Source organism: Agelaius phoeniceus, chromosome 15 (genome assembly GCF_051311805.1).
Source record: "Agelaius phoeniceus isolate bAgePho1 chromosome 15, bAgePho1.hap1, whole genome shotgun sequence".
In the NCBI taxonomy this organism is placed as follows: domain Eukaryota; kingdom Metazoa; phylum Chordata; class Aves; order Passeriformes; family Icteridae; genus Agelaius; species Agelaius phoeniceus.
The window spans coordinates 9,731,998-10,018,890 of NC_135279.1; the positions used below are offsets into that span (position 1 = coordinate 9,731,998).

Genomic DNA, 286,893 nt, shown 5'->3' on the forward strand with positions numbered 1-286,893 from the left:
CTCCTACTCCTTGGACTTACAGAGACTCTCCTGCCAGATCCAGCAGATGCAGACAAAGCAAATGGGTGAATTCTAAGGAGAGGGGAGGAGAAAGACCTGCCCCAGCACAGGTGGTGCATCAAGGCTTGTCTGGAATCACAAACCTCCCTTTAGGTTATGGAGCCTGTTTCTGTGGGCAGCCACAGCTGGCAAGTCTGTGCAGCACAGCCCAGGAGTGAGCAGGCTCAGACAAGGGCACAGCTCCACCTGCTTGTACCTCCACTCCCAGGGGGTGGTCAGCAGCCCCCCCAGCCTAGAAACCCCCAGCATTTCCCCTAAGGGGCTGCAGTAGGTTGGCTTTCCTGAGTAACCCTCCCCAGACCTTTGGAAGGAGCCCGTGGATTCCTCTGCACTTACTGCAAGGGAAAAATTCTGGAGGAATCTCAAGACTCGTGCAGAACTGAGGATCAGAGGGATTTGGAAAGGCTAATCCCCTTCCTCCTCCACAGCTATCACCCCTGCGCAGGTTAATTTAGCAAAAAGCCAGCAAAGGAGCTTCCCATTGAGGGTTTTTCCCCATGCTGTGCTGGTGGCTGTGATGAGAGGCAAAGAAGAAAGAAGAGGGGAAAGCTGTCCCCACCTCAGCACCGTTACCATCATCCCTCCTGGATATTACATTGGCAGCAAAAGGGAGGTGCCTCAGGCAGAAAAATACCGTGAAAAGTATTTTGCTACCCCCGACCTTGTCAAACAATATTTGTTCCTGGTGAGATGTTTCATTTCTCCAATTCAGCTGTTTTCTCAACAAATGGATCTACACCTTGCACTGGTTGCTTCTGCAGGTTAAAAATTGACTGAACACACTGATTTCATGAGCCCTCTGGAGCTCCAGCAGCTCCATCAAAGCTGCAATCAAATGCGTTTATTGAGCACTATATGTGAGAGAGATGAAGATGAATTGTGAGTCTCTCCCTGTTAATTGCTGGGTCTACCTGGCCATCCTGCATGTGCCAGTCAGTGGGGAAGGAGAAATGAATTTACTCCTAGAGCAGCCATGGTTAAAATGTGCTGGACAAGGTCAATTTGAAGTGCTACTCTGGCAGAGTAGCTCCCATTCACATGGGAAATGTTCAGTAAAAGGGGATGAGGACTCAGATCAATGAGTGCTGGGGTCACTGGAAAAATATGTGAAAGATTCCTGTTTAATTCCTCTGGGCTTAATTTTTATTAATTTGAATATATTACTACATAAAGGATAATTTAACTGTAATATTGTTTAATTAATCATGATAGAATGGGTTAGGCTAGTAAGGACCTTAGAGCCCATCTTATTCCAATCCCTCTGCCACACTTTCTTCTAGACCAGGTTGCTCCAACCTGGCCTTGAACACTTCCAGGCATGGGGCAGCCACTGCTTCCCTGGGGAACCTCTTCCAGCACCTTACAACCCTCACAGGGAAAATTTCTTCCTAATATCTGATCTAGTAGTCAATTAATGTTCATTAAGGTGAAGAGGTGAACTCAAAACTGATAAAATACACTGTTGGATCTGCTGGAAGAAATGCTGTATGCTCATAAATAAGCAACAACCAAGGAGAGCCCCGAGTCCTGTGTGGGTAAATATAACTGTATATTCAGAGATCAAGTTTTGAGCCAGTCCCCCTAAGTATTAGACTAACATATTTGGGGGGAGAAAACACTCCAGGGGAACAGGGAATACATCCCCACCACCACATCTGGACACTCTCTGCAGCCTCTGAGACCGGGAGAGACTGAGCCAGCTGGACCCCAGCATGGCACAGTCTGAGACCTTTCACACTTGACAGAAGCTGATCTCAGTCACATGCCTACAGTTAGGGCAGAACCAGCTTTTGGAGATTTTGACTGCAGAGCTCAGTTACAGCAGAAAAAACTGACCTCAGGAAGAGCTGCTGCCTCTCTCCTGCACTTGGGAAGAATTCAAGGCAGAGAGATTGCAAGGGGCAGCCTCACATTCTGAGATGGAGCAAATGAGGAATTTGGATCTAAAAGCCTCCAGACTCTGGGGGAATTTAGGTCCAAATCTGTGCTTTCCAGCTTCACACTTCTCCCTTGTTGTGGTGTCTCGTTTCACTTGGCTCTCTGGCCGTGTTTTTCAAGAAGCAGCCGTGGAAACCTATTGGTTTCAGTTCTGTCTGATATTCTGGGAAATGGCTCAGAAAGCTGGAATTTGACCAAGACTCATGTCTAAGCTCCACTGGACCCTTCAAGCACCACTGTTAGCATTCTAATAATAATAATGTTTCATGTGTCAGAGCCCTGGATCCAAATCTCACCCTTAAAGAGCTGCTTATCCCAGTGGGGTACTGCACAGTGCAGCTCTCTTTGAGGCACCCATCCTCTAAAGAGGCATCCATTTCCACCCATTCACAGAAACTGCCAGTTTATTGTTACAAACCCAAAGAGAATCAGTCCCATCTGGTGGCTGCAGTTCCAGTGTTCTGGAAACACTGCTCAAAACCTGTGTGGGGCTTAGGGTGACTTTGAGGCCACTCCAGCTTCTCCTGGCCCCCCAATGTCCAGCCCAGCACTTCCTCATGCACCTTAAGCAAATCCACCACCACTATCCAAAATCCTAAAGCAGTTTTATTTAAATTTTTAGTCTTCCAGCACACGCATGTTTCCTGTTATTTCATCAAAGACTTGGATTTCTTTTTGGTGACATAATTTGTCAACACATGCAGTTCATAACAGAAAAAAGGTTGATCAAAGAATAGCAGGTAAGTCTTATTTACTGCCTGATAACCAGCTAAATTGCTGCTATAGCTTTGTATTAGCAAGCTCCACATTTAGGGCTTTTATCAGCATTTCAGCTGCAACACACTCTTCAACTTTGGGTAGACAATTTAATAATCAGAAAAGAGGCTTTTTTTTCCCCCCAACAGAGCTCACTGCCAATGTTAGGATGCAGAAAACTGTAACTTACAGCCAGTGATTAATCCAGGCAAAATACTGGATGTGCACCAGGTGCAGAAAGATGGGAGCAGTGCTCAGCTGGCTAACCATGAGACAGCAGTGCAGGTCTGCAGTGCTCACAGGGAAAGCCTCTGCTTGGGAGGGGAGCAAAGGCAGCAGAAATGGTTCAAAGTATAAAAGCAAGCTGTGGGCAGCAGTAACTGTCAGAATTTAGATTCAGCTTCAGTTTGGGATAAACCCTCAGTTATTTGGATTGATCAGTTCCATTATCCAGCAGAATAAAATGAGCTGTTTTGATAACATGTAGCCTTCTTTAGGAAATGTCAGACATTTGAAGAGAGCTTCACAGATGTCACTGGCTCTGCCTCCCTTCCTGGTAACACCAACATCCCTGGGTTTCAGTCTTGGCTGGGATGCCAGGGGGTCAGGCAGGATCTTCCAGACTGACAACCTAGACACACAGTACCTGTGTTTTCAACCATTCATATCACCTGTAAATGTAATTTTTCTCTTTTTTAAAATTCATAATACTTCAGGAGTACAGGGCTCTGGGAGCATGTGGTGGCCCTGTGTCAGCTGGAGTCTGTGGGTCCATCTGAACACTCCACACCCCTTTGAACTTCCCATTGGCCTCCTGCACCCCAAAAAGGGCATGTCAGGTGTTTGTAAATCCAGCCTGGGCAGGGTTAGCAGGGTGCTGTGAGACTCTGCCTCTGGTTTTCTGTATGAGCTGTAAATAATGCCCAGCAGCCCAGGTCTCTGTGAAAGGAGCACACGGTGAGACAAGGCCAGCTCCTCACCTGTGGCTACATCAAAGCAAAGCTGCTCCCTTTAAAGGCAGACAGGAGACCTTTCCCTGGAGAAATCCACACCCTGACTCCCAGGCATATGCACAAGGCAGAGTTTGCAGCTTGTGACTTAAGTGACTTGAAACAAATCAGATGTTGAACCATATGGGTCTGGGGCTTTTGGAGACTGTAAACTTTTTTCATTACAGACAGAGGTACTGATGGGGCAGCTGTGTGCTCCAGAGCTGCAAGCCAAGAGCAATGAGGACACACAGGTGGAGTGGGATGGAGGGTGATGCCATAAAAATATAGAGGGAGATAAAATTGCAGGAGGTGATTGCGCGCTGTGGGTCTGGCATGACAGGAGGACATCACAGAAAGGCTGGAGGGCAAAGCTGCCCCACTGAGAGGCACAGTGTGGCTGAAGAGCAGCTGAGGGCAGTGCCTGGGCTCTGCAGGAGACAGCAGAGCACTCCTGCTCCTGCCTTCAGCTCAGCTGAGCAGCCCAGAGAGGTTGGAGGGCTCAGACCACACATTATGCCTGCTGCAAGAGCCCATTACTCATTCTGTACAGCTCCAGAGGGCCATATTTTGGCTTGTGAGCTGTGCACTTGTCATTTATCTTTCTGCTTACTGCTGACTTTCTACTGTGCTCATCTCTGCTTCCCCTCCACTATTGCACTGTGCTTATTTCAAAAACAAGACCATTGTTCATTCTCTGCAGTCTCACCCTTTTCCATTCCCTATTTCCAGTGGTCTCCATTAGGTGAGTTTGTAACAGAGTGGTTGAGAACAGCAGACTTACAGGAAAAAAAAAAAAGAAAAAAAAACCCCAAAAAACAGCAACAACCAAAAAAAAAATCCCAAAAAACCTCCAAAACAAATAAGCAAGCAAACAAACAAAAAACCCACAAAGACACCCCCCCAAACAACAACAAAAACCAACAACGAAACACCCACACCAGAAAAAAAGATAAAACAGGGTGTCCTTGTCTAAGGTGAGCCTGCCATGGGAAGATCTCCTTCCTCACATCTTTCCTGGTGTTCATGGATTGCACAGACACAAACAATTTATCACCTAAGAGGGGTGTGAACCCCCATAGGAGTTCTTGAGAGGTGGGAGGAAGTTTGTCCTGACACCCTTCACAAATTATAATCTCTATCCTCTGTTTTATGCATGATATTGAATTGTTAAACTTAAAAGTCTTTTAATTTGGTTAATATTAGATTTTCATTTTCCTCTAGATTATTTTTAAAATAAATTATATAAGAAAGGGAAATTCTGCACGGGACAAAAAGCAGAACACCATCAGTGTGTCAAAAACCTTACTGAAGTCAATATATTTGATATTTCCTCTTTTTCTTCTATCCCCATGGCCTTTTACTCTTTAAAATTAAATTAGAGCACTGTGACCTGACTTGTGCTTGGCAAATCTGTATTGGATGTTGCTCATCTTCTTATTTTCCAGATATGTGTCTATTTGCTCCAGCATTTTTCCAGATTTTGAGAGTAAGCTGGCTGTTGTACAATTCTCCTGTTCTTTTTTCTCTCACCTCTCCCACCTTTTAAAGATAGGCAACACATCAGTCTTCTGGTATCACCCCAGCCCATCCAGGAATTCAGAGATACCATTAATAGTTCTGAGATTACAGTTTTTCAAGGACTGCAGGATTAAGTCAGCCCCAGCCAATTTCTAAATCTCTAACTTATCTAAGTATTCTTTAACCTGATTTTACCCTAATCTGTCTTGGATTTTTTTGCTTAGTATTAATTTAGTAAATTCTTATTCACTATTTACTTTCTACTGAATATTGTGAAATAGGCATTAATTCATAGAAGCATAGAATCAGAGAATGGGTTGGAATGGACCTTAAGGTCCATTTGGTCCAAAATAAGATCCAAGGATCCTTTAGTCCAAACCCCTCAGGAGGACAAACCTTTCATTTGCTCTTCCTCACATTATTAATGGGTTTAAGGACTAATTCTTGTTGACCCTTATGTCTCTTGCTGACTGAATTTGGTTTTCTACCTTTTTCATTTGAATTTTCCCCTATGTATTTGAGCTAATCTTTTATGATAATTTTCAGTAATATTAAAATTATAGTTCTTTCTTCTGACGTTGATAAAGGATTTATGATTTAGTAAATAAATTGCATTTCTTGTGCTCTCTCTAGGGTAGTACATTTCTGTATTCTCTCCAATAAACATCTGTCCATTCTCTGATTTTACTGAAGTTTGAATATAAGGTTTTTGCATGGGTTTTTTTGGTTGTAGCTGGTTGGTTGGGGTTTATTTTGTATATTTTTATTTATTTTATTTTCTATATTATATATATATATATGATATATTTTGTATATTTTATTTATTTTATTTTTATTTTTGGTTTATTTTGTGTGTTGTGTTTTGTTATCAGCTTCTTTTGCAGCAAACAGCTCATGAAAGTGGCCACGGGGGTCAGAACTGTCTTGGCAGTATCACCCAAAGAGCTGAGGGTTTATGGCCTTGCTGTGGGGCTTGGGAAGCTGCAGGGACAGAGAAGGCAGGAATGGCCACACAGAACTTTGCACTGCTCTGCAGCTGGGGCTGCTGCAAGAGCCTGTGGTACCAGATAAGGATTTTCAGACTGTGCTATCTGCCTAACCAGTAAGACTTGTACAAAGTGCTCGTGTTGCCAGAATTCAGCCTGAATTTGCAATTCCCTGGCTATTCAACATTTTTTCCAAGGGTCATGAAGAAGATATCATGGAGCTGGCAGTGCTGAGCCTAGGATGCATCAGGGAGTTCCCTATACCAGGAACTCAGCTATAAGTCTGCTTTGCACATCTGGAGCAATGGAAATGGCCTTAATTGAGGTTATAAACTAGCTCATGATGACATTTCCTCCCAGTTCTGTGTATCATAGAGGATATGCATGCACTGAAAAGTCTTAAATCATTTCTGAGCTGGAACAGAAAATCAATCTATTTAAATATGTTGTTAAGAGTAAAAGGTTCATTGAAAACTGCCTTGTACTTTCAGGAGTAGAGACTCAATGGTGTGTATAGAAATATCCTTCACAAAGTTTCATCCCATACGTTTTGTTTGAGATGCTTCTGGGGCAAGTTGAGAGTGGCCAGTTCCCCTCACTGCATCATTTTCTAGACTTATATCAGCAGCAGGTTTCAGTCAGGCTGCAGATCAAAGGCTTTGATCTCCAGTCATCTCAGCATAACTAAAAGGAAGCCACATCTGGAGAATTTATCTAATTCTGCAAGCTATAAATACGTATGGTTTTGGTACTATGCAGTTAATCAAAAGGCTGAAAAAGAATACATGTGCCAAGCTGCAAAGGTTGGATTGTACTGTAGGAACTGATGAAATACCTTCTGATGCCTATTTCTGTGTCTGAGCAAACCACTCAGGGGTTTAGCATTTTGTTCTGGTGAACTCAGTGCCGAGGACACGAGCCTTCCAGAGCCCTTAAGAATTAAGTCACTTATTCCTAAGCAAATATAAGTTTACTACAGGGGAATAGCCCAGAGACTTTCCTTGCAAGATTTTGAATCAGCCCACTCTGAAGACAGAGGCCTCAGGATAAAACTTGGATCTAGGTCTGAGTCCTGAATTTTTCATTCTCAAAATCTGGATCAGCTTAAAGTGCCTGGATTGTGTCTCTGATTTTTCCCATTTGCTCAAAATCAGCCTTAAACAGCACCAAGTTTAATTTAATCAGACAGCACTTAAAATCTGTAATCAGGCTCCAGTGGTGACTCCCTGCTCCAGCCTCTGAAATACAACTGATTTGTGCACAGAAACACGAGACCATCAGAACTCCTGATTAGCTGAATGCTCCACTTGTGGGATTATTTTTAAGCTTAGGTTCTTTTGCTGCAGGTTTTTCAAGAGTGTGTAGCTGCTTTATCTGAAGGCTGCACCTAAATGCTCGTGGCAGATCTACAGACACTGGAGTGGCTGAAGGAGGTGTTTGCAGGTCAGTGGCCAAGGTCTTGGCCACTGGGATTTTGCAGATACAACACCTAACTGGGAATCTACCCCACAATTTCTGAGGACAAAATGGAAGAATGAGTAATGAGGATCCCCCAGAAATACTCCCAATCAAACAAGCATCATGCCCTACGCCCACCTGTGCTGCTGCTGGTTTTCCTTGCTGGGCACCATTGCTAAGGAATCTCCACCTGTCTTTTAGCTGCCAGACCCGAGACCCAACTGCAAAAAATACCAAAACTCAGAGAAACAATTCTCTTTGTGGTCGTTGTCGTTTCTCTCCTTTAAAACCCCATTTTCCACAAGTAGGGAGGAAAGATCTGTAATGAAAGGCAAATATTGAGGAGCAGCCCAGGACAGCTCCCAGTTTCCCAGCAACACAGACACTCCGATCATGACTATTATGATTTCACCTTTTAAAGAATCTCCTGGCTGTGGCTAATTTTACATAATGGGCTTTATTAATATTAATTATGTCTCAAACCCATGTGTGATGTAGCTAAGGCACAGTTTTGAGGCAAACCCCAGTTACATGACTGGCATGAGGATTGTAGTGAAGTCAGTGCTCCCCTCTCCTGACGCCCTCATCTTTGGGACCAAACCCAACCCTGCCTCCTCCCCAGCTGCAAGGATGGCTGCTCATGTTTTCCCAAGCAATGATCATGCTCTGTAGCTTCTCATAGCATCCTTCACCTGGCACAAACAACCACCCAAATCTGAGCAGTACCTCCAAATCAGAAGAAATGGAATAAATAGTATCGTGCTGCAAATACAGCATGAAAAGTCGTGTTTGGGAGACAGTCTCACCATACTTTTAAGCTTCTCCATGTTTTATAGAACAATTTCAGAGCAAGACTGATTCATTTACAAAAGAAACCACTTCTCCTTCTCTCTTCAGGCACTTAGAGAGGCTTGTTTCACTGGTCTTGTCCCTGCCAAATACTTGCTACAGTGAAATACCCAGAACCACACTTACTCATCAGAGGACCATCCTCTTGGGAAAATGTTTCCTCACTTTGCTATATTTAAAGCAGGATACTCACAGATCTCTAATTGGAATTCTGTTGACTAAGTATTTTTCTTGACCATTCACACCCATCACTGGGTAATGGAAATTTGATTACTGATGGTTTGCACCAAGAGAAAATAAATTTAATGCTTTCAACTGGTACATGTACATGGAGTCTGTCCATACCACTTTTTTCATTATCTGGCATAGAGTAATTAATTATTATTAAACCTTATGTGCTGGGTTTGGGCAACTACTTTAAGCAGAAGAGAATTCTGGATGGTTAAAGGGCCATTTAAAACCTGGTCTCCAGGGTTTATTTTACCAGATTTTTGCATGCTTGACTGACCAAGTTTGCAGTGTGAAACCCAGAGGCAACACAGAAAGTTCGGCTTTGCACTGGTTTTGAAAAAAAGAAAATAAATCTTAATACTCTAAAATTTATCCCCAGGGTTGAAAGAAGAGAGTACTTTAATTGTAATGGGTGTTCAATAATTAGTAAAGTGAACCACTGGAGAACCATTCCAGCAGTAGCAGTTAAATATTCTCTACAGAGAAAAGTGAACATGATGAAAAGACTGCAACTATAGACGTACCTCCCTAAATACACTTCCTTTGCAGGACAGAGTCACCAGACTGAAGACAGAAAAAACACCACAAGGCAGCCAAAAATAAAGAAATCTGGCCCTGTGTGTGGATGTGTTGGTGAACAAGGTCACACAACCTGCTGTTCTCCAGCCTAGGTGTGCAAACCCCCACTGTAAACCCTGGAGGGTGCAGGGAAACCATCCTTTCACTGAATAGAACCTGAAGGGCAGTTTGGGAACCTCTGCACTGGGCTCTGATGGAGGCCAGACACAAAGCCAGCTCTGAGGCTGTGGGCAGGTCAATGTCCCAGCCCCATATCCCAGGAAGATCTCCCACCCAAGGTGCCTGCAGTGACTTTTACAACGTTAATTACTTGGAAACGGCCAAAGGAGGCCTCTGCTCTTGGAACGTTCTGACTGCACATGGTTACTTCTCATAAAGGGTGAAGTCTTTCTTCTTTCTTCTTACTTATCATAAAGTGTGAAGTGTCTGCTCTGGTCCCTGTGCCTATTGTCAGCAAAGCCTGACCAGTGTGAAACACTAGCCAAAGGGATTTGGGTGGAATTTAGAAGCTCTGAGCTGGGGTCAGTATTTTATCTGTGCGTGCTCATCCATCGTGGTTCATTCCTCAAGCAGCTCTACAGTCCATGAGTGCCAAGACATTGCTCCAAGCAAGCAGAAAATCCTTGTAGTGGTGAAACTCTAAATGGCTCTTTTATTCAATATTTAAAGACCACTTTTATGCAGGTTAGCACCCTTGAAACCCCTCTGATCAATACTGGGGGGCTTAGGACCAGCACAAACCTGGGAGCTGCTGTCAGTGTGTCCCTGCTGTCAGTGTGTCTCTGCAGACACAGTTCCTGTGCACAGGCATTACTGCTCAGGAATGAGACTCCACATTCCAGCTGCTATAAGACTGCTGGATACTCAAAACCACCCTCACTTAAGCTCAGAGTCAAGGGTACTTCAGTTTCCAGTTTAACCCTTGAGGAATAAAGCCCAAGCCAGCACGCTGTGCTCAGGGCTCTCAGGGGAAGGCAGACAGGCTCACAAGGCATTTACTCACTCACAGGCTGAGCATGCACACAGATTTAAGTGGCATATTAAACATCTCCAGGCAATTCTGAGCCCTTCAGAACCCACATCATCACTTGGTTTCCGCTTTAATTTTGTCATTTGCCTCCTGGCCTCTGTGGGCACAGGCTGCTTAATGACTCCAGCCCTCAATATGTTTGTAACCACTCCTCCCATCACCAGATATGTCTCCTCTTCACAGCCCTTAATGCACATCTGCTTTTACTCCTTTCTGCTGGGGCTTTTCCACTGCTGTCTGTTGCTTGCAGAGCCCAGATTTCCTCTGCCTTTTACCCAGGTCAGCATCCTCACCTCCCTCCAGCAGATCATTGCAGCAAGTGACACTGGGCTATTCCTCTCAAAACTCTTTAAGCTCAGACCTGAAGCAGACAACATAAATTTTGAAACAAAGCTCTGAGTCTTTATACAGTGAGGCATTAAATAATACAGCAGCCTCATGAATTCAGGCAGAATTCATAACTTTGATACAGCTGAAATATCCTAAGCCTTCACTTCATATTTCCATGCCGTGATGCTACAGGAAGCTGATGACTCTCTGAGGGCTTTGCTGCAAAGAAAGTTGTATTGCTGCAGAACTTAATGTGAATCCATAAACTGATACAGCTCGACTGGAGCAGGACTGCACTGACACTGATTTCCATATAAAGTGGCTGATTACAGGTTAGTCAAATGTGGGCCCAACCAAACCAGGAAAAATTGATACTATTATTGTATTGATTGAAATGTAGAGATTAGGTGTAGCAGGTGGCTCTGTCCTGTAGATGATCTCTGAGCTGTGTGGCTGGGGACAGCTCAGTGAGGTGCCAACACAGGGGGCTCTGTCCCCAGAGCGATTCTCTGCCGTCCCTGCAGTGCTTGTCCTGTGCTCCAACGTTGCTCCTTTCCCTGGCACGTGTTTGGTTGGTGTGGAGGAGCTCATGCTGTACCCCCCAACATCTGCCTTTACAGAACTGCAGTGGTTTTACCTTCACCCCACACACCTTGATGGGAAAAAAGATTGTACAGAACAGTGCTCAGCTGTTAGGTGGAGGGAGCAGATAGGAAGCTACTCTTTCTCTCATTTTAGTGATTCTTTCATTAATTGATATCTATGAGCTTCAGATGCTTCAGATTCATCAAGACATGTAATTTTCAAAGCTCTAGGCACTATAAAAAGCTGTAGGTCTGTACAGTTAGACAACCACACACTGCAGCAATGACTTTGCTTCAGTAAAAAACTCTTGAGTTGCAATTTTCTATTCTAACTTTTGCTACAGAAACACCACCTTGGATCTAGGTAGTAGCTAACACAAAGAACAGTGGGTGAGGAGATCCTGATTTGGATGTGTTTCCCTGGTTATTTTAGGGACTTGTTGAGTAACAGTGTGAGGAGAACCCACTCCATTCCCTGTGTGTGTCTGGAGTTTGTGCTGTGATTAGTGGTACTTCACAGCCCGTCTGTGAAGCAGTCTGCAAAGTTTTCAGACTGAATAAGTCACAGAATTACACACATTTCCATAATTATGCATGTGTATGCTGATGCATTTTTATTAATTGAGTAGCCAGCTGGGAAATTCCAGTCCTAGTAATAAGTCCTAATATGTACAGGCCACATTTTAGCTAGGAATGACTTGGAATACATCTCAGGGATGTGCTGTCACCTGGTGTTAACACCTGCAGAAAAGACATTTGTACAAAGCAGAGGAATTGGGAGGACAGATCCATCAAGGCAGGACACGAGGAAGCCCTTTGCCCCAGGACCAGAGTGGGAACAAATGGAAATAATTATTCTGGAGAGTGAGTAACTGAAATTCCTGTTACAAGGACTGTTTTAGCCATAAGCTAGTGAAGAGATGAAAAACTGCCATCAGAATGAAAAGTGCTAGAAGCAGCAAAAATACATGCAACAGCAAGGTTAGCAATTGGGTAGGAAAAAGGAGAAAAAAACTCTGCAGAATCTTCACTCTCAGCAAAAATTGAAGGCAAAACCCAACAGATTCTGTTTAAAGAAATCGTTTACAGCGATTTTCTTTACTCCCAAGTTAAAGTGTGCATGTTCTCATTCCAGCTGAATAAGGGAGCCTTTTTGCTGATGCAGAACACATCTTACTAGTTCATTTTCAGTACAATGCACAGAGAATTAAGTGCACAATTCCTGGTAACAAGAATGGAGATTGCACACGTCTCCTTCCTTCCTGCACATCACAGAATAAATAACTGGGAGTGCAGGGCAGAGAATGCCAGACACATCACTCTGGCTTTGGTTATCAGGACTTGAAGGGCTATAGCTAAAATCTACCCTAAAACAGAGGAAATATTTCTCTGTATAGCAATTCTTCCTATCTGCCATTTACAAGAGCAATGACCAGTCTTAATATGCAGCAGCTGAATACAAATCAGGCTGAGAGCTCTGTGCTGTGCAAAACCATCAGAAATAAATGCCTCAATTTTACTTTCTCAGGAAATCATGTCAACATCAGCACAGCCAGGTCTTCCTTCCAGTATAATCTCAATCAGGGCACAATTCAGCTCTGATGGGCTTTTGTAAATATGGGGCTGACCTTTCTAAGCTTGTGACAGGGGCTTCAGCGTCGCCTGATCCGCCGAGGTGATGAGCTCCCTCTGATGAGCTCCCTCTGAGCTCATCTCATTGGGGTTTAACAGTGTGCAGGCTCTGGGCTCAGCCCTAAGCCCTTGGCTCAGCATCTGGGAAACAGGCATGACATTGATCCTGGACTTGCATGGGCCTGAGCCAGAGCAGAAGCAGAGCTGCATTCAGGCATGCAGAGGTGGGGTGGGGAAGTGTTTTTTTCCTTGCAGCAGAAAGGCAGAAAAGATCTTATTAGAGCAGCTCCAAAGGAGAGCCATGGAGATGCTCTGAGGGCTGGAGCACCTCTCCTATGAAGACAGGTTGAGAGAATTGGGGTTGTTCAGCCTGGAGAAGAGAAGGCTCCAGGGAGACCTTACAGTACCTAAAAGGAGCTTATAAAAAGGAGGGAGGAGGATTTTTATACTGGCAGACAGTGACAGAACAAGAGGGAACAGTTTTAAGCTAAAAGAGGAGAGATTTAGGCTTGATGTTAGCAGGTTCTTCCCTGTGAGGGTGGTGAGGCCCTGGCACAGGCTGCCCAGAGAAGCTGTGGCTGCCCCATCCCTGGAAATGTTGAAAGCCAGCTTGGATGGGGCTTGGAGCACCCTGGGATAGAGGAAGGGGTCCCTGCCCATGGCAGGGGGATTGCAATGAGATGATCTGTAAGAGCCCTGCCAAACCAAATAATTTTATGGTTCTTTTGAGTATTGAGAAAATAATTTATGACAAAACTTCCAACCTGCTTGTAAGATTATCGTGTCTGTTGGTTTATAGCTTCATCTAATTGAATGTTTTCCTTTCTCAAGAAAAAATGGGGTATCTCCTGACTGCACAGAAGGTGCTGGACTCCTCTCTGGAACTGGGAGTAGCTGGGACAGGGTTGCTGTCACCTTTAGTATTAAAGCCTTCCCCTCCCTGGTGCAGAGGGGCATGGCAAAACCAGGGCTTGAAAATGGCCCAAACTACTCTTTAGCCCTACCTAGGACACAAATGATCCAGGAAAGTGCCACAGCTACAGCTACAGCTCATGCTTCCCAAGCAATGATTGTGAGGATTCTAGCTGGAACTCTGAGCTCAGTCTGCCCTTTCTGCCCTTATTTTTTTAAGGAAATCACTAAACCACTGCACCTTTTTACCAAGTGACTGAAACAAACACAATCTCTTTGATTTTAATTGAAGGTGATGGGGATGCTAGATACAACTGGTTTTTGCAATCATCAGTGTTTTTCTGAAGAGAAGGTTACTGGATTTAAGTACTACAGTTCTGGATTACTACTCTAGTTTCCAGAACTGGCTGAGAAGAGAGTCTTCCAGTAAATAAACTGGAATAATTAATTTCCTGAATAGTACCCTATCATAATCATAGAATAGTTTGAGTTGGAAGAGACCTGTTCAAGGTCTTCCAGTCCACCCCCCCTGCAATGAGCAGGGACATCAATGACATGGTGTTGGTTGCTCAGAGCCCTGTCCAACCTGGCCTTAAATGTTCCAATGGACCCACCACCTCTCCAGGCAACCTGTGCTAGTATTTTACCACTACCATTGTAAAAAAACCCTTCTTTATAGCTGATCTAAATTGGCACTCCTTCAGCTTAAAATAATGAGAGGAGGCTGCTTTTAGTGCAGAGGATACACAGCATCATTTCATTCCTTCCCTGTAAAAACAAAACACACCAAGGAACAGAGAGATGAAATTCAGCAGTGAATTGCTAAAACATGCTGTATTTCAGGCTCTCATCAAAAGCTGCTGCTGCTGTGGCATGCCCATGTGTTCATACAAGGAGGGCACCCTGAGACTCTGCCAGCTACAAATTGTGTTTTGCTTGCAGCTCTGACGAGGAATCATTTTCGTAGCAAGCGCAGAGTGGCCCTGCCTGGAGTTCCTGTCTCCGAGCCTCTTTGTGCATCTATAAATAGCAAATCATCAGCTCACCTCCTCTGAGCTCATCACACCCTCCCTGCCTTCCCTCTGACTGCTTGTTGAGGCTGTCACCGTGACTCAGATGTCCCCTATCAGGTTCCCTGTGCAGGGAGATTCCCCATACATTAAATGGCATCGTGAAGCTATTAAGCTCCTTAGGTTTATATCACCTAAGCTGCTTAGGTTTCTATCACCAGCAGTGATATGATGTTGAAGAACCTGACATTTGAAGCAATGTAATTACAATTTAAGGTCTCAGAGCTCCTAAACACTTAAGTTAACAGAGAAGGTCTGCATCATTTTGACGACAACACTGAGTGAAAATAAAGTGTCAAAATCCCAGACGAATGTCATACACAAAATCAAGGACAAACAAGCTATGACCATGTAGGACTGCAGCATTTCACAGATCCTCCTGCAGAATTCCCTAAGAGACCAGGCATCAATCTATTTCCCTTACATCCAGCCCCCTGCTCAACAAAAATATTATTATTTACACTCTAAACCACAATTCTCTGTTATTCTTCGCTTAAGAAACGCACAGATGAAAAAAGATATTTCTCATTTTAATTGACTTAATTTTGAGACTTTATTTATAATTGCTGAAATGACTGCAACTTCAATCCAATATTGCTTTCAACCCCTTGTAATGGCAATTATTCGTGTATTCATCAAAGTGCAGGATTGTTTGCACTAGAAATCTCCAGATAACCTGCTTACTCAGTGACACTAGAGATATCTGTCAGGCCCTAATTCTTCATTTCCTGAATAAATCTTTCATAGACTCCATACTCAGAATGCGAAAAGAGAAAAATATTCTTTTGATCATTCATTTGAAATATTTGCTTCATCCTTTGAAAATGAATGTAACCCAGCATGCAGTCAGCAGTGAGACAATTTAGCTGGATAAATTAATATGCAGAGATTTAATGACATTTTGTGGTCTTTCAAATGATGTAAACCCAGAGTTTCACTTCTCCACTTTTCCTGTATACATCTGGCCTCTATCTTGCAAGGTTTAAGGATGAAATGTTGCTGGAGATGCTGCCCAAACTTTCCATTTGAGCTGAGCATGGATGCCAGAGCCAGAACAGACACTCAGTGTCTGTGCAGCTCCACCCCTGAGGTCCAGAGCAGGTATGGAGATTTTAACATTTTGACTCAATGATTTAAAAGGTGTTTTCCAACCTAAATGATTCCACGGTTCTGTTCTACGTCTGTACCTGTACACACCTAACATTTTACCTACTAATATTGCAGTGAGTCCTGCCCTGCCTGTACCAAATTCAGAAACAAGAAGTCTTATGATTGACCCAGAGCAACTGTTTCTCATGCAATAAAAATCCTAGAGAACTGTGTATTTGTTAATATAACCCACGCAGGAATGCTGTGAGATAAATACCTACAAAACAGCAAGGAAGGTGTAATTTCAGAGCTGTGAATCCATCCTTTTTCAGATGGATGTGCACCAGTACAGCTGGAGAGCCAGGCTGCTCTTCATGCTGACCCTCATAACTCTCACCTGCTTGGTAAGCAAATGCAGTTTGCAGGAAAGAACAGAAACAAGCAGCAATTTAACTTGTAGTGCTTTACAATACTTTTAGAAATGCAGAACTGCAGAAAAACAGAGGTGGAGATCACCCAGTCTGTGAGAATTGTATTGTGTAGCCTGCCTGTGGAGCTGAAATACACACACTGAGGACAATTTAGCTTTCTACTTCAGGTGTGCATATTTTTAATGAAATATATAAATTGCCAAGCTTAACTATTGATTAATTATGATGTTTGATAATTGGTTAGCAAAAAGAGACCAGTAGTTCTCTTGGCACTAATTGTGATTTTGTTATTTTCTTCCCTTCTGTGCCTGACTATTGCCTGTCATCACCTGCCTTACACCTGTGCTGAGCAAAGACAAGGCACTGGATTTGTTTGTGTAGAGCCTATGTAGGCTCCTTGCCATATCCAGGAGTCTGAGACACTATAATAATTCAAATAATAATATGCAAACAGAATCCAATGTCATGTATTGAGAATCTGTTTCTGCTCTGCTTTAAAACATCAATAAATAAGGATTTTCCTTGTGGTGTCACTTATTCTGTTATGTATTTTTATCAAGGGAGCCAGTTGCAACCAGTAGAACCCTGAGCTGGTTAAAGCTTATTTCAAGTTAATTTAAAATAATGCATTCTCTCTCTTGACTCATCCATCTCTACAAAGAAAGCAGCAAGCAATCCAGGACATTCAAAGAGTAACAACATTCAGATGTGTCTAGACATAAATAGCAACTTCTAAACCAAGAATTTGCCTCTGGAGCCTTTTCAGTAGGTCCTCAAATAGAAAATATTTAAAGGGTGATCATGATAGTATAATTTCTCTTTGTTTGAGGCAAGGATGGAGTCAATGTGTCATAAGGCACTAAGAAAGAACAAGAGGAATCTCAGTGAGACAAAATGAAAGGACTTCATTATAGACAAGACCCTCACTCTGGTTAAATCAATCATAGATCCGTTGACTTCAGTAGCCAAGGATTTAATGACACAGCTTCAACCAAAACCACTTTTTAGCACCGTATTGTACAATCTGAGGGCTCAATTTTATTTTTTTCTGTAAGTTTATACCCCAAAGCTCAGGATCTGGCCGTGTGCCTGCAGCAGAGATCCCACTTGAAGCCATGGCTGGAGCAGGGACTTTCAACAACCCTTTGAGCAACATCCCAAACTTTCAGCATGGGAAAACTCTTTCCAAATATGAGTCTACCTGAGATTTCTTTGAGTATTAAGTAAAGAATTGGAATTCCAGCACTAACGAGTTGGTGTTTCCACAAATTGCCATGAAGTGTCCTCAAGAATAGGTGGCACAGAACCCAAGAGAGATGCACTGACACCACCTGCCAACAGCTCCAGCTCTGTCTGAGCTCTCCCAAGCAGGAGAGTGGGAGACTGGAACTCTCCTCACATCCCAGACTGCAGGGAAAGGCACCAGCAGCGAGCGAAAGGGCTCTGCCTTTGCCTGCCATGGGTTATCACCCTAGAGCAACACACTCCCTTACCCCCAAACACAAGCTTGAAGCAGATGAATCACAATGAAAATACTTAAAATTTCACTGAAAAGACCTAAAATTTTATTTTGCTATTTCTTTATGAGAGAGAGCACACAAACAAAACTGGGAACAACAAATGGAGTTCTCCAGTCCAGTCCTTTTCCCAGCCAATAAAGGGTATGCTTTGCTACCACTTAATTCAATGGAAAAATTCCTTTAGGTCGCCATGGGAACAGCACTGGGTCTATAATACTTAACTATACTATAAGTACCAAATTCTATAAGCTTTGGCTGAAACTTTTTAGTGTCCTTTAAAAGATCTCTGTGGATAAAGAACTTCAGGCTCTGGAGTCAATAAAGTCAATGAAGCAGCTTTCACAGGCATCAAAAGTTCACTTTCAAACTTTTCTACAAAATAGTTACTGGAATTTGGGGGAAGCCAGCACAAAGAAAACACTGTAATAACTAACACAATGACCCTTTCAACAAGGCAGGCGAGCAGCCTTCTTAATGAAATCGGACTTAATGTTCGTTTGGACCAGACAGTGAAAGAAAATCTCTCACCAGCACATCACAAGGCCAATAATGTGTAAACAGATAATAGCAAGAGCTGTGTGGTTCATAATTAATTCAGAGGAGATGGCATTTCTGCCTTCTTCCCATTTTGGTCAGTCATTGAAGACAATTTGCCTCAGCCTGTGTGAAGTATCATATTTCCGAATTAAATCCTTCAAGTCCCATAATGATAGAACTAACATGAAGTAATAAAATAGCAATATTTATATCTACTGGACATTGCAGTTATTGGGCAGAATTCTAGACAAACCTCTGAACCCATAATCTTCTAGTCATAGCCAAATCAATTTCAAAATTGACAGAAATATAAAAAATGCAGAAAATATTTAAAATATTATTTATAAATAAATGGTGATGATAATGAACAGTGTAATTAATACTCTAACACTGAGGCTGAGTGGTTAAAAGTTCAACAGGGCCTTGAAAACAATGTGAATTTGTTCAATGATTTTTGCAAGCAGAGGTTTATCCAGGATAAAAACCTCTGTGGGTCTCAGATGCTTGGGGTGACCTTTCTCTGACCAACTTTTTCCCTGATGAATACCTATTTAGGGCCCCCTTTGTGCCTGAGGTTGTTGCTGTGTCAGGTAGAGCCTCTGCTCAGGCTTCAGAATCCTCCCCAGCTTGGTGGCTCCCAGCTCAGCCCATGGTATGTGTACCAAATTGGCAGCTGTCAAAATTATTCAGCTTAGAAATGCATCAGACACGGCAGTTAATGACCCAAACTGAAAAACAAGGGAAGAAACACAAGATCTTTTCAGTTCTAGGGGCCGAGGGCTGAACACCCTGTGCTACAGGTGGAGGCTGGGGCAGGGACATCTGCCCACCTTCAGCCCTAACAGCCTCTACAGCCACGTCTCTGTTATCAGTGCCTTCAAACCACATCTCCCTTATTGCAGCAGTGTGGTGTGACCCAGCTCTAGCACTTGTTTAAGGGCAAAAATAAATTATTATATGACCTCACTGAACTCGTGATTGAAACACTGACATAGTGGGATTTTTAAACAAACTTTCTTCTAGTAACATTTGCACCAGCTCAGAAAATCCCACGCTACGTGCTCTGACCACATCATGAACAAGGGCTCATCTGGATGCTGAACAACATCCCCTGCTTGGGAGGAGCATGTTTGCTTTCTGGCAGGATACAGCTTTCACACAGACCACAGCAGACACCAGCATTAAGAATGGATTCACGCAGTCACGGAGGCTGAATATTACCATTACTGGGACAGTACCAAATACAGAAGATACCCTGTCTTAAAAATCTTTATTTTCAATGCAGAAACCGAGGATAATGACAAGAAATCTTTAGGGAATATCACAATTTCCATAGCTTGTGATGCTAATTACAGTCATTATCAGAAAGTCTAAAAAGTTCTGCCTGTTTTTTGTTCTCTGCTCATGGTGGCTGAGCTGTGAGATGAACTCAGGATGCAGTAACAGTACTAAGCAAAAAACTCCTCAAATCCTAAAGCCCATTTATTTTCAAACACTACTACCTGAAGTTTCTCTAATAGCTCAAAAAGCCCTCTCCTATGTACATACACACACATAATCCAAGATAAATTATTTTCTCTAAGAGTCATATCCTTTGAATGCACAACTAAAACATCCTGTTTATGGGGTTTGTTCATTGATTCTGCATATTTAATTTTTTTTAGAGTTAGCTCCTTTTCCTCTCACCTCTTTCACCATCATGAATATGAAGAAATTTCCAGAGATTATCTGTGAAGATTTATGTTCACCAAAACTGTCCACTTGCCTGCAATAACACAGATTCTTTGCTGGTCTTCTAGTTTTGGACTGGTTTTATCCCCAAAACTTTAATGAAATAAAAAGAACACCTCCTAAATCATTTACTGCTCTAGCTACAGGTGTTCATATGGCCCAAGGCTGGATCCAAGGGTTTACACCACTTTACACTTCTAAGGAATTTGGGTGTGCTGAGGAGGGTCAGTGATCCATTGTCAGTGTGACAACACGGGACACACACATTCTGTACTCTGCTGAAGCTCCTCCATTAGAAAGATTAACAAAATCAAGGAAGAGGAGGTCAGATAATTGTTTTAATACTTGAACAACAAATTAAACAGAGTGCTGGAGCTGGCACTGCTCACACAAATGCTGCCCACTCACCCAGAGTCTCTGGTCACTGTTTCCCACTCACGGTCCAACCAGCCACTCACCATGGAGCCCCAAAGCAGAGGTGGAGAACCTGCCTTGCCAACTCACACATTACAGCAGATTGCCTGCTGATTACACCTTTCCTCTTCCAGAAAACAATTCCAAACAAATAAGGCATAGTATTTGCCTGGGACAGCTTCCACAAACAGTAAAAACCTCAAATAAAAACACAGGCTGGGAAGTCTGGCCGGATGAGAAGTCGCTTCCTCTCCTGGTGCATTTTTATATACATCAAAAGCTATTCTCACACACTCTTGACATGTTAAATGTGAAGTATTTAACTGTCTACATTATCCTACCTATTTTATTTTGAATATCTCAATGCCCCTGTAGTGATCTGGGAATCTTCCTTTTTTCCTGTAAATTTTTTATTAGGCACCTCCTAATCTCTAAATATTTAAGAGCTTTATTTGTTTGACACACTGAATTAATTGACTATTAATACAAAACCTCCCACAAAGAAGCTGCAGATATAGTACCTCAAGCTGTGATTTCTTCACTTCTCACAGCCTAAGGCCTTGATTCTTCAATTACACACATTTATCTGTACTATGGTGAAGAATCCCAAAGGGACGACTCACGCGAGTGAAGTTAATCACATTTGTGAAGATCCAAGTCCCGTAGTTCTGGCTTGGGACTGCATTTGGATGAGACATCTTTAGGGAACTGAGATCTGAAGAAAGCAGCACGAGCAGTGCAGTGTTTGATTCTTCTTATGAATAATGTTAGTGTGATAAACCTGAAGGCAAAGGTGTTTTTATACCTGAAACTCAGACTGGGGAATGCCCAGGAATGGTTCACACCCACAGCCCCACCAATGGCTTCCTGACACAAGAACTCTGCAAACCTGGATGCCCCTGTCTGTCCACCTGTAAAATCAGGGGAATAACATGGATATGTAGGACAAAAACTCAGGGATGAATAATTTAAAGACATCTCCACTGTTTTTCAATCTTTATATGAATCCAATGGAAAAGAAGTGATTATGAACTGTTTAAAATCAATGGATGAAAGCCCCATGAAAAGCTATAAATCCAAAACTGTGAACCCACCAGCCCTTCCTTAATTAATCCCACTGTCCTAACAAGCTTAGTGCATTACATCTCCTAATACATTAAAAATCAACCATCCCAGTATACTATTTAAGAAGGTAACTGTGCCACAAAGTTTATTGTGACTACTGAGTGCTCTTATGAGTCAGTGCACTTGAACCTTTCTGTCTTTGTCATCACTCCTGCTCTTTACAGAGGGAAAGGGCTTTCATCTGTCCATTACCTGTTTCATCTGTTCATTACTCCTGACCTGTTGTTTCAGCACCCACACACAGCTTCAGGGCAGGGCTCAGCCCAGGGACCAGATGGTCCCAAAAGGAGGGAGGTGGGAGCAGGGAGCAGTGAGGAACACACAGGCCTGAACTGTCAGTACATCTAAACCCACTGGAGATGCTGAACATGGGCATGCGAAGGCTCCAAGAGGAACCTGTGGCCCTGAGCAGCACCAGTGAGTGCTGACAGCTCACACACATCGCATCCTGTACACCATGACCTCTGGCCTGCTTCCTCCTGCCTGGCAATGTATCTGTTTTCTAGCAAGTTTTAGCAGATTTTAACCTGTGCTCTCTGATTGTTTTTAATGTGTATTGGTGGAGGGCTCAGAGAAGTCACTCTTTCTCCCACAGTCCCTGGGGATGCCCCATGCAGCCCCCAGCTGCTCCAGGACCCCACCTGCAGAACCAGCAGCTCCTCTGTCCCAGTGTGTCCCCAGAGGTCACCCTGCAGCCTGGATTCTCACCATTCCCACAGAGCCTGCAGAGTCATCTCAAGTGTTACTGTGGGAAAATCTGGGGAGCAAGGGAATGCTCCTCTCTGTTGTCATTGTATTTCAGGGGTTCCATACTGTTGCCTCCTTATGGCAAGAGTTCCACACCTTCTTGGTGTTTCTTGAGGGCAGCTCCTCAGAGCACTGACTCTTTCTTCTTCTCACAGCAGCCAACTGACTCCAATTCCCCCTCACCCAGCCACCCCACTCTCTTATAGCACTCTTCTTCTTATTGGCTACAGCTGTGGCCTGTTAAAGTCAGGCCTGCTCCTACTCTTTAATAATTACCCCAGCTGCAACTCCTTAGGGCAAGATTACTTTCTATACTACCTTTATTTTCTAATATTCTATCCCCCTACACCTCCCCACCCCAGGACACCTCACCTTTGTCTGAGGGACAGCAGGACATTTTCCAGCCAGACTTTACCAAGTGTAGGCTCCAAGTTCTGCCCTCTGCACAGAATGCTCTCAGACACACCTGCTCCTGAACAGGGTGGGTTTGCACAGGCAGCCTGCAGTGCCCATCATTAATTAAACCCCTGCTCTAATTTTGTTTCCCACACATCCCAGAGACACAAAAACATGTTCTGAGCGTCATCAATCTATAACTGGGCCAAACTGGCTGTTTAGGAAAAATCAAATTAATGTGAATGCTAATGAACAGCAAATCTCAGCTCATGCACACGTCAAAGGAACAAATATACTGAAAGAGGAGGCAAATTAAAAAAAAAATAAATCTAAGTTTAGATTAATTCTTAGAAGGGAGAAGCTTTTCCATGTTAAATTCATGAACAAAAAAAATCTTTGCATTGATGTTTTAAGCCACGTAGCACCAATTTGCCAGTGTTACTGAAACTTCACCACAACCAAAAGCAAATTGGATCCTTTGGAGTTTCTGTTATTAATCAGACATAGACTGAAAAATTCTTAAACACAAATTCAGCAATTCAAGGAAAGCAAACTGACTTAATGAGAGCAAAGTTATTACACAGCATTGATATTTTCTGAGCCTGTGTACACTAATGCTTACCCAAGGCACAGCAGTTTTACTCCACAAGCTACTGTCAGAGTCTGGTTTGGGAGTATTCTGAGTGCCATTCCTAAACTTGAGTGCTGCTCCTAGAAGCCACAGACCTTTACAAGCAGGTGTGAGGTGTAAATTGATATTTTTGTTTCAGTGCATTGAGAATAACTTCTAGTAATGACTGCTGCAAATGAACAACACTTTCTTTTCTAGGTGAAATCAATTGCCATTGCTTTTTAGGCACCACTGAGCTGTATTTTGGTACAGGATTTGGGGAGTTTAATATATATGTAATGCTGGCTGGAATTATGAAAAGTTGTTACAATTTTAATCCTGGAAGAAAAAAAAATGGCTTAATTCTTTACTGCAGTCAGCTAGCCTGGTTTACAGAATACAGTAAGAAATTACCACCACATCAACACTTACAAAAACAAAGCCTAAGTTCTTTAAACTGTCAATTCAAGAATATGTGGAGCCTCTGTGATACAGACATGAGACCTGACCACACAGTACACAGTCCAGCTTTAAAGAATAACTCCATTAAATCGGCAGACATGTTTTCTTTCGTTGGTGATTAATTTTTTCCCTCCCCCCAAGGGAAACTAATGGGAGACCTCTTTAATTATTAGAAGACATTCAAAACTATATTACAGTATCACTATGTGAATATAGGACAGATTTAGATGACAACGTTTCCAGGTTTGTAAAATACAATATTTCAGAAAAATAAAACTTATTAGAATATGTTCTCATCAAGCCTGGTCATCCAGGTTATGTTTGCAATTCTGCTGCTGGTTTAAGGTGGGACTTTTAGCAAATTAGTTAACATCTGTTTCCCCATTTGTAATTGGCAGCTACCAAAATGTCTCTTCCTCATACAACTGAGGTCACAATGAATCAAGTCAAGCTGTGGTGCAGAAGCAAAGACATGCCATGAAGACAGCTGCATTGTGGATTAACTTTTCTGTTTGTAAAGTGCAGGGTATCAACAGCATGGACAAAAAAATGAGCCCTTGGAAAAAGAGAGTGAGAGCAGAATGTCTTGCACTAAGGTTATGTATTTAACAGTTTTACATGAAATATTCATATATAAAAACTTTTTTAAGTGCTTTTCTCCAATTTAAAAATCTAAAGAATTCAAAAATAAGGCATTCAATATTTGAAAAAGTACAGATTTACAAAATGTGTATATTCTGTCATGAAAACTCCACACCAACATTATACACTTGGAAAAAAAATACAAACAGGATATATTACAAATTTATGTAGCAATAACTTAGTTCTTACCATGCAATAAAAAGGACGTTAATTGAGATACACAAGCTTTTAGCTTCCCCTAAACTGGAGGGCTTAATTTTGTTTGCAAATGAGTTTTTATGCAAATTCATAGAACTGTGGCACTTGAAATTTCTGGTAGCCTTTCTATTGAGAGTTAAATTGTACATAATGATTATGAGGATGGAGAGTAACACAGCAGCTGTTACGAATCATTCCAACTTTGTTCGACAATAGCTGAAACTCTTTTCTCATATTCACGTTTGTTCTCCTGGTAAAGTTGTGCTGCCTGACTGTTTGCTGGACTGTTTGGATTGGGTTCATCAAGCAGAGACTGGAAAAAGGGGAAAATATAATGTGAGACAAACCAACACATGTAAATCAAGAAAAAAAAAAATCAACTTACTTTCAAGTCAAATGTGTTTCAGAGGCAGACACAACTCAGAATGGTCCAGTTAAAAAACCTAGTTAAACTCATGGTTAGGCACCCCTAATTATATTACTGACCCACAAATTACACCCTGCCTAAGCATCAGTGCTGCACACACTTGTAGCTTCACAAACCAGAGACAGTTTGTGCTAGTCAGCACTATGGAGCTAAATGACTATTTGGCAATTACATTATACTGTAATTCAGGACTAAAGAGGGCTAAGATATCTACTACAAAACATCACTGTTGAAAAATTAGAAAATCACACAGAAGCAAAGGAATTGTGCACTTGCACTGTGCCAGGCCATTTTTACTTATTCCAAGTAGTGTGTTTCAGCAATATTGTCCCTTTGAGGGCTTCACCGTAAAGTTAAACGCTTCAAACATGAGGCAATTTTCTGCATCTGATATCCTATCTTGAGTAAAAACAGTTAAAAATGAACACAAACCAGTAACTGCTTTCCTGTGCAAAAATATATAATAGCAGTTTTGTATCTCAGAATCAGTGACTACCTAGCATCTTTGTCTTTATTTGATCTAAAAATACTGCTTAGCTCATAAGGATTTGAAGCTTCCCTTGATACAGACACCTGGCTAACCTCATGACTGAGCTGTGAATTCTGGAAGAGAGACCAACAATAACATAATTATTTGGTAAAACAGATGCAAAGTTACCTGAATTGAAGTTAAAATAGATGAAACATCATATGTTGGACTCCAGCGATTCTGAAGAATATCTAAACATATGCTGCCATCTGCATACACTGTAAATACAACACAGGTGTCACTTAGAAACTGTCAGATTTATGGCACTGCTCAGGGCAGAGTTATTGTTCCAATTCAGTCTGTGCTGAGATTATTAATGCTTTAGGAAAGAGGACAGCAGTTTGCCTCACCATCTTCAGTGGCCTGACACATAATTTGAAGATTTATTACTGAAATTAACAGAACGCCCAAGAGGGAAAGAAGCAAAGTCTGAAGATTACGGCATCAGCACAGGAAGGGGCAGATTTGGTGTCCTGCTCCTCCAGTGTGCCTGACCCACAGGGTCACAGTGGAGAGTCTCCCAGAGAGCAGCAAGGCTCCACTGCAGGAGTGGAACCCCTCACACCATGAGCAGGGACAGCTCCTGCCCCATTTTCACACACTCACTATGAGAGGCACCAAGGCAGACAGTAGAAAATATGGAAAAGTGCCTGAAATCCTACTTCTCTCTGGATACCTATCAGTCCTATGGAGTTCACATGAACCTGAGACTCACTGCTCAAACTTCGACACCTTTGTCTTCCAGCTTGTTCCCAACAAATTACAGACCTTGTGGCAGAGACAACCTGGCCTGCACAGTATGTGAGGTATAATTTCTACAGAGTAGCAGCAGGCAGGATTTTTCCTGCACTCAGCAAAACCTATCAGTGCTGGGGGAGGCAGCACAGTGCACTCTCCTAGCTGCCCTCATCACTGAGATGGGGTCAGACTCCTCCTCTACAACTGAGCATCCTCATTTTCTTCCCTGTGCTGTCCTGGTGGGCACAGGGCACCAGATGAAAGCAGGGACTTGGGTGAAACCTCACCTGGCAGGAATAATTAACACTTGGCTCCAGCAGTTCCCTGCAGCTCATGCTGTGGCTGCACAGACATAGCTGCTGTTAAATGGAAGTGGGCAGGAATCTGCAGCCAGAACTGCCTCTCTAAACCAACCTAAGTGCAGCTGCTGCTGCTGAAAATACTCACAGGCTTTGCTACTGAGGCTACATATTGATTAGTAAGAGGCAGATAGCTGCTTCTTAATAGCATCATAACTCTCAATTTTTCATCAAGCAGTTGCTGTCCTAGACATCTACTTAGGAGATGGCAGTGAAGAGAGATTAAGCATTCTGGAGCTGCAGAGAATGCCTGACCACACTGTAATATTTAATGAGTATTACAGCTAAATAAAGATGGTTTACTCACCATTTGGATGGAACATTTTTGATAAAAACCTAACAGTTGGAGGCTTATTTGGATATTCTTCAGAAAATTCTATTACTAGTTTAAAAGTACCTGTCCAAACAAAGATAAATAAAATCAGATAATTAACAACAAAAGAACATATCCAAGAACATAGACAACAAATTAATTTATGTGCTCCATGACCAGTATTTCTCCTCACCATATCTAAAAAAAACCAACACTGAATCTGATTGCTTTTCATATATTTCAAGTGATATTGGAACTATGGAATGACTGCTTAGAGTAACAAACCCAGCAGCAGTGGTTGGGTAGGAGCTTGGAGACTCACTGCATACATGGCAAAGGCAGTATCCAACATTATCCCACTTTTCCATGACCCAGGGATGCTGGGGCCAGGGACTTGGGTGACTTTAAGGCGTTTCATTAAGAAGGCATTGTGGTGCCAGCAAAGAAACACTGGAATTTCATAATCAGCAATCTCAGTCTTTGGAGCTCACAACTGATTCACTGAAAACCTTTGTTATGGATCAGTGAATAATTTACTGTAATTCCTCCAACCCAACACAGAGAAAAACCCATCTGCTGCCAATTACTGCAATAATACTATAATTATTAAACTCATTATTCCTCATATGCCTGAGGGAGGGTCATTACACACCAGCTTTCATGTTTATGTACAAATCTGGGATTCCCTCAACCTCACTGAGTTCTATCTATATTGAGAACATCTCAAGGTTTTTCACCTGTTCTTCATTAGGAGAACAGTGATGAATCAAACATGCCAAAAGATGAAACGAGAAAAGCTCTTGTTGAGCTCAGCTAAAGAGATGTGCAAACACACCTGGCAGTGTCAGGCCAATAATCCCTGCTAAAAGCTCTTGTGGGTATGTATGAAAAAGCCTTGACAGAAGCACTGCTTCATAGTTTTCTAACCAACCATGAGCCAGCACAATGAGACACTGCTTAGATTAAGATACATATTTTTGTAGCCCTCATTGCTTCACTTACTTGGTTTGTTTCAAATGATACACATCTATTATTTTTCAAAAGCAGAACAATGTTAGTACTGTTAACATTTATTAGAATGACAAAAGATACAAAAGTCAGCAACTTACCATCTTCAAAAGGCGTCCCTTCTGGCCTGAAAGGTTTTAAAAAAATAACTCCAGTTAAAAGTGGTCATTACCTACTTCCACACAGGCACAATAAATGTATATCTTCTTTCTCATCCTCTCCAAGATACAGGCAGAAGGAATAATTTAAATTATTAGAGAAGCATCCAGAGGTAATCTCTGAGAGCTTTGTTGTATTTAAGACATGTCCCACAGTCACCTGCTATTTGGGACATCAACTTTATCATCATCCCAAACAATACATATGCTTTAGGTGACTAGTTTAGAACAAATGAGCAGATTATTAGCAAGCACACTTCAGTTTGATGAAAGGATATTAAGTCCTCTTCCACAGGATCCATACTGTAACTTCCCAGACAGATCCTGTACCTTGTCCTACTAGGATTCAATCCAATCACTAATACATCTGGATTTAATGGCTGAGAACATGTGGCACTTATGTACTTTAAAGAAGAATTCTGCTTTTTCATAACACATGTATAACCTATTTTTCATAACACAGTATATAACCTATTTATTAAGCCACATGCAAGCTTTATTCAACAAAAAAGCTGAACAAATTTAAAATTTAGGTTTTTTCCTTCCTAACCAGTCCCCGTTATCTGTGAAAAGAGATTTTTACCTTGGCTATTTTTTAAGTTTACTGACTTTACATACATGAAACAAGAGAATAACTGTAAATATAAACATCAGGTTGTCATATTTAGCCCTCTAATACTGAATTTCATAGCGACCAAAAACTCTTACCCAAATATAACTGCATTCCATTGCATTATGTTATTCTCAGATGGTGCACCACTGACACCCACAGGAGGGTCTTCTTGCAATCTAAGAATTACAAACATAGAATGACAAGTCATATATATGAAATATTTCCACCTGCAGATATAACTTACCAGTAATATCCACATTTTATAAACATTTTCTCATTCCAGATCAGAGAATACACAAAGCATTCCATGCAGATTATCAACACTCTGAAAGACAGACCTACAAGGCAATGCACATCAAGATTTTCTCATGTTTTACACTGAGACACAAGGGCACAAGAGGTCTGATTAAGTGTTCAGGGAGCAAAGGATTAACTGTAAGAATAACTTATAGCACCATGGACAGCTGGGATTTATGGTGCTACACTGTGAACTATGAGAGAGCAATTGCTGCTGGCTGCCACAGTGAAGAGGAGAACAAGCTGCAGGCACAAGCAAGAGCTGAAATCCAGGCAGTGGCACACACACACAAGGGACTCAGGGCAGGGACCATCAGGGGAGCTTTTCCTGCATCCCCGGATCCATGTATGACAAGTGGCTATATTTGGTATAAGCCTATTTTGACTGACAAGCTGATTGCCTCAAAAGAGAGCAAAGGGGAAACCTGCATGCTGCTACTTCCTCTTACCAGCCCCACAAATGTGTTTATCTCTAAAGCAATTACAGGAACATTTAAAATTATTTTTAGTTCCTTAATCCACGGACTAGGCAAAAGCATGTTGCTCACTGAAAGCTTCACAAACTTGAACCAGAAATATGTACTGCAGCCAAAGGACAGGATCCAAATGCCCCCCTGTGCCCATCACTGATCCATATTAAGGATCACAAGACCCTGACAAATGTACACCAGCAGGTCCCAATCAATCCACCTGCTCAAACCCCCTCAGTGACAGCTCCTACTCCCCTCACCTGTTTTACCTCCACAGTTATACAGGAATAAGGAAAATGCAGTGACTGCCCTTGTGTCACAAACAACTCTTGAGTGTTACCATGAGGTTTGATAATATCACAGCACACTTATAAACAAGTCACTACAAAAAGCTCTGCAGACCAAGAGACAAATTCTAACTCAATGCCACATGCAAATGCAGATTTACTGAGAGCTGTCAGCAGCACAGGCAGGCAATCCTCCCTGCACTTGCACTGCCTCAGCCTGGGGTAACACCGTGGGTTGTCCAAGGATGCTGAGCAGTGCTGCTGCCCTACAGAGCCTCTTTAAACTCTGTGTTTACATCTCTGCTCTTTGAGCACACACAGTCCAGACAGCTGAGTATCAACAGCATAAACCACCTACTATTTTGGTCAGGGAAAGCAGGAACAGGATTTCTTCCTACGTGACAGCCAGGCTGCAGGCCAGCAGCAGTGCCTGAGCATTAGCCCGACAAAAGCATCTGGGAGATGACTTTGGCTTTTAGATCAACTTCAAAGCACGTGTGCACCCTGCTTGTCACAGGGTCTAACTACAGACAGGATCTGGCAAGGACTGCAAACAGGACTAATCATGAAAGTCCTAAACAGCAGGAAAAATGTGGTTTGAGTACTCCCTTTTTATCAGCAAAGTAAATAAATAACCTTTTATTTATTTTGGTTTATTCAAACAAATTAGAGGAGGTAAGAAATCTGCTGAAGTTCTCTCTCTTCACTGCTCCTGACAATCACAGTATGCAAAAGCAGTTTATATTTAATGAAGTGAATCAGAGCTCACAGCACACTGTCTGTTTTTTCAGTATGAAGTACAAGTAACATAAGAAACAAAACTTGCAGCATAAAAGAGCAGAGTAAAACAAAAACTGACATGAAAAAGTTACATAAGTTTTGGAATATCAAAGTCGCTAGATATATGACAAATGGATTTGATTTACATTGTCTACTTGGTTATATTTTTCCACAGCTTTAGAATCTTCTCTCCAGCCTTAACTTCAAAATTATTAAACCATTCCTTGTAGGAATATGAAAGCATAAAACCCACATCTGATTGCAATCTTGAAAAACTGAGTTAGTCAGCCTGAAAAAAAATCACTGGTTCATCTGTGTAAGCAAATACAATAAAAAGTCTGAATATCCTGTTTTGATTTGAACAGGAATCAAGCAACACCCACTTAACAAACACCAACACTCGCACAACAGCAGGGGAGGGCTCCACTTCCCAAAAACCTCCTCCTGCTTCCACATGCACGAATCAGGCTTTTGTCGCTGATGCTTTACGTGCAGCCACGTAAAGCAACTACAATACACGTCAAGTGTTTACTGATGTGTTTTCAGGGCCTGGTATAACATAGCTATGCTAAAAAAAGAGACACTATCAAAGCTGACTCACCTCCAACTACTCCTGAGCGACCCAGCCTGGAGAACTCTTACTGTACATCCTACAAGGAAACCTCCCACCCTTTTCCACACTCTGTTCTAAGTATGTTTACGTGTCAGACTGGAAATAATTTATTCCAGAGTCAGTGGTTCAGTCATTAACATTTAAAAGTGCAACTAATAACTGCTCCTTTAGCAGTTCGCGTATATTACACAAGAATCTTTACGATTGCAAACTTTAAACACACTATCACACGATTGTATATAAAAACATTAAAGGGCATTTTGGTTCTTATAACACACAAACGAAGCGTTCGCTAACTCTTTGCGCTTCGTTTCCAGGTGCCTATCACAACAAACTTATTTTCAGAGAGATCCCCTGATCAGCAAGCCCGGAACACTTGTGAATTCTACCCGAGCTATCCCAAAGCCGGAGCCGGCGGGTTGCGGCCGCACTCCGGGGTGCGGGCCGGGCGGCCCGGCACGGACACGGGCACGGGCACGGCCCTGCCAGCGGAGCGGGCCCGGCCCGGCAGGGCCCGCAGCCCCGCCAGCCCGGCGCCCCGTGACCCCGCGGGCACTCCCGGCTCCGCAGACACCGCTCCAACTCCGATCCTCACACGCCCCCAGCCGTCGGCGCCCGGGCGAGGCGGCTCGAACAAAGCCGGCGCTGCCCGGCGGGACCCCTCGCTCCCCCGGCGGTGCCCCCGCTCCCCCCGGCTCTGCCGCTTCCCTGCCCGGGGGGGCTCGGTGCCAGCCCCGGGCGCGGGGCAGCGGCGGGTCCGGCCCCGCTCACCTCTTGAAGTCGCGCATCAGGCGGCGGCGCGCCGGGGTGGACATGGCGGAGCCGCGGCGCCGCCTCCCGCCCGCGCTGCTGCGCGCCCGCACAAACAACCCGCAATGGCGGCTCCGCGCGCGGGGCGGGGCCTGCGCCGGCCGCACCACTGCGCCTGCGGGGGGGGGCGGGACCGCACCATCGCATCACGCGGGGGGGAGGCGGCTCCGCGCTCGGAGGAGTTTGGGAGGAGGCAGCGGGAAAGGGCCGGGAGAAAGCGGGAATGCCGGGGACAGGCCCCGGGAAAGGGTCCGAGAGAGACTCGGGAGAGAACCGGGACTTCCGGGGGGAACAGGGTCTGGGAAAGGGTCGGGAGAGCACAGTCGCACCATGGGACAGCCGCACCCGGGCCCGGCCGGGCAGCAGCGCTGCCTGACGCTCCCGGAGCGTTTCAGCCTGGGATTTTCTCCTTGCCAGGCACTCCAGCTCACTGCGGTTTAGCTGAACTTGTGCGAAGCACACAAACAATTACTCGAGGTCAGATTACAAGGTTGTACGTTTAGATTCTTCTGTGCTGTGTATTCAGCCCGCTCCCACTATTTGCAGTAACTGGATGTTTTAAAAATTTAGTTCTTATCAATTTTTAATTTGGGATAATGGTCCATTTTGCCATATGGGTCCCTCAGCATTTCTTTAAATTCCCTCTAAATACAGACTGATGTCCTGGCTCTCAGCCCTTTTTAAAAATCCCATTACTCCAACAGACAGAGCAGGTCTCTTTGAAGTCGTGACCCAGTTCTTGCATGCAGTCTTGGAAGTTATCCCTGAACTTGGATTTGTGTGGTTTCATGTGCCTCCCTGCTTTTCTTTCAGATGATTGTAAGGAGGTCAAAACATCATGGGACTCATAATGAAATGACAGAAATAAACACTGTCTGCATCCCCTGCCCGTTCCCTTTGCCTCCAGCCATCCAGGTGGTGGAACAGCACCGGCCCAGGGTTTAACAGCACAAAGCTCAGTGCTGCTTTTTCACCAAGCTACTGCCAGCCCTGCTGCAGCAGCACCAGGGTCTGGGTCATTTAGAAGTGGAATTTGCATTTTACATGGGATGGGATTTAACTCTGCAAAGATTTACTCAGACCACTTTAATCCAATGCCCCACCTTAGTGCAAATAGTCAGATGCCAAAAGTGAGGAATTCACACAAAGCCTGGTACTGCAGGGGAGCAAGCTTTTCCAAAAGGCTCGGTAATAGGAAACTATAATACCCCAGCCACTAAAACATGATTCCCCACACTAGTGAGGAATGGTTCCTGGCAAGCAATCCCCTCCTCTGGACTCTTCTCCTCCCACCACACACGTTCCCATTTTTCATTCCACTGCTCCTTTACCTTTATCCAGCTTTTATTTTGCTCCTGTTAACTTGGAAGGCAGAAAGCAATCTGTAAAAACCAATGCAAGCTTGGACCTGTACACAAAATGAAGGTCACTTAACAACTTTAATTAATTCAGTATTAGCAAGCACTGCTTCAGAGCCCAGACAGGGCATCCCCTGTCCCCAGGGCAGCTCTCTGCCCTTTGAAGCCCAAGTCACCCTCAGCCTGTGCAGGGAAATAAACAAAAACCAAACAGCAGCACCAAGCTGGAACTGCATCTGACAGCAGAACCGGCCATGGAGAGGGACAGCAGAGCTGGCCATGGAGAGGGACAGCAGAGCTGGCTGTGGGGAGGGACAGCAGAGCTGGCCATGGAGAGGGACAGCAGAGCTGGCCATGGGGAGGGACAGCAGAGCTGGCCATGGGGAGGGACAGCAGAGCTGGCCATGGAGAGGGACAGCAGAGCTGGCCATGGAGAGGGACAGCAGAGCTGGCTGTGGGGAGGAACAGCAGAACCGGCCATGGAGAGGGACAGCAGAGCTGGCCATGGGGAGGGACAGCAGAGCCGGCCATGGAGAGGGACAGCAGAGCTGGCCATGGAGAGGGACAGCAGAGCTGGCCGTAGAGAGGGACAGCAGAGCTGGCCATGGGGAGGGACAGCAGAGCTGGCCATGGGGAGGGACAGCAGAGCTGGCCATGGAGAGGGACAGCAGAGCTGGCCATGGAGAGGGACAGCAGAGCTGGCCATGGGGAGGGACAGCAGAGCCGGCCATGGGGAGGGACAGCAGAGCCAGCTGAGAGGCATCTCCCAGCCCTGAAGATCGGGGCCATCCTCCAGCCAGCCCTGTGGCTCCCCAGGGCCCTGTGCCAGCCGGGGGTTGCATCACCAGGCCCTGGTTCCTCCCCGAGCTCCCCAGCACACATTGGCCACGGCAGGGACGGTGTCTTTACTGCACCAGGGCTGGGCCATCCCCAAACACCCCTGGGATTATCCACAAGCACTTCCTGGCGAAGATATTTCAGCATTGTGGTAGGGATTTCCCCTAAAAGCTCAGTTTGAGTTCAGACCTCTGCCTGTGAAAAGTCCCCAAGAATTTCAGTCTGGACATGGGTCAGGCTGGCTTTTCTCCTTGCCAGACACACCAGCTCACTGTGATTTAACTGAAGTTGTGCAAAGTACAGAAACAATAACTTCTGGTCAGATTGCAAGGGTATAAATTTAGATTCTTACTTATTTGGATTCTTACTTCTGTACTTTATATCCATCCCATTTCCACTCTTTGCAGTAACTGGATATTTTAAAAATTTAGTTCTTATCAATTTTTAATTAGGGATAATGGCACATTTTGCCATATGGGTTCCTCAGCTTCCCTCGAAGCTCCCTCTAAACACAGACTGATGTCCAGTGAGAGTGTAGCCCTCAATTAAAAAAAAGGAGGAGGAGGTGTAATTAAAATAACATACTTCTATATTGAGTTAAAACCAGCTTTGTAGTTAACCTAAAACTGCTTCAAATTATCAGCAGCTAGTAAGGTACAAATTAAATGGTAAATGGACCTCAGTGTGAAAAAGTATATTTTTACTGTGATTCTTTTAATATAGCAGTTCTTATACATGATTTATTAGTGTAAATAAAACACATTCAAGAGGATATTTTTAAGCTGCTGAAAGGAGCTGCTCCTTTCTTTGCTGTATTCCTGGTGCTGCTGTATTGGTTCAGAGCCTGAAGATGCACCATGAAAAGTAATGTGGTAAATGTGTTTGAATATTGGAGGAAGGCTGAGGGAGCAGAAACAAAGACTTTTAGCGTGTTTTCAAATTAATGACAGTCTTTAGTTAAGCAAATTACAGTTTTTGTTGTCAGCTTTTTAGAGGAAGTCTCTATGAACTGAAATAAAAAGCCATGGTAGAAAGTGTTTTTCTTTTTTACCAACAATGATTTCATCATAAGGATATTGTTAACCTGATTCATGTATTTAAGCAGAAAGAAAAGACTTCACTTAGTGTTGGAATTTATCAGTCATACAATTCTAGATTAGCTCCAGTGTTATTTCCATGGATTAGATAACAAAGGACTTAAAAATACCTTTTCCAGTTAGAGCAAGCAATTGAGTACCTTCACAACAATCATGAAAGAGCTCATGGAAAGATTAATCATAAATAAAATGTTATTGCTTCTAGAGCACAACTTTACCATTGTGATTTGTCATACAGGTATCAAATGTGTTAATTTTTTATTAAGAACAAGGATCAGTGTTGTAGTTTAAGGCTTCCAGCTGGTATGAAATTGCCTGCACAATTGGAACATTGGACTGAATGACTGAAGGAGGGCTTGGGTACCAGCAGTGCTGCTCCAGAGAACCAAAAGCCAAAAGTGTTCAGTACTTGGCATTCCCACCTTGTCCTTCTCCTTCACTCTGTCTTCTGTCTTTTAATCACTTCTGGTTTGTCCTGCTGCTGCTGGGTTGGGTACTGTGCCGAAATCTGTACTGTACTGTGCCAAAATCCTGCTCCCTTTTGCTCATCACCTACATTAGCTGCTGCTAATTGCAGTAGGATCAGGACATTGATGACTTTGGGAAATGAGGGCACTCTGTGCCTCAGAGTCAGTTCTGATGTAGCAGGAGGATTTTTTCAGTCCGTGCTTTCATGCCTTGAGTACTTTTAAAACAAACAGAATCTGCTTCTTATTAAACTGTATTGTTTGGTTTTGTTGGGTTTTTATTTTTTCCCCTTCCTTTGTTATACACCATGATTTCATCTGAAAATATTTTGTTAACAAAAAGTGGAATTACTGAACTTTCTGATTTAGGTTTTGCTTGAACATGAGCTGCCCCTGGTGATGTTTACACAGATTATGTGCTTACACAATGGCACAGGGCTCCTTAACTGATTTCAAGAGACCCTACACATAAAAAATAAATGTGTGGGGTTTTTTGGAGGGGAATGGCACTTCTGATTCAACTGTATAGAAAAAGCAGTTTCCTGCATATGAACTTCTGGATACAGTACCACATTAGCAAAAGGAAAATAATAATATAAAAGCTAAATTAAATTAGTGACATGTAATGTGCCTACATTTAAGGTCAGAGTTACCATTATGTTCTGATTCCAGATTCAGTCAAAGCAGTGCAAAGTTCATCTTTAAAAATAGCACTGTTATTTTATAAACTAAACAGCAGAGTTGTTTTATAAACCTGTAGAAGATGGTAATCTGTGTTATTCACAGGTAACCTGTGCCTGTTTGCCCTGCAGATGGTTTTCCATATTGTCCATATCAAAAACATCCATCAGTGCTGGCACTGAGCCCCTGGATGATCAGTGACAAGGGCTCTCTATGGAGCAATGCAAGAGAAAATGCTGGAAAAGTGAGGAAGAAACAATGTGGAACTTTGGAGACACAGCACACATGGTTAACAAGGTGGTAATTTATAAGTTTTTCCAAGTGTGTACTTAATTTCCATTAAAGACTTTATTCCGTATAAAATTCTGTTGTTGTCCACCTACTATTATGAAATTCTGTAGAGGTTTGGAATTGTGGAGAGGAGAGGGAACTCCTGTGCTAAGTCATGGTATCACTCATGCTTTAGATATTGATTATTATTATTATTAGTAGTAATAATTATAACAACAGTACCCTGCAGCAGTTATTCTGGCAGTGCTGAACTATAAGCATGGAGGTAAATAACAAGCCAGGATAATTCCCTTAGTCCCAAACCTCAAATCCAGTTTATAGAGCAGAATGAGTCAGTGGGAAGGATTCTTCTCTGAGAGGAAGCACAGGGAGGAGCAGAGCAGTGTTGGATATTTGGATTCATTTCAGTTTTGAAGACAGTAGGCTTTTTGATGAGAGATTTGGAATTGGTATTTTACCAATCCCCACAGGGATACGAAAAAAGAATATGGTATACAATCTTTATATCTCTTTTAACCAGCTGATTTATTGTCTGTTCATAATATCCTGTTTGTCAAGCAGCTGGATACTTCCAGAAAAAATTTGGAGGTTTTTATGGGCACCGGGATTTTCAGGGATGATACTTCTGAAGTTCAGCATCCTAAAAAATGCAAAGAAAAGGTTTCTCCATCTCACTGCTTTACTTGAAATGCTATCTCCTATTAGAAACCCCATTTCCTATTAGAAATCCCATCCAGTTACAGTCTGTTACCCCAAAGTCATATGGGGAGTTCACAGGGTTTAATTGGTTTGTCCACACAGGAAGAATGTGGCATATCAGAAATTGCTAATTAGAGAAGTTGGGATTTTCAGAAATGCCAAGGAGATTCAGAAGTGTAAGTGCCAGTCCACAGTTTTCTAAGTATTTCAGTTAATTTAAATTCACTGATGTTATAATTACTATATTCACTGAGATGCAGTTGCAGGCATTAATGGTTAAAAAAAAAGTGTTGTGTTCAGACATTGACTTTTGTTTCCTCTGATGTCAGTGGGAATGGGAATGGATTTAAATTTTGCCATTTCCATTAAGCAAAATCAAAAATCCAATAGGCAATTTCCTGCCATAAAAAGATCTGAGAGAACAGATGGAAGAAGAATAATCTAATTGAGATGCATTTTCTTTTTTACTAGCTTGCTCTATTTCATTTTTAAGAGCATACCTAAAATGTCTTCTTCCACAAAGAGAGCTTGTTCATTAAGTCTTCGAATAAATGACAAGCAAAAAGCTTTTTTACAAATCCAGAATGCTCGTGGTGATAGCAGACATTTTTAATAACTGATTAACACCATCACAGCTCAAACACAAAGGATGAAGCACTCTGTTGAAGACAGCCCAGTGAAGCTTTCACCAGCAGCAGGCTCTTCTGACTCATTCTTTCTGTTGCAATAGAAAATGCAGTTGCTGCAGAGGAATGAAGGATCTCATTCATTTCTAGGGGACAGGGAAAAGGAAAGACCAGAGGCCAAGTTTTCCTCCCACGGCTCAGTTACAGAAGGGGTTACTCCTTCTCTCTCTCTCATTCTGTCCTTCCAAATCTCTGAAAGCTGTAGTGGGATGTGTTAAAATCTCCAGAGTCATTGATTTTGTTGATGATGGATTGGCTTAGTGTTACAGATACATTTTCAGAAGATATTGAGTTAAAACAACTAAGTTTAACGCTTGAAATTAAATGGAGCTTTGGAGAGAAGGGAAAGCAATTTATCCATTAGGCTATTTAGATTCCCCAGAAGTCTTTGTAACCCTTCAAAATCCTTCACAAACATTTTAGACTTTCAGGAGGATTAATTTTATTTTTTCTTAGTATGCTTATTTGGGTTTCTTTTCTTTTCCATGTAAGATGAATCCCACAGAGACAGCATAAAGGGATTCTAAAGTGCCCCCCTTCAGAAGTGGTAGCTGGAAGCTAAATAGAAATGGAGGGATGGAGGATGTTCTTTCAGAATGAGGACATGATGCAGGAAGTTGGTCTCTTCCTCCAGCTTTAGAGGGGTATTAGTCCATCCATTTCAGACATCAGATTTATTTGTTTATGTTGGAAGCATCTGTTTTTTCTCCAAACAGCCAGGGAAGAGAAGCAGAGATTCTCAAAAAATGCTTTACATGACTCAAATTAGGCAATAATTATACTATTTAATCAGATGTTCCAAACTGCTTATGGAAGATAGGGATCCTGCCTTTCTCATGTGGGCCCTTTAGTTCAAGAAGTTCTAGACTGACTTAAAGTTGGGAAATATCCCTCAGGTATGCAGAAGAGGAACACATGGAGGTGGATAAAGTAAAATCAGCTCTGGAAACACTTCTGGCAGGGAGTCTGAACCCACCTGAGCTGGGCTGAAAACCCATTGTATCTTCTGACACACAGAGAAGATCCTGCACGTTGGAGGGAGAATCTGTAGTCAGAGATGCTGCATTTTCCTGGCTGCCCAGAAGTTTTAAGAAGATGATCTTATGTGTCTTAATTTCCTACTCCATGCTGAAAAACTGCACAGCTCTAAGAACTTCAGGCTCTGTTCATGAGTGTGAATCACATCCAAAGAAACGTAAATGATAGGGCAGCACATGTAAATGCAATTTGGAAATAAAGATGCAAGGACTAGCTAAAGAGAGGTGAAACAGCCTCAGCTATCTGACAGTCCATTCATAACCTCTATCTAGCAAATTAGAAGAGTATTTTGGGACAGTCCTCAGCCAGCAGAGTCCTCCTAGAGGGAATAATTTCTCCAGTATAATTTAGATAAAACTCTGGGGCCCTTACCTACCCTAGAACTAGGAGCTAAAATAATAACTCACCTTCCACCCACCCACTGTACTTATTCAAAATGATGAGCAAAAACTGTGAACTAGGTTACACAGCAACAGAATAAGGCACAGACATCCCAGATGTTACTGAAGTAGGTGCAATGACAAAAAATATATGAGATCATTTAAGTAGAGAACAGACACTGAATAGCACTAGATGAGAAGACTCTTAATAATTTGATTATACTAATTTATGGTTTATCTAATGATGTGAACAGATATCACTCCATAACTATGTAGACATTGGAAAACTGCTTCTGTAGAACAAATTGTCCTTGATTTGTGTGTGAGTGTGCAGTAAAGGAGAGATATTCAGAGGAGCCTGAGAATGTCCCAAAAGATCCCCTAAAGCCCGTATTTCCCTAAAGTTCTATAAGATCTTTCACAAAATATTGATTATATGTTCTCTCACACAAGAGTAGACTCAGAGACAGTGGCCAAGTCTTCACTTTTTGAGCCCCTCCTCAAAAGGCGTAACTGTATCATGGAAAAGCACCAGATTTGGCCCTTTGCAGAGTGAAGAAATCCCACAGTGAACAGTGAAAAAAACCCATTTTGTTGCCACCAGACAGAGGGTGAGTAACTAAAGCAAACTTCAGTTGAATAGCAGATACCATGCAATCACTTTTTAATATATAAAGAAGAACCAACAGATTGTTGGAGCTTAGTAAACATAATTTCTGGGTTTTAGCTTGTTTAATGCTTGGCTTGGCCACAAAGAGAATTTTATAAAATTTTTTTATAAGAACCTCTAGACAGCACTTGGCGTAAGACAATTTTCAAATGTTGAACCATTTCCCTGACGCCATGAGAGGGCACCACGGCGTGACACAGCGTTAAGCATTGCTATGGAGCGATTTCCCTAAAAATTCCCGGGTTTCAGGCGTGTTGTGCCGAGCCCTCCGAGCCAGCAGGTGTGGCTGTGGAGCCTCTGAAAGGCGGGGATCGCTTCCATCAGCCCTGACCTGTGGAGCTCCTGAAAGGCGGGGATCGCTTCCATCAGCCCCGGGCTGTGGAGCCCCTGAAAGGCGGGGATCGCTTCCATCAGCCCCGGGCTGTGGAGCCCCCAAAGGCGGGGATCGCTTCCATCAGCCCCGGGCTGTGGAGCCTCTGAAAGGCGGGGATCGCTTCCATCAGCCCCGGGCTGTGGAGCCTCTGAAAGGCGGGGATCGCTTCCATCAGCCCCGGGCTGTGGAGCCCCCAAAGGCGGGGATCGCTTCCATCAGCCCCGGGCTGTGGAGCCTCTGAAAGGCGGGGATCGCTTCCATCAGCCCCGGGTTGTGGAGCCCCCAAAGGCGGGGATCGCTTCCATCAGCCCCGGGCTGTGGAGCCTCTGAAAGGCGGGGATCGCTTCCATCAGCCCCGGGCTGTGGAGCCTCTGAAAGGTGGGGATCGCTTCCATCAGCCCCGGGCTGTGGAGCCCCCAAAGGCGGGGATCGCTTCCATCGGCTGTGGAGCCCCCGAAAGGCGGGGATCGCTTCCATCAGCCCCGGGCTGTGGAGCCTTTCTGAATCACGGGGATCGCTTCCATCAGCCCCGGGCTGTGGATCCTTTCTGAAAGGCGGGGATCGCTTCCATCAGCCCCGGGCTGTGGATCCTTTCTGAAACACGGGGATCGCTTCCATCATCCCCGGGCTGTGGATCCTTTCTGAAAGGCGGGGATCGCTTCCATCAGCCCCGGGCTGTGGATCCTTTCTGAAAGGCGGGGATCGCTTCCATCAGCCCGGGCTGTGGATCCTTTCTGAAAGGCGGGGATCGCTTCCATCAGCCCGGGCTGTGGAGCGGGGCCAGCGCTCGCTCCCTCCCAGCGAGGATCCCCAACAAGTGCCTTCCCCCTGGGAGATCCCGGGGGAGCTGTAAACACGAGTGTGTTTGTCTTCTACACAGACATGATGTGAAAAACGCCAATCACTTGTTTTAAATTTTTTAAAAAGTTTAATAGTGATAAAATGGTTATAAAAATAGTCATATAATTAGAGTAATAATAATTTGGAGAATTTGAATTAGGACAGAAAGAGAAAATAAAAACAAAGAGTTATGGACAGTCCAGGTACATTTTTCTGGGCAGCATAAGCCCAAAAAGGACACACGTTAACAGAGGATTAACCCTTAAAAACAATAACCTGTTGCATATTCATACATCTCATACATGATGCATAAATTCCATTCAAACACAGGATTCTGTCTGGGCATCGTCACCTTCTTCCTCTTAATCCTAACGGCGTCGTCCTCGCTGAACGAGGTGGAAGAAGTTCATTTCTCCTGATAATGGGGCAATAAATTCTCTTTTTCTGAAAGATTCAGGTGTCCTGTGACCACTATCTCCGTGTGAGACCTTTCTTTAGAAAAAAAGTATCCTACAAAGCATAGTTTTTAACATTTTGTTATAACCTAAAACTATATTTAGCACACTACTTAAGAGAATTAATACAGCATTACTTTCTAACACAATACATATAATATTCATTTTAATATTTGTGAAAAGCCAATCATAAAATACGCATTTTTCACACATAACGTCGGGATTTTTACTGCAAAGGAAAAGTTTTTGGTTGTGTCCTTTGCTAACCAGCTCCATTATAATGCACACAATTGCCATTATCTTTGCAAATATGAGGGATTTGGCGCTCTGAGTTGTTTAATAGCAGATTTACTTTAGATGCTGGCGTATGGTTTAAGAGAAAATGTTATTTAATACAGCTTAAAAAAATCATCATTTGCTACCAGATTCTTACCAACCCTGAAAGCCAACTTCTCACAAGAAACAAAATCAAATTCTCCTTCAAAGCACTGAGTAACAGCAGAGATGTAGAGCTGCTGAAAGATGAGAATTGCTGATTTTAATGCCTGTCAGAATGGTGCAGGATATGAGAAGGTGAGAACTGCTCTTCTTAAAATATTTATTGCTGCATAAAATTGTTATTGTAATTACAACCTACTGGTGATTTTAAACAACAGCATGAGAAACATCTTCACTTGTTAAAGGACATTCCAGGTAGGGTTATGAGATATCTTTAGGGGGCTGTGCATTTTTATGGAATATTTCTCTTGCAGATGATCCTCTGCTATTTTATTCCAGATATGTTCAGAAAATGCTGGACTGAGTGTTCCAGCTGATGTTTTGTCATAGTTTCCAAAAATAAAAGAAAGTAAATGAAGGTTGTATGAAAGCAGTTGAGATTGTGGAGTCAGCAGTTGCTGAGCTGACTTAACTTAGAATAACAGCCACTGAAAAAAAGCAGCAAAACTTGGCTCATAGAAATTTCCTGAACTGGAACAGTCAACAGGATTATTTTTAGTTCAGGTTTTAATGTTTTATTATTTAAAGGGAAAACAGTTGCCAGATGAAAAACATTCCTTATAGTTTGAACAAAAGGTATTTTATTACATGCTAATCTTTAAACAACAAATTTTTACAGGGTATGGTTTCTCAACTACATCTCTTTCTGAAGTGTTCCAGTCCCAGCATCATTAACAAAATAAAGCTAATGTGAAAAAGTGAGGCAGGACATTTTAGCCAAAAACTGGTTTTGGTGTAGTTTTATAGTGAGGTGGTGACATGTCCAGCATTGCCCAGGAAGCCTCTTCACTCCTAAGCCCTCATTATGAGAGGTAGTTTTTGGTGAGCAGGGTGACAGACATGACTAATCAAAAATATTTATTTAATATTTTTTGTTGTTAAATATCTGATATTTAAATATGAACAGTGAAATTACCTATTTAGACTCCGTAGTCTAATTTTATATCTGTTTATTCTGTATAATTAGGGAGCAGATTTAGCTGTGGCTGTAGCCTTTTATCCCAAAAACTGAACACATTTCATTTGCAAGTATTCTGAAACTGTATTTCAAAATGATTTCTAAACAAATACTTGGTACATCTTGATCAATTCTCTTGGCAGCAGCTCTGCCTGCAGTCATGTTGCTCCTCCCCAGTCCCACATCTTTCCCTGAGCTGTGCTGGAGTAATTCATGTGGGGTCATGTGGTGAACCCGGTCAAGGACCTGATCTGGATTAAAATAACCTGACCAAAGATAGGTATTTTGAGCTGGGATCCTTCTCCTGCAAGAAATCTCACGGAGATGCTGTGGCACCACTGAGACTGTGGCCTGGGGAGGGACGAGGGAAAAGAGGGGCAGCTTCACCCAGGACATGGAACCACAGCCTTGGCTTTTCAAACTGAAACCCCAACAGTGACTTTGGCCCATTCAGTGTCCAAAGGGAAAAAAAAAAAAAAGAAAACAAGAAGTAATTGAATAGCTATGATACTGCAGTCTTGTTTTAATTGTGTTTCTCCAATATCCATGCCTAAAATAACTGAGTGCACCATAATTAATGGCATGCTACAGGGATCAGCACACACAGAAAACACATGAGGAATCAGCACCATAATGTAAGAGTAGGGAAAGCAGGCAAACATGCATTTCTCGGAGGAAGATCTACTTGGAAAACATAAATTGCAAACAAACAAAAAAGCTAACAGAAAATCAGTGGGTATTTTATAGTTATCTTCATGTTTTCTTTTACCAGCCCTGAGTTATGGTGGACCTGCAGCAAGAGCAGCAGTTACACATTAACAGCCGAGTCACCACAGCATGAGCCAAGATTGTGACTGAGCATAAATTACCTGCAGAGGCAGTAAAAGAAACTGGAACTAGGAAAATACTGAGTGGAGATGAGTTAAACTGCTGTTCCACATGTTTAACTGAAACTGGAAGGAGTTTGGTTGTACTGGAAATGTGATACTGAGACTGTATGTGTTGTAGGGACTGTCTTGTCCATCCTGTATTTTTGAGGGAAAGCAGTTTCTGTTTGACCATGACGTTATCTGGTATCACGAGGTGTCTGTAAAGTATTTAAAGAATCTTGCTGAGCAGCAAAGCTCATGCAATAAGGAAACTGGAAGAGTTAATGAGTTTTGAAGTCTACAAGACTTTGTTTATCACAGGAATTAGGGTGTAAATTCCAGTTCCTCTTGCAATCAATTTTCCTATTTATTGTAACATATTTTAAAATTTTCATTAGCTTTCTCCTATTGCATTTTCCAGTTGGTCACTGATATTGCTAGGAAAAAAAAGTACAAGCAACCTAAGCTGGATAGTAGGACATAGTAAAAAGCTATGAAAAGTCTGGAATGTTAAAAAAATTAACAAGGCTAAAAAATAAAGAGCCCTGCTGTTACGTTTAAGTTTAGAACAAATATTTCTTTTATTTTGTGACTTTAAAACACAATAACTACTGAAATTCAGCCATTACAATATAAAAATTTGAAATATTAACAGTTTTGCAGGTTTCATGGCAATTAAAAGTCAGACCATCAAAATTACGACAATTTTGGTGCATCTTAATTTCTTCCTCTTTCTTCTTTTTCTTCTTTCATTGTTGATTAAACTTCAGCACTAGGATAGTGCTGCCCTTTCCTCTTTGCTCCCTGGCTTGTGATTTGCTTCCAGCTGTTACTATTTGTGAAGTTTATATCCTGCACGTGGCTTGAATTTACCAACACCAGGCTGGTACAGCCCCATGGCCTGTGCTCAGATACTGGGAGAATTAGAGGAGATTACATCCAGATTTAGATATAGGCTATTTTTAAATGCACTTCCTCTCCTAATGCATTTTCCTGCATAATCCTATCTAAAAATTTATTTTGAGGGCCTGGGGTAAGTAAGGAACTGGGGGCTTAATGTCACCAAATCCAGAAAAAGCTTCCAGGGGCTTGGGGTTAGAGCTAGAGTTCAGAAAAACAGATTTCATTCACTGGATCTCAGCTCAGAAGAAGGAAGAACATACCTTAAAGATCCCAGAAAGAAAAACAGTTTCTATGAGATTGAAAAAAAAAATATGAAAAGGAGGCTGAGATAGCAAATCCTCCAAAAATAAATAAAAACATCTTTTCCATTTTAAATGACCAGCTGGATCTGATGCCAGCCTGTGTGGATCATGTTCCTTCCTTGTTGTGCTGCTGTCTGAGATGGTTTGGGGTAAATAATCTCATTGCTGAACACTGATTCCTCACCTGTGAACTGGTATTGACTTAACAAAGTCCACTGAGAACTACTGATGGAAAATGCTATTCTAGAGTAGGAAATAAAATATGATGCTTTTCATACAAAATACCATTATCTGAATTATTTTAGAAATGTGTTCATCATGTTCAGATCTAAGCAATTATCAGGTTTTAGAGGGGTGGTGAGAGAAGACCAGATAATCAGTTAATCTCTGCTGTTAAACATTTTGGCCCTGGGAAATTAGAAATACTTTCCTGTATGCTGAATGCCTCCCAGCACTCTGCAGAGTTAGCAAATAGGACACCATGGAAAGAGGAAATCCTAACACAAGCAGGAACCTCTTTGCTGGAACAAAACTAGGGGGGAAAAGGGTCTTTTGTGAGTAAAGTGGAAATAACTACCTAATACAGAAATATCTGCTGCACTCAGTGATTCTGTGAGGGCACATCCAGATCAGAGTCACCCACTGGCTGTGCAAGAGCCTTTACCACAGTCACAGCCACCATGCAGCTCTGGGAGTTCTGCTCTTTGCCACAAGTTTCTATCTATTTGGGTTGAATTATTTTCTGCAGAGGAGCTGATAATAAAATTATTAAGTATTTAATTGTGTATAGGGGTAAATGTTTAAGAAAAACATCACAGTTGCTTGACTGCAGAAGTGTATTTTCCAAGTGAAAAACCTGATTTTCAGTGAATGTGTCAGGCAAAGAGCACCTTACCTTACCTGCACCAAGCATTCTTTTTGAGGTTTTCTAACATTTCCTTTTCTAGGTGGTTTGGGGTGTTACAGGCAGATCCAACAGGGAAAAAGCTGCACCAGCTGTTGGGAAGAAAATAGTTATTTTCCTTGTGCAAGTTTTTTGGACTCATTGGTTAATTCTGTCCTTTGTTCTGTTGCACAGGGAGCTTATGCAGGCTGTGATGAGACAAAATTACATCAGATATACAAACATCCTCTCAAAATTCAGAACTCGTGTCTCCCCTGGAGTCCCTTGAATACAGCTGCTAATTATCTCATGGAATGTGTTCTGCTGCAGTTTGAAGAGCACCAAAGTGAGGCCAAAGGAGAGACTGTCACTAAAACCATGGGTTTGCTTAAATGGTGTAAATATTTCTCCAAACCAGAAGTCCTTTTCAAGGGGAGGAAGGATGAGCTTAAAGTAGGGAAGTGAGAAAGAGCCAGAGCAAGAGCCATTCCTCAAGTGAGAGCTACAGAAATGTAGGAAAGACAAAGGAAAGCAGGGAAAAGGGAGAGACACATCTCATCCAGTGGTAGGTGAAGATTTGAGCACCACATATCAGGTTCCCTGTCAAAGCCTGCTGCCATTTAAAGCAATGCTCTGCTTTGTTCTGAGGGAGGTGAGGTGTGTTCTGTTCTGAAACCATTAACCAGCCTGGTTTTCATTTCCTTATGCCAGGCAGAGAAGCTTCAGTACATTCAATAGTTGAATACTGAAAATTTGAAAACCTGAGATCTTGGTGACAGATAAAATGTACAGTTAATAAACATATTATTCTTTCAAGGCCTAGGGGCAAATGCAGCATTACTGAAGATGGAAACAATTTGGTTGCTATCACTGGAGCTGAACACACTTATGCCAGAATGAAACATAAATACTCATATAATCCCTTGTGACCTCTCAATTATTCCCACGCAGCCTAACAGTGATTTCACAGATCACACTGCTGGGAAATGTAATTTAAACTTTCTGTGCTATGTGTGCTCATCCCTTTAACTTCCTTACTCAGTAGGCACCCAGGCAAGTTAATCTGAAGGATATTTTAGTTGGAGTTAAGGGTTGCAGCAGAGACACTTGAGCCCATTGTGAGCCTTTGTGTTCTTTCCAGTACTATTTTCCCTGATGATTTCATCCCTATCCTAGTGACTGATTATCAGAGGAGTAGCCTTTGTAAGCAGGAGACAATGTATTGATTGCTAGCCATGGTGAGCTGTGTGGGAGAGGGGTATTATGTATCTACAGCTGGAGCTTGCTGAGTAAAGAATCACTACCACAAGATATTTGCTGCAGCTTTCCATAGATAAAAAGCATTTCAGGAATAAAATAGAAATTTCCCAAAGTGCAGCTAATGCAAGTTTCACTCAAACATTTACAGTTAAGTATAAATATTTTATGAGATTTAGGGAAATCTAGCAGCATCCATTGCTGCATATAAAACTCATTCATCTACTTTTGGATTTTCTTTTTCTGTCTTAACTGCAGAAATTCAAACCCACTCCTATTTCAACAGAAATAAGGAAGTTTGTTCTCTGAACTTTTGATATTGTTTGTTATCTCCTGGGTAGCATCTTGATTCCTGGAACTGGCAAGATACTCACTGCTTTTTACCAGTATCAATGTTTGGTTTGGATTGTCTGCCATAAATCTACTTCTGAAATCTTGTCCAACCCAGCCCCTCTTGTTACACCATTCTTCATACTAGACCAGCTGGCTTGTGCTTCTTGGTATATACTCTTTTTAAAAACTCATTTTTAAACTCACTCAGATTATATTGTCCCCCTTTGTTGCCACATAAAATGCACAGGTGAACAGCCAAAAAAAGGTTCAATGTAGGGTGGCATGTGAAATGTACTGGCATGAAGGAACACCCTTTTCTAGCTGGGTTGGTCATATGATTGGTATTTGGCAGAGAGTCATAGCATGACTCAGTGAAATCTTTTCAACAGTGAAGCTGCTCATATAGTAAACATTCCCAAGCACTAGACTGTGGAGTTTTATTTCACTCAAGTAAAATCCCATTATATTAAATTATAACATGGAGACATTCTCTACATTAAATTAATGGATGCAGCTCTTCAAGTTCTCTCCATCTGTTCTACCCTTTAATTACAAAACCAAGAAAGCACAGTTCACAATCCCATGATAAAAAAGGAAAGTAGAAGGGATTTGGATGCACAGGGACTACCAGCATCTGCTACATGCATGGCCTCACTTCAGGATAAGCTGTACTTTGCTGGTAGCACCCCTGCTTTAAAAATATGTATTGGTAGATTCAGGTGGGTACACTCAGTCACTCCTCCACCCAGAGACCTTATTGTCCAGTGCTGTGGTTCTGACATCTCACACAGAGCTACTTTTCAGATTAAGTGAAATTACCTTTGTGTCTGCAAGGCATGGAACACTGCAGAATCTCCTGAGACAAGTGAAAAGCCATGTTACACATAACCTCTGTCAGTATTTTTTTTAGAGAGGCTACCCTCTCTACAAGGAATGTTTATATGTGTATATATACTTCTTCTGGATTATATGTATAAAGCATTAACATTAAAACAGATGAACAAAATGCAAATATTTGCATTCAGTAACACTGCCCAGAAGCTTTTTCAAAGATGTAATAATAATAATATGACTTTTCTCTTTAAGATACCTTATACTTTGAAGAGAGAGTATTTCAGTTTAGAAAATCTGCTCATATAACTAGCAAAATTAATAGTAGGTGTAACACTTCACAGAAGAGAAAGTGGGAGTTGAAATGGCGTTGAAGATCTTTAAGCAGATACAAGAGACATCCTCTCCTGTCTCCTGATCTGTTCACCAGCCCATGGTGCCTCCTGCTATACTGGTTTCATGGTACAGAGTGAGAACAAGAGTTATTTTCTTTAACACAGAAGTGCAATAAATAGTCCCATAAAACCAGAAGAACTTGTTTTGAAAGAAGTCAGCCCTATCTCAAGGCTACTGTAATATACACACCTTTATTGTGGAAATTCTTTCACTTGGTATATTAATTACATATTGAGTTTCTTGGTAGATTTTGGTACATTTCCTGACTGTCTTCAGTTGGACGTTTTCAAAAAACAGAGCTGTAGGAGCTATGCCAGTGAAGATTTTCTGCCTACTAGAAGAAAAAATATGAGTGATTTTCTGCTGTAATAGATAAGATTTGTTAAAGGACTGTAACTATAATCAGGACAGAGAGGGCCATTTAGGAAAAATTACATTGAGGGACTTCTTATAGGAGCAGCTCCATTACAAGAATGGTCAATTTAACTGCCCTGCTGTTGAGAATAATTTGGACTGCATCTGATGTCTGAAAGGTGATGTTCCTGGAATAAATGTTCTTCTGAGGAGGTTCAGATGGATTTTTTTAAAGATAATTTTTGATAGCAAATTTGAATCAAAATTAAACTTGCTGGGCAGTGCCTCACAGCATGAGCCCAGAGGTTTTGTGCTGGGGAGCCTCCCTTGTGAAGCTGGAAGCTCCCTCTCATTCTGCACAACTGAGATCAGTCACTGCTGTGACAGGCCCTGATTGCCTCTCACCCATTCAGTCCTGATACAGATGCATTCACTGTTGAACTGAAAAATTATAATTGCTCAAGTTAATGACAGTTTCTTGAAACTAGGTCTTCTCTCTAATAATACACCATAACATTATTTAACTATGGAGTAATTGTTCATCCAGTGAAAACAACAGTCATAACTTCATTTGTAATCTGAGGAGGAAAACCACACTGGTTAAGTGTGCAAATTAACATTATGCATGTGCTAGATATGGACACCTGAGAGTAAATCTCTGTGTGCCCCAGCAATAGGGTAAGTTCCTGCCTTTGAGCACGGTGAGACTGAGCTCTGCATGCCCTCAGTGCCAGGGAGGGACTCATGGTTACTCAGCTCAAGCTGAGTGTGCACTTGGGCAGCCCAGTGCAAACCCAGCTTTTAACCTGCAAACTTTTAGGATTGGTTGTTTTGGGCATCCAACAGGCAGGTGTGAGTAGCACCTGCATGACCAACCTGCAGTTCAATATGTGGTGATGGGGCTAACAGGGAATGTTCCTTTGCCAGGGAAAGAGCTCAGCAGTGCTAACTGATGCTATAATACATCACTAAGGGTGCCAGGTGCTCCCTCAGTAAGTTCCCAGTGCCAGCTGAAATGCCAGGAATTTTGACTACCATTTACCAATGAGATTAATGTGGCACTCTTCATGGCCATTTCTCATTCTTTTGCCAAACCTGAGATTTTTATTAGTCAAATTTTTAACAGCGTATTTTCTTATTTTCTATTATATTTATCTTATGCAGAACTCCAGGGAGAAAAAAAAGTTTAAAATTATATTTTCAGAGCTTATGAGGTATTGGACCATTTGGCTGATCCAATTCAGTGAGGCTGAAAAGGGGGAAGAAAGGAAGTTATGGACAGGAAAAGGGATAGAGGAGAAGACCAGTATCAGGAAGAATAAATGCTAGCTTTGATGTGAAAAGGATGTTGATCAAGGAGGGAGGTCACAGCATGCAATGAAATAGAAGATGAAAAAATAAAATTTATTGTTCAAATAGAATCAATCAGGTTTTGTTGTTACTGTGATCACATGGAGAGCAGGGGAGCTTGTTACAGCTGAAGAGACGTATCTAATATTCTCAGGATTGATCACTACCTCTTCCCAGCATTTTTCATCCTTCCCAAGTCACATGTGTTTGATGGATATGATGAAGAAAGGTGAGGAAAGGTGACACAGCTCATGGCTGGAGGGATAAATGGTCGTTGCTACTAAAAATGGAGACAGTGCTTTGTAAATGAACACAGAGTTGGTAACGAGAAAGCTCAGGTTTATCAAGTGCAGTTCTATCCACCTGTAGTTATTCTCTAAGTAATTTACCTTTGTTGTTGCATTTTGCATGTTTATATATTTACTGTTACTGCACTCACAAATATTTGGACTGTCACTGAGTTGGAATTACCAGCACTTTCTGCTTAGGCAATTTACCTAAGGATGCTTGTGACTGACAATACAAGACTTTGTCATTCCAAAGCACAGGCAGTCTAACCATTTTGATATTAATTAATATCTTTGTTTTGATTAATATTAAAATGGCCCATCAAAAAATGAAGAGACAATTCTATCCAGATTCTGGATAACTCAGCTACAGTATTGCCAATAATTTCAGGTTGCTACAGCATGTTCTTCCCCTCCACACTTAAAATAAACTTTTTGGTGAGAACACTGTTATGTAAGGCTGCAAACGACATTTGGAACAATAAGAATTATCCAACTTGCCACCTATTTTTAATACCTAAGATGGAAGGTACTGAAATTCTGAATGAGAATATTCAAAGAGCAAAGTACAGCAGTGAACCCACCTATTACAATTAGATCTGATTCAGTATTAGGTTAAAAATAAGGTCAGGTTCTTATTTGTAACTAGCTATTACTAATAATCCAACTGTTAACCACAGTGAAGCAAAATCAGGATCTAAGTGTGCCTGTGCAGTGAACTTCTCCTTTGTCCTTTAGCACAAACACAAAGAGATTTCAGAAGAAAATTTCCCTCCCCAGGCTGTCTCTTCAGAGGAAGCATTTAGTCAGCAGCCAGCACTGCTTGGAACTGGGCTTGAGAGCTGATGCTGAGCTGGAATCCAAGGCAGCAGTTTAGCCAAGCCATCCTCAGCAGGTTGTGTGGACCTGTTTTGTCAGACAAGACACCTGTGACATCTCCAAACCAACATGGATATCATATTAACATGCACTAACAGTCATGGGTACTCCCCAGCTGAGTTTGTGCTCCTTCACTGCAAGGCAGAGGCAGTGCTATGAAAGGATCACACAGTCACTGGGCAGGAAAGGGAGGGAGCAATAACTCAAGTTTTCTTGCTGCAATTCTTTTTTGCAGCCTTTCTGTAGCTTAACTGCTTGGCCCAGCTCAAGGTCATTATGACAGTAATTGTAATGTCATATTAACTGATGAGTAAATATCAGAGATAAAAAAAAAAGAAGCAACAGCTACAATATGCAGAGAATCTCCTTCATTCACTCCAATAAACAGGTACAGAATGACTCCAACAGTCAGATGTTGCGTGGCTGAAGTGCAACAATCTCCAGGACCAGACAAGAGGTGCAGAATCAAGGTAAGAATGGTTGAACTGCACAGTGAACTACTTTGCAAGGGCACAGTCAAAGAGTAGAAATGTTATGATAATCCTAAACAAAATGTCACTGGAATTTATAGACATTTAATAGGACAGCAGTCTCATTCTAAGGAAAACTATCCTCATTATGGCCCTGAAGCCTCCCCAGCTACGTTGGCCAGCTGCCTTCATTTGGACTAATTACTACATTTTGGCATAATTCTGTGGACAAAGATGAGGAGAGAAAATACATCCTGAGAGGTTTTAGCCATAATTTGGATGTTGCATTGTGTTTGAGATTTCACAGAAATGAATTGTTCAGCCCCTTTTTAATATGTTGGAGCTTAAAAATCTCACGTCTTACAAGTCCTACATTTTTCATATTCCTACAGCCAGCCATCTGAAAGGCAGAAGCAGTGGTTTCTCTACTGGGTATTGGCATAAAAAGCAAAGATATATATCTATCCCATATCTAACACAGGAAATTGTCCATACAAGGCATGTGGGATGTGCCAGGTTTGTGCCACTTACAAAAAACGCACTTGGGATCACATTATCTCCATGACAACTGCTTGTACGTTGTAATAATTTGTTGTGCACTTAAACATAGCTTATGAAAAGGACTGAATAATAGGAGTTTTTCCAAAGAAAGCTCTTGTAACACAAGCTGTGCTGATCAGAGCATTACACCAGCAATCAGCAAGCCTAAAGCCTCCCAGCATGAGTTTAGCAGGACATTTCACAGATGCTTATGTTATCTGTTTAAAAGGAAGGAATTTAAGGATGGGCCCAAGTATCTATTGATCTGGGGTCTCTACTCTCCACCCACAATGCTTCTGTCATGCTTGGAAAGTGAGTTAATTTCAGTATCTGTTTCCTCATCAGGCTGAAATCATGTATTTGTCCATCTGGTGATAAAGTGACAGTATTTGTCCTTGCAGAGGTGGTGTTTGTCAAGTATTCTAGAGATTAAAACTGGTAGATGATAGATAGGAGGAACGTGGCCCTGTGCTCAGGTGCACAAGGATGTACCCACTGCCCCAGTGCTCCTACCCAGCCAGGCTGGACACAGAGTTCCCACACTCACAGGGAGAGAGCAGGACATAAAATATTTGTAAAATATTAAGCCCCTAACATGGAAGAATCAGCACTCTATTCCTAGCTTTTAAAAGACTCTTGACTATGAAATATCTGTAACCATAGTGATTTGAAAATGTGATTTTCATGGTTACTCTATAATTTCTTCTTTCAGTAAGACACTGCACTTCCGGCTTTATATACAACACGAGGGTGAATGATGAACTAGCAGATTTCAGTAAAATGTTTTGTGGTATACAAGGTGATTAATAATGAGATTCTATCTTTCACAGAAGCCATTCCATTGAACTGAGTGGGCCACTGTTGATAGTGATATTACTGATGTCACTGATTTTGTCATGTACTATCTGGACTCTGAAATTAGTCAAATACACAGATGTAGTATTTGTTTGTGATGATGTAACACATATCTGATGTAAAAGTGTTCTGTTTTTCTTTCGGTCTTTTGCAATGGTTCTACTTAAGATGACAGGCTTACCTGATTTAATGGGACTATTAAGACACAAAACATATATTTTACCCAGTGGTGGCCAGTATCTGAATATGCAAGAGACTACGTGGTGTGTACTTCTGAATTTATTTGATCAGGAGACCCTTTTCTCATAGAGGCAGTTGACTTCCACACTAATGTACCAGTGTCTATATTCTTTGCTTGTAGAAATATATCTACATCTAAAGGTGGCAGCTCATTGTTACACTACTGTATAGCCTATAAATTGTACAGTATAGTTTTATATTGTATTGCATAGCCCTTTAATTCTGCATTTAGTATTAAAAAACCATAGCAACAGACATTTTGGACATGCATTGATGGATAATTTAGAATCACTAAAATATTCAGAGAGAGTCAAGTGTGAAGAAACCAATTTACGTGTTCCTTAGTCTACAATGCTAAGTTGACAATACGTTGTGTAGTTAGATGGTGTGATATAAATCTACATAAATCTGCATTTAAACACTGATGTCTCATAGTACAATGGAAATGTTGGTGTTACTGATAAGATTATTGCAGTTGCTGACACCCAGGTCCATGAGTTTCAATTAATTTCAGACTCCTACAGAATTAGTTGGCACTATAGGCTAACCTGAATAACCTAGAGCTGGATGTGTGTAAACACAAGTGCAGTCAGCCTGACCAGTTCACCTCTCTCCAGAATGCCACACATGTGACACACTGGTTCTTGACTCAGGTGTCAGCACAGCAGTGTGGCCTCCATACCCCTGACTCACCGGGCAGCCTCACCCAGACAGCTCCTTAGGTACAAACCACACACATGCCTGGCATATACTCACATTCTAAATACGATTTACTACTGCCATCTCACAGGTCACAGTTTAATCTTACTGTGTATCTGAAGCCCTGACAAACACCCAATTTATGCAACACAGCACGTATCCTTTCATTATTACATTCTCCTTTGAAGGCTCAGATAAATATCTGAGAAAAGCAACTGTGATTCTCTAAACTATTGATTGTCATTCTCAAGTAAGAGGGAGGAAGGAGATCTGATTTCTGATCCACATACAGACAATTCAAAAGATATGAGGATAAAAAACAGAGCTAATACTTGTAATGGAGATGGAAACCAAAGCTTTCCCCTTCTCTGTGAGTGTACAGATAAATGAATCCTGAATTTCCTTTGCAGAGTCCTGAATTCTCCTGTAGTGAGTGGCACAGCTTCAGCTTTCAGCAGCAAGCAGGGAGTGCTGAATCATTGACCCCTTCCCAAGTGGAGTTTGTCTGAAAACGAGCTGTGACTGAGCCTTTTCAAGCAAATGTTCCTCTCTTTACCTCTACACTCCTGGGAACCATCGATGGGGTTGGGAACCATCACAAGTGCTCTGAAGACAGCAATGGTTGTTAATCTGTGAGGTGTCCAGTCTGATCCACACTAGCAGGAAGAAACTGTTAACTTGGCTTATTTGCCTACAAAACTGCAACTGAAATCCTGCCATGTTTTATCTGGTAGGTGTGATGGAAGCACAGCTCGTGTAGATGATTTGCAGTGTGATCCTCAAACATGTAACTATGCCAGAAAGTCAACAGTTATTAAAGAAAATGAACTTTAGCTTGGCAAATTACACAAGAGTTGATGTTATTGTTTCATATTCTTTGCATATATTTGCTCAAGACTGTTTTGGGAAGATGTGCTACAGAGTGAATTCTTGAAACCTATCACTTCTCAATGAATTCTACTTTTCCTTCTACAACTTTAAGCACAAAACTAAGGTCGTCTGAAGATGGGAACCTGTGTAAGAATGGCCAAATTATTTTGGGAGATAAACAAAACCTAAGTCAGGCAACTCAAACCAACTTGTCTAGCAGGAGATTATGACATCAAGAAACTGAGACTGGCCCATGAAAGCAAACATTCCTTACTCCTTGCTCACTATGGAATTCTTAATTTCCTTCAATAGTAGGCAAAGAATTTAACAAGTCAGACTCTGTATTAGGCAAGTGATGACCAAGACAATTAACACAAATTAACTAGGAAAAGCCATTGTGCCCTCTTGATACTAACAAATCAATATTTTATCAAAAATTTGACCCATTTAAGTGAAAAAATATTAAACTGATCATTTCATGCCTTTTGTAAGTTATTTAGGGGAAATCTTCCTCTATAATTTAAGATGCAGATTGCAATAAAATACATAATTAATTAGAAATTGGTTCTGCATATTTCGTACATTCTTTTTTATTGCAACTTATGTGTGTCTTACTGACATATTTTCCCTTAGGTAGCAAGTGTCTGAGTACAATAAGGTAGCTGAGGTCACCACTAGTTTCCTGAAAAAATACCACCTTCCTGAAAGTTTCCTGAAAGGTCCACCACTAATTTCCTTTACTGAACACTTACACTGCACTTCATGCATTACTGTCTAAAAAGGTCGTAATAAACTCTGGACTTCTACGAACTCGTTCAGTATAAATTGTTTAAAGAAATCCAGCACAGCCTTTTTAACCTAAGCACCACCTGGTGCCTTGGTGGTACAATTAAGATAGTGTTTAATGCCCATGATTTAGAGCTGAAAAGCTTTATTTCAAAGTACCCAACACCAGCAAGCGCCCCCCACTTCCTTCTTCTCTGACAGACATGGTAACCGAGCTCAGCATCACAGAATTGTTCGGGTTGGAATGGAGCTCTGAGATCCCCAGCCCGACCCATCGGCCAGGGCTGGGCCACCTGGAGGAATGACACAGGGACGTGTCCAGAGGGGTTCTGAAAGCCGCCAGAGAGGAAAACTCCATGCCCTCCCTGGGCAGCCGGTTCCAGTGCGTTGCTACCCACAATGTAAAGTTCTTTCTCGTGTGGAGGTGGAACTTTTTGTGTTTTAGTTTACGGCGAGTGCTCCTCGTCCTGTCACTGCAAAGACCCCGGCACCAGCCTCTTGTCACCCGCCTCGGGGATACCGATATGCATTAATTGCAGGGAGACCACAAACACTGCGGAGCCGCACAAAGCCCTCGCAAACATCGTCTCCCGACCCCGCAGCAGGCGCTTAGCAGGCGAGGACCCTGCCCAGCGTGTCCCGGGAGGAGCCGGCGCTCAACAGCCAGGCACAGGAGCGGCCGGCACCGCCATGCCGACCACCCCTCACGGCAGTGCCCTGGTTCCCGCCTTACGGCTGCGACCGGGCGGGGCTGCGCCACACCCGTCAAACGGACCCCTCCATGGGGAGAGCGCCAGCCCCCAGGGCTCAGGAGCAGACCCGGGAAGGAGGACCGGGAGGGAGCACAACCACCCCCCGCTCCCGGGGCGGACAGGCGGGCGCGCTGGCTGCCCTCACCCGCCCCCTCCCCTCAGAGCGCACTCGCGGCCCCGCCCGAGCGCCGCGCACGCGCCCTCGGCTCCCGCGGCGTCCCCCTCCCCGCGGTGGGGCCGGGGCGGTGACGTCAGCAGCGGCGGCCATTACACGGTGCGGAGCGAGGAGCGGCAGCGCTGCCGCAGCCGGAGTGCCCCGGGCCGCCCTCTCCCCGCGCCCGCCTGCCCGCCCGCCCTGACGCGTTGCGGCCGCCGCCGCTGTGGGGAGCGCGGATCGCAGGGGCCCGCGGGGCGGTGCGGCAGCAGCAGCCGGTGAGGAGGAGGGGGAGAGCGGGATGGAGGAGAAGGTCTTCACCAAGGAGCTCGACCAGTGGGTGGAGCAGCTCAACGAGTGCAAGCAGCTGTCCGAGGGGCAGGTGAAGAGCCTCTGCGAGAAGGTGAGGAGCGAGGGAGGCGGCGGGGCCGGGCAGAGCGCTGCTGGCGGGGGCGGTGCCGCTCGGCCGGGCGGGCGCGGGGCCTCGGGCGGGCCGGGGGCTCGGCGCGGCCCGGCGGGGGGAGCGGGCCGGGAGCCGGGGCCAGGCGAGCCGCGGCCCCTCGGCTGTGCTGGAGCCTCGGCTCCGCCTCCCGCCTGCTCAGCGCCTCCTAAAATGGCGCCGCGGCCGCGATGGATCCTCGGGAGAGACCCCCGAGAGACCCCCCTCGGTTAAAATGTTAAATCAGCCCCCCAAAGCGTGAGTTATTATAATGAAAAGAAAAGCTTATGATAGGCGCTTGGAAATCACACGCGGTAAAGAGCTGCTGCTTTGATTTATTTCTTGTATTTTTCATGATATGAATAAGCGCAGACACGTTTATAACTAATTGAAGGGTAAATTAGCTTTCGGGCTTTGGTTTCTCTCAGTAAGGTTCTGGGTTTCACGAAATTCACAGAATAAACAATCGAGATCCTATATAACTGCATATTTTTATGATGTTGGTTTTAGACGTGGATATTACAGGGTAATGTGATGATTGAGACATTCATAGCATAGAAAGGTTGTAAAGCCAACCAAGGACAGATTGTGTTTTGGAAATTCAGGAAAATTTTGTTCTGGTTGCATCCAGAGGCATTTTCCAGTTGAATTCTAATTCTGGATGTAACTCCATAGCTGAGGGTTGTTGGTGGTAGTGACTTTTTTTTTTTTTTTTTTAATTTACTGGTGGTTTTATGTATTTCTAGACTGAAAGATGAAATATTTGTGAATTTTTTGGGAACTGGATATTAAGGAATACATGACGTTATGGATGTACTGGCTTCTAAAGAAGCCTATGTACTTGCCACTGAAAGTCCCTAGAATATTTTAAAATAGGACTCATGCTCTCAAATCAGGTTCTTGGGAAGCAATTTTTTGAGAGAACTGTCTATGAACTTAATAAAGAACTTGCAGTGATTTTGGCCAGACTGGCTCTTGCTCCAGAACAGATATTTAGTTCACTTGTATTCCAGCAACTCAACACTGTTTCCATTTGATCCAGGCTGTGTATTTTAAAGGCTGTTGCAAGCAAGTGGCAATGTCACTGCCTGGCTATTTCCATGTGCCTCTCCAATGACGGCGGTCCAGCTTCTTCCTTGTAGTGCTTTATGTGAGAGGCAAGTATTTCACTTGCCATCGTTTATGAACTGGTGGGTGCTGAGTCCTGAATCCCACAGGAATGGGTGCATATGGCCCCATTTTGTGGGGCTGCATGGTAACTTGCAGGATCGTGAGGGATGTATAATGTACAAAAAGCTTTCAATGTACTGGGGGTTTTGGTTCAGTGAGAAGCAGGCATACCACTAGAAGTTCCTTACAGAAGATACAGTCCCAGTCATCAGTGTTGCACAAGATGACTTTTTTCATTTTTTCCCAGTGAAGAATAGAAATGAGCTGTATTTATGGATAAATGTGTAATGCTCATCACCAAGATAATGGTAAAGGAAAAAAGAAAAGAAGACTTTGTATCTGACTACTGTGTGTTGAGATGGGAGACCATGAGAATGTGGAAAACTGCCAATCACAGTATTATTTAGCAGCAGCCTTCATGTTGGCTGGGTTGGCTCTGGGGGAGCTCTGGGTGGGGTGACAGTTCTGTGTGATGGGTGTGTGGTCAGCACTGTGCAGAGTTCAGCCGCAGGGCTGCTGATGTTAGGGAAAGTTGATTTGTTGCTGATAACTACAGGTAGATTTACTTGGACTTTCTGCTAAGAGTAGTTCAGTTTCTTCATGCTTGCTGATGGAAGGAATTGGAAATAGGCCCTTGAACTCTGAGTTTTCCATCTTCTTGTCTCTGCTGTGTTCATGGAAGTGGGGTGAGAGCTCAGCTCTGCACCTTTGTGCTGAGGGACAGCAATTGCTTTAATGGGTTTCCATGTTCCCAGCACTGACTTTCATTAACCTCACTGGGTTGTTCTTTGTTTGGACTGTTCAGGTAGTTTTGTGGATGTAATCACATCATGATTAGCTTAAGGACATGGTCAAATGCAGCTATTGTTCCAAAGGACAGATAAAGACCCTACTAGGTATAAGTTGTTGTTCTTCACCACATTGAATTGCAGCTAGAGCTAGTTAAAATAAACAATTTAAAAAAATTAAGGGCTTTTCCTGATAACACTGTTTGATTGGATGATCTCCCTGACGAGTATTTCTTGATCTGCTGGGGCTTCATGTTTGCAGACTGGTGCCTGTCTAATATGAATAAGCCTAAGGGCTCTCTTGTATTTCACTATTGATACCTGAAGAACTCAACAGGTTTTTATGAACATGACAATTGTGTGGCCATTTGTGCATCCCAGTTACTTTCTTGGCGTGAGCCTGGTTACCTGGGTGATGGTGGTGGTGGGAACTGGGCAGAAACATCTTCGAAGTCTAGGAGTAATTTGTAACCATGAATAATACATTATACTTTCACAAATGATTTGAAATAATCAACCTCTGAGTGGCAGTTAAATTATTCTAGGCTTGGTACGTGCTGTGTGTTTAATGCTCCATCAGTTGAGTGACCGATTGTGCTTTGCTTCAGCATTTGAGAAGTGCAAGTTCCAAAGAAGTGGTCAAAATATACCCAGTCCAGTTACTGGTACATGTCAGCTGTGTTTGTCCTGTTAGTGCTGAATTGTTTATTGGCAGAGGTGAAAGGAAGTCCTTTATTGCCAGGTGAGAGTTTTTCCACTGGCCATTTTGAATGGAAGGATGCTGGTTTAGTTTCTTTCCCATACATTGTGGCAGTGGAGGGAAATGGTCTTGTCTCCTCTGTGTGTAGATGCCCTTCATCACAGGAACTGGGGGTGTGGCACATTGCTCAGGAAGGTGGGATGACAGTCTAAAACTGCACAAAGGAATGAGGTGAATTTTTGGATAGAGTTTGCTTTGGTTATTGTAGAAAGTATCTAGTGCAGGTGCAGGCAGAGGTGTCAGAGCCACTCCCTCAAAAACACTACTCTGTAATTTAGTGAGTTTGAGTGTGGCATCTCCAGTTTTTGGAGAGAGGAAAGACTATTTGGTCATATATACTGTGTAAAGCGTTTCAGGGTTCTTGAATTGCTAGTGAAATACCTTTGAACAGATAGTGCTGCTAGCCAAAATATATTAAACTAAGTGAAGAGCTGATGCTGGTAAAGGCATTCAAGAAACCTTGATTCAAGGTTTGACTCCTGCAGTTTTTGATCTGTAACAATGATGTTGGTTACATTTGCTTTTTGATTTGTCACCATTGCTAGTTTTTTAGTGTAAATCTGTTTCTGGGCCTGTTCTGTACTGTTCTCTGGTATGTACCTTATTTATGGTGTATTTTTCTAATTTTTTTTCCTGTTGTAGAATTTTCATTTTACATCAGGTCTTCCAAGTTGGATGTTCTGTAACCAAAGGTTACCCACTGCAGCTGTGTGAGTTATGCAAACTCATTTAGCTTATGTTGAGTGACTTAATTCTGAGAGGACATTTCTGATGAAGCTTTCTTTTGGGTCAAAAAAAGCCTGTGCAAAGTTCAGTTCCTGTAATACATCAAACTTACATGTTCTGTGGATCTCACTCCTGTGTTTTAAGCTGAGCTGTCTGTCCAACCTCTTTTTCAGACAGAGGCACATGTCCCCTTCTGCTTCCTACATTCCGTTCTGTTCAGGAGTTCCCTTTCTTAGCTGATTATTTTGGCCAGAAGTGGATGTTTTAAACTGTTTCCAGCTGCATTTGCAAGGCCTTTTCCATTAGCTAGCTTTTGCATTCCCATATCCATCATGTATAACTAACTATTCTTCAGACTAAGATGATTGTGAACATTAACGTTCTGTCTGAACTTGCTGTAAATCAGCCAAGAAACCTGCCCCAACAGAGTTCCCAGGTGGTGAGAGTATGGTGTGCCCTGTGTGGTGGGCTGTGCATTGGGCAGGTTCTGTGTTCCTCTGCCCCCTGGCACAGGAGGAATGTGCAGCGTTGCAGTTCTGCCGTGCCAGTGCACTGGAGACTGGATTCTGTAGCAAGGGAACGCTGCTGCCAGTGGCGGGAGGGCCCCTCAGCAGCTGTTACAGGGGCTCTGGGGGACCAGAGGGTGGTTCAGGGCTCCTTTGCTGCTCTCTTGAACATACCTAGGGATCAAGTCACTGATGGGGCCATGTACTTACACCTTTTGTCTCTCTAACATTTAAATGACTCTGGTTTAGATTATTCTTGTACACTTAAAGAAAATCGTTTGATGCCCAGTGTTCTGATTTGTTGTGGGGGTTTTTTCTGTGGTGGTTTGTTTTTTTCTTTGTGTTTTTTTTTTTTTTTTTTTTTGTTACAGTTGTTCATGAAAAACAGAAGGCACTTGGAGAGTCAACCTAGCCAGCCTTCTCACCTTGTCTGGATTCACATACAACATTTTGATGTGCATATAAAAATTTAGTCTTGAATATGCCAGTGATTCTACCATCAGCAGATTTCTGGGTTTGTTTTTTTTTTCAATTCTAGTAAATTCTGTAAAAATTGAGTTGTGCTGACAGTGAGATGTTCGGCTTTGGTTTTTGCTTTTTACTTGCAGTATTAGTTGTGATCAAGTAGGAGTGAAAGATACTTGTGTTGTTCTGGGCATAGTTTAAGCTAACAGCAGGAAGCACTCCTAAGTCAGAGCAAGTTCCTGCTTGAGTCCTGCCAGTTTGAGGCTGAAGATATGGACAAGGCTGCAGGACTGATGTCCTCTTTCAGATCTGCCTGTGCTGAGGCTGTTCCCTCCTCAGATGTGATGACAGTGCTGCTCTGTGATTGCTTCTGAGCCATTTCCAGTCACTCACCTGGGTTGCCTTCCCCAGCACAAAACCCAAACCTGTCTGGTTGTGTCTGACCTCGTACAGAGATCTGTGTGAGGGGAATCACAGGAGTAGGGACTGAATTTTCACTCTTGCTTAGGGACCCTTGAACACTGCACTGTATTCAGTAATGCTGTTGTTGTTTTCTTTCAGGTAGAGAATATTACGCTGGAAAAAGTTCATTCCTAACTAAGGAGTGAATACTAGAGCTCAGTTACTCAGTAGGTCTCCAATATTTCTGCTGAATATTTTGAACATGCCTTCCAGTTCAGGTGTTTCTGGTTTGCTGGTTGGTTCTAAACTCTTTCCTTGACGTTTGACATGCCATCCTCCAACTGGTGTCCTGACCTCTAGCATGACTGTGCCAAGCTGTGTTGGAGTTAGTGGAACAAAAGGGTTGAGAACTTTCTGACTTGTTGATATCAGGCACAACTAGTTTGGGAATAGGTTTAGCCTATTTATTTTTTGAAAAAAGTGAATGATTCAAAATGAATACAGCTTGTTCTACAGGGAGGACTGAAAAACATCCCTATAAGTGGTCAGCTTCCTGCATTGCTGTCATTGCTGTGTTCTTGGAGCTCCCATGAGACAAGGAAGGCATAAGGGTTCCTGAGTTATTTGCCTTGTTATGTTTTTTAAATAAGTTTTTCCTAGATTATTTTTCTTCAATTTAAAGATACTAAGATCTTTGTACGAATGAAAATAATGGCACTGAGTTCTTTCAGAAGACCCTCTTCCTATCCTCACTGCTCTTGTCAACTACTGATTGATGAACAGCCTTTCCCCTTCTTCCAGATTTGCCTCTGAGGGCAAGAATGCTACTGAACTTTTCAGATGGAAATGTTGAGGGGACTATCAAGGTTTCCAATGGTGTCATTCCTTTTGTAATACAAAGGGAGGGAGGGTTATTTGGCAGTTTGCTACTTGATGCTTTCTTGTAGACCTTCTAGAATTTACAGGCAATAAAGGAAAGTGGTTGTCTTATTTTAATCTTACAGCAGTCCTGGCATTGGGGTTGCTCTTTTGGTTGGCGAATATCTTCCATTTAAACTGGTCTGTCTTCTCACTGAACAGAAGAGATTAGAAATGAAGGTGTAGGTGCTAGTCACAAATCCAGAGAGAAAGCAGATGCATCAACTTCTGTCCTGGCAAAAGAGTATTTTGCTGCTTAGTATTTCTATGTGGATGGAAATCCTGGTTTTACTTTGGAATACTAAACAATTAAATGTCAGTGGGGAGCTTTGTGTTTTAATTTTGTTCCTACTTACACATTCACACTGAACTCCTTAGTGGATTGTGAAGTTCGGCATAAATCAGTTTCCCATTTGTGTCATGTGTAATCTGACTGCCATGCCTCCTTCACAGAAGGGTGTTATTGGAGGCTTCATTTGTCTAGTTTTGTTTAAAATGTCAGTGAATTAAAATACCTTTTGCTTTAAAAAATAAGCCCATCTTTTGTCTGAACCTGATCTCTTTCCTTCCCTTGTGAGTAGTGGGGAAATCTTTAAATTGAAAAGCATTGACTCTGCAGAAGAATTGCTGACTGTAATGGATGACTTTGCTTGGAACTGGAACCTTTTCCAGGTCATGATGTTGGAACAGCTGAACCCAGTATTCATCCCAATTAGCTGATCATTGTGCCTTTAGTCACATCCTGTGCACCTTGGTGACAGGAAATTATGGGTGTGGCTGAAGTCTTCAATCTCATCAAAATATCTTTCTGGTAACTACAAATAACTATTTCTTGGTTACAGTGGGTGCTTCTCATGACACACTTTACTAGACAGCATGGTGGGCTGCAGGTGTGAATTCTGGTCTGCCAAGAATGACATGTTACCATCTGCAACCATGACTTTGGGGCTGTGTTGTCTAATCAAAGTAATGGTTGTATTTTCTTTACTGAGTTAGTAGAGGTAATCTTTTGATGACTGGTTCATAGTGCTGCTCCAAGCATTGATTTACAATTCAGATACAGTGATGTTTACTCTTTGGTTTGGGTCTTGTTATTTTCTTTTATGTGCCCCCGAGTTTCTCATGGTAGATAATTGGGCTGACTTGTCAGAGCTCATGCTAGAATGTAAGGATCTATGAAGGGGTCAAAGTAATTAAGAAATATCTGGTACATTCTAGAAACACAGAGGAATTTGGGTGCACATTAATTCAGAGGATTTTGTAGAATGGACCACTGGAAATTATTTCTGTGAGACAAGGTTGATGATGCACACTGCTCATGAGGGAAGCTTGCATATCCTCAGTACGAGTGAGTTGAGGAAGTAAAATAGATGGATTATGGCTTTTATGGCACTTGACTCTGAGCCCTAATTTGTGGCATATAGGATAAAAAGATTTGGAGGGAGCAGGGGAGATAAGAGATACATCTGCATGCATACAACCCGTGCATCTCATTGAATAAACTGAGGATCTGAAAATCATATGGTAGTGACTTTGTCATCTTTTCAAAATTCTTATCTATAGCAGTTCATACACTTGGATCTTGTACTGTCTTAAAACAATGAAGCTGCTCTTTGTGTTTGAAGACCAGCACCTTGCAGAGATGTGGTTTGTAAACAGAGCCACCAAAGCAGCTTGGTACTGTTCAGCTGGGCCTTTAGATGATGTTCAGCAGGTTTCATTCTTAAGTACTAGGCTGAGTTTTTATGCAGTGCTACTCTTTCTATAGTAAAGTGAAAATTGGTTGTTTTCTTGTGTGTTTAAGCCAATATTGATTTTATTCTTGTTAAGTTTTGAGATTTTACAAGTTTTCTCTTTACAGAGAAATGACTGAGTAAGCCAGTATCAAGTCAGAATGAATTCCAGTCACTATGACTAAGCTGAAATGTATTTGATACTTATTGCTTATTGTTTGAACTTTGAGATTGTTTTGAGTAAAATATGTGACTTTCCACCTCAGCAGTAGTGTCAATGACAGCATTGCACTTGGTTCTTCTTATATTCTTCTTGTGTAACTGTCTCACAGCTGTGTGTTTTTTGTCTTTGACTTCATTGGTAATTGGCTGTAAAATTAGCATTTATCAACTTGAAGTAATGTGTTCTTTGCAGTCTTACTCTGTATGTGTTTGCACTTTATTTTGAAGTCTGAGAGTGTAGTGCTGAAAAAATAATTAAACTGATTCAGAGGCAGGGTTTTACAACTGTAATATGGTAGGTTGTTGATAACAAGTTTTTGCTTAAGTATCCTGCACCACAGAAGTTTGACTTGTGGTGGTATTCTACTATGTAAAAAAGATTAAGTGTTGGAGGTGTAGAGAAGTTCAGGGCTATCTTAATAGGAGGAATTGTTGAGAACTGAAAAAAGGCAGAGATATGAAAGAATTAATAGATGCTCAAGAAAATCTGATGATGAATTTTATCATTGTTTGTCCTGATGATAGGCAGTGAAGCCTGGATGTTTCAAAATGTTGATGTCAAAATAATGCCTTGTTGCACTATGATCCTTTGTGGCAATAGGTCCCAGGGTGTTTGAAGTTCAGGCTGTGATGTGTGTGTGTCTTTCCCAGTTCTCCTGTCAGATGGTTGGATCAAGGAGTTTTCTGCCTTCTGCTGAAGGGTGCTCTGCTGCTTCCTCTCCCTGAGCAAGTGTGGGAGAGCTGTTGATGGGAAGTCCATTTGTTGGAGAGGAGGATGGGTAGGGGGAGGGAGTTGTGTGATGTGGCGAGGGAGTTGTGTGATGTGGCGAGTGAGCAGCGCCTTCAAGAATCAATAAAAAGAGGGAGTGGAACCAGGTGGAGTTGCTGTGTGAGATCCAGTACAAGGTCAGGAGCACAGATACTGCAGGAGTAGTATTAGTGATCACAATTTGACATTGTGAAATTGTAGTATCAAATGTAATGTTGTCTTACCAACTTGTTTGTATTGTGTTATGGTATATTAAAATTCCTTTTTTTTACTTTACCTTTTTATAGGAATTATGAAAGTTGGGGGATAGTAGACTGCTTGCTGGTGGCTTGCTTTCAGGATGTTATTTTTTCTACCTTCAGCTTTGCTGAAACTCTTTTATAGAGCCGAATGTTTAAGCACTTGAGTATGTGCTACTGTAAATGAACTAAACAGTTCATAACACAGCGTTGCATGGAACTGCTTTTAAAACATGGAAATGTTGGAATCCCTACACCAGCATTCCTCCACTGCAGGATTTAAACAGAGGTTGCTGTTCTGCAAATTGACCTGGAACAGTCTTTTCCCATCAGAGTAGCTGTCTGACTTCTCTGTGTTTGGTCATGTGCGTATCTGAGTGATTTAATATTTCAGAAACTGAGGAAGCAACAACTCCATTGCTGAGACTTCTGCCATTCTCAGCACAAATGCTGCATACCTTTGATGAAAAATAAATGCTGCATTCTTTGTGCAGTGCTTCAAGTGTGTTAATCAAATCCAGTGGTAGAAACATTCTCATTAAAGAGTAGGTTTCTTATATATATATTGAAGTGCTGTAAGCATCTCTGATGTTCTCCGTCTAAAGGAGAATTAAGCTGGCTAATGCTTCTGAATGTATGAGAGTATTAGAAGAGGCTAAAGCTGTTAAAACACCTTCAAAACATCCGGTGAGTGTCACTGCATTAAAATTAGCTCAAGTCAGGCTATCTTAAAATACATCTGCACTTTAAGCATCAACCACAAGCCAGGAATGACCTATCTTTAGTACTGGGCACAGTGCAAGTGGAAACTGTCATATGAGACTGACTTTTATGTAAATACGTCTGCAGAGTGACATCTAAAGCTTTGTGTTGTGCAGGGTGCTTAGCCATGCTGTATTTTTGCATTTCTTTGCAGTGAAACATTGAATTTCATGAGTTTCCATCATTAAACTTAGGTGTTGCTTCTGTTTGAAGTGGTGACCATGGTGGTCAGCCAGGATGATGTGTGGGACAGTGACACCACTTCTGGGTGGGAGTGTCAGCCACTTTCTTGTAGACAACTTGGGTTATAGAATAGAATAGAATAGAATTTTTATGTATTGTCTTGTAATTGTGTTAATGAGGTAAAAAAGGGATCCTTTTTGAATAGGAGCATTGATGCTTGAAAAAGAGGGAAATCTTAGTAGATGCTAACTAGTAAACTTGGTACTATTTATATTTCTAATAGCTTCTTGATTTGCTAAATCATTGTGGCATGTGTCTGGTGACTGTTCTGAGAACAAACTGTAACCACTGTCTTGCATTATTTCAGAATTACCTTTCTGGTGCTATATTTAGCTTATGCTTCTTCATACAAATTACCTTTGTCTACAACTTTAATAGACACAATTTTTTGGGAAAAATGGTGATTACAAACAGCCAGTTTTGGTTTATGAGGATACAGCTTGATGTTACTAATCTGTGTTTAATCACAAAACTTGTTGAGAGAACTTGCACAGGTAATGGCCTGCTCTGTAATTGCTGGTACCTGTGGATGTTCTCATTCTGCTTCATGCAGGACCCCCTGCCTTTGCAGGTGGGTTGAAGATGTTTCTACAGGTGAGTGCCAAGGCATTGGGAGTGTTTTGGCTGTGTCCGAGTTTGGGCTTTTGGAAGTAAGATGTTGGCAGGATTTTTAGATTCCATTTTTCAAAATACTTAAAAACTTTCAAAGTTCCAGTAGTGATGTTCATTATTCTATGCTTCACAGAACCATTTTTGTAGAAAGTCTGAAGGTTTGCTTCAGATACTGTCTGCAAGGAGGAAAAGCAGCCATGCAACTACTAATTACTAATACAAGGTTTCATAAAGTGAAATGCTGTTTTAATGGCATTTAAGTAAAGATAAACTTCTCCCTCAAGTGCTTCAGAGAAGGAAGGGACAAAAGCTCCTAAAGAGAGCAGCTAGCAGAGTTGGAAGAGTGTGCTTTCAATAAAACAGCTCTTCATAGACAAACTCACAGTTTTTGTGCTTTTTTGCTTTACAGGCTAAAGAAATTTTGACAAAAGAATCCAACGTACAAGAAGTGCGATGTCCAGTCACAGTCTGTGGAGATGTCCATGGACAATTTCACGACCTCATGGAACTTTTCAGAATTGGAGGCAAATCACCAGACACAAACTATTTGTTTATGGGGGACTATGTTGACAGAGGATATTATTCAGTCGAAACAGTCACATTGCTTGTAGCTCTTAAGGTAACTTTTCTTCTCAGCTTTACAGTCTTGTATAAAAGATATCATTACTATCCTGACTACACTTAATATCATGTTTTTCACTGCATTGGTATTAGAGCTACTGAAACTGACTTCTTGGCTTTCTTAGTTTTCTAAGTTCACTTCTTAAAAAAATTACAAAAATGTTCAGATGCAAGCCTGAGCTTTATCTAAAATGAGTGTTTATTTTTTACTTGCCTAAGTAGCAATCTTTAAGAATTTGCTTGGAGAGATCAGCTTAATGCACAGGTGTAGTGAAGTCCCCTAGTAATAATAAATATAACTTGTAATTAATCTCAAAAGTAATTGGCAGTTGAAGATTGGAATAAATGAGTCCTTTTTTCCCTTAAAGGTTATTATATAATCTTCAGAATGGTTTGGTTTTAGTTGCTTTATTGATGTGTAGCAGGGATTGAGGAGTGCACATCCTGTTCTGGGGAGGAGTTGCTCATTGGTGTGCTAAAATAATCTCTTCTGTGTAGGTCCGTTACCGCGAACGTATCACAATTCTTCGAGGGAACCATGAAAGCAGGCAAATCACACAAGTTTATGGCTTCTATGATGAATGTTTAAGGAAATATGGAAATGCAAATGTTTGGAAATACTTTACAGACCTTTTTGATTACCTGCCTCTAACTGCCTTGGTGGATGGCCAGGTATGTTAACATTTGACAAAGTTGAATGTTTTTTATTGTCAAGGGAGACCTCAACATTGCATTCTGTCAGTTCTCATCTTTAAAGGAATCTCATGCAGATTTTCTCATAATAAAACTGTTCTAACTGCACTGATTAATGCAAATAAACTTCATGTTTCTTGCAGATTTTTTGTCTACATGGTGGCCTCTCTCCATCTATAGATACACTGGATCACATCAGAGCACTTGATCGCTTGCAGGAAGTTCCCCATGAGGTACTGAAAAATAATTTTCTAAGCCAATGAGATTGATGATTCAGCATGTATTGGGGGGGTTAAGCTTGCAGGCTGAAAATTAAATTCAAATCAACTTAACAATATTAAAGGGCCTGTTGTCATCTGTTCTGGAAAAAATTTGTTCTGGATTTTTTAAAGGAAAAATGAGGGATGTGTCCTTGCTTAAAGAAAGAAACATATTAAGTGTCAAAGAGTTGTGCAGGGGTGGTGCAAGTATTTTTGGGTTTTGTTTGCTTTTGGTTCTTTGCACTTCCCCTCTGAAACATCATCTACATCTCTTACAGGGTCCAATGTGTGACTTGCTATGGTCAGATCCAGATGATCGCGGTGGCTGGGGAATTTCTCCTCGAGGTGCAGGTTACACATTTGGACAGGATATTTCAGAAACCTTTAACCATGCTAATGGCCTTACGTTGGTTTCAAGAGCTCATCAGTTGGTAATGGAGGTGAGCAGGACATCCTGTGTGTTCAAACTTGGGGCTGTGTCCTTGGTCCATTTATTCCATGCTCTATGTGTCAGAGATGTGCATATGCTATTGTGACAGGTGATGATCCAGTTAGGAGTATTCCAGAAACTTGACCTTGGCAGTATTCATGTGCTACCAAAGGAATTTGACAGTGGAGTAACCTTCTTTTGGCATGGTTTTCCTGAAAATTTACAGCAATATCTCAAACCAAGCTTTGGTACTAGATGTGGTTTCAGTAAGGATAAAAAGGTTTTTAAATATGTGTCTCTTGGAAAAAAGGTGTAATTTTCTTTTTAGCTTGGATGTGTGCTTTTGTTCTTGGTCTCTAGTTGTTCCTAGCAGTTCAGATTTTTAAACCTATGTCTGGACTCTGGTTTTGGTGATCATAGTTGAAGGTTCAGAGTGGATTGTGTACTTTAGTATTGCCATTTTAACTATTTAATGCTAATGCAATGGAGAAATATTGCTAGGTGTTTTTTGTTTGTTTTTTTTTTAATACCTAGCTCATATTTGCTAGTAGGAAGCAAACTATGAAGGCCAAAATTCCTTTTTGCCCTTTTTCTCTCCAGAAGAGAAAAAAGATAGAGCCTTAAGCTTATTTAAAGTAACCCTGCAAATGCCACTTAGGGCTGTGCACATTAAAAGGTTGGTTTATAGTCGGGCAGTTTCATGGGGTACATTAACTTGCTTGTCTGAATTATTTTTTCCTTCCTCTCCAGGGGTACAACTGGTGCCATGATCGGAATGTAGTAACAATTTTCAGTGCTCCAAACTATTGTTACCGTTGTGGCAACCAGGCTGCAATTATGGAACTTGATGACACTCTAAAATACTCCTTGTAAGTATATTTAAAAATGAGAATTATGTTGCCTGTGATTTGAGGATCCCATTTAATTATGTTAAAGTATGGGGTTTTTCCCCTCTCTAAGCTTTTGGGAGGTAGAGTGAGTGTGGAATTGTTGGGTTAGTCACATTTAAAGTCTTGGAGTCAAGCCTCTGGAACAGTTGCTGTGGGGATCTTCTCTGTCAGATTAAAGTGAGACTCCTCAATTTTGTTTTGCATAACTACCTGGATTTTAATGACTTACTGTGTAGGGATGTGATTTGAGAGCAGGAGAAGTCTGTAACATCTGAGGTAATGCCTTCCTGTCAGTCTTGGGCAGGAGACTTTTGAAACCTTTGAATTCTTCTGGTGTTGGGTGTCAGGTCTTTTAATCAGATCTCTAATTAACTACTGCAGCAGCAACTTTATTAGTAAATGAGGCAAAAGCACTGTGCATACTGCCCTCTTTGGTAATAATTTGAGACTTTAATTTTCTGATAGATAACAAATGTTCAACCACTTTGAGTCTTAAAGCTAAAATTAATTTCTCTCCACACCTTCATGGTAAGAGGAATTTAAAATGTGATGGTTAAAAGTACATACTAACAGGAGGGGAAGAGCTAGAACACTAGTTCTAGAAGCCTTAACTTGGTTGATAAAACTTGCAGTGGCTCACTTGTGTTGAACCAGTGCTCTGTAACTCATGGCTGGAGCACAGCTGGGTGAAGGCTGAGCTCTCACTGCTGTCTGTGCTCTCAGTTTGCAGTTTGACCCGGCACCGCGCAGAGGTGAACCGCATGTTACTCGTCGCACCCCAGACTACTTCCTGTAAAGAGATTTTAGACCTGTACAGTATTGCCATGAACCATATGTTGACCTAAAGAAAATGGGAAGAGCAACAGTAACTCCAAAGTGTCAGAAAATATTTAACATTCAAACTTTGTTTTCACATGGACCAAAAGCCGTGCCATATTCAATACAAAGCCTCTTGTCATCAACAACTGTGACCACTTTAGAATGAACCAGTTCATTGCATGCTGAAGCAACATTGTTGGTCAAGAAACCAGTTTCTGGCATAGCGCTATTTGTAGTTACTTTTGCTTTCTCTGAGAGACTGCAAATAATAAGATGTAGACATTAACACCTCGTGAATACATTTAACTTTCCATTTAGCTATAGCTTTATTCAGCATGACTGTAGATAAGGGTAGCAGCAAACAATCATTGAAGCTTAAAGAACATTTTTAAAATAAGTACCAAGGCCTCATATTTGTTCTGAAACTGTTTGTTTGTTTTATTTTCAGGGAATACTGTTTAATTTAATTGTATTGATTTTTTTTTTTTTGTCTGCACTCAGTTCCCTTTTCCACTCTGCCCTACCATATTGTCCCTTGTAATTGTCCAAGGATAGTGAATTACTTTGAACAGAACTGTTTTTTTCTGTAAAACAATGTTACTGCAGGACAGAGCTGCAGTGTTTTTCATAATAAACTTGTGAACTAAGTATGGAAAAATGTCAAAATTCTAATTGCATCTCAGGTCAACTGTGGTTTAATAAACTAACATGTAACTGGATGGGTTTTATAAACTTGCATAGAAATTTCCACCGTATAAATAACTAAAACTGAGGTGATTTGGAGTGTGCTGGAAAACTCTGACCTTCTGAATCCTGTCCCAGGAAGGTGCCTGGGTCTGTGTCTCACTTGCTGGTTACTCACATGTTGCTCTTTCCCTCTTGGTGCTCTACTGAAATACTCAGAAATGGAAGAATATAAGTTCACTTAACTGATTGCGTTGTGGCTTTATTTCAAGTGTAAATCTAAGTTTGAGTCATTTACAATGTAGGTGCTAATACTTAAAACCATTTTTCTGAAAAACTAAGAATAAAACCAGTTTTGTAAATATTAAAGGAAACAACTTGAAGTTTAGTGCTACGTGTATTTGCCCAGGCTTCCATTCTGAAAAACAGTGGTATGTGGTTTATGTTAACTTCTGTTTAAGTATTTCCTTTCTACTAACTTCTTCAAAATTTGAACCCAAATTTGATTATTTGGTTCAAAGCAGAAATTCAAATGTTATGCCTTCTTAAGGTTTGTGTGTGAAACTTCTTGGGTACATCTAAATGATGTATCTGGCTGTTCACTTAGTAGAAGGTCTCTTAGTATTCATATTGTTTGAGACTAAGTTTCTTGGGCACAATGTAGATTCTGTAATAACATGGAGGCTTGTTTTTTAAACTGCTTGTTTCTAAGGGAACACACAGAAGTTTTGCAAATGTCCAACTCACCTGGAGGTCTAGTCCTACACACGATTTTCTGAAAAGCTGGAGGACCACTTAATTCTTTAACTTGCAAAGAAGATGCTGCATTTCATCAAGCATTACTTAATTCTCTTTCAAAAAGGCTCAAGTTGTTGCTTTTCCTTCAGCAAAATTTGAGCTTTGTCCTGTAGGTTGGGTTCCAAGTGGCTCCTGGAGACCTCAGTGCTGTAGTTTGATCTCTTACAGGAAGAAGTGCATGCTAAAAATAAGTGCATCTGCAGTGACTTTTTTTAGTATATTGGGAGCTTTTGCTTTGATCACTATTAAAAAAATCCTTTGCTGAGAGTAGTTCACGTTCCATTCCTGTCGCTTGTCTTTCTCTGTGTTTGTGTAGATGAGACTTTGTGCTTTCATTGACACCATTCCTTCAAGAGGAATGACTTTGCCCTATTTTCTGCTTTCCTTGTTGCTTTAATTGGTGTGACTCATCTGCTCTGGCAGGGAGCAGTCCTTTCCTTGCTTCAGTTTCTGTACACAAATCCAAATGGTTAGTAAAGTCCATGGACAATGTTGGAGTCACTCCAGTTTTTGTGCTTTCCTCTATAATTATGTTGTGATGGTCTGTGTGAAGATTCCAGTGCAAAAACCACATTGTGAAGAAAAAATAAGTTGCTGTGATGGAGCACTAACCAGCTGAACTCATGTTTAGAAGATGCAAGAGAAGAAACAAAGATACAGATAACTGGGGTTTGATTTATTGGTAGCTGATTGGTACCTGCAGAAAACTTCCTTCAGCCTGTGACCATGGTGGCTGCAGAGAAATGAGCAGGTTTTGGAGATCACTGGTAATTCCTTCCATCTCCACAATGCCTGCCATGCAATACAAACTGGAGGCACAGCTGGAGCTCCTGTGTTGTGGTGGGTCAGTGTTGAAGTGGGAATGTCACATCTAAGAACTAGGTGTGGAGGGGAGGTGGGGAGGGCTGACATTGGGGTTTGGTTATCAGAAGGCAGTTGGGAATGAAATTATACTTTTCCATGAGCTGTTCTTTCTCTTCCTTTCTTCTCTCTTGAGCTTGAATAGAGCCAGGAGACTATTGATGGACAAAGGAGGAGGGTTTTAAGCTTTCCAGATTTCATTTTGCATAAGTCATTGGCCATATATCAAAGTGAGCACCCTAAACTGCTGCAGGCCTGTCCTGAACTATAAGGGCCCATTAAATCAAAAACAAGAGACAAAAGATGTATTATATACATACAGAGGTGTGTAGATTTACCAGATTTTCTTCCCCCTTCACCCTCTTTCTACACCTTCCTTCTGCCTCATTCCACCCTGTGCTTTGTTCCTCTACTTCTGGCCCCCCTTCACAGATCCCTGGAGTTTGGGGCTGGCTGCTGCCCCCGTCCCTGCTCCATTGCTGCCCAAGCTGCTGCTGCAGGTGGATGTTTGTCCAAGGTAACCAATGTGTGTGACTCTCACCTGGGGCTCGTTCTGGATTGTTTCACCTGCTGATGCTGCTGTACACACTCAGTATCTCTGACCTGAGTGCTTGGGCAGTGTTACCTCGTTTAGGTGTTCTGATCATACCCTGGCAGGATCCTGGATGTGTGGGAGAGTGCAGAGAGAGCGTTACCTCCTTCCCCAGGTGTCTGGTAACAGAACAAATTCTGCTCTGGGAAAAAGGTGGTGAGGGGACATCCTGCCAATGGAAGCTGTGACATTTCACCTGCCTCTGTCTTGGTCCAGTTCCTGTCAAAAACTCCTCTAGTGACAAAAAACTGCTGAGAGGTGCCAATACCTACCAATCCATGTTCCATGGGATTTATTTTGATTTTTATGGTAGTAAACTGAAGCACCGAGTCCTTTTTAGAAACTAATTGTGTCTAAGGACCTTGGGACAAGTCTCTGCTCTGACAATTTAAAAATTTATCCTGACTCTTAAAGGATTTCCTCCCGTACAAGACAAAACCATCTGCTATGATAGTGCTGGGTTTATTTTGGGCCTTTTTTCATAGTTCAATAAGCACATTCTTTTCCTTAGCAATACTGGAGTGCAGTTTCTGCTCTTGGAGGAGCTGTGACCTTGAGAGGGGGCTGAAGAATAAGTACTCATTCAAGAAAAACGGTGGTAAGATGCAAGTGTGATCACAATTTTGAATTTCAAATTAAATGCTTCTCCAAATTCAGTGAGTTGAAGGTGTGCCTCCACTCTGATTACCTCCTTATGCACCTGTTCCACACTCATTTATTGCTTTAATTGCTGCTTGTTTTGTCTGGATGCAGAACACTCTTGGAAACTCTTAATGTATTTTAAGGGTTGCCATGTAGGTTAGAGCAAATTTTGCCTGAGAAATGGCTTTTTACGCGTTCTGTTTTTTGGCAACAATACTCATGGTTTGTACGAGCTTGGATTTTTGGAGCGAAATGTCTGCAAGCAGTGATTTTTGAAGCCTTGTAGAAGGCATTGGGTGCCTTCTGTGTGCTACGGCAGTCATGACACAGAGTATTGGTGTTCTGCAAGTTCTTCTGGGAGAAGGTTGGAAACAGGTAAAGTGTTACCTGAAAATCAGAACTCAACTGCGTAGAAATCTTTCAGTACCCATGAACACACCAACAAAGCCCTGCAGAGTCAGCAGTTCATGAGTCAGCCTTCTGTGGTTTTACAAAAAGTTATTTTGGTGCTCTAATTCATTTGGCTTTACTCCTTTTGGATAGGAATAAAGGCAGGCTGCTTTCTTGAGCAAAGGACCAGAGTGCTTTGGCATATGGACAGGGAAAAAAGGCTGAAACAACACTTTTGGTTTTAAACTAAGCAGTGCTGCAAGTTTTAGCCCTTTAAAACCTGTGCTGGAGCTTAAAAGCTTTACTCTTTAAGATGAGTTGAACTACTGATCTCTTAATTACTCTCTGGTGAACAGAACTTTGGGTTGGAGACTAAAATGATTGCTGCTGGTATAAATAATGTATAAAACATTAGTTGCTAATAGTACCTGGGACTGCTAATTGGAGGAGCAGCATGATCAGGGTGAGCATCCTCCATGAGAACTTGGCAGGAAAGTGATTTTGAGGAGAACACTCCATTTTGCATCTACTCATACCATTGCACAAGGTTGTATAAATTAAACTAAATCTTTGCTTTTGGTTGTCTTGACTTCTGTATACATCTTCCTCAGTAGATTCCCCCACATACATCTGGGTTTTTTGAGGTTAGGTTATTTTGGTTTGTCTTTGTTGCTTTAGTTAGTTTGTTTTTTAATTTCAATAAATCTATAAGCTGTTTTATGCATTTAAAACCAAAAGTGCTGAACTGTAAAAGAGGAGTGTCCTGTTTACATTGATAATTGCATGATTGATTGGGCTGAAAGGCTTTAGCCTGGCTCCCAACTGTCTTTATTTTTCAGGAGTTTGAGAAAACACCCCCTTACAGCCAGCCTAACCCTAAACCTTGCTGTGAAAAACTTTTATCGTGGCCATCAGTGCAGGAGTCAGCAATGATGGCTGCTCTATTCTGCTTCTTTATTCTTTATTTTATAAGGAGAATGGGGGGGGCAGGGGGGGGGAGCACATGGCTGGAGAAGCCCTGCCTGGGAGTATCCTATGGTGGGTGTTTCATTCCACGCTTGACCCACTTTTCAGGCAGCTCTGCTCCTTTTCCACGGCTGTGTTTGTCCTCGGGGAAGAGGAACACAGCCGGCTGCTGCTGGAGCAGGGACAATCCCAGAGGAGGGGGTGCCACAGCCTCCCGGGAGAGAGAAAGGCTGGTGATGGGTTCTGATTGTCTGGTCATGAGTTTATTCAGCTTTAGCTCAGCCATCTCGAAATGTTATTGGACTGTCCCTTTCTCCCCTGGAATCTCCTTTTGAAATGTTTAGAGTGCATTTAAAAATGCTGACTTCTGAAACACACTGTATTTATTCCCATGGACTTTGAAACCTCAAAGCAACTGCTCATTATCATCTGTGGCGTCAGAACCAGCCCAGAATCTGCTTTTTGGACTTTGAACGGCTCCAGCGTTGGAGACCAGTGCCAGGCAGCCCTGTAAAGCTAACCCAGTTCCCTTCCCCTTGTGTTTATATCAAGGATTTTTACAGTTTTATACGGTACTACTGAAGGTCGTTCTCAAGGCCACCCACAGAAAGTCTGCGCTTTCCATTTCCCCGGGAATGCCCGGGAGCGCATCTCTGCGGGGCTGAGCTCGCTGAGGCTCCCGTCCCTCGGAGCGAGCCCCGGCGCCACCGCGTGGCGCTGCCCCGGCACCGGCCGCCGTGACCCGCCCGGCCCGGGAGCCGCTCTGCCGTGGGCAAGGCTGATGTGACTCCCCCTAACGGGCTGCAGGTGGGTGACTCTTGTCATCCCATCGCAGGGGTCCATGCTGTTGTCTCCTATCACAAAAGTTCCAAACCTTCTTGGTGTTTCTCGTGGGCATCTCCTCAGAGCACTGACTCTTTCTTCTTCAAAAGCAGCCAACTGACTCCAGTTCCCTTAGGGCCACCCCACTCTTTTATAGCACTCTTCTTCTCATAGGTTACAGCTGTGGCCTGTTAAAGTCAGGCCTGTTCCTAATCTTTGATAATTGGCCCAGCTGCAATGCCTTAGGGGTGAGATTACTTTCTACACTCTTTATTTTCTTATATTCTATCCCCCTACAGGTGACCCTTGCCCTCGCCATACAGAGGATCCAGGCTTGGCTCCTCCACAGTGCTCCTGATGATTTCAGAGGATGCCAGGGCAGAACTGATACAAAAATCACTGTTTAAATATGGGGAGGTGGAGTGAGGGTGAGATTAGGAAATAGGTGCTGCAAATAGGTTTGAGGTAGGTATTTCTATTTTCAGTCTTCCTCCTCTTCATCTTCAGTTTTTTAAGCTATCTCGAATCCCCATTGTTATATAAGGGGAATGGGAGTGCTGTTAGAGGAAGGAATAGAAGCTGATAAAATCTCACTTGGGGTCTGCTTGACAGGATTTGGTTATTGGCTTTTGCCAGTCTATTGGTGTCTAGTCTGCTCCCAGAATCCCCACCTGCCATGCTGTGTCCAGCTCTGGGATCCCCAGCATCAGAAGGACGTGGAGCTGCTGGAACAAGACCAGAGGAGGCCATGGAGATGCTCTGAGGGCTGGAGCCCCTCTGCTCTGCAGCTGGGCTGGGAGAGCTGGGGGTGCTCACCTGGAGAAGAGAAAGCGCCAGAGAGACCTGAGAGGCCAGGTCTCAGTGCAGTGCCTAAAAGGGCTACAAAAGAACTGGAGGGGGCCTTGGGACAGGGGCCTGGAGTGACAGGACAAGGGGGAATGGCTTTAAACTGAGAGAGAGCAGGACTAGATTGCATGTTGGGAAGAAATTCTTGCCTATGAGTGTGGTGGGGCTCTGGCACAGGTTGCCCAGAGAAGCTGTGGCTGCCCCATCCCTGAAGTGCTCAAGGCCAGGCTGGATGGGACCTTGAGCAACCTGGTCTAGTCCACAGCAGAGGGTTGGAACTGGATGAGCTCTAAGGTCCCTGCTGACCCAAACCACTCAAGGTTCTCTGATTCTCTGAGCTGGACTCTCACCCAAGTGCTGGGCTCTGCCACCCACCATTTTGCATTGCTGGGGTACAACTTCTATGAAAAGTGACACTGTCTCAAGGATGCTGTTTTAATACAAATTTTGATGAAGTGGAAATGCAATAATTAGCTTTTTATATAATTAGCTTTTTCAGACTTGTACTGAGAACAAGAATTTTCCTCTTCTGCTGCTGCATTGTTCCAAGACTACTTTAAAAAACAGTGGCCCAGGCCTTTGAGCTCGGCAGTGTCCTTCTACCATCTCTCTCACATGAATAATTCTGATGTTTTCTGGTTTTACACTGAACCAGTCAGTTCAATTATTTTCAAACTTGATGTGGCTGCTTGTTTTAAAAAATGCTTTTCATCTTTTGTATTCCTGAAAAAAAGAGGATGATTTTTGCAGCAAGTCTCATTCTCCCCTACATGTAGATTAGGTTCTTTTTCAGACCCCATGGTCATACCTGGCTCTCTCCCTGGCTTGCTCTCCCTCAGAGAATTCAGGATGAGTTCTGTGAATTTTTCAAACTTGTTGATGGAGCAAAGCTGAGGTCTTTCAAGCCTGATTGTCATTAGACTTTGACAATGCCACATCACATTTGTATTGAAAAATAATCAGTGTGTTATCTCCATAATCTCTAACTCACCACCAGCAGCTAAAAAAAAAATCCCCTTTCTCTGTCAAAGTGAAATGTGAGGTGCTCTGAAGAGTGGGGGGCACATTAATTTTTGCCTGAAAGAAACATCCAAGAAGGGAACATGAGGCTGTGGAGCAGATGCAGTGTCCAGGAGGCTGCTCCTTCACGTTCAGCACGTTAAACTCTCTTCCCCTGCGGCTGCACGGCTGCTCAACTGGCTGTGCCTGCAGCCCAGGGATGCTGTGAATATGTAGGTCAGGGCGCTTCTGGATCTGATTAAGCGTTAAATCAAGCTCAGTTGCTCCAATCTTTTCAGGTATTTGCTTTGGTGTTAAGCTGCTCCCTTCCTCCTCCATGTTCTCAGTGGTCAAACGCCCTAAATTGTAATTTACCCGTGGCTGATACATGGTGTGATTGTCTGCACTCAGGGGAACAATGCTCAGCTTTAGGATTATTTGCAGTGCAATCATTACCTGTGTGCAGAACAATTGAAATTGGGCCACCCCCTTTTTGAAGCAATCTTGTTTTTGCCTCACAGCTTTAGCCAGGGATGGGTTTTGTGCCATTAACACTGAGTGACCCACAGGACCTGGGCTATCGCTGCTGCAGCAGCTGCTTTCCCCAGCAGATAACGGGAAGCAGCTGGAGTGGCTGGGCAGGTTGGTTGTATGATATGTAGGGCACAGTGGGAGGTGCTGGGTGTGATTATTGCATATCTGTCACTGCCATCTGTCTCTTTTTGGGGTGTGGGGTGTTTTTGCTGTTTTAACTTTCCCAAACTTCTAATTCAACAGTAGATTTCAAAGTTCACTGAAGATGGAAGTTCCTCCTTTGGAAAGCTGTGGGGAGATGTACCAAGTATAATCAGCAGTATAATTTTAAATTAAATTTATCCACAACTATAATTAAGCATAGAATTTAGCTTTCTGCCTCTTCCTAGATTCCATAAGATTTGTCTTGTGTTGAGAGCAAACCCCATCCCCCCTTTGCTGAGCCTGATTTGCAGTCTGTGAGCTTGTGCTTGCTGGTCATGAGCCAAATCAGAAACCTTGGTCTTTGGCAACACTGGGAAAGGGGATTTAGAATTTGTAGACAGGTTTTCCACTGGCCACCTTCTCTTATTGTCTGATTCTCTAAACCAAGAAATTTTAATATAAATAAAAATAATTTTAAGGAAATTTAGGAAAATAAAGGCAATGGTTTTTAGTGCACTGAATGTGGTTCTCAGCACTAGAGTATGAGATGGTGTGATTGAGGAAGAAAGAGGTAAATGTGATGCTGGTACAATCAAAAAGTCATGTTAGATGTAGTCTGGAGGATTCACACTCTACACATGAGATACATATAAATTAAAAATGGAAATTAGGTCCCATTCAATGGTGAGCAAAGAGCTTATGTGGTTATCAATACCAGGATCTCTGAGGAACTTCTGTTAGTGTCCAAGGCTGCTGCCAAGCATCACCTGGGTGCTCCCTCAGCTCTTAGGATGGGTTCCAGGGGGGCACACAGTAATCCAGGCTGGAAGGAACCACAGAGGTGACCTGGATGCGCCTGCAAAGTCAGATCAGGTTGCTCAGAGTTGTATCCAAGTCTGCTCTAACAAGCTGCTCAGCATCCTAAAGCCCCTGGAATAAACTTCCCAAGTCAGGCAGTCACCTCAACAGTTCTTTGGAATTTATAGAGAGGCCTGTTCTAAGTGATATGCTCTGTGGAACTCCCAGGCTACCAGCTGAGCTCTAGGAGGTCCTTTCTGACTGAGAATCTATTTGAGTCCTCCATCTCTCCAGAGAAACAGCCTCAAAGAACAAGGTATTTCATATTGAATATTTTCTAATTGTAGTCTCACTTGTTATGTGAGATAGACACTGGCACAGGTTGCCCAGAGAAGCTGTGGCAGCCCCACCCCTGAAGTGTCCAAGGCCAGGTTGGATGAGGCCCTGAGCAACCTGGGACAGTGGAAGGTGTCCCTGCCCATGGCAGGGTAGGTGGGACCAGATGAGCTTTAAGGTCTCTTCCAACCCTTAACATTCTATGATGCTGTGTCTACTCAGATGGAAGGGAAGGGAGCAAAGGAGGGAAGGGAGTAAGGAATACTTGACACTTCATTGGCTTGGCTACTGAACTGAGCAAAACAAGGTTCTCAACTAAGAAATTCTGAGTCCTGCAAAAATTCTTCATGTTAGAAGATAATTTCCAGTGGGTCTGGAAAATAAGGATTTGTTCCCTAATGTGTGGGGTGCACAGCCTGGGACTCTGTGGAACCCCAAGAGATGGGAAACCTGTGACTTAGCACAGAAATATTAAGGTTGGAAAACATCTCCAAGATTACCAAGTCCAACCCCTGATTGATCAGCACCTTGTGAACCAGAGCAGAGCACTCAGTGCTATGATCAGCTGTTTCTTGCACACCTCCATGGATGGTGACTCCACCATGCCAGTGCTTGACAACCCTTTCAAGGAAGAAATCCTTGCTGATGTCCAACCTGAACCTCCCCTGGTTCTGCCTGAGGCTGTAAATGATGCTGTCCTCTGTAGTGTGGTGCTTTTGCAGGTATCAGTGTGCTTACAGACACCCTGGCTGTGTCTGCATTGGAGTGATGTGAAAACATGCTTTTTGGTTCCTAAAACATTTTTATTTAGGACTGGAAGTGAAGAAAATTGTCAGAATCCTGCGTTGTCACTGTGTAAATACCTTGCCTATTTCAAAGCCATTTTGCCATGGAGAGCTGACACAAAGCAGGGCTCAGCATGGAGCGTGTGCTGTGACAGCTCATACCCTGCCCTTCCTCACAACGCAAACCCCTTCACATACCCTTTTTATTCCCCTGAAAACCCACTACCTGTCGCTTTCTAGCACACACTGGTGACCTGTCAGCTGTCACCTGTGCTGGGGCAGTGCTCAGGTGGGGCTGTGCTAACACAAATGCTTGGGCTGTGTTTGGGTGCCCAGCTCTCCTGGGCTGCCTTTGGGTCCCCAGTTCTGCTCTGCTCCTCGGCCCGGGGGCTCCTTGCAGAGCTGGTGTTCAGAGATGCTTTAAAGGGCTGAGCTAGAGCTCTCTGAAATTCCTGGCGGCACCTAGGGCAGGTGTTCTTTGAGCACCACTCAGAGCTAAATCCATTCCCGGCTCCATGAAAATTCCCACACCTATTTCCACTGGAGGAAGGCTGTGTGATGTTGGAACAATTTTAAACTAGCCGGTTCTTCAACGTTGTTTTTCGGCTAAAATGTCTTCCGCCTCTGGAGCAACACCTGGCGATGGAATTTCACCGTGTTTACCGGCGGGAAGCTTCCACAGATATTGGCAGCATCACCCTGCCTTTCTCCCCGTGAAGGAAAACCAGCACCGTGGGCGCTCTGGGGCGAGCCCGGGTTACTCTGAATGATCGATTTCCCCACACGACCGGTCAGCCGGGCCGCTGGAGGGCACCGAGCCGGCCCCGGTACTCTCCGCTGTGGCGGAAGCCCCGCGGCGCCCTCCCGGGCGGCCCGGACCCGCCGGGCCCGCTCCCCTCAACCCGCTGCAAGGGGCCTTGGCCTCCCTCTATTGTGCGGCTCCTGGCGCGGCTCCGTCGCTGCCTGAAAAACGCTCCACCGGCTGCTCCTTCCCCTCCGACTCGTTTCGGCTCCGCTCCCCTCTCCGCACCTGGCGGAAGGCGGCGCGAGTACCGGATTTCGCCGTTTGGGAGCCGCGGTGCGGTGTTTTGCTCAGGCGTTCGCGGCGGGCAGCCCGGGCGTTGCGAGGCGGCGGGAGGCGGGTCCTTCCCCCTCCCCCGCTCGGTATAAGAGCGCCGCCGCAGTCGGGCCCGAGCGCCGCCACCGCCTCCTCACGGTCCGTCAGCGGAGCCGCCGCCTCACGGTGAGGCCCGAGCGGGCCGGGGGGGCGGGGCGGGCGCGGGGGCAGCGGTAGGAACTGTGTGGGCGCGGCGGGCCCGGCGGGCCCGGCCTGCCGCGGACGGAGGGTCGGCAGGCCGTGGGGTGATGGTGGGGGCCGGGGCGGGCGGAAAGATGAGCGCTCCTGGGCCGTGTAGGAATGGAGCGCCCGGGGTTCGCTGGGCCCGGGCCGTGCGGGAATGGAGCTCCCGCGGGGGCGGCGTGGGCAGCGCTGCCCGCGGGGGTGGCGAGCGAAGCCTCCGAGCAGACCGAGCCTCCCCCCGCGGCTCCCGGGCCTCCCCCTCCCCGCTCCCCCTGCCCCCCGTGACCGCAGCGGCCGCGCCTCAGGTGTGAGTTCGTTACCTGGCTCCTGGTTACCGGCGCTGACGCGGGAGCGAGGGGGGAGCAGCGGGCATCCATCCGGAATGGCGCTGGGAGGCGCAGCTGTAGGTGGCTGAGCTCGGCGTTTCAGGCTTAGACAAATAAATTACTGCTGTAATTCAGGTTTGGCCTGAGCTCGGCTCCCAGCCTGTTGTGCTGTTGTCAAATAAAGCTTTTAGGACTGGTTTGCTTAGTCACCCAGTGGTGCTGCTGCCCAGGGACTGTCACCTGCCGGAGCCGTACTGCAGCTTGTTAAAAATTAGTTCTGTTTTTTTCTTGTTCTCTAGGAAATCGAGTTCAGTGGTGTTAAAAAAATTTTTTTTTCGATGAAATTCTGATGTGTTGCCAATGATAAGGCAGTAGTTTAACTTCATTCTGCTTGTTTCAGACCCTCAGCAATAACTGAAGGTGTTGTTATAGGCAGGTTTGGGTGATTGGAGGGGAATATCCTTGCTGGGGCTCCCCTGGCTAAGTCAGCATCCCGGCCTGGCTCTGCTGTGCAGCATTATGTAAGCTCAGGCTCGGGGAGGCTGGCGATGGAGCTGGGTTTGTTCTGGAGTGCTCCCAGGCAGTCACTGCAAGAACAGATGCATTAAATTTAAAATGTGTGCCTACAGCACTTTTCCCAAACATCATTCAAACTGCTAACACAGAGCTGTGCTGTAGCCCAGATTCTGTGTGTGTGTGTGTGTATACATATGTATATTTATATATATGCACACACTTGTACCTTTGGAATAGTCATGACTGTATTCCTCCAGAGCACCCATCTTAATTAGAAGTAGCACTGTCATATAGGGTTACACTGCTGTGTAAACATTAACTGGCTGCTCACTGCCAAATGGAAATTAAAGCAATGAGGACTCGGGGCTGGTGTGAGCTGCTTAATAACGTGTGTTGGCCCAGCCTGCCGTGGCCTGGGTTTGCACGGGGCTGTCAGGCTCAGCCACACTACACCGATGAGCTTTCAGAAAGAGGTAATGCAAGTTTGCTTCAAGTGCTCCAGTTAATTAACTGTTGCTAGCTCAGGTACTACTGTGAGGAGCTAGTGTGTGAAGCTGGTAAGTTTGGTGGGGGAAGAACGTAGGCAGTTTAATTGGAATTGAAATTCTTTGTTCCCAGAGCTGTTCACAGTAGTTGCAGGCTGTGCAAATACATGCTTCAGTGATCTTGAAGCAGGTAACTCGAGGACCAAAAAAGAAAGGAAACTGTTGCAATGGTTTGCTGCTAACAAATATTTTGTGTGGTAAAGGAACTTACAACACATCCTACTAGCTGGTTGAGAACAAATTTATGAATTTTCTGTGGCCAGACAGTTGTGTTTATAGTGTTCTTTGGTTGTTTCAAGTGCACTGATACCCACAGTCTGCATGTGTAGCTTCAGCCAGAAGTTGTAATCTCCTGGCTGCTGTGTCATGTGCTTCACTTCTGGGTTTCAGTTGTTACATATCTGGAATGGTGCTTTTTTGTAGAATTTGATTGTGTTTTTGCTAATGACATCTTTCAAGCCTGCTGCCTCTTTATCGTAGATCTTACTACAGTTTGTTTCAGGAACTTTGTTAAAATGCATGGTTGTCTCAGATGCTAACAAAGTACTGATCTTGCTTCCTGCTTTGCAAGGGCAGTAGTGAGTGCTGAAGGCCTTCCTTGTAGGAGTTTATTGCTTTTTAATCTCTTCAGAAAACCAAACACTTTTCTGGAGGAAAGCCTTTGATCTTGAGTAACCTGGTCTGTTTAACTGTGTTTGGAGCAAGGGAGGCTGGACTAGACCCTCTAGAGGAATTCCTTCCAACCTCATTGTTATGATTCTGTTCCAGAGGCTATCATTTGAAAACTGCTTTTGAGATCTGACATTGTTTGAGCAGTTGAAGTGAGTAGCAGTTGTTTGCATTTGGAGGCAAGTGGTGTTTTGGAAGTGTTGAAGTTTTTTTCAAGAGAAAGATAGCTGTAGTGTTATACTGGGAAAAAAAAGCACTATTGACTAATCTGTGTATTTTATGCTTTCAAGTTAAAAAAAGAAAGCTCATGAGTTTGTGTTAGACTTCAGTCAATCCTTGTTTCTTCAACATGAGGATTAATGAATTTAGGGCTGTTGATTCAAGGAGTGAATAATCTGAGTGCACCTTAAGTGGCATTAGGCTATCTGCTGTTGGGAGGAAACAATTTCAGTAAAGATGCATGTCTTTGAGTCAGCTGAACATGTAACATCTGAATATTGTGTGGAAATAACTGTCCTTCTCTTGTAGATGCCTTCAATTAAACTGCAGAGCTCAGATGGAGAAATCTTTGAAGTTGATGTGGAAATTGCAAAACAGTCTGTGACTATAAAGACCATGCTGGAAGGTAAGAGTGTGAGACCCTGAGGAAGCCTCTTGGACAGGAATTGGGACAAGCTGGTGCTGTGCTGAAAAAGGATTCCCAGGTCTGTGGAGCAGCTTCTGTCTCCTGCCTGAACAGCTGTAACTCCTGCTGTTGTAGCTGAAACTGTTCAGGGTGGATGTGCTCTTGTAAAAAGCCCTGGTTAAGAGCACTTGCAGGGAGATCAGTAAAATACAAGCAGCCCACTGCTTTGCCTACAGTCTACTTCAGTTTTGTGAGAGTTAAGCAAACAGAACATTAATAATATTTAAAACTTCAGTTTATTTAATCACACAAACCAGTCTTAGAACGTAAATATCACTTGTATGGAGTGGGAGATAATAAATCAATGCAATAAAGAGCTGAAGTTAAACCTGTATTGTGAGCTTGTGAATGCTGTTAAATTATTTGGGATAAATACTTAGGGCTGATCTCCTGCTGCCATAAATTTGAAACAAAAGAACTCGTGGCGGGGGAGGGGAAATCTGCCAGATGGCTGGGATACAGAGCAAACTGTCTAATCCCTCCCGTGCAGATCCTCATTGTTTACTGGTGGCTTTTTCTAGTTTTTGGATGTATTCATGAATTAGCTTAGGAACAGTTATTTCTGTACATGTAGTTAGTATTATGCTCCTGCATGTAAATGTTTGGTTGTGACACCTTATGAGAACAGTAAAAATAAGGTTGAATGTCAGGCATTGAATGCTTCCATTCTGTTAATAAGATGCTGTTGAACAAGGCTGGCAACACAAACAGGAAATGGAATGCATTAGGGTGCACAATTCTCAGTTTTCTCCTGCAGAAGTTGTGCCAGTGTTGGTGTTTAGTGACCCTCAGCTGTAGATAGAGGGAAGTTATTCATGGGAAGTGTGTAAGCTGGGCACCATAAACTTGCCTCTTTCTAACCTGGGAGAGAACCAGTCTGCTAGCACAGGTGAAATGCATTTTCAGTGCAGGTGGCTGAGCATCAGGTGATGTTTTGTGTGTTGGGTGCTGCAGCTGAGAGAGGAGGAGCTCAAAGTTTGGGTTGTACTGAGCATCGTTGGACCACCATTGAAATACTAATTTTCTGCTAACAGATAAAATTGCTGGTTAAGAGGTGATGGTGACAAGTCAACCAGAGTTGACTGAAGTTGAGATATTGCTTGAATTATTTCAGTATCTTTTAATGGTAGTGTTTCAGTTGCGAATCTGTGGAGTCATTTCAAACAAAAAAGCAATGTTAATTAGCATCCCCCTGATAACAACAGTAGCAGACTTGTCTAAATACAGAAGTGCATGATTTTTATCACGTACAAATTTGAGGCGTGATGATGGTCGTATGTTCTTGAAAATTAGGTTCCTTGGTGATGTAGAATTGGCTCATCCGTGCATGTAATGAGTGAAGGTCTGCATTGTTAGTCAATTACATAACTAATTCCAAGATGTCTTTGACAGCTAGGGTGTCATCCAACTGTTAGCATTTGGGTAATAAAAAAAGCACATTCTTTAGTCAAAGATGGCTAATGTGGTATTTGTTCTGTGTATCAAGTTGAAACTTTAATTATCTTTTTCTCCTTATTTTTACATTGATTCCTTGATCATACCAAGGAGATAAATCCAAATCTCTCTGGAGTGTGCTGACAAGCTTTTAAAACAAGGAGTGTTGGAAACATGCTTTATAAATGCTATTTTTGATGGAAGGATTTGTGCTGCTGTCTTACATGTGAACTTCTTCAGCTGGTACAGGATCAATATGAGTGATTCAGAGCCTAAGAGCAGCACTTCTGTGGCTACAGTATTTCCTGCTCATGCAGAGGACAAGATGCTGTGTCTATTTACCACAGAGATTTGAGTTCTTATTTCATCATTAATGGAATGGGAGCCCTTAGTTAGAACTTGTGGGTTGAAACTGTGTAAGTGGTAAAAATTCACAAATGTTGGTCAGGTTGTTCAGCATCTGAGTTCATATTCAGAACACTGAGTTAACAGGTGACAGCTTAGCTGATTGTTTGTAGATAGTGTCATTTGATGAGGCAGCCTTATCAACCACTTAACCTCAGCTTGGTACAACCTAGGATGTATAATGCAGCCATAGCTCCACACAGCCTTCCAAAAGCTCCTTACCTCACAGTCCTTTAGAGGTCCTTTGTTACCAATCTTCAGCCTCAGTGTTGTCAAAATACCAATTGCTCAGTAATCTTTCCATTTTTAGATTTGGGAATGGATGATGAAGGTGATGATGACCCAGTCCCTCTTCCAAATGTTAATGCAGCCATCTTAAAAAAGGTAAGATGATGAAAGCTGTTGTGCTCCATGGCAGTAAAGAAATGTAAAGTTCATCTTGGAGTTGGGTATTATGAACTACTGGTTAGAAAATATTTTTCATGTGCTATAAGCTTAACCAAATCAAGGTGCATGAACAGGGGTGTGTGGGCTGAGGCTGGCAGGTGGGTGATGGCAGAGTGTGTACAGGGGTGACCTGGAACAGCAGCTGTAAGCCAGACAGGCTTCCTAAGGAAGTGGTGCTGGGCATCTCTGCACACTGGCATTTCATGGTGTTAAAGCTCTGCTTTTAATTGGATTCTGTGAACTGAGGTGGCTGTTCATGAGATGCAAATGTTTGGAGACAGGATTAATGGACAGGCAGTGGTGAGAGTGGCAGTCACTGTCTCTGGGTGGCAGTGACAGTGCTTAAGAGACACTGTGTGCCCTTGGTGGTATTAAATTCATTACAGACCATGGTCATTGGGTTAAGGGAGAAAAGTGTAGTTGTGTGGTGTCCAAGATTCTTTATGCTTTCAGATAGAAAGAGTAGTGCCAAAGTAAGCACCAAACTACTGTGCCCATTTTGGGGTAAACATAGGGTTAGGAATTGTTTCCCAGTGAACAGACACATAAATAACTTAAATTTGTGAAGTCTCTTGGGTTGGTGAAATGGAACAGGATTTTGCTTGCAGTAGATCCCTGCTTCTTTTTTATGTCTGGGTCATGAGATTGCATGTTCCCAAACTAAAAAAAAAAAAAAAAACAACAACAAAACAAACCCCAAACCAACACTAATGGCAAACTTGCTGTCTGAACTTTGTACTGGGGTGAGTGTGACCTGCTGGTAGCTGTTACCACTCTGCTCTCTTCCCCTGTGCAGTGTCTGCTTAATACAAAGTATGTTTCTGCAAACAGATTAAATGCAGCAAAATGAGGTTTAGGTTTTCTTTGTACAGCCCCTGTATGTTAGCCCAGGGACTAATAACTTCATAGCACCAGCTGCTGGCTTTTAAGATTAAGTAATTAACATGCTACTAAATCAGTTGGGATTTCTGAAAGCTGTTGTATTCTGGGATTGGGGATCTATTGTTCTAATTTATTCCAAAATGAAGTTAAGTTATAGTTGGGGTTTCATGGAAGAATCACTTGGATAAAACTTTAATATCAAAACCATAATTAGGTGATTCAGTGGTGCACCCATCACAAGGATGATCCACCTCCTCCTGAGGATGATGAGAACAAAGAAAAGAGAACAGATGACATCCCTGTGTGGGATCAAGAGTTTCTGAAAGTAGACCAAGGAACACTTTTTGAACTTATCCTGGTGAGTGTCCTCAAGAAGGGCAAAGCCTGTGCCTGTGAAGCTATGCTATGCACCTGAGAAATAAATCCTTTATGCTGCTTGAGTTACTTCTTCATTGGAAAGGGGGGATGTGGGGAGGGCAGGTGGCTCTGGTGAGTATTGGCTGAAATTGGTGAGGATGTTGGAATGCTTGTTAGCCTAATGCTCATATACTATACTTGCTCATCAGTCAAAATACTTCACTAAATAGCACTGTCTTTTATTCTTGTTGCTCTCAAGTCCAAGTTGAGGGCTTATTGCTAGTTACAGAGTTCTGGAGATCTGCATAAAAATGAAAATCTGACTTTGACTGTTAAATTTGTACTGTGTATGGACTGTGAGCCAGCATTACCTGCCTTGGCTAGTTAGCAATACTGCAACACTGAAGATCTTGGATGTTTGCAGACTTCTGAAAGCTGTTTGTAAAAGGTGGAGCAGGAGGAGTGTTTTCCTGGTACAAATGACTACCTTCTATTTGGCAAGCAAGTTTTAGGTACTGTCCTGAAGGTTTTAGCTAGAAGCTTCTCAAAGTGGGGATCATCTGTTTGCATACAGTATCCTAAAATTTCAGTGTAAACTTATCTTCTGTAGTGCATCTACAGACACAGAATTTTGATATGTAGGCTTTAAATCTGAAAACTCTTTCACAGGCTGCAAACTATTTGGACATCAAAGGTTTGCTGGATGTCACATGCAAGACAGTGGCAAACATGATCAAGGGTAAAACTCCAGAAGAAATTCGCAAGACATTCAATATTAAGAATGACTTCACTGAAGAGGAAGAAGCACAGGTACTTGGTCTGGGTTTAATTACAATTTAGATGGCTGTTTGTGCTGAATTACTGTGTGATGCTTCATAACTCAATTTGTGATGCAGCAGACTTGTTCCCAATCAATGTAAACTAATGCATCAACTCCTCATAATTGGGGAGCTACTAGCAGGAGACTTTTTGCTGTCTACCATGCTTGCAGCCCATTACCTGAAAAGGTCAAAACAAAATGTATTGATTTTTCTAACTCCAGCATGTTTAATAAGAAAGCAGGTAGGATTGTTGTTTGTGGCAGTCTTAGTTCATTGGTTTGGGACAGTCATGGGAATGCTGAAGATGTATTGCTGCACGTGGCTGGAGAGGTAAGTTTGGGTTCTCTAAGTAACAAACTCACTGGTCTTTAAACTTGACCAACAAACCAACTGCAAAATGGCAGAGCTGGGGAGAAAGCAGAACATGATACCTGGTTTCAGTGTGGGACAATGAGTTGTAGGTTTTTGAGGGTATTTTTCAATGCTGTGTCATAAACAGCTTAGACTTCAGATATTCCATTTGCTTTGTTTGGTCAGAAAATTTCAGATTTGATCAAACCTAGGCATGAAAAACCTGGCTTGCACTGATAAACAGGCCAGCTTGGAAGACAGATTTTATAATTGCAAAATCTGTGTGAAAAACATAAAGCTGCTCCAAGTTTGTCTCTGTGCAGTAAATAATACTGAATGCTTGTGGGTATTTACAGCCAAAGGCTTAGAATTTCACTGCCACACACTGACAGTTAAACTGCTCTTGCAGGTACGTAAAGAGAACCAGTGGTGTGAAGAGAAATGAAGTTTTGTGCCTGACACTCGAACACTGTAAGGATTGTTCCAAATACTAGTTGCACTGCCCTGTTCATAATTGTTAATATTAGACAAATGCAGCAGCAAATGAAGTTGTGTTAGCAGGATGTTGTTCCCTTTGCACGTGTAGTGTTTTTTTGAGTATACAGATCTAGATCTCTGAGTTTTTACTAGTGTAATTGGATGTCTTTTTACTTTGCAATGAATAAAACTGAACTAAGTGTGGATTCTGTATGGGAAGTAGCACTTAAGGTTGTCATTTTCATTACACTTTTAAACTGTTGAAGTCCAGATATAGTGCTAAGGATTGACTCTGTTGTAAATAAAAACATCTATAACTTCTTCCTCAAGAAGAGCAGAACACATGTATTTACAGGGTATTGATAACTTCAGAAAGAAAAACAAACTAGAATGTGTCTTGGGGAGCTAGATAATATAAAAAAGTTACTGGATTTCTTACAAAAGCATTGTGGAAAAAGTTAAGTGTTACTTAAAGCTATATAATTTTCAAGATGGTTCTTGTCCTGCATTTAAAAAAAATTAAATATTTGACCACTTTCTTGTCCTTTTAGTCTTGCCTTATAGACTAGTGAAAATGTGGTTTAGAACTAAACAAGCTCCTGACAGTTAAATTTGAATACTTCAGCCATGTCTTGAAGACCTGCCTCTAGGTGATAGCAAATAAAGTGTGTTGCTTTATGCACAGGATGGGTGTGTTTTTATACATATTACTGTTTAAAGTGGAATCCAGATTTGACCAAAAATGACTGACATTACCAAAGTTAATATTATTGACCTGTGCATGCCGTTAGTGGCTGGTTTTTAGGCAGTTTTAAAGACCCTTGTGATGTAGCTCTTGGAAACATGGTTTCATGTGTCCACAGGAAATCTTTTGCCTCTGTATGTGATACTTCAGCTTGTAGAGACTTAATTATTGCATACAAAGCTAATGCAATATCAAGCTTAATTTCTTTGGACAAAGCCACTTGCAACTAGTTGAACAGTAACTGGTTTTCTGATTTTTTTTTTTTTTTACAGTTCCCTTATAGGGAGTAGGGGATGGTTGTGTGGTAGATCTTTGAGGTGTGCTCTTAGCTTGTATTGCATTCCATTCTCTGTATAAACCTTAGAGTAGAATGAACCTTAATAAACATACTTATCTCACTTGAAATATTGGTGTTTCACTTCTGAATTAATAAAGGGCTTTTAAACTTTTGTTTGCAAATGGTTCTAGTTATTTGGAAGTAGACAGTTTTACTGTCACTTATCACTGAGTGTAGAAATAATAGCATTGAGGCAGTGGTTAATTGAAATAAAACAGATGTAAAGTTTTTAAGGGACTAATGCAGGGTCAGCCACAGTGGGCAACTTTGAGATGAAGTTGGGTGATGGTTAAATATCCAGAGAAATACTTTTGATGGCTTACCAGGATTGCCTACATTTTGGATGTAACCATTATGAAAGCATTCAGAATTTGCTCTAAAGCAGCATTCAGACCCATGCCTTGGGTAGAACTGCTCCTCACTTCTGGTTTCTCAGGAGGTTGTGGGGCCTGCTTTTGTGTTGCTGTGCATTATATTGGGTGTATTAGACATTGTTAGTGGGCATAAAATACTGCACTGCTGCACTTGGACATGCTGAAGCCTTTCCAGCAGCCTGTATTGCAAACAATGCACCTCAGTTTAAAAGTGCTACTAGAGGAAAATGTGATGTCCTTTCTATGGCTATGTTTGTAGTTAACATTCAGAAGCCTGGTGTAATTGTGTTTGGTGGCAGCAGCCTGTGTAAATTCCTTTGGGTGCTTGTCACGAGCCCAGTGTCAATGTTTGTCAGCCTTGCAGGATGCCTCATGCTGCTTCAGGGTGAGGGAGGGACAAAGACACAGTTTGTCTTCCTCATTGCACTGCTCCAGCTGTGCTGTGCCTGCATAACCACACCTGGGATTAAACTTGGTAGTTGTGAGAGCAGCTGGCCCAAATCTGAGCTGTGCTGGGCAGATGTGCAGTGCTGGAGCCCCAGGTTGTGACACTTGGCTGTTGGCACTGAGGTACCTGTGGAGGTGTAGGGAGGGCTGCTCTGGGTGCTCAAGGCATTGTGTGGCTCTGTCAGATCTGTAATACTCTCACTAGTCTTGGTAGTTAGGATTGCATAAAACTCACGTTCTCTAATTGAAATTCCCCTGCAGTACTGACTCAGACTTCAGCCAGATTCAAATTCTGTAGCTGCCTGGCAGGGATGTCAGCAGGAAAAGCCTGGTTTTTTGAATCTCTCAGTTGTCTTACCCACTCCAGTAATACTTGTGCTCAGCTGTAGAGAAGGACACTGGGGAGGTGCTGGGAGTTTGGGCTGTCCTGTGCCTGCTGCTGCCTGTGTTCCATGCTTCAGCTGAGCCTGCTCCTTGCTGCTCTAACAGGCCCTGGATGTGTACTCTGAGACTGATTTCCCACTGTTAAACTTTCTGTTGCTGTATAACTTGTATTAAAGCTGTTTTTTTTTTTTCCCCCAACTTTTTTTTTTTAAAGTCAGTGCGTGATCAGGGATCAGGCTTTTCTTGGATAAAGGGATTGAGTGTGGGGCTAGGGAGAGGCAAGGCTGGGTGTCAGTAGGAATTGTAGGAAAAAAGTATTGTCTTTGTGCCCTTGGCTTAGTATTTCAGTCTTACCCATTGAAGGTTATTGGCAGTTATTCTAAAAACTGTTCAAACATACAAATGCTGAAGGGAAAAAACAAAAGCAAGCAGGAATCCTCTTGAATGCTGAGAAATAGTTACTTGAGAGTTTGATAGCATTATAACTTCCAGTGGCCTCTTTTGAACAGCCAGTCTGGCAATTACTTTATTTATAAAGCTATAAACATACTTTGAACATAAAAGCCAAAAAATACAAACTCAGTGAAGTAAAAAAATTACAACAAATGATGGATAGTCATTGGACAAATGAAGGTACAGCTGCAAAACATTTATCCCTGCTACATACATACAGTGGTTTTACTTGATTTAATGAAGTGGTACTTCCATGACTTCTACATTCAGACTGATTCCAGGAATTCAAATACGTATTTCAGGAAGAGTTATAACTGCTGTAAAATAACTAAAAGAAAATTCTTGTTGAGATAAAAACTTCAGGGCAAAGTCTTCCTTTTATTAAAAAAGAGTATTAACACAAAATAGCAACACTTCATATGGCAGTTTGAAAGACACTCTTTTTGGTATCAATAACTTTGTTTTGGCATTGGTTATCAGCCATGGGGCCGTGGAACAGAAGTCAGTCATGCTATTTTATCTTGGAAAGGCCAAACAGTAACTTTTCTGTGTTTTGCAATAAAAATAATGACATTTTCTCAGTTTCCCCAGTATAAACTGGGTGCAGTAGATCACAAGTGGGTATTCTGAGTTTATCCTGCAGCAGCTGGAAGCACAGGGTAAGGTCTGGCCTGTATGTATAGAGCAGAGCACACAACGCTGTGGCTGTGACTGCTCCAGCTCTGGGGCTCTGACAATGCTGCTGTGCCACGAGGGCACATGCAAGGGCTCCTGGAGAGGGGATGTTGGTGTCACTAAGGAGCTTTGGCAGGAATCAGTGGAATTACAGTGGTGAGAGGAGGCTGTAATGCAGATGAGCCTTTTGCTGGTCCAGGCAGGGACTCCATGGAGGGGCCAGAGGAGCCTTGAAATAAGGGGTGAAAGTCCCAGGGGGTGAAATGAACGAGGGCTGCTCTGGGTGCCTCGGCCAGTTTAATACTGATAGGACTTGCCCTGAAATTTCCTCTGGTGTTATTTAGATACATCTGCTTTTTCTTTTCTACCTGCCCTTGCTTTGCTGCTAAGTTCCATCTGTCATCCAACCATGCAATAGCAGTTGGGTGTTGAGTTGCACCAGCCTTGCACCCAGGATGGGGTACACCAGGCTGTGGTGGCTGGTCTGTCATCTCTGGTGTTTCCAGGAGGTGACACTTACAGCACCTTACAGCAGAGGGTCTCAGAGTGACAAATGATCAGCTGAGACACAACCATTTTTAAAGCTGTTTTTTTTGTTTGAAAATCATATGATTAAAAAGACCATATCAGGTCTGGCAAGTCTACTGAGTTCCTCTGTTCAGCACTGGAACATGCTGTTGGCTACGCTTGCTAAAATAATTTAAAATGAGCAGATTGCATATTGATCTAGTGCTATGAAATTAACCCTCTGAGTGCAGTCAGTACAAAAGTGTACAGTTGGCATTGGATCAGGTCATGCTACTTCTTCAAGGGTTAAAATGATTCAAACTTCAAAACGACTCTTTGCAAACTTGTCAGGCTTGTGCACATAGCTTTCTGTCAGTGCTTCTGAAGTTACATTTATACAGGAGAGGAATAAAGAAATAGGTTTACATCTTCAAAACTAAAACCAGAAATAAAAAATCTACACTACTAGAAGCAAAACTATCTAAATAAAGGGACTAAACCCAAAGCTGCTCTACAGACTAGTTAGGTTTGGCTATTTTTTTTTTTTTTAATTTTTAAATCTTTGAGGCATAAACTTGGTTAAAAAGTTACATTTAATCCAATGTAAAAAATTATGGTTTGTTTTTTGCATTAAGAAAAAAATATAAAAATAGTTTGTACATTATAAAGGTCATCTTAAATTTCTTGCAGTTCTACAATAATATTACTACATAATTTGTATTCAGTACTCCAAAACCCATCTATCAAGTAGGAAAAAAATAGTGCCCCCTCTACCTCTGTGTGGTGTAATTTTTCTCTTCAGCAGTCTGGAATAGATTTCTTTCAAACAGGAAAAAAAGTCTGCACTGGACTAGACTGTGGTCTCTGAGAAGACTGTAAACCTGAAGTAAATCCAGAACTTGGAATTATTTGGGATTTACATCAGTTCATGGAGATCATAATCCATCCACAGTGTTTTTTGTTTATCAAATTCTAAGTATAAATACAATACCAGAAACTGGTAAACACTTTAAAGCTGGAGAGCTTTATGAACATTTGGCATTATCATCAGGGTGGAGGGAGAATCTTTTAGAAAAAGCTAGAATAAGGATTTTTTAAAAAGTTCTACACTGAATCATGACAAAGAGGGTTCTTATCTCACCAAGGGTATGTACAGACAGATGCCTACAGAGCAGGGCAGTGAGTTCTGCTGTGCTGCCACACTGCCCTGCCACAGGAGAGCTCACACCTCCCCCTGAAGGACCTGATGGGCCAGCGTGGTCCTGGGCCAGTGAAATCCTGCACCCTGGCCAGTGAGATCCTGTGCCCTGGGCCAGTGAGATCCTGCACCACTGGCCAGTGTGATCCTGTGCCCTGGGCCAGTGAGATCCTGTGCCCTGGGCCAGTGAGATCCTGCACCACTGGCCAGTGTGATCCTGTGCCCTGGCCAGTGAGATCCTGTGCCCTGGGCCAGTGAGATCCTGTGCCCTGGACCACTGAGATCTTGTGCCCTGGGCCAGTGAGATCCTGCACCACTGGCCAGTGTGATCCTGTGCCCTGGGCCAGTGAGATCCTGTACCCTGGGCCACTGAGATCCTGTACCCTGGGCCAGTGAGATCCTGCACCACTGGCCACTGAGATCCTGCACCACTGGCCAGTGTGATCCTGTACCACTGGCCAGCCTGCCGGGGCTGTTGGCTCCCCACATGCCCTGCCCTGCTCACTGCTGTGGAGGTGCAGAGCTCGATCAGAGCCTACAAAAGCAACAGAGTGATTTCTGAGGCTTTGGCCAGTCTGTCTGGTGGGATTTCTGACCGTCCACATCTGCAGAGGACAATTCCTAACAGCAGGGCAGACCCTGCACCTGCCTGAAGCCCTGAGTGACTGTCAGCCTTTCCAGCAGCAGGTCTGTGCTCCTGTGCCTGGCTGGTGCTCCCTTTTCCTCTGCCTTGCTGTACAACCATGGAATGGGACATTTATCCCTGTTACCTGCAAACAACATCTTCCTGTTCTCGAACAAGAAGTTCAAAAAATTCACCTCTTTAAGTATTTAATTTCTCTTTTACCTGGTCAGATCAGAATGCTGGTATTGGTTTGTTTCCTTTTTAGACACAGGGGCTTTTAAAAAATTCTCCTATTCCAGCTTTTCCAGCTCCTTGGTGTAAGGGCTATGGGACATCTGTGAGTGACTACACTTTGAAGCAGCTCGGAGGGCAGGGAGTGGAAGCCAGGGTTAGACTGACAGCACCTACCACCTACAGCAGCAAGCTGGGGATGTGGCTTTGCTCTCTGCCACACTTGGAGATAATGCAGTAAAAAAGAAACCAAAACAAAACCCCAAACAAACAAAAAAAAGCATCACAGGGCAGGGACAAAAGGCTTGTTTACTCATCAGCACTTTAACTTTTGGCAAGTACTTATTTTTTACCTTTTTTTTTTGAAATTGCTTTTCTATCTTTATCACCCCTCCCCTCCAAAAAAAACCCCAACCAAGTGAGTTTTCCATTATCCTTAAGTCATCCTGTCGCCAAACTTTGCATGTTTTACAGTGAGATGGGGATTTGGCTGTGCCTCTGGTCCTCGTCCGGGGGCAGCGGAACCAGGCGGGCGAGCGCAGTGCCCGGCGTGGCCAGCGGCTGGCAGGGACTATGTCCCCGAGGAGGCGCGGCTGTAGGCGGGGGGCGCCGAGGAGCGCCGGGGAGCGCCGGGTCTGGAGGGGCCGGAGGCGGGCGGGAGCTGCGCGGACACGGGGCAGGGGTCGGGCTGGTCGCGGTGCGCGGGGTCGGCGGGGGCTGCGAGCTGCTCTGACGGGAAGGCGGAGGGGATGCCTCGGAGTGCGTCCGGTGGGGATGGAGGGGAGTCTATAGCACTTCCATCGGAAGAAACTGGGCTGGCACAGCGTCCTTCTCCTTGTAGGTACCGAATGCACTTCTTTTTCCTCCTGGAACAGCAGAGAGAGGCCTGTGTGAGTAACGGGAGGGTCCCGGCAGCCCCGCGGAGCCGCCGTCCCCCATCCCCGCGGGGCCGGGACGGCGCTGCAGCGCTGCGGGGACACCGCCAGGCGGCGCCAGCGGGCCGGGAGCGGGGCCCGCGGGAAGGGGCTCGGCCGCCAAGGGAGAGGAGGAGGAGGAGGAGGAAGGCATGGAACAGGAGTAAACACCAAAATATTGTGATTAAAAAAAAAAGAAAAGAAAAAAAAAAAGCTCCCCCCAAATTAATAATTATCAAAGTCATGAAAGGAGAAAAATTTAAAAAAAGTGAAATAATACAATTTTAAAATAATTATATAAATAATAATAAACACCCCCCCAAAAAAAAAAAAAAATCGGAAGAATAATAAAAATCCAACCCATGAGGTCATTCCTCACCAGCCACCAACCCAACAGCTCAGATTCTCTGTGGGTGCCTGGGTCTCACAAGTTTAGGACTAAAGCATTCCCACCATGGATCCCCTCCCCAGCTGCCACAGAGCCCACGCAGGGCCCACGGGACATTGGTGTGCACAGGGCATGTCAGCCCCAGGCTGTGCTCTGCTGGGACACTGCTCTTCACACCAGCCTTGGCGTTTCTCATCCCAAAATCTGAAGGTTCCAAGAGTTCATTTCCCAGCACTTTCCTAGCCTTGTGCACAGTATTATCTACCTAGAACTATGGACTGGTTTGGGTTGGAAGGGACCTTACTGCTCATCCCATTTCAGCCTCCCTGTCATGGGCAGGGACACCTTGCACTAGACCAGAGGTTGCTTCAAGTACCATCCAACCTGGCCTTAGCTCTCAGCTCTTCTCTTCTGCTCTATGTCTGCATGTGAGTGTACTTCCCATTCATCCCCACCTCCAAGGACAACTCAGTGAGTGATACAGCTGAGCAGAAATGTGCTCAGCTACCATTCAGGAACAGGGAAGGAAATGGCCTGGGATTGGCTGGAGGGAGATGGTCTGAGGGTGTCTGAGGTCCTGCTTTGAAAACTGGAACAGTCCTGAGGCCTTCAGAAGACTTGTTGCTCCTTGGAGGGCAGATCACCTTTCACCTGCTCACTGGGCTGAAGGAAAATCAGCCCTGACAGAGCTACCAACGACATTTCAGCCCATGGGGTTCCTGGAGAGGAAGTGTTGGCTGTGACCTCCCCTTGGGATGTGACCTTTCCCTTGGGAAGTGGAGCACAGGTACAAAATGCAATGTGGGCAGACACTGGGGAGAGAGATTGGCAGAATGGTCCTGCAATGCTGACTCAGGACCATGCTTCCATTCTGTGGAGTGTGACAGAGCTCATCAGCTGGGGATGGCTTTACTGACCCAAAGGGGTTTTTACAGGACAAGGTTTTTACCCATCGGGGGCAGCTCTCCTCCCCCAGCCCTGCTCTTCCAGCAAGAAATCTGCTGGGACTGGGAAGGTCCCTAAGGCAGCAGCACCTGCCTTAGGGAGCAGGGACCAGCCTCCTTTAGTCCCTCCTGGAAGAAACACTCAGGTTCCCCACATGTTTGTATGTTATGATTTGAAGGTATCAAATATACAAGTCACACATCATTCTTGCTGTAGCTGGGTTTGGCCATGATTCCTTCACATCCTGTGACAATTTTGGCAGTATTTATCCCGAGTTCCAGGTGTCACCTTGTACATCCAGATTGTTTTAACCACCCCTGGCTGTCCAGAGTCAGTCCCTCACACTATCTTGTCTTCACTGTTGAGCTGTTTTCCTTCTCTCCATGTGACAGATCCCTCATGTCACCTGCCTTGGGTCCTTGAGCGCCTCAGAATAGATCCTCAAACAAAAGAGCTCTCAAGATGTCACCTTAACAGTACTGAAGGGACAATTCCTCTGCTGGAGCCTTTACAGCTGGAACAGGTGAAAGAACACCTCCCAGCCAGCTCCTGCCTCTCAGCTGAGGAGAACTCCCTAATGTGGGCACACAGCTGTCCTTGATCTGCCTAATGAAAAACCAGACAGTGAGGATGAGCATTAACAAGTCCAGCATCAAACATGACTTGCACTGGATGTGAACAAGAGCAGTGCTGTTACTGCTGTCAGTGCCATGTTAGCCCTGCTGACCCAATTAATGTGATAGGGAACACAAACTATTTAACCTGAGGGTATTTTCCATGGGCAGTAATTCCCCAGAGACGAGCCTGAGGAAGAGCTGTGTTTCCCAGAGACATGTTGGGAGCAGCTGCAGGATAGTGTTTCCACGACCTGTTTAAGATTACAGGAATGTTCCCATTGATTGATTTGATTTAAAGTTACAGGGGGGGAAAAACACCAGATGTGATACTACAGACTGCTGATAACAGCCCAGTCCATGGGCTATGCTGAGGTGGGTGTTACACAGCTAAAGGTGTTTATCCCTCTCACTTTGGAAACTACAGCACCCTGGAGTGTTTGTCCAGGGTATGGGGGAGGAGTGTGAAAGCTCTGGAGCAGGAACACCCAGTCTTAGCCAGTTTAACCTCTCCCGTGGAGTGGGAATCCTCCTGGGGAAGTTGTTCTCCGCGGGTGAGCAGAGCCCGCTGGGCAGCAGCCCCCGAGTGGCAGCAGCACAGTTAGTACAGAATTGCAGAGCAGCTCTGGCTGGCCAGGGCTGGGTTACACGGGGACACAGAAGAGCATGCCAAGGTGCCCAGGCACTCCAGCAGCCTGTGTTAATCAGGAAGCCGTGCAGAGGAGAAGCTGAGCTCAGAGCTGGAATGGAGGCAGAGGAAGGTGGAAGGAGTGTCCGTGGCAGAGTGAGGCACTCAGCCTGGCAGCTCAGCTGCAGGGGGCATGGGGCACTCCAGCAGCCCCCTCTGGCATTCAAGTGCTAATGAGACACTAAGGGAGCTCTGCCTGGATTGTTAATCAATTAAAAATGGTGCTTGATGACACTACCCAGGGAATAAAAGGCAAACAGGGAGCTCTGCTGTTGTGGCACGCTGAGGTGCAGGAGGGGACTCAGCCACAGGGACTGGAGCTTGGGGTGCAGCAAGGTATGGGTCAACTAAATGACTTGATTCACTTCAAGCTGAAGTGAACACATCAAGCAGTACTTTACTGCCACCTTTTTCCTCATGCATTGGTGTAAAACTGCAAATTGCAATGTCTGTCTAAGCTGGGGTCTCCCTGTGCTTTGGCACCCAGATCCAGAAGCTCCCAGGACCTTTCTCTGCCTGCCTTTGCAGACCCTCTGAGCCCAGCAGCACTTCCTTGATGTGAACTTTACTATTTCTTGACCGAATCCATCTCTGGGAGCCTGAGGAGCACAGCACTGGCTCTGTTTTGCTGTTTGAGGCTGTCCCACTCACCCATGGTGGGTACTGCAAAATTTAAGGCTCAGGAAGAGATGGATCTTGAAATACATGGTTAGCCCAGTATAAATAGGAAAAAAACCCATTAAATCCTCACTTGCTAGCCCTAGGGTGCCACTAATGTGATTTGAAAAAAAAGCCTCATGTAAGGATCACAGAGGTCTCCATCCTGGAAATAAATTTTAAGACCAGGGAAGTCTATCAGCTGAGGAATATGTACAGCCCTGAACCAACACTGCCCCGGGAGGGATAAAAACCCCAGAGTACAGCCTGTCCCTGCAGCTCAGAAAACTCCTGAGGATGCCCAAAGCACAGCTCATCCCTGCCGGGACAGAGCAGCCCCTGCTGGTGCCAGGATGGCTGCAGGGGACACCTGGATGGCTGCAGGGGGACACGTGGAGCTGAACCCCTGTCCCAGGAACACCCAGCAGCGAGGAGATGCCATACACACCTGCACGGGCCGCACCAGTCCGTTTGTTGGTTGAGGCCAAAGCGAGCTCTGCATTTCTTAGGAGAGGCAGGATCTGAACACAGAAGCATGCGCGGCGAGAATGGGCAAGGCAGAGGCACAAAGAGGAGGAGGAGCACGAGGAAGAAAAGAGGCAACATCATTTTAGCCACTGTGACACACGACTAACAGACCACAATCCCATTATTTCCTGCTACAGAATGGCGCTGGCACCACCTGGAAGAAAGTGATCGTTAGGTAAATATCAGTGATCACTGCTGGCAGCTGGAGGTGGTTTGGGAAACAGCTTTGAGAAACGTGGGCAATTACGGGGAAATTCACAGCTTCCAATTTCTCAAGTCTGGAAAAGCTGCCAAATCCGGAGGCAATGCCTGACTCCTGTATCTGCATCCTTGCCGGCTCCCTGCCCTTCCAGCAGACACCACCGGGCTGCGCACCGAGAGAAGAGGAGGAAACGTTGCAGAAGCAGGCTGAAAGCAGAGTTAGCACCACGGAGACCTGGGCCCAGGAATTCCACTCTGCCCCCATCGCACCCCTTCCAGTTTCAATGGAAAAGCTGTTCACCACGGCCTTCCCTAAAACACTGCTGTTTTGCTGTATAATTACAGGACTCATTAGGGTGAAGCCCTGTGTGCTTTCAGGCACATCATGTTTTTCTCTGGTGTTGGGAATGAGATTGAACAGCACATTTCTGTGCTGGATTCAGCCTCTCTTTAGCCACCATCAATGTCTCGTTGTGTACAACCAGTAGCTGGTTTTCAATCTGTAACAGGTGAAATTATAATTTTTGTATCACACAGACAAGACATATATATGGATATATAAAAATATACAATGCACTCTACATAAAGGCCTAAAACCTTGTATTCTTTTTATCAAACTCGGCACAGAATGAGATCAACAGGGTTAATTAAGCTGAAGGTATTACTGGGACACATCTCTTGATAATGATTCCCTTTTTAACTAATATTGATTGGTACAGATAATATTTATTCATGCTATGGCAGAAATACTTCAGAAATCAGCACATGAATAGCTTGGATGATGGGAATGTGTCAGTGACCAGCTGAAATCTGTCAAAAGGGCCTTTTCTAATTGGCCTAAGGGTGATACAGGGAGGTGGCGTTTATTATGACTTTGCTTCAACTCTACATTACTTTGAAATGACAACCAAAGTTGGAGTAGTCCCATGAATGATCTTCAGTCCTGCCACTACATTTCATCCCACACACAATATAAATGCACCTGAGAGGAGTTTTCTTTAGTTAATATAATCTGTAGGTCTGAGGGGGACATTCACCTTGGATGTTTTCAATAGATAAAGTTTAGTCATAGTTTACATGAAGTTATTATACATTTGCCAAAATCCAGTCTTTTCAGTTTTCCTTTGCTACCCGTGTTCTAAATCAAACATGCCTATTAAAAAGTCACAGAAATGTTAATTTACCATGGCTTAAAAAAATAATGAGTGTGTATTTCTCTAGTTAAGCTCTGAAGAATAAAAGAAAACATGGTAAAACACAACAACTGCTTTGGATTCTCCCATCTGAGCAGGGAAGCAGGAACAGCTGCCAGGCTGCAGGCACTTACCTGAGCTGGAATCTTGCTGCTTTTCCCGTGTTCGTCTCTTCTTCTTCCCCTAGGAAATCAAAGGACAGGCTGTTACCTGTGCTCCAGAAAACTGAGGGTGCTGTGCAGGGTTTTTGGGGCTGGACTGGGTGCTGGGGATGGCTCAGCCCATACCATGGTGCTGCTGGCTCAGCCCATTCCAGGAGGAGATGAACTGGAAGAGGCTGCAAAGGGACTACTCAGGTTTATCTGTGAGAGTGTCCCTTCCTTTCCCCTCTTCCCATTCCAACTCTCCTAAGAAGAAACTCAAGAGGAACTCTCAAAGTGAAACCCCAAATGTGTTTTTGTGCACTTGCTATGGCTTCTGCACAGCACAAATTCATTCTGGGCTTGTGCCTTTTCTCAGGGATTAAACCCTCATTTCAGTATCCCCAGATCCAGCACCACAGGCATTTTGGCTCAGCACTTTGAGTGAGATCTGTGCATATTTGGAAACTGTAATAAATTCAAGAGGTGGTGGCAGCCATGTCCCCACTCCTACCCCCACGTCTGCTCCATTTTCTCCCTAACCCACTGCTCCATGCTCTGCTTTATGAGTCCAGGACTGTGCTGCAAACACAGTTAGGGCCCAGATCTATGGTGCAGGCTGTGTCAGAAAGTGTGAGGGGAAATGTTAGTGGATGTAAACCAGCTGTAATAAAGCCAGTGCCTGTGCCTGTGCTGCTCAGCACCTCTGCCAGCTCCCACCAGAACTCTTCAGCCCACTCTGATGCATCTCACCTAGGGATCCCACCCCTGATTGCTTTAGTTAATGAACTGATGATTTAATTAATATGTTTAATGAGATCAATGGAATTGAACAAGATTTGCTGCATGCAATGGAGAGAGTATGATCAATAGCTGATGCTCCTGTCATATTCTTGTGTCTCTAAAAAGCACTTGGTCCATTTTAGAACCTTCCCTATTTCCAAAACATGCTTTAATGTGGTGCTTTATACCCAAACTGAAACTGGTTCTTGATATTCCCTGGTTCCAAATGGGAAAGAAAGTTTTAGGAAATCCCCAGAAATTTATTTTTAAATAGTACTAATCTATTTCAGTGTTTTTGCAGTTCTGGACTCATCTCTTATTCTTCTTCCACTAATAAAAAAGTCCTATTTTATCCCCAAACTGCCTCTCTGATTCACAAGATGCAGCATCTCCCCTTGTCCCCTAATGAGCTGATTAATGAGGGCACAGCAGCACGGAAGCAAATCTGGCTGTGTGGCACAGGCAGCTCCCAGGGCTGCCTTTGACCTGTGACTTTTTGTATGACTTCTTGTGGTTTGAGTGAAGGTGGAAAGCTCTGAGCTGTGGTGAGCTTTTCCTTTAGAGGGGAGCAGCTGTATTTCCTGCCTGATTTCTGCATCACGTGCTGCACCAGTGACCTCCATTCCTCCTCCTCCTCCTCATCCCTGCTCAACTTCAGAGAGAGAAGCATTTCTTCCAACAACAACACCCAAACCAGCTGGTTCACAGTGCTGGGAGGACCAATATGCACTTTTAGAGCCCACCATCTGTCCTCTGGAGAAAGGAACCACCCCTTGGCTCCCCAAGGAACCAGATGAAGATGATACAGGACTGGGACTTCCATGGAGGATGTGCTTGGCCTTGGAGGAAGATGGTGCCATGCTCTCAGCAATGCTGCTGTTCTCCAGATGTGTGCCCATCAAAATGTGGGCTGGTGGCTTCCCATCACCTCTGCTTTTTCTGCATCATCTCTGCCCTCTGTTTTTGGGGGGAGTTTGGGTTTGGGTCTGTTTACAGGTGTTTTCTTGCCCTTGGTAGAGTTTTGTCATTCTGGAAGGAGGGCTGGAGTCAGTGTGGGCAGGATGGGCACTCACTGTGCAGTTCCCAGGGGTAAGAAAGTGTCTGTGAGGGAAATGATGGAGATGTGTGGATGGACATTCATCTGAAGACTTATGTGTGCTTTGCTTCAGTTCACTGATGAGCTTGTTAGGCACGTAATATCAGAACAGTTGTGAAAGTCACAAGAAAAGGCCCCCTACAAAAAGAGCCGCTATTTTAAATCACAGAATCATAGAATTATTTGGGTTGAAAGGAACCTCAAAAACATCCTGTTCCAACCCCCTGACATGAGCAGGGATGCTTTTCACTATCCCAGGTTGCTCCAATCCCTGTCCAACTTCACCTTGAACACTTTCAGGGATGGGGCAGCCACAGCTTCTGTGGGCAACCTGTGCCAGGGCCTCACCACCCTCACAGATACCTCAGCTGCTGTCCAAGATGCACAGAGCTGTTTGCTTCCAAAAAATTACATTTCCAAAGATACACCCACAGCACTTAAGACCTTCTCTTCCTTTCTATTTGTATTTGCTTGGACAATAAGAAAATAAAAGCTTGTGGCTGATGGGGGCTACATCATTCATCCTTTAGACAGGCAATAAGGTGTTCAAAACACTCCTGAAATGTGAATTTCTATGGCTCTCGTGCTGCCAGGAATGGCATTTCCAGGACCGGGTGTTTGGTTAACACCAGCCAGTCCCCCAGGCCCTTGTGGGCCGTGCCCACGGTGGGGGTCCCAGCCCAGGGGCACTCAGGGGGCACTCAGGGGGCACTCAGGGGGCACTCACGTAGTTGTCTCTGGCAGACCAGCCGGGGTAGAGCTGCATGTGGAGCTGCCGTTCCTTGCGAGCCAGTTCGTAGTACTTGGCCTGTTCCTCCCGGGACAGCGCGTGCCACTGCAAGGACAAACAGCACTGAAGGATGGCCCTGCTGTCCCCTGCCAGCCTGCCCTGCTGTCCCCTGCCAGCCCAGCCCACCACAGCCACCCCACCCCAGGGCATACCCAGCCCCTGTGTCCGTGGGGTAACAGCAGATGCTTGTTATGTATTTAAACAGCAGCTGTAAGGGACAGAGATGTGGCACTAGGTGATGTTACTGGCCCCGTGAGCTCTTACCCTCCTGCCCAAGATCTGGTTGATGGCAGCACTCTCCTTCAGGGTGCACTCAGCGATGACTTTTGCCCGCATTTCTTTCATATACAACATGAAAGCGTTCAGGGGCTTCTTAATAGTGGGCTTCTTGGCTTCCTTCTCTCTCTTTGGTTCTGGCTGAGGTTTCCTTGGTGGAACAAAAGAAGGAGCTGTCAGCATCAGAGCCAGCAGAAGACTCAACCCCAAAACAACCCAACATCATGAGCGGGGTGGGGGCTGAGATTTGCTCCTCAGATGCACAGCTCAGTGTCCATCCATCCATCCATCCTCCCCCTGTGTGAGCACTGACAGATGAAATGGGAGCTGAGGAGCTGCTGCAGCACTTCCCACTCACATGTTTCGGTCGTAGTGCTCCATCTCTTGCTTGCCGGAGTGGGGCACAATGGCGGGGTGTGGGATGCCGGTGGTGTGCATGCCAGAGCCCAGCATGAGAGGGTGAGTGAACCTGCAACAGAGAGCAGGTGAGCTGTGCCAGAGGGCTGCAACAGAGAGGGGGTGAGCTGTGCCAGAGGGCTGTGCCAGGTGGGGACACAGCGAGGGCCGAGCAGCCAGGACGTCCCTAGGAGTGCCAGGCAGCCAGGGCATCCCTCGGAGTGCCAGGGCATCCCTCGGAGTGCCAGGCAGCCAGGGCATCCCTCGGAGTGCCAGGGCATCCCTTGGAGTGCCAGGCAGCCAGGGCATCCCTCGGAGTGCCAGGGCATCCCTCAGGCAGCCAAGCTGTCCCTCGGAGCGCACTCTGACGTGGCGAAGCAGACGGAAAGCGAGGACATGGAAAGCACACGGTGCTGCCAGGCTGGCAGGGGCAGGCAGTGCCCACCAGCCCTGGGTCACCCTTGTGGCACGGCTGGTCAAGCTGTGGGTATGTGGATGGAAAGGATCCAGTGCCACAGCGAGGGAACCTGCCTGCAGCAGGAGCCAGCCTGGCCGAGATCAAGGGTGCTTTCACCCAGCAGTTTCAGCTGCTCAGGTCTCTATTGCTGCACTATCTCATTAGCACTGCAGAAAGGAACAACAAACTCCTTTGGGAGTTTGAGTTTGGATGGGAGAGATTAGGACCACCCCACACCTTTCTTTTAACAGAAATAGACTAAGTCTGAACATGAACCCAGCTGCAACTCTAGGAGGTGCACCTTGCCTAAGCAATGCTCTCCACAACATGGGCTGAGATCACGAGAGGTCTCATTAGCTCTCAGGCTTCATTAGCTCTCTCCCAAGTTCTGGAGGATAAAGCCAGCAAAGTCAGCTTTGCCAAGCTTGCCACTTTATGACTGCAGCTTGAGATGGCAGAATTGCCCAGGGGAGATGAACTGTTCATTAGATATGCTGGCACGAAAAGAAAAGCTGTTTAATTTAATCCACCAGCACAGTCTGATCCTTATCTGGCCAGGTGTACTTTCTCGGCTGCAGCAGCACTGCTGCAAAATCCACCCCAAAATCCTGCAGGCAGGAGCTCAGGGAGGCTGCTGGGGCTCCACAGGGAACCATTAGCTCCTCTTGCCTTCACTTTTGAGGTTGTGCATGGGTGATACCTTGTGAGAAAGGAGGGCTCGCACACTCCCTCCCCTCTTCAGCAAGTATAAGGGGCTCCATGGATCAAGGGCTGCACGGATCAAGTGTTGTATGGATTAAGGGTTACATGGATCCAGGTTTCTGTGTGGCTAAGGGCTTGCCTGAGCAAGGGTTTGCATGGTTTTCCTGTGGGAAATCTCCACTAACAGCTCTTCAGGACAACATGAAGCAGAAGCAGAAGCTGGTGTGGCTCTATGGAACCAGGAGGGCTTTGCCCAGCAGCACACCTGGAAGAGCTGGGCTCATCATAGGTGATGCATTTTGCTCACCCAAAGGCAGAAGCTGTGTTTGTATCTCACAGAAATGACTTGTTCTGATGGGAGGGCAGCAAATCACTGCACCCTCCTGTCCTGATTTTAAAACTAAGACCAAGTAAACCAGATCCATCTCTGCAGAGCAAAGCGCTGGTGGCAGCAGGGACACATTCAGGGTTAGTGACATGGAGCAAAGTCCTGAGCAATGGATTCCACCCCATTTCCCAATGCTGAGCTGAAGGCTGGAGTTTTTTATTCTCTTTAGAGCACTGCTGAATAAAACCCAACCGTTGTGCATCCTTCATCCTCAATGTTCCCCTGAGCACCCTTTGGACCAGACACTGCCTAAAAGCACCTTCTGTCCCCGTGGCTGCCCTGGGGAGGGTGTGTGGCTGTCCCTGGGTGGCTGTGGTCTGCTGCAAGCTCCTGCTGCACAAACTGCAAGCTGCACGACCAGCTGAGCTGCCCTGTCTGCCACAGCTGATACTCACCTGGAGAAAGAAGCCCCAGCAGAAAGCGCTGACGAGTACGGCTGTCTAAATCCACATGACGGGAGCGGATAGACAGACTGGCTCTGCCTGGGATCAGGAAGAAAGAGTCTATAAAGCATCCACAGCCACGGGGTGTTTCCTAAAGATACCCTCTGCTAACGGGACTCGGAGCACTGATGCTCCTGGCTGGGTGGACACTCCACGTCCCTTAGGCTTGAGGGGCAGTGTGGGCTTTGGGTGTTATTTTGAGAGAACCTGGGCCTTCCTGCAAAGGTTGAATCCAGTTCTGAACCCCTCTGTCCCTGGTACTGACTAATGCTGCAGCTCTGAGTTGACCTGGTAACAATGCGAAGTGCAGAGGCATGCTGAAAAATCAGATGTTGCTATTGTACAGAAGAAGTTGCTCAAAAGAGCACAGTGTGACCAAAAAAAAAAATAATTAAAGCCTGCTCAGATTCTCTGTGTGGTGCAAAAGAAGCTGCACCAGGAGGATAAATACAAGGAAAACTTCCTTACTGTGCAGTGACCAAGCACTGGACCAGGTTGATCAGAAAGGGTGTGGAGCCTCCCTCACTGGAGATATCCCAGGATTGTCTGGATGCAATCCTGTGCCATGTGCTCTGGAACAACTCTGCTTGAGCAGGGAGGTTGGACCAGGTCACCCACTGTGGTCACTTCCAACATTATCTACTCTGTGATGCTGTGATGCCCCAAGCACAGGAGACTCCTGGAGCCTGGAGAGGAGGTAGCTACCCTGCCTTTGTGCTTCAGGAATGCTCTGACTTCCTCAGCACACCCTTTTAAGGACACTCATCAGTTTTAAAGAAGCCAAAATCTCAGTCCTGCATTCTTTTTGAAAGCTGTTTCATACTGGGGACCAGACATGTATCAGACCTGCGGCTGGAAATTATTTTTGAGATAGTAAAATAACTATGCAGGAAGTTCCTTGTTGTTCCCAGCAAGGGAACCCCCACATTTTCATATGGAAATAGCTCAAAAATACCTTGGATTGTTCTGCAAACCTGCCAAAAGATGCTTCTAGCCTAAAACTGCACATGGAGATCATAGAATTACAGAATGGTTTATGTCGGAAGGGACCTTAAAGCTCATCTCATTCCAACCCACCCTGCCATGAGCAGGGACATCTCCCACTAGACCAGGCTGCTCCAAGCCCCATCCCACCTAGCCCTGAGCACTTCCAGGGATGGGGCACAACGGGGTGCTCACAACTGTGCTGGTACTCGAGCTCCTCTGGCCAGGCTGCACAGAGCTGTAGCTAAACCCAGGACTAGCTATTTTCAGCTCTAATGATGAAAAAAATCCACAAGAAGTCCATTATCATGAAGTGTGGTGCACTGTGAAGGACCCAAGCTCCTGGATGCCTGAGATTTTTTAGGGCTAAAGAGAAGTTTCTCTCCTGAAGAGGAATAATGACAGCAGGGCAGCATCAGACCTGAGCTGCGCTGGGCAGGAAGGAGGCCCGTGTTCCTGCTGCTGTCTGAAATCCTCCTGGCTGGACTGAAATCTGTGGGATGTGTCTGCAGGAAAGGCAGCCAGGGCTGTTTACACCCTGGCAGGCAGGAGCCCTCTCCGACCCCTCAGATGTCGGGGGTATAAACACACCAACAAACAGCCGAGCACCGGGAAACCCAAACAGCCTTTGAAGGTGGAGGCGGCTGCCCCAGGGCCAAGAAAACACTTGGAGCTCATCCAGAAGAGACCTGGGTTACTCCAGGGACTGGGGTATTGGGATGGGGATGGAGTCAGGCACTTGCAGCTTCATCCAAAGTCCCTCTGACATGAAAATTAAAGCAACTGCAAAATCAGTCCCTGATGGTTGGGAGTGCACGACTGCAGCCCATACCATGGAATTACCGGTTTGGGTTGGAAGGGACCTTAAATCTCATCTCATTCCAAGCTCCTGCCATGGGCAGGGACACCTTTCACAAGCTCCAGTTGCTCCAAGCCCTGTCCAACCTGACCATGAATACCTACAGGGATGGGGCAGCTGCAATGTCTCTGGGCAATCAGTGCCAGGGCCTCACTACCTACCACCCTCTCTGTAAAAAACTTCCCAACATCTGATCTAACTTTCCTCTTTTAGTTCAAAACTGTTCTCCCTTGTCCTATCACTATCTGCCCATATAAAAAGTGCCTCTCTCTCTTTTTTATAAGCTACTTTTAGGTACAGGAAGGGGCTCTGAGGCCTCCCTGGAAACTTCTCCAGGCTGAACAACCCCAGCTCTCTCAGCCAGTCTGCAGAGGATCAGCTGGTGATGGGAGGGTGGCTCAGTAAAGGGCTGAGGGATGGAGGAGGAGAGGCTGCCCTGGCACCACTGAGCTTGGCCCTGGGCACAGGTGAGTGACACGATTTGCAGGTTCCTGGCTAATGTTTACTGCCAGGCTCCCATAAGCAAAACTCACTTGACTGGACTCTTGGAAGCTTTTATCTGACTGTCATCCCAACTTAATTACAGAGAGAGTGATTGCAGCTCCTCCTCCTGAAGCGCTCGGTGAGAACAAAACCAGTTTGTGCCCAGCTCCTGCCTGCCAGCTTGTGGAGGAAAAGTTGCTTCCCATGTGTGGCTGCCCTGGCCTAGCAGCTGACTTGGTGGCACCAGCACAACCATGGAATCCTGTAATGGTTTGGGTTGGGAGGAACCTTAAAGATCATCCAGTTCCAATGCCCTGCCATGGGCAGGGACACTTTCCTCTAGCCCAGGTTGCTCAAGATCCCATCCAACCTGGCCTTGGACACTTCCAGGGATGGGGCAGCCACAGCTTCTCTGGGATGCATCCCTGGCATGACCATCCCCAGCACACCCATCCCTGGCACACAGCCCCTGGATGCTGCATGAACCTGCCAGGCTTCAGTGCTCCTGCACCCACCCACAGCAGTGCTGAGCCTCTGCTGCGGACTGGTCACTCCACGAGTGGGGCTGGGGCTCTTCCAAACATTTCAGGCAAGGAAAAGAGTGAGCAAAACTGTTAGACACACATGCCTCAAGGTGCTGCTCTCTGCATGTCAGGCCCTTTGCTGCTTTACCATATCTGCTCTATTAATGAAGCCATTAATGAAGACATCTGATGAGGATGCCAAACCCCATGGATGCTGGAGCAGCTCTCAGCCATGAAAGCTCTCTCTCTACCACCAACTGCCCCACAAAAGCTCCACAAAAGCCCAGACTGCTCTCCCTTCATGAGCCCAGGGCTGTCTGAACAGCACCATCCTAACCCAGGAGTGGATCTTCCATTTGACAAACAGGCTCCTTTCTCCCCACTCCAACTGCTTCTTTCACGTTACAGCAGAGTCACCCCAGTCCTTGTTTTTCCTGAGGATGAATCACATCATATGAGGAGTTAAATCATCACCCAAGAGTAGCAGATTTAGCACAGAAGGCAAAATGTAATCTCTTTGAAGCCAGACTCTGTATCAAAGGCCTCATTCTCTGTTTCCTTGTGGTTAAATATCTGGAACATGAAATTCATAAACAAAACAAAGCAAAAGCTAACATTTTACTTTGTGCTTTAAGAAGCTTCCCCTTTCCCACTCTGCAATAGGTTCTTGTACCTGAAACTCTCTGCTGGGCTTTGCCAGGGTTTTATCCACTGGCACTGGGGGAATCTGGCCACTGTCCCTGCACCCTCTCCTCATCCCAGCAACCCTGAATTGCCACCTGCAGCCACCAGTCTCCCTGCCAGCCTCTGCCATGTCCCTACATCATCAGCAGGGATTAAATATTAACCTGAGGAGTGATGATGCCCACATGGCAGCACCTGCCAGACCCGCTCTCTCAGTGTGCTCATGGTTACGGGGACAAAAGCCAGTGGCAATGACCACAGAGAACACACTGGTGTATTTTTAACTTGTGTCCCCAGGGCAGGTTTACCAGCAGGCTGTGCTTTGCAGGATGCTCTGCAGGGCTGGCCCATGCAGGGGGTACATTTTGGGAGTGCTCCAGCTCATGGTCTCTCCTTTCCCATGCCAGCTGGGGCAGTGGTTACCAGCTGGCCAGGCTGTGGGTACCAGGGTTGCTTCCTGGCAGGTCTCTGCCATGATGTACTCTTTCCCTGTGTGTCAGATCCCAAGAAACACCAGGGCCTGGCAGATGGAGCATCCCACGGGATTACTCTGCACTGGTGGTGTGCTCAGGGAAAGCACTGTTTGTGCAGAGAAGTCCAGTGAGGGAGAAAATTACCTCCTACTCAAAAAAGAGACTTGTGCTGTGATTAGGAGGGGTGGGTAGGAAGCTCTCTCTGGGTTCCCTAATCCACACAGACAGATGTAAAGCAGGAGGCAGTTTTACATTGGGCAGGTTGTAACCCCTCTCCAGGGATGCCTCAGCCAGGATGAAACCTTCAGCCTCTCCATGGGTCTGCTCCCACCTCCAAGACAGACAGGGCTGGATTCTCCTCCCTCTTCACACAGCACACAGGAGGGGAGAAGCTGGGGGAGGCACTGTGGAGGTCACAGAGCAGCAGCAGAGGTGGGGTGGCTCAGTGAGCCGTCCCTCACTCACCATCCCATCGACGGCGTGATCTGCCCCACTCCTCCGGGGGGCAGGGGGTAGAAACCAGGGATGTCTGAGGTCTGGGAAGGACGGTGCACTCCTGCAAGAAGGCAGAAGGAGAGCAGTTGAACGTGGCACTGCACTCCCTGGGTGACCCAGCTCGCTCCCAACCCCCTGGCTGCTCCATCTCTGGGCACTTGAGGACAGCCACATGAAATAACCATCTGCAAGTGGCAGGGTGCTGTTCCCTGTGCTTCTCTCTGTGGGGATGTGGTGGGGCATCCACATTGCTGCAAAATCCCAGACATAAGGGGGGGCAGGAGGAGACATCTTGCTCTTGCACAAGCATCACAGTGCTCCATGCCACCCTGAGGCCAAGGAGCACCGTGCTTTGGTAAGGATTTGGCTGACTCCAGGCATCCCTCTGCCTTCCCCAGAGAGCCCACTCAGGTGCTCAGGGGATGGTCAAAGCCATTCCTGTGCTCCCTCTCCATCAGTCATCTGCAGGACCTCCCGTGAGCAGGCAGTGGGGATGTTCCAGCAGGCATCACTTCCAACTTAATTTTAAGCAATTTGAGTTCAAAACAATCGTTCTGCAGCTCTGTGAGTGCCAAGGAGCTATGGAGGTGGGTATGGTGCCAGCTGGGAATTCACCCTTTGCATGGGGAATCCCTATGTGATCTTCAAAGCCTCTGGCACAGCAGCATGGCCAGGGGACAGGGCTGCAGCACTGCTCCCTTCCTAGCTGGGCTGGAAAACATCCTGTGCTGCCTGGGGCTGCGGGTGGGACTCAGACAACCACAGTGCTGCTGGCAAAACCAGCCCCAGCTGACCCCTGGACTGGGAACTGGAGGGTGCTGGGGCTGAGCTCTGACAGCAGCCCAGGGTAGTGATGGCTGCTACTGAGCCTCAGACAAAAACTGGGAACAGGGATTATCCAGTGGCCGTCCTGGATGACAAACACATGGACTAAATTGGTGGTGAGCTGCAAGCAGCTGCAACTGGATTTTTCTCCTAGGTGTTTGAATGATACCTTATTAATTAGGAATGATACCAACTGCATTTTATTAGGAGTCAGCTAAAATAAATACATAGCTGACCTGACAGGAATCTTTAACCGAGTACAAGATTTCCTTCAAGTGGGACTCAGTGGCCCATGGAGGGTCAAACAAAACCAGGCCTGCCCAAGGCAGCTGATGGAACATCCTCAGATCTGCACCCCCAACAATAGGAGTTGCATAAGCCAGAGCACAAGTTATTCTTGCTGGCCCAGTGGTTGGGCCACCAGCCACTGACTCAGAATTCCTGCTTGTATTTCCTGGTCTGTGTGTCCTTGGGCTACTGTGAGAAACTTTAAAGGGACGCTGGGAGAATGAGTATGAGAGTGCCTCTCAAGTGCTTACAATGGGTGATAGTGGGAGCTGTTTCAGTGATGAAAACACAGATGGGGCACTTCCCCATGAGCACAGGAGAAAACCCTCACCCCAGCAGTGTAGGCATGGGGCATGTGTGATCACAGCTGCACCACAAAGGCAGGACCCAGCTGAGCATTATGGGCTGAACCTTTCCTTGAATTGCACAAGGTGGGTCTCTGGGACACACTCCCTGTGTCTGTAGAAGTATAGGCTAAATGGGAAGGGGAGACTGGACAGTGCCTGCACTGAGGGCCAGGTGGGCAGCCCAAGGACAGTGTCCTGGAATGACTGACCCCACTGCAGAGCTGAATGCTCAGGGACTGCTCCAGTGCCAGCTGTAGCCTCCACAGAGGGATACAAGCAGCCCTGCCCTTGGGTGAGCTGCTCTTGTACCACTTAAGGTTTCCCAGGCTGACAGTGAGTCCAGGAGGCAGCTCCTGGAGGGGCAGAGCTCTGCCAGGCACAGCAAAGGCAGTGTGGGGAAAGGTGTGTTGGGCTGACTTCCTGCACGCTTTCTCTCAGACTCAACTCATTACCTGAGCTTTTAGTAGGTTAATTTTGTTAACTCTTTCTGGTTTTCTGCTGAGTTTATTATGCTCTGATGGCTGACAAGCAGTGTCCTGCCTGGAAGACACCCAGGATGTCCCTGGGTATCCCTTACCCCAGACCTGAATTCTACCCATCAGCATCCCTGATGAGTCCAGAATGTGGCCTCTAGGTTCAGACCAGGGATTATTCAGTGTGTCCTCCAGCCAAGAGCATCCTCAATAATCCATTGTTTTATCAGTGATGTTAATTTGGTGAAGCTGATGCCTCTGGGACCGTTTGGATCACTCCTGAGTGGAGGCCTTTGCCCAAATCACAACAGTTGGTTTTGTGCCTCTGTTTTGGCACTGTCCTCCTTCCTGAATGCAGTTTGACACAAAACTGTCAGGTTTTTTTGCTTTCCCATGAAATCAAGCCCAGGTTTGTGTAAAAAACTGGGTAATCCGAACAGATGTTCTGCACTAAGGTAAGGTTGAGAAGTTTGATTTTACACTCAGTTTGCCAGGAACCCATGAAGAATGATGGAATGATGGACTGGGGTGAATTCCTCAACACATACTTGTATTTACAGTTTATTTTAGAGGGTTTAACCTCAACATACTGTACTTTCCCCTATAGCCTCATGAGCCAGTTGACACAGCCTGGGCTCATACAGGAACACAAAAAGCCAAACCAGGTGACAACCACATAACATGTGGCTAAGGGGACACACATGTCACAGTCCAGTCAACTATCAGACACCAATCCCATTTAGTCAAAATATTTCCTGTTTCAAGTATTTATTTTCTCAAAATGACAACTAGACAACAGTTTGGGTATGAGTCAAAGGAAAGATTACTTTCCATTTTCTGGTTGACTGTTGTGCATTATCGTGCAGGCTCTGGTGTGGTCTCAAGGTGCAGGACAGCTTGTACAGAGAACTGAGCACACTCCATCAGCAGGGCTGGCACTTTTGGTATCAAACTGCTCACAGCCAGATCACAAACATTGCCAATAAACTAAAAATAATCTCCTCCTGCTAAGCTGACCAAAGGTGCTGATTTTTCTCATTGATTTGGGAACAGGAAGGTGCTGGCCTCAGTGGTCTCCAGCTGAGCCCCCCTCCCAGCACAGAGGTCCCAGTGGTGGCCTTACCTTGTTTCTGGTTGATGTCAGCAGGCAGGTGGGGGGAGTGGGAGCCGTGGCTGAAGTGCTCGTTGCTGTAGGGGATGAGCGGGGTGAGCGGGTGCACTCCGTGCGACGGCTGCACCACGGGAACTTTGTTGGACTGCAAGACACAACCACAGAAAGACCCAGGAGTCATCAGGATCCACCAGCAAGGACAGCCAGTGCCCTCTGCAGTCCTGATGTTGGCAACAAGGCTGGGAATAGCTAAAAACACTACACAAACACTAAACAAATTACTAAACAAACACTGCAGCATCCTGCAAAAAAACCCAAAACCCAATCCATAAACCAAGGAGGGAAAACAGCTGGAGATGATTTCTTGGATAAGTGGAAAACAGATCAAACCAGCTTGAAGTTTTCAGAGTTCAGAACTTTTTTTTTCCATTCAATTCTAGTATCTTTTACTCCAGGATGAATGCTCCAAGTTACCCAATGCAAAGCTCTTGTTCTCTGTCCTGGACTACCACAGGATCTAAATCTGGACTTTCACAGTGAATCCTTCATATTCACTGTGAAAGTCATGTTTGGGCTTTCTTAATCAGGGCTGTCATGCAAGGACAGACACAGGATCACAGAATCATTTAGGCTGGAACAGACTTTATAGAGATCATAAAGTCCAGCCATTAATCCAGCACTACCAAGGCCACCGTTAAACACGAAGGGTAATGTCTTTGAAAACAGGACACGGTCACCAGTTAGCCCTTGGGCTGAAATCCCTGTTGGACTGAGCTCCAGTGCTGGAGAAGGAGCAGAGGGAGCTGAGGTAATGCTGGAGATGCAAAAAATCCAGGAAAAGTAAGCAAATAAAAATCTGTTTCCTCTTGTAGCTGCTCCTGGTTATGTGCAGCGTGGCTGTCAGAGCCCAACACCTTGGAAAATGCCCTTTTTGGTGAACACAACAGGAAGTCCTCCTGTGTGTTGGAGCAGAGAGAGGGGAAGCTGTTTGGAAGAGCTGCACAGCAGCAAGGAGCACACACAGACACTCACACACTCACACTCTGCCATCTACGCAGCCTCCTCGCCTCGAGCGTCTCGAGCTGTTTCCTACATGCCCAGTTTCGCCCATGGCTGCCTTTAAATCCAAACTGACTTCATCTTGGTGGTGGAATGTTAGGATTTGTCCCAGATAAATCCACAAAAGAAACCAGGACTAACAACACTCCAGAACAGGGTCAGTTTGGGAATGGAGCAGGTCAGACAGCTCTCCAGGGGCTAGGAGCTGGGGATGCCAGCCAGTTTTCATCAGTCTCATCAGGATATCTACAGATGATTTGCTGTGTGACTTTTGACAAGTCATTTAGGATCCCTGGACTCAATTCACTGATGCTTTCCATTTTGGTAATGATTTTGCTCAGGCAGAATGAGCACAAAGCTCTGGCTGGCTTTGGTGAGGGAGGCACAGAAACACACAGTGGCTCTGATCAACCTGTCCTGGGCCCATCCTGGTTGCTCCAAGTGAACTGGGAGCCCTAGGCAAGTCCTGTGTTTTGCATCCCTGCTCTGAGGAGGAAACCCATGAAGCGGAAAAGAAAACAGACTGATGGAGACGCTGCTTTACATCTGCCTTTCCCACAAAGGTTTGCTCATGCAAATAAAAACCAAGAGGCACGCAGGTTTGCATTTGAGAATGAATGAAAACCCTAATTCCTGGTGCTTAACAGGTGTAGATTTACTGCACACAGTGGAGTACTGGGAATGTAATCCCCCTTTCCAGCACAAACTGGTGTGGCACATTCCTGTCCTGCAGCAGGACCATGGGTTATGTGGTTTTCCCACTCAGACCAGCACTGGGCTGGTTCCTGCTTAGTTAAACACATGTTTGGAGCTCTGAGCTCTTTCTATTCTCAGCCATGAAATGAGATGAAGAAGAGCTTTTCAGTGATATTTCTAAAATTAGCTATGGTTTAGCTTATTTAAGAGCCACAAAGCCTAAATGAGGGATATGCAATTCTACGTGTACATTCTAACATGACACTGGAGCAGAACAAGCTCAATGTTGAGCTGTTTTGAAAACCTCAACTCAAGCACTTCTGTTCAAAGTAGGGCAGATCTTTCTTTCCCATTTGCCTCATGCTTGATCCAAGCACAGCATCATTCAGCAGCCAGCCTCACTGCCTGATGACTGTGAACAACTTTCAGAGCAATGGCAGGAGACAGGGGATTGGAAGGAGATGATTTTTAAGGTCTCTTCCAATCAAAACCATTCTGAGATTCAATGGTTCAGTAGTAACCTGGTGGTACAACAAGACTTGCAGCTCAATTACTCAGTTTTTCCATCAGTTCAGATGGAAAACAACATGCTGCCCCAGTAAGGAGAGCTTCCCCATGACCCTTCTACATTGGCCTTGCCTCATTCAAAAACTTCTCTACTCCCTAAAGCCATAAAGATCTGGAGGGAAAGGATGGCCAGCAAGGAGACAAAAAATTTCTGCAAAGGGCTATTTATCCCCCTATCCACTTCCTCCATTAGGGAGTTTGTTACAGGACTCCATCTCCCAAAACTAAGGGAAGAAGGAAATGCTGCACAAAAACATGGAGAAATAGAGAAAAACTCCATGTTGATCCTGGTTCAAAGACTGCAGCTGCCAATGGTTGCGGCCCATGGCCATGACTGCAGCTCCTGGTCTTCCCCAGCTGCACTGTGAAACCATACCTGGCTTACAGAAATCCATATCCCAGAGAAATGGGATCAATTCCCCTTTTTTTTGCAAGGTCTAGATTGTGCTCCTGCAAATCAGCTGTAGCACATGAACCTTGAAGAGGCTTTTCAAAGCCAGGACTTAGCAACTGACAATGTTTTATGCCATAAAGTTGCCCTGATGTAAATGTTTTCTCCCAGGAGGATTGAATTGACACAGGGCAGTGGTTTGGTGTTCCCTCAGAAGGTCCCCTGGGAGGACAGTGGGTGCTGCTGCTCAGGACATCACAGGGGCTGTGCTGTGGTTTGGTAAAGCATCTCATTTTGTCTCCTGGGTTTCAACACAGCCCAGAGCTGCAGTGACAGAGCTGCTCACTACCCAACCACCAAAAATAACACTGCTGGTGCCAAACATCATGGCCCCAACATCAATGCGTCACCTCCTGTCCTTCAGCAGCCATGGGGGGACCTGAAGGGGCTCCAAGGACAGCTTTGCCTCACTTCTTCCAGCACAGCCCCTTGAGGACAGACTGGGGAACGAGCTGTGCAGCCACAACCTCGTGCAGAAATGAGGGAACACATTTACAGCAACTGCAGAATGGCATTTCCAGAGGGGATGGAGCACAGGATGGGGTTTGCAACCCTGAAGGCCTTTTCCCCCTCTCTCAAATTTGCTAAATTGCAGCTCTGCTGAGTGCCCAGCTCCCATGTGAGCACTGTCCCCTCCTCCCCTGTATGCTGCAGTGCATCCCCTCCCAGCACCAACCATCCTATCAACCCCCCTGAAAATGACTGAAAAACCCAATGCTACTGAGGGAAGAAGATCCCTCCTTGAAGCCAAGATGTGTTTAATAACTAGAGGTAATTGGAGGAGCAAAAAGAAAAGACAGTAGCATTAATTATTAAGAAAGATTAATTGTTGGCAAGGCAAAATTAGATTTCCCCAGTCAGAGATGGGTGTGAGAAGAGAAGAATCCCACAGAGAAGCCTGGGTGTGTGATTGTGATGGGATCTGAAGGCCAGACAGAAAACTCTCTGTCCTCTGAGCACATGCAAACCCAGTGGATCCTGCATATGAGGATCACCCTCACCACTGCAGTTTCAGTGTATTTGGGCTCCAAGGAGCCTCATCAGGCTCAGGATCCATTGCCTTTGCTCCCATTCTCCATCACACATGCTCTGGCCACAGGAAGCAGTGGGGTCATACAAGCTGCTGGGATGCTGCTGCTTGATCAGAACTATAAATGATTTTAATCAAAATGTGGGGTTTTGACTAGAGAATGGTATGAGATTATAATCAACATTTTCTGGAAAGCACCTTGTGTTAGCAAGTATTTTAATTAATGTTTTAAAGACTTATCTATTTAGTCATGACATGCTAAAAATGAGTAGTTTTACTTTGCTGGTTTGATGGATGATTTTTCTGTTAAACTTTAAAGCTAACCTTAGAAAACTGTAGCACAGAAGGCCAAAAGTCAAAATTTGAGTGATATGATCAAACTAAAAAATTTCCTGGTAAAAAATGGCTGGTAAAACTCTTTGAGTTTTTAACTCTGAAAATATTCTAGAAAAAAAAAAAAAAGAATTTTTTTTTCCTGCTTGGATCAGTTTAGGAAAAGAAGCAAATGAAAAAAAAGGAGGATGTTTTGTAACCTGTGAAAAGTATTCTTTGCTACAACTGAATACAGCTATTAAAAGCAGAGGTGGTCACACCACACTGCCTGGGAGCTGCTGAGGATCCCAACATCCCACCAGTGCTGGGCTCCACTGCTGTTTTTATAGATGGGAATGACTTTAATTAATTTTCTGGTAGAAGACAATTCAGAACTAAAATAAAGCAGTTTAACTCTACTGCCCCTTCCAATAGTGAAAAATGTTAATTTTATATACTGTTAAATTTCCTTTGGGGATGTGACTTCAAGTGGTGCTGTGCTCCCCATGGAGGATACCGGGGTGCTGCCTGCCTTGCACAAACCACAGCTCCCAGAACATCAGCCAGCATCCCAAGAGCTCAAACTGCTGGAAAACCCTGCACTGGGGGAGCCACTGTCCATGCATGGGTGCACAGGAGCCTGCAGGGAGAGAAAGGTCCCACAATCTTCCCACAACCCCTCTGTGACCCTTGGAGCTGGTGGCCCCATGACCCTGGCTGTGCTGAGGAAGGCTGGAGCAGGCTGCAGGGAGCAGGAGCAGCAGGAGCAGCAGGAGCTGGTGGCCAGGGCAAGCGCTGTGGTTTCCAGCCTCGCTGGGGAGCTGAGCCGCAGTCAGGTGAAATTACTCACATCACTTTCAAATTTTCCCACGTTGCCAGCCCCAAAGACAGAGAAATGAAGAGCTGTGGGCTAGCCCAGCAGTGGCCTGTGTGTAGCAAAGGGCCTGGCCAAGGGAAGGGAGCTGGGGCTGGCAGCTGTGCCATGCTGGTGGCCATCACCACCATGGCAGAGCGGGGTTTTGGCAGTCCCAGAGCCCTGTGTGTCACTGGCTGAGCTCTGTGTCTGGCTGCTGGGAGCATCCCCCAGGGCTGTTCTCAGCTCAGATGTCAGGCTGAGCTCTGAGCAGGTCTCTGTGCTCCCTTGCCCTGCGTGGGTGCCTAGGTGCAGCACAGGAGCTGCAGGCTGCAGTCCAGCCCCGAGTTGCCCCATCCGTGTTTGCTTTGACATCACTTCTCAGAGAGAGTGAGATGAGTCGATGTGCTGGCTGTGACAAACAAAACCTACCAAGGTTTGCTGCTGCTGATTCAATGAGGAATTAATTCCTCTTCACTGCAAAATTAGTCATCGTGCCACAGAAAGAGGTATAAGGTCAGGCTGCACCCAAGCATGCACTGCTGCTGGGGAAGCTACCTGTGACCAGGGGCACTGTGCCTTTTGCTCTTTATCCTCCAATCAATCCAAATTAGCAAATCATGAGGGATGGATGGATCAGGGACATGAATCCAGCTTGGATGAGGCCCTGGGCAGCCTGGTCCAGTGGAAGGTGTCTCTGCCCATGGCAGGTGGGTTAGAACTGGATGATCTCTAAGGTTCCTTCCAACCCAAACCATCCAGTGACTGATGATTAAGGACATTATTAGGCACATCCCACAGCATCAGATGCCAGGAGGGCTTCCAGGGGAATGCTCTCACCTGGGACACTGGGGCCCAGAGCCCATGACTCAAAGCCAGCTCTGCACACTCTAAGTTCTGGTGACACCTCCCAGCTCAGGGCCCCAGACTGTCAGCAGACACCTTGGCTCCTGCAGCAGGAGATGCTGTGATCAGAGATCCCCCCAGGACCCACTGCAGACCTGTGGCACTGGCTGTGATCAGAGAATCCCCCAGGACCCACTGCAGGCCGTTTGTGGCACTGGCTGTGATCAGAGAATCCCCCAGGACCCACTGCAGGCCGTTTGTGGCACTGGCTGTGATCAGAGATCCCTCAGGACCCACTGCAGGCCGTTTGTGGCGCTGGCAGTGATGAAGGATCCCTCAGGATCCACTGCAGGACGTTTGTGGCGCTGGCTGTGATCAGGGATCCCCCAGGACCCACTGCAGGCCGTTTGTGGCACTGGCTGTGATCAGAGACCCCTCAGGACCCACTGCAGGCCGTTTGTGGCGCTGGCTGTGATCAGAGAATCCCCCAGGACCCACTGCAGGCTGTTTGTGGCACTGGCTGTGATCACAGAATCCCTCAGGACCCACTGCAGGCCGTTTGTGGCACTGGCTGTGATCACAGAATCCCCCAGGACCCACTGCAGGCCGTTTGTGGCGCTGGCTGCTCGCGCCGGCCCGGAGCCCTCACAGCCCGCAGGCAAAGGCAGCACTGACTCATTTCTCAGCTCAGCACACTTTTTTCTCTTTTCTCACTTTTGCTGCAGTCCCAGCGCCCCAGCCCGCTGCCGCAGAGGAAACAGGGAAAGTTAAAGCCACCCATGCTCGGGCACTGCTCTCACCCAGCCCTGCACCCCTCCAGCAGAGACAAATTTTGGCTGCAGCAGCAGCATCTTCCTGGACACTGCCCAGGTCAACCAGTTTGGCTGAGGCACAGAGAGCTGAATCTGGCTCTTACCCTCAGCACAACAAAGGGTTCCTCCACAGACCCCATCCCCAAGACCAGAAGAGTCCCACTGCCCTGTGCACCGCACCTCTGGCTGGCCCTGACATGCTTATGAGCAGCAGTCAGATGGAGAGGAATGGAATAATTTCCAGTTATTAATTCTTGCATCAATTCTGCATATGAATTGCAACAAAGAGCTGGTTGGTTTAAGAGACATCACACACAGAGGAAAATGCTATCTTGGCTCAGGTTTTCATCCAAACATTACCCTCACTCTGGTTTTTACCCCTGCACTCTACATTCTGTGGTTGACGGAGCATTCATTTCCCCACTCTTCCCTTTCTCCCTGATTTCTTTCAGCTTCTTTAAGATCCAGCTCTGCTTTGTAAATGCTGATGAGGCACCTGGGTAGCCCTGATCTTCTTTGCACATTCCAGGGGATGTGCTTGCCTCAGTGGCCAAACTCATCTCCCTTGATCCTGATTCCCCTGTGAGTGGGATGTGCATCAGAGAACAAGTTCCCTGGCATTTCACACCTTCTGTGTCCCAGCTCTCAGAGGGTGACCAAGCTCCAGACAGGATGGGGACAAATCACAGAATCACAGAACAGTTTGGGCTGGAAGGGCCCTTAAAGATAATAGTTACAACTCCCTGCCAAAGGCAGATAAGTACCACCCGCTAGCCCATGCTGCTCAGGGCCCCATCCAATATGCCTTTGAACACTTACAGCAATGGGGGAAATACAGGGAAAGAACTTAAAAACCTTCCAAAATTTCTCAGTGCTGCTGCTGGTTTCTGGTTTTAAGCAATAATGGTTATTATTTTTCAGTCAAACTCTGCAGGGGAAATGAGCTGAGTTTTTCACCATTTACGGGCACAGGAAGAGCTGTTTCACTTCTCAAGTATTTATCTTCTAAGAGAAAGATGTAGGTGGTTCTTCCTGAAAATTTAAAAATTAAAAAAGGTATGGAAAAATAAAGATGAAAAGTCCCTCTCAGAGGTTGCTCTCTTAGGGTGACAGGGGACAAGTGTGGAGGCAGCTACACCACATACCAGAGAGGTGGAAGCCTCAAAAAAATGCAATTTAGACATCACCACACAATGTTTACAGTTCCATCCACCTCACTCCAGATGCCTCAAACCTGCAAAAAAGTGCCCTCATGCAATGCTGCCTTGCTTGGGAAATGCTCCTGCTGTGATGTTCAAAGCATTTGCTCAGGAGGGTATAGCAACCCCCCTCCAGTGTGCCACAGCCACAAAAGGCAGAGGTGCCATTTGGCTTCATGGAACCAAAATGCTGGGGCAATATAACCCAGGGGCTGCGCTGCAGCACCAAACCCCTGCTATTGCCCAAAAACTGCCCAAAAGACAGGGCAATTTAATTCTGGGGCTGCATCAACCCCCAGCTTGTTCTGAAACATCCATCCCTGGTTATTGGCTCTCTGGTGTTCTGGGCTACACAGAAAAAAAAAATAAAAATCTCTGTCCCCATCATGCCCTGTGGTTCTGAGAATTTGAATCAGAACTTGCAAACCCTGGAGTTACCGGTAACGCTTGAGGCTGTGAATGCAAAGGCTCCCATTTGACCTGTGGAGGCTGATAGTATCTGACCTCCTTTATTTCACTCCATTTCTCAAAGGCAAGCAGCTGGTCCAGTACCCAGAATTAATCAGGAAAATGTCCAAGAGGGCAAGGGAGGAAAGCAGAACAAAAATATGTCACAGAGGCAAGGCTTGCCCTGTGGGCAGGCTTGAGACATCATTTCCCAAAGGAGCAGGAGTGTCATTCTCCACTGCCTGGCAGCACCAGGGCCAGCCAAACCTCAGGGTGCAAAGGTTTGGTGAAACACTGATGGTCTGAACTGTGAGAGCTGTGTTGTGATCCCTTTTGCTGCTCGTTTCAAGGATTTTCTCCTGTTTTGAAAAGCCATTTGCAAACCCCAGCCCCAGCTCCGTGCTGGATCTGAACTGAGCAGGCTTTGGCATCTGGCTGTCACATCCCTAGATATTGGGAAGAAATTATTCCCTCTGAGGGTGGTGAGGCATTGGCACCAGTTTCCCAGAGAAATTGTGGCTGCCCCACACCCCAGAAATGTTCCAGGCCAGGATGGGTGGGGCTTGCAGCAACCTGGTCTAATGGATGGTGTCCCTGCCCATGGCAGTGGAGGTGGAATGAGATGGCCCTTAAGGTCCCTTCCAGCCCAAACCATTCTGTGATTCTAAGATCCCTCCTCTCCAGGGATGTGCTTGCAGCAGCAGATGGAAAAACCTGCAAGATTTCTGGGGCCATCTGCCAGCAACAAGAACCCTCCAGGTGCCAGTATTGTGCAGTTTTCTGGAGGCAAATGTTTGCTTACAGAATCCCTGGGTGTGAGGAGAGGGGTCCTGGCTGCTGGCTGTGTTTTTTCTTTCCATTTATAACAAATACAAAACCAGCCCATGTACTTGAAAGTGTGTGTGGGAGTTTACAAAACACAACCCCTCAAAAATACTGATGTGATTTAAGACGTTTCGATTAACCAAACATCAGAGGGGTGAAACCTGCCCCTCCACATCACAGCAGTGCCAGGATGCAAGGCCACCATGGGTGACACCATCCTGCTGGTGCCACCCCGTCACACCAGGACCTGGACAGGAGATCTATCACAGCATGTTTGCCCCTTGTCTATAGGCTTGGGAAGGGACAGTTGTCAGCCCTTCCTGGCAAGCACTACAGTCCCTATTTTCTTTTCACCTTTTTCCTCTCCTCTCCCTCTCCCTCTCCCTCTCCTTCTCCCTCTCCTCTCCTCCCATTTTTGAAATCTGCTAGTCTCATAGCTCAGCTTCAAGGGAGATCTCACTCCCTGACAACATCACTGGCTGAAAGAAACAGACAACAAACCCAAGTTTCTCACACCGTCTGAAATCCCCAATTTGCTGACAATGCTGTGAAAAAATAACAGTAATAACAGGAATAATAAATAGGTACTGTAATGCTGCTGACTTGTCCAGAGGGAGCTTTCTCCCATGGCATCCATGGCCAAGGCCACACACTCACAGTGTGAGATGACACCAAAGGAAGGCGTTTTACCATGTCAGAGGTGGCCATGTCCAAGCCCATGCCACAATCCAGTAACAGACAAGTCAAAACAACCAGGGATGATGATATGTAAGATTATCATCCTCCTTGAGTGCACATTTCTCTACTCTGGCAAAATCCCTTCAAATTTATACAAATGTCAAGCACATTTCCAGCATGGATGGCCAGGAAGGAATGAACCATGGCTGCTCTGAGCCTTCCCCAGGGTCTGTCCCAGACCCCTCTACATCATCATTCCAGCCCAGAGTGGGGACAGATGTCAGTCCCACCCCAGCACTGGTGCTGCCAACCATCCCTCCCCACAGGGACCCCAAACCCCCCTGGTGATGCTGGCACGGAGAGAGGCGAGCTGCCCGCTGCCACCCCCACATTATCCTAATCTGACTCACATTTAGCTCCCAGTTTTCAGATAAATGGCTCTGTGGGGGCCATGGAGGGAAGATAATCCCCTCTGGAGCCAAAGGGATGCTCTGTGGACACCCTGCAGCAGCGAGGCGATAGCAGCTTTCCTTGTTGCTCACTTTCAAGGGTGACATGTTTACAAAGAATGCTACAGCCGCTAATCCTGGATGATACCCTGTGTCTGCCTGGGAGAAATCCTAATTTTCTCGATAGGAGGAATTAGTTCCTTTAATGCTTAATACCCTTTTTTTCCTCTGAAAGCAAGCAAGCATTATTGTGCAGAGCGGAATAAACATTTTAATTAAAATGTGGAATTTATCTTCCAGTCAAATTCGTACGAGCCCCCGATGACACGTCAAACTCTGCTTTCCCATTTTGAATCTTCCTCTGATCTCTTAATGCGAGCAGCTGAATTAAAACCTGGGCTTGGTGGATTTGCATATAATTAGAGAGCAAGGGAAATTAATAGGGAATTGAATGGGTTTCTCCTCTGCCCATCTGATGTTTTTACCAGATTAAAAAGAGTTGATTTTTTTTAATGACTGCAAAAACATATTAAATATTATTTAACCTTTTTTTTTTGTTGGGGATAGGGAAGCAGACAGACTAAAGAAACAAACTTATACATATGATAATGAACAACTCCTATCGTGGGAAGCAAATATCATTGTAATTAGGATTAGAAAGGAATCCTAATTAATCTTGTCCTGCCACTTGACTTCTAGAAGTTCCTTAAATGTTACCTCCTATAAGACGTAAAACAAGGAGCAGTTTAAATGCTTGACAACTAATCCTGGTAGCCTCAGCAGCATGGGGAAGAGGCTCCTGGGTGAAATTTAGGATGGAGAGGTCTGACCCTGTGAGCTGGACTCAGACTGAAGGGGAGCATACAGCTTTGCTGCCTCAATCTCCTAATTGCTCACAACAAGCCAGGTAATGAGTTAGCAAACCAGGAGAGATGTGATGCACTAAGCACCACAGCAACCCCTGACTCCATACAAAGCATCCTTACAGATCTTTTTCCATTAAAAAAAAATAATATTGTCTATTCAGAAATACTTCTGGGGCTCATTTTCAGAACTGAAGTTCAGTAAGGGGTGGGAATATATGAGGTAACTCTGGTGCTGTGCATCCCCACCCCATGCCTTGATTTCATCTTCTCCGCACTCGTGATGATAAAGATTACCCACTGTGCTGGTACTAAGTCATACATATTTTAACTCAGCTCTTGTCATGTGTCATCAAATCCTGTTTTTCAGGTATTGAGATTCATAGATTTAATTGCACAAGATTTTACTACAGGAGTGGATGGTCATGAGATTATTTTCATCTTTGTGTCTCAGTATGGAAAGCAGCTTGGAGAGAGCTGGTTTCCAAACTTCAGGGCCTGGATGAAAGTCTCATTTTCCAAATACAGCCAAATACAGTGCCAGGAGGTGCCACAATGGGAGATTATGACTTGGCCTATTAATAAATGCAGCAAACTTTATTTTTTATGCTGAAATAAAAATAATAAATGAATCCTGCAATGGCTAGGCTGGCTTCTCAACATATTTTTACCAAGAGTTCCCATCAGTTATTGGCTACGGTGTTATGAAAGTGATTGTCAGCAATGGCCCAGGAATGACCTGGTAAGGTCAGATGTGAAAAATTGTCACTTCGAAACCAGAGACCACTCACAATGTTCCCAGTCTTGGATTTCATTTTAACACTGGCTAATCATCCTTTCACAAGGCAGGACTGATGAAAGGCTTCATGCTGAAAAAATAAGAAAGTCAAAATTTCATATGGTTTTGATGAGAAAAATAACTGATGAAACTTTTCTCTTTCAACTTGGTTTTGCTTTGAATTCGGGGTTCATGGGAATACAAGCAGCAACAGGAGCAAACCTGTGAGGGCTCAGTAGGGTTCTAATGATGCAGTTCTTCCTGAGGAGCTTACCACCTGCTCCAGAACTGCATGGGGCCAGGAATTTTAAGCCACATTATTTACTTTTCTCAGAAAATCCACAACTCTTTCATAGGCTGCACCAAACTTCACCACAGTTTTGCTGGGAGAAGATTAAGTGCATGACAGAGTCCTGGTGGATGCACTCACCTTCCCAGGAGGCAGAAGACCCAGATATAAGCCACGTTCATCCCAACCCTTTCTTTGATTCTCATCTCTGGTGACATTTGCAAGAGCAATCTTCTGCTGGGCTGTCCCCCTGGCTGACCACAGAGAGGGTCCTGGTGGCCTGACCCTGACTGGGGAAAGCAGCCCCAGGGAAGTGTCTGCTCCCATCACCCCAGAGTGAGCTATCACCATTTCACAGAGGTGGCAAAGGGCAAAAATGTTAAAGTACCAACTCTGCTGGCTGAGGTCAGACTTGTTTTCCAACACAGCCTGCCCTGGGAGCTCGCCCTGCCCCGAGGTCAGCCGCGACACGGCGCTCCATGGAAAAGGTTTTCCAGAAAAGTTAAACAAAGCAGAACTGAGCAAACAGAAGGGTGTGTATGGAGTCAGTCCCACGGGAAGCAGGGACCAGGGTGGCTGATATGCAAGCAGCTGCTGTGTCCCAGCACATCCCAGTACGTCACAGGTGCCAGGTCTGCCTGCACCAGCAGCCCCCAGTGATGCCACCATGGTGCCACCAAAATGCCAGCTGCTTCCATGAAATGCAAACAGATCCACAACTGCCCCAGCATTTACACACAGATGAAAAGAAAAAGAAAAAAAAATTCAAGAAGAAGGAAGAATGGATGATAACATGAAGCTTCTGGCATAGATTTTTTCCCAACCAGATAATTAACTAACTCAACCAGCACCAGAGATCAGCTATTTAACTGCAGGTCATTTTGTAACACAGATTTTTTTTTTTTTTTTAAACTTACTTGTCATGGTCTCTGATCTATTACAGTAACTGACAGCTGTATTTGCTGAATGATGGAACAGAGATTACAGAGAACATTGATTATACTAAAAAACCCCAAAACATCTACCACACCTGTATGCATACAACCTCCACATGCCTATAGTGACATTTTTAAGCTTAGGTATTATTTAGAGCTTGAGCAGGAAGTCCATGTGTCCCACATGTGCTTTTAAAAGAATCTGGGAATGAAAAACTCTTCTTTCCACCAGGACAATGATACACAGGCAAAAGATTCCTTGCTTCAGGACACTGTCACATGATTAAATCTTATATTAGTATTGCATTTTTTGTAGTAAAAGTTCTTTTCATTACCCATGGATTGTACATTTGCTGAAAAAAAACAATTAAAACACTATTGCCATTGGGTTAGGATTTACATTCTTCCCAGTGAAGTTTGCAATTAAAAAATAAGCCCATCTATCTTCTGGCCATCATCTAAGCTCCTTAGAATGCAAAAGGTAAAAATCCTATGGATTACAGAGAATTACACTTTTTTATAACTCTCAGTTTTAAGTGAGGTGCTACACAGATAAAGAAATTTCTTCTTAAAACACATGCTTAATATAACATCTTCCCTTTAATTCTCTGGCTGGCTCTCTCCTCTATTTTAGGACTTTCTGAAGAAATAAATCCCCAAGCTGAGCTGAGACCCAGTTGATGGGATTCCTAAGGAAAAACCATCTCAGAACAGGTGAACTCTGTGTGTCCCCAGCTGAAGTGTTTGGGGCACCTCCAAACACTTTTAGCAAAAGATTAACAATTTAGATTCATGGAACTGAAAATAAGATACAGCCTGTGCCAAAGTCAATGAAGTTTCCCCACTGCCTTATCTCATCGAAGGCCAAGAACACAACATTATCTCCAGTGCTGGCAGGTGTTCATTCGGGTCTTGAATCACAGAATCGTTTATGTTGGAAAAGCCTCCTAAGATCATCGAGTCCAAATGTTAACCCAGCACTTCCAAGGCCACCACTAAACCATGTCCCCAAGTGCTACATTTACATGTTAAATCCCTCCAGGAATGATGACTCCACCCTGAGTGCCTTGGGCAGCCTCTTCCAGGGCTTGACAACCATTTTGGCAGATATTTTTTCCCAATATTAAATGTAACTTTCCCTTCCACAACTTGAGGCTGCTTCCTCTTGTCCTATCACTTGTTATTGGGAGAAGAGATGGATCCCTACCTGGCTCCACCCTCCCATCAGGGAGCTGTAGAAAGCAAGGAGGTGCCTCCTTTTGTCCAGGATCAGCCCCCCTAGCCCCTCTCCTCATAACACTTGCGCTCTGGACCCTTCCCCACTCCACTGCCCTTCTCTGCAAACTCTCCAGCATCTCAACGTCTGTCTTGGAGTGAGGGCCCCAAACTCAACACTAAACAGAATCTGAGGTGCAGCCTCATCAGTGACTGTATAAGAGCCAGAGTTTCCCACAGACTGTAGTAGTAGAAGAGCCAGAGTTTCCCACAAGATAAATACTTGTTCATTGTGTTGCGAGGAGACCAGCCATAAAACTCTGCCTTTAGTCCATCTCTCTTATCATCACATCCATCTGCCTTGGCCTGACTGTCTTTTGTGTGTACAAGGCTATATTTGGATCAGTAGTTTAACAGAAGTTGCATTTCTTAACTGTAAAGTGTATTTCAGGGTAGAGACTTGTTATCTCCTGAATCTGAAAAAGATGGAGCTCTGCAGACTCAGTTCTGCTTGTGGTCTTCAGCAAGCAAACAGTAAATATTGTTTGTAACAGGAAATTTTACATAAAATATTTCTATAGATTTGATGCAATGGCATAATAATAACTACCAGTGACTGACCAAGGTCTTACAGCTCAGGGATTTTCTCTGTCTGTTTGTTGGCTGACCCCAGAGAAAGAAGGGGAGTGGGGAAATTACTCAGATACAGAGGCTAATGAGCATTTTTCATTATTTTGTCTTTATGACAGCAAAGTTTGCCACTGATTTCAAGAGGAGTACTGTCTACCACTCTGTAGCCACTAGCACAGAAATCTGTGAGCATTAAAAACTTAGGTTAGCGAGGGCATAAATACGTGCACACACACGAAAGTCCAGGCAAACATGCCCAAACATGCATGCCAAGGCTCTCCTGCACCATGGAATCACAGAATCAAACGATCTTGGGATGGTTTGGGTGGGAAGGGACCTCAAAGCTCACCCAGTTTCAACCTCTCCTCAGAGAGCCCAGCATGGGAGGCAGCACTGGAGCATGGGGTGGATCTGCCCCTTACCAGCCCTCCTCATTAATCCTCAGGCTTGTTAGGTTATCAGGACCCAACTACTCCCACTAAACAAAATCCACATGCATGTTCCATTTTAAAAAAGTATTAGTATTTTAAATTACTATAATTTGTGCTTGGAACTAATAAATCTTAATTATTCAGCAGAAAACAAATTGTAGTGTGGGATTTAATTCCTCATGTTTATCTACTACAAATGAGCTACCACTGATCTAAGAATGAGCTACATGGCAATCAGCAATTACATGATTTATTTTTTTATTTTCATTCTCCACTGGGTATTATTTGAATACCTGCAGTGCCTCTGTTCTCACCTGACATGTGCCACGCTGTGCTGGCTGCAATGACATCTGCTGGTGGCTACAAACCTTCTCAGCTGGCCTAGGTGACTTTATTCACCATAATAAAGGAAGCAACTATGTGCTCCTGCACTTTTGGTTTTATTATGGAATTTTTTCCTCCAACTCAGTACAGAGCTGTGGAACAGTATGTAGGTGAAAAAGAGTAATTCTGCTACATCTGAGCAAACTCAAGAGGTAAAACCCACCCCAGCAGCCTATGGAGCTGCTCTGCAAGTCTCAGTGGTTTCTCCAAAAATCCCATGTGCCATGGGTAAGAAAGGAAGGGGCGGGTTTCACTGGAATGGAAGAGTTAGTGTAATTATAAGTTACAGGATCATGGCAAAATCCAGATCAAAGAAAGGCATTTCCCATGGCAGATCTCCAGCAGTTTCAAGGAAAGATAGATAACCTCAGTTCTGTCTGGGTGGCAGAGAAAGGCATTGGCCACTGCAGCAAAGGACCACACGACCGGAGTACTGCAGGACTCTGAGCCCACAAACTGGCAAATGTTTCCCTTTTCCTTGCCCTGGGGGTGGGCTGGCACACATTCCCCATGTCCCAGCAGGGCTGCCACTGCTGGGTGCTGTTTCCCATGGAGCCCACAAGCTGTTCCATGGAGGAGAGGCTGTGCCACATCATGTCAATGCCAGGTGGGATGGGGCTTGGAGCAAGCTGGCCTAGTGGAAGGTGTTTTTGCCCATGGCAGGAGAGCTGGAACGAGATGATTTTTAAGATCCCTTCCTACCCAAACCATTTTGTGTTCTGTGACCATGAGGGACTGTGGGCTATCAGGACTGCAGGACAGTCCCAGGTGCCCCAAGGTGCCATGCTGCTCATTGGGTGCCCTTTAAAATAATAAGCATCTTTAAAATAATTCCTCATGGGTCTCCCTGAAAGCTATTTATCTTTATGCTAGTGGATAATTCAGAATCCTAGTTCCCTTTGTAATGGGATTCCCACTACCAAACCTGAGGTGTGAGGAGACACACCACCAAAGCCAATGCATTTCAAAATCCAGAGGCAGGCTGCAGATGCCAATAGGTAAAAGAATTTGCCATAAACAATCCATAAACAAATGGGCCAGCACTCATGGAGGGTGGTGTTTGATGGCATCTTTCTGTTAGGACTGAATTCCTCGTGTTCCTGCACCACAGACTTGAACTCTGATTACAACAGCCCTGCCCCAGCCAGGGTAAGGACACATTGGGAAGTATTTACAGTCATCCCAGCTGCTTGGGATTTTTTCTTAGAAGGTACATTACTAGAAGAGAAATTCTGCAAAATAATTTTAAAGATTTCAAAGAAAAAGTTATTGCCTTGAGTAGAAAGAAGAGAGCATAGCCTGATACCACAACTACTTTACATAAGGGAACTACTTCTCATCACCACTTACACCTGATGGGATCTCTATTCTGTCATATTGAAACAAGGTAAGAGTTAATTTAAATTCTGGAGATAGTCACTTAATGATTTTAGCAGGAGGGGGCTACAGGCAGATTCCTTGCAGGGAGAAACCTCCAAGCCCAGCAGCCATCCCATGCCACAGCACAACCCAGCCACCATCTGAGGACTTCCAGGCAATGCAAGAAGTGAGATGATGGGTGAGATCAGGGTAGAATGGAGACTGAAGGACATGAAAAGGCTGCTAAATTTTTCATGTCACCAAAGAGTACCAGTCTGTGAGCTTAGAAGCTTTGAAGAGTCTGATTTGTAAAACTGAAAGAAATGAAAATAAAACAATTAAATAAGTTAGATGGCAGCTAACAGACTGCTCACCTAGCATTTTCCCACCTCAGGCAGGAGCTCTGATTAATGCTAATTAGCTTATCTTCACATTCGATCCTGATGATTCATCACTTACTACCCCAGGAATTATGACGCACTGGGGAGAGATATATTTGTAGATTCCATGGGTGTATGCCATGTCTGGAACACTTAAATGATTTTGGCATGAAAAGGGACCAACCACAAGCCCAGCTAATCAAACCAGCATTTCTCAACCTACACCTTCCAGTAGTTATAAAAAAGATTCAGAGCAAAGACAAGACTATGGCACTGAAGACAAATTTATCTGCCTCATCAGTGGTGTAGAATCCTTGCAGAACAAAGGGCTTTATCGGCAACCTGCCAGCAGCCTGTGGCTGCTCCTCGTTTGCATATAAATTTAAAAAGAATTTTAATAAGTGTTAAATGCACACGATTATTTCTTATTTATAGCTGAAAGTAGGTGTATGCAATGCTTTATAAAACATAGAGAAAAGAAAAAGTACCTTTGGAAGTCTGAATGGAAATCAACAGAAAAACCTGAGACTGCTTCACTGAACTAACTTTGGGGTATGTGGCTTTGCTCCCCTGTGGACACAGGCACAGTGGGGCCAGCTTGGAATTCCAGCCTCCTCCTTTCACATGTGATGCATCAAATGAGAAAAGATGTGCTCACAGCTGTGTGCTCCTCCCTGGAGAGGTGCACAGATGGCCAGCTGTCCCCGTGCCACCGGGTGACTGTCACTCAGCACGGGGCTGCAATGGAGCAGCTCATCCTCACACAGCTTTGGCAGGGGTGGTCTGCAACACTGGGGGATGCATTTGGCATGGACTTTGGCCTCAAGTTGCTTTGCATTCAGTTGTGAGCAAGCATGCAAACAGCCGGGAACTTCTCTTCTGAAAGCTTTTGAACTGTTGATCACATAAATCCCAAGCCCTCTTGTTACATGTAAAACAGGAGTAGCTGTCATACTCCTCCCAACTGAAATTTCTATTCTATTCTATTCTATTCTATTCTATTCTATTCTATTCTATTCTATTCTATTCTATTCCTCTCTCTCTCTCTTATTTGTCACTGAGCTGCAATGAAGGGAAGGTCATCCCCTCACACTCATCACACCACCAGGACCTGCCACCTGCCTGTGTTTGTTGTAAACAGGATAAAACAAAAAAAAGCTGAATTTTACTGTGGGGGTTGAAGTTTCAGCTGTCTTTCAAAAGCAATGTGGAGTCATGAAACAGAAGAGATCAAAGACTTATTTGTGAAGTTGAGAGTTATTATTGGATACAGTCCCTTCTCAAAGTATCTTGATCTCTTCTGGAATTCAGAAGAATTTCCTCAGAAATAGATCCTTGCACCACTGTGCAAGGAGCTGCTGTTAAATAAAATGTCAAACATTTTATTTAACATTTTATTTACAGGTTGATTGAGGAAATTGTTCCAGCCCAGTCATCTCTCAGTGATGACATCTCTTCCTTGAAGTCTGTTTTTTCCAAGGAAGACTTTTGTCAGACCATGCACCTACAGTACCTGTGTTTGTTTTATCCCTGTGAGAGCCAGCAGGGAAATCTGGGGCAGGACACTCCTCACCTACTCACTTGTGTAACCAGCACTAGGGACTGGAGATATGACACTGAAAGTGTCATCACTTTCCCATTTTTTCCTAGCTCATGGGTCCTGTGAAACATGAGCCTAAACTAAATCCTAAAGTTCATTTGGAGAACAATATTAACCTTGGTCCCAACTCCAGTCCCATCTGATGGGACTCTGGATCTCAGTGTAGTTTCTACCCAAAAAAAGCATTCTAGCAGGTCCACCTGGATTTAAGGCAGGTTATATAGCTTCCATCTTTGTGCCTTGGGTGAGAGTTTTGGTTAGGATTAGTATTAGGCAAGGGGAGAACAATGGCACTGAGGCTGAAGTAGGTGTTAGGATCATAAGTCAGGTCAGGAAGACCAGATAAATTTGGGTTGTGAGAAGATTCAGTGGAGGCAGGTGAGCAAAGTATGGGGAGAGAAGAGGGAGCTCTTGGAGATAATTTTCTTCTGGAACTGGTCAGGCTGTGTGACTTTGGAAGGTCCAAAAGACACTGATGGGCTAGGATAATAAAGGGATTTGGGGGAGACAGCACTGAAATGGAAAGCTCATGGTGAGTGAATCTGTGACTCCTGCGAAATCTGGAGTCACCAGGAGTCACTGGAGCAGTGAACAGGCTGAGGTTTAGGTCAGGGTTAGAGTTTGAATCCAGCAGATTATATGGTGGACTCTGCTGCCACATCTGCAGCCATTTCATTTAGTCTGGGAACTGGGAGAGGTTCCTAGGGCTGGGCTGACATTGAATTTAGGGTTAGGGCCTGAACCAGGAGAAACCACTGAGATTGTACTAAGGCATCACTAAAACAACATGAGAACTGCTGAGTGCCCCTGGGCCATGCTTCCAACCACAGCCAGCAAGGCACTGATGGCCAAGGCTCAAGGCAGTAGGTAGAGCTCAGTTGGTAAGTGCCAATTGAACAGTGTATCATGTCCAGATCATGAATCCCTAAGCAGCTACACTGTCTCAGGGCTTTTCTCAGATAAATCTTAGCCCTAAAATTTTCCCTTCCTATCCAGTGTCTCCCAACAGCCCTAACCCCCATGCAGATCATTGCTCTGTCCTTGTTCCCAGGCTCACTTCCAGCTTTTGGTCTCCACCAGCCCAAACCTTCACTCTTAAAACATATCCTATTCCAACTCAAAAACCAGATCTCACTTTTTTGCTAAACTGCCAAATCCTCACAAAATTGTCGCCATGTGGAAGATGATCACATCTTGGCTTTCCCCTCCCACTGGTGTTCTGCAGCCAGTTCATTCTGGGCCTTAGTGCTAATGAAGAATACGAGGAGTAAATGAGAATGAGAAACTACACCCAAAATCTGTTTCCTCCAGAGCAGGCTGACTGACCTGTGAAACCCACATGTTTTGTGTTACAGACTGTAAACCTTTAACACTGCAGGAGAAATCAAAAGTAAAAGGAATTTATGGATGTGGGAGTTCTGTCAGCCACCCCATTAATGCATGATGATAAACACATACAAGGGTCCTTTGCACAGACCTGTAGTGGGAGGTCTCTTTTTTCCCCCAGTCCAAAGGTGGAAACGATCCATTTCAGATGATGCATTATAAATGTGGTGTACCATAATTTTCCCCCTGACTTATTGGGCAGCAAACAAATAAACCCATGAAGATTCACATCCTGGCTTTCCTTTCACAGGCACGAGTCACTGGAAAACAGGCAGCAGCTGTAACTATGCTGCCAAGAAACAAGGCATGAAAGGACTCTGGAGCCTCTTTGTGTTTTTGGGTGTTGCTACTTGCATCTTAATCCTCAGCCTGCTTGGAAGCAGAGCAGGGCCAGCCTAAATGAGTTCTGCACACCAGTAATCCTTCCTGTCTCGCTCAGCTCCAGTGAAGGGCCATGCCCTGCCACCTCCAAGCTGGGAAGATGTGTCATCCATATGAGATGCTGAAACACACGGGTCTTGTATGAGCAAAAGCAAGGAAGATTTTCATACACTTACAAATAAAAGAAAGACTTGAACGTCCTTACAAAGATTTGTAGAATCCTAGAAAGATTTGGGTTGGAAGAGACCTTAAAGCTCAACCAGTCCCAAGCCCTGCCATGGGCAGGGACACTTTCCCCTAGACCAGCTTACTCCAAGTCCCATCCAACCTTGCCTTGAACACTTCCAGGGATGAGGCAGATACAGCTTCTCTGGACAGCCTGTGCCAGTGCCTGCATCCTCAGGGCTAAACAGATGCTGAACATGTGTCCAGGTATGCATGGAATATTGCTGAGGTCACGTCCATGAGGGCTGACTCCCTCCCAGCCCAGCGTCCTTCCCAGCAATAATCTTCCTTCCATGGCTCGGGGGGCTGGGGCTCTGCTCAGCCTCTGCTGACACACACACAGCTGCTCACTACAATCTGACTGCTCTGCAAGCCTAAATGGCACCAGGACATCACCCTACAGCAGCCTGGGCAGGTGTGTGTGTGTCTATCTGTATTTGTGTGCACAACAAGGAAGTTAATTTTGGTTTCACATCTGAAATTCTTGACTGCTTTAGCTACACGGTCTCCTCTGTCTTTGGTCTGTGTGTAGCCAAGTTCAGGTGAAAAACACCATGTCTGTATTTTCCATGGTAAGCCACACAGGGTTTAAACTCATAGCACTGTATTTGCAAACATGCAACTTCTGCATGAGCTGAATCCTTTTTCATTTGAAACCCTCAGCCCCAAAGTGTCTCACGTTAGAAAAAAGAAAGTTCTTGACCACAAACAAAAAAACCTCATGCTGGCCCCACTGTATCCTGTGAACACCATTAGAGAAATAGGAGCCTGTGTTTTGATTTCCATGCCATGTTGTCTTTCTGGTCTGGCTAGGGTTGGTCTAAACTGTATTCTGAGCAGAAGGAGAAGCTCATCCCTCACCACCCTCCCTCTGTGCCTCCCTGTGATACAGGACAAGCCCAGGTGTTCTCAGGCATGGGAGCAGGGATAATCACCCTCCAGGACCCCACATTAATTTATTCTGCTCTGTTCCTAAATTCAGTCTCTCTGGTTCAATTATCACTCTTCTTTTCCATGCAATCAGCAGCACAAGATTCTGCAGGCTGGGTATTTCAGGCTGTCCAGATCCTAATTTCTTATTCCTTTTCCTGATTTCCCATGTTATGGGAGCCTTTTATTTGCTCTATACATTACCTGAAGAATGGGAAGCAAACCCAGGGCTCTAAGACCATTTTTTACCACCCAGACTCTTCATTATATGGCTCCCTTTTTAGCAGGTGCTTTAAACAGAAGCATTTCACTGGGGGAAAAGAAGATTAATCCAGTTGTGAATGACCAGATACTCTCATTAGCACTGGCTGACAGGCTTTTCTTTGGAAAGTTGCACCACCGAGTCTTGCCTGCCTGCATTCTTTGGAGGCAATGTAATCCTCATTTAAAAGTTTGTGGCTGTCCAACGTCACTTGTTACCTCCCTTCCACAAACAGCAGGGGAAGGCAGAAGATGCAGAAATTAGACTTCATCATTGGCTTGTACTCCATGACATGTCACAGGCTTAGTTCACCTCAACAGAAATTAACTAAAAAATTAGGAGAAAACGAGCTGAATTCCTTGTCCCAGCTTCTGCAGCATCAGCAGTGTGGCAGCTCCAGGCAACAATGCCCAGCATCCAGGGACAGGATGAATTTGGGATTCACCCAGCCCTTGCCACTGCTCCAAGTACCTCCCTGCGTACTCACTGAGTAATGAGCATTATACCCTGCTGACTCATCCATTATTCACAAGTAAATCCATGTGTGGTAGCTTGGAAATGAAACACGAAGAGAGATTTTTATATAAATTTCTTTCTAAACGTGTCCTGAGTATATTAGCCAGACTGAAAAAGAAAGCACTGTCCAAGACCAGATCAGCACACATTTGCTGTGAGGGGACAGAAATCATTCCCAGTCTTTCCAAGGAGTGGCTCACTGCTCACTGATGGATCAGTTCCAGACATTTCCACTCCTACCTGTGATTACAGCAGCTCAAGCTTCTCCCCTCCCTCTCTCTGGGCATGTTTTTGGGTGACCCAGCAGCTCTCTGGATCTCCATTGCTGCTGGTGGCCCCAGCACCTGAGGACACCACCCAGGCTCTCTCCATCAGGCAACAGAGCTGACTCCCTCCTTTTCAGCTCATTCCACCCATTCTTGTTGCAAGGGAAAATCCAAATCTCTGAGCCTGCTAAGGGAGCAGGAAAGCAGAGAGCAACACCCAGTAGCTCTTGGCATGCTCTGCTCATCATTTAAGGAACTGAATTTTAAAAAAACGTATCAGAGTAGCAACACTTTGCTGCTTTTCTGTTCTCTCCTGATCCAGTGTTCCCAGAATGTGTTATGTCCTAACCAAATGCCCCAAGGGGCAGAGCAGTGCACCCCAGTGAGTCACCCTAAATAGCACCCTCCATGCTTCAGCTGAAGTGATGAACCCAACAGCCACTTGTGCTGCAAATGGGAGTCAGGACACTTCCACACATGTGAAACAGAGATTGACACAGTTGATATAGAACAGCCCTTTCCTTAAAGCTGATCAAGAATTTGCTGAGTTACAAGGCAGGGCAACAGGAGAAGCTGTGGGAATAATGGAGCTCCAGAGTGGTACCCAAGGATGCTGCTGTCCTGAGGCACCAACCTCATGGGCTCCCTTGGGAGTTTGGTACCCAGGGGTCATTGGATTAACTCCCTGTTTCACAGGCACTCACTGTACTGCTGCACCTCCTCCCTCCATGTGTGATCTGTCTGCTGCCAGTGAGCAAAGAAGGGGAAAATGGAGAGGACAGAGTGGCCCAGAGATGCTCCCAGGGAATGAGGACTCAGCACCCAGGTGGCATAGGGATGCAGGAGAAGGATGCACTGGAAATTTGTGTTTTGATGGCAATCCTCTGCCCCAGGAAGATTCAAACAAATACCCACACTGCCACTCTAACCTCTACCTTCCCCCAAGGAGGGAATTCCTTTGAGGACTGGGGAAATCCCACAGCATCACTAGATTTTCTGGGAAGGCTGGAGGATAAAAAAGGCACCTGCCTCCATTCAAGTCTCTAAAGCCTTAGAGGCCTCTTTGCCAGCAGAACATCAATGAAATAATACTGAGTGGTTTGTGGGATTGGGATAATTTTATGTAGAGGCATTTTGAAAAGGCTGGATCACCACCACCTGGCAAGTGTGAGTACATCTGAAATCCTCCTCAGCTGCAGAAGGGGTGCTCTTAACATGGCAAAGTGTTTAAGAGGAGAGCTGCTTTCCAAAAAGAAAGCAATTAACTCCTTTGTCTTAATTCAGGTGGATGAGCATCAGGAAGTGACTCCGGAAAATGCCCATATTGGGTTCCATGGTTGTCAGCCTGTGAGTTCATGATGCAATTCCAAGACTGAAATTATATGGCTGTTTTTTCAGTATTAGTCATGCAACCTTTCTCTGGGATCTGAATGTCAAGCTGGGTCAAGCTCTCTCCTTCCTCCACATGGTCACCAATTCTAAGGAATATATAGGTCAGATTCTATGCAGACACTCCTGCAAAGCTATTACTTCAAATTATGCATCAATTATATGTGTTGAATTTAGCAACTCTTCCTTTTAAATGCAAGCTTGTTTCGTGACTTTAAAACTTTTGGTATCTGCAGTAAAATATTTTGCCTTACATTTGTTGTCCTGAAATCAGACAGGACCAGCAGAGCATGGAAGTTTTCTTCTTCAAGGAATTCTGTGGTGGCCTTCAGAGTCAAATTCTGATGACCAGAATTGGCCAGAGAATCTCAGAGAATCTCAGCCCCACCATTGCCCCTAACACCAAGGGAAGGGTAGAGAATTGAATTGACAGAAAATACATTTCACTGTATTTCCTTTCCTGACTTTTCATTTCATTTAATTCCTCCATTTCTCCTTTCATTACTTTTCATGAAGTAAAAATTCTTCATTTAATGAAAGGAAATGAAATCTCAAGATTTCAATGAAAATCATTTCATTAAGTTTTGGCTCATTTCACTACACTCCATTTCATTTTATTCCCTTTAATTGTTTTCAATTCCTTTCAGAATTTTCTTTTTGTTCACACCAAACTTTCAGCAAGCTTAGGGCTGCAGCTGAGATGCCCAGCCCCATGCATGGCCCTAATCTCAAAGGTGTGGAGGCAGCAGTGCTGTGGCTTTGCTATGGTCCTCCTGGCATGAGTTTTCCAGGCCAAGTGTCCAGGGAGCTCGAGGCTATTTCCCTCTCTCAGCCCTAACTCTCTGATGGCAGCTTGTCCTGGGCTGAGGTCCCCATTCCCATGGCTGGTCCAGGTCAGAAGATGTAGCAGCAGCAATGTTGTGGCCCTGCTGTGATCACCTTGGCAGCCTTTTCCAGCCCCACTGTCCCTGGAGCTGTCGGCTCTTGGACTCTCTCAACCCCAACCCTCACCCAAACCAATTTTATGATTTCTGCCTTTTCCAGATCAGAAAGATGTAGGAGCAGCAATGTTGTGGTCCTGCTGTGATCTCCCTTGCAGGCTGATCCTGGAGCTGTAGGCTCTTGGACTCTTTCAACCCCAACCCATGGTTGTACCCCAATGACAGCTTGGCACTGGGCCACAAGTCCTCATGTGCCCAAGTGGCACAGATTGAAAAGTGTGGAGTTGGCAATGACAGCACCCTGCTGTGATGCCCTTGCAATGCCTTTTCAAGAGTCATTGTCCCTGGAAGTGTGGGCTCTGTAATCCTAACAGTAGCCTGTTGCTGGGGCTGAGGTCCTCATCACCATGGCTGGCCTGGATTCAAAAAATGTACAGTGAGCAACCAAAAAAAGGATACACTGATCTAGAACTGTCTACCTCTTTAGCAAGAAACTTTTTCTTCAACAATGAAGAAAAAAATGTATGCTGAAGAAAGCTACGCTCACATGGAACTCAGGCGGAACTAGGGAGACTGGATTAGAGTCAGGATTAAAGAAAACATTAAAGAATTATATTGCTTGTTTTGCATAGGGCAGTGCTCATGAAAAAACACCTAACACACAGAAATAAGCATAACTCATTTTCCTTCACCTAATCTGCAAAGAGACATGGGCAGCATTACACACATGGCAAAACAAAAATGTAGGAAGCCAAGTGCAGCCAATGATTCCAACAAGTAAATGAAGAAATTCAAGCAGAATAAGATGAAGATGTAAGACTTTCTGAATGATGCTGTCCAGAGTTGCTTGCAGGCCTTTGCAGCAGCCTGGCTGGCTCCAACAGCAGGACATGAGATTTTACCAGTTCCATGAGATTTTACCATTTCCTTCATGACCTAGAGATTATAGATTTGGGAGTTGATTAAGCAGAATTAATTTGCTTTTATTGTGGAAGTTCAGTACTGACGAAATGACAGAAACCCATGAGTGATCAAGCAAGAAAAGCCTCATGTGAAATGCAGATGGAGTCAAACTGGGGGGACGAAGGTGCCCCCAACTTTCCAAAGCAAGATTTCACTTGGTGTGATGACCTAGCTGCCCACACTTGGAGCACAGCAGATTCCAGGCTCCTGGTGCATCTGCACTGCAAGCCCTGCCAGCTCCCAGACCACATGAATCATGCCTTAGGATTCTCAAATTCAAAACATGCAAGAAAAATGCTCCCTTTTGATACCACAAAGGTCCTAAAATGTCTTTGGGACTGGGATTTAGCTTTCACCACTCTGTCTGTGGATGAGGTCCCCTCCCAAGGGCCAGTCTGCAATGTCTGGAAAACCATGTCCTGCCACAGCAATGGGGTGCACCAGGGTCACTGCCTGGGAACATTTTGGATGTGTAATGATAAAAGGCTTTTTCCACATCTGTCAGAGGTGGAGGTGTTGAGCATGTGAGGAAGCAGAGAATTCACAAGCTAATTTAGCAAAGAAAAGGAAGTTTGAGAGGCTTTGTGGTAAAGTCAGTTAAAGCAATGGTATAGTACTGAGGTAAAATAACTGAAGATACGAACCCCACATCATCCTAATCTCTGTTTAATCAATGCCATTCAAAGAGGCTGAGAAAAAAAATGTGTATTTCATTCTGTCAAAACCAGACATTTTTGGGCCTTGATTGCTGGTAACACATCATTGGAAATGTGGCATCCTACAGTGAGCTGACCTGAAGAAACATCCTTCAGTTTATAATAAATTTGAAAATTTTGTAAGTACCTAGATCTGCTCAAGAAAGGCGTACAAGTGCTTTTCATTGAAATTCAACAAGATTTATGCGGCAGAGACCTCTGGGTACACAGTCAGCAAAGCTTTCATGTAGCAAAACAAAAAAAATTTACAAATTAAGTCCTTGATCTTGCATGTATAAATCCAACACTTGCAAATACAAATATATACAAATAATTTTATGCACCAATTGTTAGGCTGGTTTTGACAAGACCATCCATATATGTGAAATCATTTCCCTACGTGAGCATCTGCAGGTCCAAGCCTAGCACCAAGCAAAGACTTTGGGAATGCTGCCCATGGAAGAGGCAGTAACCATGAATTTAGCAAAACAAAGCATTTATGGCATAAATCCTTGGTATCCATACAAATCAAATGAGACACAAGTTTTTAATAATTAATAAGTTTGCTGTGCTGTTTGGCCCTGGCAAGGGCTGCCCAGGGATGCTGTGGATGCCCCTTCCCTGGAAGTGTTCAGGGCCAGGTTGGAAGGGGCTTGGAGCAGCCTGGTCTGGAGAAAGGTGTCCCTGCCCATGGCAGGGGGTTGGATTGAGATGAGCTTTAAGGTCCCTTCCAGCCCAAACCATTCTGTGATTCTGTGACTTTGGTACTCTCTCTTTTGGACTCTGATAGCCTGCATTCCTTATTTAAGAGAATTACAGAACTGAGAAGGGATTAAACCAATGTAATATGCAGATATTAAACAGCTGCCTGCAGAATTTTATCTAGAAACCTACACAACTTTTAGAGAATGATTCATTTAGTCATGAGCACATTGATCATGGTCGGGAAAGGAGTGAAGAATTCTATCTCTGATCTTTATTCAAGAATTACACTCCCTATCACAAAAGTACATAGAAATAAAACCCACCCTAAGATGATCTTACACCCTCTGGGAGTCTTGCACATGGGTACACAATATCTGGAAGTTTCCTAGGAATCTGAGGACATGGCTGTTTTTTGAGAATAGTTCATAAGCAACAAGAATAGCCAAAAAGTAGGAAGACCTGCTGCTGGAGAGAGTACAACAGTGGATCAGACAAACCAGAGGAAAACGCAGAGCCCCAGGAAAGCAAAAGCTTCAGGGCTTTCCCAGCTGCTGACAGCACACAGAGCATGGCCCTGCCAACTCACCAGCTGAACATCCAGCCCTAGCTACAAAGGCAGCTACCCAACATTGTCATATTCCACCTTCAGAGCTAAAGAAAACAAATTACCCACCAGCAAAGAGATAATTTTTGCTACTAGCGTGTTCTGCAAGTGTAGGATACAGCACTCCCAGCTTCTGCCTTTACTTGTCATTTTGTGAGCAAAGATAAAGCATTTCTGCACAGCCCTTATAGCAAAGGCAAATTGTAAATGCAGGGTTATAATTTATTTATGTACATTAGAAACTAGCTAATTTGCACTAGTGACTAGATATACCCTATTGGAGCTTTTCATATTTTATGAATCAGCAAGTGAGCTAATGAACTAACAATTAAAGAGTGAACAAAGAAATGTACTTTGTTTGTTACTTTTAGAGAGCTCTAGTAATATATCATATTAGTGAATACATTTGGTTCAAGTGATGCAGTCTAGACAGTAACCCACACCATGTGCTGCTATATTTTAGAAAAGAAGGGAAATGTTTGTGCAGGGCATGATACTGAGAAAGAAGGCAGGGCTGTGCACAGTGGTGGGCAAACCCAAGGCAGGCAGGGAAGGTCTGTCTGATGGGATGAGAAGATGACCAAAAAGGAGCAATGCTGCTCTGAAAGATCTGGGTTGCTATCACAGAATCATAGAATGGTTTGGGTTGCAAGGGACCTTAAAACTCTTGCTCAAACAATCCTGACATGGGCAGGGACACCTTCCACAAGACAAGATTGCTTCAAGCCCCATCCAACCTGACCCTGAACATTTCAAGGGTTGGGAATCCTTAACTACAGTTGTGGGTCAATAAACATGCAGCTGATATTTGCACAGAGAAAATCAATATATTTAGAGGAGGTAGAAATTAAAGCAATCGGCGCTGCCCAAGTAAGTGCAAATGCTGCCATCAGTTGAGGAGGTGCAGGCTGCGGGAGGGCTGCAGCTCTCAGCTCCCAGAAAAGAGCAGTGAGGTGCTCCAGTAGCACATTCCCCATTTTTAGACCAGCCTGGCCCTCTCCAGCCCTGGCAGGAAGTGTGCATTTGCACCCCACCATGGCAGGGGGAGCCTGGCCTCCTGGTGCAGTGCCACAGTGTGCAGGTGTCAAAGGAGATGTGTCTGCAGCCATGGGCCGGCTGCTGAGGGGGCACCCCGGCCACCCCAACCCTGCTGCCACAAACGGGGACCATGGCTGTGTGCTGACAGCTCTGCTGCCAGTTTCTGCACCCCAGCTCTCCTGCCATCAAACAAGCCCAGCAGCTCCACTAGGGACCAGCAGCTCCAGCTCTGGCTGGCTCTTTTTAGGCCAGCTATAAAGCTGGTAAACACTTGGACTTGTCTGACAAAACATTCGAGCAGGAGGAAATGGGGTGTGTGCAGAAATACTCCATTACATATTGTAATGGCAGACATTAATTCAATGTTAATAACACTTTGCACTTTTCAATCACATATTCTAAAGCCCTATAGATAGGTGGGGAAGCATTTGGCTGATGATTACTGGGCAGAGCCCAAAGGTGTATTTTTCCCTTAGGCACGAGGAGATGAAGTGACTTGTCAAAGTGGCAGAGCTGGGAAGGGAATCTACATTTACCCATTTCTAGACCTACATTCCCATCTAGTTGCCAGAAAGAGGAGTTAATTTAAATATTACCATTTGCTGACCTACTTACAACGCTACCATCAAAACTTCCAAGCCGTGATCAAGAACATTCCCCTCTATACTTGGGCTTTTTTAGGATAACAGAATCTTTGAAGTACGCCTTTCAGCTGCATTAAACATATGGATCATTATTATTTGCTCCAGTTTCTTAACGAGTCCCTGTTTGCTGCGATTCAGCTACTGCAGACTCTGAATAGACTCCGGCTCAGCTTCACAGCCTTGAAAAACACCTTCCCAGTGCAAGGATTGCCCTCTGCTACTGTCACCCACGGCCATTGCCACCCTCTGCCCAAGGAGCCTGTGCAGAAAGAGCAGGAAATGTGACCGTCCCTGTACCTGCTCCTGTTTGTGCTCTTCTCCTTGGTTCTCTTTCTAAACAACTTTCTCTTTCCTCAGCCAGCCCATCTTGGGTACTCAGTGGGACATTTTGTCACCTTTTATTGTCAGCCTTCCTCCCCTCACCGAAACCCCAAACCCTTTCCTGCTTGCAGAGAGAACTACAGGCATAACCGAGCATCAACAACCACAGCATGCAACGTGAAAGACAGACTCACAACACACTGGGACTCCTTCCCAACAGGCACAGCACCCTTCATCACCCTTCACATCACCCACCACAGCTCTGCTCCTGCAGTTCCCTGTGCCCCAGCCCCCACAGCTCACCAGGCACCTCAGTGCCAGGCAAGACAAACCCCTGACGGAAGCTTCAGCCGCTGTGCTAGATTAAAACAGCTGATAAGCAAAAATTTGATGTAAGAGGACAGAGGAAATGGCCAGCAGTGTGCCCAGTTCTGAGGGCTGACCTTCCCAAGTGGGTCACACTGTGAGGAGGTGAAATCATGGCTTCCTGAGCCCGCTCAGTGAGAGCCTCCTGGGTACAGTCACCCCTGCCACACTGCTTGTCCCACACACTGCCGGGAAAGCCGACCTGCACAGCTGCCTACGGCCATGAAAGGGCAAAATCCCCATTTTAATCCCCTGGGCAATTCCACCCCAACCAAAACACCATCCCCAAACCTCAGTGTACCTCTCCCTGCATCTCCTGGAGCCGTTAGCTGTCCTCAGCCCCGCTGTTACCTCACTCCATCCAGACTGTTTACAGACATTTTATCGAGGTGCACCAGGTGTGGATGCGGTTACCCGGCTTTGAGACTGTTTACCTCATCCTCCCTTCTGCATCACATTGTCACCAGCTGTATGTAAAAATCAGATAATGATGGTGCTTTGGTCACAGCCAGCTCAGCCTCTGCACCTTCCCCTCACACATGCACTGGAGGACGCGATGAATTTACAGTCCTCACAGCAAACCACACACGAGCTGCTGCAATCAAATATCTGCCTTATCTATTTTTTTTCTGAAGTAAATTACACTGAATGTTTTTTTTTTACCCTTTTCAAAGCTGATACATAAATGACAGGATGTTGTTGAAGGAAAATATGAGCTTTCATAAGCTATTATTATTAGCACATGTGCACCTCTCTGCTGCTTTGATCTTACTGTAGGTTTGTGTTTATTCCTCCTGACTCCGTACCGACTGAACTCAAACCCGATGTCTGCTCCGATAGAGATCACGAACAATTAAAGTTGGATTTGTTAGCCACAACATTGTGGAGCCAGAGCTATGGGATAATTACCAGGGTGACATTCGCCCCAATACACTATATATAGTTTTCCCAAGGTCTCTGGGCTGTGACAAGGTGTTTGCTGTGAAACGGAAGGGCGGTGATGTGTACTGAATAAGGGCTCTTTGATATTTCACATGTAAGTTAGAGCATGTTCAGGTTTTGTTTGCAGCGGAACTGTGCTGCTTCTATTGTTTTCTGAGCAGAAAAAAAAAACCAATGTTCAAAAAACCATTACAGGTCTCCTTAAGGATGGTGTCAAGGATTCACAGCCATCTCAGCTGGGTCAGTGATGAAAATAAGTGTATATATTATTATATATAGGGTTTTTAATACTTCAGCTGGCAGCATGGAGTCAACATTGCTGCAGATAAGGAATTCCTAGCGTGGTTCTGCTTCAATCATCAGGGAATCCTCTGCTGAGCTCCAATCCATAACACAACCCCAATCTCTCTGAAGGCAAAGGAGTCATACAGAGCAGTTGGATGGGGCCCTGAGCAACTTCATCTCTTGGGTGCTATCCCTCCCCATGGCCGGGAGGATGGAATGAGAAGGTCTTTAAGGTCCTTTCTGACCCAAACCATAGTGTGATTCTGGGACTCTCTGACTCCAATCAGGCAGGTTCCATTTGTGCTTGGTACTGTGCAGGCTTCAGCTGTAAAGGCAGCTGAAGACAACCGCATTTACCAGGGCAAATGGAGGGAATGACTTAAAGAGAATAAAGTAACAAGAATGGGACAAGTGTTTTTAGCCATTGGCTTCATGCACAATTAAACAAAGATTTAAGCCCAGCCATGCTCTAGCACATCAACAGACCATGGAAGGCAGCATGTGGGGACAAGCACTGCAGCGGTGGGACACTCATGTTTGGAGGCTGGACTAAGTCTGTCTGTCCTTCCCCGCATCTGTGGTGGTACAATCCCCTTCTTTGTCCCCATGGGGGAACACAGAAATGCATTAAAAACATCCCCACAAAATGGGGATTTCTAGAACCCTGCTCAGCTCATTGACCTCCACAGTGCCCCACCAGTGCCTGCAGCCCCAGCCATGCTGGTGGCATGTCAGGGCTTGTGCAGAGTGATGCCACCAAAGTCTCAGTGAATGCCACCAGGTTTGGTGGTGACACACAGGTGGTAGGTGGCTTGCAGTGCTGGCACAGGTCCACTGCAGGACCAGATGTTGTTTGTGTTGAAGGGCGATGGCAAACTGTGCGACAGCAGCATCAGGAGGCTGGAGAGAGCCATGGGAGAAATATGCGAGGGAAAAAAGAACATCAAGGAACAATGATGTTGAGGAATGTGTCTGTGAAAATTCTAACCTGGTGAAAAATGTTACTTATTCAACCAAGGGAGTGAAAAATAACCACAGAGCCCAGACAGTTTTTGTAAAAGACAAGAAGTTTGCAGAACTCTGAAAATCAGCCCTAACAACTGTGGAAAAGGAATTGGGAATGGCAGCAATCACAGGAGACAGCGGCTGCCAGCACTGCTGAGTGATATTTACATCAATGTCCTGCCAACAATACCATTACTGGATTATCAGGGTGGATTAAGCCTTTAGCCAATTACCCCGACTGGTAAATTGTAGATTGTCTAGACTTTTTCATGTTCAACAATATGCATGAAGTTTCTCTTTATCGCTACAGCATCACACGATGCTCCTGTGGGATGTAATCCTGTGCTTCCCCGGGAGGTTCAGGTGAGCCCTGCCTGCAGCTCCAGGTTGCCTTAGTGTGGCCCTGTACACAGACAGATTTATTTCAGACAGGATTCTCATAAATTCAGAACGACTTCCAAATTTCTTGACTAGGAGATCAAAGAGGCAAGCATTTGCTTCATGCCATCTGGGGAGCTGCTCGACAGGGCAACGCAGTCTGGGGAGGGGGGAGGAGAAGGGAAAAAAGAAAGTCTTGGAGATTATGCCCTCAAAAACAAACTCAAATGCCACCCTCACATTAAAAAGCACTGGTTGGCAGTAACAATTAATTTCTTAACTGAAACCCGCCCAACTGTGTCCAAGTGTTTTAATTTGCCTATTGCTACAATATGCAAGGGAGCTGGCAGTAATGGATTTGCAATTAAAACTAAAACTGGCAAAGAAATCGCAAAGCTGGCAAAAGAGCTAATCTGCAAGCCATGATCACAAGATTACAAAGTGTTTATGAACATGTTAATTACCGAGCACATCGCTGAGAATGGCTTGTAGCAGAGAACACTGGGTTTGCGTGATCTAAATCCCTGGATCTACAAGGCCAGTGAAGTCGGTGCTCTACCTACTTCCCACAGCTCCCAGCAGCTGGGGAACACAGGGAATTTCTGTCTGGAAGCAGGAAGAGGGACAAGGGACTGAGAGACAGAGGGTCCCTGTACCCTCCTGCATCCCAGCAGGGGAAGCAGAGATGGCAATTGCCTCTCAAGCAGGTAAATGCCGGTGGTCACTGGGACTCAACCGGAATATGGAGACCATCAGTGTGAAATTAAAATCAGCCTGAATAAAATAGTGCCCTATTTACTTTCATCCTGCTATCTCTTGGCTTTATAAATAGTTATTCCAGCAGGTCCTGGATATTGCCAGTTGCAGAGCACATGGCCCATGCTGCAGCCTCTGAGAGCAAACAGGCATCTACTGCCATGGGCATGAAACCTTCACAAATTACCTGCAAGGGACAGGATGGGAAGGGAAAAGGGCTTAAAAAGTGATCAAACATCCGTGCAAATAGCTCATAACAGCAAGTGACAGTGGTCAGGGGCACCGTGAAGAGCAATTTTGAACCACAGGAGAGCATTTCAAGGAGAAAACAGAGTGGAAGAGTAGTCCCAGAATAAAGGGCTGCTGGGAAAACTGAGATTCTTTAATATATAGGATTAAGGATTGCCAGTATCCTCAGGGAGGAAATGCAAATGGGGTTCAGACCATTTTTTCCATAAAAATTAGGAATGAGAAAGAATAGACTTTGAAGTTCAACATGTTAGCAAATGAAAGCAACAGCAAAGGAGACACAAAGAGAAAGCAAGCCCTGGACGCCTGGAATTATGTCTTAAACACTTGGTACCGAAAGACAGAACCTGAGGTGATGAGGAGACTTCCCTTAATGCCATGCACAGATCCCAGAAAATCTCTAGATTAGGAACTGCCTGAGAAAAAAATTATTGCACAACCAAGGCAGGATGGAGTACAGCACCCAAATGGATTCTTGTTTTATTCAACCACACTGGGATGGATGATGAGGCTGCGCGGAGCAGAGCGAGGAAGACATGGTGGGTATGCCAGGCTGCTCCTGGATGCATGGAGCAGGAAAAGGATTTCTGGATGGTTCTCTTTGCTCCACGAAATGGTGGCTAAAGTTGGCATAGAAGGAGCTGACAGACATCTATGGAGATGTCAGAAATCCAACAGGCCCCTCTGCAGAGATCTGCAGGGTTGGCTGCACTGATGGGCACCGACCATTCCCAACACTCCCATGAAAGCCAGGCAGTGAGTCCAGGCTGCAGAGAGGTGGTGAAGGACCAGGAGGACACTGTGAGGACACAGAGCAATTGTCATTGCTGGCTCTGCCCAAGGGTGGGTCGTCTTTGTGGTGACTCCTCAGAGGCAACAAGGGTCTCACTCAGATCTGGGAGCTGGCTGGGATGGGCACTTTGTATTGGGCTGACAGACATTTCAACCTGAGTACTTGGGTAAGGCAATTACAGAGTGAGTTCAACCCATGGTTACTGGTGGCCATGGAATGCCATGTGTCAGGAAATGGCACCCGACCAGCACTGATGCTGATTAGCGCTGTGGAGTTAATTGGTGCTACAGAAAGGGTGGTTCAAGGGAGAAGTGCTTGGAAATTAATTTATCCATGCCTGCCTCTAACGCACTGTCAAGCAGTTAATGTATGTTCAGATGGGGTAACTGAGAGCAACTTGGGAGTCCATGGCCTAGAGGAGATGGTGCATCAGGATAAAGCAGAGGTGAGATCATGTGGGTTCCTCAGACTATGAACACTGTGGCTCTACAGCTGCTTGCTCCTTCCTCAAAGTGAGATGTGTGGACTCTAAAAGTTCAAAAATTATAACACAATCACAAAATCTTCAGTTGTGCCTTTTTTTTTTCTTTAAAAATGTATACTTGGGAGAAATATTTCCTAACACTGAAAAATTAGGTTAGCTCCTGTGTGCTTTTTATCCAGCATCTAAGCCAGATCCTGCTTCTGCTGGGGTCTGCCGTTCTGCCTCTTACAAGGAAAGCCCCAGATACAACTGTTGCCTATTTAAAGTCATCTACAAACCAGTTTAATAAAAGCTGACTGCATCTGCTTCCATGTTATTAGTTCTGCCCCAAAACTCTGTTCCTGGCAACACAATGTTCCACGCTAATGAGCCAAATCTTCCCCTCCCATGGCAGTACTCCTAAACCTCCACACCATTCAGTTCACAAAGTTACCACCCTGTTTTTCCCTCGGGGGAGGGAAGGATTGCAGCTGCAGAGGGGGTTCTTCAAATAATATGAAGGCCAAAGATCTGTGGGAAAATCTGCTCTCAGACAAATAGCACTTGGGGGCATCTGCAGAGAGAACCAGCCCCTCTTTACTTCTGTCTGGGTCCCACGTCCTTCTGGCAGCGGAGTTTTTTATGAACCAAGCTGCCATTAATCCCCTGCCAGTTCCTACACACTACCATCCTCTGTGGGCAGACAGCACTGAGTGGGAGATAATGCTGCAGGGAAGTGGCATTGACTTCAGCTGGATTTTGTGGCCTCTTGGGAGAATTTCGACTCGGGGCAGTTATTTCTCACCCGCACCTGCTGCAAAAGGGAGGAATTTGGTGCAGACCAGGGCAACTTTTCTCAGCTCCTTTTCCAGTGAATTCTCACCCATTCTTGCCAATTTTCCTCCTGCAGCACTGAGCGTGAGATAAACAGCAATTCGAGGTTATCGCACTGGAGTGATGCTGGCCAGATTAAAGGGAAATCAGATAACTCATTACCTAACTGAAACTCGCTGCTAGACTTTTAGAGAGAAGAGATAACATCTGAGAGCTGGAGGACTCTGCTGCCCTGGCAGACACCCTGCAGCACCCCAGCTGAGCAGGGGAGGCTGTGCCCCGGCTCTCCTGGCTGGCTGACTCTGCACCTGGGATGGGGGGATGCCTAAGGATGTGGAGATACCGGGATGCAGAGATGCAGATGCCCAGGGTGGTGAGAAGCAGAGATGTCCAGGATGCAAAGATGTCCAGGACACATATTCAGGATGCAGAGACACAGAGATACGCAGGATACAGAGATGCAGAAATGCCCAGGATGCAAAGAAGGGAGGCAGAGCCCCAGCCACCACAAACACACGTGGTTTTGGCCTCCACACACTCACACCTGGAGCCTCCAGTAAGGAAAATTTCAGCTTAGAAGCTGACATGGGTGCAACTGATGGCGTTCACATTCTACACATGATGTGCTTGCAAAAGCTGTCTTTGCCCTGTTGTGCTGAGTTTCCTCATGATTGTAAAAGTTGGACTGAACTCATCTGACCGCCTCCTCTCTTGCTTTCTGCTATAAACCTTTCTGCACCCCGTGTGACAGCAGCATCGCCCTGGAAAAGTTTTCATCTGCTTCAGATTTTGCCTCAAGCCATTAACTGACAAACTGGCAGCAAACTACTCTTAAATGATTTCCTAGAGATTAATGTTTAAGTAAAAAAGGTTCCAAGATAAATAGACTGATTCTTCATGACAAAGAATTTGAATTATGCATCCAGAGGTTTGGTACATGTGTCCAAAAGCTACGCTGTGTGATCCTGGAAGTTGTTCTCATCACCATATTACAAGTGGGTAAATAAATTACATTTGTTCCTGGTTTAATAACGAGGATTTATGTGTCATGTGTATTTCAGACAATGTGTTGGATCATGCCATCATTGTTGCCATCCAGCTAATGTCACTATATGAAATTATCATTTAGGCTAAGAAGGTTATTTGTTTTTAAAGCAAGACATCAGCTGCCTTGAAGGAGCTGTGGTCTTAGGGCCACCTGCAACTTCCTAAAAGATTATGAAATTGCAATTTGTTTATTAATATGTTGAAGTAAGTGGTCTAATAAGCAGCACAGCTTACTCTTTTAGGCTAGTTCTTCTCTGACCATTTCTGAAACATCCCCTCTTGCAGCAGCCCGTGTGGGATTTTATGCTTTGTTTCAGTATCGATACTGCCGTGCTCTCCAAGCATTGCTTGCACATGAAGTAATAAAGCTCCTAATGCTCCTGGGGGAAACTGAGTCACAGAAAAACAAGCTCCTGTGGGACTGGGAGCTGAAGCTGGGATAAAACCCTGCTTCCTCTGCCGTGGCCATGCGCGGCAGTTACAAGACTATCCGGTTCCTCTGCTATAAAACTTGGTAACATGCCTCACTTCTTACCTGATTTTGAGAACATCCTGTGTTAACACATAAACAACTGGTGCTACTCATGTCTGTTTATTTGGCTATTTACACCGTCTGCCACAGCACCTGGTGCTCTCTGGTAAGAGGATCACTCGGCTCCCATATCAAACGAGCAGCTCCTGCCCACGGAAACAGCAATGTGCCCACCCCACAGCCAGGCATTTACCACTGCTTTCAGCAGGAAATTTGGATGAAGAGTGATGCTTTTGGATATGGGAGCTGATCTTTCAGGGATTCACTGCAGCCTGCCTCATCCATCGCTATGCATTTATAAGCAGATCCGTGTGCTAGATCTGTACAAATAGCGTATTGCAATTTGAAAACATTCTATTTTGGAAAGTGAATACATGCATGTAGTTATATACTAGTTCCAGTAAATGTCAACAGCCAAACAATTGGCACTAACATATCAGGTAGTTTTCTGTACTCTTGAGTCAAGAAATTAAATTTTCTGTATAACAGCTCTTGTATTCAAGCACTGTCAGAAGTCCCAGGCAGGAACATTTGGTGCTTTTACCTGAATTCTGCTCCTAGCAGAAAAACCTGAGCTCACCAAAATAGTAAAAAACTGACGTTGCCAGATATAATCTCATTTTCAGATACCCAATTAATTATGGAAAAGAGAAAAGGGCTTAAGCATGACACCAGCTTCAAGCCAGAAGCATTAAAACTTTTTAGCTTTTTCTAAACACCGCTGTCTGTTGCATTGTAATGAGCAGGATGCCAAAAGGAGCCAAAATTTTTCAGCCCTCAGTTGGAAAGAGATCCTTCAATTACTGATGATTTCACATAGAAATTAAGTCATTTACACTATAAAACTATTGCCTTGTCAAGGTGTTCCCATGTCCCCTAGTCCAGCTGTTCTAAGGAGCTAAATTAGCAACAATAAACCCACTTCCTTGATGTCATTTTACTGCATTTGATTCTTCAGAATTATTAACAGCCTGCAAGAAATCAACTGACCAAGGTAAAAACTGGCGAGCCTTGGAACAGGACCCCCACCCAGGACAAGGGCCAAGAGCTGCCCTGCAGTTAAAACAACCTGGAGCAACTGCACACCTCCCTGTAAATCCCTTGGAGCTGCATTGCTGGGCGAATTTGTGTCCTGCCACAACAACCAGATGTACATCTGATTTGAATGAAACTTCAGACTTCATGATTTTCATGCCAACTATTTCAGAAGCAATGTCATTTTCTTCAACACCCTGTTATTTCACTTGCCATCTCCACAGATTCTGCTCCAGTTCCAGAAGCAAATTTATTTTGAGGATATAGACCGTTTCCAAGTGGTTTTAGAAGGGCCACACACTTAAAATCCAGGACAGGCTTAAACCACAGACTTCAGGAGCCCTCAAGTGAAGGTGTGCATCTCCAGCACCATCATATTTCTTATAAAAGAAAAATGCAAACAAGAGATCAGGCTGGAGATTCTGATGTTTTTCAGAAAACGATCCCTATAACAATGCTTTCAAACAAATAACAAGCGAAAACCAAAACACAACAGCAATAAAACCAAATTTGATGAGCTCTTCAAAAAGATCTCGAGAGATATCAGCTGGCAGGACTCTGTTGTCTGTCCCAGAGCTATGGCAGTTGATCTCAGCCAGGGCTTTGCTGCGAACACACCGAAGGCAGGAGGCTGCAGCCTTTCATATTCCAGAACAAAAGCCAAGTTCTGATCGCTGGGACAAGGAAGAAATTTTTTGTTGTGGATACATTACTGTGTAATTACTGCAGATTTCATTTACTTTCTTTTGAGTGCTACACCAGATACAAAGGCTGTATAGATGTGGCAGCTTCTTGTGTTATTATCTAATGCTCTAGGTTTACATTTTAACAGTTAGTTCCCCAAAATACTGGGGATGTGTGCGTCTATTGAAGGAAAGAAAACACATATTTCCCTGCTGGGAGACAGGAAAATACAACTGATATCGCCAACCACTGTCAAACTGACAGCAAGGAAAGAGTTTTACATAAAATCTAAAAAAAAAAAGTAATGTATCCATTTTCTCAATAAAATCAGGGTTAGAAAAATGGGAATAAGATCAGAAATGAATGCTCCTGGGTAAAGGACTATCCATGGGATGAGATGTAAAATTCCATAAAGCACAAATGTTGCTAATATTCAAAAGTCAAAGCTTTCTGTGGGTGTGCATGCATAGAGATGTCAACACAACTATTTCATGATCACCGAAATTGCTACTAGCCTGCATCCTCTCTGAATGGCTATTTTTAGGACCTAGCCTTTCATGTGGTATAATGATGTGGATTTTACAAGAGCATTTATAATATGTTTCATATGGTGTACGGTCCTGGAGAAATTGCTTTGTATCAGAGAAAGTCAAACAAAAAGGTCTGGATGTTTATTTAATTTTTCTAAAATTTTATTTCTTATTTTATGTTATTACTTCTGGTTTCAATTTTGGGTTAATATGCATACTTAATTTATCTATTTATTTAATTTATCTAAGCACTCCAAGGAATACTCAGCACAGCATGATGCAATCTTGCAAAACATCACTTGTATTTCTAAATCCATATATTTTTTTGGATGGTGAGATTCCAAATCTGACAGCGCCAGTCCATAAGTTATAGCAAGAAGCCAAAGCTCAAAGGCCAATTTTTGACCTGGGGTTTGGTGGTGTCAGGGGTTGTGCTGTGTCTCCCACTTAGAATCCAAAGACAACAACTCCTCCTCACTATCCTGACTCCCACACCAGGAGCAGCAGCACGTAAGGAGAATCACCTCATCAGCCTCTCCATGCTAAGAACAACAAATTCTCATGTGGTAGATCTTACAATGGTTTATTTCCTAAACATGAAAGCAATCTCCGCAGTGCCATATCCTCAGCGTCAGAATAAAAATCCCACATTTCTGATCCTTTCTGAGCATTTTGCTGCAAAGAGCCTCTTCCTGGCAACTCAAAAAATCTTTTCCCAAGTGCCTTTATAATCACAGGCCCCTTGCACCCAGCCAAACACACTTTATAACCTTGGGATTTCACATTTTACTTTTGTGTGGGTCCCATCAGAGCAGCACCTCAGTTTATCCTCTTGTACGCTACTCGTCAGAGCAAACTACAGCAGAAATTAAAAATAAATTCAACATAGAGCAGACAAGCTGAATCACTTTACAAAAGAAAAAAAAAGAAGTCTTATTTTGGTCAGTCTGTGATTACTATGTAGCTCCTCAAGGCAGACGTGTACTTTGTGTATTACAGTTCCAGATTTTTCAGTGGAACAAAGGAGATACTGTTGAGACTTTTTTTTTGCCTATCATTTAATCAAATGCAAAGTTGTTATAACCAGAGGGGAAAAGTGCTCTAGATTCTAGTATCCAGTTTTACTTTGGTTTCAAAAACTTACCACAGCATTGTTGAGTTTATTGTTTTCTTTCACAAAATACTAATTTCGGGACCCCGTGAAACACAATGAAGCAGATTCTTCTCGTGGCAGCTGAGCTGTGTTTAGCACAGAGGTGGTGAACGGGAGAGGAGCAGTGGTTTAAAGCCACTCTGGTGACCTCCTGCCCAGCACCTCCAGCCAGCAGGATGCTCTGGGTGGGGACAGCTGATTTCATCAGGTTTTGCTAACCCTTTTACTGACCAAGTGTCCTACTTTCTCCAAGAAGCACTTCACAGAGGGGCTGGTGGTGGAAGAGCTGTTCATTTGGAATGGTCATAAACAGCATGTCCAGAGAAAGGCAATGGAGCTGATGAAGGGCCTGGAGCACAAATCTGATGAGGAGCAGCTGAGGGACATGGGGGGGCTCAGCCTGGAGAAAAAGATGCTTGGGGGGAGCTCCTTGCTGTCTAAAACTACCTGAAAGGAGGGTAGAGCCAGCTGTGGAGGGGCTTCAGTCTTTTCTCCCAAGTAAGAGGCAATAGGACAAGACAATGGCCTGAAGTTGCACCACGGGGACGTTCACATTGGAATGCAGGGAAAATTTCTTCACTGAAGAAGCTGACAAGCCCTGGCATAGGCTGTTCAGGGAAGTGGTGGAGTCACTGCTCCTGAACAGATTTAGAAGATGTGTAGATGTGGTACTTGGGGACATGATATAGTGGTAGCCTTGTCATTGCTGGTTAAAGATTGGACTCAATGATCTTAGAGGGCTTTTCCAGCACAATTGACTTTATGATCCTAAATTATAAAGACCAAAGACAAAAACCAGAGACAGAATAGTGCTAAGTTGCTGTGTAAGGAGGTGTAAAGGTAAGAGCTCTTTGTCCAAGATAACCCACCAAGAAGAAGATCCTGCTGTACCCAAGCCTTAGAGGCACATGGTGTTCCAAACCCTTTCTTTCTGAAACAGTCAGTGGGCTTGTGAGCCACCAGCATGTGCTGAACTGGCAGTCTCATGGTGAGAACAAGACCTTGGTTGATGCTCACAGAGGGTTTGGTCCAGACTTTGCAGGTTCTCTGGACATTCACCCCATGAAACACACACGCTGCCTGGGGCCTGGAGAGAGCTGTGCCCTCTCAGACAGACCACTGGACAAGCCAGCAAACAGAGCAGGCACCTGGTCTTTACTGATTCAGCTGGATTAAAACTAGAAACTAGGAAGTGAACAGCTCTGTATCCTGTATCCAACCCTCTGAGTCACCTGTTTGCCTACCAAACCTTTGTTTCATCCTCCAGACACAGAGACTAATGAGCAAGTATCTTGTTATAGCCTTTTTTTTAAAAGAGAGATTCAAACTACAGCAATGAAAGAGCCTAGAAGGGGGATTCACACATCCCTGCTTGGCACCAGCCTGGGATTTATCAGGCTGAGAAGCTTTCCCTGCTGCAGTGGCTCTGCAAAGAGTTCAGGAAGCAACTTGTACCTACTCTCCTATTGCTGTGCCCTCCACCCACCACTGGTAAATGATGAGGTAAGAGCATGTGTACATCAGGCTGGCAGAGATGCTGACATAAGCCATCTCCTGGCTCCCCGAGCAGTGAGGTGGAATGGCAAAGGCATGGGAAACCAAGGGCCCTGAGCAACCTGGAACAGTGGCTGGTATCCCTGCCCATGGCAGGGGCTTGGAATGTGATCATCTTTAAGGTCCCTTCCAACTCAAACCATTTTGTGTTTCTATGAAATGAGCAGCAAACAGGAAAGGGAGCTGCAGCAGCTGTGGCCAAAACATCGGAGGGGTGGATAAAGAGAAGCTCCCACAGTGGCCATGCCTTCAAAAAGACAGTTTTGGCACCTAGTCCCTATTTAAATCAATGGAACAGACGGGAAGACAATCCTTGAGGATTTGTTGAGGAAATTGTGGCTTACACATGGTGCAGGAGATTTTAGTAAGTGAAGAGCAGCACGTGTCTGACTATGGTTCACCCAAACCCTCTCTGCCCAGCACAGCCTCCCTGAGAGAGGAACGATGCTCACAAGTGCTCAGGTCCTTCCTCACCTGCTCTGTGGTGAATTGCCAAGGGGGCTCAAAGGCCAAGCCATAGGAAACAAAGACTAAATTTGGTCTTGATGAATCATGGCCAAAAGGCAGATAAAGAACTGCAGATGTGAAGTTAATGGCAAGCTGTCGATGCTTCCTCAAGAGTGTTGATGTTTCTCAGCAGGAGGCTCTGCTCTGCCCATAACCACCATGCCATGTACACACTGACACACACACTCCACACCAGATTGCCATCTTAGGTGTGCAGCTCACACCAACCCATACCCCAAAATCCTGCTTCCCTTGCAGATCACGCTGCAGATAGGGAGGGTTCAGCCTGTGATTAGGATCTGGCCCTGTGCAGAAGCTCTCTGACAATGGGCAGGGGAGTCATCCCTCCGGAGCCAGCAAGGGCTGTTTAGTCACAGGAACACACGCCGTGCTACTGGCCTGGGGACCTGGCAGAGCCAATGCCAGCACACCCCACTGCATGGATCAGCCAGGGCTTCTATCCCAGTGCAGGAATTTAGAGTCATGGCATGAGAGGGACCACAAGCTGTGAGGCAACACACGAGTGAGCACATTGCAGAGCTCCTCCTGCTCCCCCTTCTCTCAATTACAGCTTTGGATACCAGACCAGCTCTGCACTTTTCATCTTGGACATGCCATGTGCCACTCAAACCCAAATCGCTTTGTTCTTCACAGCTAAAATTTCAAAACCACTAATCATTAACATGGATAAGCTTCAGGAACTTGAGTTGATGTTAAGTTTTTGCTTTTCTCTCCAGATTCTCAACTGGTCAAGCCCATAAAGTTTCACACACAGCAATGGTTGGAAATTTGCAGGAACGGTGCCTTTACCATACATATCTCATAGCAACTCCCTGCCAACAAAGCATCCCATGCCTGGGAAGCCAGTTCCAGGGTAGCCTGTGAAGGAATCCCAGTGGGAGACCAGATATTGTTGAACTGTCTGGATCACGTGCACACTTATTCACATGCACAGATTTACATAAAACTTGCTTTTGTTTCCCTGTGACATCTTGCTTTCTCTTTTTTTCATTCCAAACAATTTTAAAAATAAGGTTATATTAGACCACACACATCCAGTGCTGTATCATGTCACTGCTTCTTAAGCAGAACTCTCTAATTTATTTCAAAGGGAAGTTCTGCTTCAAAATTGAGGGTGTGATATGAACTCAGAAATTAACACAAGAATTTTCCTTGGGGGAAACCAAGACTGAATGAGACATGCAATAAATGACCTCGTAAGCCCTGTGCCTTGGTACATCCACATATCCAAAACTGTGCTTTAACACAAAACATTATTTTCAATATTATCTTATTTCAAGCTAGGTAGAAGAGCTGAAAGAAGTGGATTTGCTTTGGTCAGGAGGGAACAAATTACTCATCTGTCTGTCTGCCAGAAGGTCCATCAGCAGCACTGCACTCCTAACGCTGTGTGCCGGGAATGTAACAATTCCTGGGGACAGGGAACCCTCCTGGAGAGGTGTGAGCCCTGCTGCCAGGGAACCTGGCTGGGATGCTGCTCTCCCAGAGCAGCAGGCACTGCTGGGAACACACAGAGCTCCTGTTGGCTCCCAGCTGCCTCCCTCCCTCCCTCTACACACAACATCTGCAGGGGGACGCAGCCGCGCTCTCACAGCGACAAATCCCCATCGCACGGACACTCTGGGGAGTTTTCCCACTGGTTTCAACAAGATCAGAACCCAACACAGGAAAAAGCAATACTAAAATATTGCCCTGACAGTGAAAGTCAGGACAGAGAGGCAGAGGAACAGAGGAGCTGCAGATTTCCTTCCGCCAGCTGCTGTAGGGGCCACAGTGTCCTCCTGCAGAGGGATGGAGCAGCCTTGGGGAGGGGATGCAGCAGAAGCAGCCATGTCCTGTGCCTCAGCTGCTGCTGCTGCTGCTTCAGCTTCTGTCCACTGAAGAGCAGCCCCAGACTGCAGCTCCATGCTTTTTTGACCTTGTGTTAGACATTTGGGCCCTGTGGCCCCAGGCCAGCAGTAACTGCACTTTCATCTTGCCCTGCCCAAGGGGACATTTCATACCCTCTGAACAAACTCAAGGAGCCCAGCAGACTACAGGGACCAGGCTCTGAAAAGCCACATTATTGTGAGCTCTGCTGTCTTATCTGGGGACTTCAGCTGTGCAGGGCTTGGAGAGGTACCCCCACTCTTCTGCTCCCTTTTAAGCTCTGGTTTGACAACTTAGTAATTAAGAAAATGAGGTAGTGTCTGTTTTCCAAAGAAAAAGAAGCTCTTGAACTTCTGTTTCTCACACAGACAGAAAGTCCAGTGCCTCAGCTTTACACCCAGAACATTTTCATCCTGCCTTTACACTCCTCACACACTCGCCAAACACATATGAAGTACACAGAAAATGTGAGGAGCTCCCCTGAAATCTCTCCCATCAATGGCAGCAGGGAGACCTCCTGCTCTATATACAGGGCAGCATGGCTCATTCCCCTATTTTATAAACCTATTTACGAAAAGAACTTAAAGGAACTTACAAGAGCTCTTTTTACCATTTAACTACCACATAGTACAAGATATAACAATGTTCAGAAAACCCCCTCAGGTCTAAACTCAATTATACAACTGTAGCAAGAAAAATATTTTAATCTGATCAAAGTGTTAACATGTTTGACCATGTCTGACCTCTAATGTTTGTAACCACCTAAAAGGCTGCTGTTCTTACTAAGGATGTACCTTAATTTGATTTAAAGTCATTTGTACTATTTAAAAAAGGATATAGTTTTATGATTTTATATTTAATTTAGAAAAACAGTTCCTCAACTTGTTCGCATTCTTTGGAAGTTTCTTGCAGATTTTTAACCCATAAGTCCTATATATTTCACTCTGGGAAAAGCTGGACTTTGCATAAGATGGGATAAAGTGGAGCCTTGAAAGACCACACACACAACACCTGAGAGCCAGGTGAGAGATGGCTCTCCTGGGGCCTTGCAGAGTGCCAGGATTTCAGATGCACACACAGGCTGTGCCAAGATGCTCTTAAATACCCTCGACTGTGTGTGCCCTCCCCAGCCCAGCAGCTGATGGCACCCACAGCTCCCAGAGCAAGGGACACCCGGGCTCAGCCCTCTGCCTTGTCCTCAGGCCTGCAGCCTGCCCAGGCCCCCAGCTCCACTGCCAGTCTAGGAAAGCTGTGCCTGCCCCAACCAGCAGCTCTCCAGCTGAATCATCCCACACTGGCATGGGCCACCTTCAGCCAAGGAGGGCCACCCTGCTGCAGGCAGCTCCTGCCACCCTCCCTGCTGCTGCCCTCCAGGGAGCATCAGCCGGGCTGAGGGCAGCTACCCAGCCATCTTCAGAGCATGTCAGTAACATGGCTGGGTGTGTTTTGGTAAAAAGAGGCAATTTTGGCTGGGAGATGTGGGGACCTGAGCAGGATGCTCGGGTGAGCAGCGTAACAGTTAGTGGCTACAAACACCTTGAGGGAAACAAAGCAGAAGTGGTGCTGCTGACAAAATCAGAAAGAAAATAGGAGATAGAGCAGCACCTCGGTACTGCTGGTAGCAACACACCCAGCCAGGCAGGCGCTGGAGCCAGTCCAGAGCCACTCACAGCTCCCCCACAGGGTTCGTGGGGAGCCCACCGAAAAAAATGTGGTTTTACAGAGCGATGCAGGGCAGGGGTTCAGCCCAAGCCTCAATGCCAGCTGCTCTGTATATTTCAGGGAGTTATACTCTGTTTTCAATCAGGTAAATTACTGTTTTCAGTGTAAAGCCCTGACAGTTTGCCAAAGTACTCCTGGTTTAATTTTTTAATTGATTTTTTTTTTTTTTTAAGATTCTAAAATTAATCCTACTTGCAAACAACTGTTTCCAGGAAGCCTCATTAACCAAAATACAATCTCCACTATCAAGTGCATGCATGATTGTGATACCTAATCCTATTCACTCACACAACCCTCCTCCCTGACTCGTGCTAAAGTGTTAATTAAATACACTTTTATGGATGGTTAAGTATCTGCAATCTTCGGTCACAGATCTGACCTCCTCGATTATTGGAAGCAGCCACCAGATTATAGCCCACACTTTATATAATGTACACAGCAGCAATAAATCTATATGAGAGCAACCCATAATTTACCATGATAATCTTTGCACAGTCAATAGAAATATAAGACAAAATTGCCCAGAATGATATATTGAAATAGTTACTGTAATAAATTGAAAAAATGCAAGACCAGCCTTCTTCATGAGGAAGAAATCCTCCCCTGTCAGCCAGGTTTTTAACTGAAAACATCAAATCAGCTCTTCATAAACCATGGCAGGATCCAAGCAGGCCTAAAGGAAGGTGTTTGAGGCACTGGATGATTTTGATGGCCCTCAAGGGGATGGGATCATTCCTTCTCTGCTACTTATATCTTCTCCCCTTCCAGTTCTGCACAGTTCATTTGCTCCTGTCGGCTGCTCTGACAGCAACCGCTCGGATTTTATTCTGTTATCAAGGGAAAAGGTGATTCCTAAACCACAATCTACTCTATAGCCTAGGTGCTGGTAAATAGGCTATTGCACTTTGCTGCCCATCTGGGAAGAGTTTAAGATTAAAAGAAATATCCCAGCATAGCAAAAAGATGCTGGACTGATGGAACTCTGGACTTACTCAAATTCTCTGTCGGGGAGCAAATTAAGTGTGTTTACATAAGGCAAATTTAAAAACATTTAAAGTTTATCAGGAAGAGAACAGCTTAATATTTTGGGGAATGAGGGGGATACCTGGTACCTGGATAAGGTGGGAAGCACCAGAAGAAATGCTTATTTGGGATACAACAACATAAGTGTGCGTTGCCCTGCAAACACATCTTTTCTTGCTGTAAACTGAAGGAAGACTTAAAAATTTAGGGATAGATCCTTGATCTCTGCAAACTTCAGCAAAGTTCCAGCAGTCTGCAGCCAGGAAAAGTGAATCTCCTAGGAAAAGCTGTTTGGGGTACAGGCAGGCTGATGCACTCTTGCTACTCAGGCCAGCTGGGTCAGGCATGAGGGTACGGCACCGATTTCCACAAATAATTCTAAGTTTGATACTCCACAATCCATCCATTTTCCATAACACCAGCTTGACATCCTATGCCTCTTGTGAGCAAATGACCAGAATTAAGGACACGTTTACATATTCTTTTAAACTTTATCCCTTTAAAGGTTAAATCCTGAAACTGAAATAAACCAGATTACGTTCTGTCCTCACTTTCTGACGGCTAATGCAGAACAATGTCTGAAACAAACGCAGCAGTGCCGGCTCCCAGGAGTGACACCAGCATTGACTGCTGCAATGTCAGGACATTATTTTCTCAAGTTCTGATCGAGATGGTGGCGGGAAAAGACAGCTTTTGTAAAGAAGACTTTAGTTTTATCATTCAGTTGGCAAAACTTAGAAACATGAGAACATACAGAATTTCTAAAGCTGATTTAAACTGAGAGGGAAAAACTTTCCAGGAGGGAGATGGGAACAGTCCTCCAGCAGCACAAAGCCTTTTCCTGAAAACCTCTATTGCCATTTTAGAGGCACAAGATCCATTTTCTGGGCCATCATCCACAACAGAGCCCTAACACACAAGCTCAGCTGCGGAACATATCCCTGAACACAAACACAAAGACCAGGAGCTGCTTCCTCCAAAGCCCATAACCCAGAAAAAGGAAGAGACACTCTTCCATGAGATATTAGGATTTGACTGCTGGAAGAGTAAAGCCAAACCTAGAGGATGAGGAGACTGGAAAAGCAGCTCCTCCAGCAAACTCAGAGCGAAGCAGGCGCTTCCTGACAAGCATCTCTCCCCCTACCCACTGCTTTTCCTTTTGGCTTGGACAGAACAGTGTCCAGCAATTTCAGAAACTGGGCTCCAATTTGTCAAGAAAAAAGCATGTGTAGGTGCCTGCACAATACCTGCAACATACTTCAGCAGTGAAAGAGGCCACAAGACTTCTCCATACGGAGAGGAGGAACTCACCAGAGGTGACATAGATCCATTGGGCAGATACGGATCTGAGAGCATCAGAAAAGGGTAACCAGAATAGGCAGATCCTTTATACATCCCTGGGTCCTGATGTTTCATACCTGCTGAAATCAATGTTCCCTGTCAAAATTTGTCTTATGACAGGCGACTCCTCCACCTGTCAGGGGTCCCCAAAGAGGTTACAGCATGTTGTGGGCATCTTTTTGTCCCGTACTCCTCACAGAAGGTGATGGGGAGTGCCAGGGTCCCCCAAGGATGCAGACTCCCACAGTGGCGACACTGGGAAGCCTAGGTGCTATCAGAAATAGCTTTCCCACTGGGGGCTCTGGTGACCAGGCTAGCATCCCTCACTCCCAGGGGTGTCAGAGTGATGGGCTGGGGAACCGAGGGACCAGACGGGGCGCACTGGGGAAGACCAACAGGAACCGGGAACGGGGAGAGGGGGACGCACAGAAACACGCGGAGGTTGCTGTGACTAACCATCATCCATGTGGTCCGGGAGCTTCTCCTGGTACACCCTCTGCGGATCCTGCACTCGCCGGAGGGCCTGCACGGGGAGGAGAGAGAGGGGCAGCGCGGGGGCGTGGGGCGGGGGCCGCGCGGGGCGGGGGGCGCGGGGCCGCCGTGCGGGGCCGCTCCGGCCCGGCTCACCTCGGCATCGGCGGCGGCGGCGGCCGGGCTGCCGCTGCCTTCCGACTCGTTCACCAGCGAGGACTTGAGGTCGGCCAGGTCGCGCTCGGTGAAGGCGTTCTCGGGGATCTTCTCCTCCTGCTCGCCCTCGTCCTTGAAGGCCAGCATCTCGTCCGTGGCGCCCAGGTCGTCCCCGCCGCCGCTGCCCAGCTGCGGCATTTTCCTCCCGCCGCTCCCTCCCCGCCGCGCAGCAACTTTCCCGGCGAGTATTGTTCTCCCGGATCAAGCCCTTCGCAATTAGTATTTTTTTTTTTCTCTCCCTCAATTATTTTTTTTCCTCCTCTTAAAAAAAAAAAAAATTAAAAACAAAAACTAGCTCCCTCTTCAATTTTTCTCTTTAAAGTTTTTTCCTCCTTTCCTTTAACTTTTAAACTTTTTTCCTCCCTTTAATTTTGTTCCCCCTTTCCAAATTCCCTTTAAATCTTTCCTTAAAAAAAAAAAAAAACAAACAACTAGAATTGCTTTTCCCTCGCCACTCTTTTCTTCACCCCCCCTTGTTCCCTCCCCGCTCCGGCGGCCCGCGGGGGGCTCGGCAGGCTGCGGGCGGGCAGGCGTCGCGGGATGCCGGGCTCCACGGGCCCCCCCGTGCCGCCGCCGCCCCCCCGCCCTCCGAGCCCCGGCAAGTTTGGCTGGAGCAGCGGGCGCCGGCGGCTGGCGGAGCACGGAGCGCCCGGTCCGACTGCGAGCGCGGCGGCGCGGCGGGCGAGCGCTGCGACATCAAAGCGGCCGCCGGGTGATTGGCAGCGCCGGGGCGGGGCCGGGGGCGGGCACACACAGGGACACACGGACACACAGACACACAGAGAGAGGCGCGCACACGCGGGCGGGCACACGGAGACACACACGGACACGCTCGCTGACACACGCGCTGCCGCGCCAAGTCCCTGCGTTAAAGGCGCAGCCGGCCTTTAACACCGCGCTGTGGCGGGGTGACCCCCTCCCGGCCCGGGGGGGCTGTGGGGGTACGGGGTGGGTAGCACCGGGGGCTGGGTGCAGCCCCGCGTGTCTGTGTGCACGGCTGTGACACACACGCATCTCTGCTCGCACATCTGCACACGCACCTGTGCCTACCTGTGTGCACACGCGGACGTGCCTGCACACACATCTGAGCACACACATCTGAGCACACACGCACACATCTGTGCCCGTCCCCATCCCTGCACACACACATCTGCACACGCACCGTGGCACAGGCTGGCCTGCAGCCACTCCTGCATGCCCACGGCAGAGCATGCACCTGCAGCAGTCGGTGCTGCCTCTCACACACAGCTGCAGGCACACACCTCACACACAGCCACACTTACCTGTGTGTGCACACACGTCAGCACGTGTCGGGATCTGCACAGCCCCACACAGGTCCCTACAGGGGTGTATGTACAGCTGCACACACAGCTGTGCACACACACAGCACACACAGCTGCACATCTGGCACACACGAGCACTCACACGGCAGCACACGGCAGAGGGATCCACACACAGCCCCAGATACACCAGCACAATAGAACATGTAACATGAAAAAGAACACGTAACTGCACACATCAGCACACACAGGCATCTGTACACACACAGCTGCACACACAAACAATCTGCATGCTCACATGCGCCTACGAATCTACAAGCACTGATCAGCAGCACACGATAAACACAGAGGACAGAAGGCCAGACATGGTACTGCTGACACACATCAGTGCATGTGTGTGCACACAGCTCCCATGAGAACACACCAATGTGTGTGCACACACTGAGACATCAGGACATGTATGTGTGCACAGAGAGACATGCATGAACACACACACGTGTACACAGCAGGACACCAGGATGGGTATGTGTGCACAGAGAGACATGCATGAACACACACACGTGTACATAGCAGGACATCAGGATGGGTATGTGTGCACAGACATGCATGAACAAAAACACATGTACACAGCAGGACACCAGGATGGGTATGTGTGCACACAGACACACCTCAGCACGTGTATGTGTGCACTAAAACTTGTTGGGCTGTGTGTACACACACTGCAACACCAGGACTTGTGTGTGCACAGACGGACAGACATGAACACACACTGACACATCAGGGCACGGATACCTGAGCTCAGGCACACACAGCACACGTGTGTACACAGACAGACAGACAGACAGACAGACACACTGCCCATTGCCAGCTGTGCTGCTGCCACACCCGTGCCACACGTGGGTGCCCCTGGCCACCCTCCGTGCACGCCGGGCACGGGCGGCGCTGCCGCCACCGCGCCCTCGGCCCCTTCGCAGCACAGACGTGACGTGGGGTGGCAGAAAATTATTAGTTTTCCTGCCTGGCCCCGAGGGTCAGGAAACAAGAAATTACCATCTTCGCAGCCCATTTCGAAGGCACTAGACACTTGTGTGTCGGCGTCGGAGGGTTTTTTAAGCAGTTCCCATGGAAAAGGAAACTCCCCATCTCTTCTGATCACACACGACAGGTCCTGTGCATGTCTCCAGTAGCTTAAAACAACACACCGATATTTATTTTCCTTAATTAAGATTGCACAAGATAGCCCTGGGTCCTGGAGACTTTGCTACAGACTGTAATGACGCCATGTAAATTGTTTTTTATGACCCAATATACAACATATTGTCACATTCAGCCCTTGAATAGGAAGCTAAAAATCTTGGTCCCTACTTCTCTTGTTAATTAGGGTATTATTACTAGGGATATAATCTCATTACTTTTTGGGGAGGAGAAGAACTAGTTGGAGCCACTTTGAAAAGTACTTGAATATATTTAAATGGAGCAAAATCTGTCTTTCTGCTAATTGCTGATTTTGCATGACATAGAATTATTGCTCTGATTTTGGGGCACAGTTGATGCCTGGCTGAAGAAGATGGGAAGGATGCTGTTTGCTTTTTTCCTGCTTAGTTTTCTCCTCCAAATGAATAAACTGCCCCATAGGAAACTCCGTTGGCAAATTTCCATTCTTTTAAACATCCCAAAAATAAAACAAGATGCAGCCACTTTGAGGAATAATCATTTGAATGAAATATTTGCTACTTTAAGATTTTTTTTCCTTCTTCTTTCAGATGATCCTCTTGTTTTGCATGTGAAAAAAATCGTCTGAGATTTACAGCCCTCCCAAATGGAGATAAAGCCTTGGCAATGAGTTGGAAACCTGTTGTAATCTGTGATCCAGGAAACAAAGAGCCTCATTAATGCAGAGACTTTGGTGAGCCTTTGATGTTAGCTAGCATAGCATTCACTCTCAGTTCCATTTGCATTTAAACATTCATAAAAACATCATCTCTGCTTCCTTTGCCTTAAGCAATTTAGGAGTAAAGTATAGCTTCTATTTAAAGAAACCCACTGTGGTGAGGCTTAGAATACAAATATCACATAATCTTCAAGCAGAGCAAATATTTTATCCTACATTTCTGGTGGGCACATTTAATAATATTATATGTAAGACCCAAAATAAAACATCCATCTTATTTTCATTAACCTTACACCACATACTCGAGTCAAAAGAGAAAACGGGCCCTGTTAATTCTAAATATACTACATACCAATTTGTGGAAGGAAGAGAATCCACAGGATTTTACATTATTGACAAGAGCTGAATTTTTGAAAACTGCATGCCTACAGCAAGGTGCCTAAATCTGTATTTAGGCACACAGCGCTGAAAACTGTGAACAAGTTCAGGTTTATGTATATATTTCTGGACTGCAGAATCTACATCCTGGTTTGAAAATGGAATAGAAAAAGATTTTTTTAATTTTTATTTTTAACAGAATCAGAGAAGTAAAATACAAAAAACCCCAAAACAACAGCAACAACAACAAAACAAACAAAAAACACCCAAAAACCCAAAAAACCAAAAAGTCCCACCAATCAAACAAACAAATGAAAAAACCCCAAAAAAGACCAACCCCCCCCCCCCAAAAAAAAAAAAACAAACAAAAAACCCTAACACATGAAAATTTTCTTCCAAGAGAAGGCACTGTTGCTCCCAGATGGCATCTTAAGGGAATGACAGTATGTGGGGAATTTGAGGAATCACTTAGGCCAAAGCAAAGGCCTGTCCATCTTGTTATCTTCACAAGTATTATTCCCCAACACACCTAGGGGAAGTGGAACAGTACAAAAAAATACTGTAGTTGCTTGTCTTGACATTTGGAAATATTCAGCTGGGGTTGTCCATGTTTCCTGTACCCTTAAAAGTAACCAAGCAATGGAAATTGATCCTGTGGCACATTGGGAGTCCTTGATATTCCCCCTCTTACAAGCAAATACAAGAAAATCTTTAGGTTTGGTGCTGTGAGTCAGTGTAGCCTGGTGTTTGAAGCATTATAAGCAAGTTTCCTATATGATGAATATCCAAAATTAAAAACTGAAATGGAAAACACTTAAAACCAACTTTACCTTGGATAAAATATTTCTGGAGCTGGATCAAAGGAAAACAAAAAGCCTGGCTTACTTGTCAGATCATATCTGCACTGAACTTCAAGGTTTGATTTGTATTATTTACATGGAAAAGGTCCCAAGAAACCAATTTGGCACTAAATATCTTCATTACGTTTTTTCGCTTGTATGGGTGATTAAATCAATCTAGGGTTCCTGTTTTAATTTTTTTTGAAAGGTGCAGCCATCTGTGAATTGAGGAACTTTTCTGATGTCATCTTTGTGCTTCAGACATACTTTCTCCCCTCCTTTTTAATTATTTTTTTTAATAAGGAAACTTTTAAAGGAGCGTGTTTGCTTTACTATTAGAGTTTCTAGCTGTCCTTCCAGTAACTGTTTAGAATTTAGGATATATAGTAACTTTTTAGAACATTTTAACTGTAACACCTGCAGGTAACAGTAAACCAGATTAAAATATAACCAAGTCTGTCTGTTAGTCTGCCTGTTCCTCATCTTGCATTTATCAACATGTTCCCTGAATGCTGTGTGTGAAACTCAGCACATGTATTTTGTACCATGCTATGCACGCAGCACTGTGTGGTTTTACACCTTAGAGTAAATGAAGCCTCTCCTTTAAAGTCCATGTAAATGTTGCCTCTGACTTCTCCTAGACCAGGGTTCCACCTTCTGTACTTTAAAAGGGTCATCCTTGGATTTATTTTATTTAGGGGATTTTATTCTCTATTTTTTGTTGTTGTTGTTGTTGTTGTTTATTTGAATTGATCAGTTTGCAGTAGCTCCCATTTTACTGTTTGGACACATTTTGTCCTTGCATACAAGTTCATTTAATGAGGGTGAGGAACACATCTACCCCTGGCAGGTTAAACATCCTACATCAGCTTTCCTATTTCATTATATTTGCAGCAAACATATGCATATACAAATCCAAATATGCTTTAATTTAAACCCAGATTTATTTCAGGGTTTTTTTGTTTGTTTGGGGTTTTTTTGTTTTTGTTTTTGCAGGGTTTTTTTTGTTTGTTTGTTTTGTTTTGTTTTTTGGGTTTTTTTTGGTTTTTTTTTAGTCTATTAATCAGTTCTCCACTAGCAGAAGAACCTTCTAAATATTTACCATCCTTTTGGGGAAAAACACGAGCACAACCATCCCACAAGGATGGCTTGACTGATAGATTGGCAGGGCAAAGATTTCAGATGAGACGGATGAAAACTTCTGTGTGGGGTTCCAGCTGGGAGCAGGAGCTCCTGGAGGACAGGCTGGTACCAGCTGAACTAATCCTGGCAAGTGACCAGCGTAAATCAGGGCACTGAAGGCTCTGTTTTGCCCAAAGGGGTTTACACTGGTGTAATTACCTCAGCATAGTCATAGCAGGAACATTTCCTTAGTCTAGACAAGCTCTAATATATAAAATAGATCTATCGTTTGCAGCTGAAACGTCCCGACCCAGCTGGGCCAGGGACAAGGCTCTGCTGTCCTCTCCTTGGCTGCTCTGTGCCCAGGTACAGCAGGATTTGGGCTGCAGCATCCTCCAGGTTGGTTGGTCTGTGACAGAAAAAAGGGTCATGCACTGGCTCAGCCATTTCCTGACTGGATTCACTCTTAATCTTAAGGGATTTTAAGGGTTTATTTGACTTCATGCATTGATCTAAATGTACTTACAGGATTCCCTGACAGAAGTTTGCTTTTAGACTACCAACAGAAAATTGACTCCCTGACACTGCAATATTTAGGTTGCTTTTGAATATCTACAAGATTTTCTGGAAATGCTTCTAGCTGCTAGGACTGAAGACTCCATTTTTCCCCTTTGGGAGTCAAGTAGCAAAGGTAGCAAAGGTGACTGGGGCCAGCATCCTGCTTTCTCCAGGAAAAGAGGATAATCTCTCAAAAGACTTCATCAGATGCCAAAAGCCATGGTGTGAAGTCCATTTTTGAGCCTGTGATCTTTGTATGGCACAACATGGCACAACCCATCATCAACTTTACCAATTTTTGGTTTTTTACCCTCTGTTCTGATTTTGTCAGGTTGTAAGACCATCTCTTCAGGCAATTTTCACTTAACAAGTCTTTTCTTCGCTCTTGATACCCATAACACTTCAGATTATTAAAGGATTTAAAAAGACTAATCTGTTTTTCACTCTGTGTTTTTGCTCACCTCTTGCTGCTGGAACTGGACCAAGCAACTGGCATAGCATTTAATATTTCTTATTACTCTCACTGTCAGGTTCTCAGGCGCTTGCCCAATGCTGAAAGATCTGAGTTTCAAACAGGAAGGAACATGTTTATTTGTTTACAAAAACACTTTTCCAGGGCTGCATCCTGTGGTCACACAATCATCCAAGGAGTCCCTGCTCCGATGACTCATGCCTCTAAATTAAAAGGATCCATGAGCACGGATTTGCAGAATCACACTCATTTCTTCCACAACAATTTTTACGTAAACTATAGGGAAAAGTATGTTAATTTTTCAGGTCTATAACACTTGATTTTTTACCAAACCAAGGTACAGGGCTGCTTTTTTCTCCTAAAGTGTTCTTTACATTTTAAGCAAACCTTACAACCCATTGCAAGTAGCCTCTTCCTGGGCATTTGCTACAATTCACATAAAGTACACTTTGTCCTGGGATTCCTGTTTGAACACTGGATGGGACAAAGTACAGGGGAAATCCAAATATTGTCCTTTTAGCTCAGGCTCTGCTCAGACATGCTGTCCAGGCTGCAACTGAGCCTGGTTAAGAGGTGGTGATCCAGACCCATCTTCCTACTGCTCCTTCCCTGGTGTATCTCCCACCAAGGGTGTTCCATCAGACAGGGCAGTGTAATTTCCCACACAGGCTCTCCCCAGCTTGCTTTTGTCTGAACGAGCTCATTTCTAAAGGACAGCTCTGGTGTTAAAAGTGTCAGTGGGGGGAAGTGGTGGAGCCACCATTCCTGGCACCTCCTGTTCAAAAACCAAGTTAATGTGACACTTTGGAATGTGATTTGGTGTGCATGGCAGTATTCAGCTGAAAGTTGTTCTTGATGATCTTGGAAGTATTTCCCAACCTTAATGATTCTGTGATTCTGTGATTCATTTTGAAATTTTAGGAATTATTTGGAAAAATCTAGGTTAGGTAGATCAGAAGGTGACAACAGGGCTGGATGGCAGCAGTGAACTGCTGAGGTGAGTGAGTGGCAAACAGTGAAACTGGTTTTAGTTGTGGTGACCTGGGACATCTGAATGGAAACTGCTCTCTCTGGATGCTTGAGAGGGCAGTAAAAGGAACAAGATCCAAACCAGAGGCTGCCTCAGCAAGAGGTCCCTGCAGGGACTGGTGCTCCTGAGGAAAAGGGGAAAGGGCTGGCTGCAGCTCTCTCTGTGATCCCACATTAGCACATCAAACTCGTGCAGAGCAGGGCTGGAGGCTCTGGCAGCTCCTGCCTTGCACCCATTGGAGTCCCACGGCAGGAAACCCTCCCTGAGCCTCTGCAGCCAGAGCCACGCAGAAAGAAAGAGGGAGTGAAATGGAAGCAGCTGCTAGGAAGTGAGAATAAAGGGAAATTGTCAGGATAATGGGGGTGGGATAGAGTGGCCAGATCAGAAACTAAAGGAAAATTATTCCAATGTCTGAAATTATTGACCCATGTGACTTGGGGTGTATTGGCCACTTCTGATACATCCAGCATCACTCCAGACCCACACCAAAAGATGAGGTTTTTTCCTGCAGGGTTTTTGGGTTTTTTTTTTTTTTTTTTTTTTTTTTTTTTTTTTTTTTATGATTGTTAGTGACAAAGAATAAAATTATTGAAGAGATGAAGGGGCAAATGAAGCAGGAAAAAGAATAGGGGATTAGGTGGATGCTGAATTTATAAATGTTCACACCAAAATTATTGAAAGAAAAAGTAGGAAAGAAGTGAATCATTTATTTTAAAATCTGAAGTCATCAAGGCAGAGCTTTCTGTTACTGTATGCAGAACACTTCATTTCTGACTTGGAATATATTTTTATTTATTTTGCAGACATCATACCTTTCAGATCTTTACTGGTGACTTTCTCAAGGCACACTGACTGTGAACCAGGCTGAGGTTGTCATCATTGTGCTTTTCTGTACTTCAGACTGAAAAATGAAAGGAAGGTGAGGACATGTGAAAGCAGAAGAGAGGATTATATTCCTGTACACTTATGACACCCCCTCTATCCTTGATATTTCCCTCTTGCCAACAGGTTTTTCACTTGCCCCAGCTCCAATGGATGTGGAGGAGCTTGAGCAAAGCACAGCAGGGCTGCTCCTCTCATACCAACTTCTGAGCACTTCCAAAGTGGCTATAAAGAAACCAGATTAAAGCAGCATTAAAAGCTGTGTTACAAATCCTACCATATTAAGCAATACAATTCTAATAGCTGTTTTGGGCTAACTGAACAGAAGGGGTACCTTGGAGTTGAACTGCATGTTTCAACAGTATGTTGTTCTGAAAAGTGTTGTATATGTGCCGACATCCGCTGCTGGCATGTGTACAGACTGGAGCTTGCCAGCTCCTCCTAATCTGGAAAGAGGAGACATGCAGTGTTAAATACATGTGTCATCACCAGCCATTCCCTCCCTCCCCCCAAATTTTATCATTTGGTTGTGCAACACATTTGAACCAAGTCAGCCCATTTAGTTTAGATGAACTCAGGCCAAGTAACTGTACTGGAGCTGACTTCAGAGGCTTGAGAGGAACTGCTGGTGTAGCTCTTCCATGAGTAAATGCAAACACTGTGTTATGCTCCTTATTCTACTCCTTAGACAAAGGCCTTTTGGTAGGGCTGCTGTTGGAAGGAGGGAGAGCCCCTGAGAAAACAAACTGCAGCTCATTGCATCAGATGACTTTTGACTCCCATCTTGTTAAACCTTATGGGCAAAACAGGGTCAGGTCTAAGCAGGGCTGACAAAGAGGACTCCAAGGAAATCCATGCTGCAAGGGGTGGTTTTGGTGACTCAGTAGGTGACATGGGTTTTTCTGAGTCAGGATTAAACCAGTGTGCTCTCATGACGTTAGTGCACTGCAGCTTGGGATGTGTTTTAGACTGACAGCCTGCTACTCATGCCAGTAAGGGTCCTGGGAGACTTCTGTCCTCATACAGAGAGTGATTTTAGTCTCCTGGTTGAAGTCCAGCTGTATGAATTGTGTTTTGCCCAGTATCCACTTTGTATGGTGTTAGCCACTGTCCCCTTTAAGGCTGTGACCATGGTTCCCACCACAGCCCATGAGCACAGGTGGAGCTGCACTTTTAACTCACCAGGTGGAAGTGACCACCTGGCACCTACAGCATCAGCTGCACAGTATTTAAGGAGGGCTCTCAGGGCTCCCTCCCTTCCCTCTGACGATGGCTGAGCACCAGTGGTGAGTGAGCTCAGTGGTTTAAACAAGCTTGAGTGCTGTCCCCAGGGGCTGGACACACTCCCTGGGGCTCTTGGGGTGACTGGAGCTGCCTTGCATGGCTCTGAACTGCAGCACCAGCACTTCACTGTCAGTGGGGTGTGCTTGGGAGGTACCCACAGCTCTCCTCTGGTTTATTTAAATGGCTTTGCTGTTCTTTATATAGTCCAATTAGTGGGCTGAAAAGAGAAGGCCTGAATACAGTCAGGAATACAGAGTATATTTTGGTGGACCCTGGTCCAGACTTTAGCTCTTGAGACCTTCAGTTTTAGTCTGTATGTGGGCTTATTTTGTTAATTCAGTGGTGAATCTGTCCTGATCCAGAATGATGCAGCAGCATTAGATGGTGCCTTTCTGAGGGCTATGGAGATGTGGAAGGTGTGCAGTTGCCATAGGCAGTTTGTTAACAAAGAGAAGCTGTGAAAAGTTTTGATGATTAGAGAAGAAAGCACAGAAGCAGAGACTTTAGAAGGACAAGAAGAAAAAGTATGTAAAAATGTGATCCCCATTTTAATGGCTAAACATGAATTATGTTATGAGATGCTTTCATCTTAGTATAGGTTAGCATTCCCTAGCTTTTTATATTTGTATATAAATATTTTTTCTTGAAGTAAAGTCAGCCTAATTGGAAGTAAGAGCCATTCTATGTCGTTTATTTTAATACTCTAATATATTTCCCCTAGTTAATCATTGCTATTTCTAAATATAAATTTCCTTTCCTTTTCTTTCAAGTCACTTAAAATGAAAGGGCCTGCTTTACTCTTTGACCTTCTCTAACAAGCAGACCCTTGAAATGCAGAATTTCCAGAAAGCAAGCTGTAGGAACTACAGATGGATTTAGTAAATTACAGCCTGCAGATGAATTGTATGAGGAGTCAGTTTGGGATGGAGGCTTAAAATACACAGAAATTTTCTGTGCTGTAGCTTTTTTCTTGCTGTCAAACACTGCCTGGTAAATGCATAACTCGTGTGATGTTGGCTTTCTGCACGGATTGATTTGTAAAAGCTATTCCATCCCAAATTAGCAGCTCTCTGGGTCCCAGCCTACAGCCCTACTCAGCCAGGAGACTCTGTCCTCTAGGTATGTTTCGGTATTTTGCATTTCTTTTATTTGCTAAAGCTATTCTGACAGACTACTTACCCTGATCAGCAGATTCTAAAACCTGTTTGTGGTTTCCCAGGGATTTCATAGACAAATTATTAGTGCATGTGTATTTGCAGGACAGGTGACTCCTAAATGATAAAAATGTAGTTTATAATCAAAGTGCCTAGCTTGTAACAATAATCTTGAGCTGGGCATTTGCTTATCTCCTAATGTGTTAATCCTTTTCAGGATTAACAACTCGTTTTTCAAAAGCGTGGTCTTGGTTCTGCAGACCTTGTTGACATAACTGAATCTTTGTGAGTTCATGAGGTGCAGTTGTGTGCAAGGACTGCAGGAATGGATGGACACCTCAAGAGGTTTCCTCGATGTGATTTAGCTCTTGCTCTGGGGTGTGAAGCTCCATAATGTATGTGATGCAGAGCAGAAGCAGTAAGTTGTCATTGTGATCAAACACAAAGCCTCTGTGGGGAAGAATAAATTATTTGCATGGGTGTGATGAATGCTTGAAGGGAATTTGATAAGTGGCATGTTGAGCACTGGGAAAATTTCTGAATATGATCCACGTTGTTCTTTGCAGTGTCAGAAACTTAACATGGGCTGTCATCCCTAGCTCTGGTTATTGCACAGTTTTATTAAAGGTCTTACAAAATGAATCTAAGATAGAATGGCCATCAATATGAGATCAGATAGGCTTAGGGGTTTTTGCATAAATAAGGATTTATTTCTATCTACTCCTGTATTTGTAGGATGGTCAATAATTTTCTTTTTACAACAATTTCCTGTGATACATTTGAGAGTGCAGTCCTTGAAGTCACTTGCATTTAAATCAGCCTGTGACAGACTTCAGTGAGTCTCTGCATTGGGTTTTTGCATGCAGCCTATATTTTTCAGTATGGGACTCTCAGGAATCCTGTCTGCTTGAGCTAAAATGTAATTCCCTTTTGTAAGGAAAAGATGCATATGGTAATAACACTCTCATCAACACTTGGGAAGCTCATGCAAAATACCCTCAGTGCTGCTTTCTGCTTGGCCTCTGAAAGCAGATAATGGCATCAGGGGCTGCAGTTCAGAACTGCCCTGCTTCCACCACAAACCCACTGGGTGCAGCCCAGCTCCCATCCCCAGGCATGGCCTGGCAGAGGAAATCAGAGGTGTGAGGGTGGCTGTCCATGCCCATCCTGCCTGGAACAGCAGCAGCACAGGGCTGGGTGTGTGCCCAGGGCCATGGTGGAAGGCAGGGAGCCTCTGCCCAGCCATGCAGCTCTGCCTCTGGGGAATCCTCCCATGTGCCTGTGTCTGGAGCTGTAAGTGCTCTGCTGGCAGAGCAGTCTCAGTGCCACAGCTCTTGATGTGCTGGTAGCACCCACAGCCAGGCTGCAAACCCTGTGCTCACAGCTGGTACTGGTGTTAGGAGACTGCAGAATTTTCCCACAGCTCACAGATCCAAGCAGGACTGATTCCATGAGAAATAGTGACACCATGCAAACCTGAGCAATTCTGGTAGAACAGCAGCCCTCACCTGCCCCTATGAGCTTCTTCCAAAACAAGACACTCTGAGTGAAGGTCCAATACTTTTTCCTTTCCAGAAGGTCTGTCCCACAAAAGCTATGTGCATTGTAGCTTTCATGGTGTTCCTAGGGCTGCTTGGGTGTAAAAGAGCTGCAGGATGCACAGTAACCCAATGCCATCATTTGCTACCTCTCTAAGGTTTGCATCTCCAGAACAGAAGTTGTTAACACAGAATATTGTTGGGTTGCACAGTCCTTTTCTGGAGCCACTCACAGCAAGGCTGTAATGGTTCAAGGGCTGAAATGTCCAGCTGGAGCTCTGCTGAGAGCTGCTCAGGGAGGCAGAATGTAATTATCTATGCTGGAGCCTGGCCAGGCTTCCAAGGTTAACACCTTTCATCTTGACATCAAATCTTTAATGACCTCATGTAGTAAAGACATTTGTTCAACATCTCATTTGGGAATGTGGCATCGTTACTGAGCCTCTGTTGTCTTGTATTGGTTCAGTATTGGTTTAAAGGAAAATTGCTGTCAAAGTCCTTCATGGACAACCACACATTTCCTCTGGAAATTCCTGTTTGAGTATAACCAAGACCTACTGGTTTGATTTTTCCTTCCTCCAAATCATCTAGTCTTCTGTCCTCCTTACAAGCTAATAGAGAACACTGTAATTACCCTTATTTTCAGGCTGCCAAATAAAGTAATTAGAGAAATAGGCATTATGATTTTGGAAAGATACATTAGAGAATGAAGGGGAGTGATGAGAGCATGTTCTCACAGAGCCAATTAAAACACTGCTGAGGAGATTCAGTGCTTCTTCCTGGCAATCCAAGCAGACAAAAGAGATTCACAGGGATTTACTCAAACAGAAGGATGGCAGAAATGCTCCTTTCTGTTCCTGAGCATATGGAAATCCAGCTGGGGAAATAACTTATGGAGTGACTTCTTTGAGCAGTGCCCACCACTTAGAAATGGTGGAATGATATGAAGCATATTTCTTAAAGGCATTTTTTGTGATATCTGAGATGGCCTAGCTGAAACAAACAATCTTGAATTCCATTTACTTATTAATTAGCGTTGTTTAGACTTTGTAAAAGACTTCTCTTTATGATCATTAAAAATATTAAACTTTTCATGCCATTCATCTCTGTTTAACTGGAACTTTTGCTTAGAAAGAATTACAAATATCTAGGCTATGAGGGCTTGAAGCACAAACAGAATGTGAGCTTGGGGGTCAAGGAGATCTGGAACACCTCATATTATGCTGACTGTAAACTCTATGCATGTTTGGCTTTGGAGAACTGCCTCCTCCTCAGCAGCAATTTTAATTGCTGAATGAACAACTGGATCCCAGTTTTTTCCACTCTTACAAATGAACTACACAATCTTCTCCACGTGCCAAGGTGGTGCATGAGGCTTCAGCCTAAGTCTTGGGTTTTTTCCCTTGATTACACATCCTTGAAGCTCTTCATACCCACTGCTCTTTAGCTACTGTACAGTGAAGGGTTTTCATTTCACATATTAGCAAAAGGAAGCTTAGATATTGCTTGTATGAAGTTAGAGAAAAACTAAAAGTTTCTTAGCCTCTCTTTCAATACTGGTATTGGATCACACCACTGTAAAGCCAGGAAAAGTTGAACTTATCCATTTCTAATGCCACAGGATTTCCTGAGCTCAGTGTGAGCCTTCCTGGGTTATGTACAAGGTTTTTTTGTCCATATGAAGTAGTATTTGAAGTACAATAAAATTCTGACCTGTGGACTGAAGCAAGAACTTAACTTGAGCTAAATTCTCCCCTTCCAGAGGTCATTTCCCCCCCCAGATTATTGACATATATATGTTTACCAGTAAAATCTGTCACATTGGAACTTGTATTTGCTACAGTGAGCTCACATACTCACAGGTGTTAATGCTGTGTCATTTTGCTCTGCCCCTGTTTAGCTGCTCCTCTGGACTCAATCTGGGCTGGTGGCTCTCCTTAGAGGCTGTAAAGCAGCAGGAGTTTGGTGCTTTCTTGTCTAGAGAGTGACTGTACACTGTGTCAGTGTTCATAGAAAGAAGTGCTGTAAGCCAAGACAGAGGCTTGTAGAAGCTTTGGCTGTTTTCCCTTGAGGCGTGCACATCCCAGGTGGCCAAAAGGAAGCTGCAGCAGGAGCTGTGAGCACTGTGTGCCTCACCTCTTGGTGTGCTGCTCCCTGCTTAAAAGGAGCAAAAAGAGTTCTGTGGTCTGAGAAGGTCTTTCTGTGGATGGCAGTACAGTTCTGTCTTGGTGCATTTTTTAGCAATGTGCCATATTCTCTAAGAAAATATGAGCATGATGTCTCTCCAATATTAAATACAAAGGTGAAAAGAACAGAAACTGTAGCATCCAGACAATATTGATGATAGGTCACATACACTGGACCCTCTAGAGGCCACACCAAGATCAACTAATTACAACAGAAATATCTGCTATGAAAGTTTTCTTTTCTTGTGGTTAAACAATAATGCATAACTGAATCCAGAGAAGGTTTGGGATGGGGCCCCTTCCAGCTTTCACCAGAACCTGGTTATGTGCTTTGTTTCTCATCTTTCTGTCAGTGGCATTCCAGCATCCCAAAATATTGGTACATTTATGGCTTTGTCTAGAAGTAATAGTAAGGGGCAAGTGCTCTTCTCCAGCTGCTGTTCCTGCTGTAGCTCTGTCTGATCTTCTGAATGTGCTTTTGATGTGAGAGAAAGCTGGGACCACTCCTTGTAGATCCCCCGAAAAGGTGGAAATCTTACAAATCCTTTTTGTTTTAAGGTATTGGAAAGCACAGAGTTTCCACCCAGCTTCACTCCTGATGCCACAAGCCTCTCTCAGTGGGGAGGCAGTGGGAATGCCAAGTCCTATCCCATTCCCCTGCACATCCTGCCCTGCTAACCCACTCCTGCCCCTCTTCCCCTGAGGCATTGAGTGTTTGGGACATAAAATATCTGTTTGCTCTTTGCAGGCAACCTTTGTCTTGGTGGCTGAGGAGCCTCCTGCCAGGGCCTGAGCAGGTTAAATGCACAGAATCAAACGTTCCTCTCAGGTTTTGATGCTGGGGTTGGCAGGACGGTGGGTGCTGCCCAAGCACCTGGCCCTGGCCGAGGAGCCCCCTGTGCCTGCAGTGCTGGCAGGGGAGGCTCAGGGGCAGCCCTGCCCCTCTGCCCTGCTGCAGGATGAGCTGAGCCAACCTTTCCCCTGCTCCTGTGTGCTCAGCCTTTCCCCTCCTCCTGTGTGCTCAGCGTTTCCCCTCCTCCTGTCCCTGCTGTGCTCAGCTTGGCCTCCTCCCACACCCAGCCATTGAATCTCTGTGTGGCCGTGCCCTGGCAGGGGCTGAGCCTCGCTCCCAGCAGCCTCTGCCCAGGCCTGCACTGCCCCAGCATCCCAAGTTTTATCCCCATCCATGTGGGAAGCTGTAGAGTTCTTGCTTCTCCAGCCCCAAGACTTGGCTTGCTCTCTATCTCATTTAAAAAAATCATAGTAAAAACTCTGGTTTTCATTACTCCAAAGAAAAGCTGGGGGTAAAGGTCTCTGTTGTCTGAACCAGATAGGAAGAGAATGCCTGGACATCTTTATCCATTTTGGGGCTCTTTTATAATCTTGTGATTTCTTAAGAATCAAACCTCTCTATTATTTCATTTTATGAGCAGTCTGACTAATGACTTTCGTAAACTTGTGTTGGCAGAACTAACAACTGTTAAATAAAATGAGTAATTGTTTTCATTCATCAGTGGCAAGAGCAATTATAGTTTCGGTGTTCTGCCCCCAAATGGGGGCTGAATCCTCCAGCCATGGATTATTTATATTACCTGTCTCCCTGTTTACATTCTCCAGCCCACTGATGGCTCTATTCAGCATCCAGGCCCCTTCTTGTAAAATCTGGTTGCTTCAGATTTCAGTAATCCAGGTAACTGCTTCTCCTTTGATTTCAAGCATGAAAGAAGTTATAATGAATTCTTGTAGCTTGATTTTTTCATTTGGTGCTAAGTGGCTACTAAAATGTTAAGATCTTAAATGTTAAGAAGCCTTCACATAATTTTTCTGACATGTAAGATTCAAGGGGAAAAAACCCCATTGAATCACAGAATGGTTTGGGTGGGAAGGGACCATTAAAGATTGTTTTGTTCGAAACCCCAGCTTTGGGCAGGGACACCCACAGCAAACCTCAGGTTTCCCTGATCACACACCCAGTGAAAGAACCAGAAACAGTTCAGTCTGAAAGGGTTAAAGAACAGACTAACCTGTCATGTGCCTGTTGGACACGAGCTGAGGGCCAGCTGCTCTGGCAATGGAGCTGGTGATACCCCGGGCAGGGCTGAAGGATGAGTCTCATTGTCTGGGATTTTGTCGCAGTGGTGTGGTTGGAAATCATAGCAGGATGGAACAGCTCAGCAGGGATTCAAGGGCTCTCTCCTCCAAAGGTCCACTTGTGGTCAGGTACATGGCCTGGAGCACAGGGAGTGTCCAACCCACGGAGCAGTGGGAGAGATGTGTAGGAATGGAGTCATATTGCTGCAGGCACCTCCATCCCTGAATCGTTATTGCTTTTTGTGCCACTTCACTGCAACATGGAAAAGGCACAGAAATTTTCTACTTTGGCTCTATCTCAGAGCTGAAATTGAGCCAAAAGCCCAAGAAAAGACAGCTTTGCTGGGTTCTGCAGTATTCTGGGCATGGATTGAAAGTTTGTAATGTTCCCTTGTCTTTCTAGTGGGAAGAAGTAAAACTGATGCCTTGAAAATCATTGAAGTCTAAATAGCAATTTTTCCCATCTAATCCAAATTTCATAGCTTTATCCTGTTTCTGCTATTGCAAACTCCATTTCTGTGGATGACACCCTGAAAGCCACAGTGCTCATTCCTAACCCCCTGATCTGCTTCTTGTCCACAGAGCAGCTGGAGTTGATAGCAAGTAATGAATGGAGAGGGGGGAAAAACAAATCAGAGTGAGAGTGGTAATGTTAACAGTCTGCTTTGTACTGGGCAGATCTCAAAACACCTCCCAAAGTTAAGGTGCCTAATTTTAAGTCCTTCAGCCACCCAGTGTGCTTGTTAAGAGGAGGGAGTGGAAGCATTTGTTTGTGACAGAGCTATTAAATGTAGGATTTGTGTCTTATAAAGTGGCAGTGTTGCTTTTGCAGGCTGATTGGAAATGGTGAATAGATTTGGGTCCCATGACCCTTGGAACGAATGCAAAATTCACTCCACTCCAGTAGGAGATGGATAGGGAAAATTGTTCCTATTCTAGTGAGTGTCATAGTAATGTTGTCTTGAATTGCACAAACATTGTAGGCAGGTTTTGAATGTTCTGGAAGCAACCTTTAATGCTAATGGGTAGTAAAGTGATACTAGAGGTATGAATCTCCAAGAATTTAATTTTAAACAGTGTATCTGAAAGCAATGCAATTCTATTACAACATCGCTCCTGCTTTGCATGTATATATATTTCTCTTTTCCAGGGCTCTCAATATGATTTATGAGCAGCAATTAACTCAACCTTTTAACAGCGTGTGACAGGTGTTGCTGGGCCCATTTATGAACCAGGCAAGCTGAGGCACAGAGGTGTCAAGCATAGTTTGGCAGAAAGAATATTGCAAAATGAAGACCAGAACCCAAGAATCCTGAATCACAGCCCCTATTCTATGAGCTCTCCATTTATTGCTAGGAGAGAAGATCATTAAAATCCACTGGGCTTGTCTGGCAGACTTTATAAACTTATGCATGCTTTTAAATGCAGTGGGGGTTATCGTTATTAAATGATGAATGTAGGAGGGTTTTTACATAATGCTGAAGAAACACATTAAACCATGATGGAATGAGAATCAATATAGGTCATTAAAAATAAGCATTCTGCTGAAACGGATTTTTCCTGTCATTCAGCAATGTTTATATACTGTGCTTGCTTCGTGCTTTTCTGTAACAGAAAATACTTTTCTCAGGTGTAAATGACAGGTGGCTTTTAGAATATTGTACTTTAGTGCTCACAGACCTTGGGCTTCCTTCCCCTGCTTAGCAGGGCTGAGGCTCTGTATCACAGCCTGCAGCACTGGGGGAGCTCTCTGTATTTTATGCTTACAGGATAGTCTGGGGTTTCAAATCCCTCTTGGGAGAGTGACCTTGCTGCTCTCACTGGCAACCTCATAGCGTGGAATAATGCTCCTGACTGGGGAAAGGTGCTGGGGAAAAGCTGCTCCAGCCAAGGTAAAATTTGCCCCTCCTTAGCTGAGGCCACAGCAGAGCACAGACCTTGGGGACAGTGCTCATCCTCAAATGCATCACCACTGAGGCAGAGCTGGAATTAGAGATGAAAATCTGCTTCCAGTCATGGTCCTCACAGATCTGCAAAGTTCTAGGTCAATAGAAGAGGGGCACTTCAGCTGAAATCTGGTATAGCACATGTTTTGCAGTAGAAAAAGGGCGTCTGAGCCTCTATTTTTCAGCTCTATGTGCAAAAGAAGAGTAATTTTATAACGTATCTTGCAGTTCCTACCTGCAAGTACATTCATATCACTAATACACTTAGAATTCCAGAAGTTCTACCTTGCTAACTTGGGTGGGATAGAAACATGCAAAAACTTGATAAATGCAGCATGGGGATTTGCCATGTGCTTAACTCTTGGAAAGGGAAATGCTTTATTCACATCTGAAATTAACAGCTAAGTAGTAGCGGAAATAGGACTTTTTTGTGTTGTATGGAGTTTTCTGCTGTATGGTAGATGATTTAATCAGGGGATTTTTTAAAAATGAAAAATAAAAGTAGAATACAGATGTGGGTAATTGAATATAGAAGATCCTGTTTCTGGTTTTAGTGTAAATGCATTTATTATTTGTAAACCTGACTCATTTGTAAAGTTGCACCCCAAAAAGTGGACACACATTCAGAATTATCCAAGCCCTTTATGAGTGTGAGCAGTACTTCATGAACTGGTGTCAAAATGTTCCCCAGTAATGGCCTGGGCTACCAATACATTTATTGCTGTCACTGAGTAAATCTTCTATATGTTTATTTTCACATGCAACTGTATTAAACTCTGGGCAGTATTTTGCCCTTTGCAGATAAGTACTTACAGAGAATCAGGGAAGCAGTCAATATTGCTGAAAATAACCTCAAAAATATAAAGCCCATTCCCAAAATCTAAGCCAAAGGCAAAACCAGTGGTCTTCTAAGACCCTGTAACCCAACAAAAACTTCTCAGCCCATGAGGCTGGGTGGTCTGATGATCCTTATGCTGCTCTGGACTCTTGATTTAAACCCCAAATCCTGTGAAATGGTAAGGCAATCCCTGCCTATTGTTTGTTTGGTACGTTGGTTGTTTTTTTTCCTCTAGCTGAAGGTGCAAAGCAAAATAGGTCTGTGGTCCCCCTGCCATTACAGACTGTGAGAGTTTGCTTACACTGAAGTCACTGACAAAACCCTCAATAGCTTTAATGGGGGCAAGAACAGGCTCACCGTGATTTACTCTAAACTGTTCAGCTCAAGGCAGAAAGACGGGGGCTCTTTGAAAATGACAACTTGTGGGTTTTGGAGAGGTCATTAACATATTTGTCATGGGGGAAAGAGGGTAAATAAGGAACTTGAAAAGAAAGACAGATATTAATTACGCTTCAGACAACATTGTTGTGTGCTGATGACATGCTGCAGCTCTCCAGACGACTATAATTTGCAAGGGAACCCAACGAGTAGGAGACTTTACAACAAGCCAAGCAATTAGTTCTTCCTGAGTTGCAAGAGTGACATCATGTGTGCAAAACATGCCTTCGCCTTCAGCTAACAACACATACTCATTTATTCTTCCTGCAGGGTCACTGTTGGCTGTGAAGGCCATTAAATCATTCCTCTGATGGATGTGTTAACTTTCAGAGCTGAGTGAATAAGGGTCCCTGAAGTGCAGATAAAGGAACACGTGTCCAAAGCTCCAACTATCAACAAAAGCAAACCCAATATCTACTTTTGTGTGCTATAGCTGGCTTTCAAAACTCTTGTATTCTTTTAAATGCCTTAAGTAATTCTCCATGGTCTTGAAAATTTGTCCCTGTTGTAGGGTCTGACCTGATAAGTGAGTGGGTTTTCTTTGCTTGGTTTTGCTTGCTTGTTTAGGTTTTGGTTTTTTGGTGTAGGATCTTTTTCCGTGTCTGAAATTTGTCAAGACGTTGTTGGACAAGCTGAGGCTTGCTTTTATGAGCTCTTTGTATACAGTTCTGAGAAAAAAAAAAAAAGGCAAGGATTTTATTTGACTAGGAAATTTAATAGAAATTAAATACTTACACAGCAATGTTAATATATATCTGGGTATAGATTTCCAGCAGAGCGTGCTTGGTTTCCTAAGTTGCATCACTTAGTGCTTTGCACTGCATGAGTTTATTGAAGAGACAATAAAGATCTATCTGATACTCAATGGGAGTAAATTATGGCATTGATCTGGAGAGACAATTACATTTATTCTTTAATCAGATACATGGTCCCACTGGAGCCACATACTACTTACCTGCTGTAAATTAAGCTCCTGCTTAAGTGCTTTGTAGAATCAAAATCCAAAAAAACCTAACTTGTGAAGATATTTCAGGTCTTCTGTCTGTTAGAAGTGTGATGCAAATTGTCATGTAGGTTTTTTCTTTCCTCTGGATTAATGAAAACAAAGAATGAGATGTGAACAAGCTTGACTTTAGAGATCCACTTTAGTGTGTGAAAAGCTGTTTTATCTTTTGAAGAAAGCTGTTACTACAAATGCAAAACTAACGTTTTACCACTACTTTTTTTTTTCTTCTAAACATAGCAGTAGGCACAAAGACTTGGCAGAGCAGATGCAGAACAGGGCCACAACCAGCTTGGCACAGAGGGCTGAGGAGCTTTGCATCAAACAAGAGCAGGTTTCCCTGACTGGGATGAGGTTCTAGACAGGGCTCTGCTCACCCTCATGGCCTTTCCCTGTCTGACAGTGTTTGCCCAGTGTTGGTGGCTTTCAGTGCATCTTTATCTGTCCCAGATTTGCCTTTTCCAAGGAAGCAGAAGGAAAAGCTGCTCTTTTCAGCCAGACCCAGGACACCCCTGTGCTGCACTCTTCTGTGGCAGCCCAGGGCAGTGACTTCAGTACAGCAGGGTACTTGCATCTGACCACCCACCCCAAGCTTTCAGCAAATAATCTATATGGTTCTTTTGTTTGTTTCCAGCTCACATGTTTACATAGTCCCCAGAAGCTTCTAAAATTAGAACCTGAGGAAAACAGAAACCTGTTCTCCAAAGCCAGCAGGATGTTTTAATAGGAACTGTTATTGCTATTATTAAGAATAGTAATAATCTTATGTTAACCAAAGGCAGGGATGAATCTTGCTGGACTGTGCCTGGATGTGTGCCATGTCTTTATATCCTTGCAAAGCTGTGGCAAAGAACTATCCCAGAGAAATGTTAAAGCTGATGGTGGCTGTTCTGTAACAAGTAATACAAAAGGGAACTGTGCAACCTTTTAGTGCCTGAGACACTGAAGTTTCCTGGTGTTTCTTCCATTTGTGACAGTTCATCCAAGCAGAGAGAGGCAGATCATGCAGAGCACTCAACTGAGTTTTCTGCAGTAAAGTTCCTGTTTTGGTCACAGCACTGTAGGCAGGCAGACATCTGAGAAGGTGACAGTAAAAGCGCCAAGCAGAGCTGAAAGGGAGGAAGAGAATTCTGACTTGGGTGAAAAAGCTCTGACCCCTGCTCCTCAGCTACAACTGCAGGGACTTTCCTCCCAACTGAACCCTGAGGATCCCTTCATATGAGCCTGCTCATTTAACTCCTTTATCTGTAGCTGCCAGCATGGCCACAGATGTGATAGGGGAAGCCACTGGTTTTGGTGGTGTGGTCAAAAGAAGAGTGAGGCATGTGTGCATGAACTTTTTTGGCTACAAGCTCTGCACAGCCTGAAGAATTGAACCTCCCACAGAGCCAGAGCCTGCCTGCTTTGTGGGCCATTCTGATTGAATTATTCCTCTGGCAATGCACCCCCTGAGCTAAACTTAAATAATATGAAGCTGGTGAAAGGCTGGTTTAGGTTTTAAGTGCATGTTTTTGATTAATTTGCTGTATTTCGAAGAAAAAAATGTGTAAACTTGGTCTGTATTAAATACTAGACTGCTTTTCACGTGTTGTGGGTCTACAAAAATCATATGCCTTTTTTGCCTACCTAATGTACATTTTCACATATGGGAGAGGCAGAATTGGGACACTCCACATTTAAATAAATACTTAGCAAAAGGGTGTAGGGGGAACTGAGGTTCTGTAAGGATTAGGGCAAAGCTTTCAATGTAATAAGAAAAAGAAGCAAAAAATGCAACTATTAAAACCCATACATTCTCGTGCTCTGTTCACTTGGCCATACTGACACATGGTGTATAGAAGAGGTGAAATTCTCTCTTCTGTACCCACACATTCATGTGTGCCTTTGTGCCCATGTTCATACCCACCAAGCTCCCACAGAGCATGTAAGAGAGAGCCTATTTAGTGGTTTTAATAAAACTACAGTTTCATAGCTCTAATAATCCACAGCTAGGAAAATACATGGTTTCTTCCTTCATCTTTAGATTTATTTGAGAGATTTTTGTTTTGCGGTTTTACTGGGTGACTTTTCCAATGGAGTGGCTTAAAATAATTTCATTTCTTCGAAGACCATAGTGGTTACCATAGAAATACGTTAGCTGCAAAACAAGGAATAATTAGTTTATGTGTTCCTTTGTGTCCCCTAATTTCTTCCATTCAGGATTTTTAAGCATATAATTATAGGGATTATTCAGCTTCGTGATCTTTTTCCCCCTCTATAAATTCATTTAAAGACAAAACTCTGATGTCTGTAGAGCATAAATAATAATGATTATGTGTGGTAATTAGTCCAACCCGTTTGTCCACATAGCAGAAACAATGTGTTTTCTGTCAGAGGCTGCAATGCTGACTAGTGGCCACTCTGAGCTTCCAGAGTGGCTTCTCCAGTTATCTCTCTTATCCCTTATGGCTGCTCAACCAGTGACTCTGAAGAGTTAGAAATGGGATTCTCGAGAGCCCTGCAGGACATTTGTGCTGCTCAGGCTCTGGGACAGGCTAAGTTTGACAGGGGAGGCATCAGCAGGCTCAGAAGTCTCTAAGGTTGGGTGGCTGTTGGGCAAGGACAGGAGTGTTGCGACACTGGGGCTGCTGTTTAACACCTCTCCCCTGGCTGGATTTGCAGAGTAGGCAAAGTTCTGCCTCTGTGGAAGGGCTGAGACTTGTAGGACTCCTCCAACAGCACTTGTGACAGATCAGGCTTTTTGCAAAATAAGAGTTTTCCCTGAACACAGGGAAGGGTGCTGGAGCCCTTCAGAGTAGTTCAGAGATTGAATCACTTTTCAACTATTGTTCTTTGGGAGAGGTGTTCTTTCTCTAAAGCTCCAAGATGAATAAACAGGAATAAGAAAGGGATCAAGTGTAGGATAAGACTCTTTCTCCAGTCCAATCTGTCTGGAAATGTTCCATTCAAGGGTAAAGCATCAGGAGCAGGATTTATGCCCAGCCTTTTGTTGCCCACAGCCTGCTGCTTGGGAGCCAGGATGTTGCTTATGGAGGAGGTAGCTGTGGCCCTGTGCTCCTGAAATCCTGAACCAGGGGAGAGGTAAGGCCCTATGCTCCTGGAATCCCAAACCATGTCCTAACTCTGAATTCTTCTTTGGAGAAGAGAGGAATACTGCCACTACCTGTTCTGGTAAATACATTCCAATGATTCTCCTGGATCAAGCCTTTAGGGAAAAACCAGTGTCATGTGGCTTTCAAGGGTTCTGGCCCAAGCTAGGTTAAGATTGTGGAATGATTTGTATTGGAAGGGACCTTAAAGCCCATCTCATCCCAGCCCCCTGCCATGGGTGGGGACATCTTCCAGCAGACCAGGCTGGTCTAAGCCCCGTCCAGCCTGTGCTTGAGCGCCTCCAGGGACGGGGCAGCCGCAGTTTCTCTGGACAGGGCGCTGATCCCGGCGATCCCATCCTTCCTGGTGTTCCCAATTCCTGGTGTTAGTTTCCATCATTCCTGGTATTTGTTTCCATCATTCCCGGTGTTTCCATCATTCCCGGTGTTTCCCAATTCCCGCTGTTTCCACCCATCATTCCCGGTATTCCCATCCCTCCCTGTATTTCCATCATTCCTGGTGTTTGTTTCCATCATTCCCGGTGGTCCCATCATTCCCGGTGTTCCCAATTCCCGCTGTTTCCACCCATCATTCCCGGTGTTCCCATCCCTCTCTCCCTCCCTCCCTCTCGCGTTCGCTCCCGCGCGGTTCAGCCGCTCCCGGCAGCGCCCCCTGGCGGCCGCGGGCGGGCGCTGCTCCCGGCCCCGCGCATTGCAGGGCCCGCGCTCCAGCGGCTGCTCAGAGCCGCCACCAGCCTGGGAGAAAACTCTTATTCTGTTTATTACTGGTTCGCATGTGCTTTCAACGAGTTCAGATCTTGTACAAACCTAATTCACACTTTACCGTAATCTCTGATACTCAGAACAAAATTTCCAGTCTTTTTTTTTTTAATATTTTTCATAGATGAACTGTCAGCTTTAGTTTATTGAAATATAAAATTAATTTCCTAGTGCAAGGATGACTTTTGGTAATAGAACATAATATCCGGGCATGGACACTCAGAGTATTTCACTTAACACAATACTTGCACAATTAGGAATTGCTTACCTTAAGAATTATTCTGAGGAGTAATAAAAAAAGAGTAAGAAAATTCCAGTTAATAACCTGGGCAAAACAATTATCCTTCTAAGAGTCTTTATTGAATCATGTATGCAAAGCAGAGGAGTTTTTCATAACAGATGTATTTAATCTTGATGCAATAATGGTTTTAACCCCACAGTGTCTCACAGTTCAGTCAGAGCTTAGACTAGTTCTGATGTGCTTGAATAGAGCCTCTGGGATCACAAACAAGACTCTACTGCTGTGGAAGCCCCTCAAAGTCTTGTTATTTTCCAGCACTAACCATAATAATGAATGCCTGGAAGATCATTTATATAATGGCTCAATGGTTAGTTTTCATAACTGCCTACAACAGGCCTCTGGAAGCTCTCCCAGTGTTTATTGAAATAAATGTTGGGGTGAGACCATGGTGTTTGTGTCATAGATGTAAACTCTGGAACAAGGAGAGCAACCCCATGGCATGCCCTGCTCTGGAGTTTCTCCCTTCCAGGGTGAGGGCAGCACCTGGTAGCTCTCCCTGCTCTGACTGCCATTCAGGCTGGCACCCTTTGTGCTTGGCTCCTGCTGGCCCTGGTGGCCATGGAGCACAACAAAAGCTCAGGTCTGTGGAGCTGCATCAAACAGAGATACCAAGAAAAGACTCTCCTAAAAACAAGGCTGTTGATCTTTACCTCATTGCATCCCATGATGTGGTCAGGTATAAGTAGAGCATTGGATCTTGGTGACCCACAGCTGGCAAAGCATTAGTGGGTCACCAAGACAATTTCCCTTCTTCACAAAATATGATTCTCCTTGCTGAATATTTGCTTTATTGTGCTGGCTTTTGAATTCTCCAGTGAAGAAATTTCTGCAAATTATCCTTTTACCCCCAAAGTACTTAATATTCTAATTTTCTCCTTTGATTTTTTTTCCTCATGTTGAGTCTAAATTTCTCTTTATTAAGTTTCCTGTAATTGCTCCCAGATATCCATCCTATCCCACCCCACCTACTTCCCCCCCTCCATGTGAAGCAGGTACCTGTCAGATGCTTCTGGACCATTTCTTTGGTCAAAGATATACATAAGTAATTCCTCTAATCTTCCCTCTACCACCTGTTCCCTCAGGCTCTTCATTATTTCCCTAGCCCTGCTCTGAACAGCTTCCCATTTATAAATATTATTTTATGGTGGGTCCTGAATGGCTCATTCTGCCATCACTCTCTCCCCTTCCCAAATCCACACAATGCATGGAGCTCGTGGTTTGGGTACAGACCTGGCTGATCCCACTCTCTTACTGAAGGGAAGCTTCACTACCAGAGAGTTCCTTGTCTCAGGAGCAGGAGTATGGCACATCAAAGGCTTCTTGCAGTTAGATATCTACCCAGAATAAATCATTAATGGCAAGCATGACTGATGAGAGAAGAGGACATTTGTTTCTTATGACTTAAAATTCCTTTTCTGAGGACTTCTCCAGTGTCTGAGATCTTTCCTTGCCTGGCTTTTTTAAAAAGCAGGAATGGTCACTGAGAGACAGTGGTAAGTTATGTAACTTGCTTTTTAAATCACTCTTTAGTCTGTGTCAATATTATCTACTGAGTGCAGAGACCAGGATCTGTGCTTGCAGTGTCCATCTCCTGTGCTCTGGGATTCCTGCTGCCATGGAATTTCTTGTGACAGTAATGGAATGGAATTCAATGCTGGTGAGGGTCTTAGAGTGACTTGTGGTGACAGCACAAGGGGGGATGGCTTCAAATGAAATGCAGTAAGTGTAGATTGAATCTAAGGAAGAAATTCTTCTGTGTGAGGGTGGGGAGGCCCTGGCACAGGCTGCCCAGAGAAGCTGTGGCTGCCCCATCCCTGGAAGTGTTCAAGGCCAGCCTGGATGGGGCTTGGAGCAACCTGGGACAGTGGAAGGTGTCCCTGCCCATGGCAGGGGGTTGGATTGAGATGAGCTTTGAGGTCCCTTCCAATGCAAACCATTCTGTGACTCTGTGATTTCTGACTGGGTGTGGTATATGAGCCTATGTTGCCTATGTTGCTGCTCTAAGGACTTTTATATTTATCTAGAAAATAAGCAGTTAAAGTCTGCAAGTGCAGTTAGTTTTGGGTAAGAATATTTTAAGACTTGACTTCACCTTAACCTCTTTGATACAACATTTCATTCTGTAATGGACTAGTAAGTTTGGAGAAATAAATGTTTAGGAGTCTTTTTAGAATAAATTATGTGTATGAGTAGAACAAAACCCAACTTCTAAAACACTAAGTACTAGTAATGAAATATAATGACCACCAAGTATTTAATTTCTTGAAATAGACCCCAAGAGAACTATATTTGAGTGTTTTGTTGACTGAACATCTTTTAAAGAAGTTAATCTTTACAAGAACAAAAGAAAAAGCTTGAACAATCAGACTACATGAAATAATTGTGTAAGTAAATATCCTCCCAGTTAAGGGAGGATGACCCCAGTGAGCCTCATGCACAGAGCTTGTGAGAACAATAATTCAGACCGTGGCTGAAATGGGTGGCCACACCTTCCTTTGGGATAAATCATCAGCATAACGTGTGGATTTGGCTCAGGGTTTATGATTACAATAATCCTGCTTCTGCTTGAAGCGCAGGATGTTCTGTTGGATGTTTACCTTTGCCTTGGCCAGTTCTGAGAAGAAAAAGGGAAGGAAGGATAGGGGTGTGAGGCAGGAGCTCCTGGGACAGCAGTTGTTTTGCTCAAGGAATGTCCTACACAATTCTGCTGCTTGGTTGGCAATTATTGTTACTGATTTTTCTGCTACTTAATTTCTTCCAGTCTCCTGGTGCTTGGGAAGGCTGATCTCAGAAATGACCTCTACAAGGGAAAAACCCTTAATGTCCCTGTCAATGCTCAGATATTATATTGGTTGAGGAGCTCAGAAGGTTGTAAGGGACAGCCAGAGGTGGGAATGGGAGCAGGATGATGGAAGATCTGAGAGCTGTGCCAGTGCCTTTGTGGTTATTGTTGTTAGACAAAGACTGCAAAAGAAAATATGAGCCCAAGTGTGCCATGCAGATCATGCTGTGGAAAAGTGCTCCATGCTCCTCACACAAGCCAAGCCTGTTCCTAGAGAACTCATGAACTGGAAGTGGAAAGCAATCAAGGCAAATTCTTCCCTGTTCCCACCACAGATCTCTCAGCAGAGTGAAATTGCATCACCTCTGTGGACTTTCTGGGCAAGGTTTGCCACTAGCTGTTGTTGAGGGTTTAAAAAAAAAATCTAGAAAATTGTATCATTGCAACATCCATGGATCTGAAGTTGCTTTGTGCTTGGTTTGGTGTTCACTTTGATGTGCCTGGAGAATCTAACCATGGTTAGCTGTTTAATAAGCAGGGGAAGGACTCCTTGCGTCTTTTGGCCGATCCCCTGAACCACTACAGGAAAAACTGCCTTCATCATTCAGGTGAAAAACTCTTTAATCTGCTCTAAATTACTTCCCATGTGGGAGCTCCACAGCCTCTCCAGTCAACTGATTCCAGTGCTTTCCTCTCATTCAAAGGGTTTTCTTGATGTCTAACCTGAATCTTTCTTGCCAGAGTCCACGTCCATCCTCCTCACTGAATTTTCTGTGGATGTGCCCAATGAAATGTTTTCTTGCTTGGAAGTCTTTCAGAGACTGTGGTCATGTTATTCCCTTGCTGGAGCCCCATTCATTGAGCTCAGCAACCTCAATTTTCTTAGTCCTCTCTCATGGGCCATATATTTGGGTTGTCTGATAATTTTTCTCTTTGGGTTTTGTATTCTTGGACTCTCTCCAACTGTTCCAAATCTTTCTTGAAGTTGAATCCCCAAAATGGTTGGCGGTGGCACAGCTGGGACCACAGTGACACAGAACACAGATGTTGCATTTTGTATCCTATAGAAAATACTGCATATTCTTTTATTTTTTGGGAAACAAATCACAATTATTGACTCCTGTCTGGTGTTACTCTTTCACAGAGTATATCTGCAGGGGTGTATTTGTGCTTATTAATTTAATTTATACTTGTCCATATTGGACTTGATCCATTTTTACTTCTGTTGTAAAGATCATGTTTCTCTTCCTCTTGTTCTCTGGTGTGTTTGCAAAGGCTTGTACATCCACATTATCTGGAAATTGAGTTTCCTGAAGATCTTTGATGAACCAACATGATAATGAGGTATTGATTGGCTCTCTAGCTCTGCCTGGATACCCAGGTCCTGGGCAGTGGGGGGAGCCACTTTGACACCCATGCTGAAGAATCACTCAGATTTTATAGGACCAAAAGTGGCCGAGTACCCCCAACAGTTTTGTCTAAATATGACCAAATCTGAGGTTTATTTTATGGCTGAATTTTTTTTTCATAGATGGTCCAGATCAGGAGTTACTGACCCCCCCTGAGGGCTAAAACTTTACCTTCTTTGGGGACTGGGAGCAGCCTGAGAGCCACAACATCATAAGATTTCCAGCTTGTACCAAGCAGTTTCTGTGTGGGTAGGAAGCACTGCGGTGAAGGGATCTGAAGATAAGAAGGGGCAGAAAACTTTCAAACAGAAAGTGTGAACCAAAGCTTGGTGAAGTCAATGGAAACTCTCTGACTGATAGCACGTGGCCATGTGGAGGGCTGTTAAAGAGGGGCTCAGAAAGAAAAGCTACACTGTTGAAGCAGAAAGGGTGTTATGATAGGAGAGGAAAATACATTCTGTAGTAACTTCTAGGGTTCTGGAAGTACAGCCTTCACCAGGTTGCTTGGAAATGTTTAGAGAAAGCCCTGTTGAATTGAATAATTATGGTAACACAGGACTTGAAAGAGAGAAAGAGGAGGTGGAACAGAATAAAACTAAAACAGAAATACAACAAATTTAGAAAAACTAAACCAAACTTCTGGCTTTCTGAAACTCCAGGTGGTGTGCGCTATCCTGTACCCTTTTAGGGTTTCTGTTTTGAAAATTTACTTTCTCCTGTCTGTGTACAGAGCACATCATGGTTTCCACAGTGAAATCTGATCATTGTTTTCAGTGCGGTGGCTCCGTGGGCAGTGGGGATGATGGAATTGTAGGCTCTGGGTGTCTGTGGGACCCAGTGCCATGCAGATTCCTTCCCATTGTCCTCTTTACTTGCACATTTTGCTGCCATTCAATTAAAGGTGCTGTGTGATGAGGATGGTTGAATGCAGCATTTTCCCCAGACAGATAATTACTCTGCCTTTTGCCTTGTCCTTCTAATCACTGCTAAAAGTGGTGCTGTTGGTGCCTTTTGTGAGCCTGCAACTGTTCGTGTGTTTACATAAAGTCTGAGGGCAGAATTTGTCTGTGCAGTAACGTTTTATCAGCAGCAGGTAGCAATTGCAGGAGAATAAGTCTCTGTCTGCTGCTTGGTTTGCAGAGCCTGTAGACTGCTCGTTACAATAATGAGAAATGCAAGTAAGCAGCGTCGCTCCAGCACTTGCAGTCCCACTTTCTATTGCTGTCATCAAAGGGTTCAGGAAAGTTTGCATTCAGAGTAGTTTTTTTGCTAATGCACATATACATGTGCACATTTCTGTCTGGGAAATCTTGTGCTGCACATAGCAATTTATGGGTAAGGCATGATCGGGGTTTGGGAGCTCAATTCAGTGGCTGTGGCCAGGTGAGAACTGGGATTGAGAGCAGAAGGTCAATGTAACTCCAGATATCCCAAGAAAGAAATGTAACTGGGAGAGGGATCATGATCAGAAAGCTAAAAATGTGCAGTTGTAGGGCCCTGGAGCATGGGGGTGGTGTGGATTTTAACCAAAAAGCTGGAATCATCCTGACACTCACAAAACACTTAGAAGAGAATTGTAGTATCCCACTTTGTAGATGGCTCTTGTTAATTTATGCTTTTTCTTTTGTTTTGTTTGGGAAAGTGGAAGTCTTGTCCTGGCACTTACAGTCTTGTATTGAAGGAACAAAATTACTGCTCTTAGCCTGGATTTCCAGCTACTGAAGAGTTAGTGTGGAAACCTGGTAATAAATCCCATGGTGATTTCCCAGTGTTGCATTTCGTGCAGTACTTTCAAGTGTACCAGCCACACAGAGGCTGGATAAAATTGATGCTGGTAAAATTCACAAAATGTGTTACTACAGAGAATCCTGAAATGGCATCAAAAGGAGCCCCAGGAACACACCAAGGTGCTATATGCAGCCTCTGTTGTGGCCAAAAATAAAACATTTACACAACCCAGACCTTGAAAGTGAAAAAAAAAATCACAGAAACATTTACTAGGAATGAGAAAATCATCAACTGAAAAATTGCATTTGTAACCTGAGAGTAACCTTTTTCTTTTAAGAGCAGAAGTTTTTTAAAATTAATTGTGGCTTTATTTTTCTCTTTTTTCCTTTCTATTGTCCCTGTACCTTGGAATAAAATAAAGTGAGGGATTGCCACAAAATCTGTGTAGCTTTTATAGCTCCTGTGAAGTTTGAAGAAAGACATAAAATGGAAGGTACCCAGCTGGTACCTTGGCCTCGTCTGAGTGCCAACTTTCATTTTTGACAAACACTCAAAATGTGGATTTTGCACGAGATGAAACACAACTGTGTGTTATATTGAGGGATCTGACCTTCTACTTGTGTACCTGCCCGTGTGTTAGATTTTCTCCAACACTCAGAGGCTATTTTAATGTCCAAGAAATACTGGTGTTCCAGTGCTTTAAACCTCCAGGAAGGGTAATTTTTTTTTAACTTATGCTACATTAATGATTTTACAATATTTCAGTTCACATGCCCTTTTTTGGTTCTCCAAGAACACCCTTTTATTTTTCTTTCCCAAACCTACTGCTACACAATTCTTCCTGGTTTTGGGCACTGGGGGGAGGTTTACTGGAGAATGAAATGATAAATTCAGGAGAGCCTTCAGTCTATTATTTAATTTCTGTTTCATATTCTGGTTTTACAGATAATTTTTACTATCAAAGGTGTATTTTTAATTTTTTTTTTTTACCAAGACCAAGAAAGAAACCATCAGTTTATAACTGAACTCTATTAACAGTGAGGAGAAGAGAAGATTCTTGAAGGCACTGGATTTCTGTAAGAAAGCAAAGTTAGTCAGTTGTCATCTGGATTTTACTGGATTTAGTTATTTCAATTATTTTTAAAGTTTGATTGCAAAGAAATGTATATCCTCTTTGGAACTGCTTAAGAATTGGGATGAATATTTAACACAGGATTGCCAGGGATGGAGCTTTGAAACACAATGTCATAGCTATTAGAAAATAATGCATGGTCTCTTAAATACTTTTTTTAATATCCTTTGCTTCCTTTCCAGTAAAAGGGAAAAGAAAGCTTAATAAAAAAAGAGCAAATTGCTTTTCTGTTTGCTAGCAGCAGTTGATTTCTGTGGACACTTGCATGGCTCTTCCAGCAGTGCTGGGGAATGAGCACGTGGATCTCATCAACTTCTGGATCAGTTCCTGTGGCTGCCCTGAATCTTGTGTGAGTTGTGAGTTATCACAGTCCTGCTGAACCCCCAGGGCTTCACCCATTCCCAGTAGCTGATGATGGAGTCTCTTTTTCTCCTCAAACATGTGGTCATTGTTTTCTAAACTAGAAATAAAGCATTCCCTGGTCAGAGGAGCATCCCTGCAGGTTCAGCCAGGCTCTGGTGTTGGCACAAACCCCACCTGTCCTCTGGGCAGGCCAAGCCATGGGGACAAGCAGTGAGATGTGAATTGTACCACTGAATTCTGCTCAGGACCTTCCACGTTGCAACTGCTTCACTCAGGGGTTCAGAAGTCATTTTTCTGCTAGAACGCCAAAGAAATCTTTGAATTAAAGACAATTATTTCACTTTTATATGTTTGGTTGTGCTTTGGTGCAGGTCAAAGCCAGGCTCAGAGCTAACAGCTGCACTCCCAGCCTTGCTGGATGCTTTGGGATTGGCTGTAATTCATGGAAAGCACATTAAAAAATTATTACTGAAGAGGTAAGAGAGAAATACAGAGCTGAGCACACTCAAACTTCGAATTTTAAAAGTTTCCATTGTTTACTTATCTCATTAAGAATCTATCTCCATGCAGGCACACAAGCAGCAGGTACAAATATATCTTGATGTCTATCTTTGTTCCACTGTATGTTTGCCTGCAGCTCTCTATAGATAGAAACATAAACTGTGTGTATATCCTGCTGCCTTTTGAAACGTGCAGAACATTACCAACAGTTTCTTTTCTCTAGTTTGCTCAAATGCTTGTGGTTAGATATTCTGAAAGTATAGAATTTAAAAAAAAAATGAAAAAGACAAAAAGATTTTGACACTTTGAAAATGAGCTGCTTTGTTAAAAATATGTTTTTAAATTTTTCTTTTATTTTTAATAAGCCAACAAATTATTTCATTTCTCGGCCTCTGCATGTTGTATTTGATAACATAAAATCAGATCATATTGGTGATGAATGAATTAATTCAGAGCTGGAGGCACATGTGGCAGTTGAGAGCTGGAATTTGAGTGATACGGGGGGATTTTCAGAGCAGGACTGTATTGTGTGTTTGTTACCAGGAAAGTCTGGATTTAAGAAATAAAGCTTCTACTCAGAGTATACAGAGTTCTTTTTGTACCTTATTGGCTGTCTCAAAATCCAAAATAAAAGGAGATGTTGAAAAGAAGAAATTTAAGTAAGATGAAGAGGACTTCAGTAATTATTTTATTCAAATAAGAAAACATTTGGTTGCAGCATTTAAACATGAAGAGTTAAAAAGGGAAAATTCTTTATCAAAATGATGCTAAAAGAACGTAATGAACAGAAATTATGTTTAACAACTGAATTAAGATTACCTCTTGGGTAATTCGATTATCTTCCTGAGTTACCATTAATATTCAAAAGATACAAAGATTATGAGCATACCTGGCCTTATTATTTGATAAAAAAAGACTGAGTAGATAGGAACAGCACTTTGAAAGTAATAATTCACATCAGTACTTGGAGCCTCAAAGGAACAAAGATCTGTAATGTGTTATTTCAAAGAGTTTTACTTCAAAAGTTATTTAAAAAATTGCCATGGATTAGTATTTAAGACAAACTCTTCACTCCTGTAAATTTATAATGCTGAAGTGCTGTAGATAAACTACCAGGTTTTCCATTTTTTAATATTTTTCATTGCCATCATGTAACACTGCATTAATTCAATGTTATTTCTAGTTAGGACTCTACAGGCTTTTTCCTATTCTTGATAGAGTTAGGTTTCATCTTATGTACTTTTAATAAGTCCATTTGTAATGACACTGGTATGAATTACTACAAAATAAGTAATGGTTTAATCCTGATATCATCAAATAAGTAGTAAATGGTCAATGATTTGTTGCCAGAGGATTTATAGCTGTGGTTCATGAAAGCTCTTAATGCAGGTATTAAGTTAACCAGGGGAATTTCAGTGTGAGACCATTAGGAACATACTGCTAATATTGCATTTGTAACCTCTGTGCCAGAACCAGCACTCAAAACCCAGCTGGCAAAATCCATCCAGGATCATGGGGAAAAACTCCTACTCTGCTAAGTTTACAAAAATTAGTGTAGAAAATTATCAGTTTATCTGACAGGGTTCTAGCTGAGAAATGGAGACAAACACAGTACTCAGTATTTTAAGTGGATAATTATTTACTGAGTTTCTGATCCTCCAGTTATGTACTCTGAGGGTTTGAGCCCTGCATCAGGTTTGTAAGGAACTTGTAGCTTTATTTCTGCTTCAAGCTTATTAGAAGTTACTACAACTAGCTCAAGAAAGGCTTTTGCAAGCTAAGTGGACTTGTGGCTAGCCCAGATAAATCCCATTATTGAGCCACAACTGGCTGGAGTTGTTCTGCAGAATTGTTCTGTTCCTTGATTCAATGTTTTAATTTTCAATTTACTGCCATGTGTATTACAGCCTGCAAAGTGAAAGCCTGTTTTCTGTGGACACTGGCTGCAGTAGAAGTATCTCACACACGTGAGCTGGAAAAAATGAAATAAGAATAAATCATAGAATCGCTGAATGGTTTGGGTTGGAAGGGACATGGTGGTTTCCTAGTGAGAGAGCAAGGTGTTAATGTTCTCCCAGGAGGGTGTTCCTCCTGGAGCACCCTGTTCCCTTCCTCAGGGGTGTTTGCAGAATTGCCTCTGGTTCTGTTGGAAGCTCCTCCGTGGGCTCAGTTTGGGCTACAAGAGCTCTGGTGCCATCAATTTGTGATTCCCAGTTTTGAGGAGAGCTTTGCCTCAACAAAATGAGCTGAAGCAGCTCTAAAATTCTCCTTCAGCTGACATGGAGCTGTGAATGAGCTGTGTTCTCTGATAGACCTGGGCTTAGCAGGGCTCTGGGTTGAATAGAGTTTTTGAAAGAGGTGTTTTACATTAGAGTGTGGGGGGAAATTGAGGCTTAGTTTTTTATATACAAAGGCACTGCACTGTGGTGTTGAGGGGTCAAAAGGAGAAGGCATTGCAAGTGTTTGAGCACAGATATGAATGCTGATTTGGAGAGCTGCTTGTCACAAGGATGGGACCAAGCAGGGCCCTTTGAGCTCTTCGCACCTGGAGTCCTGGGCTGGAGGGCAAGCTCCAGGCATGGCTGAGCTGCTGGCAAGTGTCTGGTCAGCTGGTTAGGCTTTGCCCTAAGGTGTGAGGAAAGAGAAATGTTTAGGGGTTGCGTTTTGACATGGGATGAAGCTTTGGCTTCATGTTTTGACATGGGATGAAGCTTTGGCTTCACGTTTTGACATGGGATGAAGCTTTGGCTTCATGTTTTGACATGGGATGAAGCTTTGGCTGTGCTGTGAGGGAGATGGGGCTTTGGCTGCAGTTTTGACTGTTCACTTGGACAGGGCTCTTTGGGAAGTCTCTTGCAAATGGTGCAATTCTCACCAGCCCCTCTCAGAGCTGGGCTGGGTGCCGTGGTCCAGTCCTGTCCTGTTGGCTCAGCAAGAGCTCTGCCTGCATCTCCATCCAGGTCTATTCACCTTCCTTTCTGCTGGAGAATATTCTGTGCCATTCACACAGAATCTCCCCTGTCTGTCCTTGCTGCAGGTTTCCCCTTCAGAAACTGTTTGAGTAGTTCTATTAGTGAAAATCATAACCAAGGAAAGTTTTTAATTTCAACAGTCAGACAGACATGCACACACAAAAAACCAAAGAATGATCTGGAAAAAAATCCCCCAAACTCCATTCACCTGCCCCACAGTGACAAATGGAAAGAAGGGTGGCCACTGCCTGTACTCGACAACACTGCAACGTGGTATTTTTGGAGGTATCTCGGGAGCATCTACCGCATTTACAGCATGTGAGGCATCTCATCTGGAGCCGTTTTGATCTCCTGTAACCTACTCACAAACGCACATATTTCATAACAGGCCCTGTACCCTGATAAGGATCTCTGAGTTTCTTCTGCGCGGTATCTGCAAACAATTCAAAGCTGTTCCACACAAACAAATGTGAGAACCCCCTGACCACAGACTGCCTTTAGAGCAGACCAAGATTTGATGTTACTCATATCTTCCAGTACCTGTCAGAGTTCAAACAGGAAACCTGGTTTTTCCTCTCATGTCAACAACTTTTTTTCTTCTTTTTTTTTTTCTATTTGAACAGGCGTTCGGCAGCAGGCTCACGCTCGAGCGGTGGAAGTCCTCAATTTCTACAGGACAAACAAGTATGTGCTCTGGTACGTCATTGCTGACATTAACAAGAACTGAATATGTGGTTTTCGGTGATCCTGTGGGTGCTTCTGTAGAAACGGACACATTGGCTTTGAGCAACCACACAAAAAAGGGATTCATTCATACAGGATATAGGTAAAGCACAGCCCAGGGCTCGCTGCGAGCACTGCTCTGCTTGGGAAACGTCAGAAAAACTGGCTGCTCTTTCTCCTGGTACCGCTGCATTTTGTGCTTACACAGTAACACTTTTTAGCATTTCAGCCTGTTTGTCATTTATACGATATCCTGCTTGCCAGGGCTCTAAAGAAAAGTTTAAACTGAATAATTATTTACTGATTAGGAAGTTTCATCTGAGCACCTAAACTAATAATTAATTATCACGTTTCCAGAAAATATGAAAAAAACCTCATGCCCAAATCAGGGATTTGGCCACAGCCACTCATTTATATTTTGGGACTGCTGGGAATAGAAATTAGGAATTACAGATGTGATGCATGCCCCCTTACACAGTACTTATAACTTAATGTTTCATAATGCAGATCAATAAATGTAGCAACTTTCACCAACTTTCAGACCTTTCCAGTCCAGGCTTGGAAATGCTTTAATAACATTTAACTTAACCTGTCCGTGAATGTGCGAAGTGAAAGTTCATAGTGGAGAACAATTCTTGATAAAGGCTAATATTTGTGACAGAAAATACTGATTCTGTGAAGGAATGGATGACTTCTGAGGATTGTTTCCCCCCATTTGATTTATGCTTGACAGATGCAAAAAAACCCAATTCAAATACAGCTGCATTAAGAAAAGAATACACAGGCATTTCCATGACTTTCATCTTGCTTTGTATTTATGTCACGATAAAACATGATTTTGTGGCTTGCATCATCAAGGGGCAGAACATCTGGAAATTGTTATAACAGAAAAGTGTCCATAATGCTAAATATGATTGTTCTCTTTTTTTTTTTTTTTCCTTTTCATATGAAACTCTAAAAGCAAACAGCTGGATAACAGTATGACTAGTAGTAATACTCACTGTGAGTGACACATGCTGGAATGAAGGTTATAGGATCCCAAAGGAAGAGCAAAGAGGTGTCATAGAATTTCTCAGTGGTGAGCCAGGGCAGAGGCATGTGTGGCAGTGGGTACCCCTGAGCTGCCCTGAGGAATACCAGGTTAAAAGGCAAAACAGCCTTTGGGAACCACCTGCCACCCTTGAAATCATGCAGGCCATTTCAGTAATTTGCATTGTTTTATCTTTATCTCTTTATTTCTGTATTTCCAACAGGATTTCTGCCCAGATGATTGAATTTGATTCCATGTATTTTTCCAGTAGTTGTTTCATGAGCCAAAGCACTTTATATAAAATCTGCAATCAAAAATGGCACTGTCTTTATATTTGTACAGCTCTGCATTGGTGCTCTGTGTGTTCCCACTGAACAGCTGCAGGTCTGGAAAGGCTGTCACCCCCTGCTCTGTCCATCCATCTCTGCCTTAAATGCTTGTAAACCAGTGTCAAGAAGAAAGGAATCATTTGTGCTCAGTAAAGGAAATATTTGCTTTCTAATTTTCTTTCTAGCTATTAATATTTCATGAAGCCTCAGTGAAAAAAAATAATATTCCAGGTAGGGGCTGCTTGGAAGCCTGATTCAGAGAAGAAACATGACCATATGTTACATGGCTAAGGTCATGCTGTAGCAAACATCCTGCTGAATAAATCAGTACCCACAGTTCAAAGTAGCAGCTCTTATCAGAAATGAGTATTAGAGCATTTACAAGCTTTTAATTATTTGCCTTCTGCTTTGAAAGATATCTTGACGTGCCCACTTGGTTGGCCCTGCATTATCCATGGGACCTGCACTCACTGCCTGTGGTTCCTGGGGCTGATCCTGACTCAGAGGGTGCTGGTGATGAATGTGGATCTGCAGATGTGCCTGGCTGGGCTTCCCTTGCCTAGGGTGGCCAGAGAGGGGCAGATCCCGAGAGCCATCCGGTGTCACCAGAGTGACTGATGGCGTGGATCAGCTCCTGCTGCTCCCATTCCCCAAAGGCAACTCAGTGCTCCATGCCCATCACCATGGCCAGAGGGCTCTTCATGAAAGTGCTGCTGATCCCTGCATAGTCAGGGGTATGATGAGCTGAAATTGGGTAAATATATGTAATTACAACCAACTTATCTTCTAGGGCAAGCTAGGCTTTCCTCAGTAATTGTAGGTACTGCTGTTACCAGTGTGTGTACAGTGGTGCATATTTTTATTTTACTGACAATTGAATGATAGATCATTGCTACTAGCTTGTGTATCCAGGAGAAAACAGATAAATTTGGTTCTTTTTGAAGGGTTCTGTTACAAATAGGAGATCTGATCACTCTGTAACCTTTAGAAAACAAATGGTTCACATTGCTAGAGATTAGCACATGCATTAGGAGCTTGTGTAACCCAGCATCCACTGCAGCTCTGGTGAACATGTTCATTGGTATTTATGTAGGGTTTTAAACTGATTGAATGGGCCTGTGGAGAATGCAACATCATGCCCCAAAGAGCAGCTCCTGAATCCCTGTAATGTGCCAGTAAATTGGGCTCCTACCAGCACAGCCAAGTTCTGGGAATCCAGTCATTGTACAATCTGTTTGTTACTATATTTCATGTTTTCAGCATGGCCATTGCATGCTGGAGATGCCTGGGCCCAGCCTACCTGCCTGCCTGGGTGGTGCTCTCCCAGGTGAGTCCTGTGGGGTCTGATGTGAGTGTTAGCTCTGCTCTCTCCCCCTTTAGTCAGGCCAGAATTGCAGCAGGGCCAGCCCTGCCTGATGCTGCCTTTGTCAGAGAGGGAGCTAACCTGGTGCCCCAGACTTGTTTATATCAGCTGTTAGATGGAAATTCTTTTGGACTCTGGGTTGGATTTTATCTGTTTGAAATGGGAAACTGTATCAATATCATTTCATGTCTCTTCCTATTGTATTTTACAGTACATAAGACAGAGGGAACAACGTGTTGAATTCAAGCGTTTTACAGATTCTGCTCCAGAACCTTTGCTTGATTTCTTGGACTATATAAGGTAACAATATTGATTTACTTGGGAACACCTAAGCCTCCAACAGAGCTCAGATAGAGGGATCAGGACTTGTCTCTGATGCTCTGGTACCTGCCTGCTTTACACTGGGCAGCAGGGCAGGGAGAGATACCTGTGAGAAACCACAGCCTGCCCTGTGCTGGGTCAGCTGCCTTAGGATGCCCTTTTTAAGGGATGACTTGGGACTTTTGGGAAGGTGCTTCATGTCTAAAAGGCCATAAATAACCTCTAAGATGTCAGGCTGGCATGTGGTGGGGAACAAGAAGGTCCTGCCTTCTTGTACCCCTACACTTTCCTCTGTGCAGCCCCAGCCACCTGGCCAGGCTGTCTGCAATGTGTGAGGATTTCACCAGGGAAGAACAACCATCCCTGGCTGCTGTGCAGAATCCTATTCTGGTTAATAGCCACCGCAGGAGTCACAGGCTCATCACTCAGGCCAGTGGCAATCTGCTGAAAACAAAGGGTTCCTTAATAGCCGAGATAAGCAGACAAGGCACTGCTGTGCTATTTAAAGCACAGTATTTATACCTGAATGAAGTTACTCCAATTTCGGAGCAGAGTGTTTGCTGGGAAAGCTGTATTTACATTCCACCCCGGGGACTGGAGCGCCCTTGCACACTTTCATGTATCTCCTTTCTTCAAAGTCAGATGTTTCACCTACAGCTTCATTCCTGCCTACAATTACACCAGGCAGCTCCCTTCAGTCCTTTTGTAGCTTTTTTTTTTTTTTTTGATAAACAGTGGTGGCAGGCACAGAGGTGGCTACGAGCTATGTCTGCACCTCATTACCTGACTCAAAAGAAATGCTGTGTGCTTTGGGACAGCCCTGTGAGTTAGGAAAATGGTGTTTTACAGATGGGGAAGAGAGACAAAGAGCGGGTGAGCGCCTTGCCCGGGATCCCACGGGATGCTGGCAGCAGGGAGCTGAATTTCTGTCTAGTGCCCTAACCACTGATCCATCCTGTCTCCTGCTTTCGGGCGAGAGAGTCTGAAAATGCCATTGATTTGCACTTTTTAGTTCTGGGGAAGAAAGGTAGGGCTGACTAGACTATACAGGGAGACATGCAAAAATAAACAGCATGATGTAAATTAGCTTTGTAAAACTTTAATAATCTAAGATGCTATTTAGAACACACAGGCAAGGAGATGTCTGTTAAAAAAGAAAAAAGAAAGATATGATTTTAACCAGATAAAATCCCTTTAATTAGTCTGAAATTCTTGCCTATGTTTTATAGCAACACACTTCCATATGCATGCCAGAAAGTCGGGGAAACATGGAAATCATTGTCAATTTGCAGCATTCACTGCTGGGATGCAGCAGATTATTTCAATGAAGGCTAGATAAACTGTGCTTGTAGAAAACATTTATTTGGTGGTCTCTTTGCTTTGTCATCTTCCACTGCACATCTGGTTTGGGAAGGAATAAAAGAGCCTGTGCTCAAGAATCAGGTTGCTTATATGATGCAATATTTAAATGATTTTTGTTTTTCATAAGTCTGGAAAAGTAATTGTCATCTTGGTGGTGCTGGTTCTAACACTGAACCCCGCTTATTTTTGTGGGTGACCTTGAACCATGATGGAAAGCAGTATTCTCCAAACTAGAGATGTTTGCCCTCACTGATATGGGGACAAGGCTTCTCTTACGTCTGCTCAGCATCAAGGTGGTCCTGAAGGGAGTTTTGGAATGTACCATGAGGTAGGCAATGTGGATTAATGGTTGGAATAAAAGTCATGAAATCTCCTTGTTCATGGAGATGCACACAAATGGACTCTGGGTCCTGAAGGCGTGGGGCACAGGAGGAGCTCTGCACCCGCTGTGGAGCAGGCTCAGGGCAAGCGTGCACTGGGCAAAAGAACGTTCTTGCATATTTTCCATTGCACTAACCACAGGCAGTTTGTTTTTATGCAGTTCTGTTACTGCACTGTGGCAGGAATGGGCTGTGTGTCTCTCCCATTGCTGTCCCCACCTGACACCTGAGGCACGTGGGGCTCTGGGGCTGAGAGCTCAGCTCTGGCTGGGGAACCAGGACAGGAGCTGCACATGCTGAGAGCACCTGCTTGCTCTTGCTGACACCCTGCCTTTAATCTTCAAACACTGGGGGTATTTTCCCCAGATCTCTGGTGGCCTCCATGAGGTGTTTGTTTGGCCCTGAGCTTGGCTGCCAAAGGGGGGACACCAGCTCTTTCCCACCCCAGCTTCCCCAGGAGGAATGGTGCAGCCTTGACCTCAAGCACCAATTAACCACCTGTAAATTAGTACTGATGATATTTTCCCATCAGGTTTTAAAGCCACTGGCGTTGGCTGTGACAGTGGACAAGGTTGGGTGTCACCTCCAGCAACCAGGGGATTTGTCAAGGTCATCTTTCAGCTGTGCAGAAGCAGAGCAGTGAGAAAAGGGGGTGGATTCAGAGAATCCCATGGTTTGGGATGAATGTTGGCTCACAGCCCACAGCTGGCACAAAGGGGGAACACAAAAGCTGTATCATAGCAGGGAGCCCCCTGCCTTCCCTGCCAATGTCCCATGATGGGAACATGGGGAGAGCAATTTCCTTTTCTGTCTCAAGTTCTCTGCTGCCTTTGTTTCCAGGTGGCTCCATACATCATGAGTAGTCTTTTGGTCTCCAGTTTTCACAAAAGTGCCTGTACAGCTGAGAAAAAAATCAGAGCACAGCTTTGAAAATACAGATTTTTTATTTACACCTTCTAGCATAGTATTTCTCCATAGCCATACTCTCCATAGCCCAGAGGAAATGTTGGCAGCTGAGGACACCTCCATCCTGAGGGACTTCCCTGGACTTCCCATATCCCTGTGCAAGGATGCACCCCTTGTGTGCCAGGTGTCCCCTTGGTGGCTGTTCCCACCTCATTCCAGAGAAGGAACCCCGGGCTAAGCTGGGATATTGGCACTGTCTGCTCTCAGGGGTTACATGGCCTTGGAAGAGGCAAACCCTTGATTTTCCAGTCACTTACCAGCCTGGGTAAGAGAAGAGCTGTGCAAATAAATGCAGTGTTTAATAAAAGTGAAAACAGACAGAATTGGGTATTTCACACTCACTGTAAAATTGAAACCCGATTTTTTTTTTTGGTTAAAAAATTCACTGGCTTTTTTTATTTTTTTTCCATTTAGAAATGAGTGATTTTTGAATAAGGAGAGGAGAACTTGTTTAGAAATGAGTAAAATTTGTGCTATCATTAAGCAAAGGGGATTTGCAGTGGGAATATCTCAGTTTGTGCTGACATCTGTGTGTGTGTTCCCATGTGAGAACTCGGCTTGACAAAACACACATTTGGGGCTAAGCACTAACTAATCTGTTTGAGCATCACTCATGAAGACAAGGTGAAAATGCTCTGCAGATGCACTTGACAGCTGTTTGCCAAGCCAGAGAAGATTTCTTTTCCTTTCTATGCTCTTGAATTGTGGCTTTGTAAATGCTTTTTTGTTGGGCAGTGGGGCCTGTTACTGCAAGAAAGAATATTTGCATCTAATTTGTAGAATAAGAATTGTTAAGGTTGGAAAATACCACATTTGAGATCACCAAATTCAACAATGAGGGGAGCATGTCCAGAGAAGGGCAATGGAGCTGGGGAGGGGTCTGGAGCACAGGCCTGATGAGGAGCAGCTGAGGGAGCCAGAGGAGCTCAGCCTGCAGAAAAGGGAGGCTCCAAGGGCACCTTCTCACCCTCACAACTCCCTGAAGGGAGGCTGGAGCCAGGCAGGGTCAGTCTCTCTCCCAGGGAATAAGCAATAGGATGAGAGGAAATGGCCTCAAATTGTTCAAGGGGAAGGATTAGATTGGATATTAAAGAAAATTTCTTCACTGGAAGGGTGGCCAAGCCACGGCAGAGGCTGTCCAGGGCAGTGGTGAAGTCACCATCTGGAGGTGGAGGGATTATAAAGGTGTTTGTGTGGCACTTGGGGACATGGTTTAGTGTTGGGTTAATGGTTGGGTTTGATGATCTTAGAAAGCCTTTCCAATTCTGTGATTCTGAGAATGCTCCATCACTGCAGGAACGCTTGCCACGCTCCCTGTGCATCCCATTCTGCTGTGAGTACTGGGGTGTGATTTATGGTGGTGCTCTGAATGATGGGATTTGCTCTGATTTGCACTGATCTGAGGCTCAGCACAGCCCTCCTGCATTCCCTCTCGTTTCCCTGAGTGCAGAGCCCTGGCCTGCAGTGCACATGGCCTGACTGATGGGGCTGCACTTTGGGACAGAGGAGAACATTTTCCTGGATTAAGAAGGAGCTAAACAAAGCCCAAGTCAGATATTAATTACATATCAGTAACCCTCCTCTTTTCCAGAACTATCCACTGGTGGTTTTGTCTTTCCATCTCTGAAATGACATTACTCTTCCTGTAATTTTGCAAATATTATCACTGTTTCTCTAAGTTCTCTGTCCTTTCCAGACATGCACCTCTTCTCATCGTGCCATGGATATATTTAACAGAAGAAAACCCAGTGGATTTGTTGTCTGCTCTGTGGTAATGATGGGATCACTTTAGCTTTGCTAAATGCTGCTCTGAAGCAAGTCAAGAGGAAGCACAAGTTTAATAAAGAGCAGGTCACAACATGCACAAGGATTTTTTAAGAATCTGGGTATTATAGGGTTTTTTCAAGTTGGACTCCTTCTCATGTTTGAGACGAGCACTATAGTAACAAGACAACCAGATGTAAAATGAGCTCTTGATTTCATTTTGAGATGACAAAGATAATTAAATGCCAGGAAGAAGTTTCTCCTCTGCTGCTATTTATTGAAAAAATTTACATTTTCTTGAACGCATCCTTTAGGTGATTACTAAAAAATGAAAGACAAATCCGGTATCTGATGATGTGTCACACTTTTAGATGAAATAGGTAAGTGAACCTGTTCATTCTCATCCACCTCTGATTTCAGGAAAGTGACAGAGAAGTCCTTTGCAGGATAAAACATCACTTACACAAGTATTTGCACAGGAAACAAACCAAGGTAACCAGGTACAATCCAATTCCTGCTTATCAGTGCTTACAGATTTTATGGTTATCTGTAACCACCTGTTTTACTGAATTCCAGGTTATTTAGTGGACTGCCATAAAGCTGCTGAGGTGCTGCTTTGAATGTGCTGTAAACCAGGAGCTTGGCTCCTCCTGTGCTGGCACAAGGGACAGAGAAACTGAAGTCACTCCATGGAAGAGTGACTCCATGGAAGTCTGAGCAGCTCCACTTGGGAATGGCAGGGGGATCCCACAGCCCAGATTATACTTGATCCCAGCCTGAGGGCACTGGAGGTGCAAGGAAGAGGGCACGGGTAAATGAAGATAAAGTTTATCTGCTTCTGTTGGTGTTGCAGAAACAGCTCATTTCACACCCACACAAGCAGCTGAATTCATTCACTTTTCTATTTATCAGTAGTGGTGGTCTTGCCCACAACACCAACTACCTTAGTTCCCATTCCTCACAAACAAGAAGCACGAACCATTTATTCCAACCCACGTTCCCGGTGCCCTGGCACTGGAGATAGGGATCTCTCCTGGGCACTTTGATTTCTGTGGGCACTGTCACCACCTAGTGGCATCTCCCTCCTGCTTTGCGGGGGCAGCTGCTGCATTCTCCTCCTGCAGGCGTTGCCCCGTGGTCATTCATTTCAGCCCTTATCACCAGGGCTTTGCCAATTGCCAAGTTAAAAGCTGGCTGAACCAGACTGAGCTGCTCCCAAGAAAGAGCAGAGGGAAAATCTGCGGGATGAAGCTGCCACCCCACCTGAAAGCTTTTGACTGGAGGGTTGTGTTTAAAGGTGTTTGAGTGCAGGAGGAAAAGAGATCCTTTCGTGGGAGACTTTTGTGCTCTTGAACACTCAGGCTATTGCAAAGTGGAGATGTTGTGAGTTGTGACTAGATCAAATACAATCACTGGTAATAACACATCAGGGGTGTGTGTGGATGTTAATCATACAGCCATGGTTATGTTAGTGTTTTGATTCAGTTTACAAATCAAACACTGAGTGAAGACGTGCCCTGCTCAGTGCTCAGGTCTCTGTGCCATCCCCACAAGTGTGAAACATTTGCCTATCAGGATCAAAGCTGAGCTCTTGCTTTTCTGTCTAATGCTAAATAAGTGAAGATGAGCAGTATTGTGTGTTTATCTTGGATTTCCCTCCCTTGTTCTGTCCTTGAAGCCCTTGGTGGGTTCTGTGATGTCCCAGCAAGGGCCTGGTGTGTTCAGCATTGCTCCCATGCAGGAGCTGGAGGGTGACCCCACTTGTTGTGTGATGATGCCTTGATTTTAGAGGGGTTGTTTCCATGCAGAAAAACAAGCCATGGAGCCATTAATCAAAGCAGAAATTTCCCATTACTGAGGCTGAAAGGCACAATAGGCAGGAAGAGGGCTGTGGCACTCTGCCTGGCATTGTGGGCTTCTCGGAAATGATTTTCAGCACTATAGACCCACTCACTGTACATAATAATGTAAATTTAAGGTTTTTATTTTTCCCCTCATGTGCAGCTTTGTTATGAGTTTTCCTTGGTTGTGAGTCACTGGTGGGCCACAGTGTGTGCATCATCAAGGAATCCATCCATGAGTTCCATTGTGAAAGCAAAGCCTGAGCTGGTGGATCCATCTGTCTCTGCCTTTCCCACAGACACCATGCAAAGCCCTGAGGAACTGAGCTGTTTGCAAGGCATTCTCTTGCTAAAGAGAGGAAGGAGTCACAAAAATAGTGAGGAAAAAGGCAAAATTTGACTCTTCTGTGTAGTCTGGGTTATCTAGCAGCTTCAGCAGCCCCTGCAGCCTCCCTGCTCTGCAGCAGCCCTGGATGTGCATCCTTGGGTAGGCAGCTCAGGGTAGGAGACACCTTCAGAAAATGGAAAGGCACTTGGGCTTCACTCTGTAACTTTTCCTACCACCAACACCAGTGCAACTGCAGGGCTGGAAGGTCTTGGCTTTATGCAAGCAAAGCTGATGTGAGTGGATCACCCTGGGGAGAGTCTCATCCCCCCATGGAAGCCATCAGGGGCTGCCCTGGTTTGGTTTAGAACAGCCCTGCAACCTCAAATAATGCCACTGCTCATGTCTCATCCATGGCACTGAACAACACTTCATGTGATTTTTCAGTTTCCTATCTTATAATTTAAAAGAGGCTTTTCCCTATCCCTCTGCCTCTCCAGTTCACAAGAGCTCTGTGAGCAGGGGAGAGAGAAAATGAGGAGCTGGTCTAAGAAAAATGAAGGCAACCACATCAGAAAACACAGGAGCATAAACCTCACAAAGAACAGAAAATGAAAATGACTGCTTTTCAACCAATTAAACTAACTGTTGGGTTTTTTTGTTGTTTTGTTCTTGGCTGCAGCTTGGAGCTAATGAAGCACAATGAAGCAGCAGGTAGCTTCTTTGGAGATATACCCACTGCTCCTTCTGTGATCATTTGAAACAAACTGCTGTGAAAATTGTGTGAGTTCTGGTCAAAATTTGAATTAAGGTATAAGAGCTGAACTATTATGAATTTATGGCTATGTCATATATATGACTTACAGGGCCAGATCTTTCATAGTGTTACTGATGCCATCCTGGAGCCAGGGCTGGATATGTTGTTGGAAGATTATTCTAAGAATGGCCCAAACCAGTAAATGCCAGCTCTTCTTACTAGAATATACATGAATTTCTCATCAGCTGCAGTGGAATGTGTGCAAATATAGGAAGAGTTTTGGTGTTAACTAACTTTACATTGTGCTGTTAATGCTGAGGTTTTGCAGCATGTGAGGTGGAACTACAGCCTGGTGGAAGTCCGTGGTAAAGCTGTTGGCTGCCCTGGGGCACCTCCTGTCTCCTGTCCTGCCCTGGGAAAGGCACTGTGCATCTGTGTGGGGAGGGGGTGAGACCTGTGCTTGGGGAAGGTCTGGGGACCTTGAGAATGGCCTTTTTTAAAATTGTGTTGCTATGGCATTTGGGAGGAATGGGTCTTAACAGCATTGATAGCACATTCGTATTTATTCACCCTGAAATCTCAGCTTCAAAGGAACAACTCACTGTTCATTTTCCCTTTATTGGCACACTTTAAAAAAAGAAAGTGATTGTGTTCAGGAAGCCTGCTTCTGGGGTATTGCCAGTCAAAATATTTGGTGAGCCCAGTCCTGATTAAAAGGCAGCAAATGGAGGCCAGTTTATCTACAGGAGTGATCCTGAGTGCTGCTGGTGTTGTGCAGAAGGGGAGCTCATGCTCACCCAGCATTTGAGGCATGTCCCCCCTCCACTGCAGCTTTGTTGCTGGGAGGGCCAAATCTACCTACAGGTTGCCTTAAATACCTAAATTGCTGATAATCATCTAATAAATTCTGATCTCTGCCCCTTGCACCATTCCTCACTGAAAGCCAAGCGCAGTGAGGTTTGGAAGGGCTCTCTGGAGCCAGCACCAGAGATTTCCTTGGTTGGTTCATACAGTGCTTGAAGCCAGAATGTAATTAGCTATTGGTATTTGACCAGGATTCTGTGGTCAGCTCTTGTGAGAGGTCATGAGGTCTCCACTGACCACAGGAACATGGTTTTGCATCCCATGACAGGTATGATAAACCTTCAGCTAATGTCTCTGTATAATGTTTGGGCTTTGATCTCTCTCTGCAGCCATCCTTTAAGCTCAGTGTAATAAACCATGTCTGGGGCACAGGGAAAGATCCACTAACTCCTTCTGCTGACTTTGCCCAAAAGAGCAATTGGACACCTACTCTGGTACTTGCTTCTGAGTTTGTGAGTCTTCCAACTGGTGCATTATGAATTCATCTGTAGAGAAACAAAGATTTAAATTTTGCCTTCACACCCCATGAGAAAAGCAAAGCAAAAGGGGTATAATGTTTTACACAGGTGTTCTGTAGAATCTGTTTTTGCAGCTTTTGTGAAAGGAAGTTTGGGGCTTTGGCTCAGTTTCAGCTGAGCTGTTATTACCACAGAGCCAGGGCACCTCTCTGGGAGAGCTGGAGCACGAAGGGCTCGGTCAGGACTTGCACAAACGGGCAATGGACCTCAACCATTAAATGCAAGTTCTGACAGCATGGGTCAAACTCGCATGTGTCAGTCTTTGGGTTCCTCCTTGCTCATTCTCCTAATTGGGCTCATTTTCTGTTTAAAAATAATTGGCAGAACTTTATGATGTGAAAACAAAAATAAGGTGACTCCTGCTGAGATCTGTGAAGGCAAAATGTTTTCATGTGCTTTGGAGTTCACATAACAAACCTTTCTGTCAAAAGATGTGTTAAGGGATGCATTTTGCTGTGACATGCTTTAAGCTGGGCGTTGTAAGGGGCTGCTTTCTGGGACTGGCAGAAATAGGACCTCCAAGTTTGGATCACAGAAAATGGTGTGTGTAGTGGTACTCTGTAGATCAGTCAGGACTGAGGGGAAAAAACCCAAAACAACAAAACAACCCCAAAACCCAAGGAGGAAAACCACAATTTATTCTCCCCATTGATGTCTGAATACTCAAAAATAAGGAAAAACAGGCAAAACTACTTTCTTGTCATATTCTGGAGGTTGAAATGCTGGACATGACCAGAAAATGTGCCTTTTCAGCCTGGAAAGGCAACAGTACCCTGGGTTGTATCAAAAACTTGAGCAGCAGGTTGAGGAAGGTGATTCTAGCCCTCCACTCTGTTCCCCTGAGACCCCACCTGCAGTGCTGCTCCCAGCTTTGGGACCCCAGCAGCAGAAGGATGTGTGGATCTGCTGGATCTGTGAGACCAGGGGGGACACAAAGGGGCTTCAAGGGCTTGAGCAGCTCTGCTCTGGAGACAGGCTGGAAGAGCTGGGATTGTTCAGTCTGGAGAAGAGAAGGCTCCAGGGAGACCTTAGGGCCCCATCCAGTGCCTGAAGGGGCTCCAAGAGAGCAGGAGAGGGGCCTTGGACAAGGGCATGGAGTGGCAGAACAAACTGGAATGGCTTCAGACTGACAGAGGGCAGAGTTAGATTGGGAAGAAATTCTTCCTCTTGAGGGTGGTGAAGCCCTGGCACAGGGAAGATGTGGATCCACAAGGTGAGGCTGGATGGGCCTTGGAGCAACTGGAAGGTGTCCCTGCCTATGGCAGGGAGCTGAATGAGATAATATTAAAAGGTACCTTCCAAAACAAACTATTCTATGATTTTAGAAAGCTTTCTTGTCACAGTATTTGTGAAATGAAGGAGAAAAAAAAAATCATCTCCCAACACTTGGAGATAGGATTTCCTACTGACCAAATCCTGGCTCACCAATTAAACTGCAGTCCAGCTTTTTTGCCAATTGTTTGCTTAAAAATAACCTGCATGGAGTTGATGTATTTTAAAGACTTCTCAGCAATTCACTGTGAAATTAAAAAGGAGGAGGGAGAAAAGATAGTGGGCTGATTGGACAGCAGAGTCCTGGACAGGATCACAACCCAGGGGCTGCAAGACTGGGCACAGCCCTGCAGTGCTTGACCCTGTGCTGGGGCAGGGCTTGGGCATGTCTGTCCACACATTGAAACCTGCCTGAAAATGGGCAGCTGCCTCCTCTCCTTGCCCTGCTCCAAGGAAGGAGCAGGCTGTGCCACAGCTGTGTGTGGTCCAGCATGGTCCAGCATGCCCTGTGGTCAGGTGCCATGGCCAGGAAATGCGTGCCCTGGCTGGCAGACCCACGCTGTGCTCTCCATCCATAGGGGAAGGCTCCTGCCTGTGCCCAACCAAGGTCCTTGCAGTTATTTGTAGGGTATTCCTTATTCCATACAGTCCCCTGAATCACTTATGTGAGTGATTTATTTCTGAGCAGTTTGTGGGTGTCTCTGGACTGTAAATTCCCATGGTTCCCACTGTGTGGATTGCACAATATGCTTCTGCTCCCTCTTAGGAGCGGGTATTTCTTGGTTTCCATGTCTGGTATAAAGTTCAACTTTATCAGCTGGGAAATGTGCATTTTGCTTTGATCCTGAAACACAAAATTGCAATTTGTTCTCTTGGTGACTATTCCCAGTGGTGGCTTAATACATTTAGGCTTGGCATTTCACGGGGTCTTAATAGAGGAAACTCCCCATAATGAAAATATTCCTTGTACACATCTCCTCTAGAATGAGTCCAAGGGATAAGGCTGAGTAGTTCCTTAAGGGTCTTCTAAAAACTCCAACCAAAATATATGGACAAAACCAACATAAGTGGTTGTGTAACTGATGGAAAGCCATTAGATTAGCAATGGAAATATAAATTCACAGTTTGGGAGAAGACAGGAAATATTTCCCAGTTATCCAAGGGCTGGTCTAGGTGATATATTGTACATGCGGTAGCTGATGGTTTTACTTTTGTCAGAGTGAAATTTTCTGCTTTGCCAAAATCACAAGAAATACCCTTTTCACAGTTTGAGGGGCATTTAATTGAAATGCAGCCCTTGCATTCACTGTCTGATGGTGAGTTTCACTCCAGTTAGCCCTTAGGGATAAAGATTTATATCATGTGAAAAGAGGCATCCAGAGATTTTAGCTACTCCTAACATACACTGCAACCCCCAAGAGTCCCTCTGACATCCAAGTACTGGAGGGAATTATAGAAAGTTAACATGACCATAAAGAATCTGCTGGCTTTATAACCATTGCACAAATAAGTCTCATACATAATTCTACAGGATGCATCAGGAGAGAACACAAACAAAACTCTGAGCACTTTATATATAACCTTGTAATGTTTTTATAGGTCTGCATTGCTTTCATCCCCATAGCATGAGAGTTTCCTACAACCAGTGCTTTGGCATGGGGGAGCTGAGTAGCTGATGAATGAGTTTATGGAGGTATTGCCCCTCTGCCTGCATCCTGTTGGAATTGCCCATGAATTTGAATTCTCTTCTCAGATTTTGGTTGCTGAAGGAACTGCTGCAATGGAATTTTAGCTGAGAAAGAGGAGAAAAGGTTGTGGAATATTTTGTCAGGTCTAGATCCAGCCTCAAACTGCAAAAGCCTTGATGATGTTTTGGCACTGCTATTGCTCTTCACAGATATCGAAGCTGCCAGATTTGTTTTTATCATATGAGGAAACAAACTCGTTAATGAATGAAAACAGATGCACAAGATTGTGTTGAAAGTCACTTTGTAAAGAATACAAGCCAGAAACATTGGAAAAGGCACCAAAAATATTAATGGAATTTATTCTTGGCAATGAAAGGTAAATACGCATTATGCAGATATTCTCTTTTAACTGCACTGTACTCCTTCCTTGCATTTCCACACAATCCATGTGGAGTAGGACTTCATGTAGGACTCCAGCATGGTTCCTCATCATCCTGTGTAGCTCATCATGGTACACTGGCTGTGGGTTCCCAGGGTATTTTGTTCACAGAACAGAAAGAATCAGAAACATAAGTAGTTGAGAAGATCTGGTCCTCTGACAGGAAGCAGAGCAAATGTGAGTTACATCTTGAAAAGAGCCAGGCCCATATAAAAGCTTGCACTAACAGCTGGTTTCAGTTTGGACAATTCCCACTGACCTGAGTGGTTTCTCCAGTAGGATCCACACAAATTAGTCAGTACAGACTACCTGTCATCCACAAGGTACCCAGCACATGTTGCAACCTGTTATTCCATGAAACAAGCTAGTTAAAACTCTCTGAGAGCTACTGAAATGCTCCTAAACAAAAAAATAAAATACCTGGTTAAAATTGGATTGAACCAGAAGATGCCTTGCAACTTTGCTGCCCAAATAACTTTAAACTTCTTTGATGCTCATTTTACTAATACAGAATCAGATAAGCACCCACTGTAACTTGGGTGAGAGGCTGGTTTGGGGTTTTAAATCTCTGAAATTAATGATTAACTTTTCCCAAGGGATTTCTTTTCACTTTAATACAGTCAGGAACTACTACTAGAATATATTGCATTGACAGCCTTGACTGTTGGTCAAGGTGTGGTGCTACCAGCCCACGTTTGCAAATGGACAGCAATGACATCTGGGATGGAACAAGGATGGGTGAACGTAGCTGATGCCATTCCCAGGGGGGACCAGCACAATAATATGGGAGAGCCAGAGTTTTCCAGGTGAATCTGAAATGAAATTAAATAATTTGTGTTTGTTTAATATAGGGATGTCTGATATTATCTGTCTACAGCATTAGTCTGTGCTGCTGTCTTTGAAGCTAATAATTGGCATTAGGGTGGTGTGTTAGTTTCCATGTTAGGCATGAATTTGGAATGAATCTCAGTTATCCAGACAAATGGGCATTTTCATGGTATTACCCACCACCACATGATGTTACATATTCCTCATCAGTGGCTGCGCTCAGGTTTGGGCATCATTGGGGTTTGGAGCTTTTCCTTAGCTAATTAAGCCTTGTGAGAAGGGCAGAAATATTTGGGGTGTTGGAGAAGAAAGGTTAAACCAGCAAAATATGTCAAACTTAGCCAAGAGATGCTTAAGGTGGTCATGGCTTGTGATGCTGATGGGACTCAGCACTGGGGATGTCACCATTTATTAGTGCAGTGTGTGGAGCGGCAGTTAAGGGTGGGGAGAAGCAAAATGCAGATGAAACATCAGGATGTGCCCTTCAAACAAGATCTTTAAAGCCCAGATTGGTTGGTTGAAAGCCACATTGCTGTAAATCCCAGGGAGTTTTGGTAGAGTGCAATCTCAGTGGGAGAAAGGCAGGCTGGAGGAGCCCAGGAGCTATTCACAGGCTTTGGTTCTTTGGTTTTGGGTGTAGCTGTTGACTCCATTGCAATGGGCTTATATTAAGGATGAGTTGGATCTGTTTTGTGCAATGGCCTGAGTTTTTTGGATTGCAAGTTCTTAGATGATGCCCACAATGGAATTTTAATTAGGAAACTGAGAAAGGTTCTTCTGGGAGACGGGTAAACCACAATAATTATTGGCAGTGAGAAAGTCAGCAAAGAGCAAGTAACCAGGGGATTTATAGAGGTCTTATTGAGAACTACCTAAATTCCAGTTTTAAGGATACATGTGAAATAATCTTTCATAAGAAAAATTGCTTAAAACTATTGCAATTCCACTCCTCTGTTCTATCCAATGTTCAGCTGTACCTACAAGCTTTACTGAGTACATGGATGAGGATCAAACTGGCTGTGTGGCCACTGAATCTGTAATCACCACAATGTTAAAATCTCCAGAAGAACTTCCCAAGGGATGCTGATTCTATACTAATGACCATGGAAACTCCAATTCTCTGGCAAGGTGATCAAGATGCACAAAGAAGTTTGTCTGTTTTTCTGGGTAACAGAACCAGAATTCTCTCACAAAACACCAAATTGCAAAGTATAAAAAGAATTCTAAAGAGTTTAAGAAACAGTTTGTAGATTTGCTCTCCTGTCCAAGATTCTGAATACTAAGTAACCTGACAAGGAGTTAATCACCAAACCAGCACCCCTTGCTCTGTGCTTTGAGTTCAAACTAACATGACCAATTTCACATGAAAATGTTCTTGGCATAGCAAAGTGCTTGCCTGGCTAAATCCAACCTCCTGCTTCTGTCTGCAGAAACAGCTGCACAAATTCCCCTCTGCCACTTCTGTGCATGAGAGGAGGGTCCAAAAGTGTCGCTCTGGGGATAAAACTTCACCTTTTCCTCACAGGTGGTTCAGTTGATGGGATGGGCAGAGCTGCCATGCACACAGCTGAAGGCTGCTGTGAATATGGGATGCCTTTACTGGACAGGCAGTGACACCCACTGCTTGACCTAAGGACGTGTCTGGGCTGGGCAATGCCCACACCTACGATCTTCTCATGGGAATCCTTCTCCCATTGTATGCAAAGGCTCTTCAGGCTTTGTGGTATCGGGTGTTTCAATCTTGTGGAAGTAGCTGGGGAGAAATACCTAAAAAGATCATGCCCTTCTTGTTCTAAATCCCTCCTCTGTCCCTGACTGAGCTTTGAGTCACACTGGGCAGTGGAAATGGGTTGGACTTCTCGGGTGTGCTCAGAAGATCAAATCTCATTTTCTTAGACTCTGTGGCCCTGCTCTGCCACCTGCTAAGGTCACCTCTCTGTGTATCAGCAAATGGGGCTGCTACTGAGGTCACAGGAGGTTTGTGTCTGTAAGAACAAACCCAGAACTTGCAGCAAATGTCTTTCTGAAAGGATCCTGGCTCTGACCCTGAACTGCGCAGCCCCACGCAAACTGCTTGGGGCCAGACTGCTGAGGTGTTTAGGTGTTGGTCACCTTTTAAAGGCTGGACTTTAACTTCTTGATCTAGTATTCATAATGAAACAGGAAGGACAGCAGGAACTTGCACCTTCTGATGTGGATTTTACTAATTAGCCCAAATGCTGCTATAACACTTAATGGCTGTTTAAGGCCATGCATGCCATTAGTGCAAACTGCCTACTTGTAACGGAGCAAACAGCACTGGGAGCCACGGTGTGAGCACCAGCAGGCTCCTGGCTGGGAGTCTGCCACAAGCTGATTCTTGTGCAGCATGTGGGAAGCAGGATTTGGGAAGCTGGGTGTGCTGCTGATGGGCAGTGGCTGACAAAGGCAGCAGTGCTGGGTGACCATCACAGGCAGCATCCCACACTGCTGCTGCAGCTGGAGGGGTGTCCAATGCCCCATCCATCACTTGGAGCTACAAAGCCTTGCTCCTGCCTGGCTTGTTGGGTGTTTTTGGGAAAGGGGAGAAGGGACAGCCCAGGAGCTGGTGGTAAATGGGTACCTGGTACCACCTTTGTCCAGGGGAGAGACGTGATGAAACAAGTGTCCAGCTCTGCTTAAATATTTCTTCATCAAATCAAATGGAATCTGCCCATTAGCTCCTACATCCTGCAGAGACCCTGTAAGTGTCAATTAACATCTCCAGTCTGACTAGTGCAGAAGGGCTTCACCAACCCATGAGTACTCTAAAGGGAAAGGAGGATTTGCTTGATAAATAAGGTGTGTGGCAGATGTCACAGGCTGAACACAGGACTGATCTGTGAGGCTTCCCTCTGTATCATTAGAGTTTGTATTACTGCTAAGCACAGAAAAACAAATAACTCCCTTAAGTTGTTAATTTGAATGTACAGAAGTTAAAGGAAGAATAGGAGGAAGATGTAGGTCAAGTGCTTCAGGAAGATGCCAAGCAAATGTTCAAAAAACCACAAGGCTGGTTTTAACCAGTGTCAGAGGTAGCTGCATGTAGTTTGGCTGATGGTATGGAATTAATTTTGCTCCTATTAGAAGAAAAAAAAAAAAAAAGTAACAGCATGTGGTGCTGCTGGGCAATGTAGGGGCACTTTGGTGCAGCTTTTTGGTGTCCCTGCTTTGGAAAGCCCTCATGGTGCTGTACTCATAGCCAGTGCTGTCCTCCAGAGCCCTCTCCATCCCTGCCCAGCTCAACAGCCACTGTTCCTGCTTGTAGGAGCATTAATAGCTGAGGCCAGCAAGGGGCTGGAGGCAGAAATTGCTGTCCCTTCCTTTTTAATACTGTCAAGGAGTAGGATTTTATGACTGATTTCCCTGATTTAAAGGTATTAGAGGATGTTTGGGAGTCTGTAGGAGACTGGGGAATTCAGGAGACTGGGCAAAATCTGCCACTAAGTCATTTTTTGATGAGAGGCTGAACTAAAGGGCCTTTAAATCTTGTAGGACCATCAGACTAACCCAGAAAAAAATCCCAGCTCTAACAGCAAGGGTACTGGCCAGCAGTATTCCAGCTTTACTGTCAGACCTCCTCTGGCCCTGCTGGCACCAATCTGCCTGCTTTGTCCCAGTCCAGGGGTTTGGGTCCAGGTTAGTCACACCATGCCTCTGCCAACCAGCTCATGTGGTTAGGGCTGGCAGGCTTAGCCTGAGGAAACTCCACCAATGCAATAACATTATTTGGGGGCTGGAGAGACCTGATTCATAAGTGATCTCTGCACAGACACTGCTGCCTTTAATCAGGAAACCCACTAAACAGCCATCATTAAAACAAATTATTTTTTCTTAGCCTGACTTAAAAAAAAACCCAAAATCCAATTCCCCAAACACCCCAACTCCTTTCCATAAGTCTAAAAGGTTTTAGCCCCTTTGTTTTCACAGGACTCCATTTCTGAAAAAGGTTGTGAATGTGACTTTGCACAGCAGGCTGCAAGAGCTGCCTCCCCTCATGTTCCTTGCCACATAAAGAGCACATGATTCTTCTTTCATGAAGGGGAAAACCTTGTGTTATGTATCCTCTGACCTACGTGGGGGCCAGAGCCCCTGTGCAGATCAGTGCTCTGCCCCTTGGCTTTCATGCTCTGCTGGTTGCATGGCTTGGAGAGGTTCTGGGGAATTTTTGTGTGGCTCTTGCCAGCCCTTCAGCTGCTCAGTCCCAGCCTGGGCTGTGCTCATGGCATGGTCTCTGCTTAAACACTACTGTGTGCTGGCTGAGGGTGGGAGAGAGTGCAGAGTGCAGATGTGGCAGAGCTCAAAAGCTTCCCCTGTACCCCTGAGTCTTTGAGCTGGACAGAAAGGGTGGCTGGGGTGGGAAAGGGTGGGAAGGGAAGCTCAAAAGCTTCCCCTGTACCCCTGAGTCTTTGAGCTGGACAGAAAGGGTGGCTGGGTGGGAGGAAACCTCCGAGCTGCTGTGCCACTCCAGATGAGCTTGTTTGTGCCAAAGGAACTAAAAGAAAGAGCAAAATAGACCTAAGTAAAGTTAATCTTGCATTCAAAGGACCAAGTGTTAATGATCACACACCACATGTGTGATCTGTGCTGGGTTCATAACCTGTTTCTGTTTTGGGGTTGAAAGAGTAATGTGGGTGCAGTGCCTGTGTTCATGGCCATGCTGCTGCCACAGAGAGCCTGTGAACAGGGCACCTTCCAGGGAGGCTGGGGCTTGAGGGCTGATGTTGGTACCCACCTCCAAAACCAGCCTCAGAAAGTAAGATAGTAATAACAGAGTAAATTAAGTTTTTTCTTTTATTCTGCTTTCTTCCCCTGCACACTGCAGACTCAAAGAAGGAAGAGTTTGCAACCTGGGAAACACCATCCATGCATGGTTTTGGAAGTGATGAATGGGAGTTTTACTCTTTGAGGAATTTCTAAGTTGTAATCTCTGAATTACAAGATTAAATTTAGAGCAGCTACAGGGATATCCATCAAATGTGTACTGCTGGTGGTGCAAATCTACTGATCCTGAAATGGGAATGATTTAATTTCTTTAACTCATGTTTCTCTCTATTAAGAACCACTAGAAAGGAGAGTTATGCAGCCAATCTTGCCAAGGGAGGCAGGAAAGCTAAAGCTGAGTGATGTTTTCTCCCTAGAGCATAAGAAGCTGATAATTGGGAAGATACATTGTGCTGGCCATAACTTTGGAGGGCTTTGCTCATTTTTATGGCTGCTCTTAATTCCATTCCTGACCTTCAAAGTCCAAGTCTTGTTGCTGAAGTCCTGAAATTTATTTAAAAGATGACAAGACCTAATGAAATCAGCTGGTAATCAAAGTTTTTCTGAAGCCATTCCATTCATCCCTTTTCACCCTCCAGCAGAGATCTCATTTTGCCTGCTTTAAAGCATTTCCTATAACTTGGCAATAAAGGCAGACTGAGCTCTTGTCTCTCATGACATATCCCAGGCTGGAACATGTGAGAGGTGGAAACCTGGGAGAGGACAGATCTTAAGACAAGGGGGACAAAAAAAGGACCAGGCTCTGCTGAAACTAAATCTGTACAGAGATGTGGTCTGCAGCTGAAGGTGTCCAAGCAAACACCACAAACACCTCTTGCTGGGTGTTTGTGGACACAGAGCCAGGCTCTAATGCATTTGGTGCTTTTAAAACCTTGCAGTTAACTCAGGGTGGTGCTGAATGTCCCTGCAGCTGTTGGAGGAACACAAGCCACTGCTGGAGACCAGCAGCACCCTTCCATGGCAGTCTGCAGAATGAAAGAGGAACAAGCTTTGAGTTTGCAGGTTGCCAAAGCCTCCATGGTCTTCTCCAGGAGATGAGATTTTTGAAAGTGAAGAAGAGAGGCTGAAGTCCAAGTGGAGGAATATCCTTTGTTGCTGCACTAAATGGACAACTGCCACAGGTGGAATAACCCATGATGGAAAGAGGAAAGGTGTGATCCCAGCTTGGGTGAAGGAACACAGCCTGGGCCAAGGGGATGCAGACAGGGAGAGACACCATTGCAGCAGAGACGGAGGGACTATCAAAATATGAATGCAAATGGGGTATTATTTATGGCTTTTATGTTGGCATTTGATGAGCACCTTAATGTCTTGCCAGAAACAATGCTCTTAATGTTAAAAGAAAAGCTGCAGGCCATGAAAAGTGAGCATGAAAAACTCGGGGCTTTCAGGGATAAACTTAAAGAAATATGGGAGTAGGTGTATAGGGAAATGAGAGATAAAATCAGCAGTTATTTCAGGGAAAAGGGCAATCACTTGGGGGTTGAAAGTGAGCTGAACCATTCATCTTTCTAATGAAGAAGCAGGGGAACAAACAGTTTGGGAAGGATCTTGGGTGTCTTTCATATTGCAGATCTGCACAATGCAGGACTTGAAGCAGCAAAGGGAAAAGTCAGGTCACATCCCTGAGATTCAATATCTCTGAAAGCCAACTCCTTGGAGAGGTGGATGTGAGAGAGCAGATTTCCAATGGGGGACTGCCTGCAGGGAAGGAAAGCACTGACCCCTTCCTCTCCCTGCACCTCATGTTTTGAAAAGAAATTTCTTGGAGTAGCAGGTGGCTACAACCATCCTGTGTGAGATGTAATTGCCTTGAAAAAGGTTGAAAATATTCTGCAATCAAGGAGGATAAATGGAAGCATGAAAGATGGAGATGTTATTGGTAAATATGGAAACTTCTATGGGCAGGCTGGACACCAAACACTTGTGTCACAGCTTTAATGAGTGTTTGGGATCAGCAGTGCCTGGGCTGTCAGTCCCTGTGCCCTCAGTGTGTTACTGCTCTAACAGCACCAGCCATGGAGTCCCTAGAAAGCAGCTTCATTTGCAGCCTTTGGTCACTCTCCATGCTGCCCTTCTCACCTCATTTTCTCTGCTGGAGCTGCTCTGGAGCTGCTCTTGAGGAAGAGCTTCTTCACTAGCCTTGAGCAGTGAGTGCTGAGGTTCTCCAGCCCTCAGCAGTGGGACATGAAATGGCCTCAACTGGCATGGGAGAGGCTCTTGGCTCTGGGGCATCTCTGGGCCCATCTCCTCCCCACCTCAGATGGGAAAATCCACACAAAACTTGTTCTTCATTCCAGTGACAAATGCAGCAGTAAGCTTATTGGCAAAAGGCATTTCCATTTTTAATGGAATGGTTATTCCCACATCCTCCTTCAGTCAGTGCCCTTCAAACCCACTTCCTTTAATTAAAATGGTAAATGTCTGCCCTTCATTTGCTGCCTCTGGTACTTTGTCCTTATAAATCCTACGCAGTGCCAAGGCTTTGATCTGCCCATCTGCTCTGATCATGATCCCAGGACATCTTCAATTAACATATTTTTAAAAATCTTGGTTTTTCTTCAGATTTAAGCATTGCTGCCTTCTACTGGTGCCTTCTGCTGGTGCTATTTAGTTCCAAGTTATTAGTTAATCTAGTTACAGAAAAGTTATTATTTAGTTCTTGGTTATTTAGTTATACTGCTTTTACCAGTGTAAAAGTGTATTTTTTGTACATGTGCACAAAAGAATATGTGGATTTGAACACAAACCTTGCCACTATATTTGAGAAATTTGATTTGGGTGTTTTTTGGCTCTGGGCTCACATCAATCCTAAGCCTGTGCGTGGAGAGGGCTGCAGCAGCAGCCAGGGGCTGTCAGACAGGGCAGCCTGTGCAGCTCTGCTGGTGGCCACCCTCGGGGCCATCCTGGGCCCTCCAGTCTTGCTGAATGTGTTCGGTATTGCCTGGAGAGCTCCCAATGTATGAAATAGCAGCATCACTAGATGGCACATGTGAGCTGTTCTTGTCTGACTAGCCGAGGATAAGCCTAGCAGTGTGGTTTCTTCCCTAAATGTTACATTTTTTATACTTCTGTGGCTGCTTCAGGCAGCAGGATGCATCTAATGCATCCAAACCTATAGCTCCATTAAATACCACTCTGTTATCCAGTGCTGTTCTGCCACCTCCCTGTTCCTACCCTTTCCATCCAGGGATGCACCAGGGTAGAGTTTTAGTTTGCCATCCTTCATGAGAATGAAATATAATATAATAAATGAAAAAAAAAATTATGAAGAGGTCTTAGCATATTTAATGAGCTGCCTTTCTAGAAAGGATTTCTTTAAATAATATTTTATGAATTCTGTCTTTGTATACATAACTGCTTGCAAAAACATTGGCAAGCAAAGCCTAAAACTGCAGAATAACTGTGGTCTAATGGTCTTTGCTGGCAGGGAACAGGGTGGTGACTGTCCCATTGTGTGGCCCTTCCCCTGAGATGTTTGTCCCCTGCTGTCACTACAGGGGTGACAGGCATCTAAGTTATGGGCTGAAGTTGCTAAAACCAAGTGTTAAACATGCTCCCAAAGTGCCCCAGGCTTCTGTTAACATCTGCTGCCAAATGGGACCTTTGTCAGGAGGAATTATTCTGTTTGTTGGGTGCCTTGTTCAGGACTTGGTGTGCCAATTATTGAACTCATGGAGGAATTTTCTTTACTAAAGCTTTCAATCAAAGTATAGGACAAAAAAAATCAAAAAGAGACTTTTGGACAGACAGAAATAAAACACTTTGATCAAGAGAGAACAGAAAATGGTACCACTAATTACAGTCAATGGAATAGAGGCTGATGTGTGTATGTGCACCTGTGTGTAGGGAGCTGGGGTTTATCATCAGCTTCTGCCTTTTTCTTTCATAACTGAGGGTATTTCCACATAGTGACTGATGTATCTCAGGACTGAGAGGAAAATTGCCTTTTCCTTCTCTGAGGTGGAATAGATCAAAGGGCAGAGCTTCTTCCAAAAGAGGAAATCCACATGCTTACAGGATGCTCTGCAAGCTGCTGTTACTGTCCTGCTCTTTGGACTTTATCCAGGCTGGATGCAGCAAGGAAAGCAAATACCTGCTGAGCTCTCAAGGCTTGCATTCCCAGGAGATGGGCTGCTCCCAGCCTCAGCAGAAGTGCCAGACACTGGGCAATGCTTTGGCTTTTGCTTAGGAAACAATCTTGCCTGCTCCAAACTCTGTTGGGATCCATGGAAAGGCTGTGCTGAGCTCAGCTGAGTGCACTGAAGCATCTAAACTATTGCTCACCTGTGCTTGAGCAAGGAGGTGGAGATTTTGCCCTGATCTTCCCTCTGAGTTGGAGGGGAACCCCTCCTCACCTCTCCCACATGGACTTACTTTGTAAAATCTTTTGCACCAGTTTTACCCTGCACCTGCCTTTATTTTTATATAAACATAAAACCAGAAATTTTAAGGATTCTTGGCTCAAGTCACCCACTTCTCCTTCTTGCAAGGCTCAGTGGGATGACCTCAAGGCAACCAGAAATGCTCATCACCAGCTCTAGAAAATACTTCTTTAGGAATAAATATCTTTTAAAGTATATTCTATAAGCATAAAGCAGGCTGAAGGAGGGCTCCCAGGCAGCACTTTCCATGAGATCCTTGGCTGTAAAGTGTGAATTGAAAGGATGATAAAGAGCCCCTTTCCAAGGAGTCTGGTGACAGATGCTCTCAGCAGCATGGCCCAGCCTGCTGCCCCCAGCAGGACCTGTGCCCTCTGAGGAACAGATAACAGTCACCTTCACAGATAAGCCATCTTCTTTTGTCTTTTTCCAGAAAACACAACCCCTCTTTCCCAGAGCAGCCCCCAGCTTCTATCACAGCCAGCAATTTGTCTTGTGCTAATGTAGCCCTCCCTTTCCTGCCAGGGTGGGATTACAAGTGCACTTGATACCAGCTTTAATCTGATGCCAGGACTTGCTTATGGAGCTGTGAAAGACCTTTTCTATTGCAGGCTCCTGACCATGTTGTCCTTCCTCTCAGATTTCTGCTATCACATCCTTACTGTTCTTGTCAGTCAGTTGTTGGCCAGTTCTGATATTCTGACCTTTTTTTTTGAAGAAAACCCATGTGTTTTGGAATTGATATGAGAACCCTGGCTATTCCTCTTTAATGCCAAGGATGGGTCTAAACCCTCTGTGAGGTGGGAAGGACCCACTGGCCCCCTCTCCATGGGGGCTTTGCTTCTTTGCAGGACTGAGGGGAATGCAGCTCATTGCCAAGGGCTGCTCTTCCCTGAACCAGAGATTCCCCTGGCTCCCATGGGAAGAAGTTCAAAGGGAAAAACTGTAGGGCTGTGCCTATCCTGTTGAGGATATCCAGTGATTTAATGGACCCTATTTATTACACTACATAAAAAGGTGAAATTATTCTGTTTTCCAAGTCCAGTGCTTATTTCCACTGCCTCCTTCAGTGCTAATCCCAGCTGTATCCACTCAGCAACAGCAGAAACAAATTGTCACAATGCTTAGAGAAGTTCTTTGTACACTCAGTTTTACCTGGAGGAATTTAAAGAAGTGTAGTCTAAACCCACATGTCCTGTTTCATTGGGAACTGCAGCTACAGCTGCATTTCAGGCTGAGGTGCTCACACATAGCCCAACCACATTTAGATTTGATCTCATGCCTTCGGTTTAACTGCATAGAATAAATACAGCAGCTGAAGAACAGATGCTCTTAGTTTTGTTTTTAAAAAAACCCCAGTGTTACACATCTGTATTTGCAAGATTATTTGATCAGGCAACCTAAATATGACCTGATTAAATAATCATTTTAATAGAGCTGAACCATTCCCCCTCCTGCTTTTTTTCTTTGCAAATATCAATCCAACACAAATATTTTGCTGCCAAGTCTCTGTTTGTTTCTAGAAGTGTTCCAGTACTAAACCTCCATTGCTGAAGATGACAGAAACAAGCAAACCCTCAGCTCCTGCAGCTCTTGTTTGCCAAGGTGAATTTTCCTTGACCATTTTACATGGCCATGAATCTTCCTGCCATGCTCATGCTGGCAGTCAGCAATGAGCCCTGGTAGCTTCTTCCTTCACTGAGTCCTCTTGCCTAACACTGCAGTTTCCACTGCTTGACCCTTATTTAATAAAGTTTTTTTCCAGTGACTCAATTACTTTTTTTCCAATTCTATTTAGCAGTCTGGTCCTTGACAAGTAAAAGATGTGTTAGACTATATAAAAGCTAATAATTGTGTCTGCAGCTCTGTAACCACAATGTAGAAACTTATCTGCCAGATTAATACCAATGATTCCTGACTTTAAATAGCCTACAAATGATGTTTTGCTTGGCATGCATTTATCACCTATTTATCTGACATACTGTATCTTCACTGCTTCTCTAATGTTACTTGCAAGACGAGATTGTAGGGGGATAGAATATAAGAAAATAAAGAGTGTAGAAAGTAATCTTGCCCCTAAGGCATTGCAGCTGGGCCAATTATCAAAGATTAGGAACAGGCCTGACTTTACCAGGCCACAGCTGAGACCAATGAAAAGAAGATGCTATAAAAGAGTGGGGTGGTTGGTTGAAAAGGGAACTGGAGTCATTTGGCTGCTTTGTGAAGGAGAAAGAGTCAGTGGTCTCAGGAGATGCCCATGAGAAACACCAAGGAGGTTTGGAACTTTTGTGATAAGGAGACAACAGCATGGAACCCCTGCAGTAAGATGACAACACAAGGTAATTATAGTATTTAGAAAATAACGTGGCCTGTGATAATTTTGGATTTGATTTTTTTCTGGGAAGTGAAGAGGGTTGACACTTTCTTCAATATATGCAGAAAAATGTATGCTAGGAGGTCATGACTTCAGATTCTTTCTGCTCTTTCTTCTTTCTCTGAAGAAGAATTCATGGAGTGTGGGGTTAAGTGCAGTTGGACTTGATAATCTTATGGGTCTTTTCCAACCTAAATGGTTCTCTGATTCTGGGATCTCTTCAGTACCTGCAGGCACAGCTCCTTGCAATGATGGCACAGTCCATGCCTCTGTGTCCCTCACCACTTCCCTGTGGATACAGGTGTCAAAAAATCATAGAATGGTTTGGATTGGAAGAGCTCTTAAAGGCTTCACGCTCCCTGCCATGGGTAAGGACACCTCCCACCATCCCAGGGTGCTCCAAGCCCTGTCCAGCCTGGCCTTGGATAATCCCAGGGATGGGGCAGCCCCAGCTTCTCTGGGCACCCTGTGCCAGGGCCTCACCACCCTGACAGGGAAGAATCACTTCCTAACATCTAATCTAGTGCTCTCCTCTTTCAGTTTAAATCATTCTCCCTTGCCCCTATTGCAGCCTGCCTGTGTAGATGTTGTCCATGCTCTGGCCTCAAGGAGGCTTCTCCTCCAGCCTTATCTGATATATCGAATTTCCAGCTCTCTCCAAATAATTCATGTTGTAAAAGCTGTGACATCTGTTTTGACAAGCTGCACCCTCCAGAGGAGGGTGTGTATCACATTCCCTCTCCCCTGCCTGGGTGGGGCTTTTTCACCCCTGCAGTGTGAAGATGAGGTTACTGAGACCACGGGATTGCTGCTCCTGCAAACAGCTCTGTTTGAAGCAAACCACTGGGCCAGGACAGGCATGAGAGAAAGTGTTGCAGCCTTTGCAACTTTTGTTTGGCGTGAAAAGGAAAATACACAGTGATGGAGAGGCTCTTGGCTTTGATCATTACTGGTTCAGGGAAATAAAAACATAACCCAGAGGGCGAGAGCGAGGGGTGTAATAATGTCAGGTCAATCTCTTTGTTATTTTCCAACGTCAAAAGGAGCTGTGGGAGTTTAGCTTTTATTGCCTTCCCCTTTTGTTTTCTACTTTTCAGCTTTCTTCCTCAAAAATCAATACAGCCCTGCCTGGACTTCTCCCACCCATGTGCCCCCGCTCCTGCCAGTGCCCAGCCCACTGCAGGCTGTGTGGCACAGAAATGGTACAGGGCATGGGCCAGGGGTGCCCATCGCTGCTCAGCCTGCTGGGTGTACTTCAGAAGATAGCAATAATGGTAATAATCCTTGGTAATAATACTTTCTTCAGTGTTTTGAGCCAGGGTTTGCTCTCTTGGCAGAGCTCTCCCCACCCTGTTGATGAAGCATGTCTGGGTGCAGCCAGGACAGAAGCCTAAGCACGGCTCCCTCACCCCAGAAATTTTCTGGTTGGCATCCATCCACACAATTCCATTAATAATTTCTTTTTCCTTCAGCACCATCTCTAGTGGTTTTTTTTCAGCATCATGAAGGACTGAGCCTGCTGTGCTGGGGAAAACCAGGCTCTGGGCTGGTCTACCTGGCTAGGGCAGAACACGGCTTGATTAAGTAGCTGAACGATGCCTGGAAACTCCAGGCAGGTGGTAGAATGGACAAATGAGAATAGGAACAACCAACAGCCTTTCTGAGCTGACCCCACATTTTGAACCAGCTGATCCTTCCCCTATGTGAAGCTGCAGCTGGGCTGGCATGGCCACTCCTGGCTGCTTGGCCCGAGGTTATGGATCCTCAAGGATAACTTGCATGAATAGTTGGTCCATACTGTGTTTTTTGAAAATAATCAGTTAAAAACGACACAACTATTTTAATAAATAAAATTTATTAATTAAAAACAGAGTTTTAAGATATTTGTGTCCCATTGAGAGACCAGGGAAGGAGGGAGCAGTGACATTGGGTGGGTGTGAGAGGGCTGTGATGCTGGTGGTGCTAAATAGCTGCTTGTGCTCATTTGCAGACACCAGCAGCAGCCCACTTACACTGGCCCAGATAAAGATTGTTTATTCTGACACAGAGATGTTCTGTGGAGCATCAGAGTGTGTAAGCATCCCCAGTGCAGGGTTTTCTGCAGTGGAACCAACCTGTCTCTGACATGGGCACAGCAGGCAGCGAGGGCTTGGCTCTGAGCAGCACAGCCTGGGTTGAGTTTATCAGTGTAAGAGGCATGAAGATATGTTTACATAGGGTGATACCCAGCAGCGAGGCATCCTTGCTTATTTTATGATTCCATCAGCATGTTCTTGACTGATTATGAAGGGATTCCTTGCAGGTTAACAAGCTGAAAACATTTCTGTTATTAAAGAGAGCCAAATCAAACTTTATTGAACAAATACATATTGGATCTCTGGCTAATGAGTTTTTCTGCTGTTCAAACATGTGATGTGAATGAAATTGCAGTTGAATTAGACTTAGCTGTTCATGTAGAATTCACAAGCTGCATTTTTTTCCTCACAGCTTTATTTTAGGCAGGTAAGTTATTTTTGGAGGACAGTGTTGCACAATTTGACTATGTAAAAATGATTATTGAATATAGTATTTACTGGTCCCATTTTATGAAGAAATTGAATCAGAAGCATACTTTGACATGCAAAAGGGCTGATCCTTCCATGCTTCCCATCACTAACTCCTGAATAAAACACTTGTTTCGTGGTTTGGTTTGTAAAGCTGTGCCCTGTCAGGGGAGCACAGGGCAGAGCTGCTGCAAGCCCAGCCCCAGGACTGTCACCAGAGCTGAGTGGAGCCCACGTTTTGGTACCTGCAGTGACTCTACTGACTTTGATTTATTCCCAGCTAACTTGGTATGAATAGCATCAAAACCAGGGTCACATCTGTATTCATTAGTCATGCAGAACAGAGCTTCAAAATAATCCTCTGACTGACATGCAGATTTATATAATGAAAGATGGGGCAATTCCAGATTTCCCCAGCAAACTGGTGTTAAACAAACTGCTCTGAAGACCTAAAGCCTGTGATGGAAAAGGAACATTTAGACAGAGCCTGTATGTGAGCTATTTGTAGAATTATTGTTAGTCAAATCTATTATGATGCATTCCCTTATGTTCTGTTTTCACCTGTTAAAATAAATTGAGCTGTAGCATTACTAAAAACTAAGAACTGTGAAAATAAAAGAGGAAACTGACATTTAGAGAATTTTGGAGATTTCTTATACTGTAGAAGGAATTTGTAAAATTTAAACTGAAGCCACAAGCACATATTTTCTTCACTGAGAACATCTAGTGTAATCCTCCTGTTCTTCTGGCACCCCCCAGGATAATCTACAGTTCATAACCTGTAGGAAAAATAGAGCCCAAGCGAGCAGATGACACTGATGCTGAACTCCATATGAGGAGATTTGCTGCCATCTTTTGGTAGATGTGTGTTCCAGAAATTAATGAAAAATTCTCTCTCACAGATACTAAACATTTTGTTCCTCTGCTCATTCTTAGCCCACCTGCAGCATCAGCCCCTGGAACTGTGTAAATGTGGCATCTGGGGACATAGTTTAGTGGTGGACTTGGCAGTGCTGGGTTAACAGTTGGACTTGATGATCTTCAAGGTGTTTTCCAATCTAAACAATTCCAGGATTCTGTGATTCTGGGCACTCAGCCTCTCCTGTAGGGGCAGCCTGTGAAAATTAATCTCAGCTCCCAAAACCCCTGTGGGTGCCTGTGGGGCTGGAAGGGCTCAATATGAGGCACGGGCTGGGCTGGTTTCTTCATGGTCTGGCTGCTCAGAAAAGCTGTAGGGAACAGGCTGCAATCTCTCTGCGAGTAATAAATACTTCTTTATGCCCAGAGGTAATAAAAGAATATATTTGATAGTCTGGGGCAGCAGTAGGATGGTGCATGGGGGGAGGGAGCAGGGCTGGGAGTGAGTGCTCCACAAATCACACTCATGATATCAGATTTACCTTTGCAGAGGGCAAAGAGCTGAGGCTGCACTTTGGCAGGGGCAGGTCGAGGAGCTGCTGCACAGGGTGAAAGTGCACCCTTGTGACTGGGCCAAAGGGGTGTTGGGGAATATCCTGGGCCCCTGCTCCCCTCTGGGGTCCTGCCTCTGCCACAGCAGCCTCCTCGCTTCCCTTGCTCCTCTGACTGCTGAAGGAGGAGGGTTATGCACCCCAGCAGAAAGCTGCCCACTGGTTTTTGCTGGGCTATGCTTTTTCATGGGACAGTGAGTGAAAACCAGGGCAGGCTTTGACAGGCCCCAGGATGCAGGAAAAGAGGGAAGGTACCAGCTGCTGCCAGAGGGAGAACACAGAGGGTGTTGAGAGCTGACACTTCACCCTGACTGCAGCTCTGCACTCTGGTTACAACACCCACACTTGTAGTGGTGCCTGGATCAACAAAATTACTGTGGTCAGAAGAACTTTCCAAATTTGAAAGAGACCTCTTGTTTCTGTGGGTTCCTACCCTGGTGGCAGGCTGCACACTTTATTTTAATGTGGATTTGATATCCAGCACAGTTCCTTCAGCTGTTGCTGCCTCAGCTGCCTTTCTAAGGTCACTATGTGGCTACACACAATCCTTTCCCCTCTACCACCCTGCCACGACAAGAAATTCCTCAGATCCCACTGAATTCCACAAGCCACTTCATTTATACACTTCAATTCAACATTAAGTTCCTTGCAGGGTTTATTTAGTTTGAACCCTGACCAAAGTTCCCTAGTGCTGTGTGTGTGCTCAGCTGCATGACTCCAGCCTTGCTCCTGGGCTGTGCCAGGGCAGGCACCACTCACATGATGGGGTACAGCCCTGCCACGGCTGTGGGAGCAGTGCCCTTCAGAGAAATGCTGTTGGGAAAACAAAGGTATGAGCCAGGTAAGAGCACAAGCAGGGAAACTGCCTCCTCTCACCATCTGTTGCCACTGTGCAAGGGAGGAAGAGCAGGAAAGAAATAATTAAAAAACCAAACCAAAATAAACCAATGTTCCTGTGAGTGGGATGTAAACTCTCAGCAATGATTTTTTTTTTTGACACAGACGTCCCCTGTGTGGTGGAAGCAGAAGGGTGACCAGCCAGACCACCAGCAGTTTCCTGGCTGGGATGATTCCCCTGTTTATCTTGTGGCTGATGCTCTGAGCGTCCCAAAGACCTCCAACAGTGCAGGACTGCGTTGATATCTCATCCTGAAAGTGGCCCAGCTCCACCTCTGTTCCCCTCTGATAGCAGAGCACTCCCTGCCTGAGTGTTTTGTCACCAGGCGAGTGTTGCTCTGGATCCAGTCCAGCTTCCCTGTAAGCTGTGAGGGCTGATTCGTGTGTCTGAGGGGGAGTTGGGAAAGCCTAACTCAGCTCCCTAATTCGTGAGAGCCTCTCCCCGCCTGCAGCCAGTCCCCACGGGGGGAGTATTGCTGCCTCGCTGACCCCTGGCTCCTGACAGCTCTTTGGACACTCACAGATATCACACACAGCCTCACCTGCTCACAGATCCTCTTTCAAATCCTCCCTTCCTCCTTTCCCATCAGTCTTGCCTCAACCGGGATGTGGGGAATTGAAATTTTAAAAAGACGGGGGGTTAGAATTAAACTCTAAATTGAATTCTAGGCAATTCTAATTTAGCTAATTCAGACTAAATGGGGACTTTGATCGAATCAGTACAGTTTGGCTTGGAAGGGCCCTTTAAAAGTCACCTCGTCTCGTTTCCCGCAGAGCCTGGCATTCTGGTACCCAGGCGGCTGCAGGTGCCCCGGCTCGTACCGGGGCCGGCACCGGTGCATCCCGCGGATGCCGCAGCCGGGGCCCGCTGCGGTGCCTCGAGCGGGCGTGGCCGGGGCGCGGGGGGCGCCCGGCTCAGCCCCGCCGTGCCCGGGGAGCGGCTCCGCAGCGCCGCCCGGGCCGCCCCGCCCGCCGCGGCCGCCCCGCCCCGCCGGTCCCGCCCGCCGTCACGCACCGCCGCCGTCGCAGAGCCCGGGGAGGCACCGGGCAGGGGCAGCCGCCGCCGGAGGAGGCCGAGGCGGAGCGGAGCGCAGCTGCCGCCGCGGCGGGGGCAGGTAGGGCCGTCCCGGGCGGGTGCCGGGCCGCGCCGCGGGGCGATGCGAGGCGGGCGGCGGGAGCGGGCGCGGGGCATGCGTGGGAGCGGGGGCAGCCCGCAGCGCCCCGGGCGGGTTTGCCCACCCGCGGCCCGGCGGAACGGGGATAAAACCGTGTCCTTACGTAATGCCGGGCATTGCGACACGGGGGCCCGCTGGGGAGGCGCGGGCGGCCGGGGCATCGCGGCCGGCGGGACAGCGGGCGCGGCGGGGTCCCGGCGCCGCATCCCGGGATGCCGCCGGCCGCAGCGGAGGCCGAAGCTGGCGCTGGCCCCGTGACGGGAGGAGAAAGGTCACTGGGCCACGGCGGCTCCTGCCGAGCGCTTCAGCATGCGGGATCGTTCTGCTCCTTCCCGGGAAGCAAAGGTCGAAGGTGGCCCTACCTGCCCGCGTTTAGCACCGTCTTGGCTCTGACATCCCTTTCACCTCGCTCCTCTGCGCCCCCGGCATCCTTCTTGCGGGTTGGCAAATTCATTCTGATATGTACCAAAGCCCCAAGCCTCAAGCCAAGCAGGCAAACTGATTTCTTCTTCCATGTCATTTTGCTTATTCTGAGAATATAGGTTTGTACTTGTGGGGAATAATGTCAGTTTAAAAATCCCCATGTCTCTGCTTTCTGCTCCTGTACCAAGCACTGTAGGGCCACAGCAGCAGCTGCCTCGATTCTGCCTTGTCACAGCCCTTGCTGGGAACAACTCTTGCTGGAGGGAGGAAAAGTCTTTGACTCATTCAGTCTTTAGGTATTTGCAAAATAAAAAAAAAAAAAAAGGTAACAGATTTTTCAGAAAATGGAGTGGAGCTGACTCATCATCAGTGACCAATGCAGGGTTGTGTCTCTGGGGAATATTTATAGTGATTCCAGCAGAAACAGATCCCAGCTTGTTTCTCAGATGACTTAGTGAGAATAGAGGTGTGTTGCAGATTGTTTTGTTGGGTACAGTGGATGGTTGAATAATCACCTTTCTCATGGCATTTCACTTATGAATTTTTGTAAGAAATTGGCTTTTGCACTATTGTAATGACATTCCAGAATAATACCTCCCCCTGGTACTCTCCATCAAAGATTTGCACTGATCCACCTTTTGTTCCTGCCCACATTTTGGGGTGTGTGTATGGGGGTGTGAAGGTGTGGGGGACATCACTGTTGGCTGCTGCAGCAGCAGGAGGATGTCCCCAGCCCTGGCACTGTTAGGCTGGAGGCAGAATGCACAGCTCAGGCCTTCCTGGGCTTGGCATCTGCTGCAGGTAGGGAAAAACACATCCACCGGTGCAGCAGATGCTCCTTTCCTGCGTGAGCTGTCACATGGTGCTGGAGGACAAAATTCCATTTTAATTACTCATCCCCGTTGATGTGGTGCTGGGTGTTCCTGAGTGGGGCTGGCAGCGAGGGACATGTCCCTTCCTGAGCGCGCTGCCGGGCGTGCGCTGGCCTGGGCCCTGCCATGCTGGTGGCACGGGGTGGGACAGCAGCACTGCTCTTTCCTCCTCTGCAGGTACTTAGCAGAAACAGGTTAATTTACCATGTGGGGATGCGGTTCCGTGTTCTTCCCTTGCAGTTTAGTAACTACAGTAGCTACAGCAAGCTGCGACTTCCCCCCAAGTTAATTTAATCGATTCTTATATGTGATAGTTTAATAAGGGGCTGCCATACAACACTGCAGTTCCTAATGTGTACCTATACAATTAAGAGCAGGCTGTCTCTTTCTTTAATTCCATAATTAGTATAGCCTAAATAATGATATTTACATTTGCTTTTAAGGGGTTTATTTCCTTTATGCTCCTCTGTTTATTGGGCTACAGAGTTACTGCATAAACACTTCTGCTCCATCATGCGTGCAGTTCCAGAGCAAAGCTCCAGCAGGAGGGCTGGGATCCTGCGAGTGACACAGGGACGCTGCATGGCTTTATAATGTCTGCAACAAAAGAAATTGTGGACTCCCCATCTTAAATTTTGAGTCATAATGGTGCATGGATTATATGATGTTGGCACAGTAGCAAGTTGGGACAAAAAGTGTTGTTAAGTATTGTGTCTAATAATGCCGAGTATTTGCAAACCACGTGCTTTTACTGGCTTCTCAAAAGCCTCGTGAATGTGCCTAACTTGATGTTTGACCTCTGTGTGACTGTGCATGTATTTAGGGGTAAGTGTGCTCTTAAATCTCTGCACAATGAGGCTGCTGAACCTGATCTGAAGCAGACTGTGGGCATGGCTTGAAGGAATTTGGGATCTGGACCATAAAACCCAACGTGTGGAGCCAGCACTGAGCTCCCCTGGGATGTTGTAGAGGGACGCTGGTGCCAAGTGGAGCTGGTGCCTCCAGGCAGCCATGGGATGTGGAGGGAGCTGGCCCTGCTCTGTCTGAGAGCAAAGCCCCATCCTCTGTGGTGTATTGACACAACAGACATTGGCTGGGAAATGACACTGCCCAGGCTGGGGGTCCAGAAAGGCACCTAAAAGCTGCTTCATTCCAAGGAATACTTTTTCCTTTAATGAAGGAGATAAATGAAAAATAAATCAGTATTCTTTTTAACCTTGCGGCAAAAGAGCCTCCTGTGGGTTTTTCCCCATGCAGACAGACTGTACCTGGTCACATAACCCAAATGCTGTCTGTCCCTCCCAGCTGCTCCTAGCAGCTATAATATGTCCAACCAGCAAAGTAGCACCTTTTGTTACTTGCAAAAGTAGCAAGTACTGTGCTACTTTCATGCTTTTGGAGACAGGGAGCTGCAATGTTCAGAACTATGGGTACCATCAAGAAATGGTACATGAGTTCAGATTTATTTGGAATAAAATGTGGCTACATAAGGATAAATCCAACCTTTTTACTTTCTTAGCCTTCAATCTGGTAGACTTCCATTGTCTTAATGGGAATGGACTTGATTCTTATCTTAAATTTTTAGATCATTCCTTTCCCCATGTAAATATCATAAACCTGATAAATATGTGCAGGGAAACTTTAACCTAGGCATATATGACAGTTATCAAGCAGAGATGAGTTTTTCTTTGGTTGCAGCCAATCCTTGTATTTGCCAGGGCACCCTGTGGGTTTGTTACTTTTTGGACTGAATTTGATTTAATTGCTCAGAACTGTATCATAGAGTAAAAACTTTGCCATCTGTGACACTGGAAGATACTCAAATTTGGCCTGCTGTAATGAAATCTTTACTGGGGCTGCCTCTTGGGTCCTGCAGCTCCAAAGGGAGCTCCTGTTTTCTCCCTCTGGCAGTTCTAAATCAGGCACTCCTGGAGGTATGCTCACAGCAGCACTTGGAGCTTACTCCTCAGTTCAGGTTTTCTTCAGTCATCACATGTGCTATGGTGTTTCTTCCTCAAGAAAACCAAAATATTTTTCCCCTCAGAACACGTTACAGATATTCTGCTTGGCCCGCTCTGTTGAGGTCCGCAGTCACGCTGAGCTATTTGCACAGTTGGACGAGGATAAAAGCAGTGAATTCATTTCAGTCCAGACCTAATCTGAGTTAATGTGCAGGGATCCCACTGGTGAAAAGCAAGGGCACTTGGCCACGGCCATTCCTTGATCCTTTAAGAGTTTGAATCCCTGCTAAGCACGCTTGTCTTACAACCTGTACTCGCACAGGATGTAATCAGGTTTGTTTTCCATCTGTTAAACAAGAGCCTTCTTATTAGCCAGTGCAAACAGAAATTTTTGTTTTGCTCTTGCTGACAATGGCAAGGTTAGCCACCAAGTACACGGCTCCTAGCGTTTTCCACACTCAGCAATTTTAAACACCTTGCTCTGTGTGTGTTATATGATTTACCTTACAACCAGCAGGGATTTGGCTTTCAGTATTGTCCCCTAATTATAGTAATTGTCTAAGTGGAGCTCTCATGTCTCCCACTGTTCTGGGCCCAGACTGCAGCAGTGGAGCAGCCTGGCACAGCTCATGCACCTGATGAGCCTGGCCACAGCCAGAGGGATGCACAGGCATCAGGGAACAAAACTTGGCTCCATGGGTGTGGAGAAGGGAAAAAAAATGGTTATGACTGAGAAAATCCAGCCCAAAAGCATACAGCATTCATTTATGAAAAAAATATTTTGATTCTCTGAAGTGACTCAAAGGGACTGTTGATAAAATAGGTCTGATAGATTCCGAGATGCAGCTGGCAGAGCAGTGCATTATCTTTCAAAGCAATGCTTATTTGATTTTTGAAGTGTAGAGATTTGTAATATTTTTAATTTTTGATGATGCTAAATGGCAATATCCATCAGAGGGTTCTCATGGGGCTGGGCTGCTCTGGCAAGGCAGAAGCATTTGCTGTACATAGACAGCTCTTAGTGACTCCTGCCAAACCTCCCCTGAGTGCTGCCTGACTTTGGGGGCTGATTTCCAAGCAGGGGATTGTATCTGCTTCTAGTGACTTCAATGAGGAGCAGAGGAATTACTTACACAAATATAGTAATACTTTCTTAAGGGGTTGTTCTGCTTATGTTTTTGGTTTTTTTTTTTCCTTTTTCTTCCCCCTTTTTAAGGCTAATTTTGTGTAGAAAAATTAAATTCCTGCTTTTATGTTTTCACAAAACAAACCCAAGCAGAGAAATTTAGGTGGATTATAAACAGCTAAAAGTACTTTGGAATATGAATTTAAAAAAAACCCCAAAAACTCTTTAGCTGGTTGTGTATTTGAGGATGCATTTTAATACTGGATATAGCTGGGAAGAAATGACATGCACCCAAGTAGTCTGCAACTGAAGCTACATCATAGTATGTGCCCTTGTATCCTACTTTATGTTCTGAAAAGACTGTTTGCTTTTATTCAGCCACCAGATCTGTTTTGTTCCCTCTAGGATAGGGATTCTTCCTTTATGCAATAGCAATATCCTGCTTTAACAGGCACCAGCTTGTTGTCTGGAGTGCTTGAGGCGCTGAGTGACTGCAGAAAGTCCCTATCTGATCTCCATGGGGTGGTGAGCTTGCCTGAGAGCTGCATCCCAGGCTGCAGCCAGAGAGATATTAAGGCACCCTCGTGTTTGGACCTAGTGGGTTTGTGTGGGATTTAAAGGAGTTGTTTTTGTTTTCTCCTAACATTGAATGCTCTGGAGTAACAATGTGAGGCAGTTTTTTAAGCATTTGCATGCATATGTAGGAAACTGCTTATTACTTTTGAATAGCCAAAAAGTTAGTGAATATGGAATTTTAGTGCAACATCTGGTATCAAGAGGATTAGCTTTATAAGTACGATTTATCTCCTTTGCTGTGTAGAATTTGGAAATCTTGTCTACAAAGACAGAAGATGTGCACCATTTCAGATAGCTTGACTTTGTCTCTCCTAAAGAAATTACTCTATTTGAATAAGGGAGTAGAAATTATTGTACATGGATAAAAAAGGAGATTTGCTTGGTTTGTTCCTCTCAGAATCCTATTTTCTCCTCTGTATATGGTGAGACAATTTTCCCAGTGGCAGAGAAAATGGGATGCATTTATGTCTTTTGCAGGAGGCCCCTGAACTAAGAATGTCAGGGCCTGCTGAAGATGGGAAGGTGAGGACCTCCATGGCAGTGTGGGCATCCCTAAGAAACAAAACACGGTGGAGGAAGCTCCCCCTGCAGTGTCCCCAGCCCTGGGCTGTGCCTTTGCAGGGAGCTCCAGTCTGCATTTTGCTGCTGAAGCAGGGTTGTGGCTGCCCTCCCGATGGCCTGGCCTCACAGGGTAGCCTCCCTGCAGGCTGAATTTTTCTCAGCAAGGTCATTTTTTCTCAGGTGCACAGAAAAACACCGAAAGGTCAAAGTCTAGGGAGAGACATTAACCCATTAATAGTGATAGTAAAGTCAAAGAAAACTGAAGCATAAGAATGTCTATTTATTGATTTTGCTGACATAAATGTTATCCATTTGCTGTTCCGAATTAGGGGAAGAGAAATGTTCTGATGGTGGATGCTTGTTCTGGTTACATTTCCTTAGTGAATGAGTTGGGATCCAAATGATTTACATCAGAATGCAGAGATCCATTGCAAGAAACAGGAGAAACATTTCCGAGAAATAGGTTGAAAAAAACAGAAGTTCATTCATGAGTTACTCTGATAAGAAGACAACAGTTAACTCTTTGGAAAGGCATAGACAGTTCCTTTTCATTAGCTCTGCAGCCTGTTTCACATCCTTTGTGGCAAGTACATGGTTATTGCTGCTGCTGGCTCCCGAGCAAAATGAAATCCCACTGTTTGCAATAGCTGCTTTCTTCAGGCTGTATTTAAGTGGTGGGTGTGGGATACAAAATAAAAGAGGCTGAAATGAGCTTAAGTTTCTTGTTGCTTAAATGAATTAAGTAAATTTATGAACACTGTAGTTTCCTTTTTTTTATTTCTTAAATTTTCCTTTCCAGAAAATGGCTGTTCCACCTGCATATGCTGACCTGGGCAAATCTGCCAGAGATATTTTCACCAAGGGATATGGTAAATAAAGCCAAAATAAGTTTGGGCATTTGCTGTCTACCTGACTCCTGAAACTGTTAGGATTTTATTACTTTCCCCTGAGAAATACTCCAATTATTTGCATTAGAATCCACAGAATCACAGCTTCACATTGCCCTTGCTGTTTGGAAAGGGAGGGTAACTTAATTCTCTTTTGATAAAATTCTTCCTGTTCCCCATAGAACTGTTGTTGGTTTTGTGAGAAAATTGTGTGCTGTATTTTGGCTGTGCCCTTGTATTGATGAACAGGATCACTGATGGCAATAGTTTGCTTATGAACAGAATGCTGCTCACTGGGAATAAAAGTATTATTACCTAATTTGGTCCCAATTATATTGCTGAGGTCAATAGGATTCATCAGTCAGGTGCCATCTGAAGTGGGTACAAGCTGCTTCTTAGAAACACATGGGTTGATAACTGTGCCCTTGGTTTAACTATTTAATAGTTCACAGGTGATTTAGAAGAGAGTTTTAAGAAATAAATCAAAAATGCTTTTCAAATCAACATATATATGATTCATATTTTTTACTCACTCTCTAGGTTTTGGGTTAATAAAGCTTGATTTGAAAACAAGATCTGAAAATGGACTGGTGAGTTTGAAATGCAAAACATTGCAGTGGTTTTGTGATTACTGTATATTTCTTTTAAAAATAAATATATTCGTATTTATATGAACTAATATTTAACAAATTATAATGGCTGATATGTTCTACAAGTATTAGCATTTGCTTGATTGTATATATGTATATATTGACAAATACATATATGTATAAATTATTTTTTTCTTTTAGGAATTTACAAGCTCAGGTTCAGCAAACTCAGAAACAAACAAAGTCAGTGGTAGTTTGGAAACAAAATATAGATGGGTGGAATATGGATTGATGTTCACAGAAAAGTGGAACACTGACAACACACTAGGCACTGAGATTACTCTTGAAGATCAGGTAATTTTTGGCTCCAGTAAAGCAATTTACAAATTCACATACGCCAATGTCTAATTAGAAATCCAATCACTGAATTTCTTATCTGTTCAGCTTGCACGGGGCCTGAAGCTGACCTTTGACTCCACCTTCTCTCCTAACACTGGGTAAGAAATGAGTAAGCTAAAGTGACAAAAAAGGCATTTTTAACTTTTTTTCCTGAGATATCAAGAGAGGTAATAATCAGCCAGTGTATGATGAAATCATGTCCACGTCATTTACACCTTAGTGTTAATAATCCCTTTATAATCCTTAACTATAGCAAGCAAACTTAAACACAATAACTTGAAAATTATAGTTAGAATTAGAGAGTGAAGAAAAAGTGGTGGTTTTGCTCCATTGTGTATTTTTGGCCATGTCAGAGGATGAGCTGCTGCCTTAATAAAAGCACCAAACAAGTCAGCTGTAATGCAAAGCTTAACGAGCTCCAGGGGCCAGTTGGCCACAGCTCTGATAGGTTGACACAGAACTGGGCTCTTGTCCCGAGCTGAATTTATCATCTGAATTCTTGCAGGCCACAGTGTGCCTGGGTGGTGGATGGGTATTCCTGACATGGTGATTGGATGCCTTGTTTTATGTGGGCCAGAGGGATTAAGCAGCAGCTGTAGTTCTAGATGTTAGTTTATTTTTTTCCCCTGATTATCTGTGCAAGCAGTGCTGCCAGTGAGTCAAAATACTCTGCACATCAGCTTCCCAGAGCAGCAGACTGCACTGCAGGCTCTCAGGGTAATAGTCCCAGGGGAGCTTTCACCCTGTCTTTTAGATTTAGTGTTCTGCATTGTCAGCTGCTTTCAGTCCACTCCTAATTCTAGATTAACAAGATATTTTTGTTAATCAGAAAAATATCAAGTAGATTTTTATAATTATTTCTTAACTAGTAGGATTCTTAGAGAAATTAAAAGGAAAAACCTTGTTCAAGGATGATGTTACAGGTCTAGAACTATTTCTTGGGCACCTCACAGAGACTGTAGTTACGATTGGAGTGAAATTCAATCCTGGTGTGACCTGGCTTAGTTTGACAGTGATGCACCATGTCTGAATATGAGACTTCTTCTCCTCTCCTTATTACTTACTGACTATGACAAATCTTTCAGCAGGTAAAGTCATTTTTTGGAGCACTCTGTGTTCTTACCTCTGTCCCTATGACATTGGTGGAAGAGGTACTGCTGGCTTTTACAGAAGTTGCAGATGAGTGCTTTTGGCACTCCTGTACTTTATTTCTGATTCTGCAAAACACAAGAAATTTCTGTGAAATTTCTGAGCTAATAATAATAATAAAAAGAGATCAGTCTCTGTGTGAGATCGGTCTCAGCTCTGATACAGCACTGATACTGTTCTTGGAGGTTGTTTTTGTTAGCTGACGTGAAAGGTTGATTTGAAATTTCAAATTAGTCTGACTTTTCCAGAAAGATTTCAATAAAGATTTGGTCAAAGACAAAAGACACTTGTAAAAAGAGAAAAAAACATCTTAAATTAAGAGTAGCTGAATATATTAGACATAACTCTCTTGCCTTGTGAAAGTCTGCACCCTTGATGTAAATCAACCTAAGAACACATGAGAAAATACTGTTCTGGCCAATAGTATAAAAATAAACAAATGACTCGGGGAAGTTTATTTCTGCCTCAACCTGGCAGCTTTCTGGTGGCTGTATATGGCTGTAACTATTAAAGTCCATGAAGTACCATAAGGAGAAATGGGGATGTCAGAGCCACTGAAGCAGCCTGCTTGCTTTACAGCAGAGATTTTCACAAAGTAGTGATTTCCTAATGTCTGTCACAGTGAATAAAATTACCCAATTCACTAGGATTGTCTAAAAATTGTTTGCCTGGGACAGGCAAAAGATTTTTGCTTAGGACAGCCAAGCAAATCCACCACTGTGGACTTCTAGTGGCAAATCTGTAAACTTCGACAGTTTCCATTCCTTCCCTGTATGTACCAAACCTCCAAAACCATTGTATCAGTTGGAGATGAGGATATGGTTTTGTTAATTCCCATCTGTGTGTGGCTGCTTTTCAGAAGACAGTCCAGAAGTGCTTTGTGGGGCACCACACCACATTTTATAGCTCATTTGCAAAGAATTCACTGTAGCTGACTTAGGGTTTTGTAAAGGTGAACACTGAGAAGGTGACATATCATGTGGCTCTCTAGGGATGTACATGTTGTCTTCAGGAACTATTACACTGAGTTAAACTAAGTGATGATATGATGGAATTGCTACCTACAGGTGTACCTTTGCAAAGATATGATATCTGTCTTTTCTCTTTAGGAAAAAGAGTGCTAAAATTAAGTCGGGGTACAAAAGGGAGCACATCAACATTGGCTGTGACATGGATTTTGATATTGCGGGTCCTTCAATACGTGGAGCTCTCGTGCTTGGCTATGAGGGGTGGCTGGCAGGCTACCAAATGACTTTTGAGACAGCAAAGTCTAGAGTAACCCAGAGCAACTTCGCTGTTGGCTATAAGACTGATGAATTCCAGCTTCATACTAATGTGTAAGTATTGGCAGACAGGCACTAAAAAGGAATTTGGAAGGATTTTGCTGCTTACTAAACAATGAAAGGGTCAGAGGTTCAGCAATGGTGAACAAGGGAATGGTGAATTGGAAATTAATTCTTCATTAAAGATGTCAAGCTGTATTTTTTCAGCTGCATTACCTTTTCTTTGAGTTGTGTGGGTGAGGGAGTGCATGATGGAAAGAACTGAAACTCACTGAGCACCCAAGGGTCCAGTGTCTGTCTAACAGATAAGGACTGTTAGAATCCATTAGTGATACAATAAAAAAAATAAGTTATAAAAATACTCTTTGTGAAAGCTGAAATAAAAGCAATGCTTCCTTTTACACCTGTCAACATCAAGCAAAATGGTGGTTTGATGTGTAGATGAAAGAGTTAATCAGAGGATGAACAAGAACAGGCAAAAGGGAGTGACTGGAAGAGACAGGGACTGGATTTCTTTTATTACTGGAAGGGATATGGTGTAAAAGTTTATTTGGTACTGCAACTTCTAATAATATATTTACACAAGTATTTGTCCTTTCTGAATGTATCAACAGTGGGAAGCCAGGATCAAATTCCATTAAAACTTAAATTTCTCTGTCTCCTGTTCCTCTTAAAAAGGCAATTTATGCCTTTGCTTTGGGGAGACAGTTTTTTAAGATGAGGCAATCCCTAATCCATTCTCCTGGCCCCCCCTTTCCGTGCCCTTGGGTAATTGGATATTTTGCATGTAGCAGAGCTATTCCAGGCTGTTTCCATCTGGGGGCTGAACAACTGTTCTGCCTTCCTAGAGCTACTCCTTCAAAGGCCTTCTGTTCCGTTTCACGCTGCTTTGCAGCGAGCTGGCTTAGGAAGCTCCCGCTGCCTTACAGAACAATCGAACCCCCACAGCCCCAACAGTATGTTTGAAGGATTGCCAAAGCACAAAACTGTGGGCAGAAAACTTCCATCAAAACAATATGTGGGTCCCCTTCCACTCTGGAGTTAGAAGTTACTCCTTCAAGTGCAATGACTTTCAGCTTAGTTGTGTTGTAGCAGTCCAAAACATTGTATTATTGGCCTTTGCTAAGAAATGCTGTGGTTATTATTACTGTTAATTAAAGCAACAGCAGAAACTCATAGCAGCAGTGGGGGCTCCGATCTGTTTCTTGTATTCCTGAGGGTCTGCTTCTCAGGTTGCTGTTATTGTACAAAACTAGAGATGCATGATACAAATCGGAATCTTATTTATTTTTAATAGTAGATTAGTTAGGTGGTTGATGTATTTCAGCTTTGAAAACGTGTCAGAGCTTTTGAATAATCCCAGAAAGAGTTGTGTATGGAACTTCCCTCACTAGGCTGCTTGGTTTTTACATCTACACAGGTCAGTGTTTCACTGGGATGCTGTGGCAGAGCAGATAATGTAACTAGGTGGGGCATGAAGCATGTTTTTTTTGTTCCACAAACCAGCTGGGGACTGTAGAAAGTTACTTGCCTTCAGGTTGCCTTAATATATTAAATTTCATAGGGGGCTAGTGTTATTTTTTTTACTATACCTACATTAAAAGTGCTATTATTTGCATAAAAAAGTGCTATTATTACTATTAGAGTTAAAAAAGAAGTTGACATTATTATTATTCTTTAATAATAAAAACAAGGGAGGTAGGGCTGGATAATTTCTAGTTTTAAGTATGACTTTCCTGATTTTTTAAGCATAGCTCAGACCGCCCCCCCCACTAATGTTGCAGGTCAAGACAGAGCTGTGTGGGAACCTTGCAGAAAATCTGCCTGTATAACCAGCTCTCCTCAGTCCTTTTTAATCCCTCCTTTTCTTGAGAGCCAAGCACATGCAGTTAATGTGAGCTTCAGTCTTATCTGAAGTAAGTATTGTAGTGTTTTTCTGGAAGAATTGCTCTAACAATTTAAGAGGCTGTTGCTATTGCTTGAACTTCTCAATAGGCGTATCACTGCTGTTGTGCAACTGTTATGAACTAAAGAATATCAGACCAAAGGGGTAAAAGGGAAAAGATCCTAAATGTACCCCCTTTGTAATCACCAAAGGTCTGGTGTACTCCAGTAATTGGAACCAGATTATTTCACAGTTCAGAAGAATCCCAGATCTTCCTGGGGTTTAAAGCCTGTTTTCTACAATATGTTTGTATCTTCTCTTTAAGAAGATAAGCAAAAGTGGAAATTCAGATGCTCACTGGTTTATGAGGAGTGCAAAGCCTTTAGAAGTCTTTTGGTCTTGTTTTTATGATCTGCATGCTCTAACATTTTGCCTTTTATTTACCACACTTTATTCCTCTTTGACAATGGGGCAGTAGTAATTGGAATTTGTGCTACTCACCATTCAGCTGTGGACCAGTGCTCTCTGCAAAGCAAAATTAGTTCCATTTCTGTTTCTAGTCCATAGACTTTAGCACAGATGTACCATAAGGACTGTTGCAAATGGAACTCATTTGCAAAAGCCTATAGACTTGCACATTAAATTAGCATTTTCACTTGTGATACAGTTCCTCTGTGTCTGGTAAAAGCATGCTGACATGGCAGTTTTGGGATGACTCAGGCTCTGTGACTGGGGTACAGCCCTCTCAGGGCACAAGGAAACATTTGCCAGGAAAAATAATTATTTCAGAATCACACAGGGAAAAATAAATCCTCTACTACAAAGATTTCCATCTACAGGAAAGGGAAAATTAGAAGCTGTCATTGTTGGTCTAATTTTTGATAGTTTGTCATGGGTTTTTTTTCAGTTTCAGAAGTGGATATATAATAATCTGCAATGAATTGAAGCGTCTAAAAATAGCTGCATAACCAATCTGGCCTAATGTCTCTATCTTAGTTGTTATAGGGATATTTAATGAGGTGTAAATGGATGTTGTGCAAATGCAGCTCTTACTGGAAAAATAAAAGATGATTGTTTTGGGTGCTGTTTAAAAGGACACTGATGCGTTCCTTCCAGGAATGACGGAACAGAGTTTGGCGGCTCCATTTACCAGAAGGTGAATGATCAACTGGAAACTGCTGTGAATCTGGCCTGGACAGCTGGAAATAGCAACACTCGCTTTGGAATAGCAGCCAAGTATCAGATTGACCCAGATGCCTCTTTTTCTGTGAGTCCTGTGCATGTACATTTGTATGCTTTTGAAAATAAGTGCTTGTAATGGAAAAGGAAAGCAGCCTTTCCATCAGCAGTCTTGATGCAGCTCTGTGCTGTGTAGTTGGATCTGTTCTGGTTTTGGCAGCCTGAGAACACAGCTATTGGATTTTCCTTAAAGGAGACACAGAATGTTTTACTGTATCACTAGGCACTATTTTGAGGCTGGTTTTGTGTCAGTCTGGAAGAAATTAAAAATAATGTTAATAAACCCATTCTTTTCTACAGTGACTGTAGATTGTTTCAGATTTGGGATTTAAGTTGTAGAAAAATTAACTCTAGATTTATCTGGGATTTAAAACTTGAAATCCCTATATGCTTAAAAGCTGATGCATAATTCTCAGGTATGGAGAACTTTGAAGAAAGATTCTAAATTATTTACTATTTATTACTAAATAATGCTTTTTTGTTTCCCTTTAAGGCTAAAGTGAACAACTCCAGTCTGATTGGGTTAGGATACACTCAGACTTTAAAGCCAGGTAAGTCTATGCAGAAAAAAGTCTGAATCAATAAAGTGATACTTTAATCTTGAAATATCAGAAGTTTTTTGGTGATAAAGTAAGGTGGGTTTTATAAGATTGCTCTTCATGCTTGGCAAGCCAGTGATGAACTTTTCTAGGGACTGTTCTGTTAATTTTGGATATCTATTGAAAGCAGAATTATTAGAGACCATTGTCCACTCACCAGTCAAATAGTCTTTCATGTTGATATAAAATATGTGTATAATTTTTGTGTCACAGATCAGTAACTAGATTTTTAATATTTCAGATGCTTCCTATTAGAGTTTATTCTTCTTAAAAATGTGACTTTCTCAAGGTCCCCTGGCCCAGGAAGAGGGCAATCTTTCTGCTGCAAAATTGGTTTTAATGTAGTGTAATAAATCTGCTGCCAGAATACTGAGCAGATTGACATGAGATATTACAGCAGATGGGGCTTGGGCTTTTTCATACCCAGATTTTAAAGTGGTTTAGAAAGGTGAGTATGTATCAAGGTCCCAGGTTTTTGTAATTCTGGACTCTAAAATTAGATTAATCAGTAGACCAGCAGCAGTGACTTGGCTCAGAGCTTTAATTACTCGAAGTGATAAAAAGCAGAATCTATCATCATAGTTTATTATAAATTTCATAATTCAGAAAGATTTCTTATCTGTAAATGGTTTTAAAATGCCCAGTCCTTCCAAGGCCAGCTGCCAAATCCCATTAACTTGGCTACCCAATAAATTAAAGCAGTAACAGACGTGGCACTTTCTGAACATAAAGCTCATTCCAAGTTTTAAGTTGACTTTTCTCTCCCTTTTCTCTTTTGCAGGTATCAAACTGACATTGTCAGCTTTGTTGGATGGCAAGAATATCAATGCAGGGGGTCACAAACTTGGTCTAGGATTGGAATTTCAAGCATAAGGAGTGATTTCATAATTGCTAATCTGAAAATACAGCATAGCTACCTTCAGAAAATAGTGTACCTTTCAATGTTTTGTCTGGGGTGCAAGTGTTGCTACGTATCTGTCCTGCTAGTCCTGGTTTAAAGACAGCTAAGCTTTAAAAATGATATTAAAGAAGTGGAGACAAAATCATGAATAAAAAATCCTAGCTTTTTTTCTTTATGTAATCGCTCATCACATCTGTCAGCTGCCATGTGATAAGAAGAAGGAAGGTGTTGATTACCTCTACTAATATATTGATGGCACAAGGAATGTGATAATGTGTTATAAACCTGGGAATTGCAGACCACTCTATTGTACTGTTCATTGTGTAAGCAAAATGTTCTGACACCTAAGGTTTCAGTCAATGAGGGAATGTGCAAAATTGTCTGAAAAAGGGATTTTAAAATTTATTTTTTTAGATATGTGTTTCATCCATGGTTTGTCTTACTTGGTTATCCCCCACCTACTGCTGTCTCCAGAATGCTTTAGGTTTGTCTACCTTGTCCAAGTCCTTGTGGAGGAGGTTTGATGTGGCTCAGCCAATACTGCCTGTCCTGTGTTGTGGTTCCTTCCCCTTGCACTGATGAAAAAGCTTGTTAAATGGACATAATCAGGGAAGAGTCTTTGCAACTGCAATCACATAGTTGCATCACTAATTCTAAAACGGAATTTTCTTTTATTACCACTTTTTTTTAGCAACTAAATGGGTACATTTTTAGAGAGTCTTCCATTTTGTGTGGAACTAGACCCCAAAATGCTGTACTTGACACTACTAAAAATGGATAAAAAACCCAAACCTGACTTGAATAAAATATTGAAATGTCATCTTTTACTCTGTGTTTGTATTAATTGTGAAAACAATTTCATCTACATTTGTGGCTCCAGCAGAAGACTGGTAACATCTTGGTGCATGTTTTGTATCACACAAACCAAAAATATTTAGTAGAATTAAATTCCAGATGTGGCACTGTTCTTAGCACTGTCTAAGCTCTGACAACTGCACATTACACATGTGTTTATCTCATGGGTAAAACAAGATAACGTGACTTATTTGTCCTTTATTATAGAATTCAGTAAGTGAATTACCTCCCTATAAACAAGTACATGTGGGCAATGAACAGCTTGCATCAACTTCAGTGGCTGTTGATTAGTATTTGTATTTTTCACGAGGAGGCCATGGCCGTGGGTGGCTGCAGATGGCAAGAGCTGCGGTGCAGGATGTGCCCGATGAGGCAATGCCATTGCGACAGCGTGACACTGCAGAGCCACCACCTCAGGGACTGCCCGCAGCTTGGGCAAGGCTGGCCTCCCCTCAGGGACACTGCAGAGCCACCACCTCAGGGACAGCCCGCAGCTTGGGCAAGGCTGGCTTCCCCTCAGGGACACTGCAGAGCCACCACCTCAGGGACAGCCCGCAGCTTGGGCAAGGCTGGCTTCCCCTCACCGGGACACTGCAGAGCCACCAGCTCAGGGACAGCCCGCAGCTTGGGCAAGGCTGGCCTCCCCTCACCGGGACACTGCAGAGCCACCACCTCAGGGACTGCCCGCAGCTTGGGCAAGGCTGGCCTCCCCTCACAGGGACATTGCAGAGCCGCCAGGGCAAGGCTGGCTTCCCCTCACCGGGACATTGCAGAGCCACCAGGGCAAGGCTGGCTTCCCCCTCAGGGACACTGCAGAGCCACCTCAGGGACAGCCCACAGGCTGGGCAAGGCCGGCTTCCCCTCACCGGGAGCCATTCCTGAGTATTTCCTGTCTCATTTAACCCAGCGCTCCTGGGAACAGTGGAGCCCTTCCAGACACCACCGGTCCAAAAGAACCGTGTGCAGTCAGCTCCCAGGAGCATGGCAGACACAAGCAGCGAGAGGAGCAGAACCGGCCTAAAGCTGAGATTGCAGCATTCAGATCAGATATTAAAGAAAACCTTTTCTCTCTCGGGGTGGCCGGGCATTGGAGCGGCTGCCCAGGGAGGCGGTGGAGTCACCAGCCCCGGAGGGGTTTCAGAGGCGCCGGGATGCGGCGCTGGGTGATGTGGTTTAGGGGTTACGGTGGCGGTGCTGGTGGAGGGTTGGTCTGGAGGGTCAAACAGGTCTCCCAGCCCTGCTGGTTCCATGACCGTGTGATTCCAGCGCTCCGTGAGCGCACGGTTCCACTCCCACCATTCCACCGTTCCCCGCTTCTGTGACACCGCCCTCGGCCCCTGCGCGCGCCCCGCGCCTTCCCGCCCGTGCGCGTGCGCGGCCGCCTCACGAGGGGCGGCGCCATCGCCACGTCCGCGGAGGGGCCAAGATGGCGGCGGCCGGCGGCGAGCGGCGGGGCTCGGCGGGCCGCGCCCTGTGCTTGCTGCTGCTCTGCGGCTGGGCCCTGGCGGCCCGCGGGCAGGAATCCCCCGGTGAGAGCCGCGGGGCCGGGCGGCGGGGCTGGCTGCGGGCTGTGGGCGTAGCGCGGTGGCCCCGCCGGTCTCTCTCACCGGTCTCGGGTTGGGCCTGGAGCGCTGTGCGGCCTCGGCCGGCGCGGGTCCTACCGTGAGTGACCGGGCCTGGCCCCGGGGGTGGCCCCGGTCTCTGGACTGCTCGGGCTGGGCTGGGGGCAGCGGGCGCTGGGCTGTGCGCAGGGGAAGGGCAGCGCCCCGCGGGGGGCGGGAGGCCGCCTGCCAGGTGTGCAGAGCTTTTATTGCTGTGCAGAGCAGTTTGGCTGATCACTTCATTCATCAGGCGGGATTCTTCATCTAAATACTCTGGCTGCGTGCCTGGTTTTAGTCTTCCCTCCCCTAGAAATTAAGCTTATGTTATTCTGCAAGTTGACTCCTAGTTAAGTGTTTTCTTTCTCCCCCTTAAAATTACAGGCGGCTGTAACCGAAGGCTAATAAGAAATGCGTGTGTTAGGGGCAGTGAGTTTCCCTTTGGTTTGGATGGAGTACTGGCTGGGCAGTGAAGAGAAAGGAGTTAGGGAAGGAAAAAAAGGGAACTGTTTGATCCATCACTTCCTTCCGTGCTTGTCAGTATCTCCACACCAGCTGTATTTGTGTTGCCCCCCACCTGCTTTAATGGGCAGGCAGTAAGAATTTGGGACAGAAATCTGTAGGAAATGGAGAGTTTTTAACTTCAGGAGTCATGAAACAACTTGCTTTCTAAAAGCAGTTTTCCTGGAAGTGAGTTTTAACCATGATGGGTTTTTTATGTGCAGTGTTTATGTTGCTAATTCTGTCACCGTGATTGAACGTTAGTATCTGTTTCTGAAGCTGAGGCATCTCTGGATCTAAAATCATCTGACAGTGTTGTGTAATTGTAAACAGTGCAACCACCGTTTGTAATGCCAAATAGTTTTGGGTAAATACCATAAATCAGTTGTGGTTTAGCTACTAAACTTCCAGCTGCTATTAAAACAAAAACCCAGGCATATTTTAGGAATAAGAGGAAATTGCTCTTTCTCAGTCTGAAGGTGCAGCAATAGCCACTGAGAGTCCCTTGCATTAATATATCCTTCTAAAACTTCAGTGTTAAAATTAATTCAAGAAGAATTTAAAGTGTAAGACCAGATGCAATGTAGTTTTATAGGCGAAATATGCTTGTTTGTATTTCTAACAGTATAGCTATTACCCTCTAAATAGTTTTTGTCTGTTTGGGGAGGGTAGCAGTAAGGTTGACCTCACTCACAATATGCCAGTAGCTATAAACATGAAATTATCTTGCAATTGCCTTTCCTCATATTTATCTCTGCATATGCAACTAGCTGGCTTAAACTTGAGGAGATGTCAGAATTCCCTAAACTTGTCCTGGATAAGAACTGAACAAGTTAATGTTGATATGATAATTCAGATGAGTAGATTTTTCAGCAACAAAAAGTGTGGTAGATGTGAAATGGTTGACTTTGAATTTCAGCAGAGAGGCACCGCGGTGTCTGCTTCACGTGGGATGAGTTGAATCTTCTGTGTTTTACAGTTGGGTTAAAGAGTAATTCACACTGCAGAAGTGTGCCATGTAAACAAGAGCTCTGTTGTAACTGAGCCTCAGCAAACACACAGGTTCCATGAATAACGTGATTCAGTGTCCCCTCTGTAATATTTTACTTACAAGTAACCTGACACGAGAAGTTCATTGAATGCTTCATTTCTAGTCTGCAACTTTCCTGTGAGCCTTGAAAATGTTTAATGAAAGTATTGTTGCTTTTGTAAAATGAAAAATTAGTTTGGCATGCCAAAATAACAGGCAAGTATGGTTTCCCATTTTAAATGAAAATGCAGGCTGAAAGTCTAAAATTTGTTCTACATTTTTAAGGTGCCTCTGGATTTGAATCTGGTAGTGATGTGCTGCAAACATGAATAGTTTGCTCATTTTTAGGCTTTAAAAATTAGCTATTAAATTCTGTCTGCATCTTTTTTTTTTTTTACTGTCCTTGAGATAAAGAAAAGGGACAGTGGGCTCTGTATCTGGATTTAATGCTCACCTTGATTTTTATGTAGTTCTGCAAAGTCCTCCCAGCATTGGAGAGATTGTGAATTTGCCTGAGGGTGCATTGTTACTGTGCCATTTCTGACTTAATTCATTACAATAATTGCTGCCAACAAAAGGCTTTCCTCCAGGAGCATGGGCAGTGTTTGTTCTTAACCCGTGGTTCAGTAGTTTCATTTGAGATAATGGAAGGTTGGAAATCTGTTTCAGTGTCTACAAATTCAATAAAAATCAGTGCCTGGGAGGAGGTACTGCTGTCTAGTGTCCTGACTGAGAGGACTTCACAGTGTCTTCCCATTCTTTGTTGGTGAAACATGCAATGGTGGAAGATCAAAAACGTAACTGCAGGAAAAGCTTTCCTGAGAACATCCTCGTTGGTAGACCTCAGCTCATTCAGTGGGAGGAAGAATTTGATGATGGAGAAAATGCTAATCATGTATGAGCCTACAAGATGTCATGGATGCTCAGAGGGAAGGATGACATCTCTTTGAAGTTCTTATGTCTGGAAAACAGGCGTGCTGGTTTTTTCAGGGATGCTTTCCACACTAATCTGGAAGGCATGTGCTTCCAAACTTTAGTTCCTGTCCCACTCAAGACTTTTCTTTGGAAGTTGCCAAAGTGCAGGAGTATGTATTTCTGCATATGAATGCTAAAAAGTTTGCAGTGTGCCATATGCTGTGTTCTTCATGTGATTTCTTGTCTGTGAAGGAAATTTGTGGCAATAGTTTTCTGTCAGAGAAGTCAGTGCCTTGTGCATAGTGCTGATTGTTTCTCATCCTTTTCTCAGGTTCTGTGAAAGAGGATATTCTTAATACAAGAAATATTTCTTCTGCAAGTGAGAATGAAACACTGAGTAGATCCCAAAATTTGACAGACAGCTTGCAGAGTTTAAGCTCAGCAAGAAAGGAGGCCAAAATCAATTCAGTGACTGCAGGAAAGCCACCTACAGCAAATGGTGACTCTTTGTCACCTGTTGTCCCTGCTAGTCCAGTATCACAGGTGGATGTTGATGCTTCTGAAGATACTAAAATTGAGGAAGAAGATCTTCTAACAGATTTGAAAGACACACTAAATAGTTCCCCACCCATCATCAAAGAAACTATGGAGTCAGATGGAGATGACTATGCTTATGAAATGACACCAAATTCCAGATACAATCCAGACCTTCTAGAGATTTCAGAAGATGACAACTCTGACACCATCAGCAATTACAATGAGGAGATCAAGACCCTTGATGAGAAGATAAAAGCTGTTTCTGTCTCAGGGTTGGATGAAGAAGAAGACAGCCATTTCTTTTTTCATCTGGTGGTAGTTGCCTTCTTAGTAGCTGTTGTTTATGTCACCTATCACAATAAGAGGAAGGTAGGTGTGCTCTGAAAGGCTGAGAGAAACAGCTGCAGTGTTTAAAATAAAGTTGCATTCCCTTGTACATGTTTTTAGGAAGAGGAACTTGGCTTTTTTAAGAATTAAGTCTTTGACCACTAATGTGCAGATCATTAGTGTGATTTTTATCTGCACAATGAAAATGAACTTGAATCAAATATTTACAATAAGAAAATGAGTTAATTGGTAACATCAGTAATCAATCAGTACAGTAATGGACACTGGCAGTGCACAACATGAATTCTGTAAAGGAGACTTGAGCCAAGTCAAGTGGGGGTGAACAATTAACTAATTTTTTTTCTGCACAGGAAGACAAGAAATTAAAGGAGGTTTAACTGCAAATTGTGTGGGAATGTTCTTGTTATGATTGGTTATGATTGTGATAATCTTTCTAATAGTCACTTTAATATGGTCTTCATATCATAGACATTCTGAGGGTGTAACTACCAACTTTTAGAAAATGTTTAATGCTGCTTCCAGTTTTACATAGAGAAGCTACTAAGTTACTATTTTCAGGTAAATGTTTCTTCAGTACAAACTAATTCTCTGTGTCTCAAAAATAGTCTGATTGTTGTTTTTCCAAAATATATTGCTAGCATTAAAAATTAACTTCAGCCCAACCAGACACAGCAGAAGTGCATGCACAAGTTTGCATTAAACCACAGATTCCTTTTTAGATATGAGGAAAGTTTAGTGTTTATCTTTGGGGGAGAACACTGATCTGGGTGAGGATTTGCAGGACTTGGAAAAAAAAGCAGCTAAAACCCCAAAACCTTCTTTACTGTGCAGTGGCCTATCTGTAATGTGCATTGCCAGCTCTTTATAGGGGAAGATGATGAAGGCTGTTGCATTTTGAAAATTTATCTGAGAGCAGTTCAAATAAGTGATTAAAAATGTATTGTCTTTGCTACAGTAATGCCATTGCCAGCATGGGGGGTAAAACCATGGTGTCAGTACCACTGTGAAGCTGTCAAAGCCAGGATGTTTCTGCACAGCATCTCTAAGTTGTCCTGTTTTGTTTCAGATCTTCTTACTGGTGCAGAGCCGAAGATGGAGGGATGGCCTGTGCTCCAGGACAGTGGAGTACCATCGTCTGGATCAGAACGTCAACGAAGCAATGCCTTCCCTGAAAATAACCAATGACTATGTGTTCTGAAAGCACTGTGACTCGAGTTTGCTGAACTGATCACTCTCTGCCTGCCCAGTCATGTAATGATATTCAGGTATTCTAAATAAGCTGCTTGTACAGAAATGAGATGTACTCTCTTTGACCTGGATGTTTTGGAGATTAAATCTCATGGAAGATCAAGGGCATGATCCATCTGTTTGCTACTTTGGTCGGGTTTTATAGCAACTGTGAAGATTGAGAATTTAATAAATTAGTGCTCTTTCCATTCATTAAGCATCATTCTCTTCTGTCTGGAGCAGTCTTAATAGTCATACTGCAAAAAATAAGGATAAAATACTTTAGGTCTAATAAATTAATGACTTTGGCATCACTAAATCAAATTAATGATCTCTTTGCTAATCACTTACATGGCTCATAAATTCCACTATATTGCAAACTTAAAATATATTTTTTTCTGTGCTTAAATTCTGATGCTGCAAGTCTTTCATCTCATTTTTTCTGATTCTGTTTTCTTGTTGCATAATTTGATCCTATTTTGGCAAAATAGCTAGAATGGCAATTTAATAATTTATATATGTGTTCATGCCATAAATAATTTTATAACAATTATGTATAACCCATTTTATTTCACAAGTTCTGTACCATATATTTCCTAAAATGTTTAAGGTGTTTGTGAAGGTATGCAGCTTTTCTTGACTCTCCTTTTTTTTCTCTGATGCTATTTATGACTTCATTGTCTTTGTAATTAATGAGTGGAAAACAAGCCTTGTTGAATAATTTTACTAAAATGTAGATAGCTGACAGGCTTTCAATACATCAAAGCTTTCTGTTGAATTTTTAGACAGTTGGGAAATGGCTATGTGATTTGTTATATTATAAATGGGAGAAACTGTAAGAATAATTTATTTGGTTCTTTTTCTGACCCAGGTAACAGACAGGTGAAAGTAAGTGCCAGTCTGTGGACAGTGCACTCTCATTTTTGACAAACATTTATGCATTAGTGTAAATCAAGTTACTGTTACAGTAGTTTTTTTGTTTTTGTTTTTTTTTTAATTTTGTCTTTTGTACTTCCATTATTTATGTTTTCATGAGTTGTAAAATATAAAATTTTAGTTTTCTGTACATTCTGTTTGTGATTTAGTTTTCAGACTGATATGTTTGTAAATAATGGTGAATCAGAACCCCATAATTAATAACTTGGTATTCAAGTAGTTATGTAACATTTGGAAACAAATAAATGTCACGCCTGTTGGCATGAGGAGTCTGAAGGCATGGTACTCTTTAGGAATGAAATGCTAGAAGTTCTATATCCTACAGTTAAATGCATTCTTTTCATAAACACAGAAAGTAAAGCACAAACAAAATATCCCAAAACTCTTTTCTTGCAGTAATTTTTATTGTATTTGGACTTGTATCACTTAATATTTTGAATAAGGTTTTTCAAATAAATGACAATAATAAGCCTGTGTTTCTTACTGTAACTGTTTCACTGCTTTTATACAGTAACTTACCATAAAGAACTTGCTTATGCTTGGAATTGGAAACCATTTCAAAACCATCTTCTCTGTTGCCCATACTGGGTGTATGAAGGTTTGTTATGTGCATCTGTTGAATGCTGTGTAGGGTAGATAGCAGGGCTTATATTAAATATTTTAAGCTGTGAGAATGAATACATTCTTTAACAAGATTTGTTTAGCTTAAGTTATTTAGTCTGTAATTCTTGTGGAAGATATTTGAAATTCTTACCTGAACATACCCACTTTGAAGTGTAACACTGCTGTGGGCAAGATCTAAAGGGAAAGGTTACTTCTCAAAGCTTCTTTAGGATGTGTAAATCTGGGAATTTGAGAGGTAGCTAATGCTTTTGCACCCAAGAAATTCCTTAAAAAAAGTTACTGATTATAAAGTGTAGTGATTTTGACAGTAGAAAATAGTATGTTCATTCTTAGCAGAAGCTTCTGTTCCTTTCAGCTTGGTCCCACAGGCCTTACACAGGACCCACAGTGAGCAACCTGCCTGTGCAGAAGTGCAGTGATACCCACGTGAGAAGTTTCATTTTCTCTTCAACCCACCCAATGAATTAGGCCAAAGAGACAAATGTTACATTTTCAGCCACTTCCCTCACTATAATAGCTACAATACTGTTAAAAAAATAAGAAAATTAACATCAGTCTAAATGAGTAGAATTAAGGCACATTGTGTTACTTTCTGGAGTTATGAACTTTATCCATGGAGATATGAACTTTATCCATGTTGGCTGTCTTCCAAAGCTCTTGAAGCACAGTTCAACTGGTCGAGTAAAACCAATGTAAGTGTGTTCTTTCAGCTTTCTGAACAACTAACAGTGTCTTCTTTAGGACTATGTTTGAGGAATAATCTTGCATTTCCTTACCGTGCTTCCTTCAAATTGTCCTTGTGGATAGGCTGTCTCTAAGAAGAGATATTTATTAATAATTACAGCTTTTAAGCTGCTCCTTACAGCAAACCCACTGACTTCTGGAGGAGGAATGCACACAGCTGATGGCATGATTGACAGCTTTCCCTAAAAACCTCACAGAAGGCAAAGGCCTGGTTTAGGTCAGTTAGCAAACCAGGTTGTTTTGCAATCAGCACATTCTAAAATGCTCGTAGGTTTAGCTGTGCCATGACAATACCTGTCCCACAGACGTGGGATGTTCATTAGGTAATTGGGCCTAATGACTCCTGGGCTGGACTGCAAGTGTTAAATCAATCCTTGGCTGAATTGCCCATGTAGTTCCTCTCTGAAAATGCTCTTTATGAGGTTACCTTAGAGGAGAAAATCACATTATCATGAGCCTTCTGCTCATGAAGTCATACCAGGACTGAAACCTTTGGAGTTGGGTAAGTGATGTTTGAGGCCATGGAATGAAGGTTTGCACGTGTGTCTTCTCTAGCAGAGCAGAGATGTGCCTCGCTCAAGTACTACAAGCACTTAAGATGAGCAGTTGTTCTTTGCTTGCTCTACTGGGGTGCACATCCTCTGTCCAGAAGTAAGAAAAAAATTTTAAAAATAGAAATAATTCTAAAATTTATGTTTTTCACTAATGATAATAAGGGCAGCTTATAAGAATGACTTTAAATTCAAAGGGAATTTATATGAATTTGAAATCCTTGAAGTTCTTTAAACAGTGGGTTTAGTTTGGGGAGTTACCTAAACAGATGTTCTTTTTGGATGCTAATTAATTTTAAGGACTTGTGGTGAGTCTGTCAGGTTGGCAGTTACTGCAGAAAGTTGCCATAAGAGATGGTTTGGTCACAGCAAAGTTTGTGGATGCATCACAGCAAATGATACTGCCACGATAAATGTCAAATTTGTTGTTGAAACCTGTGCACTGCCGATGGCCAGCGTTCAGTAGCAGGGGCTGCAGTGCTAGTGAGCAGCCGTGGTTGGTATCCCAAAGGGGCACTGGTGGTTGGTATCCCAAAAGGGGCACTGGTGGTTGGTATCCCAAAGGGGCACTGCTGGTTTGTATCCCAAAAGGGGCACTGGTGGTTGGTATCCCAAAAGGGGCACTGGTGGTTGGTATCCCAAAAGGGGCACTGGTGGTTGGTATCCCAAGAGGGGCACTGGTGGTTGGTATCCCAAAAGGGGCACTGGTGGTTTCTATCCCAAAAGGGGCACTGGTGGTTGGTATCCCAAAAGGGCACTGCTGGTTTGTATCCCAAAAGGGGCACGGTGCCATCCAGGCCCTGCAGTGTAAGAGTGCAGCTCCTTTGTACCGCGGTGATCCCGGAGCCAAGCTGGTGTCCCAGCTCCACCCTGCCCCGCGGCAGTGCCCAGTTGTTTCTCGGGCTCACTTGTGTGTCATTCTCCCGGGGAGAAGGGACCTCGCCCTTGTGAAAGGTTTGACACGCACACAATGAGTGACTTTTTTACTCCAAGGGTGTTTTTTCATTCTCAATAGCCCTTGGACTATTGCCTGAGCAAGGGAAGTGCTGCTGAATTGGCTTGGGCGGTCAATAGCTGTTGCCTAATAGCACCAATAAAGAGGGAAAGGCTTTTCCTGATCCGGTTTTACAAGGGCTCCAGCAGCACCAGGAGAGCGTGGCATATGTCATCCGCTGTGCAATAAAAGAGCCATTTGCTGATGGGGCAATCAGGGTTGAACTACTGGGTTTTAATTTCTTTAATTGAATTTGCTTGTGGAAAATTAAGAGCAGGCAATCAAAAATTCATAAAGTGCTGAGATCAAACAGAGGAAAAAGCAAGCGGATTTATGTCACATCTCTCCAACAAGAAATGTCTTGATGAATTTCTTTAGTGAAGAAAGGAAACTTTCTCACATTAAGGTGAATTATGACTTCCATCAATATTCTGATAAAAGGAATAAAATATTCCTGAAGAGCTTTCAGATTAAACTTCCCAAGATGAAAGTTCAAGCTCTATTTATGTAGGTTCTTGTTAGTGGCTGGGAGTTATGAAACGAGGAAAGAAATAATGAATAGGATAGTTTAAACAAATGATACATTTCACTTTTACTATCCAGGAAATCAGGTATTTTAAAATATTAATGGTTTAATTTTCATTTAGCACCAGTGCATATTATTCAGCTCTAAGTCAACTGTCCTTGGCTGCTGCTCAGTTGTGTACAAGGTGAAGAGAGAAGGGTTTATCTGAGCAGGGTGCTTTGAGTTACGGGAAATTAATTTGTAAGGTAGAGGTGAAAAATGTCCTATCTCTTAAATGAATTTCGAGGCTATAAAAATAATAGAAAGGGAAAAGAGAGAGTTCTGTGTCTCTAACACAGACTCCTGTTACTAAAAACATTGGCCAGGGGTTTTCCAAATTATGGTCAGTTTAGGAAACCTGTGATGAGCCACAGTGGGAGAGATTTTATTTGCTTTTATTGTTGGTAGAAACCTGGCTGGCAGCAGCTACTTGCTCAGGCTTCAATTTTCTGCCTAAAACTGGAGGCAGTGAAGCCTCCTGGGGTTGGGGGGATAGGAGGGACTTGTTATCTGGCAGCTGTTCTTGCTCTGGGAGGGAAGGAGCAGGGTCTGCCAGCAGAGCTCCTCCCCTGAGCTGCTGTCAGGGCTAAAAGCTGCAGGTGTGTGCTGGGGGCAGCACCAGCCAGGCCCTGGGTACTGAGAGCCTGACAGCCCCAGGGGAGGCTCTTGCTGTCCCTGCCTCATCATGCTGCCTGCTCTGGAAGGTAAGTGCGTTCCTAACCCAGTGAAAAATTCCACTTTATTTTTGAATCTTATTCGTGGGCTGATTTTCAGTCATTTTAGGGTGCTGAGCTGGTTCACTGTGCAGCCAGACCAGTGCCAGAGGTGGCTCACGGTTTGTGATGGGCGTGTTGAGAGCTGAGGTGGGGCTGATCCCTGCTCAGTAGCAGCAAACTGTTTATTGTTGTTCCTTGTTACAGTTACATCACCATTACCATCCTTGAGGTTTCTCCTAACCTTGGGTTGCCCCATGGCAGGGAGGTTGGAGCTAGGTGATCTTTAAGGTCCCTGTCAATCCAAACCATACTGGGATTCTGTGGCTCTAGAGCTGTTTCTAAGTTGTCTCAGAAAGCCAAGCCCAAAAAGAACCTTTGCACTGTAGAGGCCAGATGAGCCATGGTTGCTACAGGCTCAGCATAATTTTTGTTGCTGAGAGGCCAAGCCAGACAGAGGATTTGGGGTCTCCTGGTTTGTGTTGTTTCTTGGGAAGTTTTCTTGTGGGGACATCCCTGAGCAGGTTCTCTGGGGAAGCAGAGGGCTGGTGCTGCCCTGTGGCAGGGCTGGTGAGTGCATGGTCCTGTGCTGTGCAGCTTCCCTGGCCTGTCCCAAATCCAAACTGAAGCTGCATTTTGTGTTCCTACAAGGCTGAGTAGCTTTATGGGAGTGCTAAATCCTCATGTTAAGGCTGATAGAGCAGTAATCTTCAAGGCCATATATCCCAGCTTCCACAAAGCAGCAGAACTAACAACATCATTTTTGCACCTTTTATTTATTTTTTTTTTAACCATCAAGTGTCCTTTAAAGAGAAGTCCCTGTACTGGTTTTTGTTAAACATTTCTGATACTGACCATATGAATGTCCTTGCTGTAATAAAAAAATGGTTAATACACAAGAGCTTCTCAGCTCCACTGTTTCCAATATATCTACCTAGAAAAAGAAGAATGACATCTCTTCTGTAATTGATCCTTAAATCATTATCAAAATAATTTAGCAACCTTCTGAAATTTATTTTTAATTACAAGGTCTGTTGCCCTGTTATTAACACTGAAAATCACTAATCTATGAAATTTCCTATCTTGATTAAAAATAAAGTATGTAGATTGTGTTATCCTTATTGAGGTGCACTCATTGAGGTTTTATGAAAGATTAAGTGAAACCAGATTTAATCTTTTTGTACTATTCTGTAAACAATGTTGAAATGTTGGTATTTAAGAAAGTTGATGGGGTTAAAAACTGGAGTTGAGTTTGACAGGTGTACCCAGGCCACTGAAATATTTAAAATTGAGATTACATGAATTGGGGGATCCTTGTGTTATTTGATGACAAAGCTGACCCTCATTATCAGCTGGCTCTGAGGATAATCAGTAGGATTATGTTGTACATTTTTCTCAGCACCTCCAGCACCATCTTGCTGTGTCACATGGTGGCTTGTGAGGATTGATGGAAGTGCTTTTTGTCCCTGGGGAAAATCTTTATGCTCTCTGTATAACTGTTCCCCCTCTGTAAGTTTGGAACAGTAAATTAAAACTTCAAAAGTACCCACACAGCATAGTTTTTCCATTGCAACAAGCCCTAATGACTCACTTTAGATGTATCTTTTCAGGTTAACTCATGCTTATTGTTAATAGTTAAATTTCCAAATTGTTACAGGGTGAACCTTCTTGAGTTGTAGTCACTGGGGCAAGGAACAGCTGATCATCCTTTATAAAGGTGCAAAGCTTTTTAAACATCTAAAATGGTGCTTTTAGTATTAGCTGACAAATTTTACCAGTTAATCTGGAAGTGGTTTTAATTTCTAATGCATTCTGACTGTGAATGCTAACAGCTGGAGTGCCAGATGTTCAGAAAAGGAGAATTATATTCCACATTGTTTGGGGAGGAAAAGGATGGAGTGAAGGGCATAATGGCATCATGCAGAAATTAAGCCAAAATCTTCCAAGCTGCAGTGTCACATTTTAAGTATCATTCCTGGGAAAGATTCTCTGCATTGGAATAGGTGATCCCTAGAGGAGGAAAGCTGTCTTTGATCCTGAGTACAGAGGCTTTGGGCTGGATTGTACCACAAACTGATCCATAATATCCTAGGAGTTTGGGGGCACTTTGAGAGGCAACTTTCTTTTGTGCAATTTGTTCTAATTTTATCTCAACATGAGCTGTGCAGTTTATCCAGGGGCACTCCCAGGGGAGCAGTTCAGGGACTGGGGAGGAGGTGCCATTTGAATGCTCTGCTGTGGCTGAGTGGTTTGTGACAAGGATGTCCTGCATCATCCTTGGCCTGCACGGGACTGACCTGCAGGAAGAGCTTGTTAAAGAGAACCAGGACAGCAAACTGGGCAGTTTCTTTATCTTCCAGTCCCAGAAAAACCCTATGCTCACCCTTTCTCATTTTAGTGGGAATACTTTGGGCATCACAGCACAAACAAGATGTATTTTTCTGCTGGTGGGCAGTGGCTGTAAGAATAAAAGGATCCTTCTGTCATCTCTAAGGCTTGCCTGGAGTGCTGCCTGCTCCTGCCTGGGCCTGGGCAATTAAAACTATTAAATAAAAGTTGTATTGCAAAAAGAGCTCAATGGTGAGGCAGAGGAAAGTATTTTAGCTGGCAGGCAAGCTTACCTTGCTGGGTCTGTGAAACCATCATTGCTAAGGACAACTTTTCTTGAAATAATACCCAGAAGAAAAATAGTAATCACCTTAGATATAAAAATATTTTATTTTTCACAGCTCTCCCTGATGCTGGCCAGCCCTTGGAGCAGCCAGCAGGGGGGAGTGTGGCTGCACCATGGAAGGCAGCAAAGGGCTGGAAAAGTGCAAACTAAGTTCAAGAACGAGCGTTAGGATAAATTCCTTTGGACAAACCTGGCACTGTGAGACAGACAGCATAAGCCCATAGAGCAACCAAGATGTTAAGGGGTGTTTACTTACTTTAAAAAAAAAACAACAACCAGTTTATTTTATTAAAAAAAATTCAAGAAACAGAGTTTTTACCTTGGAATAATGACCTCGATGATTTTACACTGTCTTTTCAAATCTAAATGATTTTATCTTCTTACACTGCAATCCCAGGCCTTTATTTCTTAGTTTTGTCCTGAAAAATGCATGTCTCTAACATCAGAAGCTCTTATGTATTAATCCATCTCAGCTGTAATAAATTTATAAGAATAAAAACTGTCTTTACTCCTGGGGGCCTCTGCAAAATATCCTCCAGCTTTGAAATCACACAGTTCTTCTCTAACTCAGAGAAAAATAAATCTGTTTCCTCTATCTAACATATATTTCTATTATTGTGCAAGAGGAAAACCTTGGAAAACAAAGACACCAATCTCCCTAAATGTTACTGCATGAGAGCAGAAATTACTAGAAAGAAAAAAATGTTGCTATTTATAGGATTGTAGTATGATGAATTTTACCTGACAGCACCTAACCTTTTCCAGGGCAATATACAAATGATTGCTACGTGCTTGAGTAAATACAGATTTAGAAATACATCACCAAAACACCGGTTAATTGATTAATTACATGCACACTGCTAATACCTAGTTCTTGTTGAACTCAATGTCTGAAAAGTGGTTATGTCTGTAAATAGTTTGCCTGCCTAATTACTTGCTTAGCCATTTCTCCTTCCAATTACACACATGTGCAGCCATCATGTGGGAATTGCTAATGCTTGTGGAGCTGCAATGTTGGGCAAAGATATCTTAGAAATTCAGGAAGGAAATTTCTTCATTTGGGAGAAACATAAAAATTCTCGGCTCTACAGCAGCTGCTGTATTTGGGGGGATCTCCAGTAAAGGCCTCCTCCCTCTCCCAGTACTACAGGAAAAGTGCCCAGTGCTGAAAAAGGCTCCAAACCAACAAACAACACTGGGAATTGTGCATCATCTATCCATTTGTCATCCTCCTCCTTGAAGTCTTGACCCTTGGAAGGCTCCTCCAATGGCTCTTGAGCCACCAAGGGTCAAGAGCACTCCACCTGTGGAAGATGCACAGATGAGTTATTCCATGCCTAACAGCTGAGAGCAGGAGAGGGTGTCTGTGGGGGGACAGAATGTAAGGAAATAAAGATAGTGCAGAGGGCAGTCTCACCCCTTCTAAGGAGTGGCAGCTGTAGTAATCACCAAAGATTAGGAACAGGCCTGCCCTTAACAGGACACAGCTGTGTCCAATGAGGATGAGGGCTATAAAAGGGTGGGTGAGCTGGGTGAGAAGTCAGCTGGAGTTTTTTGGCTGTGCTGTGAAGAAGAAGGAGGAAGAGTCAGTGCTGCAAGGAGATGCCCATGAGAAATCCCTGAGAAGGGATGGGAGCTTTGCAGTAAGATGAGAACAGGTGTCCCATCCCTGTCCTCAGAAACCCCAGCCCCAGAGCAACTCAAGTCAATCCTGTATTGCTGATTTATTTTCATGTTTACAGCAGCAATTAACTTCTGTTAAAATTGATTGTAACTCCCACCAGAGAGCACTCAGAGCAGAGCTCTGCCAGTGTTCAGAGGACTCTGATGTGCCTCTGAAGCCTGGCAGTCCTTCATACTCTTCTTCTTTGTGCTCCATGCAAAACATCAAATTAAACATAAAAGTCAAAAGAGTCACTAAAATTGGTACAGCCATTAGCATGCCTCTTTATCCAAGGTTAAGGTGTTAGATTTCCTAACAAAAATTAATCAGAATTGCTAAAAGAAAACAATTACTATCATGGTGGCACCCACCAAGCCTTCAGGTTAACTTCCTGCTTTATTTCTCTGTAATTTGCCAGTCCTAGAACACAAAACATGATCCAGAGGTGGAAACAGCATCAGCAGAGATAATGATAAAAATTTCTGTGTCTTTCTGTCCAGTTTCTTGCTGCTTTGAATACTGTTTTATTCCCTCCCTACAATGAATTGCAAACAGATGCTTATGCAATTGAGGGCTGAGGTTTAGAGATGATGGTCCAGGCTCTGAGGCTGCTACTCAGGCTGGATTACACTTCCTTCAAAAGCAATCCCACCAGCTTTGGTACAATAAACAAAACAATACTGAAGGGAAAAAAAAGCCTAAACTAAACTGAGCACTGTGTGCTGTAAAGGAAAACTGTTCCTATTGAAATGCCTCTGACAGCTTGTGCTGAAGTTGCAGGAAGGACAAAGTGGTCTCTTAACAGGTTTGCTTCTTTTTGCCAGATGGTCTCAATCTTGTTTGGGTTTACAGAGCTCTTCCCCCCTCTGTCTGAATTGCTTCTGAGATTAATGTCAGCGGTTTCTGCAGGAGGCTCAGCAGAGGGGCAGCATTCTGTCTGAGCAAGGGCAGTAAAGAAAAGTAAATGCAGAAAATCATGGGGAGTTTTGGCTGCTTGGCCTTGGGTTGAGAGCAGGGGGAATGTGATTTCTCCCCCTGTCTCTGCTGACACCTTGCTCCAGGAAGGATGCTCTGCTGGGGGGTCTGGGTGGGAGCTGCCAGCTGTGAAAGGAGGAAAATATCCCTCTTCTCTAAAATAAACTATTTTTTTCCATCAGTTACGGCACCTTGCTGCAAAGCAAGTCTCAAAATGCCCTGCAGATAGAGGGATGGAGTTGCCTACATTCCCTGTCAAATTAGGGAACCTTCTTGGGAAGGTGGAGCCACATCAGTGTTCAGGGCTGGGGATGGGCAGGTAGGTCTTGCACGAACACTCTGAAGTCTTTGGTTCTGAGGGTTTCTCTGCTGTACCACAAATCTCCTCACACTGCCATCAACCCCCTCAGCCTGGTTCTGTTCTCAGTCTCTCAGTCTCTCCCAGTCCCAGGAATAGCTTGGTCTTGCTGAGCCTTAGTTTGCTGTGAGGAATCCAGCAGAGATGAGGGCATCCAAACCAAGCAGCCAGTTTTCTATTTCAGAAGAGATTATCTTGAAATATTTACTAGAGAGGGGCTGATGGAACCAGCATGTTCATGTCAAAGTATCTGACTGACATGTTGGTTTTCAAATAGCCCTTTGCCCTTGAGATACTTAAAAGCTTTTTCAAACATATTCTTCTGTCTCTGGGGACGTAATCTGCTTGTTGCATTTCTGGTCTGCTAAAGACTGTCCTTTTGCTTCAGGTGAGAATATTTGAATGCCACAATTCCTTCTGCTTCCTAAGTGGGGCATTTACAGATTTTTATATCAGCAATTTGTTGTGGAAATTGCTGGTTGGATAAAGGTCTTCACCACAGAAATTATTTACATAATGCATCTCTTATTACCATCGGTCCTCTTAAAAAGGAAAGAAAAAGCCAAACCCTCAAATATTTTCTGCTTTTGAAAACACCAAAAGCCTGTTGCTTCTAGCAGAGCCTACTCATCCTCTTCTGCATGACTGAAGCTCAGGCTATGGTCTAGATTTCATATACAGAGTGTAACTGCCCCAAACTCAGAACTTCAGGAACACTTGGCATCTGAAAAGTGCAAAATTATGTAGCTGAATCCCTTCCTCTCCACTTAGAGTTTTCACTATTTTACCACATTTTAGGGCTTACATTTAAAATTTTGCCTTTCCCTTTTTTTTAGATAGATTACCACTTTATAAATAAAGATATGAGAATTATGAAACCTCTGGAGAAAGATGGGTTTTGTGGTGATAAATTATGCAGCAGCCCTGTCAGTGATGTGTGTTCATTAACAGCTTGATGCTACATGTATTTTATTTGATGCCAAGCTGCAAGATGAGCCTTTCCTTGCCTGTGCAGCTGATCCACACATCCTCATTAAGCAGCAGGACCCCAGCCCTGCACGTGCTGCAGCCTGGAGTGATCCCCAGGAGGGTCAGGACCACAGCTCCATCCTGGCAGTGCTGCTGCTGCCTTCAGGGGCTGTTTCTGATTGCTGTGCCCCAGCTGGGCTCAGGTATGCTGCCATGTACCTGCATCTCCTTGCAGTAACACAGCAATAAAACTGCAAGATGCCTACAATCTGTTTGTAATCTCCAGAATATCACCACCTGCATCCTGTGACTAAAGGATGTAAACGCTTCCTTCTGAGCAGAGCGGCCAAAACTTTCCTGAGGCTCCGCTTCCAAGTGAGCAGTTTTAGTTTTGCAGAGGTTGTAAAGCCTTCTTCCCCCAACAATGTAGCTTTTGTCCCCCCCTTTTTTTTTTTTTTTTTTGTTTTATTTATTTTTGTTTTTCCCTTTTGCTCACTTTTCTTTCCAGGGAGCCTGTTGTTCAAAGCTCAGCCCAAGGATTTGCAGAGCCTTAGGCTGCTCCAGGTTACAGCTATCCTGGAGGCTCTAGATGAGATGCTTTGCAGCAAAATTGTGAACAGCACCTGGCTTGTTCTGTACTACAGAGGGAGAGAGGCTGTTAGATTAGGTAAGTGTTTTCCAGTCCACCCAGGTGTCTTTTCCAGCTGCAACACTCTCTTAATCTGAGGTAGGAAGCTGGTATGAGCTATGAATACATTTATTACTGAACAGCAGCAATGGGATATGTAGAATGTGCAGGCAATAAAAACATGGACACTTTCCAACTGCTCTTGGCAAAATGCTTGATTTGGTGGAGATTTATCATAACAAATCATCTCTGCTGGAGGTGGGCTTTCAAATACTCAAGAATGTGGGAAGGTGTACAAAGGTGTTTGTGGCGCAAGAGCAGCAGTCACAGCAGTGGGGCTGAGGCTGTGACAAACTCCAGCAGAGCTCATCCTTTCTGACACCTGCAAAGTGGCCATGTGCCTTGCCTTTGCTGTTCTAGAATTTACTACAAATAAGTTTATTGCAGTGCTGTCCAAAGGCCCAAGCTCCACACAGAGCTGTGATGAACTGAACATGCTGCTGCACTGCAAAAAAACCCCAAAGTTAAACTGCTCTTAGCCCATCCATGTGATGCATCTCAAGGGTTCCAAGCCCATCCATGTTGTGCAAAATATTCAGCACTCTGCTCTCCTGCTCTTGACTGTGATCTTTGCACAGCTATTGGTATTTTTTGCAGCATCTGAGTTATACCCAGGCAGCTTAATCCTTGAAGGGAATTAACACTTCAGTGGCAGCATCATTTACAAGGAGTAGCACATTGCTTGCCTAGAAGATCATCCTTGCTGTAACTAATTAACCCAGCATGCTTAAGGGCTTTGTGCAATTGAGGGTGGAGTTCCATTTACCCCCAGTTAGGCGGAGGGGGCCTGGTGACCCCCCCTGCAGAGAGGGAGAGCAGTTCCACTGCTCAGCTGCCACAGGGCTGTGCCAGGGTTTTTGGTAATGGCAGAGCTGCCACAGGGAGTCTGGCAACCACAATTATTTCCATTTAAAAAAATCTTCCATGACTGAGTATTCAGAGTACTTAATTAGCTGAAAGCCATGATATCTGTCAGTCATGTGTTGCTTCAGATTTTGCATTTAAAGGGCAGAGTTATTACTGAAGACTTATTATTAAAAGAAATTACTGGTATGCTTGGCTCAGATCTCACTAAGAAACAAGATTATAGATGAGTAATGTTACCATGGAAAGCTAAACATTTTAATCATACCCCAGCATGTAGTAATAGAGTTTCAAAAGCCACACTACCAGAAAACTTAACAAAACCCAGGTGCTAGACAGATACTTGAATATTAGTGAACACTCAAGGGGACTTTTAAAGGATTGAATTTGTCTTGGGGCTTTGCTGCTGCAGTAGTGAGTCCCCCCTTCTGCCTTGCATGTGTTTGACATGCACAGCAATGGAGAATTAAATCCTAGGGGAAATAAACCCCCCAAATACCAGATTTCCAAACATTAGGAATGTCAGGAATATGTGTCCCACAGAGGCTGCTCTGTTGGCTGCTGGTTCAGTTCATAGATGCAGTATGCTTTACTGGTTTGGTGCTCCTCCTGGAAGAACAGGACTCAAGTGTGCACTCATGATGAGATTAGGAAACTCATGAGAAAGGAAAGCCCTGGGCTGCAAGAGAGCTGATTTCTTGTGGGTACATTGAATAAATAACAATAATAGAAGTAGTAGCAGTAACAACAACAAAAAATTTTGTCTGTTTCCATATACTTTTTGTGATCTCATAATGTTAGTAAGATCATAATGAAATTCTGGATAGTTTTGGTCTCGGTCGTGAAACCAGAAGGGGATGCCCTGGTCTTCTCCAGAATATCAAGTGACAGTGGCTCTCCATGCTGCTGATTAATCATAGTTTCTTCTCATGCAAAGAGAAGTTATGAATATTTGGAGTCATATTCTCCTAGGCAGGATTTAGTGCCTGAACTGTGATTGGTATCAGTAATGAGATAAAGCCATTCTTTACCCTTCTCCTGTCTGTGCATAAAGAACAGGTATTATCAAATACAGCAAAGAGGTGAGTTTGCTGCCAGCCAGGAGAACTTTTTGATTGTATTCCTGTGAAGAAGGCCTGATGTTTAGACCTTATGGATGTGCGCTAGGGAGTTCCATAATCTTCTATTTGGGAAGACATTTTAGGTGCATTTGATTTGGATTAGTTTGTTTCCTGAGCTCTAATTTCTGAACCTCATGAATCTGGGAGACAAAATGACAGCTGTTACAAAAGGATCAGTGCAGAGGCTGCTGTAAAGAAAATATGGACAAGTTCCTTTCAAAGAGTCAGTGTGGTCTGTGAAATTGGATTCACAGCTCAACAATGTGAGAGGATGCATGAAGAGGCCATGCCTAATCCCAAATACTCTCAGAGTGTGGGAGCAGTCGCTCGCGGATTTCAGGCTTTGCAGTCTGGGAGCCTCAGACTCACTGATGCTTCTTAATGGTCCAACCCAGTCATGTTCTCATTCACTGTGGAGTAATCCCCTTTAGGTTAGAGAGCACCACTCCTTAGCTTTTCCTTGCTCCTTTTGCTCCCACTTTTGGAGGGATAACCTCTTGCCCTCTTGCCTCACTGAACTGTCCTGCTCTCCCCCAGAACAGGATTGCTGCTCCTTCCTGGCAAGTGCCTCTCTGGACCAGGCTATCACCCTTCCTCCTTTTCCTTCCCACCTCTGGGTTATTGAACTGTGGAATTATTGTTAGGCAAAACATGGGTCCCTCCAAGGTAAAAGCTTTCAAGCCCTTTGCTTGAGTTTGTTGGTTAAACCAACAGGTACAGAAATGGCCCCAAGTCCCATTTGGTGAGCAGTGAACTGCTGTTGTTAATAGGTGAGTGAAGTAGGTAAGTTTTCTTTTGGTCCCTGAAGATGAGACTAAATAATATCTCATTACTTAATTGGACACGTGTCCAGTTTTAATGATTTATTATGCCTGAGACATGGCAGAGGAAAAGAAAATGTGTGACTGGGGAATACCCAAGGAAAAAAAACCCAAAAAAACAAAGAAAAAGGTTATCCTTCTTGGACACAGCTTTTAAGTTTTAATTAGCTAATATAAATCTATAATGTTATCTCAAGAAAATAGATATTTTTTTTTGCTAATTAGTTAATCCCCGTCTGGTGCTAATATAAAACTGTGTTTCAGGGTGGTTTGTTGTTGCACAGCTGAGGAGTAAAGCAATTAGTAGTAACATTCACTAAAGCTGAGTCTCCAAACTTACACAAAATGTTTAACGAGACAACTGGGATGCACATGATTGGGAGCCAAATGTGCTGCAAGTTGCTTGCTGTTATTAAACTGCAAACACGTGGCTTGGAGCATCTCCCTTACAACTGCCCTGCTCCTCCCACTCAGCAGGGTCGAGCCTCCCAGGACAGCAGCTCTTGGAATTGGGGTGCTGTGGGCTCAGTTCCCTGTCCAGATGTTTTACAGAGCCATTGAATGCTTTCTCCTGCTGCCAGATCTCCAGCAAAGTGAACAGCTTTTGTTGTAGGCACTGGATTGCTATGTCAATAATTGATTATTTCAAGTCCTACTGAGATCTTGGCAATCAAATTGCTGGCAGCCTGGAAAATCTCAGCAGTGAGGTAGAAGATCTTTTGATTTGGAACCTTGTATTTTCTGAAGCTGTGTGTTTAATTGATGTGGCTATTATTTCACCTGGAAGAAGGTGCATTATCAAATCCCACTTTAGTCAGGAGCCTTATGAATTCCTGTAACTCCAGTCTTAAATCAAAAAGCAGGGACTGTGTGGATTGTGACTTGCAGCCAACATTCATTGAGCTGAGCCCCAAACCCACATCTGAGGGCTGTTTCTCTGCAGACCTGCCTGTGTGCAGGCTTTGGGTGGAGAAGAGCCAAGCTGGGAACTGCTGGCTTGGGCTGGGCTTTAGGTGCAGTCCTGAGTTTCTTCTGATGCTGGAGGGGAGTTATTCCCAAAGTGCTTGTGGTGGAGGGAGAGCTGGGTCTCTGCCTACTCAAGGTGGTGATGCTTAATTCAGGTCCATCAGCCTCACAGGGGATTGTGGGCCATGAGATTTACATCCAGGGGTGTCTTGGATGTGAGCCCAGCTCTTTATCTCCTCGGTCACAGGATGAGGCTCAGGTGACTGGTAGGGTGGAGACCTATAGGTTTTCATTTTATTTTGTGCAAGTTGGACAGGACTCAGAGCCCAGTGTGCTCCGTGCCCAGTGCAGCTCACGAGCAGGTGCTTACCAAAAGGAAAGCATTGTTATTTTGGATGTCCCACTGACTCAGAGCTATGAGATCAGGATGAAGCCCCAGTTTCTGGCTGCTTGTCTCAAAACTTACTTAAAACTGCTCTGTTCTGATTTCACAGTGTCACAGAGTGGTTTGGGTTGGAAGGGACCTCAAAGCTCATCTTGTTCCACCCCCCTGCCATGGGCAGGGACACCTTCCACTAGACCTGGTTCCACTAGACCTGGTTGCTCCAAGCTCTGTCCAGGCTGGCCTTGGACACTTCTAGGGATGAGGCATCCTCAGCTTCTCTGGGCAATAATTTGTGATGTGCAACTTTCACAGAGGAGTAACCTCTTTTTATTTTCATTATAGAGCTGCTGTTAAGAAACAAAGCTGTCCTTAACAGCCAGTGTGATGTTGCTGCCTAACTTGCGCCATCTCCCCCAGCTGCCCTCCAACAGCATTAGTCTAAAACTCAAACAACTAATTTTCTTCAAATGACTAACAGTCCAGAATGAACTCCTAGGGTGTCTGTCTGGAAAAAATGGTCAGCTCCCAAGCAGTAAATGGCAGTGCAGTAAATTAGAAAGGCATTTCGTAACTTCAAAATTGGTAATTTTTTTAATAAATGTTAATATATTCAAAGGAAATTCTGTGATCCAACTGTGCCAGCCAATGCAAACATTAAAGCTAAGAGTCAATCAAGACATAATTTTGTGATCATATAATTCAGAATGGCTACGTATTCTTTCTAACTCATTTTTTATTGCTGCGACTCTATTATGCATAGCTGTAAAATTCTGTTTATGCCTATTCGTTCCATTTCTTGACCCTTATTTAAAATGTAGTTTTTATGATTCATTTTAAGCTGACAACATGTCAAACTCTGCAGGTAGTAAGTGTGTTAATAGGAATATACTCTTTAACCACAGACTTTCTCAATGCATTACACATCAGTTGCTAATTGGATTTGGAGAAATTGCTAAAATGTCTTATGAAAGTTGGGTCTGATCCACAGAAGCATTCCTCTGGATCTGTCTTGGTGCAATCAATTTCCTGACATCTGGTCCCTTTCCAGTTCCTTATACCCAGAATAGCACCCACGTAGTTTGGATCTGCAGAGTGCAGAATTAGAAACTGGCTGAAAGTGACAGAAGTGACCCAGGTCACAGAAAGCACCAATTTAGTTTCTTAGCTTGATTTTCTAGAGAAATGACACTTGTGGTATCAGGCTTGCAGTGTTCATGCTTGGGTGAGGGTGTATAATTTCTTCTTGCCACTTCTGAACCTATTAATTCATTTTAACCCTATTTTCTGATACTAGAGGCTTTGAAGTGATGATATTCCTGCAAAATTAGTGAAAACACACAGGCAGCAGAGAAAATCCTTTTCAGATATTTAGACTAAGGAAAGGCCAAAGTATTATGAAGTCCTTGCTGAGCAGTGGGGAATCAGTAGAGGAGAGGGACCCTCTTGCAGGGTGCTGCAGGTGAGCAGAAATCTTCCCCAAAGCTCAGGCTTTTAAATGCAAGCAGGACCTGCACTGGCTCTTGCAGAACTGCTCTTTTAGATCAATAGGAGAAGAGCTGGGTTTTCCAAGTGAGTCACAAGCCCTGTTATTTTTCTGAACTGCTATAAGACATCTTTCATACCCTCTATTTTATCTTTGGATTCTTTGCCTTGGAGTCAATCCAGAAATAAAGCAATCAGAAAGCTTTGCTGTGTGTACATCTTAATATTACTGGTCTGATGTGCAAGGCTGTAGTTCTGGCTGCTGTGGTGTGTTGGTACATCTAATTTTTTTCAGCAATCCATTTAAGCAGCCCCTTGCAGGGGCTGTGCCAGGCAATACTTGCCTTTCTGTTCCTCTGTTAGGTTTATTGTTACTTATAATACAAGGCTGCTGCTTGCTTTCATCTTGCCTTTTTACTGCCTTGCTTATTTTTGTCTTTAATCCCACTGTTCTCTAAAGAGGCCTTAATGAAACAGTGTCTGTCTTCCATGCACATCTCTTTTATTAATGATTCATTAATCAATTTAGACTAAAAGGCACCAAAACCAACAGCTAAAAGTGATCACAGCTCAGGAACAAAGCTGTGCATATTTTGCACCTCTGGGTGCATCATTTGTGAGTGCTACCTGCAATACTCCTGCCAGAGAGACGGGAGCTCTGTCTTTGCAGAGCTTGAAAAACCCCAAAAAGTGATTTCTTGCTACATGGAAATTTGCTCCCTGGGAAATCAAGTGATATTGAGCAAAAATGGCATAGTGTTTCTGGAGGTGGTGTTTGATTTTTGTAGGGATGCAGACATTAGTGTGTGCTTACCCATGTCTGCTGGGCAAAGCAATTAGAGGTTCATCAAGAACTAAAATTCACCAGTGCCTGAACGCTCATTTCAGTGAAGCTTCTAGTAATGAAGTCAAAATTGCTTCTATGACATGCAGGAATTAATGCCTCTTTCTGAGCAGGCAGTTTGCTTTGAAGCCTGTATGATTTACCAGTTACTTATAATACATGTCGGAGAGAGATCAGGCTTCCTTGGTCCAGCTCTCTCTGAAGAATCACAGCATGGTGTGGGTTGGAAGGAACCTTAAGGATCATCCAGTTGTGACCCCGTCCCATGCGCAGGGACAGCTTCCATGGACCAGTCTGGTCCAACCCAGCCTTGGACACCTCCAGGGACAGGACATTCACAGCTCCTCAAGAAGCTCTCCCCAGTGGCAGGGCAGGAGCGGGGCACTGGGCTGTGGAACATCCAAGGGAAAGCAGCTGGACAAGGGTGAGACCACTGCTGTTGTGCTCATATCTAATTGCTCCCAAAAAAGTGCTGTCTAAGCACCAATGCTGTCCCCAGTGCTCCTCTGGCAGCTCATGCAGGGCAGTTGGATCGTGCTTCTTCTCCCCAGCTTCAGCTGTGTGCAACTCCTTCCCCCTGTGCTTACCTCTGAATTGTCTTGGCTATTTTACCATAACCAACTTTGCTCAACGTGCCTCGAAGCTTCATGTGAAGATTCTTTACTTCTGTCCTCCAGACAGACAACATTTGCTTGTTTTTCCTCTAACCTTCAGCATGTTTCCTGCTAATCCTGCAGTGTTAAAGCAGTTTAATGCTCCATTAATTATTTTGGAGGTGGTGTGAGAACTGCGCTCGTCATTCACAGGGAAGTTCTCAGCACAATGTGCCTGGTCATCAAGGAGAGACTTCCCCCTCTAATGACAGTTAAAGCCTTTTCTTAGTCTGCTTCTGACCTGGAGCTTTCCCCTTCTAATCCTCCTTTCAGTAGGCACAAAGCACCACATTATGAATTAACAGAGTTCAAGCAACTTTATGGAAGCAGGTGAATCCCCAAATACATAAGGTGTCAGAAAAGTTCTGATACTTCAGCTTCTGACACCGAGTCACAGGAAGGGATAACATTGTGAGTTTGTAATTTATTTCCATATTCCTTAATCATATTTCAGTAGCTGTTTGGTTTATGACCTTTAAAATTGCCTTAGATTTAGATTGATAAATGGGTAGCAAATAAATTTAGCAAAATAAGCAATTTCAGCCTATGGAAGGTCAGCAGAGGGCTGTGCAATCACAGCTTCCATTAATATGTTATATTTCAGTCAAAAGCTTTTAAATGCCGAAGGTTTTCGGAGGGAAAACCTATAGCTGTGATGAATGGGTTTCTTCTAATACCTGAAAGGGAAATGAAAATCAAAGTTAGGGGAAAAGTGCTTTGTTTCTGCAGCACAGATGAAGTTGGAAGTGTTTTTCCTCTGGCACAGGGGCAAGACAGTTGAGAGGGCTCAGTAACAAGCAAATTACATTTCAGCTCAAAGACCATTTGAATAGTCTTGTAAATGAGTTAATTGACAGAGATTATTCATAATAGCTATTATTATTATGATTGCTATTATTGATATGAGGTTGGAGCTGAGGAGAATGACGCAGGACAGGTAAACTAAACAGCAGAGAGAGAGAAAGGGGAGAAAGCTCAATGATGCCAGCTCTCCATTTCCCACTGGCAGCTCTTCCAGCAGCTCCTGTCAAAGGAGGCTGACTGGGCAGGGCACTGCACCTCTTTGAAGAGGAAAGGTTTCTGAAATTAATTGCTAACTGCACATTAACTTAGCTGTGTTCATAACCGTGTGTTGGGCTCTCCTTTTTGCTGGGATATGAGAAGAGATTAAAGGAGAAAGCAATGCAAAATCTTGTTGGGAGAGAGATGATGTTTCCTTCATGTTTAAAGCTATGCAGCTTTGGATGGGAGCCTGAGAAATTTGATCTGGTGGGTGGCATCCCTGTCCATGGCAGGTGGATTGGAACCGGGTGATCTCTAAGGTCCCTTCTAATCCAAACCATTTTATGATTTTATATGGTTTATGTTCTGTATGATCTAATTCTATGTGTGCTATATGATACAATAGGATCTGTCAGAAGCAGAATTGAGGGAGAATCATTAAAGGAGAGATCCATGAGGTGCAAAAAGCTGCACGTTAAAAGGTGAATTAGAACTTGTTTCTGCTTCTCACAAAAGAGTACTTTCACAAGTGAAGTTAAAAATCCATTACAAAATCTTTTCAAGTGTTCAAAAAGAAAATGAAGTAAATTCAGTTTCTAGGAGCTGTGGGTTAGAACATCCTTTTGGATGGTCCCACAAGGCAAAGTTGCCTTAGAGTGATGTGACCTGGTCTAATGGAAAGTGTCCCTGCCCATGGCAGGGTGGCTGGAACCAGATAAGCTTTGAAGTGCCAATCCAAACCATCCTGTGATTCAATGATTGGTGGGACTGGGATAGGCACAGGCAGGGAGCTGGGGTGGCTCTGTCCCCCATGTGAGAGGCTGCTGGGGCAGGCTGTGGTTGGGGTGGCCTCAGCCCTGGCACTGACAGGAGAATGTCCTGCAGCCCCCAGCTCCTGGGCAGAGTAGTCAGGGATGTGTCATTGCCCCATTTCCCTCATCCCACAGGAGCACAGCTCAGTGCAGCCTTCTCCTCACACCTAAAATTAAAATGCATGACCTCTGAGGGAAAGACTCAACTGTGGGATCCATGCGCACAGCAGCAGTGTGGGGCCAGGCTCTGTGGGAAGCTGTGAGGGTTATGTTGTGGAGGACCTGTTGTCTTTGGAGCTGGTTATTAATGCTTGAATTGCCAGCGATGTTCGCCTCTGATTTAGTATCACTTAAGTAAGTGATGTATGATTTCAATTAGGAAGCAAAGATGCTTACTGCATCTCCATGATGTGTTTGGATGGAGAAAAGTGCTTTGCACAGTCTTTCTGTTTCGGGGGAGGTAAATGGAGCACGGGGTGTCTGTGGGTTGCTTGCTGCAAAGTTATTTCAATGTCAGCTGGGAGAGCAAACTGTGCCAAAGTCACTGCAAAGCCACTGGGGTGGGCTCAGGCTCTGCCTGGCATCAGAGCCAGGCTGGTGAGTGCCATCAGGGGATGCTTTCTTTTGGGTTTAGTGCTCTCTGCCAGTTGGAAGAAGAGTAGCTCTGCTGTGTGCTGCTGACACCCAGCAGATCTTTCAGGGCTGTAAGATCCCCTGGTCTTGTAGAAAAATGAAAGGTTTATCCTTGTCACTAATATGAAGTTCATCAATGTCTGCATTTCATAGACTGCAGCAGCTTGAGAAGCCTCTGTATTTATTAAAGTGCAAAAGCTTTGTCCTAAAATAAGTGGCCAAAACAAAAGCCAATGCTGAGCAGGAGCAGGCAGTGAAATGAGGGAAGGCAATATCAAAAGACTTTTAACCAAGACCAGCGCTGTAATGCTTGACTCATTAACATCTGAAAGGGCTTTGTGTAGCAGGATACACACATATTTCTGCCTGGAATTAGCACATTGCACACAAAGAGAGCTGTGTTGATGTCTGTCGAGGAGGCAACACCTCCTGCTCCTCCAGCTGTACCCTTGTGCCCAGATCCTGCTCCAAGCCTCAAACTGAGATGTCAGTGCCCCCATGTGCCACCCGGTGCCAGCAGCACCTCAAAAACACCCTCAGACCCCGAGTCTGTGTTGCTGGTGTTTGCCTTCATCTCCTGCTGTGTGTTTTAGCTGGAAGCAGCTGGAGATGAGCTGAGGGCTGTGCAGCCCAGCAGCTGCAAGGGAAGGGAAAGGCTTTGAAATAACAGAGAGTAGGGTTAGAGTGTACATTAGGGAGATCTTCACCGTGCTTGAGGGTGTTGTACAGGCTGCACAGAAAAGCTGAGGATGCCCATCCCTGGAAATGCTCAGGGCCAGGCTGGATGGGGCTTGGAGTAACCTGGGATAGTGGAAAGTGTTTCTGCCCATGGCAGGGGCTGAAATGAGATGCTCCTCAAGGTCCCTTCCAACTGAAACCATTCCATGGTTCTATGTTCCCATGATTCTGAGATCATTGATGGAGAACAGAGAGCAGTAGGAATCAGATTATATTTAGAAATGAACTAAGTTTTAAAACTACAGGTGAGAAAATATACAGTGCCAAGGACAGCCAAATCCACATCTGTAACTTGGTGTTTTTCACACTGCCCAGCATTCCTGCTTGGATCAGCTGGAACCCAGCACTCCAGGTAGTTGGGCTTCAGCTGTAAAACACACAGAGTACAGAACGTGTGTAGGTGTGGGTTTGGGGACCAGAGCCATGCTGGATTTGGTGGGAAAGTGAGAGGTTTTGGCTGTCTTCTCACGCTCTCCATGTGGATGTTGCAGTAGCACTGTAGTTCAAAGCAGATTAACTGGTACCAGTACTATTTTATGTAGAAAATAAATGCCAGTGGTGATTTAAAATGCCGTTTTCAGAACTTGGTTGCTGCCATCTCTCCTGGTGAGAGATGTTCCCATGTTTCAGCCAAATGAACTTTCAGACTGCTGAGCTAAACGAGAGAGAGATAATTTTCCTTTAAAATAACATGTTGAAGTGGTTATAAATGAGAGTTACCTTGTGCAGATTAGAGGAGTAGTTGGGAGGCCTCTGTAAGAGATGACTTATTGTTCAGAGTGATGCATGGCCAATTGTGGCAGTGCTGTTTTCTCACCAGATCCCATCTGACCTGGAGGCAGAGCAGATTCCCTAGAAGAGGCAAATCCCAACCTTAGCTTTTTCCTGTGGTAGCTGGGACCTTGTCTTTCTCAGTGAGAAGATGGAAGAAATCTTTAATGGGAGCTGGGGTGATTGGAGGTGCTGGGTGAGGCTGCTCTGCTGACAACTGGGATGTCCTCATGATGGTCTTTTCCAACTTTAATGATTCTTTGATCTTCTAAACCCACCATTCTTCCTCTCCTGCCACCTCCTATCTTGCCCACGACCATTCCTGCTTTACCTGCACTGCCCAACACTTTCCTGTGTCACTCCAGAATGCTCACTCCAGCTTCAGGAAGGGTTTCCCCCTTAATTAAATGTGTTTTATTTACATTGTGCTGAACTTCAAAAGACTTGAGATTCCAGCCTTCTCCCAAAGCCAGGATCAGTTCCTGAGCATGTTTTCTATCCTCAGCCAAGGCATCCTTCAGGTCTGGGCTCCCACAAGCCACATTTTCAAGCTGAAGGTGAGGATGACAGCAAAACTCTTCAGATTCATGCACTATTCATGCAGTCCTCTAGGCTCCAGTGAAGCCCTTATAAGATAATAAGAAATTAATGAAACGTGGCAGTCTACAACTCCACTCCAGTTTTCATCCAGGGATCTCTGCATTTCACTAATATTTATTAACTGAGTCTTGTGATGGTATGGTGAGGTCTGAGATTAATTTTAGATCTGGGGGGCTCTTGCTGTGCAGTGAGTCTGTGCCAGGGTGGGGTAAAACCTCAGCTCCTGTTTCCACCTGCCAACTGAGGACACAGCACCGTGTTTTGGACTTCTCACCCCCATTTCTCTCCTTAGGGTGCTGTAGGTTTTGCTGACAGAGTTCCTGGCACCTCTGAGTGCCTCCAGCACCGTGGGAATGAAAGGAAAGCTTTGGATGCTGTACTTAAGGAGGAGAAGCAATATTAAACACAGCTGTGAATAGAGATTGGTACAGGTGGAAGGATAAAAGGGGGGATGAAATGGAGGACAAGGTCAAAAATTGTGCCCTATTTCTCAGCTCTCCTGGGCCAGATGGAACTGAGGTGTCTTGGGACAGAAAGTTATGGATGAGAAAGGGCAGGAGATTAAGTAGGAAAGTTTAGAGAAGGACAGACCTGAGTGAGAAGGGAATGGCCAAAGCAGGACCTGGCAGGTGACAAGAAGGAGGTGCAGGAAAAAGATCTTTGAAGACTGACAAAAATAATGGTCTGGGAAATGAGAATTACCAGAAGGGATTAGAAAGAACCTGTGAGCACCTGTGTGCTGCTCTGTCTGCAGGGTGATTGTGGCTGAGTCGGTCCCTGAACATTTCCTATTTTTAAGGAGGTGTAGATGTTTTTCCAACCCAGATCAAGTGTGGTGGTGGCTCTGCCTGAGATCAGCCAACACCAGGACTGTTCTCTCCCACTTTTGCTTTTGGGGCTCCAGCCAAGACAACAGGGTGACCCTCTCAATGCCTGTGCTGTCCCTCACTGTCCTCCTGAAAGATGTGCTAGAAACAGCCCTGCCATGATTGATGTGGCTGCATATCCGCAGCCTATTAAGTGTAACAGTGTACAGGAGGGAAGAGGTCCATAATATTTCAGGTTATTGAATCTGTCTGGGTAGCCCACAGATGCGAGGAAGCCAACATTCTGTTTGCTTCAGAAATGGGAATAATTCAAACCCACAGGCTAATTCCCTTTCACAGAGATTTCATATGTTTCATTGCCTTTTTTCTTTTTTTTTAATAAATTGGACAATTAGATTGAAAAGGACCTGTTTATTCTCTACGCTTCCTAAGCAATATTTGGAAGTAAGCTCCTTCTGTACTTGTATGAATTTAATTTAAAACTGTTTGTTTAGATCTGTGATAATAAGAAATGGAGTATCTTTCCCACATAGGTAGTAGCATCCTTGCAGAGGGCAAGGATGTTAAAAATTGCCTGAGTGACTCCACTCCAGGCTGTGTTGACTCTTTCATGGTGGTGGATATTGTAGGCAGATGTTAGATAATCTACCTCCACCCCTCAATTCCTGATCCTAACCCCTAACAGACAGTGGGTGTCTCAGTCCCAGAGACCCCAATGTCTGATATTCTTTGTAACGTCTCCTCCTGTTTTTAACTATAAACCTCACACAGCTCTGTTGATTTTCTGCACCTTTATCTAAAATCCTTGGGAAAAACCTCATCCCAGCAATTTAAACTAAGACTGGTGTAATTTCATTTCTCTGAAATTAGATTCTCTTTGTATTATGTACAGTCGTTTGCCATCATCCTGCTGCAATAAATACAACACCTTAGTGGCTTTTCTGCAAAAATCAGTTGCTAACTTGTCATCACAACCCCTCACATGATCATGTGGCAGCACAGGGTGCTCCTCACGTGGCGTGTTCAAAGTCAGGAATGATTTACATTTGTGAAATGTCACTTGCTGAAGTTACTTGTATGAAAATCAGTGCTTATAACAGCTGCTCACGCTGGGTTTTTTGAAGTGTCTCACCCTCTTCTGTTGGTTTCTGGGGGAGGCTAAGCTTCAGAGGCATTTGGGGTGACATGGAGCTATTCCTCTTCCCTGGAGCAAAGAGAGTGCCCATGATCAAAGCCAGAGGTGACAGTGACAGATACTGCCTGGCTGCGCCTCTTCTTTTGTAATCCCAGGGCTCTGGCATTGATTCACCTTCTTTCTCAAAGATAGGGGAGAAAGAAAGACTTCCAAAGCAATGAATGGGATCCTGCAATGCAAAGCCTAAGGGATGATGTATACCTGAGATCTTGAATTGCTGTAAAATCACTCTTTCCAAGGAGTGGAGCAAGTGAGGGAAGGGGGTATTTGCTTTCAGTAAATGAAATAAGGTGTCTGAGTGAAAACCAAGAGCTCCTGAGGGGTAAGAAAAGACTCTCCCATTTTGGGGTGTGTTCATCATTCAGCTCTGGAAATTTGTGACACTGAGATCTCATGGCTGGGACCTCCCATGTGAAGCGCTGATGGTGACCCAGGGCTAGAGGCCAGGGCTGGCTCCCCTGTCCCCTGCTGCAGAGCAGAGAGGGGCTCTTTGGGGCACACTTGCACACAGATTTCCACCCAGTACTGTACATGTCACCAAAAATGCACAGGGGTGTTTCTCACCTGCCAAGGTGCTCTGCCTCTTGCACCTCCATGTGTGAAAAAGGATAATTTATTTAAATTTATGATGGCTAACGGGCTTATCTAACTACGGTTAAAATAACTTGATGAATTACTTGTGTGATATTTGGAATCATGGCTGTGAGAACAAATTAGCTGACTGAAAACCGGAGACTGATATTGCTCATTAATAATGCATGGAGGGAGGCTGGTGCTGGCTGAGCAGGTGGGCTGGCTCCAAGCATACAAATGGGTGTTTCCATGCTAGAAATGTTCTCCCTGTGCAGAGACTGTGGGAGAGTTACAGGTCTAGTGGCCAGCTGTGGCTGCAGAATCAGGAGTCCGTGTTTCATTGATCAGGGTTCCTGGTGCTCAGAGCACTGGAGAGCTCAGCTGGAGCAGCTGAGGACCATGTCCCTGGAAAATGCATCTCCATCCCATGGACAGTTTGATAAGCTGAGGACCATAAAGAGCAGGGAGACTGAGGAGCTGGAGGGCCGTGGCCCAGGCAGGTGTATGGCCATCCCACAGAGAATTTTTGCTTTTAAAATGTCTCCAAAAACATGTGACTGTTGCCAGCTTCACTGTGCAGGTAATCCCAGCAAGGACATTTGATTCTAGAGTTTCCTTTAAAAGATTAAGTGGTACCCTTGGCCACCTGTATTTAGCAGAGTGATGCTTTCCTTCTGTTAGGTCTTGTTTAACAGGTCAAACAAAATGGTGGATGTGTAAAGAAAGCCCTCTCATCACCTGGATGCCATCTAATAGTCATTGCTCTAAATAGAAATCCGTTCTTGCAGCACAAAAGAATGGGAAAATCTTTAGGGACTCAGGATTGCATTAGCCCTGAGGATTTGCAGGTGGCTTGGTGTGCCACCAGATAAGGATGATATAATACAAACAGGGCACGACTTGGATAATTGGGGGCTATAAGTGAAGTGACATGATTGCTTGATTAGGATAATAGTTGAAGCATGTGGAGAAGGAAATTATAATTTATATATTGCTGATTGTCAGGTTTATTTTAAGGACATAATTTGAAGTTTGTCAAAATCAGAGAGATCCCGAGTATAAGAAAGTCACTGAAAGAAAAAAGAAAGTATCTTACCAAAAAATTAAATATCTGAAGCCAAACAAGAGGTGGGAAGCAAAGGTTGGAGAAAGCCAAAGGCAGGAGCTCCTGTTGTTAGAAATGGGCAGAACCAGGAGCCCAACACCTGTTTGGTGGTCAGGGAGGGTGTGTGTACCTCATCCTGCAGGGGTGGGCGCTGCTTGAGCTCAGCTGGATGTAGGGAATCTCCTGTCCTTGCTCTTCCAGCTTCCCACACTCCTGTGCTGGGACACAGCGCATGGTCTGAGCCAGCCAGTCCCTCTGCATGGCTGAAGCCACCTGCACAGTGCCACCATCCTCAGCTGTGGGCAGGCACTGGGAAAATGGATCCCTCCCACCCAGGGATGCCAAGATCTCAGGGCTTCTGCTGCTCAGAGTGACCCCAAGATGTGTTAGAAAGTCTCTTTTCCCAGCCTGGTGGTTGAAGAAGGAGTCAGAACTCTTCAGTTCTTGTTCTCAAGGTTGTTTATAGTATCTTATCTATAAAATTCTTT

The 286,893-nt window shown here is 44.3% G+C and overlaps 6 protein-coding genes and 2 long non-coding RNA genes across 14 annotated transcripts; 5 read left to right on the forward strand and 3 right to left on the reverse strand.

Moving 5' to 3' along the window:
* Positions 1-24,569: 24,569 nt before the first annotated feature.
* UBE2B (ubiquitin conjugating enzyme E2 B) lies at positions 24,570-32,325 on the reverse strand. The gene is made up of 6 exons (XM_054643214.2): positions 32,191-32,325; positions 29,068-29,148; positions 28,303-28,328; positions 27,188-27,277; positions 25,913-26,001; positions 24,570-25,140 (listed from the first exon to the last, which is right to left on the reverse strand). The coding sequence occupies exons 1-6, from the start codon at positions 32,232-32,234 to the stop codon at positions 25,012-25,014; spliced, it is 459 nt and encodes a 152-aa protein (XP_054499189.1). The 5' UTR covers positions 32,235-32,325; the 3' UTR covers positions 24,570-25,011.
* Positions 32,326-57,648: 25,323 nt separating this feature from the next.
* PPP2CA (protein phosphatase 2 catalytic subunit alpha) lies at positions 57,649-72,682 on the forward strand. Its single transcript, XM_054642669.2, has 7 exons — positions 57,649-57,970; positions 68,731-68,940; positions 69,441-69,614; positions 69,779-69,868; positions 70,174-70,335; positions 71,076-71,194; positions 71,939-72,682. The coding sequence occupies exons 1-7, from the start codon at positions 57,869-57,871 to the stop codon at positions 72,009-72,011; spliced, it is 930 nt and encodes a 309-aa protein (XP_054498644.1). The 5' UTR covers positions 57,649-57,868; the 3' UTR covers positions 72,012-72,682.
* Positions 72,643-84,361, reverse strand: LOC143695273 (uncharacterized). Its single transcript, XR_013184375.1, has 2 exons — positions 83,852-84,361; positions 72,643-81,168 (listed from the first exon to the last, which is right to left on the reverse strand). It is a non-coding gene; the product is annotated as an uncharacterized LOC143695273 (long non-coding RNA).
* SKP1 (S-phase kinase associated protein 1) lies at positions 83,320-92,640 on the forward strand. The gene is made up of 6 exons (XM_054643279.2): positions 83,320-83,474; positions 86,116-86,212; positions 88,422-88,495; positions 89,655-89,798; positions 90,467-90,607; positions 91,379-92,640. The coding sequence occupies exons 2-6, from the start codon at positions 86,116-86,118 to the stop codon at positions 91,412-91,414; spliced, it is 492 nt and encodes a 163-aa protein (XP_054499254.1). The 5' UTR covers positions 83,320-83,474; the 3' UTR covers positions 91,415-92,640.
* Positions 92,641-94,229: 1,589 nt separating this feature from the next.
* Positions 94,230-167,444, reverse strand: TCF7 (transcription factor 7). Of its 6 annotated transcripts, none has more exons than XM_077186435.1 (12): positions 166,638-167,443; positions 166,467-166,533; positions 165,981-166,090; positions 116,580-116,712; positions 113,494-113,584; positions 108,974-109,060; positions 106,994-107,104; positions 106,624-106,786; positions 106,297-106,404; positions 103,685-103,733; positions 102,077-102,149; positions 94,230-98,288 (listed from the first exon to the last, which is right to left on the reverse strand). In XM_077186435.1, exons 1-12 carry the CDS (start codon positions 166,833-166,835, stop codon positions 97,994-97,996), a joined length of 1,485 nt encoding a protein of 494 aa, XP_077042550.1. In that variant the 5' UTR covers positions 166,836-167,443; the 3' UTR covers positions 94,230-97,993. The 6 variants fall into 6 exon arrangements, with proteins under 6 accessions (XP_077042550.1, XP_054498813.2, XP_077042551.1 ...); XM_054642838.2 differs by having other exon boundaries at positions 165,981-166,087; positions 166,638-167,442; XM_077186436.1 differs by lacking the exon at positions 108,974-109,060 and having other exon boundaries at positions 166,638-167,439.
* A 9,968-nt stretch (positions 167,445-177,412) lies between these two features.
* On the forward strand, positions 177,413-204,911 carry LOC143695322 (uncharacterized). Of its 2 annotated transcripts, none has more exons than XR_013184419.1 (3): positions 177,413-177,552; positions 203,308-203,368; positions 204,780-204,911. It is a non-coding gene; the product is annotated as an uncharacterized LOC143695322 (long non-coding RNA). The 2 variants fall into 2 exon arrangements; XR_013184418.1 differs by having other exon boundaries at positions 203,308-203,380; positions 204,780-204,905.
* Positions 204,912-236,903: 31,992 nt separating this feature from the next.
* VDAC1 (voltage dependent anion channel 1) lies at positions 236,904-252,368 on the forward strand. Its single transcript, XM_054642703.2, has 9 exons — positions 236,904-237,037; positions 243,416-243,485; positions 244,044-244,093; positions 244,295-244,447; positions 244,538-244,590; positions 246,751-246,978; positions 249,926-250,076; positions 250,542-250,599; positions 251,429-252,368. The coding sequence occupies exons 2-9, from the start codon at positions 243,419-243,421 to the stop codon at positions 251,518-251,520; spliced, it is 852 nt and encodes a 283-aa protein (XP_054498678.1). The 5' UTR covers positions 236,904-237,037; positions 243,416-243,418; the 3' UTR covers positions 251,521-252,368.
* Positions 252,369-253,776: 1,408 nt separating this feature from the next.
* C15H5orf15 (chromosome 15 C5orf15 homolog) lies at positions 253,777-259,969 on the forward strand. Its single transcript, XM_054642874.2, has 3 exons — positions 253,777-253,932; positions 256,779-257,353; positions 258,399-259,969. The coding sequence occupies exons 1-3, from the start codon at positions 253,830-253,832 to the stop codon at positions 258,528-258,530; spliced, it is 810 nt and encodes a 269-aa protein (XP_054498849.1). The 5' UTR covers positions 253,777-253,829; the 3' UTR covers positions 258,531-259,969.
* Positions 259,970-286,893: the final 26,924 nt, after the last annotated feature.

What these genes read in the sequence shown, in the direction of transcription:
- VDAC1 (XM_054642703.2), top strand. Translation starts at nt 243,419, where the DNA reads ATGGCTGTTCCACCTGCATATGCTGACCTGGGCAAATCTGCCAGAGAT. An exon ending in AGATTACTCTTGAAGATCAG is followed by an intron (nt 244,448 to 244,537) that starts GTAATTTTTGGC and finishes TTATCTGTTCAG; the next exon opens with CTTGCACGGGGCCTGAAGCT. An exon ending in TTCCAGCTTCATACTAATGT is followed by an intron (nt 246,979 to 249,925) that starts GTAAGTATTGGC and finishes CGTTCCTTCCAG; the next exon opens with GAATGACGGAACAGAGTTTG.
- TCF7 (XM_077186435.1), bottom strand. Translation starts at nt 166,835, where the DNA reads ATGCCGCAGCTGGGCAGCGGCGGCGGGGACGACCTGGGCGCCACGGAC. An exon ending in CCCGGACCACATGGATGATG is followed by an intron (nt 166,091 to 166,466) that starts GTTAGTCACAGC and finishes CATTGATTTCAG; the next exon opens with CAGGTATGAAACATCAGGAC. An exon ending in GAGCACTACGACCGAAACAT is followed by an intron (nt 106,787 to 106,993) that starts GTGAGTGGGAAG and finishes TGTTCCACCAAG; the next exon opens with GAAACCTCAGCCAGAACCAA.
- C15H5orf15 (XM_054642874.2), top strand. Translation starts at nt 253,830, where the DNA reads ATGGCGGCGGCCGGCGGCGAGCGGCGGGGCTCGGCGGGCCGCGCCCTG. An exon ending in CCGCGGGCAGGAATCCCCCG is followed by an intron (nt 253,933 to 256,778) that starts GTGAGAGCCGCG and finishes TCCTTTTCTCAG; the next exon opens with GTTCTGTGAAAGAGGATATT. An exon ending in CCTATCACAATAAGAGGAAG is followed by an intron (nt 257,354 to 258,398) that starts GTAGGTGTGCTC and finishes GTTTTGTTTCAG; the next exon opens with ATCTTCTTACTGGTGCAGAG.
- SKP1 (XM_054643279.2), top strand. Translation starts at nt 86,116, where the DNA reads ATGCCTTCAATTAAACTGCAGAGCTCAGATGGAGAAATCTTTGAAGTT. An exon ending in ATGCAGCCATCTTAAAAAAG is followed by an intron (nt 88,496 to 89,654) that starts GTAAGATGATGA and finishes AACCATAATTAG; the next exon opens with GTGATTCAGTGGTGCACCCA. An exon ending in CACTTTTTGAACTTATCCTG is followed by an intron (nt 89,799 to 90,466) that starts GTGAGTGTCCTC and finishes ACTCTTTCACAG; the next exon opens with GCTGCAAACTATTTGGACAT.
- UBE2B (XM_054643214.2), bottom strand. Translation starts at nt 32,234, where the DNA reads ATGTCCACCCCGGCGCGCCGCCGCCTGATGCGCGACTTCAAGAG. An exon ending in TGGAATGCAGTTATATTTGG is followed by an intron (nt 28,329 to 29,067) that starts GTAAGAGTTTTT and finishes AAAACCTTTCAG; the next exon opens with GCCAGAAGGGACGCCTTTTG. An exon ending in CTATTTTAACTTCAATTCAG is followed by an intron (nt 25,141 to 25,912) that starts GTAACTTTGCAT and finishes CCCTTTTTCCAG; the next exon opens with TCTCTGCTTGATGAACCCAA.
- PPP2CA (XM_054642669.2), top strand. Translation starts at nt 57,869, where the DNA reads ATGGAGGAGAAGGTCTTCACCAAGGAGCTCGACCAGTGGGTGGAGCAG. An exon ending in CATTGCTTGTAGCTCTTAAG is followed by an intron (nt 68,941 to 69,440) that starts GTAACTTTTCTT and finishes TCTTCTGTGTAG; the next exon opens with GTCCGTTACCGCGAACGTAT. An exon ending in GACACTCTAAAATACTCCTT is followed by an intron (nt 71,195 to 71,938) that starts GTAAGTATATTT and finishes CTGTGCTCTCAG; the next exon opens with TTTGCAGTTTGACCCGGCAC.